Source organism: Mytilus galloprovincialis, chromosome 4 (assembly GCF_965363235.1).
Source record: "Mytilus galloprovincialis chromosome 4, xbMytGall1.hap1.1, whole genome shotgun sequence".
In the NCBI taxonomy this organism is placed as follows: Eukaryota; Metazoa; Mollusca; class Bivalvia; order Mytilida; family Mytilidae; genus Mytilus; species Mytilus galloprovincialis.
In genome coordinates, this window is record NC_134841.1 from 8,062,445 (window position 1) to 8,307,267 (window position 244,823).

Sequence of the window (244,823 nt, forward strand, 5' to 3'; positions counted from 1 at the left end):
AAGAAGAAGAAGAAGAAGAAGAAGAAGAAGAAGAAGAAGAAGAAGAAGAAGAAGAAGAAGAAGAAGAAGAAGAAGAAGAAGAAGAAGAAGAAGAAGAAGAAGAAGAAGAAGAAGAAGAAGAAGAAGAAGAAGAAGAAGAAGAAGAAGAAGAAGAAGAAGAAGAAGAAGAAGAAGAAGAAGAAGAAGAAGAAGAAGAAGAAGAAGGGAGGAGGAGGAGGAGGAGGAGGATGGAAGATGGACATAAAATCACTTATAACTTGTACTTTATCATATGGATTTTGGTGAAAAAAAGCATTGATACATATAATTGAGTTGATATTAAATGACCACACAGTACACCTTAGTTACAAAATTCAAAAGTAGTCTTTATCATTCGTTTGAGCAGGCGATCTAGTGATTTATGGAATCGGGTATTGCATAACATCTTTTGACTCTCAAATCGATGACGACCTGTTTTAGAGGCATTTTAAGTGCTTCACATAGCGAACGTTGAAGCTCAGGAACCGTTGCTGTGAATACAAGCATGTGTATTTCACTGCTTCAGTTCGACTTTTAGACAAAGAAATATCCCAGAAAGAAAGCGAGATTAAACCCACCATTTGGTTAGGAATATGACTATGCTAAAGTCAGGAATGTGTCAGTTGTTTTTCTGCCGTTTTTTTAATCAATGTTTTTTTTTTTTCAACAAGGATCTTTGTTTTATAAATATCTATGACTGTGCATAAAACTTAACGGAAATCAGTTGAGACAATCTAAACTTTATGACGACATAAAACTAATGCAGAACAGACAGACAGACTTTTATTTTTATAAGAAAACTAGTTGGTGTAGTATTATAAAATCATCAGACCCAATGGCATTGAACCATAAATCTTTTCACAAACAAAAGTGAAGTGGAATAAGTCATGTAAATCCAATCTTTTGATGTACCAATTACAATAATAAATCATTACTTGTTTAAAGAAAGATTTGATTGTTTTTTATGGACTTTTTGAAATAATGAATAAGTGGCAACAAATCTTTCGAGGTCCTTTTCACGATCATCAAAATGCTGTACACGATCTTTCACGATCCACAATATCAATTTTATACAAATATTACAGTTTTTGCAAAGTTTCTGAAAAGAAAAAATCATCAAAATAACGATAAGAACTAATCAAGCAGTACTGTTGAATGATATTTTTTTAAGAAAAAGTAGTTTATGTACCGGTATTAAAAATTTGAAAAAAAATCATATTTGTTTACTTTTTTTCTTTCAAAAATTTTGAAGATCAATCAGCCTTTTGTAGTTGTGTAAAAATGGTTTGTTTTGTCAACAAGGTTTAATGTGTGGTCATATCATTCCAATTATATCGTGTGAATCAATGCATTTTTCACCAAAATTCATATTTAAAACTGTTGTACAAGTTAAAAGTGAATTTTGGTCAAATTTTGTACAAATTGTAATTTGTACAGGCACTTTTTGTACAAATTGTAATTCGTACAAAGTCAAATTATAATTTGTACAAAATGATAACTTGTACACAACATATATAAATTCACATCAAGGAACGTCAAGACAAAGGTCACAAACTTATGAAAATGAATCGTGTATTAACTACAATACCTGGGACTGTTATACTAACGACCGTGATGTTGAGTATAATTACACTGATTGGTGTAACGGCTTCCAGTTCCGTTAGTATAATAGTTCCAGATTATACACTGAACCTTACTTTTCATGTCAACTTTGTTATAAAGCGATATTTATAGATTATCGTTATTTTACATATGGCTTAGTTGTTTATTTCATTGACAACGGGCACGTGCGCCCTTGGTTTCTAGTAATAATTTTCCAAATCACTTTACTGTGCTGAGAAAGGAAATGAACACTCAGTAAGATCAAAGTTTAATTGTTGAGGGGTAAATGATTGGGAAGTTAATGCCAGTCTACAAAATGGTAAAACATTATCTTGTCAATTTTGCAAGGGACATTGTGTTGTACTTTGGATTTAAGGGGGTACAAGGCTACATATATATTCAGATGCGTTATTATTCTGAATTTTATAAAACAATTGTAGTTCTCTTTTTTTTTTTTTTATCTTTGTTCCTCTTAAGTTCCAAACCAACCTCTTTTAAGACTGATATAGATTAGTTATCAAAGTTAATAATGACTTGACGGTCCAGCTTCTAAGATATTACCTTTACCTACACACTCAATACATACTTAAACATAACTCGTTCCATAACTTTCCCCACACAGCTAATTAGAGATATATTTCTGTAATTAAATGGTTAAGATGAGTCTCCCTTTGTATCTACTACATTTGTAATTTTCTAGCTGGTTGGACATTGACTTAGTGACTTGTTGAATATAATTTGAAGAGGTAACTTTATCTAGACAGGTCTTGGGCATCCTATGGCTTATCGCTTCTGGTCCCGAGGCTTTATCAATAATATTAATTATAAGTTCTTATATAGTTACATTTAGGTCACAAACTTTATTGTCAGCTTTAGTTTCAAATTGTGGTTAGTTTATAATTTCCTCATCTAATTTGGAGATTAAATTAAAGTACTAGTCTTGTTTAATAGCACAAATTTTTCTTCGTCTTCGGATGCAATTTCGTATATTTTTACTGCATTTTAATATTTTGGAGTGGGGGGTGTTATTTTAACCATTGTTAGACATGATTAAAATTTTCATAATTTTCATTTTTTTCATGTTATTAACCCTAATTCTTGTTTGCTTGTACTTCAAAATTTCAGATTGTTTTTTAAATTTAAAAGCTTTTTTTCGTAATCGATCTCTAGTACGTATTTCTCTTCTAAGCTCGCTATTGAAACATGATAGTCGTTTTTTCGTATGGTTACTTCAAAGGTTTGGTGGGTATGCATTCCCTCGCAATGCTGAAAAAGTGACAGCATATATTTCACATTTCATTAAAATCATTGTCATCGGGAAGAAGTGCATACCAATCTGTTACATTCATTATATTAAAAAAAATATCCATTGTATAATTTTATTTCTAATAATGTTTGTATGATGATAAACATTATCATTATCTGTAAAATTCATTAACATCATTGTCATCTGGAAGAAGTGCATACCAATCTGTTACATTCATTATATTAAAAACAATATCCATTGTATAATTTTATTTCTAATAATGTTTGTATGATGATAAACATTATCATTATCTGTAAAATTCATAGACACGTTTTAACTTTACTTTTGAAGTAAGGGAACATTTGTTGGTATTCTGTTCTCCTTGTGAAGTTCAAGTTTGAAGGTAAATTTTTGGAAGGAGTTTTATTTGCCATTTGATTAAGGACCTTCCGTTTTGAATTTTCCTCGGAGTTCATTATTTTTCTGATTTTACTTTTTGGATGAATAAAAAAGAAGTGATGATATTAATCTTTATGCAAGTATAGAAATAAATTAAAAATAACATATTTCCATTATTTAAACCAGTTTTTAGCATAGTTTGATTTGACCTCCATCCCTAATCCAGATTTTTGTGTTATTAACCTCGGTACATTTTGATTACAAACATTTCGGATCATAAGTTGCGGTCAAGGCTTTTCAAGAGCTTTTAGGCCCGAAATGTGGATCTCCTATAACGTATTGTGTGCCAAATATTGGAATTTGTTCTCAATTGTGAACTTTCCAGTTCTATGTAGCAAAATTTCAATAGCGACTGCATATGAAGTTTATATCTCCTTGTTAATACGATATTCATGGACTCGCGTTTCCTACCATGATTCTAATTGAAAGAGGGTTGCTGGGGAAAAAATCCAAGTGTTGAATTTAAAATCTTCCTTTGGAAATTTTACGAACACCAGCACGAGACGGTTGACCAATATGTGTTATATCTGTTTCATATATGACGACGAATATGGTCCTATCATCGTATCCATAATCCCTTCCTCAAACTTATCACCAGGTTTGGACTTAGGTGCGCAACATGACGGGTACCACATGTGATACAGGATCTGCTAATCCTTCCGGAGCACCTGAGATCAACCTAAATTTTTATAGGGGTTTGTTTTGCGCAGTCTTTATATTTGTATGTTGTGATTTGTCTACTGGACGTGACTGTTTGTACGTGGTGAAACTCCACAACTTTTGTTTTGAGAATAAAAGATAAAAAAATTCTTTTTCAGATAAAAAATGCAATTTGTAATTCTTGTAGTGTTCCTTGCACGGGTTGCAATTGCCAGTAACGCGTCTTGTCGGGTGACGTCACTGAAATATGAAGAACAATCAAAGTAAGTAAAATGTCAACAATCTAGTATCTCTGTTAATCCGAGTCAATTATCTTTATGTGTTAACTATTTCAATCCTGATGTTCGTATGCTGTCGTTCTCTGATTTTTCTGTAACAATCTTTGGGTATCTAAGCTGTCAGCATTCGAATATCATAAGGCTTATAACAATCATTGGTATAATAAACTGTCAAACATGTATTGTCTTAATCAAACCTTAGTTAGCGTTCATCACTCTTGGGTTTTTTTACATTGCATTTCGTAAATAAAATTCTCTCCAAGTGGTGCATGATGGCATAACATTTGCAAATCTAAAACTCTTCAAAACAATTGATGAGCTCTTAAACGAAAATAGGCAAAAGTATAGCCAAAGCCGTACGCGGAATCAGAGCTTTGCATGGGAGAGATCAACGCCTTAATTTTTAATAGTTTCAAAATTTTTGTACAGCAAATTTTAATGACACAAAATCAGTATTTGTCCCGAAGAAATTGAAAAATTCACCACATAATCTTCTATGAGTGTATGCCAAACTCAATCCCTGTACACGTAATTATAAGAAACCATTAACACTCTAATCTTAAGAATTCTTATGTATTAAGTGTTAAACCATTAAAATTACTCTATATTTTGCTATCATTTCTTCCATAACAATTTTTGTGCGAGAACCCTTTCAGTAAGCTTATATTTGTTTCAAACTTTGTGAAAGTCAACTACCATCACTCAAATATCTTTATCGATACTTTGAAAGTAAACTTTTAGCAATCAAATGACTCTTAGGTTCCTTACTTATGTAATGCACAAATCTCAGATTGCTTTTTTTGAATGATTTATGCCGGTTGACCTGAATATAAAAAAGAAGATGTGAATAGATTGCCAATGAGACAACTGTTCACAAGAGACCAAAATGACACAGACATTAACAACTATGGGTCACCATACGGCCTTCAACAATGAGCAAAGCCCATACCGCATAGTCAGCTATAAAAGGCCCCGAGTTGACAATGTAAAACAATTCAAACGAGAAAACTAACAGCCTTATTTATATAAAAGAATAAACGAAAAAACAAATATGTAACACATAAACAAACAACAACCACTGAATTACAGGCTCCTGACTTGGGACAGGCACATACATAAGTAATGTGGCGCGGGGTTAAGCATGTTAGCGGGATCCCAACCCTCCCCTAACCTGGGACAGTGGTATAACAGTACAACATAAGAACGAACTATAAAAATCAGTTGAAAAAGGCTTAACTCATCAGATGGACAAACATACAAGTGGACGTGGCCGGGTACTTGTAAGTCAAATTTATTAAAAAAAATTATAGACAAAGGAGTTGAATTGTATTTTAGATACAATCTATTACAAAAATTGGCCAAACATTACCAGAATTGAACATAAACATGATTGGCATTAAACATAAACTTTCAACCTTGTCAAAGAATTTCAAATCTAAGCAATGAACAATATAATTTCATCCGATTTTAGTTCTACTAAATAGCAAATGGACATTGATACGTTCTTTTGGCTGATTATTTGGGCCTGACTGCTTACAAATTGAAATCTTTTGGGAATTGGACCAGATAGAAAATGCCAATTCAAAACATTACACTAACAGTTTAACAGTTTCATCATCCTAAGATAGCCATTATTTTTTTTCTAATTCTATTAAATTTGTTTGTTATTTAGCATAACGGCAATACTTGAAAAACACGAAGCACTTCTTTTAATGTTCCTCGGCTTTGGAGGTCTATCGATCACTCTAGGGATGGTCCACTATGCAGTTCGCCGATATATCTATCGTGATGTACACAGCTTAGATACAGTGTTTGATGCCGGTGGAAAAGTGACCTTAGGTCTGACAGCTGTCACAGTAGCGTCGCAACTGTTATGGCCGTCTGACTTTCTACAAAGTGCTACAATTATGAGTAAGGTGAGAAAACTTCAATGTTGAACAGTTTTAAAAATAGGATTGATACATAGAACGCAAGATACCACAAATATGCATTAAATAATATAAAATATCATCGAGGGCAAATTTCGCTGAAATAAAATAGACCCAACAATATATTTTCAGAATTTATGAAAAACACTACAGTGACGAACAATAGTTTGAAAAAAAAATCTCAGTACGAAATACAAATTTGTTGCAGTATCTGCAGGATTGTATACGGATATAACAAATTGTCAACAAAGTTAAACATTCTGTTACAAAGGTCAGTAGGATTGAGATGCAAACTTGATTTGTAACTCGTCAACTATCCTAAAAAATATCTCACTTATTACACTTGCATCAATTTCCATTATTTGACAACGATTCGTGAACAAAACAAACAGACACAAAAGGTAAAACTGTCAACAATAGGTTTACAGCAGTCAACATTGTGTTATAATCTTCATAACTATAAAATTAAACAAATATGTAAAAAGGCAGCACAGAAAGGCATATCAAATTTTAACAACCTCATTCATTACTTTTTTATTATACGATTTTTTCCCACGTACGTTATCACCCAAAACGTTAGCATTGCAATAGAGTGTTTTCTGTATTTGTTGTCTGAATTACTGAAATTACCAAGAAAGTCAATATTTTTCTTGGTCAAGGATCTTCTTATGCGATTCATGTTATAAAAACACTGTTAAAGATTTGTAAATAACTATAAAAGGTGTAAAGGGTAGAAAAAGTTGCAAACCTTCAAATCATTATAGAATCATTTATGTCACTGCAACAGTAGTTTATCGATGTTCAAATCATTATCGAATCATTTATGTCACTGCAACAGTAGTTTATCGATGTTCAAATCATTATCGAATCATTTATGTCACTGCAACAGTAGTTTATCGATGTTCAAATCATTATCGAATCATTTATGTCACTGCAACAGTAGTTTATCAAATCATTATCGAATCATTTATGTCACTGCAACAGTAGTTTATCGATTATCGAATCATTTATGTCACTGCAACAGTAGTTTATCGATTATCGAATCATTTATGTCACTGCAACAGTAGTTTATCGATGTTCAAATCTCATAAATCGATTAAGAAGAAAGAACTTCTATCATCTAAGAACTAGAAAATAAACTCACCATAGATGCTAGGATTTTTTTTTTGTATTTGCCCCATACGCGCGTTTCGTCTACAAAAGACTGATCAGTGATGCTCGAAAAAAAAGTTAAAAAGACCAAGTAAAGTACGAAGTTGGAGAAGGGAACCATTTTATCAAAACATTTTGCAAGGTTTCGTTACAGTCATTTATGAATGTTATAATATTCCAGACAGGACTAGGAGGCTCATTATTTTATGCTATATCCATTGTGTTGGATATTCTAATGTTCCCTGTTCTATCTTTAACATTGAAGACTAGGGCACCAGGTGCTAAAACTTTCCTGCAGGTAAATAATTATTTATTTTTATCTTGCTTTTCAATTGAATTCTATCAGATTAGTACATGATATTTTCCATATTAGATTTATTTTAAGTCGTATGCCATAATGTCAGCCTGTGGGTCGAGAATTGATACCAATGGTCTCCGAATTTGGATACCGAATGACCGATAACATCGGATAGTAAAAACATATATACTTTCATCACATAATTAGAAAAATATAGACGTATTCATATATCATTTCCCAAAGTATCAACATTTACTAAATACTGTATACTGATGTAAATCAGTAATGTAGGTCGATACTTAGTTATTATATCAGTAATGCAGGTCGACACTTAGTTATTATATCAGTAATGCAGGTCGATACTTAGTTATTATATCAGTTATGTAGGTCGATACTTAGTTATTATATCAGTAATGTAGGTCGATACTTAGTAATTATATCAGCAATGTAGGTCGATACTTAGTTATTATATCAGTAATTTAGGTCTATACTTAGTTATTATATCAGTAATGCAAGTCGATACTTAGTTATTATATCAACACTGTATATTAGGTGTAAAAATCCAAGTTTATCCAGTTGAGGTCAAGTTTGATATATGATGAGTTTATTTGCATGCAATGACAGTTATTTGAAAACAAAATTGAACAAAATTGAAACAGGAGATGACTTAATACCTGTATCAAAAAGAGGGTAAATCATTTATAGGACAGGTCTGCTATCAAAAGAAAACACATTTGACAAAGGACAATGACAATATCTTTATAAAAAAATATTCTTTAAGTCAATCTTAGAAATGAATGAAATATGTTGTAAATATGTCAATTAGACACACACTACAAACGACATAGAACACAAATAATGACAGAGAGGTTAACATAACGAACTAGAGATACATGATACAACAGATACAGTTAAGTCTGCCTCACATCTTGACTTACATCTAGAAATTGACAATGAGGGTCGGTTGAAAACAAAACTTTACGACAAAAGAGATGATTTCAGCTTTCCAATTGTGAACTTTCCATTTCTAAGTAGCAACATTCCAGCAGCACCTGCACACGGGGTATATATCTCCCAATTGATACGATATTCCCGTGCTTGTATTTCATATCATGATTTTCTTGATAGAGGGTTGCTGCTCACAAGGAAACTATTAAACCAAGAGTTTCAAATGGTGAAGTTGAAATCATACCTTCGTAAATTTACGGGACCCCATCACGAGTTGGTTGACCGTTACGGAATAACCGTTTCACAGATAATATCGGATATGTTTCTTACGTCGTAACTACAATCCCCTTCCCTTTCATGAATGTGACCTACCGAATTAGACTATTCACCGATTTTGTTATAACATGTGCAACACGACGGGTGCCACATGTGGAGCAGGATCTGCTTACCCTTCTGGAGCACCTGAGATCACCCCTAGTTTTTGGTGGGGTTCGTGTTGCTTATTCTTTAGTTTTCTATGTTGTGTCATGTGTACTATTGTTTGTCTGTTTGTCTTTTTCATTTTTAGCTATGGCGTTGTCAGTTTATTTTCGATTGGTGAGTTTGACTATCCCTCTGGTATCTTTCGTCCCTCTCTTAAAAGAGAGGCGAAAGATACCAGAGAGACATCCAAACACATAAATAGAAAATAAACGGACAACGCCATGGCTAAAACAAGAAAATGATAATAGTTTCCTGGGAACCGTTATGTGTTCATTTACTATCAATTTCTGCTTATTTGGGCAGAAATATTAGCATGTGTTCATTAGACTAATATTTTTATTTACTTCAGCCTAACGATGTTTTTTTTTTGTTTGTTAATTTCAGATTATTTACGCACGCTTCGGAAAAGAAGCACACATTGTGTTTTGTTGTATTGCACTGTTTGCTAATTTAATTACAGTGATGGCGCTTATTTTATCAGCTAAAGCCGCCATTTACGTTCTAGTAAAGGATGTTTCGGATGAAATGATTCTTCTTTTGTTAGCTTTTCTTTTTGGTTCTTATTGTTTTATTGGCGGACTTGGTACTACCTTCTACATATCATATTTTAACACGGCTTTGACATTCGTCAGTGTTCTAGTGTTTATTGTACATGTAACATACAAAGAGACTGATAACATTTTCACAAAGAAGGAAAATATGTACGAGGCCATGAAATGTATTCAAGCTCCTGATGGTAATTATGAAAACTCATTTATGACATTTAGATCTCGAGGGGGTGTGATATTTGGAATACTCATGTTTCTAATGTCAATGTCGGTGAGTTTTTTAGACCAAGCTAACTGGCAAAGTCGAATTGCAGCCAAGCCCTTCCAGGGAGTTGCAGGATTTTTCATTGCTGCTTACCTCTGGTTTGCTATTCCATTAACGATTACTATTACATCAACAACAGTTTACATGTCCATGAGCTTTCAGAATGGAACTCATCTGTTGAGCCCTTTGGATATAGATTCTGGTAAGTAAATACTTCCTTTTATGGCTTATTTAGTTTTCACGTGTATTCAAAGGTAAGCCATGTAAATGGTGTCAAATATAATAACATATGAATTACTCGGCTACAATACTGTTAATTAGACACTAGAACACAACCACGACAAAATATCTGGTCTGTGACTGACTTAAAGTTTCAAAGCATAATGTTTAGTAAGGATATTTAGTATTCGTATTGTCATTTGATAAAGTCATGCTGATTATAAGATGCACTGCTTTCAAATCTTTCTGTTTGAACCCGTACTGGTTTATTTTTTTACTTATGGAAACTACAGGTGACATATTCATATATATATTTTTTTGGTCAACGATTGAATTTAGTAATATCAATCAATCCATGTTTAATAATAAAGTTCATGTGTGAGTATGACCCGTGTATATTTCAAATCCACGACAATCATTTCAAGGTAGCGTTTTATGACATTGAATCAATTCCAAAAATGTATCCTATATACACGGGCTATTACATTATATTCTAATACTTTTTTAAATCCGGCTTTATGTATTGGCCTTAAATACAGCATGTTTTTTTTTTCTTTATTTGGAAATTATATTTGCAGGTTCCACCATCTTCCATTCCACCAATTTACTTTCAGTAACGTTCAGATTTATATGCATTACCAGTTTGATCTTTTATTCTAATTTGCCGAAATTGATGTTTAAGTTAAGCCAATTTCATAAAACTATGTATATTTGTGATTTTTTTAATACGGAAGGATTAATGTTTTACACGCTGAACACATTTAGGTTTTCCGCTTTAGTTAATTATGAACTATGCAACAAGTGGATATATAGAGATTTTGATGAGAACCAATACCATGAACACAAAATTACATGCTTTAAAAGTAATATGAATCGCCTAACATAATTTTAATTTGTATAATTGTTTCATTGGGTTGCTGTCTTCTGGGTGTTACATAATATGCAATTTTATTGATTTAAAAATGCTAATTTTTTTAACAAGCAAATGATACGTGCTCCAGAAAGACATGTTTAGAAGCAACTTAATTGTGAACTTTCCATTTCTATGTATCAACATTCCATCAGCGTCTTCATACGGCGTATATACATAAGGCATATGATACCATAAATAAGGGCTTGTATTTTTATCTTGATTTCCTTGATAAAGGGTTGCTTCTAACAATAAAGCTATTTGACCAACAGTTCCAAGTGGTGACATCACCAGTTAGTTGACCGTTATGGAATATCCGTTTCATAGATGATAGCGGAAATGTTCATAATGTCGTAACTACAATCATGTCCCCTTTTCCCGACTTGTGATTTTGAATGTCCATCTTGTATCGATCTTTTCCATTTTAAGCCATAGACAGTAAAACCTGTAGGATTTACTTAGTATTTTCAATTACTTTATGCTTGTTTTGTGACAATTTAAGCAGTCTTGTTTTCTGCAAATATTTGGCGATTTTAACGATTGTGGCAGAAAAAAGTCTTTTTGTGCTTGATTTTTTTCGCATTTACTTATTTCTAGGATATATTACTCCATATGTGATGGAATCTGTGATGGGTAAGACAGGAGCTTACATGTTAATTACCATGGTAACGATGGCATTAATGTCCACAGGTTCTGGTGAAGTAATGGCCGTTTCATCGATAATAGTTTATGATATTTATAAAGTTTACATCAATCCATACAGGTAATTTGTAATTCAAAATTGATAAACTGATGGTTATATCCTTAACCAAGCTTTTTTATTTTGTAATTTGGTCACTTCAACTTTTTTCCTCCTTGTACATTTATTTGTTACGAAGAAGACTTAAGTCATGTAATGTTGTCATTTTAATGTTATATTTAACATTGCCATAAACGCGCGAGGTTTGGCTAGCCGCAAAACCAGGTTCAACACACCATTTTTTTCTGTACCAAGTCAGGAAAATGACCATTGTTATATTATAGCTCGTTTCTGTGTGTTACATTTTAGTGTTGTATTTCTGTTGTGTTGTAGTTCTCCTCTTTTATTTGATATGTTTCCCTCAGTTTTAGTTTGTAACCCGGATTTGTTTTTGGTTTTTTTCTCAATCGATTTATGAATTTCGAACAGTGGTATACTACTGTTGCCTTAATTTAGACGCCTTTTCCCAATCATTAAGCTTTGTAATTAGTGCTGATATTATCTATGCTTCGGAATAAGGAATGGTCAATTACTTACGATTATTGCTTATTCATATATTATATTCCCTTCAGGATTTTTTTCGTTATCAATGGTGTACTAGCTAATGCAGCTTTTTGGGGGGTAGTTTGTTCGCTTTCAAGTTCAAATGCCAGTTTTGTGGCTATACAATACGTGCACTTCTTAAAAAGTGTTTTGTTTTTTGAATATATTCATTTTAGGTCGAAATGTAATGCTGATAAAAAATTCGGAATATTTTGCCCTTGGAAATGTGCATTAATGAAAAATTGTCTCACATAATCATGATCTCTCATGCTTGAATTGTGATGGATGATAATCACTATAAATCTTTTTTCTGAACACATTAAATGCACACTTACAGTCTATGATTTGGAGTTTGAACTTGATTCACAGAACCTTGATAAATATGCACGCACACATTAGGTTTAAACTTTTTTTTATTGTTTAGAGTGAATATGTATCAAGTACTATAAATGTATTATGATTTTGATCCATACATTGTAATTCGTAAATAAAAGCAACAGTAGTATACCGCTGTGTAAAAGTCATGAATCAATTGAGAGAAAACAAATCCGGATAACAAACTAAAACCGAGGAAACCACATCAATTATAAGAGGAAAACAACGAAACAACAGAACACTGAAGTGCAACAAAAAAACAAACGACAATGCAACATACATAGAAACGAACTATTAAATAACAACTGCCATATTTGGCACAAGACATTTTAAGAAAAAATGGTAGGTTGACAGCAAAGAAACAAATATGTCATGAAAGCCATTAGCATACAAAAGGTGAAGCAGACGACGATATTCTTCATCTCCAACATTATTGTAAAGCCAAAGAAGTGATGATCTTTATACGTACTTTGCTTGTACTAGATTTTCAGAAGTTTTAAGACTGAAAATGAAAAAGTTATAACTACAACCGGCAAATAGACTATGTTCTTTTATCAATACTATCAGAAGTCGTATACATATGCTTCTATACTAGTATGGTTATATTCACATTTTTTTCAACATTGGTAGGAAAGGTATTGAAATAACGCAGTGTCCATTATGCGGAAAAGAAAAGACTTATACAGATGGCACAGAAAACACAGACAAGATCTGTAAATGTCCTTCTGTATTTACGTGTAAAGCTTGTGAACAAGATGTCGTTGTCAGACTGAAGGCTCAGCAATTTATGCATCCCTACGCATGTAGTGTCCATGGTAGTTAAGTATATTTTATAGTGTTACTGAAATATATCACAATTAAGAAAAGAATGGGTATCCAAGAACAAAGCAGAAGAGAAATATAATTACGCATCATACATCTTAAAAGAAGAAAGTAAACATTGGACATTTATTATAACAGTACGTAATATCTATATACTGTTTTACTGTGTTTGTAGCAATTTACCTTCCTATAGACACACCTGCCTTAAACCGGTTTATTTTATAGATTTTTATATCCCACATATTGATTTAAAAACATTGGTCAATTTGGCCAATACGGAGCCGCTACTGATTTAAAAACATGTCAATTTGGCAGCTGCCCACGTGCTTTTAAGCAATTTCAAGAACCATTGAAATCATTCATTTATCGGGAAGGGTCAGCAGCACCAGATTATGTAGTTTTAGTGTTTATTTATTTATTTTTATATTTTGACTTGTTTAGGTATCGACGATATGAGGACGAACTATTACGCTACAAAAGTTGGTGCATGATATGGGTAATAATAGGCATAGTTCCATATGGACTCATCATTTTTAACAGTGGTGTAAACTTAAACTGGGTTATTTTCACACTGCAAGGTGTTCTCAACGCATTCCCCTTTCCACTTCTAATGGCTATTATGTGGTCAAAGTGCACAGCAAAAGCAGTTATTACAGGTAAGTTTTTATGCCCCATTTATGGGCATTATGTTTTCTGGTCTGTGCGTCCGTCCGTCTGTTCGTTCGTCCGTCCGTCTGTCCCGCTTCAGGTTAAAGTTGAAACTTGAAACTTAGTACATATGTTCTGTATGATATGATCTTTCTAATTTAAATCCAAATTAGAGATTTAACCCCATTTTCACGGTCCACTGAACATAGAAAATGATAGTGCGGATGGGGCATCCGTGTACTGGGGACACATTCTTGTTATGATAGGTAATATAACTGCTGATTTTGAGATTACAAATTTGTAGAATGCAATAACAGCCCAGTAGTCAACATTTAGGTGTTGGCATGAATATCAATAATATGGTCGATTTTATAAATTTCCTGTTTACAAAACTTTGAATTTTACGAAAAACTAAGGATTTTCTTATCCCAGGCATAGATTACCTTAGCCGTATTTGGCTCAACTTTTTGGAATTTCAGATCCTCAATGCTCTTCAACTTTGTACTTGTTTGGCTTTATACATATTTTGATATGAGCGTCACTGATGAGTCTTATGTAGACGAAACGCGCGTCTGGCGTACTAAATTACAATGTATAATCCTGGTACCTTTGATAACTATTTACACCACTGGGTCGATGCCACTGCTGGTGGACGTTTCGTCCCCGAGGGTATCACCAGCCCAGTAGTCAACATTTAGGTGTTGGCATGAATATCAATAATATGGTCATTTTTATAAATTTCAAACTTTGAATTTTACGAAAAACTAAGAATTTTCTTATCCCAGGCATAGATTACCTTAGCCGTATTTGGCACAACTTTTTGGAATTTTAGATCCTCAATGCTCTTCAACTTTGTACTTGTTTGGCTTTATAAATATTTTGATATGAGCGTCACTGATGAGTCTTATGTAGACGAAACGCGCGTCTGGCGTACTAAATTACAATGTATAATCCTGGTACCTTTGATAACTATTTACACCACTGGGTCGATGCCACTGCTGGTGGACGTTTCGTCCCCGAGGGTATCACCAGCCCAGTAGTCAACATTTAGGTGTTGGCATGAATATCAATAATATGGTCATTTTTATAAATTTCAAACTTTGAATTTTACGAAAAACTAAGAATTTTCTTATCCCAGGCATAGATTACCTTAGCCGTATTTGGCTCAACTTTTTGGAATTTTAGATCCTCAATGCTCTTCAACTTTGTACTTGTTTGGCTTTATAAATATTTTGATATGAGCGTCACTGATGAGTCTTATGTAGACGAAACGCGCGTCTGACGTACTAAATTATAATCCTGGTACCTTTGAAAACCAACGGTCAACTAGCAACATGAACAAAGACAACCACCGAACATCAGGTTCCTGAATAAAGACAGGTGCAAATAAATGCAGCATGTTGAAACGTTTTAATAGGTACTAACCTTCACCCTTACCTGAAAAAAAGTGTATCATCACAACATAAAAAGAAACACTATGATATATAAATTGAAATGTCTTAACTCCACCAAAAAACACATTAACAAAATACACTGAACCCTTATATTTAAACTATTACACAATGCACATATACAATTAATTAGATAAGGAGTGAGATGTTGAACAATTTCGGAAAGACCATAACCTTTAACACAATGCCGCCAAATACAATAATGTACACAGGTAAATGAAAATAATTTTGTTGTAAGGTATACAGTATTGGATAACGGAAATATGTTTTACAAAGTAAATAGTAATGGATAACGAAAATATGTTTTACAAAATAAATAATTGTACAAGAACAGAAGTGAAAGTGTATGGTTATACCAAACACTTATCAAAGCTGGTATATATTAAAAGTAGAAAGACGAGTTATAACACTAAATAAGTAAACATCAATAAACAAAAAAGCATTACAAATTGTATCAACAGGTCAAATTTACACGATTTGATACGATTTGAGAGTACTCTGAGAAAGCTAGTTAAAAGCCAAAAATTATTAATTATAGAAAATCATGCATCCGAGACTAAAATAAAGTAAAACACATCCCAAGGATTTAGTATTGTCACGTCATGGATAGTCAAAGTAATTTATCAAATCCCTGACTTAATAATTTACCAGTGATGCATTGATTACGTTCGTTAAAATCTATGACATCATTAAACGGGATAAAGAACGAGTTGGTATATCTAAACACTTGTATATTATAATTTCATGATTACATCCGACTTAAGGTATTTAAAATGATGATTAAAAAGGTTTGGGTTTTCATCACCTTATGGTCATTTTCGCATATATATACGTTTAGTTTATCTAAAAAATCGCATTTTGGTTGTTGACGAATAGAGTATGTGAATAGTTATCAAAGGTACCAGGATTATAATTTAGTACGCCAGACGCGCGTTTCGTCTACATAGGACATAGTAATAATAAATTTGGTAATGTCAAATTCGAATATTTATTTTAGGTAGTATAATGGGAGTATTTGCGTATGTTGCTGGAGTACTAACTGTAGCCGGGTTAGTGTATGAAGGAGGGTTAGGTAACTTTCTAACCAATACTTCCTCAGACTACAGCCTATTAGGGGTGATAGTTTCTGCTGTTATCATGAGTGTCAATTCTACAATAATCATATCGCTCTGCACACATAATATCAAGACAAAACATGATGCTGAAAGAATTTGGGATAAAACGCTATCAATTGACAATCCACTTAATCCTTGGAGGAACGTTTACGGAGAAGAACTTGCCAATATAAATGTTCCCGAAGATATTAAAGTAAATACAACTCATATGACCAAAATTTTCAGAAGCACACGGTTACTGGCAGTAGTAGGTGGTTTGATAAGTTTTGTTATATTCGGAGTTGTCATTCCTGCCAATGTTTTATCATTAGAAGTATTGACTTTTGATCAGTTTTCATCATGGACGTTTGCCTGTCAGATCTGGGTAATGATTGCTGCTACGTTTGCTATAGTGGTGCCTCCTGTCGAGGAAATAGTGCAGATAGTAAGGTACTATAACAGGAACAAGTCAAACGAGTTACTTAATGAGGAAGAATATACGCTATCTGGAAGTAAAGAAAGCTTAACAGATACCGAACATTGATGTTTTATCGGTACAAAAATAAAAGTTTAAGAGATAGTGTCGTCGGTAAAATATAGTGTAATAATAATTTTGCATATAAAATATGTCCTTTATGTCATGTTAGAGTTATCTCTGTTTGTATGTTCATAAAAGTCTACTTGGTATGAAAGATTAACCCAATATTTTGAACTATTTTACAACTCGTTTGTTTCTTGTCAGATCTGTGTGAAATGTCATTTGGTTTTACAGAGTGTACAAAATAAGCATTTAAATAAAAGTGGATCAGTTACTTTAGTAATGTGGCAAATTAAATGATTTTCTCATTTTCAAGGAAGTGTTTAAGCACCTGAGATCACCCCTAGTTTTTTGGTGGGGTTCGTGTTGTTTATTCTTTAGTTTTCTATGTTGTGTCGTGTGTGCCGTTGTTTGTTTGTCCTTTTCATTTTTAGCCATGGCGTTGTCAGTTTGTTTTAGATTTATGAGTTTGACTGTCCCTTTGGTATCTTTCATCCCTCTTTTAATGGGCGAATATGAAATTGAACAACAGCCCATACAACACTAGCCAACACTTCCAAAACAAAATCAATGTAAACTAATATCGATCAAGAGGGCTCCGGAATGGATTAGCAATTTCTATTCCACAAATGACACCTGTCGCGTTAGCCAATTTTATGCACATGTTTCGGTGGGGGATGTCCAAATTTGCAAACTGTAATCGACATAGCCATTCAAACCAGCATATCCGATCATTCTTTAACTCCCAACCCGTAATGATAATTTTTTTCAGACAAAACTGAGGGGGCGGGGGGCGGTGGTGACAATGAAATTTGTATTTTGCTATCTTTAACTCCTTTGCGGTTAAATTTTAAAGAAATTGTAAATATAAACATAGAGTAAAGAACAAAAAGCGCAAGACATGCTCGTCCTTTGTAAGTTTAAATCAAAATAAAATAATTAAATGAAGGTTACGTACATTAAATAAAAGTCTTTAAATTGAATCCCTACAAAACCTCGAGGTCTTTTGTCGTGCTTCTGAAGATTTGCAAAAGAAAATGGATAAAGGTAACAGTAGTATATCGCTGTTCAAAAGTCATAAATCGATTTAGAGAAAATAAATCATTCAGGGTTACAAACTTAAACCGAGCCCACCAACTATTATAAGAAATCATCGGAACGATTGAAATATTGAACTGCATCAAAAACAAACGCCAACATACAAAGAAACGGACTATTTGATAACAACTGGCATATTCCCGTCTTGGTACAGGACATTTTAAGAAAATTTAAGGGTTGAACATGGTTTTACGGCTAGCCAAACCTCCCGCTTATATGGCAATGTTTAACATATAGCTTAAATAACAACACGTCGTAACAGGAACATAGCACAAACAAATGCAAGAACTTTTATCACAGAGAAACGCATAGATAGATAATGTGATAGTATATAACAACATCTAAACCGATATTAACGACAGCACAGGACATTAAAAACCGTGTCGTATATATAATCTTGAATTCATACAATTATATGGAACGAGATCCATGAGCTCACAATTATTTTCACAATAATAGTCCAAAAAATTATCATGATTATGACGGTTTTGAAAAACTATTATAAATTAATGTTGTGACGATGTCATATATATGGAACGCCGTAACTGCCTTATGGTACTTCATTCTTTATCATGATGAGTTTTTTCTTTATTATGATGAGGTTTTCCTCTATTATGATGAGGTTTTTCTTTATTATGATGAGGTTTTTCTTTATTATGATGAACTTTTTCTCTATTATGATGAGCTTTTTCTTTATTATGATGAGCTTTTTCTTTATCATGATGAGCTTTTTCTCTATTATGATGAGCTTTTTCTTTATTATGATGAGCTTTTTCTTTATCATGATGAGCTTTTTCTCTATTATGATGAGCTTTTTCTTTATTATGATGAGCTTTTTCTCTATCATGATGAGCTTTTTCTCTATCATGATGAGCTGTTAGAAGGGAATCATGGGAAATTAAGAGAATAAAGATCAAACAAAAAGAAAAATGGCAGAATTAGAAATGTTGTGAAAGTTCTTCAAGAAGTTGGCTTGCTCCATGTGCGGGAAATGTTTGATAAAGAAATTTTTTTCAGCATGTTTTCAAAACATGAACTGGAATATCTAGGAGCTACCTTTTAGCGTATATGATGACACTGCAAATGGAATGCATCAAGTATGGAAACATGAAACCTGTGAAAACTTATAGTTTGGGTGGCAATCCAAAATACCATGTCGACAAAAATATACTAGAATCGTTGTTGGATTGTGACTTCAAGATATCGGTCATTGGAAATCTCTTACAACTATCAGAGAGAACAATATATTGACGGGTGGCTCATTTTGGAGATTTTTCTGACATTGAAGATGACAACCATGACAGTATACTTTCCGGCATTGTCGTTGACTTTTCTTGTGGCGAACGCATGTTGCATGAAATACTGTAAGGAAAAGCAATTAAAGTACAAAGATTGAGGTTAAGAGATGCCATTCTTAAAATATACTTCGCTGGTACCCAAGAGAGAAAAAACGGTGGACTGCACAGACGTGTATACAACGTTACGGCACCGAACTACTTCTGGCACATAGACACTAACCATAAATTATTAAGATGGAGATTCATTATACTGGGTGGAGTTGATGGGTTCAGTAGGCTTATTATGTTTCTACATTGTCGTGACAACACTTCCGCCACCGTATTGAGTAGCTTCCTCTCTGGAGTAGGTTTTTTGTATAGGTTCTATCTGCAGTGGCGGATCCAGAAATTTCCATACGTGGATCCCACTGACTGCCTAAGAGGGGGCCCGCTCCGGTCATGCTTCAGTGATTCCTTATATAATCAACCAAATTTTTTCCAGAAAAAAGGGAGGCCTGGGCCTCCTGGTCCCCTTTAAATCCGCCTCTGGTCAGATAAGGGACTAGAAAATTTATCTGGGGCGGATTTCATGTTGACAAAAACATGGTGACGACAGTATGATTACAGACCCAAGCACGCACAATCAGAAAATAGAGAGATTGTGAAGAGACGTTAACGAGGGTGTTTTGTGCTATTCTATCCTTTTGGAAGACCAGGGAATTCCCGATCAACTAAATGAGCTGCATCTAATAGCCCTGCACTACATTTACATGGATAAAATTAACAGAAGACTTGATATTTGGACTCACATTTGGGCAAAACATAGAATGAGAACAACAAAATTATCTCCTGTCAATATTTGGATCGCCGGTTAAATACAGAATCCAGTTGGTACACAACTCAGTGAACGAGATTTAGTTGATTATGGATTAGGAGAAACATTGATGCGGCTAATTTTATGGACGATGGAAGGCTATTTTTTGTTTTTTTGAGCCAATGAACATTGCAATTAATGACCAACGAATAATGAGAGCAGATTTCAATAGGACAGGTACCAACTTTGGCATCGATGACTTTGTGAATGAAACTCATCTGGTACACCTATATAAAAAAAGAAAATGTTGTATGATTGCCAATGAGACAACTCTCCACAAGAGACCAAAATGACACAGAAATTAACAACTATAGGTCACCTTACGGTCTTCAACAATAAGCAAATCCAATACCACATAGTCCGCTATAAAAGGCCCAGAAATGACAATGTAAAACAATTCAGACGAGAAAACAAACGGCCTAATTTATATACAAACAAGAATGTGTCCCAAGTACACAGATGCCCCATCCGCACTATCATTTTCTATGTTCAATGGACCGTGAAAATGGGATACAATATCTAATTTGGCATTAAAATTAGAAAGATCATATCATAGGAAACATGTTTACTAAGTTTAAAGTTGATTGGACTTCAACTTCATCAAAAACTACCTCGACCAAAAACTTTAACCTGAAGCGGGACAGACGAACGAACAAACGGGCGGACGAACGAACGGACGGACGCACAGACCGAGAACATAATGCCCATAAATGGGGCATAAAATGAGGGAAAAAAACAAATATGTAACACATAAACAAACGACAACATATTTGTGAAGAAGAGATAAACACTTTCCTTGGCTTCTTTTTTGCTGACGCCGAACTATACATCATATATAAGTTTTGAAGAAGTTTTACTTTATCGTTTGAAGTGAAAAATATTTGAATCTACATTTTAAATTGATACAAAAAAAAATCAAATTTCTGCTCTATAGATTTCCTTTCATAAATGAAATCTGAAATATATCCCTAACAAATGCACCGTATAAAATGCATTTAAGAGAACACCTACTTATAAACTGTTACGCGTCGCATACTAAGTATAGAGACATGCATAATAAATCTAAATTAAAAAAAAGGAATTCTTAAAGCTTAATTTGACAAATTTTAAACTAACTTCATTTCAACAAGTATAAATTACATGTTCTAAAATAGAGCTAAGAATTGTTTGTATTGTAGTAAATTTAAGTCTTTGAAATTTTATTCAAATACTCAATTGAACATTACTAAGAGCCAATAAATACAATAATTTTGTATTTTATAAATTAGTGCCTTTAATAAATAAAAGCCGTCATAGAACAGTTTCATTTTCATACCGATATTCGAAATGACTCGTTTCATTGCTATTACAACAAATATGTCAAATTCACATGACAGAGAGTTTTGTTTCGGAATATTCTAGATAAATATACAAAAAGCAAATTTTAGACAATGTACCCTCCTAAGCCTGGAAGTGGCTAGCCACATATAGTTAACGGCGTTTTTCTCACAATGACGTTCTGCCTCCATAAGCCTGGATATGTCGTGGCTGGTCACAATTATGATCTGAAATGGTAACTCCTTGATATTCCAGTTCATGTTTTGAAAAAATGCTGACAATATTTGGAGTTATTTTTTCTTTATCGAACATTTCCCGCACATGGAGCAAGCCAATTTTCCGAAGAACTTTCAACATTTCTGATTGTGCCATTTTCTTTTTGTTTGATCTTAATTTTCTTAATTTCCCATGATTCCCTTCTGACAGCTCATCATAATAGAGAAAAGGCTCACCATAAAGAAAAAGCTCATCATAATAAAGAAAAAGCTCACCATAATAAAGAAAAAGCTCATCATAATAAAGAAAAAGTTCATCATAATAAAGAAAAAGCTCATCATAATAGAGAAAAAGCTCATCATAATAAAGAAAAAGCTCATCATAATAAAAAAAAAGCTCATCATAATAAAGAAAAGGCTCATCAAAATAGAGAAAACGCTCATCATAATAAAGAAAAAGCTCATCATAATAAAGAAAAAGCTCATCATAATAGAGAAAAAGCTCATCATAATAAAGAAAAAGCTCATCAAAATAGAGAAAAAGCTCATCATAATAAAGAAAAAGCTCATCATAATAAAGAAAAAGCTCATTGTAATAGAGAAAAAGCTCACCATAATAAAGAAAAAGCTCATCATAATAAAGAAAAAGTTCATCATAATAAAGAAAAAGCTCATCATAATAGAAAAAAAGCTCATCATAATAAAGAAAAAGCTCATCATAATAAAAAAAAAGCTCATCATAATAAAGAAAAAGCTCATCATAATAAAAAAAAAGCTCATCATAATAAAGAAAAGGCTCATCAAAATAGAGAAAACGCTCATCATAATAAAGAAAAAACTCATCATAATAGAGAAAAAGCTCATCATAATAAACAAAAAGCTCATCATAATAAAAAAAAGCTCATCATAATAGAGAAAAAGCTCATCATAATAGAGAAAAGGCTCATCAAAATAAAGAAAAAGCTCATCATAATAGAGAAAACGCTCATCATAATAAAGAAAAAACTCATAATAATAGAGAAAAAGCTCATCATAATAAACAAAAAGCTCATCAAAATAGAGAAAAAAACTCATCATAATAGAGAAAAACCTCATCATAATAGAGAAAAAGCTCATCATAATAAAGAAAAAGCTCATCAAAATAGAGAAAAAGCTCATCATAATAAAGAAAAAGCTCATCATAATAAAGAAAAAGCTCATTGTAATAGAGAAAAAGCTCACCATAATAAAGAAAAAGCTCATCATAATAAAGAAAAAGTTCATCATAATAAAGAAAAAGCTCATCATAATAGAAAAAAAGCTCATCATAATAAAGAAAAAGCTCATCATAATAAAAAAAAAAGCTCATCATAATAAAGAAAAAGCTCATCATAATAAAAAGAAAGCTCATCATAATAAAGAAAAGGCTCATCAAAATAGAGAAAACGCTCATCATAATAAAGAAAAAACTCATCATAATAGAGAAAAAGCTCATCATAATAAACAAAAAGCTCATCAAAATAGAGAAAAAGCTCATCATAATAAAGAAAAAGCTCATCATAATAAAAAAAAGCTCATCATAATAGAGAAAAAGCTCATCATAATAGAGAAAAGGCTCATCAAAATAAAGAAAAAGCTCATCATAATAGAGAAAACGCTCATCATAATAAAGAAAAAACTCATAATAATAGAGAAAAAGCTCATCATAATAAACAAAAAGCTCATCAAAATAGAGAAAAAAACTCATCATAATAGAGAAAAACCTCATCATAATAAAGAAATACCTCATCAAGATAAAGAATGAAGTACCATAAGGCAGTTGCGGCGTTCCATACATATACGTGACAAAGGACATCAAGGTATTGTCAGACACATTTGGGCGAGGTAGAATCGGACACATTAAAGCAACAAAAATAATCGGACATGTCTGACAGAAATTTACACGTTCGGGGGAGGGGGTAGGACATATTTGAGAGTGTTGCATATATTCAAATTTAGTTGTTACAAGAGTATTTTCAATAACTGAAGTCAAACTAGTGTAAATTTGTTATTAGAGAGAATGTAGCTCAGCAGACAGTACTTTAATATTGGCGCCACAAATTCGGATATTGTGTTAATAAAATTTATTTTTTCAAAAATTCATAAGTTATTTCGAATATTCAAGAAAATATCATCCTCATGCAAAGGTTTCCTGCCTGACCTGGCTTTGGGTATACGTTTTGTCCTTTTATCTTATAAGTTTCAATTTTTATATAATTTATGAATTATTCCATATTTTGGCCTCGATCGATTTGCCGTCGAAATGCGCATCTGATGCAGAAAAATTTGTATAAATGTTATTTATTTAGAAAACAACACAAATGTTTAAAATTGATAAACAATGTTTATAAAGATTAGCGAAATTTACCTTATTATATCCCACGCAACGAAGTTGTGGAGTGTATAATGTTTTTGACCCGTTCGTCTGTCCGTCAGTCCTGTTCTTGTCATCGCAACTCCTCTGAGAATTTGTTGAATATCCAAGTGAACTTGAGATTAAAAATACTACTGAAACTAGGTCTGCTACTGTTTGTGGTATCTTGTGCTGCCGTTCATGGAAGCTGTTCGTTGTTATTCTGCGGTTAACATGTTGTTATTTACTATCATATCATCTATTTATGCGTTTCTCTGTGCTGAGTGTTCTTGCGTTTGTTGTACAGTGTTTCTGTCAAGTAGTGTTGTCATTTTAGAAAAAAAATTCTACATTTCCATATAAACTAACCCGAAAACAATGTGCAACTCATATTTTTTTTTAAATGGAATGTACCAAGTCAGGAATATGGCAGTTGTTATTTTAATGTCCGTTTCTATATATGTTGGCGGTTTTTTTGGTTTTTTTTTTTTGCAGCTCAGTTGTTTCGTTGTTTTCCCCTCGGTTTTAGAAGTAATCTGGATTAGTTTTCTCTCAATTAATTAATGACTTGAACAGTGGTTTACTACTGTTGCATTTATTCATATCTTGAACTTATCTTCAATATTGAGACAGCTGGACGACTTCTAACTATAGTCTATTACAAATAGTAAAATAACAAACAAAAAATGACATCAACGGATAATCCAAAACGGAGTCCTTTATCATGTGGCAAAATCAAAAGCTCAAAGACATCAAACGAATGGATACTAACTTTCTTATCTGACTTTGTGCAGTAATTATCTCATGTTATAAATGGCGTGTTAAAGCTAACTAAACTTCTGCCCTATATGAAAGTCGCATAGTGTTACCATCATATTGACAAAATGTGTGAGCAGAACAAAATAAATAGACATAAGAGTTAAAAATGTCAAAAATGTGGGTACATCCGTTAAAATTGTTTTATAATCTTAATCACTATAAAACAAATAACTAGGTCAACGGAGAAAAACATGTTGGCGAAAGTATAGACAAAGTGCATAAGGAAAAATAAAAGACAAGAATATAAAAAAAATTACAATAGCACAATTACACAACAGCGGTGTTATATAGTTGTCTGTCTATTACTAGTATTTGACATTCTGATTTTCATTTGTTTATAATTTGTTCCGTTGCTGTATCATTGTCTCGTATACCCCCTCATTTGTTTTGTTTGTTTGTTTGTTTTAAGTTAAGTGTTTATGTTGATATCCTGATGTCATGTGTTTATTTTTTGTTCGCTTGCTGTAACATTGTTTCATTTACCCACCAACTTTTTTCTGAAGAAAAGAGAAGACCCTTTTTTCCTGCATTTTTTAAACATATGGTTTTTGTTCAACGGATTGTATATGATATGAAAATTTCCAATGTTAGATTTGTGAAACCAAAGAAATAAATGTAAATTAAAAATGTGTATGCACCGTTGATAAGTGCTCCAGCATATAGTGTTATCAGTGTTCGTCTTTTCATGCTCCTGAAATAAGATAGATATCCTAATCTTTTCCGAAATGCCTGGAGAAATTGATCGGATTTTTTTGTTACATTAAATGATGATTTACACTGATATGGCTTTTGTAAACGAAACGCGCGTTTGACAAAAAGGTAAAATGTCAATCCTGGTATCTATGATGAGTTTATTTACAACCTCTGGGTCTATGCCACTACTGATGGAGATTTTTTTCCCAAAGGCATCACCAGCCCAGTAGTCGGCACTTCTGTGTTGACTTCAATTATCATTATTATGGTAATAATTATAAAATACTGTTTTTACTGTTATAAAACTTTGAATTATTGAAATACTAAATCTTTTCTACCTCAGGAATAGATTACCTGAGCTGTATTTGCCAACACTTTTATGAATATTTTATCTTCCAAGCTCTTCAACTTAGTTATTTATCTTGCCTTTTAAACTTATTTTTTTCGAGCTTCACTGATGAGCTTTTGTATACGAAACGTGCGTTTGGCACTAAAACAAACTGTCAATCCTGGAACCTTTGATGAGTTTATTTACAAACACTTGGTCGATGCCACTGCTGGTGGAGTTTTTATTCCCCGAGGGTATTACCACTAATGAGTCTTTTGTAGACGAAACGCACAAAGACCAAATGTTAAACCTGGTATTTATAATTAGTTTATTTACAGACGGATTTGTGTCTGTTCCCGCTAATTCTGAAATATCTAAGAATTTGGTCTCATTAGTGATTACTGAACTATAGCTCAACATGCAGACTTCTTATACGTTCTGGTATTTCACATCCAATTTTATATGGAAATATTCTTTATAAAGCACAAAAATGTCAGTATTCACCTCAGAAGCAAAACCTTTAAATAGACTTATTAAGAAGGGATATAGTTACGATACTGTTGTCAGGTCACTAAAGACTGCATATTTTGGCGTTAATATTGATTCACTTATAGGGGCTTTGCATCGGAACTAAACACATTTATTTGAAAACCAGTTGTTGGCAAGACACCGGTTATGTTCTTCTCATATTTGTTATGATTGTATGATCCTAAACCCCTCACGGGAAGGATTGTGCCTGATATTCATATGATGAAGACATAATCTTTCAATCAGTTTAATTGAAATCTGGAGCTGGCATGTCAGTTAACTGCTAGTAGTCTGTTGTTATTTATGTATTATTTCCACTTTTATTATTTTCTTTGGTTACATCTTCTGACAATAGACACAATCCCTATTTCCATTCTCAATTTTATTTCAGATTGTGAAAATGTTCCTTCAACAGTAAGGCTGCAGGTGTGTGCTGTACTGAAACAAAATGTTTTTAACATTTGGCCTTGAGTTTTCAGGTAAAATGTATTTCATTTCATGTTTTATCATTTTCATAATTAAAATCATAGACGTCTTTGCAATTAATTATTAAATGTTAATTTGTTGATATAAGATTTTACATATTAGTGAATATGACTAGTCATGCGATGTCCAGGCCTATGGAGTTACATAGTCTAAAATATGCTTATTGCATTTCTATCAAGTTTATACTGAAAGAAAGTCATTTTGTATATCCATATTAGGAGTATTCGATAATACCTTTGGATCAACAAAAGCATTTTTTAGAAAACTGTAATTTTAACTTGCAATTCAATTAGTTTTGTCTCAATGATTGATCAAAGCATGTTGTAGATTTTTGTTTTAAAGTTTAAATATGCAAATATTATGCAAATTTATAATAATGCACTTTTAATGATTTCATTTATGAAAACTGTATAGAGCAGATAATGTTGAATTTTAAACACGTTAAAAGTTTGTTAGTAAATCAATGCAGAATGAAATAATTTCAATTTCAAACAAAAACATAAAACTAAATAGTTTACCTAAATAATTTGAAACAACCAAAGTCTTCGTATAAAGATACTATGCTGACTCTTACTCTTATTATTACTTGAGGTTTTATTTTATTGAATGATTGTTGTTGTTGGTTGCTTTACGCCGCATTAGCACAAAAAGGCTATATCGCGGCGAATTATTGAATGATAATTCAACTTGTAATCCAAGTAGAAATGAAATAATGCAATTCTATTATTGAAATGAAGTCCCTCATCCAGACCCTAACGTATTGTTATTCTTTTTGATTTTATTGAGGTACGTGTCCGATGGTATTCAAACTATAACACTTCTGATGAACTAAAATTGAAGTAAGATACCGATTGACAATAACATCTATCTTAATGTCATCTTTTTCACCTGGAGCATTACAATTTTAAATTTAATGTAAACAGACATACATTAAGATAGAATGCTGTTGCTTTGTGTGAACTAGAACATCTATGGCATTCCAGACACTAGCAAAGAATAACGTTATAAAGACCAATCTCGATATTTATGCTTGTTGATTCTCATATTTTGTAATTCTGTAAAAAGATTATATTTTTCTCTCTGTATTATCAATAGAAATATTTTGCCTTGTTTTTTATTTTCATTTAATTTCAAGTTTTTTGTGTAACAAAGCGTTCACCTTTAATTTTCAACGCGATATATATGTTAGATTGTACAGGTATATCAACTCAAGACGTTTATCTGGATCTTTCAATCATTTTTATACAGGTAAGTGCGTTTTATCAACTACCAAACATTTTATTTTTAAACGAACAAAAGATAAAAAAAAATGAGGTGAAGAGCTTTATTTTCAATTTTTTTACAAGATATCCATATTGTTGAAAAGTAAAATATTGTTCACTTTTAGATGAAAAAATGAAATTGGTTATTCTTCTTGTGTTCTTGGCACGGACCGCCATTGCCAGTAACTCGACTTGCCGTCTGACGTCACTCATCCATGAAAAACAATCGAAGTAAGTAAATTGTAATCACATTACCATTTCTATTAGTTCTAGTGTATCTATTGTATAATCTGTATACACTCCTATTTATAATTGTGTTATAGCTGAAAAGAATTTAATGTCTTTAACAATTCAAATGATAGTAAACAGATAACTCTATCAATCTGTATGCTATACAATAAAAAAGTCAATAATTTTACCAGCTCTTCAATGTAGTACGCCAGGCGCTCGTTTCAGCTTCCCTAGACTTATCAGTGATGCTCAAATCAAAACAGTTGAAAGGCCAATGTAATACAAAGTGCAAGGGCATTGGAACTCCAATCTTCTAAATAAGTTTTGCTTTCAATTTTTTGGGGGCATTTAAAAAGAGTAGATATAAAGAAAATTACTGTATCTGTGATTTGTTAGCACCAACGTATTGCCTTTTAAGATGATGATACCCCGATGACAAAACGTTCAACAGCAGTGGTTTACATATCAAATTAAAAAAAAATATGTTGGCGTATATTATAGAATAAATTAGTGCAGTGGTGCCATATCTGTTTGCAAAACAAACATAATTTTGGAAAAGAAGTAATGGGTATAATGCTATTCCTGATTAATGATAGTGTCGTGTAAGCCCTTACTTGTTGTTGATAAACATTAGAAGAAATTTGTAAAAAAAGTTATATGACCAAAGATGACCTACAACAATAGCCAAATATGAGCTGAACTTTACTTTAAGGAGTTGGAAACTTGAAAAATGATGTCAGTTCCGAAGCCCTGACTACAGAGCTAATGATACCATCGACAGTCGACAAGCAGCAGTATTGATACAGTGCTAGAAAATAGATATACGTCATAATCTGTATGTGTATGAAGCGCTTTCCTTGTTTTAATTCCATCAACGGTACCAATTTTACTGCTGTAAACTGATGTTTGCCATTCTAGAATCCTTTCAATTATTCTGTAACTGACTTAGCTTTTATATTTTGAGATTAGGCATCAGTACTGATTGCAATTGCAACATAAAAAATCACCATAGGCGACAATGATAGCATTTTTCGTGATACAGACTATAGGACACTGATTTGTTTTAACGAAATCGTTCTAGAATTAAGTAAAAAATTATTCAGACAAATATAAATGTTTCCTTTGCTTTTCTTAATGTGATTTGTAAGTATATCTCCCTTGCCTATCAATTTTGAACTTAAAGACACTTTTCTCATTCTAGCGTTCGAAACTCAGTTCCGTTAGAGTTGAGGAAAATATATTGTTTTGTCTTTAGTATAATGCAGAGTACTCGAAATCTCTAATAATAATAAAAATAACGGATGTCATATTACGATTTACCAAACTCATAATTATAGAATACCATGTAATGTTCATAAAATGACTCCGCTCATAAAATCTTATGGCGTATTGTAACCTAAAGTTTTGATCTAATCGCCTATCACATTTTCCAATCAGCGTAATTTGTCCGGTCCAACAAAGCACAACTTCTTATCTTTTAAAAAGTTATAAAGGCTTACAATTATAGATCACTGTTATTACTCTCAGTTTTGCCGACGTTTGTTCCGAATATATTAAGTATCTGCTAAGTCTCAGTTCATCTTACAGTTGTAACGTCAATTCTATTCATGATTACTATTATCGTTTTGGCAGTTTCAAAGTTAATTTTTTTTTACAGCATCACGCCTGTTCTGGAAAAATATGAAGCACTTCTTTTAATGTTCCTCGGCTTTGGAGGTTTATCAATCACCCTAGGGATAGTCCACTATGCAGTTCGCCGATATATCTATCGTGATGCACACAGCTTGGATACAGTTTTTGATGCCGGTGGAAAGGTGACCTTGGGTCTTACAGCTGTCACAGTGACCTCACAAATGTTATGGCCGGCTGACTTTTTACAAAGTGCTACGATCATGAGTAAGGTAAGATTAACACCACGAAATGTGTATGTGTTCCGGACCATATGAGTATTTGGACAATACGCGTATGGTCGCGAACATATGTAGACCGGACCATATGAATATTTAGACCAAATAGGTATTTTTAGAATAAATTCTAGCTTTCGCAAGAAAAAACACCTCATTCTTCGAACCTAAAACAGCTCAATAAGGGCAACTGTAGTATACCGCTGTTCATAAGTCATAAATCGAGTGAGAGAATACAAATCCGGATTACAAACTAAAACCGGGAGAAACTCATCAATAATAAGAGGAAAACAAAGGAATAACAGGAACACCCTAGTTCATAAACAAACTAACGCCAACATACATAGAAACGAACTATTTAATCACAACTGCCATTTTACCGGATCTAGTTGTATAGCTAGCCAGACATTCCGCTTATATGACCATGTTAACGAACCATATTAGAAAACACATCTATGTTAAGGTTAAGTATAAAGGTCAGTATTCAAAAGTAAGTGTAGTTTGCAGTTTTCATTTGGCTAAAGTCAGGATGGAAATTAGTTAGTGCAAAAGTTAAGGTTAAAGTCACATACAATAAGGGTTTGAGTTAGTTAAAATAAAGGATGAAGATATGTTATATCATCATCCAAACAAAAACAAAACAAAAACTCATTCTTATCCAAACAGAATATCAACTGTAAGTAAACATTACATGTGTACTTAACCATAAAACAGCGGTATACTACTGTTACCTTTATTCACCAAGTATTTATAAGCTTTCTTATCCCTAATTATAAACCATTAATTACCTTAACCATTTTCAAGAGAAATCTAACACAATTCGATTACTTAACGAATGACCATTTAGGTATTCGTAACAACAATTTATGTTTAATATTTCAGTACGGTCTAGGAGGCTCATTATTTTTTGCAGTAGCCATTGTGTTGGATATCTTAATGTTCCCAGTTCTTTCATTAACACTTAAGACTAGGGCACCAGGAGCTAAAACGTTTCTACAGGTATGTTTATTCCTTCTTATTAGTATTTTGTTTTCAATACTTTTTGTCCATTTGACAATGTATTCATGTCTTTTTTTTTAAATATTGTGTTTGCAAAAGTGAACAATCATTGGGTGGAATTAATAAAAAAAAAATGTTATTGTCATTCTGTTGAATTTGTGGACTCTACTGTATATATGATTAAAGAAAAAGAAAGACAAATAGAGTTCAACAAACGGATTTCAACAACAGACAAATGTAAAAAAAAATGTCGAAACTCAAAATCACCATGTCTATATTCGAGATCTACAAAGGCGGTCACCAATACCAAATCCGATAAATTACAGAAAAATTGATACATAACTTAGGACAATTCAATTCTTTTGGATATCTTTGAGCTATTCGTGTTTTTATATGACACGAATGAAAATATTAGGCATATAGAAAATAAAGACACAGCTATATCACAAAGATGTAAAAGAGAAAGTTCCAGATATTAAGTCAAAATCAAAAATATTCCAATAAAAACAAAACTCTATTAATTTTGTGCTCTTTTGGATTTAACTTAATCAAGAAATGTTCAAATCAAAACATTTTAATAAAGATAATTGTCCAAACAAAACAGTAATCTACAGAGGTCTCAACAGAATGACAGAATCCTTGTGTAAACTTCCATTGAGAAATCAACAATGGCAACAACGCTATCAAGTTTCCTCCGACTTTAACGTGCTGACTAAAACTAGATTTTACAGATCAACATAACGTTATTTGTTTTGTCAATTTCAGATTATTTGCGCACGCTTTGGGAAAGGAGCACACATTGTGTTTTGCTGTATAGCGTTGTTTGCTAATTTAATAACAGTGATGGCGCTTATTTTAGCAGCTAAAGCCGCTATTAATGTTCTGGTAAAGGATGTTTCGGATGAAATGATTCTTCTTTTGTTGGCTTTTCTTTTTGGTTCTTATTGTCTTATTGGTGGACTTGGTACTACCTTTTACATATCATATTTCAACACGGCTTTGACATTCGTCAGTGTACTAGTGTTTATTGTGCACGTAACATACAAAGAGACTGATAACATTTTTACAAAGAAGGAAAACATGTACGAGGCCATGAAATGTATACAAGCTCCAGATGGTAATTATGAAAACTCATTTATGACATTTCGTTCTCGAGGAGGTGTGATATACGGCGTAGTGTTGTTTCTAATGGCAACATCATTGAGTTTTTGTGACCAAGCTCACTGGCAAAGTCGAATTGCAGCTAAGCCTGCTCAGGGTGTTGCGGGGTTTTTCATTGCTGCCTACATATGGTTCGCTATTCCATTGACAATAACCATTACATCATCTTCTGTATACATGTCCATGAGCTATCAGAACGGCACTCACCTGTTGAGTGCTTTTGATGTAGATTCAGGTGAGTAAATAGTTATATTGAATTTAAATGTATAATTATCTATTATCTAACCTTTAATGCATGTACCTGATGTCAAACATCTAGAAGAAGGACTCAACACTTTAAATTGTTGTTCGTACAATACAATTCACTGTAATAAACCAAAACGAGAGAATTGCATTGACTTGAAAAGGGACCTGTAGCATCGAAAAGGTGAGTGTCTCCTGTTATGCGTACATCAACCGTCATGCGACTCCACAATCAGTCAAAATGTCACAATAGAGAATCCATTCATGTATATATATTTTGGTCTTTTGGAAAATGATGTTTGTGCTGTTTTTAGACCCTTCTACAACGAAATTTGTTTTACATGCACACGTATAAAAATTACGGTTTTATCCAACGCAATCATAGGTTTGAACGTAGTTTTCAATTTAGACTCGTTTATATTTTTTTGTTTGGGCTTGTATCATATTTCCCTCCGGTTTATATGATCCGTTCATCCTATATTGACTCTTAAAATTCAAGAGTTTATCTAGAAATGAGGGTACTTTTTCTAAAACTGAGGGTACTTTTTATATGGCCTTCCAAATACCGTTTCGATCCCTAACATCACTGAAGAGACATTTATTGTCGAAATCCGGATCTGGTGTACTAAAAAAATATTGACACCGTTTGCCTGTCGCAAAACATCGTGGCCACAAGTAAACAATTTTTTTTTCTGTTTAGGATTAAATTTATATTAAGATCCATTTTGTTACATCTTGTGATCAATTTTATTTGGCAATCGTCAATGGCAGTCAGCAGGGTTAAAGAACATCAGTTGTTCGACCTGTTAATCAAATGCGCTTTGTTTAAATATACTTTTTCACTTTTTTGGTCTTTTGGAAAATGTTGTTTGTGCTGTTTTTAGACCCTTCTACAACGAAATTTGTTTTACATGCACACGTATAAAAATTGCGGTTTTTATCCAACGCAATCATAGGTTTGAACGTAGTTTTCAATTTAGACTTGTTTATATATATATATAAAGGAAGCATAGCAGATGCATTTCACTAGAGGAATTTGTTAGTTATGTAAATGACGTAAAACAAATTGTGTCGTCAAGGATGTGTTAGAAATGAAGCAACACAAGAACTTACATATTCATCTCAAGGAAGAATTTCTGCTCGTTTTTCAGTTATATTACAGTTAGTGTATTCTAACAAATATGTTGGAATAAGAATAATTGCTCAGTTACAAGTTTGAAAAACGAGATTTAAACATAAACATGACCTTGGAGGAATTTACTTTTTACTGAATTTTGAAAAATATGACAATCCTGCGGACCAATGATTTGGGTCCAGGGTGACAAGTTTAATAGCAGAATTTTAATACGTTTTTTAACTAATGATGTAAAAGTTGGACATAGATAAATCAACACATTTCTCTTGTCTCATATTTCATTATTTTTAGGCTTTATTACTCCATTTGTGATGGAATCTGTGATGGGTAAGACAGGAGCTTACATGTTGATTACCATGGTAACGATGGCATTAATGTCCACAGGTTCAGGGGAAGTAATGGCCGTGTCATCGATAATGGTTTATGATATTTATAAAGTTTACATCAGTCCATACAGGTAATTTGAAACGTATGGGATATGTTCATATCTTTGTACAGGCTTGTTCATTGTTTCATGTTAGCCATGTTAACTTTTTCTTTTCCTCAGCCAAAGTATTGCAAAAAGAACTTATTAACTTGAAAATTATTTGGTCGACCTTTGCGTTCCTTAGTTTTGATTTAATCCTCGTTACTATGTTTCTGGATTAAGGACCGATAATGGCATGGCATACAACTTAAACTATAACGACGAGAATCTAATGAAGAAGCATGGAAATGAGATTTTTTTAAAAATATTCATGACATGGAGAAGTTTTTTTTAATTTTTACTTTAGAAGGGTTATTATTCGTTTGATATAACTTGATTTATTTCTCTTGACTGGGCGGCGTTTAATTAGTTAGGTCATCAAAGACCAGTCCATGTATAGACAGGTGTTTTGGGATAAACTCATCAAAGAAGTGTCCAGTTATGGTCATTAATCCGGTTTAAATATGTAAACATTATACGTGTATTCGAAAAATAAACAATGACACATGGCCGCTGATTTTCTTGTAAAGCAAAGATTAAAAACATGTAAAATTTGTCACATTTGGGAATTTGTGTATATGAAGCAAATCTATGACGACACCAGTTGCACAATATGCATATGTTATTATTTGAGAAAGGAAAAAAAGGGTCTAAATATTTATTTTTTCATATATATTTTATTTATAAATCACGTTTAAAATAAATCTCACAATCTGAACAGTTTTAAACAGAATAATACAATAGCCGATACTTAAAAATACTCTACTTTTGCACATATAAATGCTATAAATCTTAAACTATTTTATTCGTCCCATATCGTACACTTTGTTCTTTTTGTATATATGTTTGATGACAATGATAGGGGTGACTTGAAATTATAACGGCAATCATCCTAATCACACACATCTTCGAATAGAGTGCCCTTATGCAAATTGAAACGTAAGCTCCGCCCGATCAGTTGAAATAACATTGGTAATATCTTCTACATTAAACACTTAGGCTTATCACGATCAACAAATGAAATTTGAAGTCTGACTGCTACTTCACATCTCTTGAAAACAAACAACCATTCAAAAATGAGTTGGTTAACAATAGGACCAATTTCTACAAAACCTACTCAAAGGTAACATCTCCCGAAACGAAAGCTCATTACCAGTATTTGCTAAAACCATTTGGAGTTGCTGGTCCTCAGTGATCTTAGTCTTTAATCTTAACGTTTTTGATTCGTGCCTCACTGAAAAGTATTTTGTATACGAAGGTCGCTCCTTGTGTACAAAATTATAACCCCGGTATCTTGGATGAGTTTTTTTTCTAGAGAGTGAACATGGTGAATAATGAAACCAGCGAAAAGATATTCATGGTTTGTTCCATCGAGAAAGAAAATTCTTTTACTTCATACTTTATCTCCAAAACGAACATAAAAATAAAAAAAAATTGTTTTGCATGTTCAAAAAGTGCATTTTTTGCTAGTTTTATTATTAAATGGAAATGTGACGACTACAGCAGGCTTATTTTCTTGAAATTGATATGTCAGATTATTGTTAGATCCGCAAATTACAGTAACCTTTTACTTTGAACATTGGTAGGAGAGGTATTGATATAACACAGTGTCCATTATGTGGGAAAGAAAGGAAGCATACAGACGACACAAGAAACTCAGCAGACCAGATCTGTAAATGTCCATCTGTTACTACATGTAAAGCCTGTGAAAATGATGGCATGGTCAGAATGAAAGCTCAGCATTTTTTGCATCCTTACGAATGTAGTGTTCATGGCCGGTAAGTTTGTGATGAAAATATAATTACCTTTGTATATGCTAGTTTATCATATAATGAGAAAATGTGGTTCGTCAGTCTAAAAACTAAGCAGCAAACTCTTCAGCGAATAGATGCCGATACATTCAATGAATTGTTTCATTATGTTTTTTGAGATATTTCTTAATTCTTTGCAACCATTTATAAACCTGTTCGTCCTAATTCATATTGTCTCAAGTGTCCGGGATTTGATCATAAGTTCATATGATAGTGCCTGTATTAAGTAAGTCCATATGATAGTGCCTGTATTAAGTGAGTTTTGTTTTTCAATTACTTGTGAAGAGCAATTTCTATGGATGAAAGTTCTAATTGTTCAAGATTTGATGTTTTGATTGTTTAATTCTTTATTCGTTTAGATATCGGCGATATGAAGACGAACTATTACACTACAAAAACTGGTGCATGATATGGGTAACAATTGGCATTGTGCCATATGGACTCATTATTGTTAACCTCGGTGTGAATTTGAACTGGGCTGTTTTCACGCTGCAGGGTGTATATAGTGCATTTCTTTGTCCATTACTTATGACGATTGTATGGTCAAAGTGTACAGCAAAAGCAATCATTACAGGTAAAGTTTATAACAGACCTTGAATATTTTTTTCTTTTTTAATTAGGATGACTGCTTTTCAGAATTGATGACATTTCTATGACACATTTACAACAGCGTGTACCAAAAACTAGCAAAGACAACTTACGATAAGACTGAACTCACAGGATTATGAAAAATGGTAATACACGTAATTGTTTTGTTGTTATCACTTTAATGCATGGTGGGTAGTTTATTTATACCAGGGCCGCGTTCAATATCGTAGCTGCTACGTAGTGCTACGTAAATTTTGACTATTGAACGTGTAACTATAGACTAGCTGCTACATAGATATTGATAGCAGCTACGTAGCCGCTACGTAGCTGCTCGGCTACGTAGCTGCTCGGCTACGTAGCTGCTACGATATTGAACTCAACCCTGGAGGTTATTACCACCCTGTAGATGTACCGGGCCGCGTTCAATATCGTAGCTGCTACGTAGTGCTACGTAGATTTTGACTATTGAACGCGTAGCTATAGACTAGCTGCTACATAGATATTGATAGCAGCTACGTAGCGGCTAACAATATTTATGTTACAGCTAGTCTAAAGCTACACGTTCAATAGTCAAAATCTACGTAGCACTACGTAGCTGCTACGATATTGAACGCAGCCCAGGTCTCGCTCCTGTTGAAAGTCATGCGCTTCCTTTTGAGTTTTTTTTTCTGATTTGGTGTCATCTTCTTAATGAGTAGGTGATATTTAAACATCGATAAACTACTGTTGCCACTAAATTACGGCTTATTGTATTCCCTTTTATCTGATTGCATTTGATAAGTATACACTAATATAAAATGATTTCAAGGTGATGGAATTATGTATAATGTAAGATTTGTATATTTATTTTAGGTAGTATAATGGGAGTATTAGCATATGTTGCTGGAGTACTAATTGTAGCGGAGTTAGTGTATGAAGGAGGGTTGGGTAACTTTCTAACCAATACTTCCTCAGACTACAGTTTATTAGGGGGAATAACTTCTGCGGTAATCATGAGTGTTAGCTGTACAATAATCATATCACTATGTACACATACTATCAAGACACAAAAGGATGCAGAAAGGGTTTGGGATAAAACGCTATCCATTGACAATCCTCTGAATCCTTGGAGGAACGTTTATAAAAAAGAACTTGCCAATATAGATGTTTCAGAAGATACAAAAGTAAATACAACTCATATGACCAAAATCTTCAGAAGTGCGAGAATTCTGGCAATAGTGGGAGGTTTGATAAGTTTTGTTATATTCGGAGTTGTCATTCCTGCCAACGTTTTATCATTAGAAGTATTGACTTATCATCAGTTTTCATCATGGTCGTTTGCCTGTCAGATATGGGTAATGATTGCTGCTGCGTTTGCTATAGTGGTGCCTCCTATTGAGGAAATAGTTCAGATTGTAAGATACTATGCCAGAAACAAGTCAAAAGAATCTGTTAGCCAAGAGAAGTATGTGCTATCTAGCAAATAATGGCCAGTTATAGCATTTTGAGAGTAACTGTAATGAAAAATAATAAATATGGTAGTTAGTTTAGTGAATATAATTAATATGGTAGTTATTGAAGTGAGAATACTAATATTTGACCTATTGCTTATAGTTTGCCAAACAGACCAAAAAACCAAAAAAAAAATAACACTGCATGAGCAATGGACCGTGAAAATAAGGTCAAGGTCAAATAAAACCTGCGAGACTGACATGTATATGATAAAATATTTCCATACACCAAATATTGTAGACCTATTGCATATAATATTAGAAAAAAAAACAGAACTTTGACCACTGAACCATGCAGTGATATTGTTTGCTTTTTTCAAAACTACCTCTACCCTTTTTTATTGAGAAAATATGCGTCGTTTTTGTCAAATTGGGAAGTTTATAATAACCATGAATTCGACTGGAACTTCAATTTGCAGACCCCCTTTCAAGAGGAAAACCTTCATTTGAAATAAGACCCCTTATTATCAGTGATCATGGTGATAAACATAAATAGACCCTCAAATCTGCACATATAGTCATTTTAGGCATGAAAAATGTTTAAATGAGTTTTTTAAGTTTGTATTCATGCACAATTACTACTGAGACTGCACTGTTTGAGAAAAAAGTTGTCTTTTGGGGAATAATTTTAAGCCATTTTTTTTCAAATTGGGATTCTTCTCCAGGGGAAAAAGCCTTTATTCTCCGATAATTTAAGGCAACCAATATCACTGCCATGATATGGTTCAAGATCACATGACACCTGCCAATTGGACATTTATACCTTAGCATCATTCCATACACCAAATATAGTAGACCTATATTGCATACAGTATAAGACGAGAGTGCATACGCTGAAATGTCTCGCCTTCTTTACTAATCATTGATATTATTTTGATAGTCCTATATATAAAGCTTTATTACAACTGTCACATAAACTGAACATAAACCAAAAAAACTTAACACTAAGCAATGAACCGTGAAAATGAAGTCAAGGTCAAATCAAACCTGACCGGCTGACATATAGATCATAAAATATTTCCATACACCAAATATAGTTGACCTATTGCATATAGTATTAGAAAAAAAAACTCAAGAACTTAACTTTGACCACTGAACCATGAAAATGACGTCAAGGTCAGATGACACCTGCCAGCTAGACATGTTCACCTAACAATTATTCCATACACCAAGTATAGTAGACATATTGCATAAAGTATAAGAAAAACAGACCAAAACACAAAAACTTAACTTTGACCACTGAACCATGAAAATTTCTGAATATAGTAGACCTAATTGCTTATAGTATCTGAGATATGGACTTGACCACCAAACCTTAACCTAGTTACGCAAGGTACGCACATACCAAATATAGTTATCCTATTAGAGAGAATTTAACATTACAAAAAATCTTTAACTTTTGTTTTTCAAGAAGTCACGGAACTATGAAAATGAGGTCAAGTACATTGGACATGTGACTGACGGAAACTTAGTACCAAAATGGACACAATATTCACGCTTGAACGAGGTCTGAATTTGGATTGTAATTAAAACTTTTGACACATAATAGGTTTCTGACAAAGAATAACTAGTCAAAGAACTTCAAATTGGTTACTAGTATATGATTTGAATTGATATTTATTTTTTTGCTTTTGTGCAATACTCTATGATGTTGGGAATTGACCCGCCCCCCCCCCCCTCAAAAAAATAATGTATTCTGTTTTTCTGGTTTGAGCAATACACTGATGTTGAAATATACCCCCCCCCCCCTAAAAAAAATATATATATTTGACGATTTTTTTTTTTATTTCTGAAATCTGAAAAATTTACCTCCCTTCCTCTAACTTTTTTCACCTCTTCCCTTTCCCTTATTCCAAAAAAAAATATCTTTCCCTCAAAATATGGTCAGTATTTCAATTCAAATTTCTAATGGAGTTTGCAACCATAATTACCCATTTCAATACATCATAAAAGTTTTAAAATATAAAAAGACATACATAGTCATGACTAAAATTAATATTAATTAATAGTAACTGCTAAAATTAATTTACAGCTTATCACCATAATTTCTTAACACATAATTTACAAGCAGTTTAAGGGAGGTAATCAAACATTTTTGTTAAATTGATTTGGATTTGGACACCTCCTACCCTGCTTTTAAATTGTCTCAATTGTCCTTAACCTGAATAACCCTCGTGTTCCCCTTAATTCCGAAATGGTTTGAGCCATAACCCCCAAAGTCAGAGATTCATACAACACTAGTTATTGTCTGGAAACTACAAAGATGCTTATTTGGGCTCCATTTTTGGCCCTTAATTCAATCCCAACCTTCATATAGCAGTTATAAACCTTGTGTTAAAATTTTATTGATTTCTATTTACTAATAATAAAGTTATTATCTGGAAACCATCAGTCTTCGGACGACGACAACGTGATTACAATATGCGAACAAATTTTATTTTATTTTTGCGGTTCGCGTAAAACTCAACTATAACCAATCAACCATGAAAATGAGGTCAAGGTCAGATCACACCTGCCAGTTGGACATGGACACCTTACAATTCTTCCATACACCAAATATACTGTAGTGCCTAACAAGATTTTGTGAGGTAGACGAAATTGACCTTAAAACGATCGTATTGACTTTTTTGTTCCAAAAATAGGTAGATCGGACATATTATGACTTTATTTAATGACTTTCTTAGTTTGGGATAAATTGTAATTAGCATGTTCCTATGAAACTGAAAAATGTTGTTTTTTTGCAAGATAAATAATAATTTTACCTGGCGTAGCCGTGTGTAAAGTGTATTTCGATATTTCTCTCCGAAAATGACTTGTTGATTAGAATAAAACTTCTTATTTGTAAACTTTTTCTGATTTTCTCCGCAATTGACTTTTAAAAAATAATCTATTTACTGTGTGTTTGGATAATTTTGTGAAAATAGGAGAATTGGCAATTCTTACCTTTCATACCGATACTTTCATTGATAAAACATAACATGGATTCATCCAGTGTCCAGTTTAAAGGTCATTTTAGTTACTGTCACATTCATGCACGTCAATAATAGCATAAACAGTTTGAAGGTAAACTAATAATAACTTAACCCAATCAAATTGCGTAATATTCAATAACAATGACCGGTCCACATTATAAAAAGTAATAGGGGTAAACTAGGTAGGGAGAAAATGAAAGATATTCAAAATATTTTTTTTTGCAATAACGGATAAAAATTTGTCAACCAAAAGTTTTGCTTTAATTTCATAAACATGTCGTTCTGTATTGGTACAGTTTTTGGATCTTTCATGTATGTATTTAAGGCCATACAAAGTTTGGGCTTCAAAAGTACACATAATTATTGACTTTATACAGAAAATGTGTCCTTTTAAAACATAACATGTTTCCAAAACAATACCTAACTACAAAGTAAAATCATTTCTCAAAACAATGCAAAAATTTTCATTTCGATTGGTACAGAAGTATTGTTACAAAGTGCGTTGAAATAAACAGTGGTATAGCAAACATCGAATTCCCTCACAAAATCTTGTTAGGCACTATAGATCTTTTGCTTATAGTATCAGATTTGGACTTTACATTGTTCACTGATCCATGAAATGAGGTAATGAAAGTGAAAACCGGTACGAGGACCTTGCAAGGTACGCACATACTAAATATAGTTTTCCTATTACTCATAGTTAAATATAGAGAAATTAAACGGAACCATGAAAATGAGGTCGAGGGCAATTAACACGAGACAGACAGAAACTTCCTAACATATGGCATCTATATACAAAGTCCGAAGTTTCCACCTTCTATAATATAAAGCTTTTAAGAAGTTAGTTAACGTTGCTGCCAGATCAATATCCCCATGTTGAGCGTTCAGCGACAAAAATAAATGTTCTATCACAAGTAGTTCCCATTAAACCAACTTAAGCAGTAAACTTCCGAATTGTTGATGCACCTCCAGGTAGGCAATATTTGTCCAGGCTTTCTGTCGGAGGCTTAACATAAATTGGTTCGCTGAGCGCAGCCTGATACGACCACAGAGGTTGAACCTTGAACAGTTGTGGAATTTTGGACACAATATTCAAGCTCGATTCTGTCTGAATTTGGATTGTGATCAAATTTTTGTCATAGTATAGGTTTCTGACAAATCTATTGCACAATACTGTGCAATTAAAGATTCTTCTTGAAAATTTAAAAAAATTTGAAATTTGAAAAATTTTGAAAAAAAATTAGTACCACCCCCCCCAAACTTTTTTAATCCCCTCTCTAGGCAATTACCCCCACACTCAAACCCAGCCTTTCCTTTGCAGTATGGGATTTTATAGTACGATTTCAAATAGATCCATATTCTTAAACACAAGTTATTGTCCAGAAACTACAAAAATCCTTGTTTTTGGCTCTAATTCCCGCATGAATGGGCAATTACCCCCAAACTCAATCCCAGCCTTCCTTTTGTGATATGGAACCTTGTGGTACAATCAATGCAAGAGAGATCCATACACTTACACACAAGTTATTGTCCAGAAACTACAAAAATGCTAGTTTTTGGCCCTTATTACCTTAACTGTTTGCACCAGAACCCACAAAATGAATCCAAACCTTTTACTTGTGGTATTAAACATTGTGGTACAATTTCAGAGCAATTGAAATAATTTTTAATGACCAAAGAGGTTAAAATCTTTCACAAACTTATTGATTCAAAAGAAATAGACACGTAAGTATTTAAAAAGTGGTCAAAATCTTTCGTCAGATGAACCTGAAATTTGAGGCCAAAATCGGTCCTTCTCCTTTCATAGATTTCTATTCACTTATACTAAGTTATAGCGCGAAAACCAAAAGTCTTCGGACACCGACGCCAACGTGATACCAATATACGACCAAAAAATTTTCAATTTTAGCGGTCGTATAAAAACTTAACTTTGACCACTGAACCATGAAAATGAGGTCAAGGTCAGATGACACCTGCCAGCTAAACATGTACACCTTACACTAAATATAGACATATTACATACAGTACAAGAAAAACAGACCAAAACACAAAAAGAATAATGCTTATTTGGGCCCTTTTTGGCCCCTAATTCCTAAAATGTTGGGACCAAAACTCCCAAAATCAATCCCAACCTTTCTTTTGTAACCTTGTGTTAAAATTTCATAGATTTCTATTCACTTTTACTCAAGTTAGAGTGCGAAAACTAAAAGTATTCGGACGATGACGACAACGCCAACGTGATACCAATATACGACCAAAAAATTTCCATTTTTGCGGTCATATAAAAACTAAACTATAACAACTGAACCATGAAAATGAGGTCAAGGTCAGATGACACCTGCCAGTTGGACATGTACACCTTAGTCCTTCCATACACCCAATATACAAGACCTATTGCCTATAGAATCTGAGATATGGACCAAAACTTAACCTTGTTCACTGATCCATGAAATGAAGTGGAGGTCAAGTGAAAACTGTCCGACAGACATGAGGACCTTGTAAGGTATGCACATACCAAATATAGTTATCCTATTACTTATAATGGGAGAGAATTTAACATTAGAAAATCTTTACTTTTTTTTCAAGTAGTCGCTGAACCATGAAATTGAGGTCAACGACATTGGACATGTGACTGGCGGAAACTTCGCAACAGGAGGCATCCATATACAAAGTATGAAGCATCCAGGTCTTCTACCTTCTAAAATATAAAAGAAGTTAGCCAACACCGCCGAATCAATATCCCTGTCGATCTTTCTGCGACGTTTGTCGCAGGCTTGACAAAAACACAAAAGTATATAATGAAAGAAAAACAAATACATAACAAAGCAACAAAGGACCACTGAATTGCAGATTGTGAGGTCTTGTTGTTGGGATATTCACTCATATGTACTACCTTAATTTTAAGTACCCATTCGAACACAAATATATATATATCTGAATATTGTTTTAAAGTCACTTTAAATATCGATCTTGTTAAATCATTACAATTCACATTCCTACAATGACATAACCATTATTTTAGCATTGCAGTATTGTTATTCTATTTATGACCTTTAAACTTAATCCATTGGATGTATTATTTCTCAAGATTGATATTTCAAATACATTATTATTATTTTATCAGTTCAGTCACTTCTTATTGGCCTTGAACATGCTTTCTGAAACTTGTGTACTCCTAGTGTCTTGTGATATGATTTTTTTCTGCTTTGTATCAATCTGAGGAGTTCTGCCCATTTTCTTAGTTTGGTTTTATGTTTTACTGTTTCACAACTGTCCCAGGCATTGGGAAGTGTTTGGAAACAGTAAACATTATATAGGTGCAGGCAGATCCAAGAGGAAGGGTGGGTCTGGAACCCCCCCTTTTCATGGACCAATCAATGCATTTGAATGGGGACATGTAGTTTCAACCCCCCCCTTTTTTAAAATGACTGGATCAGCCCCTGTGGTGCTTACCCGAGTTGGGAGTCAAATAAAATGGCCGTCATTTATTGCTGTATAACAAGTTTTTTTGATTTTTTGTCTGTTTATAAATCAGTTTCCATGTTCAAATGGTTTCACATTCGTCACTTCAATGCATTTTACAGCTTAGATACTATGTGATACAGTGACCTATAATTGTAGACTTCCACTCAATCTGGTCCCTGATGAGGTCTTATTGGCAAGTATACCACCCTTCTTATCTTGATTTATACTTTAATAAGTTATTTACATGTTATATAAACACATCATCACTTGCATTTAGAACTCTTCTTTTTTTCAATTTGTTCTTCTGTAGGCAGACGAGTAGACCATATACATCATGCCCAAATCCCTATGTAGAAGTCTAAAGGCTAATGTGTACCAGAAAATTTTTGAACTATTTTGAAATTGTAAGTCACTGAACACTTCTTTCAAAATTTTCTCATATATCAGTATTTATGAAGCCAATGGGTCTTACTACATGGTGATCTGAGGAGTATGGATATAGACAATAATAACAACTTTATGTTGTACAAGACTATATATTGAAAACTATGATTCACAGAATAATTCATGTAGGCTCAAATACATGTCACCCAATGTTAAAAGCAGTTTACTTTATAAGATGTTTATTTCCATTACTTTTCTTTTGAATATATATATGACTGTACATTGTTCTGTCCATTGTAATTAATTTAGTCATTCAATAGGAGAGTAATTTGTATAAATGACTTGTCACTTGTTTTCCAATCCTTACATTGCTAGGATGCTGAAATACGGAGCGATAACATGGACCCAGCTTGGCTGGATCAAAAATAACACTTAACAACCTTTTATTCTTCTTTTTCTTAGCTTATTTTATTGAGGATGTTCTTTCTTCCTTTCAGATTTATTATTTCAATCATGTGTATAGCACTAGTTTTTTTTTTCTGTATCCAGCTTGTGTGTTTCACCTTAAAAATATAACTTAAAACAGAACCAATAAATAAATATTTTTTTTGCAATTCAATAGTTCAAATAAAATTTTCACTGATCAACTTTACATGATGAAATAGCACTTTAAGATCACTCTTTTTACATTTTGTCAAGATAATTGTCCAGGGCGGGGATGCCTTCTTTCATTCCTTTACGTTTTCTTGTAACAGTGACAACTTCTCCTGGTTTGGAAGTACTGTCAAATGGGTCTCCTGGCATGACTGCCCAATGATCAAACACACACTGTGGGAAAGCTTGACCACCAGTTGATGATCTCAAGTCACCAGTAAAACCTGAAAAAACAATCATAATTTATAAAATAGGCAGTCAAAGAAAATAAAGGTTTTAAATATTTTAGCTACAAAATTTTCAATAAAACAGGTGTGGCTTTCCTAGGAATGATGATATTCAAATGACAAACTAAAAACTTGGTCTATGTATGATAACAAAAGTCATACTAAACAAACTGTTTACAAAACAAAAGAGCATCCAATTGTATAACTTGTACAGTTGACTATAATATTGTCTTATTGTCTCATATTTATTGATGTGAAATTCCTTGAAGTCAAAGTATTAATATTATAATAATAATCTATGGTCACAATGAAATATAGACAAAAATATTCTTTAATTTTTGGCACTCAGCACACACAAAAACCCATGTTTATTCAGTGTAAAAAATGTTCTTAATAGTTTATTAAAACAAGTCATTTTGATAACTATGAACAATTACTGGTCAAGGATGCTAAAAGTCACATTGCCTGCATTTAATTATTATTATGGTGGCGTTTAGTTCATGAATAATCAATATAGACACTTTCTTTTGGTACCTCATTTATAAAATATAAAGAAGAATGAAATGAATTACATCAGTTTAAAGTTGTCTGATTGGGAGTGAAAAAATCTTTGTATTGTGCTACCTTAATAGTCAAGATTTATGATTCTTACCAAATGATTCATTTACTGGAAGATAAGACTTGACAATAAACTGTGGTGTATTACCAATCTGTTGGTTATCAAATACCTGACCACGACGCTTGTTGAGACAACTGTAAATACCACCAACTGCCTGTTCTGGACACTGTAAATAAACAATATATAGAGTAACACATGGTCTTGGTTTTAAAGAAATCACATCATTCTTAATAGTCAACAAAAACATGAATCTTGAACCAAAACTATTAAATAAACCACAAAACTTTCCTTCAGTTAATAAGGTATGTTAAAAAACATTCTTAAAATTTAACATTAATGAATCTTCTTTATGTTTTAATACATCTACCAATTTGTTAATGAAACACTGTTCATACCTGAATTTCTACCAAGAAAACTGGTTCCATAATTCTTGGTTTAGCTGTCAGCTGACATGCATACAATACTCTTCTTGTTGTTGGGATGATTTGTCCACCACCTCTGTGGATGGCATCAGCGTGAAGTGTTACATCATGAATGTTATAACGAACACCTCTTACATTTTCTTCACACAATACACCCTAGAAATAATGAATGAGCAAATTACACAATACACCCTAGAAATAATGAAGGAGCAAATTTCAAATTGATTGTGATAAATTCTAATTGAAGCTTTTCAACAAAATATTCAAGAGAAACAGTAAGTTTGTCAGCCATTTTAAATATGAAACATATGAACAATAATGTTCTATTGCCATGTCAGTCATTTTGGTTGGCAGACAGTATTATTGGACAAATTCTCAAACAGGGTCTCTAATAGCAGACTTTGCAGTATTGGCTTTGCTCATTGTTGAAGGCATTACAGTGACCTATAATCACTTATTTCTGCGCCGTTTGGACTTTCGTGAAGTGTGCCACATCTTTTTCATAGGTTGGCAAGTTTAGATCCAATTTGCTCATTGTTTTGGGAGAAGATTTTTGTAAAAGTTTAATGACAATTACTGCCAAGTGATGAGAATAACTCCAGGAGAGCTAAAAATGTCCAACTGGCTCAGTTTTTTATTGTTCAAAATTCGGCTTGGATGTCAGGTATTTGTGTTCAAAATTCAAACTGTTGTAATATCCTTTATTTTCAATCAGGTACAAAAATCTTTATATTCCAGTGATTTAATTTCAGTACATACCTCTTTGGTTGCCCACTGGAATCCAGCAATAGCACTGTCTTTAATTTCATTCAGATACTGTACTCCCTTTGTTACATCCATCAACAGATTAGGACCAGTTCCTTCAGGTCCAAAACACCAGATCTTCCTGGCTTCTCCAACATCAAAGTCAAACTTGTCTGCCATGTACCTTCCTCTCTCTTTAATCTCTTGACGTGGAGCAATGTCACCCTAATCAATAATAAAAACACATCATCAGTTTCCACAACTTAAGTACACTCAGACAAGATGATATACTGAACATAAATGATGAAAATAATAAGATTTTACTCGAATTTACACATTATCTGTCGGCGATTTTTCTGTATAAAGCTAGAGGTTGAACAAAATGAACATCGCTGTCGTGAATAATAATGATGAAAATAAGTTTTAAGATCTTTTATTTGGAGACTTTGTTGAAAAGGTTTGCAAAGTTATTTTTCAGAATACAGAACTATTTTCTTTCCAGTGGAAGGTCAGTCAGGCGTTGCTAGCAACCTACCCGATTAAAAAAAGGAAGGTCGCTGACCTTGGACAACCGCTAATTTGAACCCCCGTCCCCAAATTTAAAAGAAATGAAAATTCGTCTTCTAATTTGAAATTGCCGCCAACAGTATGAACAGTTGAACTTATATAATAGACTACTGATGTAGTTGTATTAGTATTAATGACAAATAATATTCCTACGATGTTTATTTGGGAAATCTAAACTACTTGTTTATATAGATTTTCGGCGATTAAATATTCCATACAATTGTTCTTTGACATCTTGGCCAAAAGCACATGCGATAATAAACTACATAAGGATTCCTAATGAGCACTACTTCCTATGTACTAATTCAAAACTTTTGGGCGATTCATTGACTAAGGTTTTTCTTGTTATCCAGAATTAAAAGTGTGTTCAATTAGTTATATATAACATAGTAGCCAGCTAGATAATAACAACAGCATGTATTTTAGCATTTATTGGTTAGAACACATTCTAGGGTGCTCGCATAATGCAGCTTAACTGCATAAAAATGCCGTATATTTTGTATTGGCATAGTGTGTGTACATATGGACATATGGTTCTGTGAAAAAATATTTGTTACTGCACGCTCATCTCTCTTTGAGTAATTGTAATCATTAATCATTAATCAGCCAAAAATCTGATTACATGTAATTTAATTTAGTCAATTACTTTTCAAAATACCCTGTAATCCTGATTACATTTTGATACAATGAAAAAAAATCTAAAACTGTGTTTATGGTCAATAAATGAACCTTTTTGTTATTTATATTTGATAAATATTTAACATATATTTAACATGTTAAAATGGTTTTCTTAACTTGAAACATCAGTAAAAGATAAACCATTACAGTATTGAAAATTCATCATTAGCCTAAGTAAAAGATATTGTACATTATCGCTATTTTGTGCATTTTTCCTTTGATCTTTTTTTGTGATAATTTTTCATATCATGCTACTCGCTTGAGATGGAAAATTATTGCTAGAAACTAAGAAGGCATGTGGCGTTGCTAATGAAATTGACAACGTCGTCATAGGTAAAATATTGATAAACAGATTATCATTTGTCATCTCAACTCAATTGCTTTTCTCCCTTTCAAAGTACTGTCTCAAGCGGAAAAAAAAAGATCAACGATAATCTATAATTATGTTCACAATTTAAAGATGAACATATATATATATTTGAAAATAACTGTTATATTCAAGTTATGCTTTTCCTTAACCCTTTCGCCGACAAGTCCTGGTTTACCGGAATTCACGTTCAGACAGTTGAAGATGAGTCCTGTTTTACCGGGATCGGAAAACCTCTTTTACATTTCCCGCTCAAAACAGTGCAAACACCAGTTATCTTTCTTTGATGAATACCTGGATGAAGGTGTAAACATGGCGCTTCCGTTTGTTGAAAACCGTGTCAAAATCAGAGGAATTTTACGAGAATTTGAAATGAGGGAACATTTTTTTTTGTAAGAATATGGAAGAATTGAAGCCAAACTAGTATACTTTTTTGACATAAAATGTCGTTTTATGTACAAAACACTTGGAATGGACATCGTTCAGTGTGAGGCATTTGTACAGCCTCAAAAATTTTGCCGATTTGGGTTAAAAAAATTATGATTTGGGGTCAAAGAGCAGAATTTTGAGAACTTCACCTAGATAATGCAAAAAATTTGAAAAATTAAATATTTTATGAGGAAATGATAGCAATATACGACCAAAAAATTAAAATTTTTGCGGTCGTATAAAAATTATGAAACATGAACAAAACTGTGAACATGGTGTTAGTGAATGAGACGATGGCTTGCCTGGCTACTATTACTCAAGTGGGAGGTCTTCATAATTAATGTCAATAAAAACTTGTTTTTAGTTAAATACACAAATAACTAAAAACAAGTTTTTATTGACATTAATTATGAAGACCTCCCACTTGAGTAATAGTAGCCAGGCAAGCCATCGTCTCAGAGTAGCTTCTGTCTGGGCAGCAATCGGTGAAAGGGTTAACCCTTGAATTTTATTCTTTTGCTTATATTCCGATTTTTGACATTGACTTGATATTCTGTCACTATTGACCACAGGGTCATGCCCTTAGAAGTATGGTTCAAACTCTTCTGCACACAGGATACTGAAAAAAGTGTTGATCAGTTATATCATGAAACTTACATTGTCAATGGCTTCAGCACAGCCTTCTGGTAAAGGAGCTGCTCTCATGAACAACCTGTTGTGTTTGTTTGGTGATTTAGAAAGACAAGTTAGACTTGACTCTTCTGAAACTGTTTCTCTGTATGATACAACTGGGTCTGATTTCTTGAGGGGAATACAGGCATGATCTTCCTCCAAATCCTTCAAGCAAATTTCTAAATGCAACTCTCCTGCTCCAGCAATAATATGTTCACCAGTTTCTTCAATAATACACTAAAAGTAAATAAATATAAGATAAGAAATTATCATTAGACAATAGAATGGTTATTATCTGCATCTTAATACATGTTGTCTGTATCTGTGATATTTGTTTTCTGTAAATTAAATTTTGTTCCAACATCCATTACTGTTAAGCATCAATCTTTAATGGACTTAGGGTGCCAATGTAAATGTACATGTCATTTACAGAAGTGCAACTAATACTAAAACCCAAAATATCATTTACAATACATACCTGTACCATAGGATCGGATTTGGCTAAACGTTTCAATCCTTCTACCAATTTTGGCAAATCTGAAGGGTTTTTGCATTCAACTGCTACTCTTACTACAGGACTGACACTGAATTTCATTGTTCTAAAGTTGTGAGCTTCTTTGTAGGTGGAGAGAGTTCCAGTTTTAATCAAGTATTGATCTACACCAACCAATCCACATATATTACCACATGGTACATCTTCAATTGGTTCTGTGTAACGCCCCATCATAAGAATAGTTCTGAAATCATTTTTTTTGGGAATATAACACCAAAGTCATCATCAAGAATAAATCTTTGTATATGCATATTATATGTATCTAATTGATTAGAACAATTAAAACAAGTGAAAATGTGAGCAATAAACTTTGGGATACACCTGCCCAAATATGCATTTGTTGTTGAGTGAAGAATCGAAACACATCACACAGTATAGGGGACTGAAATGAACCCCTATACCAAATTTCAGAAATCCTTCTGATGTAGATTTTAGTTCTTGAGAATGATGGGACAAATGGATGGAGGTAAAACAGTACATCCCAACTTTTTAAAAGCAGGGGTATAACAAATGACCCATAAAACCAAGAATGACTATGCAATACCAATAAATAAATGACCAATTGTGCTTTGCATCAAAATTTCACAACATATAGAAACATTTTTATATGACAGATGTCAAATATTCTCACCTTTGAATATTTTTCTCGTATAGATCTTCTTTCTTGCCAGGAGTAAAGTTGGGACCCATGATTCTGCATTTGATACCAGTTTTTACTGTACCAGCAAACACACGACCGAAGGCAAAGAATCTACCTTTGTCAGATGTGGGTACCATCTTGGAGATGTACATCATCAGCTCTCCTTGAGGATCGCAGGTTTTGATGGCTGAAAAAATAAGCAATTTTTCTCAATATAGGTTCATCATAAGTTGAGATATATAAAAGTTCTCTTTCTGTTGTCAGTGGTTTAAGCAGAAATTTGAAGCATAGGTTTTCAACATATTCTACTTGTAGATAGTACAGATATATTATAAACCAGTAGATTTTTTTTTTTTAAACAGAATGTGTATATTAGTGTAAACAAGACACAGAATTATCAGCCTATATAATAAAGGCATGAGTAGCATTATTCATCACTGAAAGAATAGATGATGAAGAGGTGAAAAAAATATAATGAAATTGTCTTTAATCCCATTTAAATCAGTGTTCTATGGTCAATAACAAAGTTTTATGATTCAATGATTTAGTAAAGGCATAAACAAGTAGCATGGTTAATGCTATATTTTCCCACGCTTTAAGAAGGGGTAAAACACTGAGAAGACATGTTTGATCTGTTAGAGCTGTTATTTTTAATGCTGAATAAAAGTTTGGCTGTTTTGCTTGCTTTCTTTTTTGTATTAAAGTTTGCTCAAGAATTGTAAATAAGATTGACAAACTGCGAACAATACAAGCAGGCAGAGTTAAACCTGTTATAGGTCGTGTCAAATCAAATTTAAATAAAATGTATACAAGTTTAACTCTATTTTAAATTGTTTTCTCAAAGCACTTTCGATTTTAAGGAGTAAAAATAAAATACCTATATTATTTTTTTAAATTTTGGGCAAATGAGTTTGTTTTCTTCAAAAGTTGCAAAGATTTCCTGCTATATGATATTACCTGTGGCACAAGGATCGTCTTGTGGACCTTCATACAACATTTCACATCTGTATTTTTGTGCAGTTACAGGGGATGGTAAATGAATGACTATCATCTGTAACAATGCATCACCAGCTGGCAACCATTTCCTCATCACAATCTACAATCAAACAGACCATAAAGGTTCAAATTGAAATTGATCATTTTACTAGTTTCCATGTTTAATTTTGAAATAGACTGTAGTATATACCAGAAATCTTTAGAGCAAAGCAGGGACTAAACTTAACTGTTTTTGTCTAGGGACCAGCTGGGCCCCCCCAAGATATTTTTTTCAGGGGCCCAGTAGAAATTTTAGGAGCCCAACCAATCTTTATACAAAAAGACTAAATGAAAATAAAACTGAAAATAACTTTTTATATACTTACTAACAGTGTTCCAGCTTGAAACTCAGGGCAGAAGGGTGATAGTGCTCCTAAGTAAGGAGTTTTATAAATAAAACAGGTGAGATGGGAGAGGATTATATTATTTTGATGCAACAATACAATGCATATATTGCAGAAGCTTAGAACTCTTACTTTTTTTCTCCATAATTGTTAAAATTAAAAGCATTTTATAAGTGCCCCCATGTAAGGAGGATCATAAATACAAGAAGTAAAACAGGAAGTACAGTCTTGTTTATGGTCATGGTATGAAACAAAACAGTTTTTTTAATAAAGCTTATAATATTTAAATTATTGCCACCAGAAATGTATTATAAGATTTGACAATATTTATTTTAGGTTATTTCCTGCCAAAATTGTCTCCCTTCAATTTTTTTCAACTTCCTGTTGACCTGACAATATGGCTGTTTTTTTTTTTTTAATAAATACTATCTCAATCCAAGCCATCCTCTAATAGTGTTGATCAAAATATATTTTGCAATAAGTTTAAATTGAAGATTGGATATCAAACTTAATATTGGGATATTTATTTACAAGACTTTGCCTTTCGTTTTTACATTAAGTATTTTTTTGTAAATAGCGATTCAGGGACAAGTTACTGTCTAACACAGGCTTGTAATGACTCCGAGGACAATTAGAAAACATCCCTTTCGCGATGCTTATTGAACAGTTCAGAAGAAAACACTATTCAATAATGAAATCATGTAAAAAAATAAGCAGAGTTAAGAAAACATGCTGATTGAAGGAGGTATATGACATATCGTCACTTCGGATTGAAAACATAGCTGTTCGACTGGGTTAGGTTATTAGAAAAAACCTACTGGTTTTCGGAAATATTCTATATTACTACATCGCTTTGAAAAGACAAAACAGGTTTCCTTTTGGGAACAGTCTTCGTTAATATCGCGGGGGAAAGGGTACAAATGGGATTTACTTCAATTTTTTTTTAGTCGCAAGCTGGGCAACCAGGATGACTAAATATATTCGCCCAACCGAAAATCTGGTCGCCACGGGCGACTGGGCGAGCGTTAAGTTTAGTCCCTGCAAAGGACTACAACATGTGAAAACTAGACATCATTGAGATAGGACACATCTGTGTTGGCCCCACTGTTAATAACATGAGGTACTTTTTTGTTAAGCTTATATGAAGCACTTTTTGTAATTAAGTTATGACAGTCTTTATGCTGAGTGATTTTATCCTGTGTTTTTTTCCCCAGTTAGTGTGATTTTCAACAATTTAATTGACTGATAAATATCTTTTATCAGTGTTCCAGCTAGGATTTCAAAAGGGCAGGGTGCCAATCCTGAACAAGAATGTGTCCACAGTACACGGATGCCCCACTCCCAATATCATTTTCTATGTTTAGTGGACCGTGAAATTGGAATAAATTCTCCAATTTGGCATTAAAATTAGAATGATCTTATCAAAGGGAACATGTATACTAAGTTTCAAGTTGATTGGACTTCTACTTTATCAAAAACTACCTTGACCAAAAACTTTAACCTGAAATTTGCACTATCATTTTCTATGTTCAGTGAACCGTAAAATTGGGGTCAAAACTCTAATTTGGCATTTAAATTAGAAAGATCATATCATAGGGCACATGTATACTAAGTTTCAAGTTGATTGGACTTCAACTTCATCAAAATCTACCTTGACCAAAAACTTTATAACCTGAAGTGGGACAGACGGACGAACGAAGACGGACGCACAGACCAGAAAACATAATGCCCCTCTACTATCGTAGGTGGGGCATAAAAAGAGCATTTGACACGTGATTTGATAATATGAAAAGGACATGTTTTAATAAAGATATTTATCAATCACTGTGTTTATTCGTTGAATCACTGGTTATACAAAAACAACATCATAAGCCCATATAGAACTCCATCTTTCTACTTTTTAGGCTGAAAAACTTGTCAAGCAGCTTGTCACACAAGTTTTTAGATCATTGCTTGGCACAGTTGAGCTTTATATGCAGTATGTTTTGAAAGGTGACCTGCTTCATTCTATGGTCTGCCACACTTTACCAGTTTCACCTTTCTACCTCTGCTGTGCTCAGTAAATGAACAATGTTAGGATATAGCAACAGTGAAAATTTGTATTAAAAATAAAGAATACAGAAAAAGATGACCAAGGCACCCTACCAACACTGCTACTAAGACCCTCTTTAACTTAAATTCCCATAACTCATAATACCTAAACATATATATTCTTAAGTAAAAAGTATGTAGACATATTTTAGAATATGTAGACATATTTTAGAATATGTGAAGTGGGTTACTCAATGCTAGGAAAAAATCAGATTGCGTCATCTTTCTTTATTCGGGTGTGCTCCTTCTTTGGAGGAATACGTAGAAGATGTAAATTATATGATCAACAATATGGCGGCTGATTTTGTTATTTTCGTATAAAAATGAGGGCAGTCAATGACAAATGTGTTGATTTGCTATTTATTTCATGGAAAACAAGTAACACAATGTCTGTGCACAACGAGTTGATTATGGTTTTCAACTTTGTCATTATGTTTTCTTCATGAAACTACGGTAAACATTGCAAATTGTGCCCAAGTTGTCATATGTACATGTACATTTCTTCAAAGATAATTGCCGACTGATCGATTCTATTTGAATGAATTAATGTTGATGATCATTAATGACCCATCCAATATACAGATTACCTATAACAACAGATTATGACACCAGTTGTAACTGTTGATTAGCTTGGGGTTCTAAACAAAGTCATAAACTTTTCGCCAGGTAAATTTAGTAATTAGCAATCATATCAATACGAACAAAATATACAATCGATCTTCAAATAAGGCAGGGCGCCCTGGAAACTGTAAAAAGGGCACAGGGCGGGTGCTGCGCCCTCTAACAACGGCCTAGCTGGAACACTGTTTATAGTATAAAAGTGAAATGACTGAATAGTGTGAATTCATTGTTGACCACTAGGGCAAATTCTGGATTAATAATTTATATTATGACTTAATATTTTAATATATTCACACACACCTTAAGAAGACCCTTTTCTTGGTTATCTTTTTCCTCTGCAGTCAATTTGACGCCCATTTTTTCTGCTAGAGCTATTGCTTCTTCTTTTGGCTTCTTCATGCATGTATCAAATACTTGGAAAATAGGAGATAGACAAAATTTGACAAATCCACGATCACCTGAACTTGGTTCTTTGTCCCATTTTTTTTCTTTATTGTTGTAGAAATTGTCACCCCACAATCTCTTCATCAGTTTGTCCTCAGCAATGCCAAATTTCTTTGTGTACATAGCAGCAAAGTCTTTCAAAGTGAAAGCCCAACCATGTAAACCGGCTCCAAAGCCTACGGTTCCCTTTTTAGGATCAACCTGCAATTAAGTTCAAAAAAGTCTATTCATTTATTCTGATTTCATACATCAGTCAAATAAATACTGAAACACAGTGACTTCTCAAATTTTTGTAAAGGATTCTGCACCCAAAGTAAAAGTATATCCATTCTCAGTCTTATATGAGGATTGTACATGATCTTGAAAAAACTTCTTTAAATTTTCTAAACAATTAAACTATATATGGACTATGTCCCCCTATGATCTGCCATATGCAAGAGGAGTGACACTTTAGAATTGACAAACAGGTATGTTCAAGTACAACTTGAAATTGTTGTACTGTTTGTACAACACATGTCCTATGATGCATAGATGCCAACCCCCTTTTGACACAATCAGTAACAAACTATCAAATTTTCCGTATTTTTGAAAAGTTTTCAGTAATCATTCATAAACGTGCATTTACCAATAAAAATTACTGACGAGTGGTTGCAAAGTGATGTACACTAAAATTTGTCATTTAACATGTTGTCTGTAGTATGTATTCCATTCATTAATTGTTCAGATGTTCTCGACTCAAACATTTTTGTTTTGTCAAGGAGAAGTAGAGAAAGCGGGAAAGCTACTTAATAAAATGCAAGTTTGCCTCTTCGGAAGTCAGTTAGTTACCCAACAATAGGTTGATAACTCCCGAGAAACCGGAAGCATTACATTGGCGTTTCCTAAATACTGGACCAGGACGGAAAAGTAGTGATAAAAATCCGTGTTTTACAAAATTTGAACGTCGATGATTGGGAATCTGTAACGATTCGACTTTGACCGTAATAGCGTAGTTTTTATCGCAAAATCGGAAAAACTACGGAAAAATCGTAATGGTTGGCATCTATGTATGATGCCTTGTCTAATTCTAAGAAATTATTAATCAAACAATTTGTATGTTTTTTTTTTTTTATTTTAAAATAAAAGGGAGTGTAAAATATGAAACACAAATTTAGACCTCTACCAGTGAAAAACAAAATTAAAGACTTATTTATGTCTATAAAGCTCCGACTGATTATAATTAGCCACACAATTAACCTACCGCTAAATCACCCATGGGATTTCCTTCAATGTCATATGTTGCAATGATGACATTAATGTTCTCAATAATTCTCTGGAAAGTTTGGTACAGAGGTTCAGCTTCAATCTGAAGTGTCAACAAGGCCAAGTCCATCTTGTTCATGAACAGGACTGGTTTAATTCTTTCTCCAATTGCTTGTCTAAGTACGGTTTCAGTCTGTACACATACACCTGAAATAAGATGCGGATTTCCAGTAAAAAATTGTACCCAAAGTTTCAAAAGAGTTGAGAATGGGTATTTGAGTGAAATAATTCAGGATGACCAACATTGTAAATACAAACATATGTCTTCTTGCCTTCACAGAGGGGAAATGGCTGTGTTGTCCCATCAATCTGACAAAACACACAATCAGAACTTATGTGTAAACTTTAACCAGTAGAGAAGCAATATTGGGTTGTAGATTATATTTAGTTCCATAAATGACGATCATGCACACTTACCAGACACACAATCTACAACAACAAGAGCTCCGTCAGTTACTCTTAAAGCTGCTGTTACTTCAGATGAGAAATCAACGTGGCCAGGTGAATCAATCAAGTTGATTAAGAAATCATTTCTGTTTTCAGGATCTTTTTGCTGGGTGATGTACTGTAAATCACTCTTTTTCAGTTCATAGTAAAGAGAAATTGCGCTGCAAGTCAAACAAATTTATAATTAATATTTGCTTTTGAGTTTACACAAGTAGGTACATAAACACATTATCATACTTAAAATAGAAACACAAGAGTGCTTTATGTGTTAAGATCCAATCTTTTACAGCTTTCAGAATAACAGGGTTTTTTTTGGTAAGGAAGATAGTCTAGAATTAAAGTTCAGAAGATATTAGTAAAATGTGCAAAAATTTCTGTTCAAGTTTCAGCGGTTTCTTTGACCTTCAATCATCGGCACTTTGTTAATATCAAATAAATGGCAAAAAAAGATATTACTATAGTCGCCGTCACGTAAAATTGGCACCATGTTTTTTGTCAAATTTTTTTTTAATTTCAGCCGCGTTTACTCAAGATGATGTTTTTCATTTAGCGGAATTAAAATCCTTTCCAAATATCCACTACTGTCCTACCTTTTATTGTGTTTGCACTGTATAATCCTGACCTTCACATTTTTCAAGATTATTTACATTGTAAAACCGCCATCTTGGTTTCTATGAGGATCCCTTATGCCATAACATTCGTTACTCTCTGGTAATATCATTGTCATTGATGATACAATTTCCCGCGCTTTTTACGTAAAGATGAGGAAAAGCTCCGAGAGACACAAGAAAATGGAGAGCACGTGGAACTCCACGGCAACACTTCCTGTAATAACAATGTCGGATTCCACCATACAAAATAATCTTGGATTATGTGAAGGTCAGGATTATACAGTGCAAACATAATAAAAGGTAGGACAGTAGTGGATATTTGGACAGGATTTGTATTCCGCTAATTGAAAAACATGATCTTTAGTAAACGCGGTCGATATTTAAGAAAATCTAGACAAAAAACATTGTGCCAATTTTATGTGACGGCGACTATAGGGAGAACATCTTTCCAAAATGTTTCGGTCTACTTATACCATAGGCAATTTGACAGACTGATTAAAAATAAGTAGGAGGTCTTGTTCTATATAAATGGTAAGTTAATGCCTTTTAATCATGCATAAATCTGGACTTATTCATTTAGCAGGAAAAAAAACATTTAAAACCTTTTTTTCAACATACAGTATAAACTAATTATACAATTAATAACTCCATAAATATGAATTTACCAATATTTAGCCACTTTTTTTTACTAACTTTCATTTTATTTACAAACCTATATCACATATTTTATTGATAGTATCTCTTTATAATGCTTCGATTATAATTTTGATTATAATTTTTTTTAAATATCTAATATAATTACGTTGATTTAATGGTGATACATCTTTCTTGTTCATCTTTCCTGGTATCTGTGAATCTTGTTTCACCTGCTCTTGAAGAGGCAATAATACCAGCTTTGCTTACAAGGGAATCCGTCAGTGTTGATTTGCCATGGTCGACGTGAGCAATGACAGACATGTTTCTTATGTTATTTTTCCGATCCATGATCTCACGGATCTGATCTATTGTAAAGTTCACCTGACAAGAAATACAATTTAAACTTGATTAATGAAGAATAAGCACAGGTGAAGTAAATTTTAAGAAGTTTAAAACAAACAATATTCCAGTGAACAGCGATATATCATCCCCAGGCTGTTCAAAAGTTACAACACTGCGACACAAGTTTAATTACTTTGGCACCGTACACCAAAAATAAAATTACCATCTGATCAACAGCAAGGTTAGTACGGTAACAGTAAACAGACATATCCTCGTCTAATGGGTTTTGTACTATAAAAAATGCATTAAGACATCCGAATTTCCATTTAGAAATTATGAATATTTAATAGCTATATATAGTACAACATTAAGGATTTTATTATTTTGAAACTCTATCCACAATAGAGTACTGTAAATGAAAGGGTATAGAAGGGACGTCATTGATACATGTACATGTATAAAAGATTATGTCAGCAAGTCCCATTTGACAAGAATGACAACAGGAAAGATTTTCATACAATTCCATGCAAATCAGACCTTAATCCAATCATATATTATCGCATATTGCGTATATTGCATAACTGACCAGATTTGAACCGGCAAAGTTCAACATGTGGTACTTGACAGATTTAATTCAGCATTTGTTATTGTTTGAATTTACAATTATAAAATCGGATGACAAAGTTATAAACACATCAAAATTTTAAATTTGTGTCAATTCATCTTATAAATATGTATATAAGCGATTCAAATTTATTTATTTCGACGTCACAAAATCGACATACGTCATTACATGGGAATGGTGAAATGTCTGGAGCACTTAAAAAAGTCGTTTTATTCAAATAATGTTGAAAAGTGGCTCGTTATATTTTACTAGGAGCAAGAAAAATATTTAAAGAACACAATAAACTATAATCTAAAACTCGATGTGTCTTACCATTTTGGATCGAGTCTTGGTAGACGAGCACTATAAGTTTCACTGCTGTCTCCAATGGATGACTCGACGGAAGAGGATGTGTGGAATATCACGTGATAAATTTTCTGAAATATCTTGAAATGATAGTCGAGTTATGTCCCTTAAATAAAGGCAACAGTAGTATACCGCTGTTCAAAACTCATAAATCCATGGACAAAAAACAAAATCGGGGTAACAAACTAAAACCGAGGGAAACGCATTAAATATAAGAGGAGAACAACGACACAACACCGAAACGCAACACACACAGAAACAGACCAAGCAACAGACAAAACACCACGAGAATAACAAATATAACATCAAAACCAAATACAAAAATTTGGGATAGATAAGTACCGTGCCACGTCTTATCTAAAAAATAAGAGAAAACACAAACGACTCAACGTTAAAATGCAACACACACAGAAACGAACAATATTATAACAATGGCCATCTTCCTGACTTGGTACAGGACACTTTTAAAGGGGAATAAAAGTGGTGGGTTGAACCTGGTTTTATGGCATGCCAAACCTCGCACTTTAATGACAAAGTTAAATATAACATTGAAATGACAACATAATATTACAGGACTACAATACAAACAAAAAGGAGACGATATTAGACAAAGAAAAGCATGATTAATAGACAACAAAAGCATCAAGTTTAAAATTCAATACGCCAAAAACGCGTCTTGTCCACACAAGACTCAATAGTGACGCCCAGATATAAAAGATCGAAAGTGAAAAAAGTACAAAGTTGTACAGCACTGAAGATCAAAAGTTGAAAAGGTTTTGCCAAATACGGCATTGTTTGTATGCCCGGGATAAGAACATTCTTATTATATAGAACAATTCATGCTATTGCAAACAGTAAATTTTATCAAATGAATATGAAAGAGATATACATAATCATGATAATGAAACTGAAGTATTAACTAATTACAGAAAACTAAACCCGAATACATAACGCCCAGATATAAAAGATCGAAAGTGAAAAAAGTACAAAGTTGTACAGCACTGAAGATCAAAAGTTGAAAAGGTTTTGCCAAATACGGCATTGTTTTTATGCCCGGGATAAGAACACTTTTATATAGAACGATTCATGCTATTGCAAACAGTAAATTTTAACAAATGAATGTGAAAGATATATTCATAATGAAACTGAAGTATTAACTTATTACAGAAAACTAAACCCGAATGCATGATGCAGCATAGACACACCCGAATCAATCCAGGCGTCAACGCAATTAAAAAAATGACGTCACATACGATGGTGAAAAGGCAAACGTTATGCCACATTTGAATTTATGAAATTTAGAAACAGCATGACGTCACACATGAAAAACTATAATTCAAAAGTGAGATAGAATTAGGATTGCTTTAAGATTATATTAGAACTAAATACTGATAATTTATTAAAACAAAATGCATATTGCAATACTTATTAATAGCAATTAACTGTAATATATATATGTCAAGTTTGTTATGAATCCAACTTCAAACGTAATTAATCGTACGAAATTAAATATAATAAATAAAGGCGGTGATTAATTTTTCCATCCGTAACACCTAAATATAATAAAAAGACGTCAATACATTTTGACAAAATGAGAATTACAAATATAACATTAAACATGTAAACTAAATACATGAATTTGGGATAAACAAGTACAGAAACACGTCTTATAGTAATACGAATTCACATTCAGCAAAAAAGTCACAATCGGGAATAAGTCACGTTTGGTAATTAAAAGATAAGACGACATAATGACAAACCACAATCTACCATGTGGTAAAAATGTCCTTAGCTAGTTTGGTTAAAGAGACATCATATGGATCCACCAATTCGTGATGGTGTCCATAAAATTTACGGAGTGTCAATTTTAATCTGTCCTCCTCATAACTTTGTTGGAGCAGTTTCTGCGTAAGGAGCACACTCCTGTATATGAAGTCCGTATAGTGTGAACAAGCACGTGAATAACGTATCAATTGTGATATGTAAACACCATACGAAGGGGCAGAGGGTATGTTACTGCTAAGAAATGGGAAATTGATAATTGGGAAGTTGAAATCGTCCCGTTTATCATAGATTTTCGTGTGAAGTCGTCCATCTACGTCAATATTGAGGAAAAGATCAAGGTATGAAGCAGTCCTTCTAGTATCAGTAGTATCCTTAATTTCAAGTTCACTAGGATATATGAGATGTAAGTATTGGCTGAAGTATGGGTTGTTCAATGATAAAACATCATCAATATATCGGAAAGTAAAATTAAAGAATTTCGCAAGGTGCTTTTTCTTTTTGTCTTTTAGAAGGTTCTGAATAAATTCTGCTTCATACGAATACAAAAACAAATCAGCCAGCAGGGGTGCACAATTAGTACCCATTGGAATACCGACTGTCTGTTGAAATATAAATCCTCCAAACTCAACAAATATATTGTCGATCAAAAAGTCCAGCATTTTAATAATATCATCTTCAGTATATTTTCTGGAAGATTCAGTGTGATTCTTTACAAAATATGAATTATTGTATCCCAAAACAAGAAATTTGTATCTACGATTCCCATTTTTATAGAAAAAGCTCTGTTTTATGAGATGGTGAAGTCGATCTTTCAACTGAGCATGGGGAATAGTAGTATATAGCGTAGAAAAATCAAAAGTTTTTATGTTGCTGCAAAATTGCAAAGATTGTGATCGAAGGTTAAGCAGTAGATCTTTCGAATTTTTGAGAATCCACATCTGGTTAACACCACTGGTAGAATATATCTCCTCACAATATTTTTGCAGCCCATCTTTAACTGTAGAAAAGTTCTATCGTGTCGAGGAATACCCTGATACCTGTGGGACAAGTTCTATCGTGTCGAGGAATACCCTGATACCTTCCTTTAGATCGTCGAGGAATACCCTGATACCTTCCCTTAGATCATAAATATAAAAAAAAAAACATGGGCTCATTATACTAACGTTATAATTGAATTTGTCCCAGAAAAAACACACTCTAATTAATTCACTCTGGATTTTTAACATATACATTTTATATAATAACTTAAACTGTGTATAGATAGATAGATATATTTTATTTCCAATAGTGGACCCATTACGGGCATAATCAGTACATTGATTTTTTATCACACAATTGCAATAGACAATAAAAATAAAATAAAAATAGAAATACGTTTGACAAAAGAACATGAAATATAAATTGAGTTAATAATACATGTAGTCACATATCGAAACCTGTATGTTTAGTAATTATTGACCATGCACCACAAGCAGCATCACATCCATTATAGATTGAAAAAAAAAAAACAAAAAAAAAACTTTGAGTTAAGTCCTTCCTCGTGGCTGATGCATATTGTTGTTCATATGCAGGAGTCACCAAGGACAGGTGCTTAAAGGACACTCAAGCCTCTTCACAGAAATCTGAAAAATTTAAACATTTTACAACACAAGAATAAACTAATACTTAAAAAAGACTGATTACCATATTATAGTCCTCCTTGTGGCTGAAGCACATAAATAAGATTAATATGTAGTTATCCAAATACAGGAGCCACCAAGGGCAGGTGCTTAAAGGACATAGTAGTATATTGTGTAAAATTTCTGTGTAAAAATATTTGGATTTGGATGCAACCACTAGTACAACCTGTCCCAATGCTCTCAGAGAAAAAAGAGAATACACAAAATATACAAACAATGGTATGAATCATGGGTATTTTTCATTTTGTTTTATAAAATCACACATTTCATACAAGATATCCTTGTTATCAGTACTCATTAACCAAATAAACTGGTCTTTAATTGTCAACATATCAAAATTAGCACAATATTTCCTAGCACAAAGTATTAATTTATTTCTCTCATTATTTAATGAGGTACAATTAAGAAGAAAATGTAACTCATCTTCAATTTCAGAACTTGAGCATCTGGGACAAGTTCTATCGTGTCGAGGAATACCCTGATACCTTCCCTTTTCAATCTTTAGGGAGTGTGCTGAAACACGCAGCCTTGTCAGATTTTTTCTAATATTAACATGTTAAGAAATAATTCATGGGAGCTTGAATATATCGTGATTTTACCATGGGTAAAATATTTGTCATAAAGGGCCAACCCGTGGTAAAATCACGATATATTCAAGCTCCCATGAATTATTTCGATTATAATAGGACAAATACGACAATTCTTTTGGATCGAAGCGCTCTAGGTAAAGGCAAATATTTGCCGTTCCCATAAATAAACGCACTTATTAAACTATTATACTATAAGACGTGTCACGGTACTTTTCTATCCCAAATTCATGTATTTGGTTTTGATGTTATATTGGTTATTCTCATCGGATTTTGTCTAATGCTTAGTCCGTTGCTGTGTGTGTTACATTTTAATGTTGTGCCGTTGTTCTCCTCTAATATTTAATGCGTTTCCCTCAGTTTTAGTTTGTTATCCCGATTTTGTTTTTTGTCCATAGATTTATGAGTTTTGAACAGCGGTATACTACTGTTGCCTTTTTTTATATTCATTTGATTAAATTTACTGTATGCAATAGCATAAATTGTTTTATATAATAAGGATGTTCTCATCACAAGCAGAAAACCATAGCCGTATTTGGTACAACCTTTTTCAACTTTTGATCATCAGAGCTGTATAACTTTGTACCCCCTTTTTTTGACTTTCGAACTTTTATATCTGGGCGTCACTGGTAAGTCTTATGTGGACGAGGCGCGTGATTGACGTATTGAATTTTAAACGTGATGCCTTTTGTTATCTATTATTCATGTGTTTCTTTGCCTAATACGTTCTATTTATTTGTATTGTAGTCCTGTATTATTATGTTGTCATTTTAATGTTATATTTAACAATGCCATCAAAGTGCGAGGTTTGGCATGCCACAAAACCAGGTTCAACCCACCATTTTTTTCTTTAAAAATGTCCTGTACCAAGTCAGGAAAATGGCCATTGTTATATCATAGTTCGTTTCTGTGTGTGTAACATTTTTACGTTGTGTCGTTTGTTTTCTCAGGTATATTTGAGTGTGAATTCACATTACTATAAGACGTGTCACGGTACTTTTCTATCCCAAATTCATGTATTTGGTTTTGATGTTATATTGGTTATTCTCATCGGATTTTGCCTAATGCTTAGTCCGTTGCTGTGTGTGTTACATTTTAATGTTGTGTCGTTGTTCTCCTCTAATATTTAATGCGTTTTCCTCAGTTTTAGTTTGTTATCCCCGATTTTGTTTTTTGTCCATAGATTTATGAGTTTCGAACAGCAGTATACTACTGTTGCCTTTATTTATTAAATTGGCGTAAAAGAACGGAGCAAACTTAATAAGTGACATGATTTAAACTGTTTACGTATTAAGATAGTTTTTGATGAATTAAATTGATAATTTACTTATATGTATAAAAAATACTTTGCTTATACCACATTTTAGCATCGTTTGTTTACGTTTCTTTTTGTGATGATTTTCGGTTTCACAAACGTGTATTTTCCCGTAAATGCTTCTATTAAATCATCGGCACTTATGGATGTGAAGTCTGGGGTATGTTTTCTGTAAACTCAGCTGCATGTAAGAAAAATGATCAATATATTTTAGAAAAGGTGTTTTCAAATGATACATCTCACATATCAAATTTATGAAATATGTTCTAGGTGTAAATAAGAAATCCAGTAATCTTGCTGTGACTTCTGAACTAGGGAGATACCCAATGTATTTTTATATTACATTAGCAATGTTGAAATATTATCATCGACTCGATAATTCTTAGAACATGTTATTATATGATGCATATTTATGTAAAGAACTTCACAATAATAAAGTGAATACATGGTTTTCAAGTATAGACTGTATTTTAAAAAAGCTGGGCATACAAACATGTAATTTAAAAACCAGTATCTGCTCTTTCACAAAATTTATCAAAAATAAGCTATATAAAAACTATCTCCATTTCTGGAAGGAAAATAGAAATAAAGTTCTACAATCAGGTCACGGTAAACTTATTACTTATTTTTCCTTTAAAACTCTATTTTGTTAAACAGTGTGCACCACTTTTTTTTTAATGTTATTTCGAATAGACAGGAAAACTATTACAGTCATTTCTTATAATTTAATTCTAAATTCCATTTTAAACCATTTTAAATCATGAAAAAACGTTGATGACGTAACGGTCACATGACTAAATTATGTCTATGGGCTGATTTTTAAATTGTAATAGTTGGGAATTTTGGGTGTACGTATCTGAAGAAAACGTATTACTTAGGACTACAAACAGGAAAGCACAACCACAGGCACTTGTCTCAATTTTTCCCCCTATATACCTTAATATGACACGTGTTATTTTAAGGTATATAGGAAAAAAATTCTGAGACAAGTGCCTGTGAGCACAACATAGTGTTTACGCCGGTGAACGGTTAACCGAGTCCGTAAGTATTGATACGATCCGGGTAACCTTATTTATCCTTTATCTAAGACTCTTTCATCTTACAATAGTATTAAAACATTTGACTTTTCTACACTTTACACATGCCATTCCCTATTCCAAACTAAAAAACAAATTGAAAGAGTTGATACTGCTTTGTTTCATAAAAAAAAGAATGGTCTACACAGGTACAAGTATCTTGTCTTAGGGAAGGATAAATCCTACTTTGTAAAGAATCACTCTATTCAAACAAATTATCCTCTGAAACTGACATTGTTTTCAAAAAAACCTATCGGCATTTCTATGTGAACCTGGGAACCAATTGTGCCCCTCTTCTTAACGACCCTTTCCTTTATTCTTATGAGGTTGATTTAATACATTTCGGTATTCTTATGAGGTTGATTTAATACATTTCGGTATTCTTATGAGGTTGATTTAATACATTTCGGTATTCTTATGAGGTTGATTTAATACATTTCGGTATTCTTATGAGGTTGATTTAATACATTTCGAATCTTAGGAACAAACTAAAAATATTAGCAATATTCTTAAACTTTTCTTTCCGCTATATAGATAATGTTCTCTCAATAAATAATTCAAAATTTGGTGACTATGTTAAACGCATCTATCCCATCGAATTAAAGATAAAGGATACAACAGATACAGTTAAGTCTGCCTCATATCTTGGCTTTCATCTAGATATTGACAATGATGGTCGGTTGAAAACAAAACTTTACGACAAAAGAGATGATTACAGCTTCCCAATTGTGACCTTTCCATTTTTATGTAGCAACATTCCAGAAGCGTCTGCACACGGAGTATATATCTCCCAATCGATACGATATTCCCGGGCTTGTATTTCCTATTTTGATTTCCTTGATATGGAAGGTTGCTGCTCACAAGGAAGCTATTAAACCAAAAGTATAAATGGTGAAGTTGAAATCATTCCTTCGTAAATTTAACGAACGCCATCACGAGTTGGTTGACTGTTATGGAATATCCGTTTCACAGATGATATCGGATATGTTCTTTATGTCATAGCTACAAGCCCGTTCCCTTTTCACCAAAGTGACCTACCAAATTGGACTATCTATCGGGTTTGTAATAACATAAGCAACACGACGTATGCCACATGTGGAACAATCTGCTTACCAGTTTTAGGTCACGGGGGTTCGTGTTGCTTAGTCTTCAGTTTTCTATGTTGTGTTTTGCGTATTATTATTTGTCTGTTTGTCTTTTTGTCTTAAGCCATGGCGTTGTCATTATAAAAAAGATGATATGGTATGATTTTAAGTTTATTTTCGATCTATGAGTTTGAATGTCCTTCTGGTATCTTTCGCCCCTCTGTTATATAAACATATTCTAAAAGATTGCCAGTTTCAACACTTTTATTAAATACACACAATAAATATAAAATTGTGTTGTCTTCATTAATGATCATTTATCATTATCCATATAAACAAGTTATTTGTACACATATATATTTTACATTGGGGAATTGATCATTAACCTGAGATATTTTTTTCTCTTTTGGTTATATTTAGGACAATGAAGTAAGAAATGTACCTCGTCCCCTATCTATATACTTGGTTTAAATCACAGTACTGACAAAGCCGTTTACATCTCATGATGATCTGGGTAATTGTTCTAATTTTTCAAAAGTCTTGTATTTCAGTTCTCTCATGTCTACCTTCAGAAATTGTCATATTTTCAAATTTCTAATTATTTCTAAACTTGAATTAATATATACTTAAATTTAAAGGAAGCGTCTTAATTGCATTGGTTATCAGAGTGGGGAATCTTTGATACTTTTCCTGAATCAATCATCTTGGTTTTTTTTTATTTATGCATTTGTCATTTCGGTATTTTTATTGCTTGGCATGTATTCATATATATATATGTTGGTAACAGCATAGACAGGATAGAAAAGTACTCACTTATTTTTTTATTTTTTTTTTATTAAATTTTGTGTGTTTTCTATTTTCTAAACAGTTATGCAAGAAACGTGCCGAAATCTTTTTTTAATGCTTTATTCATCTGAAACTATCACTTAAACAATCCATATTCATAGGGAAAAAAATAATTAAACGGTTGATACTAACACCAGTAACAGGGTAGACATTCATTACATATTCCCAAATTGAAATTCAGAATTAATGATATAAACATTTTAAAAGTCATCTGGAGCCAAAACGAATCGATTTTTTGGTTGATTTTTGAAACATTCATAAAGTAACAATTAATAGTGTAATAAATGAAATGAAAAAGAATGTTTTATTTTTTTCGGAAATTTTAGTACCCTCGATTTGTTTTGGCCCCAGATGACTTATAAAATGTTTATATCATACAAAAAGCTCCAAATTATCTCCCTTTGATGAAAAAGTGCCATTTTTAGCATTTAAATTGAAATATCTTTATTAACTCATCGGTGACCTAGCTATCGTTTCGGTTTTTTTTTTCAAATGAAATCGTAGATATGTTTTTTACGTCTTTTGGTCGTATCGAAGATTGGAGGGTATTTACCATAATTTCTATGAAGTCAACTTCCCCACTTTTATTCTTTTGATATGATTTTTATTATGCCCCATTTATGTGCATTATTCCAGTTTTCTGTTCTGTGCGTCCGTTCGTCCGTCTGTCCCGCTTCAGATTAAAGTTTTTAGTCAAGGTAGTTTTTGATGAAGTTGAAGTCCAATCAACTTGAAACTTAAATAGTACACGTGTTCCCTATGATATGACCTGTTTCTAGTTTAAATGGCAAATTACAGTTTTTATACCATTTTAACGGTCCACTGAACATAGAAAATGATAGTGCGGATGGGGCATCCATCCCTGTACTGTGGACACCTTCTTGTTTTTCCTGTTTCAGGAGTCCATAGGAAACATTTTCCCATTCGAATCGTACATAATTTAATTAATGTCAAGGTGATTCAAATATCTCACCTACACCCAGTTTTAATTTCATAACTGCTATATTCTCGGCTATATTTATATCTATGAGTAATCCAAATAAATAGAACAGTCAGAGGTCACAATTTAAAGTACTAAAAGTATCTAGTTTGATAAATATACCAACTTTAGGAATTCCGTTACCTGTCTCATTGGCAGTCATATTGCAGATCTCCTTTCCTGTAACGTATGTCTCTATATATTTAACAGTTATGGGGTTTAATGCTTGTGACGGTGCTGTCTAAATTTTGAGCAATGGTAGGAAGAAGTTTGTTGGTAATCATACCACATCTCCCTAAATTAAATTTAAGTTTTTGGACTTGTTATACTTTTATCATGTTATTTAGGATGTTTTTTTAATCTTTTAAATTATAATCACCATTAAGTAACATGCTGCCATGTTGATTGTTGAATGAAAGCCCTTAGTGAGCCAATTATTTTGAATAAAATTATTCTATAACTTCCAGAGATACAATCAATTAATCATATGTGAAATAAATCTATAAATCTGTAGAATGCACACAAAGAGTTAAACAAAGATTACGTGATTTGGTCAGTGTAATTCGGACTTTAATGAAATTTTGCATTCATTTAAACTCTTTTGGAATACTTTCAAAACATCTGCGATTTGATTTAATACAGTTTGGTTCAATCGTGTCAAAATATCTTCGAAACATCACTGATAAATTATTCACTTACAAGTGAATAATTTGAACTCAATCAAATCCGTATTCGTGTGACCTTCAATTTAACCCATAAGTAGATATTGGTTACGCATGAATAAATCATGTTCAGCCTTTAAGGGAAAATAATGTCGATATTGAAAGTGAAAGCAAGGTGAACAATTTCGTTTTCTGATTCGACCCAAGCAACAAACTGTTATATCAGTAAAAACAATTTAACAATTATTTAAGTTATTTTCGACATGGAAAATTCAATTGCACGTGGTCGCAATCTATTTATATTTATGTTTATATTTAAATTGGGCTTTGTGTGACCGTCGACAATATTCGGGGTCATCTCGATGGTTAATTAGGTGGCGTCTAGAAAAAAATACACACGAAATGGTAATATTTATTATTGACACCGACCGCATGTATGGTTAATTGTTTATTTCAGACTAATTGTAATTTAAAAATACATTGTGTTATAATAAATCAAATATGAGAATTTGTTTCAAATCCGTGACCCCAGACACATGTTCATGTGACTCCCTATTCATGAACTTATGGTCTATCTAATGTTTTTCTTCGTTATTTTAAGATTTGAATTAAATCGTACTGTTTGATTTATCCATAACATTTAGTGTCAAGACAATTAGACCACACTGTCCATCGCAATTGCTAAGGGCAAACAACAATCTACAAAACACCACATGGTTAACTCAAGACTATATCAATTGAAAAAGGCGTTGAAAAAACTGGCATTCCGGCAGGCTACAAATCCAAAACTGCCCATCGATTTTTTTTATTCATCTCTCAAACTTAAAGTCATAATAAACGAGTGACTGGTGAAAAATAATGTTATTCCAATTCTTGAACCAATGCATACAAACATTATAAACTTAGTCTTCTGTGTACGATTTTATCATTTTTTCGCATATATTTCGTATAATCGTTATTTATATTTCTATCGGTCAAAAAGATTTTTCTTCAGAAAAAAGTATATGTACATAAGTTTTATAATGAAAACCATCCATTGAGTTATAAAAAACATACGCATTATTTTTTTTTAATTTGAGGTTAGGCAAGAAAAAATCATTCAAGGTAAAAGAATACGTTTCCTTTCAATACAAAATTTTGTTAAATGTGTTTTTTTTTCAAATTCATAAGAGTTTTTTTCAAATGGTCAAACACATTTGATCTCTGACTAGTTTTGTAACTGCACCCTTCACCCCACCCCTCCTAAATCACAACATTTGAGATGAGACAAAAGTGTTAATTTTCAGAAGTCTCAGGTTTTGAGTCACTAAATGTCGATTCCGGTAATAAAATGTATAATACATAGCACATGGCAGTGGACTGATACACTCAATATAGTAGTACTAATATATAAAATTAACCGAGGGCGTAAGGTATCTTAATAAAGGCATTGTAAAAGACCAAAAATGCCAACAATGCGTCATAAATCGAACCGACCCGAAAATCAATATTGACTGGTTACTTGATGTAAATTATGTGTGGTATCTTTAACCCAATAGTTAACATTCCACCGAAAACCAGTCAAATCAATATTGACATGTAACTTCCGGTTTTTATTGTCGAGGGTTGACAGCAGTAGGAGAAAACCCCAACATTTAATACCACAACATAAGAATGAAACAGCATTTAAGATATATTTAAATAAAAGGAAGAGGTAACGATTTGTTGTAAACACGCAACAGTGTATCTTCATCTAAACAAAGCATGTGTATTTACTGTAGGCAGGGTTGTTGATTGTGCATAAATTTGATTTTCATCAACATGTTGATGATGTCATTCATTGTCTTACATCCTCAGCATCTGTTCATGATTTTTGTTTTGAAATAAACCTTAGGGTACTTGATCAGAATAGTTTGTACTGATTTAAATTGCACTGAAATGTTGTGGAATGTATTGTAATTTTATTTCTTCTTCCATCACATATTTAATTGTTACTATAATTGAATAATGGGTCAGGTCAAGTCCACAAACAGTTTCTGTTTATTTTGTGAGTTTCTGTTTATTTTGTGACTTCATGGCGCATGTTTTATTCAATGAAATGATGAAATAGACATTAAAACTTCTAAATACTGGTAAATTGACAACTAATTGGTGAAAGGTGCTTTATTATAATAATGCAATAATATACAATTATACCAAACATGGTATCAATAAGCAACAATGAACAAGTGTCAATATGAAGCACCTCAACCCAATCTGGGTAAGATTAAATAAAAATTATAAAGAAGAAAAAAAAAAATTAATCAAATACATAAAATGTGGCTAGAACATGCTCTTTGCTAAAACCACATGCTAACTAAGAACCGGATGACGCAACAAGGGGAGGCAAATCTAGTACATGGCGTTATCAATTAGGTACAATGAGAGTTGCCTCCCATTGTACGCAATTGACAACTAATAGTGTTTGGCGAAAGGTGCTTTATTATAATAATGCAATAATATACAATTATACCAAACATGGTATCAATAAGCAACAATGAATAAGTGTCAATATGAAGCACCTTAACCCAAACGAAGTCACCAAACGAAAAAAAACAAAAAAAAAAAAAACATGTGTGTTATCAAGATCCTGTTTAGTCTGACAATTCAAAAGAAGAAGGAAACCCTTCATACAGCTTGACATTGTACATGGTAATAATTTCCTAAATCAAGCAAATGACAAATTTATATGTAAAACTAAAATTTCATCAACAACATTGTAATTCATGGGTAATTCATGTAATTATATCTTTGACAACAGTGTCAAAATCAGTGCTACATCATGCATAATAAAGGCATTCAATACAAATGGATCATCTCATTCATAAATAGACACCCTTGTAAATACAGCGGAGGGAAAAGGGGGGGGGGGACTTTAACACTACACAATCATGACACTAGTGATCACACTATTAAACACTACTTAGTCTAGGTAAACTTTATAACTCGCTTATAATGCAAGGAACAAAAAAAATAATAATATACTAACATATCTGCCTCAAAGATATTCTAAACAAACTTGGGGATGATCATACACAGTAACACGCCCGCATCTGCAGGGGAAAATATTTCTTTTATCATATAGTACACACCTGAAAAACGGGAAACAATCACACCTGTCACTGCAAGAGTTTTGCAAAATTATTATATTTGGAGTTATCACACAAAAACACGACCGCATTAGCAGGGGAATATGATCTCTCTCTAAAAATATAGTACACACATGAATATTCAGGGGAAGCAATCACACCTGACACTGCAGGGGGTTAAAAATAATATCATAATATTTTGAGTAGTTACTCATAAATATAGTACACACCTGAAAAAAAAAAACAGGGAAGAAATCACACCTGGCATAGCAGGGGGTTTAAAAATAATATCATAATATTTGAGTTGTTACTCATAAATGTAGTACACACCTGAAAAAAAAAGGGGGAAGCAATCACACCTGACACTGCAGGGGGTTTAAAAATAATATCAAAATATTTGAGTTGTTACTCATAAATATAGTACACACCTGAAAAAAAAAACAACAGGGGAAGCAATCACACCTGACATAGCAGGGGGTTTCACAATATCATCATTAATATGTATTATAAAAAAAAATTAAAAAAAAAAAAAAAAATCATGATAATTTTAGCAATATATGCACTAATTTGTCATCTCAATAGTCTCCAAATTGATCCACAGAATGGCTAGTTCCTGCTTGGAAGGAGCAGCAAATTAGATTGCGATTATTATCGTTCAGTTATTCCTCTAAGGTCCATTTTAAGGGCGGAGACAAGAGTGCGGCCTTGTTCTTCTGAAAACGTATGAGACCAATGTTTGTGACCCCTTTCCACCGAGCGCAAAACTTCGGCATGAAAATCCTTAATCTCGGTAAAAGGATATTTTCCGGCAAGATATAACAGATTAATTAAATGCTTTTGTCTTAGCATTGAAATGGCTTGTTCTTCTATGTTGTGCATAATAAATAGTTCACCTCTAACTAACTGTACGAATCCGAAGTCTTCATCGGAATAACTCAATGATTTGGTTTGGGCATGTTCATGTGGCCATGGCACATTGTATTTTACCCGATCCTTAGCAGCCCTTGCTTCACCCGAAACTGCATTACGTTTTTGTTTGTCTTTGAATAATAGATATGGAAAATCTTTACCTTTGATTTTCGCTTGGCAATTATTCCTATCATTATCTGATTTATCACATGAAGTCTTTTTATCGACACCGAAAGTTTTCTTAGCCACAAGGTGCGCGTTTTGTTCACCCAACAACGGATCCCGTTCCAATATTTTATTCTGAATTGTTAATTCTTCAATTGTTTTATCCAGTTCATTCACCGTGTTTGTAGACGTAGGAATTTTTGGATGAACGCTAACCCTTGCTTTATCTGATTTTGGTGCAAAAGTCTCATGTTGAACCACGTGTTCAGAGGTTAAATCTCCCAACTTCGTAAACTGATGCAAACTCGTTCTGCATATCAAAAGAAGGTAAAGTGAAATCCTTTAAATAAGCTGGAGGTTTCCTAGTTCTCTTATTTTCCATCGCATTGTCATCAAATACAAAAAATTAATCAAATACATAAAATGTGGCTAGAACATGCTCTTTGCTAAAACCACATGCTAACTAAGAACCGGATGACGCAACAAGGGGAGGCAAATCTAGTACATGGCGTTATCAATTAGGTACAATGAGAGTTGCCTCCCATTGTACGCCACCATGTATATGAGGCAGTTAAATCATGGTGTGGTTGGATTTTATATACCAAGAAAGTAACACTAACAGGGAATTTCATTCCTTTTACATGTAAAGTCAGCTCTGTTAGATTTATGTTTACAATATGAAAAATCTTTTTTGGACAAGGAAATTAGTTTCAGTCATTTGAGTTTAATTTCTGCTTGTCGTGGACATGCAGATATGGTTGATTCCTATCTTAATACACTTTATCGCTATTCCCGCTTGACCCGAGAATAAGTCCCGCTTGAACTTTTGACGCCATACAACAATCTTTCTTCCATTGTTGCATCAGACATTTTCTTTTATGACGTCAAAATCACATTTAGTAGTCCAAATTGGAAAATTGGCAATTGGGCTACCTTAAGTTTAGCGCAAGGAGGCCACTGGAGCTATTGCCAGATAGTGTCTGTCTTCATTGTAAATTCAAAGGTCATTCACTATGAAACATTTTAACCCATACTGAATAACGGGTTATTTTCGCAGGGTGTAAATTTTCTCTTATTTTCACAGATAGAACACAATTGTCAAAATAAATTCTGCAAACTTAAAAATGCACATGCAAAGGAAATGATAAAAGTTTTGAATACGCCAAAGTAATAACCGTCTAAATAATACCTGCTAAAATATTTCGTATACCTTATTCATTGAAAATCATGAAATTTTACACCCGCGAAAATAACAGTTATATGCGGTTATGCCCCTTTGCTGCCAATGATTCTGTACACATGCAATTATGGAAAAAACATCTGTCTGTAAGCTTAAATGTTACTAATGGACCAAACAACACCACAACAAGTAATATAAGACTTTGCCTTAAAATATTTTTGATTCAACTCAATGCCATATAGCAGTGATAGTTGTTTGAAGTTCTTAGATGAATTTTAGCACTTATCAAATTGATTCAGGCCTAGAAACTGTTCATGCTAGAAAATCTGTGTCTATAGGAATAAGTTCAGAAAAATTAATTCAGTACTGAAAGTGTAAAGAAGTTATTACCAGTAAATGATGATTTTTGACTTAATTATTTTAGTGTTTTTGTCGAGCTTGTGACATCTGTTGTATGTACTTTGCAAGGTACATATGTCTGTCCGATACTTTACCCCGACCTCATTTCATGGATCAGTTAACATGGTTTAGTTTTCGTGGTAAAGTTCGAAATTCATATCTTGAATACTATGTATTGTAAGCAATCGATCGACAATATTTGGTGTATGGAAATATTCTACAAAATACATGTCATTCTGGCAGGTTTTAGCTGACCTTCATCTCATTTTCATAGTTTATTGCTCAATGTTAAGTTAATGTGCTTTTGTCTATTTTTCTCTATAAGCAAATGGTCAACAATATTTAGTGTATTTTGATAAGGTGTATATATCTGTCTGTCTGGCAGAGTTCATCTGACCTTGACCTCATTCCAATGGTTCATTGGTCTATATAAAGTTTTCAGGGTATGGTTTGTTTCTTGTATACTAAAAAAATAGGACTGACAATTATATTTGATGTGTGCCGTGGAATGCTTGTAAGATGTATATGTATTTTTGGCTTGGTTTATCCGAAATTGACTTCATTTTCTTGTTTAAATTTATGTTTGTATTTAGGACTATCAACATAAAATCAATAGTCAGTATGCAGGCAGGACATTTCAGCATGTGCACTTTTTTGCCAATTGCAGACTGATTTGAGTCAATTAAAGTAATAAAGAAAATGTTTGGGAGGGTTGAAAGTGACCATTGAATTGAGGTGACTGTCAAGACAGGTTTGGCTGTATACGTAAAATCATTCATGTAATATTAATAGAAAGTGTAAACATCAGAAGTTATCAGAAATAGAAGATCTAGGAAAATGATAGAACAACCCAAGTTGTTTCTCAAATAAGCTCTGTTTCCATGTCAGGGACTGCTTCAATTATGGTATATATACATAAGGCTGTTGGCCTAGAAATTACTCTATTACGTCTATATGGATCATATATCTTCCAAGGGACTTTTACTTTTATGTGAGCTGGCATGTTAAAAAATGACCCAGCTTTATGTTCAAAATATATACAACTTTACAAACAAGGTGCTCTTTATTCATTGTTATTTGAACTTTGGTAGATAGTTTACTATCCTACCACATCTATTTATTTTTATATTGATTCTGTTTTGAAGTTCTTTTGCTGTTGTTAAGCGAATTGTTGGTGATTTACAGTGATTACTATTTACCACTGTATCATTTGAAATTTATTGAGAGTTTTTTGTAGATTTTACTATTTGCTAAACTTAGCCAATCTTCAACATTGTGTATCAAAACACAGTATTAGGGAAAGAAAGGTTAAGATTAATGACCCTCATTATTTTTAACTGTCCTGCTTTCCTTGATTTCTTACAAATTAAGCTTAATGTTTGTGTCAAACATGTGCATACACATACATTTATGCAATCAGTGTCTTCCATCATGTCCATAGATTTTATTTCTAGTAGCCAAGATAGTGAAAATGATGAAATTTAAAAAAGTTGTTTCAAATGTGCATGTACCAAACTGTATCTATCAAGAGTTTAAATAAAATAATATACATTTTAACTCATTTTTTCATAAAATTGTAAAAAAAATTGTGAGAATGAAGATTTAGTAAAGATTATAAATGCTACTAGTCCTATGTCCAGTATTGATGTCCATTTATATGCAGACTGTCCAACATAAAACAGTCCATAAAACCTACATTTAAGCATCTAAATGTTTATATAAGGCCTAAAATAAAATATCGTTTGTTTCCCCAATCCCGACCGACCCTGCAAAATTGGTGCACTCATCAAATTTTATTGTCAAAAATAAGTGAAATACTATTTTATACGTTTTGGATTTTCAGGCTTGCCGGATCGTCTGATAATATTCAAGCTTTTTAGAAAAATAAAATTATTTCCCTACCTACCTACCCACACCTGGCTTGGCAGGGTCGGGATTGGGGAAACAAACAATATTTTAATTTAGGCCTAAACCCACTTTGAAAGTTTTTGACTCATTTTACTGTTTCTTTTGTAGAAAATGTGCATAAAGTGATCTTTAGATGTTTTTAAGTTTGTCACATCTAAACAATGTCCGATAACGAGGACAATGCACCATCAGATCAAGAAGATAGTGGTCAACCAGAATCTGTAGCAACAGGTGCTTGTGGTGGAGATTTTTTACGTCCCATTTCACCCAACAGCGATTCAGCCGATAATTTAAGTCTTGAAGTTCAATTTGAAGAGGAAAGTTCAAGACACCCAAGTGAACTAAGTTCAATATCCTATCAGAATTTGTTGGATGACGGTGACGGAAATGGACTTTCTAGACACGAGAGTGAAGATAGTGCTGACTCATTACCCCCAGATTTTAATGATATGTATCAGCAGGATGAAATTACTCAAATAGACATACGTGATTTGCAATCCAAAACGAATGAAAAATACAAGAAAAGCTGCTTAAATGCAATTCAATTGAAGTCTCAATGTGAATCTGATAATATTGACAAACTTACTATTGATGTGTCAAAAATGAAAGATCTGATTCAGGGGGAAACAAAAGAAAGTCCAGACATTAGTATGAAGTCAGATAAGGAAAGTAAGAATCATTCAGCTGTTCAAAAAAGAAACAGTTTGGAAATTAGAAATAATATTCCAGTCAAAGGTGAGGTAAAAAGCTATAATAAAGATCTAGATAATTTAATCAAATACAATTCACAAGGTGCAAAACCAAAAATAAAAAAGAAATCCCCAGGTGTAGCTTGTCGCATTGGTGATAGTGGCAGTGATAGGGAAGGATCCAGTTCAGAACGAGATGTCCCATTGAAGAAGCAGTATACAGATGTATCAGAATGTGAAATTCAGCCTCATTTCACCAAGCATGATTCAGTTCATAAACTTGATAAAGAAAAAGAATCATTAGACACAAAAAATGTATCAGAATTTGAAAATTTAAATCCCAAGTTGTTAGAAAACTCTAAAACTGTTGAAATCATTAATGAATATGATTATGTAAAATATTCACGAGTTCAGGATGGTGATTCCTATGTAGGAATGAGGCTTGCTTATTCAAGTAAGGAAGAAAAAGATAAAAACAATTTAAATGGAATTTTGCCTATGGATGATGATAATTCTAGAGATGCTTCCCCTGATAAAATTGTAAACATTAAACAGGAATTATCTCTTCTAGAAAATATACAAAATTTAAATGAAGACATGCTTACAGAAATCCCGTTGAATAACAATGATGGTTTCTGTATGGATGATCAGAAAGCATTTTCATTGTCACCCGAGAACACGGAATGTGATAGTGCCGAGGTAGAAAGTGTTGTTTCAGATGACGACAAGTCAAATTTAGGAATGCCAAATGTTGAAGATGGTTTATCTAGTAGTCAGACTAGTGATGTTGAAGATGCCCCACCGAGTAGTATGCACAAATCTCCGACACATTTATTACGCAAAAAACAGTCACAAGTTGTAGACGAACAGTTGTCTAATAGTGAAAATAGTACAAAGGCTAAGGAAATTGATGCTTCTGCAATAATGGAGGATTTGAAAGCTAAACGTGAGGCATTAGACTTAGCCATAGCTGACATTAAATCTACCATTCATTCAAGCAAAGACAAAATCAAGTATACACCCCAATCTGATGAAGATCCAGAACCAGTGTGGGTAATGAGGTAAACTTGTCATTTTTATTAAAAATAATCATTATAATATATAATTAGTCATTCAAGATTGTAAGGAATGCATTTTTGAATTATGACTCATATTATTGAGATACATGACTAAGGTAAAGCACAGAAAATGGTGCTCAGTTTTTAACTTTATTCCAGGGTTTACACAACATCAGAATCATAAGGAGAAGTGTTTTCTCTTTTTGACACTAATAAAGAGAAGTGGTGAGACTTATAAGAGAAGTTCTCGGTCTGTCACTGCGCTGCAATACTTTTATCATAATTTAAAGAGCTACATGCATTTATTTTATTCCTTTTTGAATTGTTCAATTCATACCTGAGAATGCAATTTAAGTAACAGTTGTTTCAGTGTATTGTCTTGAATAATCATGTATATATATATATATATACATATATATAGTTACTCAATTATACATATACATTACAACTTTGATATAACTCCACTACATCTATATTGATATCCAATTGTTATTTTGAAAGCATTATTATACATCTTTGAGATATGCATTTTATTTAAACATGTTAAATATTTTTAAAGAGACAGACACACATACAACAAGTCTGAAAAAAGTTGAATCTTCACACCAGTAGAACATCTATACTGTGAAAGTACTTTTATTCGTGGGGTACCAATTTTCGTGGTTTTCGTGGATGACTTTACCCACGAATTTAAGTGTCCAACGAAATAAAACAGCCATTGTCCAAATCAAGACATGGAAAAATCCCCATCGGAAGGTTTGACCACTGATATAATCTAGAGAATATATTGATTAACGCCAAATCTGAGAATACTTTAATAGCAGTCACAGAACTACAAGCGCATGCAGGATTATACCCATTTAATCTTTAATAACCTAAACTGTACAACTTTTGATCCTTTAATTCTCATAAAAAATATTTTTGATCGATGAAAGTCAGATTTCCGGTATTGATATGCTAGTATGATAAAGTGTTCATTTTATATCCTCATAGTTCTCGTATATATGGAAAATAATAATTTCATGCTGGGCTTGATTTTGATAAGAATTATTTGAAAATTCAAGATACGTTTAAAGCATTTGTTTATGTAACAATTTTCAATAGGTGACATGTTTATGGCCTAATTAACACCTTTGATGGTTTTTAATCTGTTGATCACTGTATCATGGGTTAATAAGTGTTATCACTATGATTTACACGGGTCAATGTTTACTTTGCAATTTCCTTCAATCCAGACTTTTTGTAACCTTCGTTTCTAAAAGCTTTAATTTTGCAATTTTTTTTAGAAAACTAAAATCCACGAATTTAAAAACCCACGAACATGTAAATATTGCTCAATCCACGAAAATTGATACCCACGAATTAAAGTACTTTCACAGTATGTAAGACTAAAGCAAATAGTCATTTGCTATAATTCCCTAATGTTCTATACTTGTGATCCTGACATAATAGTGACATTAATACATGTTAAAATTCTTGAAGATGAACATGATGAATAAAAAAAAAGTACATGTAAGCTGAAATGCAACCCAACAACAAAAAAGTTTTAAACAAAAGTCTTGAAGTCAACATACAGTTTTCAATGATAGACATATATAGAAGTGTTCTTTCTCACAAAGTAGATTGTAGATCTGAATGTTTGTCACAAGATTTTTAAGGGAACTGATTACTGCAATTTATTTATTTCAATTTTTTCATGTTATTTATGTGTAAAATTTTGGACATATTTCAGAGAGAATTCCCATGACAAAAAAGAAGACAGAGTGAGACAATCTAATCATTCTTCTGAAGGAATTTACAGTGAAATTCATGATAAAGGTAATCACTTTTAACCTTTAACTTTTCCAGCCTTGAATTAATTAAATTAATGTTAGATATGAAGATGCAGACTGGTACATGCTATTCACTGTTAGTAAAACAAAATTAAGCCTTAAATAAAATTGGAAAGACGTTCTTTTGGAGTACTCTTTTAGAGGAATAAACATTGACATGCAAGGAAGTCTTGTCATATACATAATAGCCCGAAGGGCCAAGTGAGCTTTTCTCATCACTTTTCGTCGGTCGTTGGTCGTCGGTCGTCGTTGTCCGTCGTAAGCTTTTACAATTATCCTCTGAAACTACTGTGCCAAATTAAACCAAACTTGGCCACAATCATCATTGGGTATCTAGTTTAAAAAATGTGTGGGGTGACCGGCCAAGCAACCAAGATGGCCGCCATGGCTAAAAATATTATTATCTTGAATATTATTATAGATAGAGATAAACTGTAAACAGCAATAATGTACAGCAAAGTAAGATTTACAAATCAGTCAACATGACCGAAATGGTAAATTGACCCCCTAAGGATCTATTGTCCTTAATAGTCAATTTTTAACAATTTTCATAAAATTTGTAAATTTTTACTAACATTTTCCACTGAAACTACTGGGCCAAGTTCATTATAGATAGAGATAATTGTAAACAGCAAGAATTTTCAGTAAAGTAATATGTACAAACACATCACCATCACCAGAACACAATTTTGTCATGAATCCATCTGCTTCTTTGTTTAATATTCACATATACCAAGGTGAGCGTCACAGGCTCTTTAGAGCCTCTAGTTTGGCTATTATCTTGAATATTATTATAGATAGAGATAAACTGCAAACAGCAATAATGTTCAGCAAAGTAAGATCTACAAATAAGTTAATATGACTAAAATGGTCAGTTGATCCCTTAAGGAGTTATTGCACTTTATAGTCATTTTTGTCGAGCCTTCGACTTTAGTTAAAAAAGCGAGACTAAGCGATCATACATTTTGTTGTCGTCGTCGGTGGCGGCATCCACAAATATTCACTCTGTGGTTAAAGTTTTTGAAATTTTAATAACTTTCTTAAACTATACTGAATTTCTACCAAACTTGGACAGAAGCTTGTTTATGATCATAAGAAAGTATCCAGAAGTAAATTTTGTAAAAATAAAATTCCATTTTTTCCGTATTTTACTTATAAATGGACTTAGTTTTTCTGCGAGGAAACATTACATTCACTCTGTGGTTAAAGTTTTAAAAATTTTAATACCTTCATAAACTATCCTTGATTTGTACCAAACTTGGACAGAAGCTTGTTTATGATCATAAGATAGTATCAAGAAGAAAATTTTGTAAAAATGAATTTCCACTTTTCCGTATTTTACTTATAAATGGACTTAGTTTTTCTGCGAGGAAACATTACATTCACTCTGTGGTTAAAGTTTTTTAAAATTTTAATAACTTTCATAAACTATCCTTGATTTGTACCAAACTTGGACAGAAGCTTGTTTATGATCATAAGATAGTATCACGAAGAAAATTTTGTAAAAATAAATTTCCACTTTTCCGTATTTTACTTATAAATGGACTTAGTTTTTTTGCCAGAAACAAGACATTCACTCTGGTTTAAGTTTTTAAAATTTTTATAATGTTCTTAAACTATCCTGGATTTCTACCAAACTTATACAAAAGCTTGTTTCTGATCATAAAATATTATTCAGAAGTAAATTTTGTAAAAAAAAAATTCACTTTTTCCGTATTTTACTTATAAATGGACTTAGTTTTTCTTCCAGTTAACATTACATACAGTCTGCAGTTAAAGTTTATAAAACATTTATTAGATTCATAAACTATCCTGGATTTTTTTACCAAACTTGGAAGCTTCTTTCAATCAAAAGACAGTATCGAGAGGGAAATTTTTATTGATGTTTTTTCTCATTTTTGTTGAGTCTGCGATTAACAGCAAAAGTAGGCGAGACACTGGGTTCCGTGGAACCCTTACGAATTTTTTACCAATTTTTCCTAATTTTTTCTAATCTTTTACAAAAATCTTCTATAAAACTACTGGTCCAAATTTAACCATATTTAGCCATGATCATCATTGTGGTAACTAGTTTAAAAAATGTGTGCAGTGACCCTGCCAACCAACCAAGATGGCTGCCATGGCTAAAAATAGAACATAGGGGTAAAATGTAGATTTTGGCTTATACATGTATCTCTGAAACCAAAGCATTAAGAGCAATTCAGACATGGGGGTTAAATTGTTTAGCAAGTCGAGATCTATCTGCCCTGAAATTTTCAGATGAATCTGACAACTGGTTGTTGGGTTGCTACCCCTGAATTGGAAATTTTTAAGGAAATTTTGCTGATTTTGGTTATCTTGAATATTATTATAGATAGAGATAAACTGTAAACAGAAATAATGTTCAGAAAAGTAAGATTCACAAATAAGTCAACATGACCAAAAAGGTCAGTTGACTCCTTAAGGAGTTATTGCCCTTTATAGTCAATTTTTAATAATTTTGTAAATTTTGTAAATTTTTGTAAATTTTAACAAAATATTTTTCTGTGTAACTAATGGGCCAAGTTCATTATAAATTGAGATAATTTTAAGAAGCAAGAATGTTCAGTAAAGTAAGATCTCACTGGGTCGATGCCTCTGCTGGTGGACTATTAGTCCCCGAGGGAATCACCAGCCCAGTAGCCAGTACTTCGGTACTGGCATGAAAAAACAGATTTTTTGTGTTATTAAAATTTGCTGTTACAAAATGATAGAAATTATTATAAATTAAGGAATGTATCTCCCTCATGCAAAGCTCTGATTCCTTCCACAGATTTGGCTATACTTTTTGGACCTTTTGGATTATAGCTCTTCGTCTTTTATATAAGCTTTGGATTTGAAATATTTTGGCCACGAGCAACACTGAAGAGACATGTATTGTCGAAATGCGCATCTGGTGCAAGAAAATTGGTACCGTTAATTTTATTTTTACTACAAATACATCACCATCACGAAAATACAATTTTGTCATGAATCCATTGTTTAATATTCACATAGACCATGTAGACCAAGGTGATTGACACAGGCTCTTAAGAGCCTCTAGTTTATCGTGTACATGTACTTAATACTCTACTATGATGGGTAATGTTTCCACCTATTTTATACTCATACAACTTTTGGATCATTTTCTTTTAAGAAATCCATTGAGTTCTCTTGATGCTGCTCTGATGATTCAGAGAATGAGAAGGTACTGATTCACTGACATTTGGTCCAATAGAGGATTGTAATTAACCATCCAAACAAAATGTTCAGTGGATAATAAATGAGGATACTGTAAATTCAGAAATTATTGCTAGGTTTTTATTATTGTGAAAAATGCAAGAGTTGTAAATGCAATAATTTAAACTCGCATTTTGAAATATTTTATATGAATTAAACAGGATTTTCCTCAAAATCGTAAAAATTAAAATCGCATTTAAGTCTAAACTGACAAAATCACAATAATAAATGCATGCAATAATTTCTGAATTTACAGTATACATATAGCTAATAATGTTTCTACATATTTATGTATCCCTGGTTTATAAATGTTAAGGTCCCTTGAATCAATCCTGATGAAATCCACAATAGCACTTCAGACACATGAAATGAAAAATAAAAATGTTTTGTTGTCTTTTTTCATACCAAAAAAATCTTTATCTGATATTTAGACCTGTACAAATCTCAATTTACTGGTCTGACAATTGTTTTACTGATTTTGAATGTTGAAGTATCTTGAAACCAGGATCTTACGCCTATGTGTACTATGTGAAGTACTTAATATTTACAATCACGTACACAGTAAAATAAGAGAAATATGGCTGTAAAAAAGAGCCAAAGGAACATTTTAAGTTGAAAAAAAACCAAGCAACAAAGCACAGAAAACAAGGAACTAAGCAACACTAACCCTTGACTAAAAAAAAGTAAATGTATGCCCATCACGATTTGTGTGTGTGTTTATTTCAGATAATGAAGAGAGTGGAGAAACAAACCAGCTTTTAGAAAGTCAAACTTATAAGTCTGATGGTAGACTTTATCATGCCAGTAAAGGTAAGATAAGAATTGGATTGATTTTCTTTGCAATACTATATTCAGTGACTAAATATCATATTTGGTCTGAATGAACACATTTGTCATAAATAATAATTTATGATACACAAAGAGGATACTTGGAATTAATAAAAAAAAAATGTTTAACAGTATAACAAACCACAATAATAAACAACACCTGGTCCTTTTGTGAAAATAGACATACAACACATGGTTCAGATATTCTGACTTCTCACAGGCACATTTCGTAGCAGTGTAAAAATATTGTCATGTTGTCATATATTCAATCTCCCCTATTTTGCCTATCAATATGAAATTAAGAAAAATAAGAAAATGTGGTATGATTGCTGATGAGACAACTCTCGATCATAGACCAAATGACACAGAACTTAACAACTATAGGTCACTATTTATCCTTTTACAGTTAAACCTGCTACAACTTGAAGGTCGCCTCTTTTGAACAAACATCATGCATGTCAGGTCATCCTCATCTTGTTTCACTGATGTAATATATATACATTTTGAATCTCATTTCAAAGGTCACCTCTCAAATAATGCCAGTTTTCTCTGGTCTGGAGGATGACTTGATTAGGTGAATATAGTGAATAAATATGGTAGGATTGCTTAAGTTAATGACCAACTGGTAATATACATTTTATTCTTGGTTTCTATAAGGCTGTACAGTGATACAAATATCCTTGATGCAGGAATTTTATAATTAGCTAATATTCACTTCTTTTAATATGCAGTTAAAAGCAATCTTATCATAGAAAAAAAGTATATATATATTTGTACATATTATCTTCATTCAGAAATGATTGTAGGCATCACATTTATTGAGTCTTTATAATATAGGTCACTTTAGAAAAATGAGGTGTGCCTACAGTTTGGAGAAGCATAAATCAGAAATATTAGGTGATAACCAAATTAGATTATCACATTTTTTGCAGATACAGACATTTTTAATTATAATAACAAATGAAGTTTGATACATTTATAGCATTAATAAAACTGTTAGTTTTACTTTCTTTTTAATGGTTACTTAGATTTGCATGGAAAATTTGATTATAGATTATAGCTTTAGTTGTAAAAGTAGTTAGGCAAGAAAAAGGTAAAGAAGCATATTGTTAGAATGCATACGGTAATTGGAACAAGGTTAAAAATACAAGATAGAAATATATTTAAACTATTAAACAAAGGCTTAAGTATATTTAGCTATATATCTTTTAGCCTTTTTTAGACATCAATAACTTTGCCAAAATTTTAAGGAATTTTATGAAATTTGAACAGAGATCTGTGATCAAAAAATAGTTTCCAGAGAAAAATTTTGAAAACATTTTATCATCTTTCCTTTTTTTTCTGATATTAGGCCAAAAAAAAAATATATGTCTGTTTCCTGCTTCCAAGGCAAATAAATCAGGGTCGGTAGGTCGGGATTTTTTTTTTTTTTTTTTTTTTTTAATTTTTGCACTCCCTGTCAGATTTGCAGTCGGTTACATGTCATGTTTGGTTAAGGTCCTGTACCCCAAAATGATTTAATCCCTTTAAAGAAGCTTTAATTGAATAATCCTCCCAGTGCTAACATTTTTTAAACATTAATTGTAGCACATTTGTGCTGGGAGCAGTCATTTTGATTGTTTGGGCATAGTAAAATACGGATCTGGATCGGACCGGAAATGAATTTTTCCGGACCGAAAACGATTTTTTTCCGGATTTGAATAAAAAGATCTAGGGTCGGGGGGTTTGAGTCAGGGTCGGTCGGGAAACAGGAAACAGACATATATTTTTTTTTGTCCTAATGTACGTGTATACATGTAACTCTTAGAGAATTCCTGTTTTTGATAGTGCAGATCATAATGTTAGAAATTACTACATTATTTTTACTACATAGATTATGATAATTCTTCAAGACACACAGTACTATAAAAAAAAAGTAATGCTTTAATATGTACTGAGGTAGAAATATGAAGGAATATGTTTGATGACATGTACATGTTTAATCATAATGAATGCAAATTTTTCTTGTTTTTGGATGAATAAAATGTTTAAGAATTTACTGACTATGCATGTAAATTCCAAGCTTATATTCCTATGAATAACAAGTCAGTGCATATTACATGCATGTTTATTTGTGTGACTAACTCTGGTTGAACATTAGTGGGTAGCGTCTTGTAACTGATGTTAAGTTTGACCCATTATCTTAGATAGAGACTAGTTTCTGCCTTAGATTCCCTCTTTTTATGGTCTTTCTTTTATTCACAAACTCATTGACAGATTCCTTCTGTTTTATCAAAGGATTTAATTGGATAATTAGCAAGAGAATGGATTGGAATACAAATTTTGTTTTGAACTAAGTTTTGGAATTTTATCAATTTTTGATTCAATTTGAACCCTGGAACATGAACATTCAATTCTCTCATCTAGTCCAAATCTTCTCTTGTTTTGGTTCATGAATCTGTGTGTACATGAAGATGATTTTTATTAAAAGAAAAATCTAAAAAAATAGCATATTTCATTGAGAATATTTTATGATAAGCTTGCAAGGCAGAAAATGAAGATTGGTATAGGAAATGTGTTTGACTGTGTGATACAGTGATTTATTTTTCTGAAAGAAAATGACAATAAGAACATGTGTCCATAGGACACCAAGCCCCACTTGTATGGTGGAAAGTATCTCAAGTTGTATTTCTTTCCTGTAGGCTAATTGAAAGTAACCTAAATTTTGCAAATGTGAGTCGCTGAAGACGTTTCTCTTTATGTTTTTGGAGCATTTGCATATAAAAAAGTGTTGTGAAAAAAAAAAATGACATTGAAACAGGTTCATCAAATTTAAAGTAACACAAACAATTAATGTTTTTGTCTGATTATGGAAATATATACAAAAAAGGATTTATTTTCTTAAAAATTCTAAATTACATTTCAGAAATAGTTCAGTAGGAAATTTTGGATAATATAAATAAGCTAAGGATTGAAATGTGGGGAAAACCCTTTATATGACAAGAATCATTGTCAATGTTTTCTGTTAAAACTCCAACAAGATGACTAGGGAACAATACATTTCTGATTATAAAAAGTTATTTCTGCCTTTTGATATGAATGAACCATTATTAACTTTGAAACTGTTGTCCAATATATAGATTAACTAGCTACATTTCTGTTCTTTAGCATGATCTGTTAAACCTTGCATGCTTCTTTTGTTTTAGGCTATGACTCAGATGATGAAGAAGATAATAATTCAAAAAGTACACGTCGAATCCGTGGTAAAAAGTATACCTCGCTCCCAAAAGACGATTCATTTGATCAGCATAGTCACAGAGTGAACGGTGCAAATGGTCATCACGTGAATAATCATCAAAAATCAGAATCGGTTGAATATTATATTAAAAAGACTCATGAAGGGTCAGAGACTGATTCTGAATATGGAAGTGACAAAGAAAGTCCATCCAAAACAAGTTACGTTAAGCAGGAACGTCAACCTGGAGGTATACAATGCATGAAGTTGTGTGTATTTTCAATAAATCTTTGCTTACATTACATTCGCTTTATTCCATGAACCTATCAAACACTTCAGGGAAAAAATGGACAAAATTTTTTAAAAGTATATAGGTCTTGATACTAGCAGTTATGACAGTGACGTTTATAGTGTGTAAATGTTTTCTGGAGTGAAAATTTGCTACCCAGTATACAAAAGAAAACTTGATGTTTTCAGAATTTTACAGCTATTTCTGAAGATTCCAGTTAAACAGTCTCTTTATTTGCATAAGAAGCATTTGCACGAATTTGTTTTAACATATTTTTTTTTTTATTTGATTGACTGGATTTTAACATTTTAAGTACATGTAGGTAGACATTAATTTAGTCTTTGATAGATTATGACAACTACTTATGCATGCATCAGATTTCAAATGAATGCCATTATTTAATGTCCTGCATTTGCTTGCATGGTAGCAAAGTTTTAAAAAATTTCTCTCAGAGAGTGACTGTCATATCTGAAAAAGTAATATGTATGTGAGATATTGAACAAAACATAATACATAGTGTTGTATAAGATCCACACATTTGATTATTTCAATGATATAGATCGAATTCAGAAATTATTATGAGTTATTGAGTTACTGTGGATTCATTTATTTTCGTGGGTATCAATTTTCGTGGATTGTTGAAAACTTGCAAATTTGTGGATATTTGATTTCGTTGTTTTGCCAATCTCTGTATACAAATCCTATAGAGAATATGTTGTTCGTTGAACATTTGAATTCGTGGTTCACCTGTACCAACAAAACCCACAAAAATTGGTATCCAACGAATGATAATGATTCAACAGTATGCAAATTATGCCACTGGTTTAGTATCCCAATGATAAGAAGCTCAGTGTTCAAAAATCACAATAATAAATGCTTACTATAATTTCTGAATTAACATTATTCAGTATATAAAAGAAATTAAAAGTTGCTGAATGGTTGATGCAGTAAACAGCATTTTTATGATACTCATGCCATTTATATGATTATTTTGTAGATTATGATACAGATGAAGAAACAGACCATCTGTTACAGAAACAGTATCAGAAAGATCAAAATGTTGACATTCCAGAACTGTCACAACCCCCGGTAAATAGAAGTGCTCAGGTAAACACACACACACACACAATGTTGACATTCCAGAACTGTCACAACCCCCGGTAAATAGAAGTGCTCAGGTAAACACACACACACACACAAACAAAAAAAACACATATCAGAATCTACTCAAGCAATAAAAGTCCTGAGATCATCATTGATTCTTAGGCCACATCTATTAAACATAGCTATGACTCATTTTGAAAAATAAAATAATGGTATATGGGTTTGATATAGAATTAAGAAGATTTGGTATGATTGCCAATAAGACAACTCTCCACCGTTGACCAAAAGGTGAAGTTAGCAACTATTGATCACAGTACAGCATTCAACAATGAGCAAAACCCATACCTTATAGAAAGCATAATGTTTATTAGTCAATATCACAGATATATATAGACTTCAAGACACTAAAACACAAAACTCAAGACAGGACAGGCAGTGATGAAACTCAACTCGTACTGTCAAGAAACACAGGATGAAGTTAGCAGGGCAATTAAACCGTTAATTTTAGTTCAGTTATTGTTCAAATGTGTTCATCTAGGATCTTATCATTATTAGAAGTTGTAGGGATAAAAGTACCTGAAAAGTGATTTCAATTGGAATTTAGGTACAGTACTTGGATCAAACAACAATTTTGTTGTTGGCTGCCATGTCATCAGGTTCAAACACTTACAGCTTTCCAATAGTGTTTGATTTGCTCTAGATATAATTTTAGTAGCATTTTCAAACTTATTTATAAGATATTCAATGTAGTGATGGGAAAGGGAGTTGCTAAAGACAACAACTTTCCTCCCAGACTAATTGAAAATGTTGCAATTTTTTTGGTCTTTTCTTTTGAAAATTCATTTCCTGACAGTTGTCAATGTCAAGGTCTCATGCAACAACATGGCCTCAAATTATCACCGTGTTTATTGTTTTTTTTCTTTTGCAGGGTGAGAATCATATATATGGTGCTAAATATTGATATTATTGAATCTTTTATATACTGAGAAATATAGATCTTGCACTAACAATTGTATTTATTATCTATTATAGGCTGAGAAACGTAGATCTCGTGCTAAAGAAGGTGAGAGGCAGTCATGTAAGCTATTCAATTTTTGTCTAATCTGTATTACCACTTTAGCTTCATGCTTCAGCTGTTGTTTTTGGTGAGTTAACAGATTCAGACAAGGATTAGTCTTTTCTTGCTCTACACTATATTGATATTACAGTGCATGTTAATAATGATTCGTAAACTACTTGTATTTATTTTGGCCCCGCAACTCTTTGACACATCTAGTATTTCATAAAAACTATTTTTTTTCAAAAATTTGTTTTGATGGTATTGATCTTAAAAATCTATTGAAAGTTGCAGAAGTGTCTAGAGTTTGTTTATTGGAGCAAAATATTGTCATAAATTGTATGTTTTCTCATGATGTGTACTTGCATAATATTTTTTTTACAATTTGATTATGGTTGAAATGTGTAGCAAACTCATTAACAAATCTTATATTTTAGCTTCTATCATTTCTTGATGATAACTCTATAAAACAAAATCACATTCAAATAAAACTGAACCTTCATTGATTTTAGTTCTATCAGTATTAAGTTAATTAAAATCTGTTCAGAAATAACTCCACAATAATTTTTTGAAAAAATATGATTTTATATTAAATCACAAGTGACGAGTACTTGTGTACATGCACTGTAGGTCATTATATAAATCCTTTCCAATAAGAGAAGGTGTAAAGATGGATACACACCAAATCTACCCTCCTAAGAAGATAAAAAAGATTAAGTGAGGGAAACAAAAATTTACCAAATTTTCCTCATTGGAAAAAAATTCAGTGAAGTACACAATTTTCCCCACTTGGAAATAAAATAGCAAGGGATGCAAATATTACTCACTAGCAAAAAAAATAAATGTGGATACAATTCAATTAAGAAATTTTTTTCAGGGGCCCCATAGTATGTTATCTGTCCCTGTACCCTTGGGTTAATCTTCAATTCTTGGTTCCATCATTCAATTTCACATGAGCAAGCAACTTTTCTTTTTTCTTTTTATGGATTTTGTTGACATTTGGTATTTTGCTTATATATTATAAGCATGAGCATTTTCTTTTTAGATTTTATTGTTATCGTTACACACTTTAAAGACTTATTATTGACTGTTTATTGTTATTTACTAACAACACTGAGAAAAACACACCAAAATAATTTTGAAAAAAGAAAATTCAATAAATGTTTTAATTTGTTATGCTCTGACAGGAAATAATGTATAAGAGTCAACATATTATTGAAATAGTACTCAACCAACCAGTTATTAGAATACACATTGGTAAAAAATAATCTACATTATTATAGCATGTTTATTAAGATTTAATTAAAAAAAAAACATTTGAATTCATCTAGCATTGTTTTGTACTTGAGTTACCAGTTTTAATGTCCCCCAATGGGTGATTTGTTGTGGAAGCTGGTGTGGATCTCATCCACCAATCACAACTAACATACTGGTATTTAATGTCCCCCCAATGGGTGATTTGTTGTGGAAGCTGGTGTGGATCTCATCCACCAATCACAACTAACATACTGGTATTTAATGTCCCCCCAATGGGTGAGTTGTTGTGGAAGCTGGTGTGGATCTCATCCACCAATCACAACTAACATACTGGTATTTAATGTCCCCCCAATGGGTGATTTGTTGTGGAAGCTGGTGTGGATCTCATCCACCAATCACAACTAAGATACTGGTATTTAATGTCCCCCCAATAGGTGAGTTGTTGTGGAAGCTGGTGTGGATCTCATCCACCAATCACAACTAACATACTGGTATTTAATGTCCCCCCAATGGGTGAGTTGTTGTGGAAGCTGGTGTGGATCTCATCCACCAATCACAACTAACATACTGGTATTTAATGTCCCCCCAATGGGTGATTTGTTGTGGAAGCTGGTGTGGATCTCATCCACCAATCACAACTAAGATACTGGTATTTAATGTCCCCCCAATAGGTGAGTTGTTGTGGAAGCTGGTGTGGATCTCATCCACCAATCACAACTAACATACTGGTATTTAATGTCCCCCCAATGGGTGAGTTGTTGTGGAAGCTGGTGTGGATCTCATCCACCAATCATAACTAACATACTGGTATTTCAGTCTTCCAGTGGATATTTGTTAAGAAGCAATGCACATGATTACTGGACTTGAGGTCTGTTGTTAACCCCATGATTCTATCTTGAAAAGTAACATAACAAAAATACCCTGCTTCAAGGGATATTCAGAATAGAAAAACCTTTATAAAATGACAAAATCAACAGCTCAAATACATATACATCAAACAGAAAAACCTTTATAAAATGACACAATCAAAAGCTCAAATACATCAATCAGAAAAACCTTTATAAAATGACAAAATCAACAGCTCAAATATATCAAACAGAAAAACCTTTATAAAATGACAAAATCAACAGCTCAAATACATCAAACAGAAAAACCTTTATTTTATAAAATGACAAAATCAAAAGCTCCAATACATCAATCAGAAAAACCTTTATAAAATGACAAAATCAAAAGCTCAAATACATCAAACATAAAAACCTTTATAAAATGACAAAATCAAAAGCTCAAATACATCAATCAGAAAAACCTTTATAAAATGACAAAATCAAAAGCTCAAATACATCAAACAGAAAAACCTTTATAAAATGACAAAATCAAAAGCTCAAATACATCAAACATAAAAACCTTTATAAAATGACAAAATCAAAAGCTCAAATACATCAAACATAAAAACCTTTATAAAATGTAAAAATTAAAAGCTCTAATACATCAATCGAAAGGAAAACAATTGTCATATTCTTGACTTGGTACAGGAATTTTCTTATGTAGATGATTGTGGATAAAACCTGGTTTCCTAGGTAGCTACAACCTGTCACTTGTATGACAATTAACTGATACCTGTTTCAATAGAAATGTACCAAGCACTATATGATGAGCTACATTAAACAATTGGTTAACATTTAAATGTCAATACTTTTTAATTTAAAGATACGTTTATAATAATTATAAAATCTGCATAAAAAAACAATACATTTCTGTTCTTCCTAAAGATTTTCTTCTAATACATGTATAAGCATATACTTTTATTCTGTGTATTCTGATAAAAGTTTTATATAATAACTTGTTTATTTTAATTGTGATGGGTATTTTATATATCTGGTTTTGATAGACATGTACAACCAACAGCTATCATCCTTTCCTAGAAAAAAAGTTGTCCTGTCTGTTTTTTATATTATAAGATATTAATAATAGCATTTCTTCATTGAAAAACTTAATCTGAACAATATATGGTAAGAGTTGACATGTAGAAAGCTCTTACAGCCCTGCATATCAGTGAGTTTCAAACAAATGTCGTTTACAGCTTCACTTGCAAATTAAATTTTATTTTATCAATGGTAGATGTTTGGTTTAGTTATTGAGCACAATGCTTTCTTGCAAAAAATCTAAATTTAATGAACAAAAAAATACAAGCTATTATATTGGTTGTTTCTGCTTTAAATTTAGCAAAATAATAGTACATTAAATGCAGATTTTTCAAATTAATGATTTGTCATAGTTAGTAAAACCAGATTTTATTGGCACTCCAAAAAGTTAGTTTTTTGTAGTAAGAGAATTTATGCACAAATGCTGTTTTTCTTGATGCAAAATCATATAGTTCTTACAAGAAAAAGGGTCTTATTAAGTCGGTTGAATTGATGTACTTTCTCCAATGATGAAAAATCTTTGATATTATTACACTAATGTTTTAGATTGTAATTCATTTATATATATTAACAAACTTAAAAGTTTTAACTACAAAACTATGGAACATTGATATATTTTAATTGTTTAATGTTGAAGAATACCATTTATTAAAGAAGAGAATTTATATCAGTAAAATTTAGAAGGAAATAATAAAAGAATTCGTTTGCATGACAGTAAGCAATTCCTATGTATAGAACTGTTAAGTGGCTTATTTTCACAAACTAAATCAGGCACTGATTCAGGTTTTGATGTTAGGGGGAAGGGGGCTCCTTAGAATTAGAAATAATAGGATCTTATGTAGACTTAAGTGTATTGGTGTGGAATTTTATCGCTGTGTTGAAGACTCCTTGATGGCTTTTGGCCGTTTTCAGCTCTTTGGTTGGGTTATTGTCTCTTTGACACATTTCCAATTTCCATTCTCAAATTGACAAAATTGTCTGTAATTTCAAATTTTAACATATTTTTTCCTACTTAAGGGTGTAGTGCATGATGAGTGTATCCCCATCCTCTTCAGTTCATGTTTATTTCATGAAGTTCAAAAGCAAACCAGTAGTCAATGTTTTATTCATTTCATTAAATTTTGACCTTGAATAGATAAAATTTACTCGAGATAATTATATAATTTCATTTTAAATTGCTTAATAAGTGAAAATTCTCCACTTAACAGTATCATTGCACATGATTCCATCAATGTGACCTTTTAATGATTGCTTTTTTATCATTTATTTCCATGCAATCCTGATCATCTACTAACATTATAATTAACACTTTTTGGTAAGTTGTATTAAACAGATATAAATGCATGGGGTTTTTGCTTGGTTGTGGTACTGAAAAAAATGTGTTTTATTGCATTTATTGATTGGTCAGTTACTGTTACCGTTACTTTGTTTCATTTACAAACATTTTCTCTGCTTATTTGAAACAGAAATATCTGATTCATTTACGTCTGGCTTCTTTTGGAAAAATTTCTTTGATATATTTTTCAGTTGTTTATTATTGTTTTTTCATATTTTTTTTTTTCATTTTTACAATTTTTACCTTAAATGATTATAGATGTTTGCTCTAGAGAATTATGAAAGCTAGTGATTAAGTAATAAATAAATTTGGTGTATTTACTGTCTTCTGATTGGTTAAAAGTATTAGTTTTATTTTCAATGTTGACAATTTTTTATGGCGACACGCCCACTCTGACGTTGTGTATTCATACGCCAACATGTGTGTACGTTGTTATTGTTAATATAAATAATATAAAAAGTTCTTTGAGCCTTATTTTTGATAGAAATTTATTTATGATGAATGTCAATAATTTATTTTGAATTTATTGACCCATAAAATTAATTTTTGACTTCACATTTTACATAATCCGCTTCGCAGATTATTCAATGTGAAGAGTCAAAAATTAATTTTATGGGTCAATAAATTCAAAATAAATAATAGCCATTCATTAAATGATATCTTTCTGTATCATCTCAAACATTTTTAAACATGTGTGACTATTAGTTGTCTTCCTGAAGTACTGTCACACCCTAGCTGTATTTAGGAAACTTCAGATAAAAGTCTTTGATAAGTTTCATTAATATTTAGCTCTTGCTACTGCCATGTGTCTTGTCAAAAAATGAGCATAAATTATCATATATTGTTGATATTCATGGTTTATAATAATCGTAACCAGCTTAACTACCAGTGTGGTTGGGATGTCTTAACAATCAAGAGCCAAAATAAAACTTGATATCTTTGACAAACCACACATCATGACATATGATCAAATGAGAATTCTAAATAAAATACTCTACACAGGTCTTAGAATTAAAAACGCTTAATAAAACAGTTAATAAAACAGTACCCTCGTTAAGAAGTAAGTGTTCAAATCTGGCATGGAAATGACAATTTCTAAACAATATAAAGGATATACAAACTTAAAAATTGCTTATCTACTGGCAAACCATTTTTATACGACCGCAAAAATTTTAATTTTTCATCGTATATTGCTATCACGTTGGCGTCGTCGTCGTCTTTTTGAGTCGTCGTCGTCCGAATACTTTTAGTTTTCGCACTCTAACTTTAGTAAAAGTGAACAGAAATCTATGAAATTTTAAAGAAAGGTTTATGACCACAAAAGGAAGGTTGGGATTGATTTTGGGAGTTTTGGTCCCAACATTTTAGGAATTAGGGGCCAAAAAGGGCCCAAATAAGCATTTTCTTGGTTTTCGCACTATAACTTTAGTTTAAGTAAATTGAAATCTATGAAATTTTGACACAAGGTTTATGACCACAAAAGGAAGGTTGGGATTGATTTTGGGAGTTTTGGTTCCAACAGTTTAGGAATTAGGGGCCAAAAAAGGGCCCAAATAAGCATTATTCTTGGTTTTCGTACAATCACTTTAGTATAAGTAAATAGAAATCGATGAAATTTAAACACAAGGTTTATGAACACAAAAGGAAGGTTGGGATTAATTTTGGGAGTTTTGGTCCCAACAGTTTAGGAATTAGGGGCCAAAAAGGGGCCCAAATAAGCATTATTCTTGGTTTTTGCACCATAACTTTAGTATTAGTAAATAGAAATCTATGAAATTTAAACACAAGGTTTATGACCATAAAAGGAAGGTTGGGTTTGATTTTTAAAGGTTTGGTCCCAACAGTTTATGAATAAGGGGCCCAAAGGGTCCAAAATTGAACTTTGTTTGATTTCATCAAAAATTGAATAATTGGGGTTCTTATATATGCCGAATCTAACTGTGTATGTAGATTCCTAATTTTTGGTCCCGTTTTCAAATTGGTCTACATTAAGGTCCAAAGGGTCCAAAATTAAACTTAGTTTGATTTTAACAAAAATTGAATCCTTGGGGTTCTTTGATATGCTGAATATAAAAATGTACTTAGATTTTTGATTATTGGCCCAGTTTTCAAGTTGGTCCAAATCGGGGTCCAAAATTAAACTTTGTTTGATTTCATCAAAAATTGAATAATTGGGGTTCTTTGATATGCCAAATCTAACTGTGTATGTAGATTCTTAATTTTTGGTCCCGTTTTCAAATTGGTCTACATTAAAGTCCAAAGGGTCCAAAATTAAACTAAATTTGATCTTAACAAAAATTGAATTATTGGGCTTTTTGTCGAGCCTTCGACTTTAGTCGAAAAAGCGAGACTAAGCGATCCTACATTCCGTCGTCGTCGGCGTCGTCGTCGTAGGCGGCGTCCACAAATATTCACTCTGTGGTTAAAGTTTTTGAAATTTTAATAACTTTCTTAAACTATACTGAATTTCTACCAAACTTGGACAGAAGCTTGTTTATGATCATAAGAAAGTATCCAGAAGTAAATTTTGTAAAAATAAAATTCCATTTTTTCCGTATTTTACTTATAAATGGACTTAGTTTTTCTGCGAGGAAACATTACATTCACTCTGTGGTTAAAGTTTTTAAAATTTTAATAACTTTCATAAACTATCCTTGATTTGTACCAAACTTGGACAGAAGCTTGTTTATGATCATAAGATAGTATCAAGAAGAAAATTTTGTAAAAATGAATTTCCACTTTTCCGTATTTTACTTATAAATGGACTTAGTTTTTTTTGCGAGGAAACATTACATTCACTCTGTGGTTAAAGTTTTTAAAATTTTAATAACTTTCATAAACTGTCCTTGATTTGTACCAAACTTGGACAGAAGCTTGTTTATGATCATAAGATAGTATCAAGAAGGAAATTTTGTAAAAAAAAATTCACTTTTTCCGTATTTTACTTATAAATGGACTTAGTTTTTCTTCCAGTTAACATTACATACAGTCTGCAGTTAAAGTTTATAAAACATTTATTAGATTCATAAACTATCCTGGATTTTTTACCAAACTTGGAAGCTTCTTTCAATCAAAAGACAGTATCGAGAGGGAAATTTTTATTGATGTTTTTCCTCATTTTTGTTGAGTCTGCGATTAACAGCAAAAGTAGGCGAGACACTGGGTTCTGTGGAACCCTTGCGAATTTTTTGATATGCTGAATCTAAACATATACTTAGATTTTTGATTATGGGCCCAGTTTTCAAGTTGGTTCAAATCAGGATCCAAAATTATTATATTAAGTATTGTGCAATAGCAAGAAATTTTTAATTGCACAGTATTCAGCAATAGCAAGAAATCTTCAATTGCACAGTATTGTGCAATAGCAAGCAATTTTCAATTGCACAGTATTGCGCAATAGCAAGAAATCTTCAATTGCACAGTATTGTGCAATAGCAAATATTTTCAATTGCACAGTATTGCGCAATAGCAAGAAATATCTAATTGCACAATATTGTGCAATAGCAAGAAATTTTCAATTGGAGTTATCTTTCTTTGTCCAGAATAGTAGTTGAATCAACTTAAATCATTGTTTTATACAATATACAATGTATATTCACTTTTGCTACCAACTGATAAATTAAAACAATCTTTACCATTCAGTGATAACAAGCACTTTATTTTATGATGTATTTAAATGAGTAGTTATTGTTGCAAACTCCATTAGGAATTTGAATCGAGATCAGTTTTGGAAAAAGGGAAAGGGGGATGTGAAAAAAAAATGGGGGGGGGGGGGGAGGTTAAATTTTTCTCATTTCAGATTTCATAAATAAAAAGAAAATTTCTTTAACATTTTTTTGGGAGGATTAATATTCAACAGCATAGTGAATTGCTCAAAGGCAAAAAAATTATTTTAAGTTCATTAGACCACATTCATTCTGTGTCAGAAACCTATGCTGTGTCAACTATTTAATCACAATCCAAATTTAGATCTGAATCCAGCTTAAATGTTGTGTCCATACTTGCCCCAACTGTTCAGGGTTCAACCTCTGCGGTCGTATATAGCTGCGCCCTGCGGAGCATCTGGTTATGTCTTAATTTTTTGTGATATGATTTTTTTTTTACAGTAGTTCTATAATATAATGCTGTTAGCATGTGGAAAATAAAATAGATTGTTTTGCAATTTTTTTATGATTTGTTTTAAGCTTTTGTATGATAAAACTCTAATTCATTACATTGTCAATTTTCTGAAGATTAAAAGTGTATTGAGTAATCTTTATAATGAATGGCTGTTTATTTACCATTGGTTAAATATTTCTTTATGCATGTTGAACTTTTAATTATTATTATTACATGATAATTCAAATTTTTTTATTTGTTTGATTTTATAAAAAAGTCAACACATATATAGAGTGTATTATAGTGTGTACTCAAGTATGGGTCTTGTTCCCTGTTGAAGACCAATAGTGATTGATATATACCGCTTTTAGTAAAGTTATTGGATTACTTTCTCATTGATATTAGTAAAACTGATACTGAATGTTGGTCACGAATATTTATAACTACTGTAAATACAGAAATTGTTGTGATGTTTTTATTATTGTGAAAAATGTAACAGGTTTATAATCTCAATAATTTAAAGTTGCAATTTGAAACTTTTTCAATATGAATTAAACAGGATTGTTCTCAATATTGTAAAAGATAAAGTATTATTTGAATATAAAATGACAAAATCTCAACAATAAATTCAAGCAATAATTTCTGAATTTACAGCTGTTAACATACTTGACAATTTGAATTTGACCACAGCAACTGAATCACATGTACAGTTTAGTTGAAAGTTTGTATATGTATATAAATTTAGTTGAACATGATTGATTCATTGATAGATTTGTCAATCAAATTTCTTTCTACACTACATGCTAGCATATTTTATAGTATATGCAGGCAATGTCATTTTTAATATGCATATTCTAATAAAAAAAACTTATATTTTCAGCTTCTGTTTATGATCCTGAAAATCCATCAGTTTTGATAGAGGGTGTACTATTCAGAGCTCGTTACTTAGGATCGACACAACTAATCTCTGAGGGACAGCCATCAAAAGCTATGAGAATGATGCAGGCTCAAGAAGCTGTAGGGAGAATAAAGGTATCAATATAATTTACTTTTCATCAAGTTCAGATTTTGTCTGATATTTGTGTCATTTCTTAGATGTTTTGATAAGTGGACTGTTAGATTTCCGAGATCAGATATTGAATAGATTTTGTCTCCTGATAATTCAAGGTCATTCAAAACATTACACATAGTAGAGGTCAATCAGATTTTAATGGCTGTCATCATCATTTCATCATGTAATCTGTGTGTGAAACATCATTTAAAGAAGCATGTATGATGAAATCACTTTCAATAAAGTTATTACATGTACTCTCTTTTTGGGGGAAATTGGAAACATTTACTTTTCAGTGTAACTCAAGATAGTTGTTTTAATAACTTGTGTTTTGAAATTTTACCAAATATTTATTAAATATTGTGATTACAATTGCAGTATTATAAAATGCTTCCTTTTACTGTACAAGATAAATATTGTAGTTACTGTTTCAAGGTTGTTCATGTAAAATTTAAGTTAATTAGTTGCTTTTTTTTTCGAGAATAACCATTCATGACATCTTGAAGGAATGGTAAAATTAATTGGACCGAATGTAAACAATGATTAGTTTTAAGTGATTTTTAGTTTTTGAATGTCTAGTTTTATGAATTTTGACAAAAGATTGAAAAATAATGTGTTCTTTATTTATATATTGATGAATATATGAACTAGTATCAAGGGTGAAAATTGAAAGAAATAATTCAGCCCATGATCGATTTCTCAGTGGCGAATCCAGAGAGGGGGTTCCGGGGGTCCGCACCCCCCCTTTATTTGCCGATCAATGCATTTGAATCTGGACATATGTTTGCACCCCCCCCTGCACCCCCCCTTTGCCCTGGACTAGCACCCCCCCTTTCGAAAATTCCTGCATCCGCCACTGTTTCTTATATTCATGTTAAACTCCTATTCCTAACATTTTGATACATTTCGTAAGTTTTCCTCCTAAGATGAAACTATCTCTTCCATATTGCACATATTCTAAAAATGTGTCAGATCATGTGTGAAGAAATAGAATGTGTGAACATTCCATGTGTTGAAAATTACGCATGTATTTAGTAGAAACTGCATGTGTTGCACTAATAGAGTGTGAACTCAATTCAAAGATGCATTCAAATAATATTGTTAACATGATAATTTCAGTAAAAGTGTTTCTTAACCATTTTTGCCTTTCAAAATAATTTTCAGAGTATTCTTACAGAAGGTAATGAGAATAGATTCACTACTGATATTTAGATTGGAATTGTCAATTTTGACAGGAATTAAACTGAAAAGTTTTGACAGAGTCTGAGAAATTATTGAATCAATGTTAGGTTTAAGAAAGGATATACTTCCATGGAAGTTTCTCTCAATCCTCTACCACCAATAGGTATCTAGTCACTGGCATTATAGTTTTTGAAAATTCCTTATTTTTTTTACTCTACACAGTTTGACATGTATTACATCTTATATAACATAAAAACTGATACATCAAAAATTTTAATATTTTTTCTGAGGTTTAATGTTGTCATACAGATTGACATATTTGCTACTCCTGCATTTTTGATGTCGGGATTAATATGATTTAATATTTTCCTTTGTTTACCAAGGCGTCGGTAAGTGCATGAATGTTGTATAAAAATGTTGTTAGCATGTTAAGAAAGAAAGTAAAATTTTTACTCAAATATTTTAAGAGATATCAACTGAAAATGTTAAATTGTTTTGTTTGTCAGTTATGAACTGTATTTGTATTGAAAAATTATTGTCAGAATTTTAATTGTTCAGGTATTTTTAGCTCACGTGGCCCAAAGGGCCAAAGTGAGCTTATGCCATCACTTGGCGTCCGTCGTCGTCCGTCGTCTGTCGTCGTAAACTATTTCAAGAATCTTCTCTGAAACTACTAGGCCAAATACTTCCAAACTTTAACTGAATGTTGCTTAGGGTATCTAGTTTATAAATTGTATCCGAAGTTTTGATCTATCAACAAACATGGTCGCCATTGCTAAAAATAGAACATAGGGGTCAAATGCAGTTTTTAGCTTATAACTCAAAAACCGAAGCATTTAGAGCAAATCTGACGTGGGGTAAAATTGATTATCAGGTCAAGATCTATCTGCCCTGAAATTTTCAGATGAATCGGACAACCCGTTGTTGGGTTGCTGCCCCTTAATTGGAAATTTTAAGGAAATTTTGCTGTTTTTTGTTATTATCATGAATATTATTATAGGTAGAGATAAACTGTAAACAGCAAAAATGTTCAGCAAAGTAAGACCTGAAAATAAGTCAACATGACTGAAATGGTCAGTTGACCCCTTTAGGAGTTATTGCCCTTTATAGTCAATTTTTAACCATTTTTCATAAATCTTAGTTATCTTTTACAAAAATCTTCTCCTCTGAAACTACGGGGCCAAATTGAACTAAACTTGGCCACAACCATCATTGGGGTATCTAGTTTGAAAATTGTGTCCGGTGACCTGGCCAACCAACCAAAATGGCCGCCATGGCTAAAAATAGAACATAGGGGTAAAATGCAGTTTTTTGGCTTATAACTCAAAAACCAAAGCATTTAGAGCAAATCTTACATGGGAAGTTAAATTGTTTATCAGGTCAAGATCTATCTGCCCTGAAATTTTCAGATGAATTTGACAACCCATTGTTGGGTTGCTGCCCCTAAATTGGTAATTTTAAGGAAATTTTGCTGTTTTGGTTATTATCTTGAATATTATTATAGATAGAGATAAACTGTAAACAGCAATAATGTTCAGCAAAGTTAGATTTATAAATAAGACAACATGACCGAAATGGTCAGTTGACCCCTTTAGGAGTTATTGCCCTTTATAGTCAATTTTTAACCATTTTTCGTAAATCTTAGTAATCTTTTACAAAAATCTTCTCCTCTGAAACTACTGGGCCAAATTAATCCAAACTTGGCCACAATCATCTTTTGGGTATCTAGTTTAAAAAATGTGTCGGGTGACCCGGCCATCCAAACAAGATGGCTGCCACTGCTAAAAGTAGAACATAGGGGTAAAATGTCAAAAACCAAGGCATTAAGCTCAAATCTGACTGTGGTTGAATTGTTTATCAGGTCAAAATCTATCTGCCCTGAAATATTCAGATGGATCGGACGACACGTTGCTAGGTTGCTGCCCCTGAATTGGTAATTTTAAGGAAATTTTGCAATTTTTAGCTCACCTTTCCTAAAAGGAAATGTGAGCTTTTCTCATCACTTGGCGTCCGTCGTCATCGTCTGTCGTCGTTAACAATTTTTCAAACATCTTCTCCTCTGAAACTACTGAATGGATTTGGATGAAACTTAGCATGATTGTTCCTTAAATTATCCTGCACAAAGTTTGTGCTTCGATTTTTAATCCGTCAAAAAACATGCTGCCGTTACTTAAAATAGAACATAGGGGTCAAATGCAGTTTTTGGCTTATATCTCAAAAACTAAAGCATTTAAAGCAAATCTGACACGGGATAAAAATGTTCATTAGGTCAAGATCTATCAGCCCTGAAATTTTCAGATGAATCAAACAACCCATTGTTGGCTTGCTGCCACTTAATTGGTAGTTTTAAGGAAATTTTGCAGTTTTTGGTCATTATCTTGAATATTATTATAGATAAAGATAAACTGTAAACAGCAAAAATGATCAGCAAAGTAAGATCTACAAATAAGTTAATATGACCAAAATTGTCAATTGACCCCTTAAGGGGTTATTGTCCTTTAATGACAATTTTTCACAATTTGTTCATCATATTTGCTAACTTTAAAAAATCTTCTCCTCTAAAACTACTCAACCAATTTCAACCAAATTTAATTTGAATGATCAGTAGGGTGTATAAAATAAATTTTGTGTTTTATTTTCTATTTCGTCAAAAAACATGGCCAAAGGCATTGTTTACCAGGTGAGCGATTCAGGCTCTTGAGAGCCTCTTGTTTTATTTCAATTTAAGAAGTATTAATATAATGTAGATATGTTACCATTGCATTAGAATATAAAGAGACACCTATGTTTTATAATTAGCTAAATGCACCAGAAGTTGTCACTGTAAGTTGTTATGTTAATGGTTACCATGCATACACAAGATTATATTCAGAAACTTCAAATTTGATGGCATGAGAAATATAAAAAAAATATCAGTCAGCCTGAATATTTACATATTCATGAATTGAGAACTTATCTGCATATTCATGAATTGAGAATACTTATTTACGTATTCATGAATTGAGAAATGCTTTACATATTCATGAATTGAGGAATACTGATTTACATATTGATGAATTTAGGTAAGTATTGCTATAAATAATTTCTAGTTTCTGAATTCTATTTTTTGTGTTTGATGTATTATAATTAGTTTGATGCATGGTAATAATTGACACATTAAGTGGACGTGTTAGGCTACATTTAGTTCTGTGCTGTTTTAATTACAGATGCTTGGCACTCTGCATTTTGGGTCTAAATTCCAGGTACTTTATGATTTCATCATACATGTTGTTAATTATATCATCACAACTTTATTGTTCATCATACATGTTGTTCTATCTATATCATTTTAAGTTGCATTTTGAATAATTTTTATGCCCTAGTCGCCAAGAGGACAGGGGAATTAATTTTTTTCACTGTCCATTTGTAAGTTTATAAATACATTCAAAAATATACTTCTGTGTTAGTATCTATAGTTTGACTCAACTAAATGTTATGAAACATATACATAATGTGTATTACCATGATACATAGATCAAGTTTGGATTTTGGTGGCATCACTTATGAAGGTTCTAGAGTTATGTCCCTTTATAACTTTATATGCAAGTGTGGGAATCAATTTGTCCAATGGATACATTCTCAATTTATTTTGTAAATGACTCATAAATTGAAAATATTGGAACCTGAAACAATTCACAACTGAATTATGCAAATTACAAATGAAATCAGTGGTTACTACATTATTTTCCAAATCTCACTAGGTCAGTCAAGGCAAGATTGGCTCCAAAATTGCTAGAAAAATGGACTTGGGAGATGCATTTTCCTTCAATTTTGGCAATCTGTGTGTGTGTGATTTTAAACAACTAGAAGAAAGAACTCTTTATTTACTTCATAGATATAGCATTTACCACTAATCAAACTACCAAGTGAATTACCAATTTTGTAAAAACAATATATTTCATACTTTTGTATATCTTACATCAAGTTCTAGTTGTCAGCTTTGTAGACTGTAGTTTAGAGTTTTCTATCACAAGTCAAGTACACCATATTCTTTTGTTTTTTTCAAGGACAAGTCAATGAGTTCATTGTAGTACTCATATCAAATGAGTTCTTTGCAGTACTCTTAACTCTTTGAACAGAAAGCTGTTTATATATTTACTACAGATCCTCAGTGTTTTCTTGTACTGAGTAATAAAAATACGTTTTGTTTTCATTTTGTACTCCAGGAAGTGAAAAAAACAAACATTATAGAAATAAAACAAATATATGTTTCTGGTACATTATTTATATTCTTGATGTTTTGCTTATGTAATTCACTATTTTTGTTTTTTATTATTTTTTTGTATATAGCTTTTGAAGTACACATATATATTCTATAATAATGTTGTACTTATACATACTTGTATATCTGTATTTTATGGTCTTATTTATAACCACAGTGAATAACTGCGTTTTGAGATATTTTAGGATTTTATTTCTGTACATGTAGTTTAATATGTATATATTAAAAAGAATTATATCAAATAATGTCATTTTGAAATTTAGTTTCTCTAATTCTATGGAAATTTATCCCTTTCCGAACCCATTGTTTAAAAAAATTTAATCAACGTGTGGTTGCCGGTGATCTCAAAAAATCATTGGATGATTTTCAGGGTCATATCTTCTTTAGCTAACTAGATGAATCAAAATATGCTAACAGGTGTTAATGAAATTGACAACTTCGAGGAATGTGAAAGGCACTCGAAGGGGATTTTCGTTTAACAAAGAAAGAAGATTTATTCTTTAATCATTAGAGAAACAGATTCTTACATAGTTACTCATGGATTATCGGATTTATCCAATCTCGATAGTTAAATTATAACTTTTAAAGTCCTTGCCAAGGCTCGGACTTTAAAATTGATAATTTAACTATCTCAATTGGATAAATTCTACTCGTATCAATGTAAGAATCTATATATACATGTCCATTATGATGTGAACTTCTTAAAATATATGACTTATATTTGTGCAGATAAATTATTTTCCAGATTCTAAATGAAATGTTACATGTTTGTTTGAAACCTTCCTTCAATATACAGTCAGATATACTGAGATGACAAATCTTTTTTTCAATTCTGGTCTTTATGTTCAATGTTTTATCAAATACTTCAATGTTATTGCAGCCTTTCTTATATATGGTTACACTTAATGACCCTTTTCATTTTTAAGGTCACTGTGTATGAGATCAAGTTCAAAGCTACTAAAAATAGAATGAAATTTGTGACCAAAAGTGGTTACATGATTGCAACTGTTCTTGAATATTTATAGCAACATACAATAAGAAGAAAAATCATAAAAGAAAAAAAATCTTACTTCTATTGAAAAAAAAAATAAACAACAGATTAGGGGGATGTTATGTGTGAGCTTAATCACTGATGGTTTTGGTAGAGTTATTGACATTGTATGGATCCTTACCAGCAAGAAAAAACAATGTGGTTGCAACATAAACAAAATGCTATCATTTATGTTCATCTGTAAAACTTAATAATTATTTGTGTGTCATTCTGCCTGTTTGTCCCATAAAAATTTCTTACAGTATTCTCAAGAAACTCATATCGCAGCTTTCTCAAATTTGGTAATAAGCTTTATGGTAGCATGCTATGTAGTTGGTTTTCTTATTAATTGCTTATCAATATGTGGTTTTCTATAAGATGATGCTGGAAGTGTTTAACGACCTTGACTGGCTGTACTTGCATGGTTGGTACTTAAGTTACGGAAATCATTAATAACCATGAGCTTACAGTTCAACTTGTGGCATGGCTGATAGCAAGATAGAAGAATAGAGGAATTATCATTCATCTTAAATCTATACTTATTAATGAAAACTTTTAAGCTTGATTTTTCAAATTTTTGTTTTGCAGGCCCCAGAAGGTGAGAATCAACCGAGTACTGCTGTTGACTTGTTTGTTTCTACAGAGAAAATTATGGTCCTTAATACAGATTTACAGGTAAAGGATAAATGTATTTATAAGGTTTTTCAATGAAAAGTCATATTAAATGTTGGGATTATATTTTCAGCTCTTTTCATAATGCTAGCAAAACCAAGGTTTGTTTGGCTTGCTTGCCTTGTTTGTATCAATGTTTGCTCAAGCAATGTAAATAAGATTGACATCTTCAAACTATATTAGTAGATGGATTTAAACTTGTCTACATTATTTAAATTTGATTGGACCTGATCAAATAATCAAATTTACCTATACACAGGTTTAACTTGCCCTATTTATATAGGTAAAGGGTTCTATTTGACAGATTTGATTGAAATCTATTAAAATGTAGAGGTATTATGTAGATTTCTTGATTAAACAATATTTCATGGGTTAGTACATGAAAACAGATTCAATTATAAACAAATTTTATCAGATAATTTATTAAAAAATTTTAAAAATGGCAAATTTAAAAAAAATTAGAAGAAAAAAAAAACAGTATTGGAAGCAAGGGGTTTCAACAATTATTATACGACCGCAAAAATTGAAAATTTTTTGGTCGTATATTGGTATGATGTTGGCGTCGTCTGCGTCGTCGTCGTCGTCCGAATACTTTTAGTTTTCACACTCTAACTTTAGTAAAAGTGAATAGAAATCTATGAAATTTTGACACAAGCTTTATGACCACAAAAGGAAGTTGGGAGTTTTGGTCCCAATATTTTAGGAATTAGGGGCCAAAAAGGGCCCAAATAAGCATTTTCTTGGTTTTCGCACTATAACTTTAGTTTAAGTAAATAGAAATCTATGAAATTTTAACACAAGGTTTATGACCACAAAAGGAAGGTTGGGATTGATTTTGGGATGTTTGGTTCCAACAGTTTAGGAATTAGGGGCCAAAAGGGGCCCAAATAAGCATTATTCTTGGTTTTCGCACCATAACTTTAGTATGAGTAAATAGAAATCTATGAAATTTTAACACAAGGTTTATGACCATAAAAGGAACGTTGGGTTTGATTTTGGGAGTTTTGGTCCCAACAGTTTAGGAATAAGGGCCCCAAAGGGTCCAAAATTGAACTTTGTTTGATTTCATCAAAAATTGAATAAATGGGGTTCTTTGATATACCCAATCTAACTGTGTATGTAGATTCTTAAGTTTTGGTCCCGTTTTCAAATTGGTCTACATTAAGGTCCAAAGGTTCCAAAATTAAACTTAGTTTGATTTTAACAAAAATTGAATCCTTAGGGTTCTTTGATATGCTGAATATAAAAATGTACTTAGATTTTTGATTATTGGTCCAGTTTTCAAGTTGGTCCAAATCGGGGTCCAAAATTAAACTTTGTTTGATTTCATCAAAAATTGAATAATTGGGGTTCTTTGATATGCCAAATCTAACTGTGTATGTAGATTCTTAATTTTTGGTCCCGTTTTCAAATTGGTCTACATTAAAGTCCAAAGGGTCCAAAATTAAACTAAGTTTGATTTTAATAAAAAATGAATTCTCGGGCTTTTTTGATATGCTGAATCTAAACATGTACTTGGATTTTTGATTATGGACCCAGTTTTCAAGTTGGTTCAAATCAGGATCCAAAACTATTATATTAAGTATTGTGCAATAGCAAGAAATTTTCAATTGCACAGTATTCAGCAATAGCAAGAAATCTTCAATTGCACAGTATTGTGCAACAGCAAGAAATTTTCAATTGCACAGTATTGCTCAATAGCAAGAAATCTTCAATTGCACAGTATTGTGTAATAGCAAATATTTTCAATTGCACAGTATTGCACAATATTGTGCAATAGCAAGAAATTTTCAATTGGAGTTATCTTTCTTTGTTCAGAATAGTAGTTGAATCAACTTAAATCATTGTTTTATACAATATACAATGTAAATTCACTTTTACTACCAACCAATCTTTACCATTCAGTGATTTTATTGTCAAGCCTGCAACTTTTGTTGCAGAAAGCTCGACATAGGGATAGTGATCCGGCGGCGGCTACGGCGGCGTCGTTGGCTCACTTTTTAAAAGCTTTATATTTTAGAAGGTGGAAGACCTGGATGCTTCATACTTTGTATATAGATGCTTCATGTTACGAAGTTTCCGTCAGTCACATGTCCAATGTCCTTGACCTCATTTTCATGGTTCAGTGACCACTTGAAAAAAAAGTTCAAATTTTTTGTAATGTTGAATTCTCTCTTATTATAAGTAATAGGATAACTATATTTGATATGTGAGTACCTTGCAAGGTCCTCGTGTCTGTCAGACAGTTTTCACTTGACCTCGACCTCATTTCATGGATCAGTGAACAAGGTTAAGTTTTGGTGGTCAAGTCCATATCTCAGATACTATAAGCAATAGGGCTAGTATATTCGGTGTATGGAAGGACTGTAAGGTGTACATGTCCAACTGGCAGGTGTCATCTGACCTTGACCTCATTTTCATGGTTCAGTGGTTATAGTTAAATTTTTGTGTTTTGGTCTGTTTTTCTCATACCATATGCAATAGGTCTACTATATTTGTTGTATGGAATGATTGTTAAGTGTACATGTCTAGCGGGCAGATGTCATGTGACCTTGACCTCATTTTCATAGTTCAGTGGTCAAAGTTAAGTTTTTGAGTTTTGGTCTTTTTATCTAATGCTATATGCCATAGGTCAACTATATTTGGTGTATGGAAATATTTTATGATCTTTATGTCAGTCGAGCAGGTTTTATTTAACCATGACCTCATTTTCACGGTTCATTGCACAGTGTTAAGTTTTTGTGTTTTGGTCTATTTTTCTTAAACTATAAGTAATGTGTCAACTATATATGTTGTATAGAAGCATTGTTAGCTGTACCTGTCTGCCTGGCATGGTTCATCTGACCTGGACCTCTTTTTAAAGGTTCATTGGTCTTTGTTTAGTTATCTTGGTTAATGTTAAGTTTATGTGACAGTTGTAATAAAGCTTAGCTTTATACTTAGGACTATCAACATAATATCAATGATTAGTATAGAAGGCGAGACATTTCAGCGTGTGCACTCTTGTGATGTATTTAAGAGTAGTTATTGTTGCAAACTCCATTAGAAATTTGAATTGATATCAGTTTTGGAAAAAGGGAAAGGGGGATGTGGAAAAAAATGGGGGGGGGGGGTTAAATTTTTCTCATTTCAGATTTCATAAATAAAAAGAAAATTTCTTCAAACATTTTTTTGAGAGGATTAATATTCAACAGCTTAGTGAATTGCTCAAAGGCAAAAAAAAAAATTTTAAGTTCATTAGACCACATTCATTCTGTGTCAGAAACCTATGCTGTGTCAACTATTTAATTTTAGATTTAAATAAGTTTGAAGAAGAAATCTTTAATTGATTTGTAAAATCTTGACATTTGTTTTGTGTAAAAAACCCATATAATGTCAAAAATTTGATCACAATCCAAATTCAGAGCTGTATCACGCTTGAATGTTTTGTCCATTCTTGCCCCAACTGTTCAGGGTTCGACCTCTGCGGTCATATAAAACTGCGCCTTGCAGAGCACCTGGTTTAGTTTGTTTACAGTTTTGTTTACCACACAAAACAAAAAATAGGACAGAAAACAATTACCCTGATAGAAATTTACATATTGGCAACTACTTCTCTCGGATAAACTCATTTTATGATTATCTCATAGAAGACAATATCATCTTCAACGGCCTTGCCATCAAAATATTTTATCTTTGAGATAATGAATGGTGACATTTTTACCTAGGGATAGTATTTTGATGAATAAAAAACTGAATATTAATAACATATAAGTTGAAACAAGTTTTCCCTAAGGGACACAGCTATTACAAAATATTATTAGAAAGTTGATAATGCACTGTCAGTATGTTAATCTTGATCAACTCTTTTTAATGAACAAAAGACTATGTCTGCTTTTAGAATCTGGGGGTTCTGTTTGATTTCACTATTGTCTTAAAAAATCAATATCATATTACCTTAGGTGTTTGTGTTGGAGAATGCCATTTTGATGATTAAGATGTAGATAATGTTTAACATGCTTATGACTTTAATTATGCTTTAACATTTTTGCTAGTGAGAAAATGGTGTCACACTTATGCATTGCAGTTTTCTCTTGCAAGCTTATAATGTGTTTTAATTCTTAGTCACAGTCATCTCAAGGAGGTCACAATTTTGGATGATGCTTTTTGTCGAGCCTGCAACTTTTGTTGCAGAAAGCTCGACATAGGGATAGTGATCCGGCGGCGGCTACGGCGGCGGCGGTGTTAGCTCACTTCTTAAAAGCTTTATATTTCAGAAGGTGGAAGACCTGGATGCTCCATACTTTGTATATAGATGCTTCATGTTACAAAGTTTCCGTCAGTCACATGTCCAATGTCCTTGACCTCATTTTCATGGTTCAGTGACCACTTGAAAAAAAAGTTCAATTTTTAGCTCACCTGACCCGAAGGGCCAAGTGAGCTTTTCCCATCACTTGTCGTCCGTCGTCCGTCGTCCGTCGTCCGTCGTCGTCGTCGTCGTCGTCGTCGTCCGTCGTCGTTAACTTTTACAAAAATCTTCTCCTCTGAAACTACTGGGCCAAATTAATCCAAACTTTGCCACAATCATCATTGGGGTATCTAGTTTAAAAAATGTGTGGCGTGACCCGGCCAACCAACCAAGATGGCCGCCATGGCTAAAAATAGAACATAGGGGTAAAATGCAGTTTTTAGCTTATAACTCAAAAACCAAAGCATTTAGAGCAAATCTGACATGAGGTAAAATTGTTTATCAGGTCAAGATCTTTCTGCCCTCAAATTTTCAGATGAATCCGACAACCCGTTGTTGGGTTGCTGCCCCTAAATTGGTAATTTTAGGGAATTTTTGCTGTTTTTGGTTATTATCTTGAATATTATTATAGATAGAGATAAACTGCAAACAGCAATAATGTTCAGCAAAGTTAGCTTTACAAATAAGTCAACAGGACCAAAATGGTCAGTTGACCCCTTTAGGAGTTATTGACCTTTATAGTCAATTTTTAACCATTTTTCGTAAATCTTAGAAATCTTTTACAAAAATCTTCTCCTCTGAAACTACTGTGCCAAATTAATCCAAACTTGACCACAGTCATCTTTGGGGTATCTAGTTTAAAAAATGTGTGGCGTGACCCGGCCAACCAACCAAGATGGCCGCCATGGCTAAAAATAGAACATAGGGGTAAAATGCAGTTTTTAGCTTATAACTCAAAAACCAAAGCATTTAGAGCAAATCTGACATGGGGTAAAATTGTTTATCAGGTCAAGATCTTTCTGCCCTCAAATTTTCAGATGAATCCGACAACCCGTTGTTGGGTTGCTGCCCCTGAATTGGTAATTTTAGGGAATTTTTGCTGTTTTTGGTTATTATCTTGAATATTATTATAGATAGAGATAAACTGCAAACAGCAATAATGTTCAGCAAAGTTAGCTTTACAAATAAGTCAACAGGACCAAAATGGTCAGTTGACCCCTTTAGGAGTTATTGACCTTTATAGTCAATTTTTAACCATTTTTCGTAAATCTTAGAAATCTTTTACAAAAGTCTTCTCCTCTGAAACTACTGTGCCAAATTAATCCAAACTTGGCCACAGTCATCTTTGGGGTATCTAGTTTAAAAAATGTGTGGCGTGACCCGGCCAACCAACCAAGATGGCCGCCATGGCTAAAAATAGAACATAGGGGTAAAATGCAGTTTTTGGCTTATAACTCAAAAACCAAAGCATTTAGAGCCAATCTGACATGGTTAAAAGTGTTTATCAGGTCAAGATCTATCTGTCCTGAAATTTTCATATGAATCGGAGAACCTGTTGTTGGGTTGCTGCCCCTGAATTGGTATTTTTAAGGAAATTTTGCTGTTTTTGGTTATTATCTTGAATATTATTATAGATAGCGATAAACTGTAAACAGCAATAATGTTCAGCAAAGTAAGATTTACAAATACGTCAATGCAAAGGAAATAGTCAGCTGACTCCTTTAGGAGTTATTGCCCTTTATAGTCAAATTTTAACCATTTTTTCGTAAATCTTAGTAATCTTTTACAAAAATCTTCTCCTCTGAAACTACTGGGGCAAATTAAACCAAACTTGGCCACAATCATCATTGGGGTATCTAGTTTAAGAAATGTGTGGCGTGACCCGGCCAACCAACCAAGATGGCCGCCATGGCTAAAAATAGAACATAGGGGTAAAATGCAGTTTTTGGCTTATAACTCAAAAACCAAAGCACTTAGAGCAAACCTGACATTAAAAAATTGTTAATCAGGTCAAGATCTTTCTGCCCTCAAATTTTTAGATGAATCCGACAACCCGTTGTTTGGTTGCTGCCCCTGAATTGGTAATTTTAGGGAATTTTTGCTGTTTTTGGTTATTATCTTGAATATTATTATAGATAGAGATAAACTGTAAACTGCAAAAATGTTCAGCAAAGTTAGATTTACAAATAAGTCAACATGACCAAAATAGTCAATTGACCCCTTAAGGAGTTATTGCCCTTTATAGTTAATTTTTAGCATTTTTCATAAATTTTTGTAAATTTTTAGAAAATATTTTCCACTGTAATTACTGGGCCAAGTTCATTATAGATAAAGATAATTGTAGCAACAAGAATGTTCAGTAAAGTAAGATCTACAAACACATCACCATCACCAAAGCACAATTATGTCATGAATTTATCTGTGTCCATTGTTTAATATGCACATAGACCAAGGTGAGCGACACAGGCTCTTGAGAGCCTCTAGTTTTGTAATGTTGAATTCTCTCTTATTATAAGTAATAGGATAACTATATTTGGTATGTGCGTACCTTGCAAGGTCCTCATATCTGTCAGACAGTTTTCACTTGACCTCGACCTCATTTCATGGATCAATGATCAAGGTTAAGTTTTGGTGGTCAAGTCCATATCTCAGATACTATAAGCAATAGGGCTAGTATATTCGGTGTATGGAAGGACTGTAAGGTGTACATGTCCAACTGGCAGGTGTCATCTGACCTTGACCTCATTTTCATGGTTCAGTGGTTATAGTTAAATTTTTGTGTTTTGGTCTGTTTTTCTCATACTATATGCAATAGGTCTACTATATTTGTTGTATGGAATGATGGTAAGGTGTACATGTCTAGCGGGCAGATGTCATGTGACCTTGATCTCATTTTCATGGTTCAGTGGTCAAAGTTAAGTTTTTGAGTTTTGGTCTTTTTATCTAATACTGTATGCCATAGGTCAACTATATTTGGTGTATGGAAATATTTTATGATCTTTATGTCAGTCGCGCAGGTTTTATTTGACGGTGACCTCATTTTCACGGTTCATTGCACAGTGTTAAGTTTTTGTGTTTTGGTCTATTTTTCTTAAACTATAAGTAATGGGTCAACTATATATGTTTTATAGAAGCATTGTTAGCTGTACATGTCTGCCTGGCATGGTTCATCTGACCTTGACCTCATTTTCAAGGTTCATTGGTCTTTGTTTAGTTATCTTGGTTAATGTTAAGTTTATGAGACAGTTGTAATAAAACTAAGCTTTATACTTAGGACTATCAATATAAAATCAATGATTAGTATAGAAGGCGAGACATTTCAGTGTGTGCACTCTTGTTATAAAAGACAAATAGTTGTTTTTCTTGAACTGTTATACATTTTGTCAATCTACTTCTATATTAGTGTCAGACACCAAAACTGAAAAGAATCATATAGCTTAAAGTAAACAGAAAAACTATGCCATCAGGTCAATTTAATAAGCTTTTCCCCAATATATTGGGTGTGTGGGGTATTTGAGCTTGCTTTCCAATAGTTCTCTAATTGTGTGGCAATAAACATTGCATAAGTTGATAATATCCTACCTTTAAAAGGCAATGGGGCTAAAAATAGTACTTTGAGTAAAAGATGCCAGCGAAATCCAGGTACAATTGGGCAAGTGTTGAAACAAAGAGTTTTAAATTTTGCTGGCAGTATGTCAACTAATCATGTGTGTAAGCATATCAGATTCGGATCGAAAGCGATCTCTTAATTTGGATATTTTCTCAAAAATTAGTGTTTTCTGTGGAAAAAAAAAACAATTATACATCATATCACAATTATATCCAACTTTCTATGATTTCATACAAGTTGTGGATCTCTGAAATTCCTTTAGTAGTATAGATATGGAACATAGCATGAATTTATATGTGTACAGTTGTTTTTCATTGTTAATGTGTTGACATAATGAGGCTGTAGCATACTGCTTTCATAGACCCCTGTATTACAAATGTTTTTTAATCTTTTATAGGAGATAATGATGGACCATGCTTTAAGAACAATATCTTATATAGCAGATATAGGAGACATATTAGTTATAATGGCAAGACGGAGGATATTGTCAAGTCCTGGAGATGATTCTTTACGCAAGAAAAAACAAGCCAAAATTTTGTGCCATGTTTTTGAATCAGATGAGGTATGAACTTTTTTAATTTACACTGATCATTGATCTTGTCACATTCAGACACTGATCTTGTCACATTCAGACATTGATCTTGTCACATTCAGACATTGATCTTGTCACATTCAGACACTAATCTTGTCACATTCAGACACTGATCTTGTCACATTCAGACACTGATCTTGTCACATTCAGACATTGATCTTGTCACATTCAGACACTGATCTTGTCACATTCAGACATTGATCTTGTCACATTCAGACACTGATCTTGTCACATTCAGACATTGATCTTGTCTAATTCAGACACTGATCTTGTCACATTCAGATATTGATCTTGTCACATTCAGACACTGATCTTGTCACATTCAGACATTGATCTTGTCACATTCAGACACTGATCTTGTCACATTCAGACACTGATCTTGTCACATTCAGACACTGATCTTGTCACATTCAGACATTGATCTTGTCACATTCAGACACTGATCTTGTCACATTCAGACATTGATCTTGTCACATTCAGACACTGATCTTGTCACATTCAGACACTGATCTTGTTCTAGGATATTTCCTTATCACTAAGCTGGCTAATTGACTGCATCAACATTTACATTTTTTTGACCAGACAGAATTCTGAAATAATGGTATATTAGTCAAGTCATATACTGAAGATGTGTAAATTTGCAGAAAATGTAAAATTCCATCAATTATTTATTTGTAGATGTTTTCATTCCTCATATGAAGTAAAGTTGTATGTGTATAAGTTATGTAAAAACAAAAACTGTACAAAGATTTTTATTATCAAACTCCAAAAGTTCCTTAATTGATGACCAAGGTCATAACAAATAAAAAAAAGAAATGGAAAGGTCAGAAACTGATAGATTTTTTTATTTTTACAATCGGCAATAAAAGATATGAGTTGGACATAAAATAAAGTGTTAGTCAGGTAACCTAAACCATAACATATTTTTTTTTATAATCGCCTTAATTGTGGGCTAATTTATAGATGTCATAGTAATGTTTATCTCTTTTCTGTATCAAAAAAGATACAAATGACAAGTGAACTGTACAAAAGAAACATTTTATCAATGACAGATATCGACTGGACATTCTTGGTAGACATAAATGAAAAATTGATGACTACAAATTATTGATAAAGCTATAATTGTGTTGACTTGTTATTAACTAACACCAGATTCATTGATTTGTAATTAGCTTCACACTCTAAATGCTAAGGTGATGCAGATTGATGTTAAAACACTCAGATGATGCAGAATGATGTTAAAACATTTAGATGATGCAGAGTGATGATGAAAATACCTGATTGGTCAATTGGTCTTAATATAAGTATTCTGATTGGTCAGTAGTTATTTGACTTCTTTAATCATCAGATGATCACTGTCTAATACTGCAGATTAGTCTAGGATCATAAATCATCTTTAAAATGAAGGGTCATTGTAAAATATCAAATCTAGTACTCTTCAGTTATTCTCATGTGCTTTTTATACGACCGCAAAAATTTTAATTTTTCGTCGTATATTGCTATCACGTTGGCGTCGTCTTGCGTCGTCGTCCGAATACTTTTAGTTTTCGCACTCTAACTTTAGTAAAAATGAATAGAAATTGATGAAATTTTGACACAAGGTTTATGACCACAAAAGGAAGGTTGGGATTGATTTTGGGAGTTTTGGTCCCAACCTTTTAGGAATTAGGGACCAAAAAGGGCCCAAATAAGCATTTTCTTGGTTTTCGCACTATAACTTAAGTTTAAGTGAATAGAAATCTATGAAATTTTGACATAAGGTTTATGACAACAAAAGGAAGGTTGGGATTGATTTTGGGAGTTTTGGTTCCAACAGTTGAGGAATTAGGGGCCAAAAAAGGGCCCAAATAAGCATTATTCTTGGTTTTCGCACAATAACTTTAGTATAAGTAAATAGATATCAGTGAAATTTAAACACAAGGTTTATGACCACAAAAGGAAGGTTGGGATTGATTTTGGGAGTTATGGTCCCAACAGTTTAGGAATTAGGGGCCAAAAAGGGGCCCAAATAAGCATTATTCTTGGTTTTCGCACCATAACTTAAGTATAAGTAAATAGAAATCTATGAAATTTAAACACAAGGTTTATGACCATAAAAGGAAGGTTGGGTTTGATTTTGGGAGTTTTGGTCCCAACAGTTTAGGAATAAGGGGCCCAAAGGGTCCAAAATTGAACTTTGTTTGATTTCATCAAAAATTGAATAATTGGGGTTCTTTGATATGCTAAATCTAACTGTGTATGTAGATTCTTAATTTTTGGTCCTGTTTTCAAATTGGTCTACATTAAGGTCCAAAGGGTCCAAAATTAAACTTAGTTTGATTTTAACAAAAATTGAATCCTTGGGGTTCTTTAATATGTTGAATCTAAAAATGAACTTAGATTTTGATTATTTGCCCATTTTTGAAGTTGGTCCAAATCGGGGTCCAAAATTAAACTTTGTTTGATTTCATCAAAAATTGAATAATTGGGGTTCTTTGATATGCCAAATCTAACTGTGTATGTAGATTCTTAATTTTTGGTCCCGTTTTCAAATTGGTCTACATTAAAGTCCAAAGGGTCCAAAATTAAACTAAATTTGATTTTAACAAAAATTGAATTCTTGGGCTTTTTTGATATGCTGAATCTAAACATGTACTTAGATTTTTGTTTATGGGCCCAGTTTTCAAGTTGGTTCAAATCAGGATCCAAAATTATTATATTAAGTATTGTGCAATAGCAAGAAATTTTCAATTGCACAGTATTCAGCAATAGCAAGAAATCTTCAATTGCACAGTGTTGTGCAATAGCAAGAAATTTTCAATTGCTCAGTATTGCACAATAGCAAATCTTCAATTGCACAGTATTGTGCAATAGCAAATATTTTCAATTGCACAGTATTGCGCAATAGCCAGAAATATCTAATTGCACAATATTGTGCAATAGCAAGAAATTTTCAATTGATTGGAGTTATCTTTCTTTGTCCAGAATAGTAGTTGAGTCAACTTAAATCATTGTTTTATACAATATACAATGTATATTCACTTTTACTACCAACTGATAAATTAAAACAATCTTTACCATTCAGTGATAACAAGCACCTTTTGTTACATTTTAATATTTTATGATGTATTTAAATGAGTAGTTATTGTTGCAAACTCCATTAGAAATTTGAATTGAGATCAGTTTTGGTAAAAGGGAAAGGGGGATGTGAAAAAAAATGGGGGGAGGGGGTTAAGTTTTTCTCATTTCAGATTTCATAAATAAAAAGAAAATTTCTTCAAACATTTTTTTGAGAGGATTAATATTCAACAGCATAGTGAATTGCTCAAAGGCAAAAAAAAATTTTTAAGTTCATTAGACCACATTCATTCTGTGTCAGAAACCTATGCTGTGTCAACTTTTTAATCACAATCCAAATTTAGAGCTGTATCCAGCTTGAATGTTGTGTCCATACTTGCCCCAACCGTTCAGGGTTGAACCTCTGCGGTCGTATAAAGCTGGGTCCTGCGGAGCATCTGGTTAGCTTTCTGATTGAAAGGTTCAAGTGAGCTATTCTCATCACTTGGAGTCTATTTTCCGACATTGTTGTTCATTAAGTTTTCAAAAATATTATCTTCTGAATCTACTCAACCAATGTGAACCAAACTTGACCTCAGTCATCATTGGGGTTCCCCTTTTAGTTTTTTTTAAGGTGTTTTGTAATCCTGCCGGCCAACTAACATGGCTTTAAATAGAATATATGGGGTAAACTGCATGTTTTGTCTATTATCCTGAAGACCACTATAGATAAGAGAAAGCCTAACAGGGTCAGAAATGTTTAAACTCTGAGATTTAACTTCTGTGCAATTACAGCAAATTATAAAACTGTAGATAATGAGATAGTTTGAATAGCAGAAATTACCATCAAGGCAAGATCTACAAATGAGTGAAAGTGTTGAATTTGCCAGTCTACTCCTTATATGATATATTAAAAGAAGGGGTTTAGCTAGCAAAATATTTATAAAACTTAACTTGGAAGCTGACTCTTTTTAATTTTTATGTCCAATTTATTATGCCCCATTTATTATGCCCCATTTATGTTTCCTGGTTTGTGCCTCTGTCTGTCCATTCATTCGTCTGTCTGTCTGTCCGTCCGTCCGTCCGTCCGTCCGTCTGTCTGTTTGTCTGTCTGTCCTGCTTCAGGTGCTTCAGGTTAAAGTTGTTGGTCGAGGTAGTTTTTGATGAAATTGAAGTCCAATCAACTTGAAACTTAGTACACATGTTCCCTATGATATGATCTTTCTAATTTTAATGCCAAGTGAGAGATTTTCCCTTCATTTTCACGGTCCACTGAACATATAAAATTATAGTGCAGATAGAGCATCAGTGTACTGGGGACACATTCTTGTTAACTATAATTTTTTGTATATACCCTGTCTTAGATGCAGTTGGGAAAAAAGAAACACATGAATGTTAAACGCCATTGATTCACTGGCCTTTTGGTAATTAAGTTTATATGATTGATTCTATTCTGAAATACAGTTTTCACCATCTATAAACATATGGCCTCCTCTTCTTAATTTTTATCCACATTAGATTAATTCAAACTGTATAATAAGGACTATTTTGAAAATTATAATTGCGCTTTCCCCAAAATTTCATTCATGATGGATCTCTAGGGGCCAGATGTTTTGATGTTTCCATCTTCAGTGTAAGAAAGTTGGATGAGAAATATATGCATGGCCTTGGAAGTACTGTAAGGAATATAGTCTTCCCCTGTCTGTCAAATTGTTCTCCAATTTGATATATTACAGCAATATCTGTTCTTTGAAATCAGAGTTGATTGTTCATTGACATTTGACTGGTCAGTACATGGAGTGGTATAATAGATGATTGTAGTGACAGATAATTTAAGGTTTACGTGATAGATATATATCGACATTTTGTGATAAATACAGGTTGTGGAAACAGCTCTCAACAAAGTGATTGCAACAATAGCCAGTATATAAAAGTACTGTAGATGTCAATTAGCTTGATATGAAACATTACCCACCACACATCACATTTTTGTCTCCTGAACAAAAAAGTACAAACTGATTGAAAATCTTGCTTTTGGATTGTTTTATTGTTCATATTCTGAGTGTTTCACTAATTTGAAGACTATCAATTATGGCTTTACAAGTCTGACCTCTCTCCTGCTTCAGGTTTAAGTTTTTGGTCAAGGTAGTTTTTAATGAGGTTGAAACTTGAAACTTAGTACACATGTTTCCTATGATTGGATCTTTCTAATTTTTGTCTCGCCTTCACAGAGTCAAAAAGCAATACATAGGTATGCTGTTTCTGGCGGTGGTGGCGGCTGCGGAGTCAACAATGTATTAGTTTACGAGTTAATGTGTGTGTTAAGGTATGTTTAAAGGGGACTTATTATGATAAGTCAATGGTATTTGGTATGCAGTTGTATTAATAATGGCGCATCTCATTTCCATGGAGATTGTTTAACCATGTACCTTCAGTCATGGTTCATCGACTTTGAATATTTGCATAACTTGCATGTTAAAGTATTGCTATTTTAATTTCAACATTTGCATTTTCAAAATTACAAAAAGGCGAGACACATCTCTATGATAACAGTTTTTAATGCCAAATTAGAGTTGTTACCCCAATTACATTGTCCACTGAACATAGAAAATGATAGTGCAAGTGGGCATCTGTGCACTCTGAGGACAGAATTCCTTATGACCTTTTACACTTTATCTTATTAGAAACCCAGTTTAAGGTTAAAAGCCTCAGTAATTTGTAACAATTAGACGTAATAATATTTCATAATTGGCAGCCATCTTTCCTATAATGTCATTCTACTGAGAATGAACTATTACACTTTACTCACCTAGGAACGAGCTTTATAAATTAGGGGTAACATTTATTAATCAGTGACAATCTCTCTTCCCATAGCCATCATACAACATGCCATAAATGTGATGCATTGACAGATGCAATATGATTTAGCAGACGCATTTACAAAATCGCATATTTTTATTTATGTCAATAATAATCTGAGGAGACTGAAATATGAAATTCAATAAAACTGGATGGACGATTATATGACAATGTTTTAGTTAATTGGACTTGTCCTCCAATAGTTAGCAGTGCTGTAACAATGTTAATTATATTCCCTTATTAGAACATTCTCAGAGGGGACTAAAATGCCAGTTCCAATTACAGACAATGTCATTCATGTAATTGTTTGCCACATCATAGAAATCATGTAGAACACAACTGTGTCAGTTATAATATTTAACCTAAGTAATTTTATCAAGCAAAATATTTTGAAGAACCTCTTTTAAAGGCAAGACATATGAGTGTGTCAACAGTTTATTTAGTGACATAATTTTTCATTAATTCTGAAAGCTGTTATTGCAGTGTTGAGCAGCATTGATGAAAACTTTTTTTGTCAATCTAAATAGTTGAGATTTTTTGTTGCTCTACCTTCAAAAGTAGTGGACATGAAATTTTAACACAAGGTTTATGACCACAAAAGGAAGGTTGGGATTGATTTTGGGAGTTTTGATCCCAACATTTTAGGAATTAGGGGCCAAAAAGGGCCCAAATAAGCATTTTCTTGGTTTTCGCACAATAACTTAAGTTTAAGTAAATAGAAATCTATGAAATTTTGACACAAGGTTTATGACCACAAAAGGAAGGTTGGGATTGATTTTGGGAGTTTTGGTTCTAACAGTTTAGGACTTAGGGGCCAAAAAAGGGCCCAAATAAGCATTATTTTTGGTTTTCGCACAATAACTTGAGTTTAAGTAAATAGAAATCAATGAAATTTAAACACAAGGTTTATGACCACAAAAGGAAGGTTGGTATTGATTTTGGGAGTTGAGGTCTGAACAGTTTAGAAATTAGGGGCCAAAAAGGGGCCCAAGTAAGCATTATTCTTGGTTTTCGCACCATAACTTTAGTTTAAGTAAATAGAAATCTATGAAATTTAAACACGGTTTATGACCACTAAAGGAAGGTTGGGTTTGATTTTGGGAGTTTTGGTCCCAACAGTTTAGGAATAAGGGGCCCAAAGGGTCCAAAATTGAACTTATTTGATTTCATCAAAAATTGAATAATTGGGGTTCTTTGATATGCCGAATCTAACTGTGTATGTAGATTCTTAATTTTTGGTCCTGTTTTCAAATTGGTCTACATTAAGGTCCAAAGGGTCCAAAATTAAACTTAGTTTGATTTTGACAAAAATTGAATCCTTGGGGTTCTTTGATATGCTGAATCTAAAAATGTACTTAGATTTTTGATTATTGTCCCAGTTTTCAAGTTGGTCCAAATCGGGTCCAAATTAATCTTTGTTTGATTTCATCAAAAATTGAATAATTGGGGTTCTTTGATATGCCAAATCTAACTGTGTATGTAGATTCTTATTTTTTTCAAATTGGTCTACATTAAAGTCCAAAGGGTCCAAAATTAAACTAAGTTTGATTTTAACAAAAATTGAATTCTTGAGCTTTTTTAAAATGCTGAATCTAAACATGTACTTAGATTTTTGATTATGGGCCCAGTTTTCAATTTGGTTCAAATCAGGATCCAAAATTATTATATTAAGTATTGTGCAATAGCAAGAAATTTTCAATTGCACAGTATTCAGCAATAGCAAGAAATCTTCAATTGCACAGTATTGTGCAATAGCAAGAAATTTTCAATTGCACAGTATTGCGCAATAGCAAGAAATCTTCAATTGCACAGTACAGTATTGTGCAATAGCAAATATTTTCAATTGCACAGTATTGCGCAATAGCAAGAAATATCTAATTACACAATATTGTGCAATAGCAAGAAATTTTCAATTGATTGGAGTTATCTTTCTTTGTCCAGAATAGTAGTTGAATCAACTTAAATCATTGTTTTATACAATATACAATGTATATTCACTTTTACTACCAACTGATAAATTAAAACAATCTTTACCATTCAGTGATAACAAGCACCTTTTGTTACACTTTAATATTTTATGATGTATTTAAATGAGTAGTTATTGTTGCAAACTCCATTAGAAATTTGAATTGAGATCAGTTTTGGAAAAAGGGAAAGGGGGATGTGAAAAAAAAAATGGGGGGAGGGGGTTAAATTTTTCTCATTTCAGATTTCATAAATAAAAAGAAAATTTCTTCAAACATTTTTTTGAGAGGATTAATATTCAACAGCATAGTGAATTGCTCAAAGGAAAAAAAAGTATTTTAAGTTCATTAGAACACATTCATTCTGTGTCAGAAACCTTATGCTGTGTCAACTATTTAATCACAATCCAAATTTAGAGCTGAATCCAGCTTGAATGTTGTGTCCATAATTGCCCCAACTGTTCAGGGTTCAACCTCTGCGGTCGTATAAAGCTGCGCCCTGTGGAGCATCTGGTCTGTTATCTGTGACTGCCTTTGGTACGTTTGTCACATATCAGGATGTTATATAGGTTGGCAAAGCATTCTGTTTAGATCTACCAATGGATCTCTAAATCATATTTTAACAAAAGCCATGGTAAAGCTTTGAAATTAAAACACAAGCACTTTCTCAATAAAAATTTTACAGTGTGTTGTACTACTTTTGGGACAAATTATATCAAAATTACAGAAAACTTCATTGGCTCTAACTCAAAATATGGACAATTTTATGATAAGGGGGTCTTGAAATCTTTTGACAGCTTCCGAAGTGCTAATTTTTAACCTTTTTCAACTGGACAAAATCACTACTTTACTTTAAAATTATTTGACAGTGTCATTTCATCCCTTGACTTGCTATTTGAGGCATTAAAACATGGAGAAATACATTTGGAAGAGGTATACAAAAAAATTGGCAAGTAACCCACTGTCCACACTAGGGACTTCATTCGTGGACAACAAAAATCAAGGGATGACAATTGTGGTCTCCAACCTACTTACATTGTTTTTCAATTGATAAAACCATTTTTTCCCACAGAATGTGGACATCAGGATCAACCAGACTTGTAGTTATTTCAACTATAATTCTACCTTATGTAATAATGCTGTATTTTGATTGGACGAGAACTATGGTATTTTTCACCAATTTCTATAGATTGAGATTTTCTTTTCTCTGCCGGGGTATTTGCCATTAGGGAATTCCATATGCTGGGGTATTTGCTAGCAAATACCATGGCAGATGGGAAATACCCTAGCAAATACCATGGCAGATGGGGAATACCATGTCTAAAAATAACTCAATGAATTATTATACGACCGCAAAATTTGAAAAATTTTTCGTCGTATATTGCTATCACGTTGGCGTCGGCGTCGGCGTCGTCGTCGTCCGGCGTCCGAATACTTTTAGTTTTCGCACTCTAACTTTAGTAAAAGTGAATGGAAATCTATGAAATTTTAACACAAGGTTTATGACCACAAAAGGAAGGTTGGTATTGATTTTGGGAGTTTTGGTCCCAACATTTTAGGAATTAGGGGCCAAAAAGGGCCCAAATAAGCATTTTCTTGGTTTTCGCACTATAACTTTAGTTTAAGTTAATAGAAATCTATGAAATTTTGACACAAGGTTTATGACCACAAAAGAACGGTTGGGATTGATTTTGGGAGTTTAGGTTTCAACAGTTTAGGAATTAGGGGCCAAAAAAGGGCCCAAATAAGCATTATTCTTGGTTTTCGCACAATAACTTTAGTTTAAGTAAATAGAAATCAATGAAATTTAAACACAATGTTAATGACTACAAAAGGAAGGTTGGTATTGATTTTGGGAGTTTAGGTCCCAACAGTTTAGGAATTAGGGGCCAAAAAGGGACCCAAATAAGCATTTTTCTTGGTTTTCGCACCATAACGTTAGTATAAGTAAATAGAAATCTATGAAATTTAAACACAAGGTTTATGACCATAAAAGGAAGGTTGGTATTGATTTTGGGAGTTTTGGTCCCAACAGAATAAGGGGCCCAAAGGGTCCAAAATTAAACTTTGTTTGATTTCATCAAAATTGAATAATTGGGGTTCTTTGATATGCCGAATCTAACTGTCATGACTGTGTATGTAGATTCTTAACTTTTGGTCCCGTTTTCAAATTGGTCTACATTAAGGTCCAAAGGGTCCAAAATTAAACTTAGTTTGATTTTGACAAAAAATGAATCAGTTAGGTTCTTTGATATGCTGAATCTAAAAATGTACTTAGATTCTTGATTATTGGCCCAGTTTTCAAGTTGGTCCAAATCGGGGTCCAAAATTAAACTTTGTTTGATTTCATCAAAAATTGAATAAATGGGGTTCTTTGATATACCAAATCTAACTGTGTATGTAGATTCTTCATTTTTGGTCCTGTTTTCAAATTGGTCTACACTAAAGTCCAAAGGGTCCAAAATTAAACTTAGTCTGATTTCAACAAAAATTGAAATCTTGGGGTTCTTTGATATGCTGAATCCAAAAATGTACTTAGATTTTTTATTATGGGCCCAGTTTTCAAGTTGGTCCAAATCAGGATCTAAAATTATTATATTAAGTATTGTGCAATAGCAAGTCTTTTCAATTGCACAGTATTGCGCAATGGCAAGAAATATCTAATTGCACAATATTGTGAAATAGCAAATTTTTTTTTAATTAGAGTTATCTTTCTTTGTCCAGAATAGTAAGCAAGAAATATCTAATTGCAAAATATTGTGCAATAGCAAGATTTTTTTTTAATTGGAGTTATCTTTCTTTGTCCAGAATCAACTTAAATCTTTGTTATATACAATATACAATGTATATTCACTTTTTACTACCAACTGATAAATTATAATAAATAACATTCAGTGATAACAAGCAGTTTTTTTCACATCTTAATATTTTATGATGTATTTAAATGAGTAGTTATTGTTGCAAACTCCATTAGAAATTTTAATTGAGATTAGTTTTGGAATAAGGGAAAGGGGGATGTGATTAAAAAAATTGGGTTCAATTTTTCTCATTTGAAATTTCATAAATAAAAAAGAAAATTTCTTCAAACATTTTTATGCCCCACCTACGATAGTAGAGGGGCATTATGTTTTCTGGTCTGTGCGTCCGTCCGTCCGTCCGTCCGTCTGTCCGTTCGTTCGTCCGTCCGTTCGTCCGTCCGTCTGTCCCGCTTCAGGTTAAAGTTTTTGGTCAAGGTAGTTTTTGATGAAGTTTAAGTCCAATCGACTTCAAACTTAGTACACATGTCCCCTATGATATGATCTTTCTAATTTTAATGCCAAATTAGAGTTTTTACCCCAATTTCACGAGAGGATTGATATTCAACAGCATAGTGAATTGCTCTAAGAGAAAACAAAAATTTTAAGTTCATTAGAACACATTCATTCTGTGTCAGAAACCTATGCTGTGTCAACTATTTAATCACAATCCAAATTTAGAGCTGAATCCAGCTTGAATGTTGTGTCCATACTTGCCCCAACCGTTCAGGGTTCAACCTCTGCGGTCGTATAAAGGTACGCCCTGCGGAGCATCTGGTTTCTATTCTAATATGACAAATTCATGGTCATTCTAAATATATGGTTCCAGATGAAATATTTAGGATAAAAAGCATCATTATTAAATTTGGACCGAATGACGTAAAAATTCCGTGAATGACATCATCAATAAAAATCAACGGAAACAAATTGTCAACCGCTCACATAAAACTGGAATCCACTTGTATTACGCTTCACTGAAACTGATGAACAAAGTGTAATAGTCAGCCGAGAACCAGCTTATTATAAAAAGGGAGATATATATACAGTCAGTGACTGTACATAAAAAAAATGAATTATACGGTCAATGCAATTTGACTGCGCAAATAGCACAGCTGCAGTGTCTACAAAAATTATACATTCAAGTCGAAATTTCATATGATACCTGATTATAATAAACTTTCTGAGGTGGAACATTCGGTGGAATTAAACAATTATATCATGCTTACAAGGGGTATTTGCCAAAAACGGCTCTGGAAATTTGTACCTCTCAACCGGTATTTTTGGCAAATACCCCTTGTAAGCATGATATATTTGTATAATATTTTATATAAAATCTGAAATAAAGGAAAATTGTTATCCAATGGTTAACATTTTAAAATATACATTGACAATTAAGTTGTGCAAGCAACATCTCTAAAAGCAAATGTTAGCAACTCATTAAAATATTTTAATGCTGGGAACAAAATAGCTTTACACAAACAGTTGTGCCGATTGTTAATCAGATATTATTAGTGGCAGATCCAGAATTTTTCCTAAGGGGGTCCTGCTCAAGTCATGATTCCCTATATAATCAACGGAATTTTATCCACGAAAGGGGGGGGGTGGGCCCGGGCCCCCCACAGCCCCTGGATCCGCCTATGATAATATAGATAGTACCATAGACACAATATATAATATGATTCACTTGTACTGTATAAGGAAATCAGCTCTAATATACTATTTTTATTAATTAAATAGTTTTAATGCAAATATTTTTCATTCTGATAAGGTCAAAGAATAATTAACAACTTCAAAAAAATAAATACTTTGACTTCCGTATTTGCTTATTTCATACACTTTCTTTTCAAGGTTTGGAATATCTACTATTGTATTCTATATCTTGGCTGCATTGAAATAGAATTGACTTTATTTTGATTCCTTGTATTTGATTAATTCTTACATGTGATAAGATGAATAAATTTTCAAGCCATATACTGACTGCACGTTCCTCATGAATTTTTACGTTTGATTTTATTGTGATGGTAATTTTTGTTTTTCATGCCTGTGACCACAAATCTATTAAAATCCATGACAAGTTTTAATGAATTTTCAGAATTAAGTATTCCTTAGTTCTCGTTTCTTTCAAGTTGCCTGTAATTAATGAGTTCATTTCTGTATATATTTGAAGCTAGTATTTATTGAATGTTGGAGAAAGCTGATCAACAAATAGTTTATTCTGAAAATTCATTAAAGCTTGACAAGTACCTTTATCAATGTTGTCGTAAGCATCTGTGGTTTTCAAGGATATATTTTAATATGAAAAAGTCATATGTCATAGCTAAGGCTATTGATAAAGTGTCCTGTCCTAAAATATCTGAGGACTCTTTTCTTTATAAAATTTTACAAAGCATTGTATGTTAATTATAACAGCAATAAGACTTTCATAAATGTTTATTCTAAAGTTGAGGTTATACAAATTATAATTACGAATTTTAGAATTGATGACATCACAATAAAAGTGGTTGTGACATTATGGAAAAGCCACTTCAATGTGTTTTCTGGACAAATACATTGATTTTAGTCAATTTCAAATTAATTTGACTTGGAGTGAAAACACATATCCAGTAAATCATTTACAAAGTGGCCTGACAGTCTATATATTTGATGGTTATTTTCCACTCATAGATATGTTTTAATAAGTAATTCTGTCTCCTTTATTGTAGAAAAATTATGTTATCATTTTGATACCTGACAAATCGCAGTGAATGTTCTTATGTTTGGAAGATTTTAAATTATAAACTTTCAACATACATGTACTCAACATTTTTATGCTCCTGCCGTGGCAAAGGGGGCATTAATTTTTGACCCTGTCCATCTGTAGTCCGTCCGTACATATGTTGCACTGACGTCCCAAAACTTGAGAATGCCTCAACCAAATGTTATTAAACTTATACACAAAGCTAATTACTGCAAAACACAGATCAAGTTTGAATTTTGGTGGCGTCACTTTAACCGTTCTAGAGTTATGCCCCTTTATAAATAGAAAAATTGCAAAATTTATATTTTCCATTCTCTAGCTTAAGTTTGCCTCAACCAAATGTTATGAAACTTATAATCAATGCTTATTATCACAAAATACAGATCAAGTTTGAAATTTGTAGCATCACTAGAGCCGTTTTAGAGTTATGTCCCTTTATAAATGGAAAAATTAAAAAAAAAAAAAGTTTCCGTTCCCTTACTTCGCCTCAAACAAATCTTATAAAACTTATACAAAATGCTTATTACCATAAAACAAATGAATTTTTGTGGCGTCACATTTACTGTTGTTAAGTTATGCCCCTTTACAAATGAAAAAAAGCTGATTTTTTTGTTTTGGTTCTTTAACTTTGGTTTGCCTCAGCCAACTTTAAACTTATACACAATGCTTATTACCTCAAAAAACAGATCAAGTTTGAATGTTGGTGGTGTCACTGCATTTACCATTCTAGAGTTATGCTTCTTTACAAATGGAAAAAAGGAATCTAATATCTGGTAAAAAAATATCAATCATATTATTGTTAAATTTAATGAAATGTATATATAATGCTTATGTCCACTTAACTCAGTTTGAGTTGAAAGTTTGGAAAGGTCACTTTTACAGTTCTTAAGTTATTTCTCTTTTTATGTTTAATGTTAGCAGGGGCATCATCTGTGTCCCTATGGGCATATTCCACATTTATTTCATATTAGGCCCATTTACATGAATTATTCATTGTTTTCTTTAAGGCTTTTTTCATTTTTCATAAAATGATTGGAAATTTGTACAGGTTAAATTTGATTATAAGGTTTAACATAGCAGTTTTAAAGGAGATCACATATGCAGTCAGTGACATCCACTGAGTCTTGACTGAGATTATGATTCTTCCTGTAATAATGAAGAGATATTTATATATTAATAGATTATTATGGAAAAACATATGCCTGAGACATGTTTTGTCCAGATCTTTTATACAGGGTCTTTTTATAATGATAATGGTGCATACAGAGTGTGTCTAGCTAGCAGACTAATTGTAACACATACACACCAGGAATGAAAAATGGATTATTTTAGAAGAAGACCGAACATCAAAAGCATTTCATATATGACAAAATCATTTATGCCATGTTGACAGAATTTTACCAAATACTCTTTCAAACTTGGATTGATAATCATATATTTTTATCTGACTGGATTTGAATTTGATAGAAGCATAATGTAGAAATTTAGATGCTTAACATCAAAACAAAAAATATTAGGATATTAGGATGAAAGTTTTGACTATCATCTTCAATTAATATTATTATTACATGTACAATGTATATGAAAATAAGCAAACTTCATAAATAGTCAAAGAAGTATCTTTCAAATATTTAAATACTTCAGTGCAAGTTGAAGAAGGCCCTTGGCACTGATTTTAGGGAATTTACTATTTCAGCTTCCTGAATATTTACAAATTCATATTTTATTCCTGTATAAATTGCTCCCTTTTAGATAGGATTTCTGTGATTTTTAAAAACAATTTTTGGAAAGATTAGAACTTGTTCTAAATCTTTACTTAGGCACCAGCCTCCCTAACAACAGGACAGGTTAGCTACTGTTACTAAATGTATTTACACTGAAATATAGTTTCCTATGGTTCTCATGTATGTGCACATAATACACATATAAACTGAAAAAAAACTGGGTATATTATTGGAGAAGTACATTCAAGAATGTATGTCATTAAGGTGGGTTGATGTGCAGGCTTTTAAAAAACATTTTGATTAGGTAACTGGGTATTGATTCAACTAGTATGATTGACAACTGTCATTATCACTAAACAATCAGAGACAAGGTGAACCTTTAATTACAATGCCCCACCTCCTAAACTGCCAATCAAATTGACCACATTGCCTATCAACCTCAGTCTTACATAATTATACAGACCACTCACTATAATTCTTAATACACATGTATATGACCTCATAATTGAATACACAAATGTGTATATTAGATGTTTGATATTTTTAAGGATGATAGATTTATTTTATAAGTGATTCTGTAAATTATATCTGAAAGATAAATGATTAATGGATTAACAAGATCTTAAAAAAAATGAAATATGAATATAAATATGAATAAATAAAAGGTATTCAAGTAAGGCCTATAATTTACTTGATAAATTTCCAATAATCATCTGTAATTAATCACCAATTAAATTAGTACACTTTTTTTTTATCAGGAATTGGCTTGAAACAGTGTAAAAATTTTAAAACTTTTAATTATAACTAACCATTGTTTATGAGTTTATTTCCCATCAATCAAGATGTCTATTTTAGTCATTTGAATTTTTATTAGAAGTGAATATATATTTTTGCAATCAAGAAAGAATCCACATTTCAATAATATAAGTTTTTTAATTGGTTTACGTTGAAAAAAAACATTTTCATTATGCCCTGTGTTGAAAAATACTTTAAAAATTGATCAAAAGGCACACTAAAACTTTTAATCTTCAATGCCATATAACCTCTGTTTCAACTTACAAAATGCCCTATAACCATGATAACAACATTTTTCAATTTTTGTTGTTGACACTTTAAAGTTTTAAGCTGTTGGTCCGGATTCATGTCTTACAAGGATAGTTGGTAACATTTACTAGAAGAATTTTTGCATTTTTTTGTTTTTTTGAAATATATTCAGAACCGGCAACATAATTTCGATAAGATATAAACTGCAGTTTAAATAAAATTGTGCAAATTAAGAGACCCATATTATTTAATTTGAGCTCATTTTATCCTCATACTGGAAAAGCAAGTTTCCTTCTAAAGACCTGCTGTAAATGCAATTTTCAGCAATAGTGCTTTATTAATGTTCATTTTCCCCCACCATACCTTAATATGAAATAATTCAAACTACTCTTCTAATCTTTCCATGAGTGATTTCCATCACTTTGATTATATCTGTGTAGGTTAGTGATAAACCTATGAATTTCTTTTATGTTAGACTTATTTGCAGAAACCTCAATATAGGGATAGTGATCCGGTGGCAGCGGTGGCGGCGGCAGCTAACTTCTTAAAAACTTTATATTTTAGAGGTTGGAAGACCTGGATGCTTCATACTTTGTATATAGATGCCTCATGTTACGAACTTTCCGTCAGTCACATGTCCAATGTCCTTGACCTCATTTTCATGGTTCAGTGACTACTTGAAAAAAAGTTAAGATTTTTTTTAATGTTAAATTCTCTCGTATTATAAGCAATAGGATAACTATATTTGGTATGTGCGTACCTTGCAAGGTCCTCATGCCCATCAGACAATTTTCACTTGACCTCGACCTCATTTCATGGATCAGTGAATAAGGTTAAGTTTTGGTGGTCAAGTCCTTATCTCAGATACTATAAGCAGTAGTTCTAATATATTTGGTGTATGGAAGGACTGTAAGTTGTACATGTCCAACTGGCAGGTATCATCTGACCTTGACCTCATTTTCATGGTTCAGTGGTTATAGTTAAGTTTTTGTGTTTTGGTCTGTTTTTCTTATACTATATGCAATAAATCTACTATATTTGGTGTGTGGAATGATTATAAGGCATACATGTCTAGCTGACAGGTGTCATCTGACCTTGACCTGATTTTCATGGTTCAGTGGTCAAAGTTCAGTTTTTTGAGTTTTGGTCTATTTTTCTAATACTTTATGCAATAGGTCAACTATATTTGGTGTATGGAAATATTTCATGATCTATATGTCAGTTGCACAGGTTTTTTTTTTACCTTGACCTCATTTTCACGGTTCATTTCTAAGTGTTAAGTATTTGTGTTTTGGTCTGTTTTTCTTAATTTATAAGCAATAGGTCAACTATATTTGTTGTATGGAAGAATTGTTAGCTGTGCATGTCTGTCTGGCATGGTTCATCTGACATTGACCTCATTTTCATGGTTCATTGATCAATGTTTAGTTTTCTTGGTTAATGTTAAGTTTATGTGATAGTTGTAATAAAGCTTTATATATAGGACTATCAACATAGTATCAATGATTAGTAAAGAAGGCGAGACATTTCAGCGTGTGCACTCTTGTTTAGCGTTTTACATCACTTTAATTTTTGACGTTGGTAATTTAGAGTTGTATTTATTTCCTTCTCCGTAATGTTTGTTTCTGTTACTGTAAAATTAATCTCATCATTGGCGTCGTATTAGAAAAGACGATTTGATTATAGCTTTTTGTATGTTGTTTTCTCATAAATGTGTCATACAAACAATGAAATAATCAATTTTATAACCGGATTAACTTAAAAACTTGTTTTAATTTCCCAACTTGCATTGATTTTTTCATTACCTGTGTGTCTCATTAAAAAAATATTCCCAGTTAGATAATTGTCTACACCAACTGTCCAATTATACGTGACAGTTACCAAAAGGACTTTTGTCAGGAAAAATCCCCAACCTCAACTATGATTGTAATTTTTGCATCTAGTATATAAGTACCAGTTTATCTGTTTCATTTACCAGAAGGAATTGAATTTATTCTGTGCATCAATACCGTTTGTAACTAATGATAAATCAAGCAAATAAACCACACAAGGTTACTTTTAAACAACAAGTTCCGAAGATGATTTCCTATCATTACATTGCTGATTGCACTAGTTTCTAACGTAAAAAAGAAAAGAAAAAAACTTTAAAAAAAAAAAAGTCGGATCAAAATTAGTTTTTGAATTTAAGATTGAAAATTAATTGTTCGAGAAGGAATTTTTTTAGTTAAGAATAAAATTGAGACTTAAATATAAATTCTTAATTGAATATTGTGCTAAGTTGGAAAGTGATGCGTGTTTAGCATTGAGAAGTTCATTAATCATACTAGGCTTACATTATTATTGAATAGTTCCTGAGAAATTAGCATGTTCATAACTAGTCTGTTGTAAAATCAAAAATTAATTTTATATGTCAGTGAACTCTGCTTGATACCAACGGAGTAAATTTCTTATTGCCGCATAGGATTATTCCACTTTTGAATAATTAATGATAGGCTTTGATTGGACAATAGGATTAGTAACTGTTGAAGTGGACTTGGTTAATTTATAGTTTTATATGAATATGTATGCTTTTCAAGGATACTTACAAGAAAAGATACGACTTATGCAATTATATTATATTTTGAAGAAGATAACAATTCAGTATTTTCATATTGAAAATTATGATACAAATTTCATAAACTGAGTATAAGAAAACATTTGTAAACATGGACTGTATTTCGGTTATTTCAGAGATCCGCAAGATGTGTTTAAACGGTTCTAAAAAATGTCAGTTAAAGTTAGCGAAATAATAAATTTATTAAGAAACACAGTAAATGAAAAATTAGATATTATAAAGGATTTAAAATGTTCACTATTGGAGGGTATTTTCGAATGCCAAATTATCAAACCACTAAATATGAACCTGTGGAACTTATTTTGGAAACACAGAAAGAGGTAAGACTGTTGTTTATTATAAAACACATTATTTTTTGTCTCTTAAGTGTTAATGAAGAGTTTATAGTTTTATCTGAAAGCTGTTTAAAATTCTGTTAAATGGAAAATAAATTTCACTATGAGTTATTTTTAGTTTTTTTACAATATTTTCTTTGTTTGAAAATTAAAGTTTTTATTGCAACTACAGTTGTTGATTTATGAACTTTTGTACCATGAAGGCTATATTTTTTTTAGGTGAAATATTCTGATGCATTTTTGGACCCATCACTTATAACTGCGATAAACTTACAGTGTGTCTTACCCGTGTATTTTCGTACTTTATTTGGCCTTTTTAACATTTTTTGATACAAGCAACTTTGATGAGTCTTTTATAGACGAAACACAGTCTGGCTCATATTTAAAATTTGAATCCTGGTATCAATGAAGAGTTTATTTATCTATTCTGAAACCCATTCTTGACTTATTATTTTTTAAATAACTTTAACTGGAATTTTTACACTTTTATTTTTTGCCTCTGGAACTCTTTTGTTACATTTTTCTATTTCCTAGTTTTTTTTGGGTCTATCTAGGCTTGACAAAGTTGCAAAGGTGAGACTAGTCTTGCTGTTTCATGTATTGGTGGTGTGAGCAATTTGTTAAAATTTTAGATTATATGGCTGTGTTCCCTGTGTCAAGTTCTACTGAATGTGAAACATTTGCTTAGTTAAAATGTTTTAAAAATATGTGATAGTTCCATTTAAGTGAAACCACTAATGTTATGTCAATGATATTCAGTATACAGTTGTAGTAGTGGCACATATGTAGTAGAATCTGCTTACCATTCCTGAGCACCTAATATCCCCCCATTTTTGGTGGGGTTTGTGTTGCAGTCTTTAGTCTTAAGAGTTGAGTTTTTAAAAGCAGGTGATGTTTAACATTTGATCAATTTTATTCCTTTTTCATGGCACTCACACCATTGTCAGTTTGTTTTTCTGTGTATGAGTTTTAATATCCCTTTCAACATTTTGCATAGTTTGCATGTATGAGGGTTTCGATGGGGTTAAATGATTAAAGAATAATGCCCTTAAACAATGAAGATTAGAGAATAACGGGCAAAAAAAATGAAGATCAGAGAAATGTGTGGTCTAATTTTTTGAAGATTAGAGAAAAAAGAGGTTAATTTTTTGAAGATTAGAGAAAAAAGAGGTTAATTTTTTGAAGATTAGAGAAAAAAGGGGTGAAAATTAAATGTTTACAGAATAACAGACCCTCATGTATTAAGTATAGCCATTTGAAAGTTTACTTTGGTATTATACAATCAAAATTAGGTAAACATATCTCTTTGTCACAAGATTGTCTAATCCGTTTATTTAGTAATTGAAACTTATTTCAATGCATAGATTAAAACCTATTACAATATATATGCATAATTTAAAAATGCATATTTGTTTATAACCCACAAAAACTGCAGTATTAAAGCAAAAAAGATATTTTGTTGATCTTTGTTAGTCTCTGAATTTATTCAAAACTTTTTATACACAGGGTGATTTATAGTTTGGCAAATTGTTAAGATTCCAGTGTCTTCCATTTGAGGCTGTTGACTTCTTGAACTCTTGGATTATTTTTGTTGTGGGTTGTTGTCTTATAGATGTAAATATCTCACCTTTTTGTTTATATGTAAAAAGCAACATTTTATACAATATTAAATAAACAATGTCAGATCATTGTATGATCATGGTATTGTTTTGAACAAAGAAAACTTTTTGTTTTCTTTTTTTTCTATTTCTTTTTCTTTTTCCTTTTTTCCCAACCTGAATACAAGATTAAGATCAATACAAAGCTAGAAAACAAAATATCTGATGGAGTTTAAAAAAACCCATATTAACACAAAATGCCATTTATTTAGAATTACAAACTACCTACAGATGATACCAGTTAGTAAATATTGTCAAAGCCATAGGTATACAATTGTGATGAAATACATGTGTTTTTCTCGTATGTTTCTATTGATAAAATTAATGAAATGAAATTGAACTCAGCTGTTTCTATAATCCTCTCTGTATTAGAGATTCTGTGTAGAAATGATCAAAATAAGCAAGATTAATCTCTAAATGATATTTTCTAATAAGATTTGGATTATTAGAGCTCGGAAATTAGATGTGGATTGTAAAAATTAGGTAGTAGGTAGCTACAAAAAAACAAATTACAAAAAAAGCTGGTAAATCAGGAATATTCTAATGATTTCTGAAGTGATAGTTACATTTTGAATCTTTTTTCTTTTTTACACTTTTAATGACAAACAAATCTGGAATTTGTTAAGAAGTAGTTAAAACATGTATTGCACTACTCAAAAAAAATATTGTTGTTTAATATTTCCTAGAGTATTCAAATATATTTGAGCAACTTCAAAAAACAAATCTTTGTCTTATTTAAAATGACAAAATCTCCATTTCCATTATAGTGACCATGCATGGATACTGGTAGCTAAAGTTAGTATGTGCCTCAAATTGTTAATATATATTAGAAAAATTAGGATTGCCACTCAGTTAGGAGACTAAAAAAACATTAGGGATTAAGGATCTAAAAATTGGGGTCACAATTTATTTTTCTAATTCTTTGTAGATAACCAGAAACCTATAATGTGCCAGATATTTAATTACAATTCAAACTCAGACCTGTTTCCAGGTTGAATATTGTGTCCATTTTTTCCCCCTTTTTGTTCAGGGTTTGAGATCTGCGGTCGTATCCAGCTGTGTTGGTGAAGCAGTTTATTTTCAGAGAAGTGGGATATTGAGGATCGATGTTGTACTTTCCAATATTTTTGTTGATTCCTGTTATGCCTTTTATGTACTTTGTAGTAGTAATTCTTCCTGAATTCATAAATACTAAATATCTGAATTGCTAAATAAAAGAAACAAAAAACTGATGAAATTCCTGAATTGTTAAAGACTCATATAGACATGGTAGCTTAAAAGATTTATACTTTTGTTATATATATGAAAATACATCTCTAATCACACTGTGATGATGTATAAAACAACAATACCAAATTACTATTGCAAATCATTTATCAGCAAACAAAACATGACAATAACTTGATAAATAAAGCCCTGACTGCCCTAAGGACATTGATAAATAAAGCCCTGACTGCCCTAAGGACATTGATAAATAAAGCCCTGACTGCCCTAAGGACATTGATAAATAAAGCCCTGACTGCCCTAAGGACATTGATAAATAAAGCCCTGACTGCCCTAAGGACATAGTTGTTTTTTCCACTTTTTACTTTTGGTGATTTTGATTCATTCATTGTCAGTCTGTATAACCAAACTTTCTGAAAAACGTTTAATAAGAATTGTAAATCATACTGATTAGAGAATAAATCTTATTTACTTGGTAGGTTGTTCCCAATAATTTGATTCATATGTTTATTTCTTTTCAAAGATTCCAAGTTTTTGTATTGCCTGACAGTGTAAAAAAAAAAAGACTTAAATATGCTGTTTCCATTGGCAGTTGCTTCTACAATGTATTAGTTTGTGATTAGGTCAGTTTATGGGGAGGTCAATGATATTTGGTATGCAGTTGTATTAGCATTGGCACATCTTATTTCTATGGAGATTATTTGTTCTTGCTTGCTTATTCATGGTCAATTGACTTTGAAAGTTTTACTTAGTTTACATGTATTAGTTTGTGATTAGGTCTGTTAAATGGGGACCACTAGTGGTTGGTCAATGATAAATGGTATGTTTATACATGTAGATGCAAAAGCATTGGCACGTCTCATTTCAATGTTTAACCTCCTTAACAATAACTAATGAATTCTGATTTATTTGATCATAGATAATTTAGTCAAAATTATAATCTAATTTAATCAATTTTAAAACCTTATTTCAATTGGTAACTAATGAAATTGTAGAAGGAGAAATTATGCCTAGAGAGAAAAAGATTTTTTTTCACAGTAAATTGCAGCAGAATAATACAATTCTTGATTAAAACTAATTAAAAACAACAAAATGCCAGTCTTGATTATTGAATATTACCTGACAAATTTGCAGGAATATTACTAAATTTTACCTCATGAATCATTGATTAGTTGTTCATTTTGATCAATTTTATTATTTTGAAGCTTTCCTGAATAGTACATTTCACAGAGTTGTCAATATTTTATCAGATCCTGAAAAGCATATTGTTTTCCATAATTGAAAATTGATGTTTTGTGTGAGAAACACATTTACAGCTGAGATTACCTTTGATGTTAGAGCTTCAGGTGTAGCAATCTTTTGATTTTTACTCTGAAAATAGAGAAGACTTAAGCTTACAGGCAAATGTCTGGAAAGATTATCTTCTACTTGATATATATAACAACTAAAATCTAAAGGGGGTGGATGTTCCTTTTGATGTTAAACTGTATAAATTATCCAGCAGGGAATTGAATTTATAATAACTTCTTATTTGTCTGGCCAGTTTACATCCCAATGATCATTTGAATTAGAATTTTTTGGGGCTGTATATTATAGAGCTGAGGCCACTAAAACGCTATTCTGAGATTCCCATCTAAATTTGTTTCCCCAGACTGAAATATCAATCAGTACACCTCCAATTGATTGAGTATAGAATGGCATAAACAGGACTGAAAAAAGCATGACAAAATTGTCCAGTAATTTTATTTAATCTTTTATAGCTGAGCTTTTTTGCTGTTTTTCTGTCTTACTTAACATCATAGGAGGCTAAAACCCTATATAATAATGTACATAAAATCCTTCTTTAAGAGCAATAGCATTTTATATAGATCTTGACTTTCTAATCATGTTTGGATGTTTACAGTTTCTGTATATCCATTTTAGTTTTAAAGATAATAGGCAAAAGTGCTTAAAATCATTATTGAATGCTGATAAATCCTATAAGAGGTGTTTTAACATTTCAGTCATATGACATTTTTGTAGATCTTTAACTGCTGATCAACTTCGCTATTAAAATTTCTGTCTTTTTTTCTATAATGGTTTTCATGATATTAGACAATATGCGTAAGTTTAATACACAAAAAAGGATTAATTTAGCATTTCAGTCAAATTGGTATTTTGTAGATTTTTTTTATTGGTAATCATTTCTGCTGTTTACAGTTTATTTATGTCTATATTAATTATAGTTTTCAAGATTATAGACAAACAAAGTATAATTGTTTGAAAAACAGCAATTAAGGAGAATTGCTTCTATATTGAGTCATCTGATAAGTTTGGTTTAAAGGAAAAATGTGCAGATTTTGACATTCTTAAAGGAACACTTGCTACGATTTATATGAAAAATCTAAAGTTTGATTTTTATTGTTCAATCATTAATGAAAGTGAAATAGTGAAATTATAATTTGCTTTTTGCACTCAATATTATTAAATTTTATCAAATTAAGCTAAGAAATATTGATGATAATTATTCACTTGCAAGTGAATAATTCGACCTCATTTAATCAATATCCATGTGAACTTCAATTTAATCCCTTAGCTAGAGATGGATAATGCATGAAATGTGGGTGTTCTGTTATTTTAAAAAATAACAGAACACCCACATTTAAAAATGAAAAGAATGTCAACATTGAAAGTGAAACAAAGGAACCCAAGAAACCCACAAAAATTGGTATCCTACAATTAATAATGAAGAATGCTTATAAAAATCAAATACAAGTTCTCTCGACCCTTACTATAGTGAATATTTTTCTAGAGATAGAGTCTCCATAATTCATACTGGAAATGGTTCTTCCTTGAAGTAAACAGAGTAAGGTCATGTCTGATTATAAATGTCTTTGTTTCAATTATTTTGTTTAAAATATAATGAAGATCGAAGAAACTTTTTAGCCATACAAAAGTATTGGAGATTTGCTACAAAAAGGTTTCTGAAAATAATCAATGTTGACAACTCTACATCCGACACTTATTCAATATAAGATGTAATTGACTTGTGTTTATTATTGTCTTTAGGGTTTTTGTTCTCTAACAAATTAAGTTCTGACTTATACTGCACAAAGTTTACCAGAATAATCCGAGAAGAAAACACTTCTTGCCATGATCACCACAATCAGCAGCTTAATCCATCATGTATTGTGTGCCGACATGTTAGACGTGGTGAGAAACACTCACGTTTTGTACTAAAATTCAATATGAATACGACCATTGGGCATTCGGTTAATACTTTGCACTAAAACAGAATATGAAAGATCTAAAGATGAGACAGTTTTCTTGAGAAAATCACATTTTGCACAGAAATTGTATTCATTAAAGCCATTGAACATAGGGTAATATATTGCACCAAAATCGAAATGATATAGAAGAGAATGACTCTGACAATTCCTTTTTTTTTTTTAATTGAACTGAAAAATTAGATTCAATGACCGCAATGAACTAACAGAAAAGTTTTTCTTTTGATGTTAAAGACTTTATCAGTTAATGAAAATCTTAAAGTTAGACTGTTATGAACAGTTGAAGTTGGAGTCCAATTGACTTGAAACTTAGTACACATGTTCACTATGATGTGATCTTTCTAGTGTTGATGAGGGGGCCTCAGTGGCCAAGTGGTCTATGTAGTTCTACATCTGTAATTACTAGCCAGTCAACACTGAGGTTGTGAGTTATAACCCTGCTCGTGCAAGTGCACTCGACTCCAATCTTAATTGACTAGGATTGTCAGTTTTCCTATCGAAGGTCACTGTTTTCTGGGCACTCCTGCTTCCTTCACCAATAGAATCGGGCTGCCACGAAATAGCCCTAAAGTGGCACTTAGAAGTGGTGCTAAAACACCAACTATCAATCAATCTAATGTTAATACAATGTACCCAAAAAGAGTTTTGAATCCAATTTTAAGGTCCACTTATTATAGAATATTATAGTACCAATTGGGCATCCTTGTACTATAGAAACATTCTTGTTTCTTATTGTATTGAAAGTGTAGATAAAAAGAATTTGAAATAGCAGCAATAATCAGCAAGACAAGATCTTCTCATTAATAGTTAACTCTTTTAAAGAGTTATTGCCCTTTAATGACATTTTTTCCCCTCCCATTTATTTGTGCTATGGACAAAACTTAAGTATATAGAGATAAATGATATACAGAAAACAAATAGTTTACACTATAAATAAGTGTCAATGGATGTGAAGATGCACATTTATCACAGTGAGTGACAGAGGATTTTTCTAGTCCTTTTTGTTCAATTCCTCCATGGAGCCCTCAAATAATTTGTAACAGTTACAAAGTGAAATTGACACTATGAGCTGACGATTGGCGGAAAAGAATCACTCATTCCCGTGTAATCTCTTCAAGTAAATAATTATTCATTGTAATGTAACAATTGATTTAAATAGTAACTAACAATAATTACTAACATTGCGTGCAAATGCTTTTATCTCTACCTATGGCTTCAGTAAATTCAGCATCAAAGTTCAAGAATGATATGGTGTGGGCAATGCTTTAATAGTGCCATTAACATATATTGTACAATTATAGCAGAGCAATATCTGTATAATTAGACACCCAATTGAAGGATAAATGGTAATAATTCATGAGAATGCTATTTCAGCCTTCTAGCTAAATATTTTATCCATTAGACAAGAATAGAAATAAATACAAAGGTTTGTTTAATAAGAATGAGCAGTTGATAACTTTAAACAATTGTCGAAGTAGTTGGATAACTGCTGCAGTAAATCTGATTCTCAGCAAATGACCAAAAATATTAGCAGTGACAAATAAAAAAATGAATGCTGTCTGTTAGCTTTACAGCATTTGACAACTATGGACTGGGTATAGAGAAATGGGGTTTTTAGATAATTTTGACAATTTTACTATAGATTTTATTTACGCTCTATTTCCAGAAAGTTTCACCAAAATGTATGACATACTGTGGATTCATTATTATTCGTTGGTTAACAATTATTCGTTGTTTTCGTGGGTAAAGGTAAACCACAAGTTTAAATATTCAACGAATTACAAATTTTCTATCAGTGTTTATGTAGACTTTGGCAAAACCACGAAAAGACAATATTTCCTCAATCCACGAAAACTGGTACCCACAAAATTAAATGAATTCACAGTAGCCGTGTTCTTTTTCCTTATAGGTAATCTAGTTTTTGTCAATTTTAAAGTAAAATTTTGACATTGATATCTAATATAAAGTTAATATCAATAGATACCTTTTTAAAAAAATCCCTCAAATAAATCATGAAATGGTGCTTATCCACTTTCTTGCAAAAGTAAAATATTAATTTGGAGAGGTGATGAAACAGGTTATACAGTTACTGCAAATAAGCTTACAAATCCATTTATGAAATAGAATTTTAAATAGATTTGCTGCTACAGAAATATATTTCTTATTTAGGAAGCTTACAGCAACAATCTGTCCCATGTCTTAAAATTTAAATTGAATGGCATTTGAAATTCTGCTGAATTTGTAAATTTTAAAGACCACTAATAATAAAATGACTTAAATGGGAATGTCTCTATTAAGTTGTCAGCTCCTAACAACATGTTGTCAATATTTTCCTAACTATGTTGATTCATTTATAAACAATTATTTAGCAATTTTGTTGAAAAGAAAAATCAATTAAGAAAAGTAACTTCTTCATTACTTGGAAGTAATGTAAGAATCTTGTGTGATTTTTCTTTGCATGTAGCATAAGAATGACACTTTTGATATGTTGTCAAGAATTGTTGAGGCTTCCCCGTTATAGCAGGATGTTGTCAAGAACTGTTGAGGCTTATAGTTTCTGTAAAGAATAAAATTTCCAGGAGGTGAATTTGAATAAACCCCTGCCAAGGACTATGTCAATTTCCATATGGACTCTTAAATTAATATTCTAATCAATAATTTGTCTTTTGAAATCTACTGGAATGGAATTTTTCTGTCTATTCAGACCACCACAAGCTAGAATTGTTGTTTTAAGATGAAAAATCTGTTTTTTGTTATGATGTTCATCAGGTATTGACAAAAACAGATATTCTTTGTTTAGAAAAACACAAGAATTTTGCAGTCTGCTAATTCTATTGGCAAAACATATGTGTCCTTTTGTATAACAGAAACTTGCAAATTGCTTCAGGGTTCAAAAAGATGGAAAAATTAAGATAATTATGAAGCTTACTATTGTATTGTCTGTACTGATATTGAAGGAATGATTGAGGATTGTGATTACTAAAATAGTTTCCCTATCATTTTTTCTTCTTCAGTTATATCTTTTTTGTCTGTTGTTTTTGCTGCTATATAAAAGTAGGGAGATGAAGTGACAATAACCAAGGGCAAAACAGATTAAGTTTGAATTTGGTTGTTGTCTTTTTCTCTGTTTTCTACTTATGTCCCTTTATAAATTGAAAAATTGCTAAATTTGCCATATATTTACAAGAGCCGGGGGAACTGTGTCACATGGACACATTTTCATTTCTTATTTATTACAAGACACTTTTTGCACTCATCATTTAATAAAACCAAAGGCAAAAATTATAATTTCACATGTTTCATTGGTCCAAGGGAAGATAACTGAAAGGTCAGTAATGACATACTGTCTTTAAGAAAGGATAACAGGACACCATGAAAAACGGATAACCTTGTCTGATAGAGAACAACACAATATTTCAACATACACAAATTGAAAATATCAAACCAAATCAGTAATGGCAGGCTATTTACATTGTTGTCTGTGTTTTATGCTTGTAGCTTAAAAAAAATATAAATTGACTTCCTCTTCAATGGAAATTTATTAAAGCCACCTTTAAGTTCAAGGTTCTAAAGACAGAAATTTCTGATGTAAACTGTATTTATTGAATGTTGAAAACAGGAATAATTTTACTCCTGGAGATGTTTCCGTATTGCTGGTTGTCCGTGGGGATTAGATTATGGAGGGTTATTAAAATCTCAAGATTCCAGTTGACAGTTTTAGGTTTTCATTAATTGGTTATTTTATCCTACAAACAATGACATAATATCTTGAAATTGTCGTAAATATTAATGGCACCATCATTAATTCTTCTGGTTGATTCTAATAATTTGGTACAATTAGGGAGCATGTGGCGAATAAAATTGTTCAATAGTGAATAGAATATCTCTTATGACATTTTATAACTGTCAGATTAATGACATACTGGTATGCTTAAAGACAAAACAAAATATCTCAAGAAGAAAAATGCTATGTTTGATTATTTCCAAAAGGAATGAAACAGATTAATTCCCACATTCAGACACTTAATTGTGTCTCAGCTGGCCAAAACAAAATGTAACAACTCAGAAGACTCTCATAAGAATTGGATATCCCTTGATATCAACACTCGTAATTTGATTTGAATAATAATTTTAAACTTGCCACAGGCTTTATATTAAGATATTGAAATTAAATAATAGATATTCAATTCTCACTCTTTTTAAAACATATAAGTCATTTGCAACCATCCAATAATTTATTTTATATTCCATGGGATTGATATGATTATGAAATCTTTTATCAAAAATCAAAATAATTTGACTGATAGCCATAAAATTAATTCAGTAACTTTTATTTTTATTTTAATTAAATAATCGTTATTTACTCATCAGAATTTAAGCATTTGCTTAGCTTTAGAAAGGTAAACAAACTGATATTACATTGATAGTGTTGATGCTTAAGAGTTTATAGTCACAGACACCTGTTTTACTGGGCAAACTGTGTTTGCAACTATCACACCTCTCATTGATTTCCACAACTGAATAGATGGACTGTGATAGTGTTAGAATTGATATCAACTTGATTTTTGTTACTCATTTATAGAACTTCTGTTTACCTTTTTTTGAAGACTAGTTTCTTTCATTTTGCTATTTTTCAGAAATCAATGTTTTGCCTTTCTGAACTAACATGCAATGACATTGGTTCCTTGGACAGATCAAATCTTAGTTTAATTTCCATTTATATGACCTTTCAAATTACAACCATGGCCACTATTGAAAATAAATAATTGTGTATTAGTACCAGATGGCCATTGAGTTTTTGTCAAATCTTTTTAGTATTAAAGTTAGAAAATAGAAATAAATTCTTAACAGTCCACCCACTTATTAATTTTTTGTGAACATTTAATATGCTTTTCATAGTGAAGATTTCAACTTTTACTCATCCTTTTATGGGAATAGTTTCTCATTTGGTTATCTGAATATCATATGTTGCAAAAACTGCAGTATATTTACATAATAATAACTTTATGTGATGTAATATAAGTAGAGATGGGTTACCAGATTATTTAACAGCTGATCCTTTCAGTCTGTATAATCAATTCAATTACTTATGTATAATCTACAAATGGCTTAATGTTAATAAGGTTATAAAGCTATGATACCGTCTGCCTGTCAGATTCCCATGCTAATTCTTGTGCAGTATCTGATTTTTAATATATTTAACATTTACAATTTCGTACCAAAACCTATTTTCTCAATTTCTTAGACGATCTGCTATAGAATTCATTTATGTTGAAAAGTTTTTAGGTATCTTAAGTGTCATTATGGTTAGTAAGAAGGTTTCATCTTTTACACTGCAGGAATGTCTTTTCTTACAATTTTCACGATCATTAAAAACCAGCTTTCTTGTTTTTCTCTGGAGGACAATTTTATTCTAGAATTGGAGAGGAAAAAATACCGCTTTATTACAATAATTGCTAATGGAAAAACTTGAGATTATAAAATGGCTTTATAATGGACTTGATTTTGAATTTAATGTCGGGTTTGCGATTATGGAGGAACAAAATATTGAATAGTCAGCATATTTTGTTTTATGGTTAACGAAAAAACCATGGTGAAATATTGGTCCATGAGTCATCTGATTAAGTTTTTGCCCTGTTAAAATAAACATGCAGTATAATGTCAGCCCTCATCTAAACAATGAAAATGGACATCAAAAGTGTTGACCTTTTTGAAAGGGCTGGAATTATAAAGATAGGTTGATCAAAAGAAAATGCAATGAAAATTATGTCAAATTAAATGCAAAGAAAATTTTGTCAAATTCACTGTATTTGGCTTATAAAAAGTGTTTTCTTTCTTGACAGGGACATTTTTGCTGGTCATAAGTAATACTTTGCATTGATGACACTATATTCTTACTCACTAAATACTAATGTTATAACTTGAAAATCTGTTATTTCAGGCTAATGAACTGTTTTGAACATCACAGTCTTATGTTACATTCTTTATGTTTTGAAATTATCTTTCATGTGTTAGCTACATTGTTTAACTTAGTTAACACAATCAGGTGAGACATCCATTTCACCTCATGTTTATTTCACTCTTTTAAGTGCTATGTTTTGCTTGGTGTCAACAAAGAGACCCGAGTCACCTGAGCTTATCATCTGTCTGATTAAAATTTGATCATTTGTTTTATACCTATCTTTTTGTATATTTTAGGCTCAACTGATAGCTCAGTCCATAGGCCAAGCCTTCCAGGTGGCTTATATGGAATTTCTGAAGGCCAATGGAATAGAAGATCCTGGTCTTATGAAAGAAATTGATTATCAAGATGTCCTCAATCAACAAGAAATATATGGGGAGGAATTAAATCTGTTTGCCAATAAAGAAAAACACAAAGAGGTGAGCAGAAGACAACAAAGATATTTACATGTATCATGGACTTTCAAGTTTTTACATGCATACATCCCCAAAGTTGCACATACAATCGGTACATCTGTGTATACCTTAAATTCTATAGACCAATCTCCAATTGTCAATCGCCTAAATGTCTATTAACAATTCTGACAAAGAACATTAACAGGGGATAATACATAAATTTTAAAGTCGTTTATAGTTTCTTTAAGACATGACCCCCTTATTTATTTGTAAAATAGGACATACTGCAGATTTATAATTATTCGTTGGATACCAATTTTCGTGAGTTCAGGTGAACCACAAATTTAAATGTTCCACGAATTACAAATTTTCTATCTGGTTGTTATAATGCAGAAGTTGGCAAAACCAGGAAATCACATATCCACCAAAAGGCAAATGATCTGCAATCCAAAAAAATTGGTACCCTCAAAAGAAATGAATGCAGAGTAGTCTTAAAAAAGGGGCAAAACTGACATTTGAGATATCTACCACCTTAGAGATCCATTTGCCTTACATTTAACCTAGAGTGACCTATACCATTGGATATAATGTTGAATAGAGTTTTTTTTTTATATGCATATCTAATTATCCTTTTATGTCAAATTTTTATCATTGATTCTTTTTGACCAAAAAACATTGTCTTCCTGAAGCCCCAGTCCCACTAGACTACGATCGCACCACGATCACCGCGATCTAAAATAAATTCATATCGCAGTGAAGTCGCAGTATGAGCGGCATGAAAATTTAAATTTTGCTTTCACAATGCTACTACGTATTCATTACGCTTCTACAACAATCCCGCTACAATTATACCATATCTCACCGCGGTTATTCTGCGACCTCACTACGCTTATCAAGATCTTATCACTATGACCGTACTGCGAGTTATCCGAATGCAACACGATCTTACCACGCTTCTACTGCAATTATAGCACGTTCTTACCACAATTATACAAGCAGTTACGTTCATACTGCGATCTTACAACATTCTCAGCAAATAACGTCAACATCGTGTTCCAAGTTAATACAGTTCCTTTCCTTCTATTTCTGATTTATACGTAGATTTCTAGGAAACAATACAGGTATGCCACCACAATCTACTAGAACACACGGGTGTGGTGGTAGGGATTGATGTAAAGCCAGAGGGAGCTCTGATAGTAACGAATCCTGATTAAACAGAGATGTTGGAACGACCAATCCAACCGAAATTACAACCTATTGCTAGTCCATAAAGCTCAAATAACGATATTTTAGTGAGCGATAGCAGAAATGACATAGAGGTGTGAATAGAATAGATGTGTCAATAGATATAGGAAGATGTGGTACGAGTGCCAATAAGACAACTCTCCATCCAAAATAACAATTTATAAAAGTAAACCATTATAGGCCAATGTACGGCCTTCAACACGGAGCCTTGCATGGCTCACACTGAACAGCAAGCTATTAAGGGCCCCCAAAATTGCTAGTGTAAAACCATTTAAATGGGAAAACCAACGGTCTAATCTATATAAAAACGAGAAGCCTGGTTGAGTTGTTCGAGAAAATTGACAAGATGTTCTTAATACATACAGACAAACAAAACCTGGAGAGACTTAAGATATTGTATTTGAAAATGACAATGAGAATGATGGTCGTAGTATAAACATAGTCAGGTTGTAAGAAGAGCATGATGAGGACAGCAAGGGTGTACTGTTGTCATAAACAGCTTGGTATAGTCATAGCAGAAGCGTAGGCAGGTCATGGTGAGAACCATACTATTGTCGTAAACAGCTTGGTATAGTCGAAGCGGAAGCGTAGGCGAGTCGTGGTGAGAACGTGATGGTCGTATTGAGGTCGTAATAACGTCGCTGTATGATAGAAGCGCAGTCTCTCTAAATATAATCACGCTTTTGATACGCTCTCGCTACGATGGTATAGCGATTTTTGTGATCTTACTACGACCTTAGTGCCCTCTCACTACGCTTCTAATACAACATGATTTTGCCACGACTGCACCACGATTGTTTTGAACATTTTCAAAGTTGGCCACACTCATCACGATCCTGAAGACCTCTCGACGACCATGATACAACCTACTGCGATCTACACGATCGTACTACGATCATCAAAATTTGCATTTTTTTCACAGATCTTAGTGCGATTGTGGCCTAGTGGGACTGCGGTATTAGCTTTATATTAAGTTTTGAAAAACACCAATCAATGCTGTTTTTCTTTTTGACTACAGAGGTTTTTGAAAATTTGTAATTGATGAAATAAGCCTGCAGTAGTATTCATTTGGAACTAATTTTTTTGTACTTCTTAGCTAATTGAATGCAACTGATTTTATCAGCTTTCTTGGAATTGCCTTGTGGCAGCTCCTTATAAAATTTTATTTTATTAAAGATTGGCACTGCTGAATAGTATATTAAAATCAAACCATATTATAAAAATATGTTATATTTAAAAATCTGCTGTGAGCCACTTTTCATATATTTACATTGTATTATAATCCTGAACTAGAAAAATGGATGCAGTAACCATAAACAGTCTTCTCAATTAGAACAGACTACAGTATCAGCCTACAGATAGATAAATCAGATGTTATTTGTCTTTAACATGATGTCCAATTAAACATTTTGTATGTGTGTGCTAGTTTTTACTCATTTTCCTCAAAAATGTGTTGTAATTTGTTACAGAAGGTGAGAAATATCTTTCAATTTACACACAGTAAAAAGTAAAATCACATAAATACTGAACTCCCAGGAAAATTCAAAACAGAAAGTCCCTTATCAAATAACAATATCAAAGCTCAAACACATCAATTGAATGAACAACAATTGTCATATTTATCTAGCTAAACCTCTCACTTATATGACAGTCTTATTAAATTCCATTATAATTAATGTGTGAACAAAACAAACAGACATAATAGGTAAAATATGGGTACAGCAGTCAATGTTGTGTTATTAACTTAATCCCTATAATAAGGTATTCAGCTCATGAATTATAGTCATAGGGTGCTTGTTCCTTGTTCTTATATGTTGCTTGGTTGATTATATGTTAACCTCAAAAATCACAGAAACTTTTTTTAAGTATCTTTCCATTGTTTATGGCAATGATTAACTAGAATCAGAAGTAAGGTGGATTTATTTATTTTTTGCGGGAATCAATTTTAGGGGATTAAGGAAAGATTGTGTTTTTGTAGATCTTTGTATTGGGGTTTTTGTCAAAGTTCACATATAGTTTAGATCTGTAAAAAGTTTGTACTTTGTTTAGAATTTAAATTCAATGTTGATCTATTCCTACAAACAATGAAATTGATATTTGACAAACAAATGGGCCTCTGGATCTAATGGTGTTTGTTATAATTTACATGTTTTAACAAAAGAGGAAATTAGGAAAACCTGAACTTAATTTTAGGCTGTAGTTTTTAATGACATACCAACATGTTATATTAGTTTCCATTAAAACGTCACAACTTCAAGAAAGAAGAAGCCATGCATTGCCAATTTCAATCCTCATTTCAATCATATTGAAACACCATAAGTTAACTGGATTTCTGTGCTTTAATTGTAAGTTAATCCAATCTTCTACAAATCAGGGTCTATAAAGGTGATAAAATAATTCATCCAAATATAGAATCTCTCATTTTAGTTGACATTCAATTAAGAAAACTTAATCAATTGTAATTAAAAGTAAATTTAAAGAATTGCATTTTCTTTATTGTATGTAAAAAGTGCAAAAATATAGGGTGGAAATGGATTCCTAAGAATAGATTAATGTTTAGAAAAATGAACTTCTTTGCATTAAACAAAAGATTGGATAAGTACATTTTTAGCTGGTAAATGATTCATTTTAGGGAACTAAAATACATTTTTAAAATTTGAAATGTTAATTAGTTTTTAAATACTTCTCTTATTAATATTCAATCCAATATTTATGAAATATATGAATATCTTCAGGCTCAGACACACACTCACTAGCTTAAGCTTGGGGATTTGTTCTACAGACCAATGTTATCTATTCAAAATTTTCTAAAAAATAAGTGTCTGGCCTTCATCAGCAAAACTTTAACTTGAAGACAGTATTCATACTGTATAATCTTGATAGCATTAACTACTAAAAATGGTTTGAATGAATTGTTTTCTGCTCTTTGGTTGGGTTGTTGTCTCTTTGACACATTCCCCATTTCTATTCTGAATTTTATTTGAATATAAGACTGTGACTGATGAAACAAGACAAGTCAAACCTCCTGAGAGGAGATCTCACTTAACATCTTAATAAAGATAAAAGACATAAGTAAACCTCTAGAGACTGTTTTCACTTAGACATATTACACCAACAAATTGAATGAATTGTTGTCCAACATTAAAATACAACATTTCATGGGATAGTTAGTAACATTCTGACATCAGGCAATTTGTTCCTGTTATGCATTATTCTAATATTAATGTCTAACGTATTTTGCACTTTACCTCTGTTATAGCACTTGTCCACAGTTGACATTGATTTAGTTGGCGAAAGAAACAAAAAGTCAAGAAATGCAAAAATAAATCAGTAAACAAATAGGTTATAGTATTATGACTTATATGAATTTCACCATAAGCTTGTGTTAGAGTTCTGATAATTTTCCAAAACTTTTTATGAAATTCAGCCAACTCAAAAAAGTTATTTCATAAAATCGGTGCTCAGAATTTCATATACTTATGTATCTCCTATCTATAAATTATATGAAGAATTTTTGATTTTTATCCTGATTTTCAAAGGAAAAAAAATCGGTTATTGATTTGGGGGATGTATGATGGGCAGGCGGCTGCCAAGCATTGTGTGCATTTACTCATAACTGTTCAAGAAAAGCTTTTCAAATTTTGATATGTTGTTACTGATGACAAAATGGAGGCCGAGTTGGATATTGACGATTTTCACTGTCACCACCCAGGAGTTATGGTTCTTGAAAGTTTAAGTGTTTTCAGTGGTGTCCAAGCTTTACCTCCTTTACATGGATCATTGAAAATGTTTATTTAGTTTTTATGATAATTGTAGTAAAACCATTATCTGAAAGACTTTCAACATAAATTCAATTGTGGTCACTGAAGCAGGATTGTAATACTTTTCAGTGTGTGCAACATAGTTTTGAAATATCTTGATTTGTATTTTTGAGGTGGGTACATACTCCTGTGGAATAAATACAAAATCCAAAAAAATAAAGATTTGAATATTAAAGGTGACTAAGAAAGCTTAAAAAAGCACTTATGATAGACCTTAAGGTATTCAAGATATTAGGAAGTTTGAAAACAAAAATCTGTATATTTACATTACTTGGCAAGCAGACAAAGCTTTTAGAATTTCTTAAATACTTCCCTCCACTGTTCAATTATTTAAAGTTTTATACAGTCATAGTTGCAAAAATGGAAAATTATTTCTGATGGTGGTGTTTTATTATTATTTCCTAAATCAGTTAGAAAAATATCAATATGTAATGTGTTTTAATTCAATTAATTGTTACCAATGAAAATGTAGATCATTTTTAAAACACTGACACCACTACAGAAGACCTTCCAATGGATTAGTGGTAAATTGTCCATTAAAGAAAAAGGTGTCAAAATTGTGAAAGGCATTCCATTAACATTTTCAATAATTCATTCAGTTAATGACAGAAACCATACAATTACTTGACATTTTTTCCCCTTTTTTTCCTGTTCATGCATCCTGCTTTTACGTAGAACGGAAATAATTATGTTAGAAAAGTGTTTCTGTCGTTGGAAGTTGTACCTCTGTAATGTATTTATGAAATGTGTGCTTCTTATCATTGAAGCACATTGACACTAATTAAAAAATCTGTCTCTTAGAGATTCTTAAGAAATTGAAAATTGATGTGTTTTGATGTCAACACAGAATAACCGTATTTGTTTTGATAAATGATTTTTTTTCTTCACTGCAGACCAATTTGAGAAAATGATTTAAAGGTTAAAAGATTATTTGATGATGTACTTTTATGGTGGTTTTTTTTCAAGAGTCAGTTATTTTTAGTTAACTAAATAGGAAAACTATCTGATAACTGTTTGTTTAGATTTTCAAATTTGGTTTCTGGCTCCAAGCAAATATAGCTTAATTGGAATGTAATCTGCCGAAATTGATTTTGAGGGATGCACTTATAGCACTTTAAGCGTTAAGGACTTGATGTTAAAAGACTTATGACATGCAATAGCAAGATCTGTCATTGTAATTTGATGTTTTTGTTTGTTTTTATAGGAGTCTTTTTATCTTTATGACTTTTCTTCCTTTTTACTAGAGATCTAGTAAATTAATTGGATACAGAACACAATCTCCTTTTGATTTTCTTCGTTATTTAACATTCAATAATATTACTTGTCTGTGAATATTGGATGGAAAATCACAATTAAATTTCCTTTTAGCAGTGAGGTTATTGAATAATTCAACATGATGATTTACATGAACAGCATGTTCTTTTGAATATTGAGCATTTGTTTTAAATGTTCTTCATATAGGATGTTTGAACTGCTTTCCATTTTAAAAATGTTGGTTTCATTCAAAAAAAAACATGAGTTCTCCATATAGACTGATTACAAACATTACAGTAACATCATCACGACGCAACCATTATCTGTCAGATTTAGGCGTTTGCTGTTTAACTGCAGTGTTTTATTGAAATGACAAAAAAAAATAAAACAACAAAAACTGTTTATTTATATTATCTATTTCAGGTGATAGTACCAAAGGTGAAAGGTGAAAGTTTAGGTGTAGTGATAGTAGAATCTGGTTGGGGATCTATGGTCCCTACAGTGGTGGTAGCTAACATGGCCCCTACTGGTCCAGCGGCTAGATGTGGCATGATGAATATTGGTGATCAAATTATTTCTGTCAATGGTGTCAGCTTGGTCGGCTTACCATTGTCATCCTGTCAAAATTACATAAAGGTAACGGAATGAATACTTTATTGCAGAAAGTGTTAACTATGCTATAGCAATGCAAACATATTGAGAGCAAAACATAATAAGAAAACAAGAAATATTAAGTAGTAATATATGATTTGATCGACCATGCAGATTTAATGTTATTAACAATGAACGATTAACAGGTTAGATGTACAGACAATGGAAATAGAAACACGCTTATGTAAAAGTCAAAACAACTGGTGGTTAGTACAGGATATATTGTACTTTGAGTAGAGGAGATATGAGATATATGTCGGTGAAACAACATTACAGCGATACAATAAAACTACAAATCATCCCCATCACAACAATAGTCAAAAGTCCACAATATATCAAGTTTGAAATGACTCTTGGTCATGAAAAGTTGTGATTAAGTGTATTTACACAAACCTCTAAAAAGTACAACAGCAGAAAAATTATAAACATTTTATCCATGCTTTAGCCATTGTCATACCAAGTTATATTAATTTTTACTTCATTTGAATCAATATGAAAAATTCCATTCGAAGTCTCCATTATAATTCATATAATATACTAGACCTTTGGAGCCATATTCGGTGAAAATCCATTGATGTTGAACAATTGTTTTGCTGGTTGAATGGTTTGAATGGATATTGTGAAAGTGTGACGTTCTAGACAGCTTTATACACACACAATGTCTTATTGAAAGTGTCACGTTTTAGACATCTTTCTTCCTCTCTCAAGCTATAGGAAATTGAAAAAAGAAAATATGTCAACATCTTTCCGTGATAAATTAATGATATTTTACACAGTATTAAGGGATATAATTGAGGCAAAATGATTGTTATTTAACAAAAACAATGGTCATTAACATTATTAGTTATGACAGTATAAAGGTTAATTGTATAGTGCAGTGGTGTGGCAGACCCAGGGGAGGGGGGCCCAGGGGTTAAACCCCTTCTTTTTAGCTCTCCTGGCCCAAAGGGCCAAGTGACCTTTTCTCATCACTTGGCGTCCGTTATCCTTCGTCTGTCAGCATCGTCGTTAACTTTTTACATTTTGAACTTCTTCTAGAGAACCACTGAATGTAATGAAACCAAACATGGTATGAATGTTCCTTTTGAGCTGCTGACCAAGTGTTGTTACTTTGTACTTAAAAACACTTCTTAGTACAAAAGGACACATGTTATCATTTTTTTTTAAACTTTCCCAAAGAACTGTGACATCTTTCAGGTAACCAAGATATTTATATTCCAGGATTTATATCTTCTTTAATTTCAAAACTAAGTGGCCCCCTTCTTTTAAAGTTGTTAAAAATATAATCAATTTTCCCTATACAGTTCTTTATTAAATAAGGTAAATGTTTAGTATTTATTTATTACAATACAGACTGTGAGAATAGTTTTAGAGAATAATCTGAGACAGCAATGGGGCAAAGTAATCTTATTTAGGTTTGAATGGGGAATTCAAAAGAAAGATATATTTGTGTCACATGGCGAAAAAAATTATAAAGTGGCGAAAAAAATAATTGACCCAGGGGAAACCCTGCATAGGACCCAATGGGAAATACATATAAATGTCTTCTTTAAGAGAACCACTGAATGGCATGAAATCAAACATGAATGTTTCTTATGAGATGCTGACCAAGTGTTGTTACTTTGTTGCCGATCCAACATCCAAGATGGTTGCCAGTGGGGTGACTTCGTTTAACATAGGACACTACGGGAAAGACATACAAATGACTTCTTTTAGAGAACCACTGAATGGAATGCTACCAAACATAACATGAATGCTCCTTATGAGGTGCTGCCCAAGTGTTGTTACTTTGTAGCCGATCCATCATCGAAGATGGCTGCCAGCGGGGACTTGGTTTAACATAGGACCCTATTGTAAATGCATACAAATGTCTTCTTTTAGAGAACCACTGAAAAAATCTTCTCCTCTGAAACTACTGAATGGATTTGGATGAAACTTAGCATGATAGTTCCTTAGATTATCCTGCACAAAGTGTGTGCTTCGATTTTTGATCCGTCAAAAAACATGGCCGCCCTTACTTTAAATAGAACATAGGGGTCAAATGCAGTTTTTGGCTTATATCTCAAAAACCAAAGCATTTAGAGCAAATCTGACATGGGGTAAAAATGTTCATTAGGTCAAGATCTATCAGGCCTGAAATTTTCAGACGAATACATGTTTGCCTGGCATGGTTCAATATGTTCAATAAGGCATTGTTTACCAGGTGAGCGATTCAGGCTCTTGAGAGCCTCTTGTTGGTTATTATCTTGAATATTATTATAGATAGAGATAAACTGTAAACAGCAATAATGTTCAGCAAAGTAAGATTAACAAAAAGGTCAACATGACCGAAATCGTCAGTTGACCCCTTTAGGAGTTATTGCCCTTTATAGTCAATTTTTAACCATTTTTCGTAAATCTTAGTTATCTTTTACAAAAATCTTCTCTGAAACTACTGGGCCAAATTAATCCAAACTTGGCCAAAACCATCATTGGGGTATCTAGTTTAAAAAATGTGTGGCGTGACCCTGCCAACCAACCAAATGGCCGCCATGACTAAAAATAGAACATAGGGGTAAAATGTAGATTTTGGCTTATATCTCTGAAACCAAAGTATTAAGAGCAAATCTGACAGGGATAAATTGTTTATCAGGTCAAGATCTATCTGGCCTGAAATTTTCAGACAAAACAGACACCCTGTTGTTGGGTTGCTGCCCCAGAATTAGTAATTTTAAGGAAATTTTGCAGTTTTTGGTTATTATCTTGAATATTATAATAGATAGAGATAAACTGTAAACAGCAATAATGTTCAGCAAAGTAAGATCTACAAATAAGTCAAATGACCAAAATTGTCAAGTTACCCCTTAAGGAGTTATTGCCCTTTATAGTCATTTTTTAACAATTGTGTTAATCGTGGTATGATTGTCAATGAGAGACATTAATCTATAACATCTTTTCAATGATTGAAAAGGAAATACAAATGTAATGTCAGCCATGTAGTTGAGAGGAAAAATAAAGAACTGAAGAAGGCCAATGGCCGAAACATCTTGAAAAATTGGTTTATTCATACAATTATAAAAAGTATATTCCCTTTTGGAATTTTGAAAACAAGGAATGAGATAATTATCAACAGGAGCTCAAATGAAGTGGATGTAAGCATTTATAACCATATTTTTCACATTAATGCAGTTAATCTTTTAATTTTGATCACATTTTTCATAGCAACTACAAATAAGAGCTTCTATTACTTAAGTGCCATCAGAGCTATCTATTAAAATTGTATTATTTATTTTTTCAGAGTTCCAAACAACAAACTGTTGTGAAGTTATCTGTCGTACCGTGTCCACCTGTTGTAGAAGTGTTAGTGAAGCGACCTGATGTCAAATATCAACTGGGATTTAGTGTACAGAATGGGGTGGTATGTAGTCTCAGAAACAAATATTTTCATACTGTGTACATTTTTTAGGAGATGAGGTATGACTACCAGTGAGAAAACTAGTATCAAAGACCAAAGAATGTAAAAGTTAATATTTACACATCTACGTATCTACATCTAATGGATTTTTCCCATACTAACACTAATAAAAAATTCAAACATAAGCTGAGCTATTAAAACCAATTGTTAAACATTTATAAGACATCTAACTAATTAATGTCAGAAGTTGTACACTGATAGACCACATGCTCATTGCTTAGGAAAGCTCCATAGGGGAGTACATTTGTATTTAGAAGGCTTACAGCAGAAACTATAAAATAGTTTAATTTTATTTCAAAACATCAATCCCTTTTTAATGTTGCCAAGAGATATTGTAAAAACAAAATTGTTAAAAGGTGGGTAAATAACCTGAAGTCAGCTGTTTAAATATAAAAACCATTACTGATTTCAATTCCTAACTCATGCTTAGATAAATTTAAATTGATCTGATCTATTGCAAGCAATACAGGTAGTGTCAGATTTTTTTTAAAGGCACATATATTTGTGAGCACAATACTCTCCTACTAACCAGAAAAAAAAATAATAAATATAATTGGTTAAACTATGCTTTGCTTTGGTTTACAATTTTCTCTAAATATTTTTAGATATGTAGTTTATTACGAGGAGGAATAGCTGAACGAGGGGGTGTTAGAGTTGGACACAGAATTATAGAAATAAATAACCAAAGTGTAGTAGCAGTACCTCATGAAAAAATTGTTGCATTATTAGCTAATTCTGTAGGAGAGGTAAGTACAATTATATACATCATTTATCTTACCTCCTGTACATTTCTAGGATTATGATTGGTTAATAGCAACCGTGTAGAGACCATGTATATTCCATGTTAGGTTAAAGGGGGGGGGGGCTTATTTCAATACACAGTACACAGTTAGTAGTGGTGTTTTGTCCCATTATACAAACAACATTGAGGAAAAATCTTAAACTTTTCAACAGACGATGAAATTGATAATGAACAAATGAAATAAAAAAAAAATCATAAAACACATTTAAAGCTAACAAGTTTTTATTGTAGGCATTTGTGTTTGTATGGGCCAACGGAAGTAGCTAGGTTCCTAATACTAACGGCATTGAGGTCTTGGTAACTTTAATATGCCACTAGTCTAAATACCACATGTTAAGATAGTCTGTAGGACAAATTTGTTACATAGTGTGCTTGTGATCTAATAAGATATATATGTGTGTTTAACATACAACCTATAAAATTCAGTTAAAAAGCACTTTACTCATCAGATTGATACAAAGTACAAAAACACAAACGACATAATGTACAGCTCTTGCACTACTTGCAGTTGAGGAAAGCTAGGTGGAAGGTAATAATGACTTATAATCAAATCATGTATCTTAAGACTAAAATATGAATCAGTACACATCCAACTTCAAATGGATTAAGTGTTAAGACGTCATTGACATAGATAAACAGGACCTTAGGCAATAATTGATCTGTTCTCATTGATCCCTTAATTCATGTTTTATATGCTTTTTAAACAAAGTTTTTAAAAAGTTATTCATGATTTAAAGGAAAACATAAAAATGCAAAAATATTGTATGAAGATAAAAATTAACAGATTAATTGTTGTATTTCTACTTTCAGATTCACATGAAGACAATGCCTACATCTATATTTAGACTGTTGACTGGACAGGAAACCCCACATTATATGTAGTTCATATTATTTCATAAAATAACCATATTTTATTTCATTCAAGTTCATATTTTGTCATCAAAAACCAACCATTTAATATTTCATTCACTTTTTTTGTCACAAAATATCATGAAGTTGATAGTTAATAGATTCTGCCATTTTCTTTGTATTTGCTGTTAGTTAAAGCTTTTTCTTTGTAAGCACGTTAATATCAGATGAAATTAAAATGATTTTTCAGATTATATCATATGCTACGATTATCAAGAATGTGACATGTCAGATCATGTAAGATTATCTAGTTTACTGCATATATTAAAATAGCCGTAAATTGCTGTAACAATCTTTTGGCAAATGAGTGCAGAAAACTATTTCCAAAAGCTTTCTATTGTTTTGAGCAGATAATATTTTAAAGTTCAATTGAAGAAAAATCTGGTTTGTTCATTGATAAAGTTGATATAAGTTATCTACGTTCATATCCGTAGATATGGATATTTTAACACCATGAAGTACCCCAGTACACCATGAGGCGTAGCCGAAGGGTGTACAGGGTACTGAAGGGTGTTAAAATATCCATATCTACGGATATGAACGTAGATAACGAATTTATCCCCGGTCTTAGTCCGAATCGGGCGAGTTTTATGGAAATTCGGGTACAAACTGTAACGCGAAAACAATGTCTTTTTCATTATCTAAAAAAGTTTTATTGAAATTTGGAAATTTTACCTATTTTTTACGGGGTGTAGGGTACTACCTTTGGTAGAACCCTACAGGTAGTCAAATATAAGTCGTTTTTAATACGGAGACAGAGAAACTGGATAGAGTCAAATTTGGCGCTCAATGTTGTGAGCGTTACGCCATAGATGGTGTGACGTCAACGTGGGTCATTTGCATAGCTAGGTCAGTAGTCCCATTCCTTGAATATGTTGCAGTCAAGTGATGCATTTAATGAAATGAATGTAAATAATCGGCATAATAGAATAAAATCGTTAATGAATCAAATATTTAATTACAAACATTATGGATAATCTACAGAATTCAATATTTCACAAGGAGCAATCATGGAACTAAGGAAAACTTGCGTGAAGTTCCCCGGAATAATGGTTAGCAACGTCCGGATATGGGTTAGCAACACCCAGGGGCTATGGGTTTTGTAACGACGTGCGTTAACCAATCAAAATCCTGGATATATACTAAGCCGGGGATAAGGTGTGATTTTCATTGACAAAACAATAGTTTTTTTTTTATTTTTATATTCAAATTTTAAAATTGTAAATATTTTAGTGACTTAAATTACAGAATATTCATGTCTACCATAGACAGCAAAAAATGTGGTAAAAAAAAAAAAGACAGACAAAATTTTTTGATATACAATATGAATTTATTCTTATCAGATATTTATTAAACAGATAAATGATAATTTGATCAAGACTGACAATATATTGAATGTTTTCATACCTTATAAGTATTTTATATTAGCAAAAATTTTTCTTGATTTTCAAACAGATACATTTAATGTATGCTATACCTTTAAAGTTTATCCCTCAACCTATCTAAACTTCATGATATTTTTGTGACATTTCTATGATCTGGACCTATCTAAACTTCATGATATTTTTGTGACATTTCTATGATCTGGATAGTTAATGTGTTCTGTTGAATATTTGATGAGGTTTGAGAGTGAATAGTTTCTAGTATATCTGAATTTAGAAATTTATAAACCAAGCCAACTCATATTTTCCCCCTCAAAATGATCTGGTCACACATCATCCTAGATGACCACCAACATTAGGTTTGTCAGTAAACATTATGACTGTGCTGTGGTATGTTCCAATGATATAGATTATAGAAAAGAAGATTAAACATTATCTACATTAAAATATCATGATTTTGGGGATTCCTAAAGAGTTTTTTGGAAGCTTTAAAAGTTTCATCATAAAATATTGATTGGTGTGATTTAATACCAACTTAAGCAATCCATGAAATTGAAACTTCCTGAAATATGATAAATAATAATTTTAATAGGTTAGAGATACATAGTCAGATGGCACATCAATGTCTTTTACACAAGTACTGCAGTATTTATTTGACAGCATTGGAATACCTCTATTCTGACAAGGCATTAATGATAAAGTGATTTATGACACTTCTTTGTTTTCTTGCTGGTCACAACTGTAATGGAAGCAAGACTTGATATAATGTTGCTAGCAACAATTGTTAAATTATGTTAATATTTTGCACAGGCAAGACATATTTCTGTGTTTTAAGCAATTCACATTAATACCCAATTTAACTTTGCCCATCTGCCAATAATCTATATTGATCAGAAATATCTATGGTTGTGTTGTGTCAAATTGTTTGTTTTCTATATATGATACAAAATAATGCTGATTTTAATTATTATAAATCTACAAATGTATCCAAAGTTATATGATACAAATGTTTAATGCCAAATATAGTTTTGATTTGTGTAATTTTAAAGTGCTTTTGTAAAGTTTTTGTTTGTATTTTATTTTTAACAGTAGATTATTTCATTGTAATAATTGAATTTGTACTGTATTTGATCATGTGATCATATAAATATTACACAATTTATTACATTATTACATTATTTCACTGTAAACTTGAGAAATAATTATAGATTATTGTTGGTTATCTCAACGAGATTGATTTTTTCACTTGAGCCGGTCATGATAATCTGTTTATCGCTATTTTACATATGACGACGTTGTCATTTTTATGTCAATTTCATTAGCAACGCCACATGGTTCCTTAGTTTCTAGCGATAATTTTCTATCTCAAGCGAGTAGATTGATATGAAAAATTATCACAAAAAAGATCAAAGGAAAAATGCACAAAATAGCAAAAATAACATATAATTTGAATATTGCAAAGCAATATTTACAGCACATGGACATAAGTATTCATCACTATTATTTACTTTATATTTGTATAAGGATAAAAACATGTTTTTTCAACAAATTTTTATTGGGTGATTTCTGGTACAGATAGAAGCAGAATTTTCACACAAGCTTTTTTATTTATTGATGATAAAAACTCAATTTTGTTATATCTGAAAATTTGCTACATATCTTGTAAATAATATTATGTGTATTCACATAAGTAATGAAAGAAAACACTTGAAGACAAAAAAACAACCTTAGAATTCTACATCTTTAACACCTGGTTTTTCAATGCCATCCATAAATGCCTGTAAAAATATGTGTTTTTAAATGAAATATATTGCAAAAGATTGTAGATGATAATACTTATGTTCATGCACTTGATATGAATTTTAATTAGCCAAATTTAAATAAGGTGCACAATTCTCTCATTACCACAGGTTTTCAAAAAAATGGTACAGGTACCCCAAATAAATCTTTTTTAAACATGTGAAATCAGACATGTATAAAATTTATTTTTATGAAAAAGTATTTATCTCCAGAAAAAAAGATTATTACTAAGTCATTTAAAAAAAAATTACAGACAAAAACTGTTTGCTTACTATTAGAGAGCAACAAATAAGGGATATAAGAAAAACCCTTTTTTTCAATGAAAATTTGAGAGACTTGTGTAAATTTATTCATACAATGTTTAATATAGCTGTGAACAAACAAAAACTTTTTCAACTTTCAATTACTAAATAATGGGTTTCTGACCTGAGTATAATGTAAGATATATGTGGTGACTGCTGTAAAGCAGACTGTGATGTACAACATGTGTATAAGTGTTGTCGTCTTTACCATGTATTTTATATGTACTTAAAGGACCAGACAAAGGCAAATACCATAACACTGTAGATGTAGCATTTTATAAAATGCTTAGTTCAAATAATAATAAAATTGAATACTGTTAATTCAGAAATTTTTGTGATGTTTTTTTTATCGCAAAAATTGAAACAAAATTGGTGTTTACAAAATAAAACTGGCATTTTATGCTTATATGGCATTTTTTGTATGCAACTTTCCTGAAATTGCAAAACATAAACTTTCACATGTGTCAATTGTTCAACAATCTTAATTACAAATGCAAGCAATAACTTCTAAATTTACAGTAAATTTAGTGCTTCTGTGTATTCATGCAATTTACTTTTATAAAAATGCTTACAGTTAGTTGGGTAGGGGAGGTAATTATTGGAATATAGATGAATCAGAAAACAGATTTTTTGCTGCTGAACAGCTGTCTACTGCCTGAGATAATGTTGTGTCTCATTAAAATAATATCTGTGATAAACCATATGTGTGCAATGTGATTGATATTATTTGGATTGTTAAAAGTAAAGCCATAAAATAGTAAAGTATGTAATTAGTGCTAGCCGCAAACACTAAAATTTTTTTAAATCTTTCTTCTTTGAAACTTTAATGGTAAGTAAACTTTATATAGCTTCATTTGAATAATATGAATTAGCAGAGATCTGGGATAAATGTCAATGATTAAACAACCATAAAACAAGTTAACCAATCAGAACTGTTGAAGGTATTCAATCACTAACAGACATCCTCACGGTCTGACAACCATTTAATCTGACTGGCCTGTCTCTTGACAAGATGTCATGTGAATTAACAATTAAATGGACATACAACATAAATATATAGGATTTTTTAGCATTATTAAGTATTTAAAATAAAAGTAGGATATGAGAATACAGTGATCTTCCTCCGACACATTGATATACAAAAGTCTGAACTGTTCAAAAAAATAAGGGATTTACCAAAAAATTAACCAACAAAGTTAAATTGAAGATAGGAATATTAAGTCTATAGTGTAATTTTGTTATCCAACCAAAATACAATATCGTTTTGAGATAGATTATGATAGGAAATAATTCTGTACATGTACTTCAACAAATTTCAAACTCTAGAATTCTGCATTATAATCTATTGCATTTTGCGATTAATGTAAAAACACTTAATTAACCAGCTATAAACTAAAAACAAATATTTTATTTTATTTTCTACAAATATGAGATGTAAGTTATTATTTTATAGTATGTGTAACTTTTATGTTTAATAGCAATATACTTGTATTTTTTTCTTTTTAATTTAATGTGATTATCTCCCTTCGTCTGTTTATATCTATCTGAATCACAAAAATATTTTCTGTGATTATCTCCCTTTGTCTGTTTATATCTATCTGAATCACAAAAATATTTTCTGTGATTATCTCCCTTTGTCTGTTTATATCTATCTGAATCACAAAAATGTTTTCTGTGATTATCTCCCTTTGTCTGTTTATATCTATCTGAATCACAAAAATATTTTCTGTGATTATCTCCCTTTGTCTGTTTATATCTATCTGAATCACAAAAATGTTTTCTGTGATTATCTCCCTTTGTCTGTTTATATCTATCTGAATCACAAAAATGTTTTCTGTGATTATCTCCCTTTGTCTGTTTATATCTATCTGAATCACAAAAATGTTTTCCATCATGTATATGTTATATTGTGATATAATTTAATATATTCTAGTCTTATGAATGTGATGTATGAATGGTCATAAAAAAAAAATAATAACTTGAGCAGAAAATCTGATCAAAGCATTAAATTGTTACACTTCATTTTGTATTGATCATTCAGAAGATGCAGTATATTTAAAAGATATGCTACTTTATGTATCTATTGCCAACAGTAGGTTAATAAGGTATCATTATATAAATAACACATAGCTGAGAGGGTGATAGGGCAGATTGGTACCCCAAGAAAATATTGTCAACCGCGGCGAAGAAAGGTTGACAATGCTTTTTCGAGGGGTACCAATCTGCTCTATCACCCTCTCAGCTATGTGTTATTTAATTTAACATACTGAATGTCCTATCATTATGGTCTTTTACATATTAATCTTATTTTAAAAGTGTTTTCTATGACGTCACGTACATAACTACGTTACGGGTATTAGAAACTAACAACAAAAGATGTTTTATTGTTTTATTTTAACAGTTAAATAATAAAATCTAAGCCACTATATAGAACTTAAGCATTGTATTTAATTACTTGATGGAAATTCTATTCATTGTCCTCTGAATTATCGATTTTGATAGGTCTGGATGAGAGGGTAACATTCAAAAAAGTTGTCACCTGCTCAGCCATGTGATAGAGTAAATTAACACCCTTGTATTAGCCAATCAAAATATGGCATTTTAACGTGAAGTATAATAAATTCAGATACCTTTGTTTTGTTAAGAATTGCTTTGTGATTATTTGAATGTTAAGAATTGCATTGTAATCCTGTCTTCAAAAAACCTTTTCATCTCAAAGTCGAATTCATGACCAGTATAGTGATAGGAGATAAACCATTTCTGTCTTTTCACATTGTAATTAAATGTTTGTTATCAGCTTATAAGTAATGCATTTTTCAAATTTTCTGTTAATATGAAAATTATTTTAAAATAGGCATACAATACATTTTTGTCAAATTAAAAACAAATCTCATAAAGAATGAATGATACAAGTGCATAGATTAGGAATGATAAAGTAAGCACATTGTTTAAGCTTGATGAACAGAAATTCAAATGATCTTTTCATGACTTCTACAAACAATTTAAATATGGCATAGAAAATTGAGACAATAGGTAAGTTATTTTAGTATGAAAAGAATGAGAATGATAAAAACAAGGAAATAATTAAGTTTCTTGTGGAAAGGAACTTATTGTTGGCTTCTACATATACTTTATGATCAAAACATAAAATAGCAAGAGATTTTTTAATACTACAATGTTCCAGTATGTTAAAGTGATAGTAACATAAAGATTCATTTCTGACATATGTGTAACATTCCAGGGATGCTTTAAGTGTGTTTGTGTGGTGAATGCTTGGATTGTGCTATTATTTAACATGTTTTATCTTTTGAAATAAAGTCAATTGTCAAATTGCAAATTTAGTTTGAATTCTATAATTACTATTAAGTGAGATTTTATATATCTCAGTGTTTGTATATAAAAATAATAATGTTGATGACTGTCAATGAGACAGCTATTCACGAAAAAAACAAAATGATTAGGATTTAGGCCTCTGATCAGCCTTCAACATTGTCCAAAACTCATACTGTACGTGACACTATCAAAGGCCCCTGCATGACAAATAAAAAACCCAAGCAAACATATCCTTATTTATGCTTAAATCAAGCAAAAAAATGAAATAATGCAGACAAGTTTTCAACAACCACTGTAAATACAGACAATCATATAATTAAGCCAAAATTGTTGCACATAAGGAGATTTTGAAATCCGGATAACCATAATTCATTGAGGACCTCCTGAAATATTACAGGACCTCTGCTACAAACATACAAGATTTCAGTCGATTCTAATTGTTTCTCATTTTGTCATCTGTAAGTATAAAGACAAAACACTGAATAAACTACATCTGTTAGCAAGCACTTTACATCTTTGTTGCATTCATTCTTTCATACATTGTAGGTGGAATAAAGCACATCTATATTTATCCTATTTATTCTCTTTCAGTATCTATAACGATAAATGCATGGACGAAATATAGTCTTAAATAAAGGTTAATACCAGGCATAATGCATGTTTGATTCTCATGTGTATGGCCTGTGTGTAATATGAGGTTATTTGTTTTCTTTTAAGATTGTCAGTGGTTTCATATCTTTTGTTTTACTTGACCATGACCTAACAAAAGGCCAAATCCAACATAATGTATATTTTCCTCCATATTTGTCATTGTTGGGGCCACAAAAGGTCAAGATAAGTTGATTGCTTATAATCTGTCCATTTTTACTGCAAGGTCAAGGCCATGTGTTGTCTTTGTTTTTCTTCAGTATCTACATTACCCCAAACATTCCAAATCCATTTCTTCAGTATCTACATTACCCCAAACATTCCAAATCCATTTCTTCAGTATCTGCATTACCCCAAACATTCCAAATCCACTTTTAATAATGTCCTTTAGAAAAACCATCTTTGAGTTTTTATAAATTCATGAGGTAAATAAAGGCAACAGTAGTATACCGCTGTTCAAACTCATAAATCCATGGACAAAAAACAAAATCGGGGTAACAAACTAAAACTGAGGGAAACGCATTAAATATAAGAGGAGAACAACGACGCAACACTACAATGTAACACACACAGAAATGAACCAAACTCAGACAAAATCCTGCGAGAATAACAAATATAACATCAAAACCAAATACATGAATTTGGAATAGACAAGTACCGTGACACGTCTTATCGCAATGTGAATTTACTCTCAAAAATAAGAGAAAACAAATGACGCAACGTTAAAATGTAACACACACAGAAACGAACTATAATATAACAATGGCCATATTTCTGACTTGGTACAGGACATTTTTAAAGGAAAAAATGGTGGATTGAACCTGGTTTTGTGGCATGCCAAACCTCCCTCTTTTATAGCCATGTGAAATATAACATTTAAATGACAACTCAACACCACAGGACTACAATATAAATAAATTGGAGAACACAATTGACAAAGAAACACACGAACAGCAGCCAACAAAAGGCAACAAGTTCAAAATTTTAATACGCCAGAAGTGCATTTTGTTCACACAAGATCTACTAGTGACGCCCAGATACAAAAGTTTGAAAGCCGAAACAAGCACAAAGTCGAACAGCATCGAGCATCGAGCACCAAAGATCAAAAAAGTTGTGCCAAAAACGACCAGGGTTTTCTGTTAGTTACCAGAACATCCCTTTTATTTAGAATAATTTATACTTTTGCAAACAGTAAATTTATAAAATTACTATACAAAAGATGTACATGATAAAACTGAAGTATTAACTAATTAAAACAACTGAAATACATTACATAACCAGACATTTGCAACACAAAATGTAGACATCTGAATAAGTAAAATAAATACAAAAATATTTGCCTAGTAATGTGATATAGGACACTTACATAAAAGTCATGTGTAATGAATATTGTTTTCAATATACCTACCTTGATTTTCTAGCCATAAAACCAGGTTCAACCAACCATTTTTCCTGAAAATGACCTGTATCAATTCAGGAAACTATGGCAGCTCTTATCTACAGTCCGTTTCTAGTACTACGTATGTTGACGTTTTCTTCTGTTGTAGTTCAGTGTTTCTGTGTTGTTCCGTTGTTTTCCATCGCTAGTAGTTGATGTGTTTCCCTCGCTTTTCGTTTATTACCCGGATTTGTTTTTGTTTAATCGAATTATGACTATTGAACAGCGTTATATACTACTGGAGCCTTTATCTGCATTGAAAACTTATTAACAAATTCGAACGCAAAGAAAATAGATATGAAGAAAGAATATGGTATATTTGTAAAGCTTTGTAGGAGCAGTGTTCGACCCCGAACCAAACTTTACAGAATATAGCTGACGTGAAGCGATAGACAGCTGACGAAAGCCTGCCCTAACTTGGATAGTCAATAAAACGTCCAGTAAACAGTGCATACCCTAAACACACCAAGCAAGGTTGGTAAAACCAAGGAACATTTAAAGATGCCTGGTGGAGTTTGAGATGAAAATAAGGATAAATAAAGGCAACAGTAGTATACCGCTGTTCAAAACTCATAAATCCATGGACAAAAAACAAAATCGGGGTAACAAACTAAAACTGACTGAGGGAAACGCATATTAAATATAAGAGGAGAATAAAGGAGATAAAGCAATCCAGACATATAAAGAACCGCAACCATACCACAACCATACCATATGCATCATGTTGAATAGAAGCTTTTTATAAAGCGGAAGAAATAAAATCGAGAATAGAAACCGGAAATGTGTCAAACAACCTGATCAAAGAGCAGAAATAGCCCAAGGCCACAACTGGATCTTCAACACATCGATATATGCCACCGACAGAGGTCAACTGCGGGCAACATGTGGCACTTAAAAGAAAAAGATTCAAGCGAGGAGATATTGACGTTGATGGAAGCCCTTTTCAACTAGGAATTAAGCACTTCAGTGGGATTGGGGTAATCTAAAAAGTGAAATGTCCGAAAGAGCAGTGGCATACCAGGGTGGAACAGCACAAACGAAAGCAGAGGCGAGGCGTTTTGGTCATTGTTTTTTCACTACATGATGACGAAAACGGACGGAAAGAAGAAGTATCAACATAGGAGTCAATATAATGGAAGTTGGGGCTTAATTGTCGCACTAGGTGTTAACTTTAACTAACAATTATAATGCACGTGGGCACGTTCTAATGTAAAGAATGATGTTAAAGTAATGACAGCCGTGACATTTATTGGGGAGGTAATTAGATATAGGAAGGAGTGGTATGAGTGCCAATGAGACAACTCTCCATCCAAATAACAATTTATAAAAGTAAACCATTATAGGTCAATGTACGGCCTTCAACACGGCGCCTTGGCTCACACCAAACAACAAGCTATAAAGGGCCTCTAAATTACTAGTGTAAAACCATTCAAACGGGAAAACCAACGGTTTAGTCTATATAAAAAATTTGTAAGGGTTCCGTGGAACCCAGTGTCTCGCCTACTTTTGCTGTAAATCGCAGGCTTAACAAAAATGAGGAAAAAAATCAATAAAAATATTCCTCTTGATACTATCTTTTGATTGTAAGAAGCTTCTGTCCAAGATTGGTAAAAATCCAGGATAGTTTATGAATCAAATAAATGTTTTAAAAACTTTAACTGCAGACTGTATGTAATGTTAACTGGAAGAAAAACTAAGTCCATTTATAAGTAAAATACAGATACACAGGTACAAAATATTAACAAAATTTCCTTCTAGATACTAGCTTTTGATCATAAACAAGCTTCTGTCCAAGTTTGGTACAAATTTAAAATAGTATAAGAAATTAAGTTATTATTTTTTTTTTAAAATTTAACCAGAGTGCATGAATGTGTTGTTTCCTGGCAGAAAATCTAAGTCTATTTAAAAGTAAAATACGGAAAAAATGGATTTTTTTTCACAAAATTTACTTCTGGATACTATCTTATGATCATAAACAAGCTTCTGTCCAAGTTTGGTGCAAACCCAGGATAGTTTGAGAAAGTTTTTAAAATTTTAAAAACTTTAACCACAGAGTGAATGTAATTTTTCCCCGCAGAAAAACTAAGTCCATTTATAATTAAATACAGAAAAAGGAATTTTATTTTTGCAAACTTTACTTCTGGATACTATCTTATGATCATAAACAAGCTTCCGTCCAAGTTTGGTAGAAATCCAGTATAGTTTAAGAAAGTTATTCAAATTTCAAAAACTTTAACCACAGAGTGAATGTAATGTTTCCCCGCAGAAAAACTAAGTCCATTTATATATAAAATACAGAAAAAATGGAATTTTATTTTTACAAAATTTACTTCTGGATACTATCTTATGATCCTAAACAAGCTTCTGTCCAAGTTTAGTGGAAATCCAGTATAGTTTAAGAAAGTAATTAAAATTTCAAAAACTTTAACCACAGAGTGAATATTTGTGCCCGCCGCCGCCGACGACGACGACACCGACGACGACGGAATGTAGGATCGCTTAGTCTCGCTTTTTCGACTAAAGTCGAAGGCTCGACAAAAACGAGAAACGAGAAACACGTATAAATTACATTAACAAAAGACAACTACTGTACATCAGATTCCTAACTTAGGACAGGTGCAAACATAATCCTAGTTATGCGAAATAGATCGCCACATTGATGACATGTTGGAGGCAGGATTCATAGAGCCAAGAGAAGGTCCATAGTCATCCGATCCAGTACCATTCTCGAAAAAAAAGAAAGACGTTTTTGTGTCAACTACTAGTATCGTCGTTTAAACAATTTGACGGTTAATGATACATATCGGCTTCCTTATCATAGACTCAACCATAGAGCAGCTTGACGGGAACATATGGTTTTCAACGATGGATCTTTGTTCATGTTACTGGCAGGTTGAATAAGAAGACATTGACCACGACATTTTCAAATTCAAAGAAATAGCAATGGACATGTGAACCTGCCACTTTCGAGTTGAATATGGAGCGAATAATGGCTGGTTTACAATGCCACAGTTGCCTATACTATATACTTTAATATATCACCAGGTACCTAACTCATATATTTAAACAGGAAATGCAAAACCCCGGGACACTTTTATGTGTAATTGAAGAACCGTCCAAAAAGGAGTATCTATAGTTCCTTGCTGCAACAACACCAGCGCATTTAGTGTCTCCTTAAAAGAAGAAGCTTGTTGAGAAGTATAATGCAACCACAGAAGGGATTTTCAAAGCTACGACACAATCCCCCTATAGTTCCGAGGACAAACGCAACAATTGGGGAAACACCATAGGCGACCTTTGAAATATAACCAACTCGTTCATCTCAAATTGACTCGTAATGTTTCGGCAGCTAACGCTGTTCTACTCTTCACCCATGGACACGTAGTGTGTAGCCACCAATATCACCAATATCACCAAGTTATTGAAGCAACTGTCATGGCTCAAGTTAGGACGCCAGCCGCAGAACCTTCACTATCTCTGGTTGAAAAGATAACTGTCAGAAGGTTTAACCAGAATGAGAAGGAAGTAGAACAACCAACATCTGGAAAAAGGTTTTGCACCATGACAACGGAAAACAAGCTGATCTATGAGGACTTAAAACTATGGAATTTGCTTATCATATACAAGTAGCCGTTTAGAAGATGACATCAGTAAGATGGACCTATGTTTTTGTTTATTGAAGTTATACTATTGTCAGTGCTTTTATTATGCCCTTATTAAATCAATGTTTGTCCGTCGGATGGGGACTTTAAATCTGATGTCCAGTGTACAGAGAGTATTATGCTCTGTACTTAATAAAAATCCCTCGAACAAGCTCTTTTAGATTTTTTAAGTGGTCCTGTTAATGCTACATTGTTGTATACAGCTTCCCAAGCCCTCTAGATTTTTCTGGGTTGATCCTAGCCAATTTCCTTTTTGAGTGGTCCAATTCCATATCCTTCAGGCTTGTGCATCATCTATGTTATTTGCTAGAATGCAATGTCATCCACATGAATGGGTGCTGGAACTGGTATTCCCGGATTTGTTTTTTCTTATGACTTTTGAACACCAGTATACTACTGCTGACTTTATATATCACCAGTTGATTATTTTGCGCCTTGTTGTGTTCGTTGCAATACATTAACCTCTTCTGGATATTCTATCGTAATACTCATTTCTCTATATAAAAAAAGTGAAGAGTATATTCACTGTTCCCTATCTTTTCCAAAATAGTACAGCTGATTGAATAGGATTCCACAGTTCAGTTTATCAACTGTTTTTCCTGCGTCGAGGGTAATTGAGATTCAGTTTATTGTTTTATTCAACTGCTTCTGATGTTAGGAAGGCTGTTACTTAGAAGGACGATACTCCCTCTGTAGAATGAATGGTGTCAATGCCTATTTTGGGTATTCATTTAGGTATTTTGATAAATGTCACTGTTACAGTCAGAGTTTGTTGGTGTTAAACGTCCCATTGATATGATGGTGGGATTTGAATATCTAAATATTTTCAAATTATATTAAGAACAATTATATGAATCATAAAGAGAAAGTAAAATCACAAAAATACTGAACTCCGAGGAAAATTCAAACCGAAAAGTCCCTAATCAAATAGCAAACTCAAATGATAAAACACATCAAACGAATGGTCAATAAATGTCATATTCCTGACTTGGTACAGGCATTTTCAAATGTAAAAAATGGTGGATTGAACCTGGCTTTATAGCGCTAAACCTAACTTGAATGACAGTCGCATCAAATTCCATGACATTTACAACGATGGGGAATTAACTCGTTCATTCCATACTTTCATTCCATACTTATAGTGTTCAGTTGATATTCTGTCTTCATCTAGCATATTTTATGGCTGTATTCATCTCTTTCGTTGACATGTAACACTGTCAGTACAATTTAAAGGGAAATTCCGCGATTTTTTACTTATCATCTAATTATGTTCAAATTAACATAAAAAACACATTTGCAAAGTTTTAAATTTATATTCCTTCTAATAACGGAGAAAATCAAGTATTTGAAACTTTTTTGGTTGAATTCTCGAGTGGGTCGTGACGTATTAGCCCGATTTATTGAATTCTGGGAAAAAATAAAATCTGTTTAACTCTTATAGCTTATCGACAATATACGTAATTAAAAGCGCACAGCTGACGAATGGTCGTAGTCATTAACCACAATACAAGAATGAACGAAAATGAATATGCATATACCGTTTTGTTTTGATGAATTAAACTCCTATTAAATTATCTCTAGTAAATGTTTTCGAATAAATTTCATTAATCATTGTTGAGAATTTTTTCATAAAATATTTATTGAACATTTTTACTGATATTGAACTGAAATTATTTCAGTTCTATTTACCGTTATTGTTTTGATAATCATTTCAATGCAACTAAAGTGTGAGCAGAGTGTGTATATTATTTTGTAAAGGTCACTGTATATTTCTCGGCTTGAGGTCAATTTGTTTACCTTGTAGCTATTTAGCCGCAGGTGTGAGTTCAAGCGTACACAGGTATAAATGTTGTTATTTGGAAAGGATAAACAGAAAGGGTTAGAAAGAGTATGCTGTCACGATTTTAATACACTAAGAGTTTAATACACGATGAGAATAAAGATACAATAATTAAATTGTGTAAATTAATTGAAAATAAAATTTCAGATTCGTAATTCCGAAAGTGTATAAAAATAAAAGGAAACAATTTTTGATTACTTTCTTGGCGGTAATTGGCGTAAATGAAGTAAAAAATGGTAGTTTTAATCTTTAATAAAAACTAAATGCAATATTACCCAATTTGTTATACCATTGCCAATCTGTTTGATATCATTGACTTTACCGGAATTTTTTAACTTGTATTCAAATCTGGCTGTGTTTAAATTCTTATAAAACTATAGCAATTTTAAAGTTTTTAATTGAAAAAAAAATACAAAATACAAAATGCATGATTTTTTTGTTTTAGTTTCTTTTTAACATTTTATTCTTGCATAATTAAATTCATTTGACAATCATTTACACGAACTTTTTATGAAAAGAATACCAATTATCTAAGCTAAGGCATTATTTTTTTTGACAATTTTTTTTTTTAAATTCTATGATAATATTTTGTGCAATGTTGAACATGATAGCCGTCATTAATCCAAATAAGTAATACAGTAGTTGTAATAAAACTTATATCTTAGTCATGCATAACTGATATTGACGAATTTAGAATAGTTTGTCCATACATCGTTGTTCTTGCAACAATCATTATTAGTATACATACATGTAAGTTTCCTGACGTATAAGCGCCACTGAGGATGAGCTCCAGAGAAAGCAAAATAGTAGCGTTTCGTTCGTTTGTTTGTTGGGAAAGGAGAGGAAATGCAACCACTTGTACAGATAAACGACAGAATTACCATACAAGCATTTATAGTCAATACAAACAGAAAGAGTTCCCATCGTTGGACAGGGAATATGAAGGCTTCCAAGAATGAACTAGTGACATGTCTAACTCTGAACAGTTAGAAAACGGACTATCGACATCGACCGCTTGTTCTTGATATTTGAAACTGCATGCATATATACGTATATACGTTTATGATTGTGATGAGTTCTTGCGACTGACAAAAACTAAATTCCTTCATGGTTATATCTTGCCATACTTTTATATTGGTTTGTAAGGTGATTACTCAAAATCATTATTTGAAAATCCTGTTTGTGAGATGTAGATTCATTTCAATACAGAAATTTCGTCTATGAATTAAGTTCCACAAGTGTATAACACGGAGAAGCTCTGAGGGTCCATTACTCCCATTTTGTTTCGGTGTGAACCATCGATGTTTACAGCAATATCAAAGAATAAGATGATGATGGTAGAAAGATCTATGGGCGTTATGTGGCAAATAGTACATGCATATCGGACCATGAGTTGTCAATTTGTATGAAAAGATTTCCGATACAACCATATTATTGAGAAGCAAGGTTTAAATGCTATACTCTCGTACTAGTATTACAGGGTTCTTGTCTTGTGGCGTTCACCTTAGACACACATCTTTTTAACGATGTTTAAAAAAACGACAGAACCAATTTAATGTCATATTTCCATATTTTTTTTAAATGTAACTAAAAGTCTTTTATCTGACAAGAATACCCCTATTTAGCGGACAAGTAATTTATTCTTTTTTCTGTTATTGAATACCAAGAGAGAAAATAAATCCCGAAATTAATTTGAAACTTTGATACTCAAAAGTTTGCCAGCAAAATATTCACATCCCTTGGCCCGGGATAATTAGTGTTCGTCCAGTGGCATATATTACAATTGTGATGACGAATTCCTTCCTTTGTTCGAGAACAATCTTATTGAAATATAAATCTGTGATTTTACTATTTCCCGTGACAACTTCAATGAACCAAAGCAAAAGTTATACATCGACCTGTATTTAAATCAAATTGGTTCTCTTCTTCTTCTGGTATACAATAGTCTATCGACATTCGATGATTACCTATACTGTTGGCATACGTGGACTAGTCTATTTACAAAACTTTTACCCCAATTTATTCAAAATATATGGTTTTTTTTCTTATGTTTAATGTATACATGTATATATTTTAAATTGCGCTTTAGTTCCATAACTTTCAACCCAGTCGTATAAACGAATCATCGGCAAGTGCGTACATTTTATAAATCAATATTTCTGGTATGTTCCAATCTGTCCTTCACCATTGACAATGAGTATATATTACATTTTCCCAAATTCACCCTTGGAAAAAATATTTAAATAGATTTTAATTCCATCAAATCTTATTTTTGGGTATTATTTATATTTTTATGAATAATATTCTTTACACCAGAAATGTTATTTATAAACAAGCGTATGAGTTTAGTAATGACAAGTAAGACAGAGTTGTATATTATACATCTGACAGTTCAAAATGGAAAGTTATAAGTTATCAGCCGTGTACACTGATCAATACATGCAGAAGTGAAACGATGCATGAACTTGCAAGCCCGACAGGAAATCGCTTGAATACCTGGACGTGTCACCTCACACCCCTCCCAATACCTTTGAAAGTAATACCTGTAGCCATGCTGGTGATCAGATGAGGGAAGATTTAAAGTTATTTGAAAAAAGTTTATTACTTTAAAGAATTATGAACAAATTAGATTTTCGAAAACAATTTTCACGGATCACTTATTTATGATTTCAACTTTGACTTTTTACCTAATTCCAATATCAACAGTTTAAAAACAAAAGACCGTGGTAATTTAAAAAAAAATAAGAATATTTTCCGTATCAACTTGAAGTTAGTAAGTCGGATAAAACAACCGTACGATTGCCAAGATATCGACATGCAATTACGACTACATCGGTTACTGTAGTTTTGTTCCTTTTGGGTTTATAGACATATCGATTTTATTAACCGGGAACGAAGACAAAATGGCTGAACGGATGGAAATGATTCTCTAAATTTAAAATCGATGGTGATCGCTTATCTAGCGGAATAAAACTATAATATCTATGAATTTGAGCATTTTTATGCCTAATGAACATAATATTAATTTTTGATTTTTTTGCGAAGTTTCCCTTTAAAGTCCTTTTCTGAGTTTTTTCCAATGATGTCATTATGCATTTTTTATATTACTTCTAATTATTGGTTTCAAAATATGGTTCAAATGTAGGAATTTAAAACTGTTGGAAGTGCTCTTATCATATATTTAGTATGCCTTCTGTCAATTTTCTGCAGTCTAATCATTCACATTTTTGTATTGAATAATTATATTAGCGTTTTTCTTTGCATTCTAATTAAGTTGAAAAATAAATTACTTATATGCGGTAGAGGCTTTCATAATTTTCTAATTCTGCCGAGTTCTATCTGTGAGGCATACACTTGTCTTTGTACCTTTCTTGGAATTCTTTCTATTGCGATAATCTTAATCTCAAGTTCGTTATATTCTTTCTTGAGCTGCGCCATCAAGTCTATATATGTAATGCACAGGCACTTGTCTCAGAAAAAAAAATCCTATATACCTTATTTTTTTCTTCTAATACAAGTGCATGTGATGTAATGTGCTGTTCTTGAATGATTGCTTTTCAAATGCGTTTCGTTTGTGTTTGCTTTACCCTTAAGTTTAACTTAATTAGAATATTTTTTTCAAATAAAATTAAACTAACATATAATCAAACGGGCATTCATTGAAGACCCATTGGTAAACTTCATCTATTATCTGTTCTTTGGTCGGGTTGTTGTCATTCTCAATTTTATATAATCTTACAATGCTTTAAAAAAGACAACAGTTAACCAATACGTATGTTTACTAAAATAATCACCTAATCACTTAATTGTTGAAGCTATATTACATTCATCTTGTCCCTCTGTCCCTATTTCCAACGTCATACTTTTCTTAAGTACTACTATACTTGACAGAATGACTTCATATATTATATAGAGATTAATACATGGCCTTTTCCATATCGGCTCGGGTATCATCCCGAGGTCCCCATATCAGCCCGAGACGTAGTCGAGGTGCTGATATGGGTCGAGGGATGATACCCGGACCGATATGGAAAAGGCCATGTACTAATCTCATTATCATATACTTCCGACAATTGTTTTATGTATGGAAAATTAACAAATAAAATAACTTAAACAGTCAAAAACTTTATAAAAAGGGTTGAATTATGAATCCAACAAATACATTACAATTGCCCAACAATAACATTACTACCTCCATATTTATTTATGTTACTATATCCTATAGAGGCATTTTGAAACATTTCAAATTCGGAAGAGTTTTATGATCATTATTAGTCCATGTTTTTTGTACTATAAAATGATTCATTATTTTCAATGACATTTGTTAGAAAGTACTAAACTATCCCCACAAAAGTTAAAGCATTAAGAAACTACTTCCATTGATCCTACAAAAACAGAGCCAACAATAACAACGTGTTAGGTTTAAATGTGTTTTATGAATTTATTTCCATCTTTATCATCAATTTCTTCGTCTGAAACCTTTAAAAAACTTCTCAGTACCGTTTTGTTTTTATAAAGGGACGCAACACCACTACTAACCGTGTATGAAATAAACCCCCTCTCCCTTCTAACCTAATATGGAATATAAAGGGACGTAACACCACTACTAACCGTGTATGAAATAAGCCCCGCCTCCCCACTAACCTAATATGAAATACACACGGTCTACACGCGGACGCTTTTAACCAATCATATTTCTAGAAATGTATAGGAGGTAAGATAAATAGCTATATCTACGTCAAATCGCTCGGGCGTGTCAATGAATTTGGGAGGGGAAAATATTTTGATGCAAATAAATTAAAGCGGGTTTTTAAGCACACTATCAATGTGTTGTGTTTTTTCGTTGTCTCGTAATTGAAGCCATAAAAGTGATGAAAATTAATTTTAATCAAATTGTATCATATTTTATATCAAGTTGTTCATTTTCTGTCAAACTTTGAATCTACTGTGAATATTCTCTCAGATTCCACTTAAAACAAAAGCAATTAAAGCAATTCAGTATCTGCTGGGATACAACATTTCTATGGCTTGCTTTTTTATTTTACACTTAACCATCAGTTACCATCTACGAAAATCAATTATTAGATGCGTCCATTAACGAAATTTCCTCCAAATAGGTATGAAAATTATATGAACTGAAATAGTTAAATTAGCTTGCTTTTTTACCTTTCATAAAGCTTTGATTTTTCAAGTTTCGATTGATTTGTTTACCTAACATCGCCTATGCTCTCCTGTTACACATAATATATTCTAATATCAAGGAGTGGACATTTTTTTTAATTTCAAAGAACAACTCACCGATTGCAAATGAACGAATGAAGTCAACATGAAAAAAAAAAAACAATCAGATTTCTGTGCCTTCTTATCTTCTTGTTTTAATTTGATGGACAAAGAAGATATTTAGTTTTAAAATCTTGTATCACTCTAGAGTTTTCTATTTTCTTAATTTCACCCCCTATACTGTGTGACAAAATAATATTTAGAGGGTTGGTATGTTTTATGCATTTGTCATTTCGGGGTCTTTTATAGCTTGCTGTAATCTATCGATTCTACTCTTTGTTGAAGGTCGTATGGTGACTGATTGTTTTTAACCTTCTACGTCAATTGGTCTCTGATGAAGGGTTGTCTCATTGACATTTACATCACATCTTCTCATTTTTACATACATCTCAGTTCTTTCGGTTAATCATTAGAAATGCATTCCGTTCTTAATAATAAATAAGAAGTTCCTGTATGAAGTCCTATGAAGTCCGCGTCATATCAATAAAGGAATAAGTCGACAAGAAGAGGGGCACAGTTTGTTCTCATTGGAATGCCGATTAAGTTTGGAAAAACTTGTTCTCCAAACGTAAGAAATATGTTGTCAATTAATATATCAAGCATCTTGATAATGTCAGTTTCAGAAATTTTGTTGTAAGAATCAGAGTGATTTTTTACAAAGTATAATTTCCACCTCCACCTTATAATTTTTCATAAATGTGGCTAAAGATATAGGAGATAAAAACATTAAAATAGACAGAAATCATCCAAGTATAATAAAAATTGAAGAAAATAAAAATGATTATAATGAGTTGAATTTTAAACCTGTAACAGAAGAGTTTGTGAGTAAACAAATAAATAGGTTAAATATAAGAATAGCCACTGGATATGACAATATTTCACCAAAAATTATAAAATTGGCACAGCCAGTAATATCAAATCCTAATAGACCCCGTTCACACTAGGACATTTTTATCGATTTAAACTAGACAGGTTCACTTTAGATCGATTTAAGTGCTAATGTGAACGCTTTGAATCGATCTTCAATCGGTCTAAACTAAAACACCAAAAGAGGTTGTTTAGTTTGAATCGATCTAAAGTAAACCGATCTTACTTTAAATGTGAACGCAGAGATCGGTTTAAACTAGTACGATTGAATCGAAAATAACGTATGCGCATGTACAGCGCCAAAACTATCCCAGAGGTTCGTTGTTTAACCCATATTTCTCTGTTTACAGACATTTAAAACAAACTGAAAACATTTTTTGTCTTCGCCATCGCATAGATTTGCGATATCAGTGTCTTCTTTTCTTATGATGATTTTTTTTCTTTTCAGGAACCGCAATATTTCGTCGTGTTGTAATTTCGTTACTACAGATATTTTTTTCTAAATTAAAGAAAATGGCAATAACACCTGTACCAAACTTCTGATTCAGGAGAAACAATAACTTTATCCTTTTTGTGTGTGTCAGCTTATCAATAGATGAATTTAATAAATCAGTTCTATTTATACACAATGTTTACAATTTTACGGGTAAAAAGGTTAGATCGATTGCGTTTTAATTGTAGTGTGAAGGCAGTGGATCGGTTTAGACCGATAGAGATCGTTATGATTAAGATAATGTGAACGCTAACTGGTTTTATTTAGATCGATTCAAATAAGATCGATTAAAAAGAAAATGCTAGTGTGAACGGGGTCTTAAAGTCTTAGTAAATAAATCAATTGAAAGCTCAATTTTTCCTGATAATCTTAAAGCTACTCAGGTTTCCCCACTTTTTAAAAAGAATAACTCTCTTGATAAAGAAAACTATAGACCTGTAAGTGTGTTACCATGTATTTCTAAAATTTATGAAAGAGCTATACATGACCAACTAATGGAATTCTTAAATAAACATTTTCATCCTCTTCTTTCGGCATTTAGGTCAGGTTTTGGTTGCCAAACAGCACTCATTAAAATAATAGAAGACTGGAAAAAAGCTCTGGACGAGAACAAATTTATTGCTGCAATGTTGATGGATCTATCTAAAGCATTTGATTGTTTACCGCACGATTTACTTTTACTTAAATTGGAAGCATACGGCCTGTCTAAAAATTCTCTAAAATTATTAAAAAGTTATTTAGAAAACCGCAAACAACGCATTAAAATTGGAAGTTCTTACAGTGAATGGGATCGTATGTTTAAAGGCGTACCACAAGGGTCAATTCTTGGTCCAGTTCTTTTCAATGTCTTCATAAATGACATATTTCATTTTGTACAAAAAAGCACCATTTATTATTATGCTGATGACAACACTGTATCATACAGTGATCATAATTTAGATAAAGTTGTTGAAAGTTTAGAAACTGATAGTTTAAATCTAATAAACTGGTTTTCTATAAATTTAATGAAGGCTAATCCTGACAAATTCCAGGCTATAGCCATTGGAAAAAAAACCACAAATAAACATAATTTGATATTTAATTTAAATGGAAACAAAATTTCTTGTGAAGAAAATGTTAAACTTCTTGGAATAACTATAGATTCGGACTTAAATTTTAACAATCATATATCGGAAATATGTAAAAAGGTATCAAGACAATTAAATATTCTAAAACGTATGGGTAAATATTTAAACAGGCTAGGTAGGTTAACAGCATACTACTCATTCATACTTTCGAATTTTAACTATTGTCCAGTTATTTGACACTACTGTAGTGAAAAAAAAATCTTTTAAAATGGAAAAAATTCAAGAAAGAGCTCTTAGATTCATTTATGAAGATTATGATATTCCTTACGAAAAACTGCTAGAAAAATCTAAATTACCATCTTTAAAAATAAGAAGAATAAAAACAATTGCAATAGAAACATTTAAAATAATTCACAAAAAAAGTCCGAGCTACCTTCATGATTTGATTGATATAAAAATTAACAAGTATGATTTCAGATCACAGGAAACAGCCATACGCAACTATTATCAGCACCCGCAGTGCGCATGCGCTAAATTTGATCGCAATCGATATCGATAAATTTACTATAGATTATTAAAGGAAATATTGAATTTTGGTTAGCTGACAGTAAACAAAAATAAATATCTTTTTCATTGGCATCACATTAGAAAAAACATGTTCTTAGCTTTCTAATGACATATTTTATAATTGAATCGGGATAGCAGAAGTTACGGCCATTTTCATTTTTAAAAAAGTGGTTCAATCCCTATTACTTCATACAATTCAAAACCAAAAACGTTTGCAAAGGAGTTTTCATATATGATTACATCTTTCACTATTTTTAGAAATAAATTCATTGGCATAAATATATATTCTTTGCTTTATAATCTTTCCAATGGTATATATTTGGTATTTTAGAAAATTTAATGAATCGGGGCCTTTTTTTATCCAAAACTGGAGTTATTGTCATTGTTTGAAGATTGCGAGAAAAATTTTAAGTCCATGGAAGTATTATATTAATATAGTACTTCCATATGGTCCTACCAAGTAAATCGCTCACAAGTCACAAAACAAAGTTTAATCTATTTGTACATAAAATATTTATACATTTAATACAATGTTTTGTATCATGAATTTAAGAATTCGTGAATTAGTAAAAGAAGTGTAACTTTTAATTTAAAAGAATATTTTTGTCCAGCCGTCAGTTTTCTTTATTTTTGATAATATAAAATCTTTCACTACTACGATGACTCATACTTTTGGATGTTTTTCTTGAAAAATGTTCATCTGATTTACATAGAAGTAATAGATATATATATTTTATATATATTATTCTCATGTTCTAAAAAGACCAATTAGTTTTGATGAAACAGGAAAAGTGTCATTATCTTAAATTTTTCAGATGCAGTAACACTTTCAGAAGATCTTTTGTAGTAGTTGGATTTGGAATGAAATCTTATACGTCAAATTTTCTTTCATCAATTTTATACCTTTTCACTGCTTTGATTGGCAATATGAATCGCTACTATCTTACATGTACATGCGATTTATACTAGTCTATTGCTTGTTTGATGTACATTCTCCTTTTATCATTTTAATTGTTAGAAAAATAAATCGCATAGAACAAAATAAAATTAATTTTAGTTTGTCTCCGTCCTTTCAGAAGTTTCTATCGTGAAATATATTTAATTTTTATACTTGAACATTTATGTAAAATTTGTATTAAAAAGGAAACTTATTTTAAATATTGTTCTGTTAATGTAAAGTTTACGGAGAGCTGTCTCATTGGAACTCATACCAACTCATACCAAATCTTCTTGCATTTATATTGTACATGTATTTGCAGAATTTTTATTTTTTTATTTATCGAATGAATGAGATAGGTGGAATCGTTAAAATTTAGTATTATACATGCAAACAGATGCTTGAGACCCCTGTTGTTTCGATAAGCATGTTTTCTAAAGAGATTCGCGTGAAGTTCACAAACTTCATCATTCATTTGATGAGGCCTCTTTGATCACCTGTTGTGAATTTCAGATAACACTGTCAAGTTCAGTCAAATCCGTGGTTAAAACTTTCCTATACATATCAGTAATATTATTTTCCGGGCAGGGTATTCCTACCCCCCTTTTTTTGTATATTATACTCGGAACATTATTGTAAACACTTTTGCTGTGGGACTTTCTTTACGGTTTTAGGAAAATTTGAGAATGTCAGTACATAAATTCATTAGTATGTGCTTCGATTGGCTTATATCTATATAAAAAAAAAAATAATCTAAGACTATATCATTATTGTAAGTGAGAGACCTATCCATCCATCAACGAACATGTGAAGAGTGTATAAATATTGTTGAAACTGAGAAACATGTATTGATAGAGTGTCCATTGTAAGATGACCTGCAAACTGATCTTTTTAGAAAAACTTTGTCACTTCGGAACATCCAAACTTTAAAAAGAACAATCCAATTTGAAAAATTGTCTATTGTTCTATAGGTAGCCAGTGAATGTGAGTACTCCCAAGAGTTCGAACTATTAAGTGTGGCTTAAGATCGTTTCGCTATAATGCTGCACTAATCTGGAATGAGCTACCGAACCATTGTCGAATGGAAACATCTTTGGACCAATTCAAAAAATTGGTACAAACATGGGATCCAAGTAACAGCTCATGCCAGTGCAATGCATGCATATAGTGTTTATGCCTGTTCTATTTTTACTTTTATTTTTTGTGTGATTATATGATTTGTGCAATCTTATTATTAACTTGTGCTATGTTTTATGTGTACTATATGCTTTTAACTTATATATGTCATTTATGGTATCTTACTATGCATTATATATGTTTAAAATTGTGTTGTTTTCATGACTTTTATATGTGTGTATTGACGTCGCGCAAAATACTGGTGATAATAACGTAACGTCGGAAATATAGCAAAAAGCCGTCTTATTTTCTTGTTTTTTACGTAACGTTTTTCTAATGTGATTTCTAATGTGTAAGCATTGATTCATTCAGGTTTTTTTTCATGGGAATATTTTTTTTCAGTAAAGATATTCATGTATATTTTATTTAACGAAAAATGTATATATATACAACTCGTCTAAACATTATGATTAGACGAGTTGTATATACATTATGTACACAGCCATGTATCACCATCATTGATGGCGATCCGATGGATACATCTGTTGTAGGGTTGTCACTGACTCAGACGTACTTATATATATATATATATATATATATATATATTTTATATTTTTTAATTATAAGCAGAGCCACGTTGAATCATTTCATTTGAATCGGAAAGGTCTACTAAAATATTTTATGAGTGGCTAAACAACAGTGCATGATGTTTTATAATTTAATTCTTATTTCAATCCAAATTGTCCAATACAGAAAGAATGTCTAGATGGGTGTCCTCTGAAATAGTTATACGATAAGAGGCATCTACATCAGCAAGTATGTATAGCAGAGATTTCGTCGGTACCAAAGCAGTCTTTGTCTTTAAAAGTTTATATTTTAACGGATCATTGTCACTGATTTTGTCATAATAATGACCCCGGAAAACCTCGAATCCAGGGGGATATGTAGCACCCCAGCTGTCACTCTCTGCTGAATTCAATACGTGTGAACCTTTGGAAATTTTCATTAAATAATAGTCAAAGTTATCATCGTCGGTTTTGACAGCCACAACAGAGTTTATGGATACCAAATCTGATATGTCTTCTGAAAGAATGTCAGTGTCTTGTGCTACTTCTTCTTCGTTAGAAGTTTGTGTTATTTCGCGTGGCTTAATAGTTTTCTTTACCCCGGTATTTTCTACATTTAAACAGTTAAGATAATTCCCCAAAATGCATTGATCGCACGTGTAACAAGAGAGATCGGAAACAATGATTTCATTACATGTACTAGTAAAAACATGATGTATTTGTCTATTTTGCTGGATCGGCTTAAATATTTTGGAATTGTGTCTATCAATTGAGTCCACATATCGAAATACCCTTCTTTTAAATAATGCATTTCTTGGCTTTTTAAGGCTACTTTCGCAGAACGTAACTAAATCCTTCGCATTCTGAATCACTGTATTGCCACGTAGAACAGATATGTCCGCCTGTCTTTTTATAAATCCCCCCGCGGCATCTTGAGGCCCTTTTGCATGGCTTGTTTCAAAGAAATTTCTATGGAATGTTTTATATCCGAAATCAGGGATGGCAGTAGATAAACTTCCTAAACAGTGCCGCGATTTATATTGGCTAGAACAACCGTCTGTGAATTCATGCATATGATCAACTGTGTATGATATTGAATCTAAATATTCCTTAACTTTCTTTTGGACATATTTTGTAAAATCATTATCATGTTGCAGGTCCGGGGAAATTACGAAAAAATGTTCCGTAATTATTTCCGGAAATTCTTCTGTACTGTCTACACCATCGTATTCTAAAATGGCGTGTCGGTGCATGACGGTTACATGAATGCTGCATTCAGTTCTTTGGAAGTAATTGGATTGGATTTCTTCTTTCTCGACACAGCGATAATTTTCCGAATAATCGTGGATGCATATGCAATGATTGACTGGCAAGTTCTGAACAAGACTTTTAAGTTGATTGCTTTGCCAGTTTGATCGGTGCTGGTGAGCGGGGAAAGTTTCGAGAAGCTTTTTTAAATTGAGAAACATTTCGTTTACGCTAGTTTTCTTTTTTATCAGGGTCAGTCGGCGCCTTACATTTTTACCCTTCGATTTTTCAGTTATATATTCATATTTTTGCCATTCAACAGTTGAAGACGACTGTGATTCGTTGGGTGAAAGTTTGAAATTACCAACTCCGCAAAGGCTACATTTTCGGTCAAGACAATTTTTTCTATAAAATCCATTTACTTTTGGACATAGCGTAATATGTATAAGGTCTGACATTTTCTCAAATACGGGATAGTCACTTTCTTGCGAATCGGTTTCCCTGTCACACGATTTTCTGAATTTCATACATGCTTTGAAAACAAGGTTTGCTTCCACGTGATATCTACAACAGCATGTATTTCTATCTTTTTCAGATGCAGGTCTTACGAAAAACGGTCGAAGTTTCTCAAATGCTCTTTGTCCAATTTTAATTTCCGGATATTTGGCGACAAAATCTAAATACGCATCAGTTTGTGTTTTTTCCAGCACGTGTGTCATATGCGAAGTATATAAGTTTGGTCCCAATCGTTCTCTTTTGATATCGGATTTGTTGCCGGTCGGGTGTGATATGCCATCAGAGAGCCAAAAGTTATAAACTGTTTTCTTTGTTTCTTCTGAAATGGAATCTTTTCTTGTTTTCTGTTGCGTAAGAGCCCATGCAGACGATTCACTTTTAAGAATTCTAGACCTAATACGCTGGCCTCCAGCAACCCTTCTTGCTGGCAAACCTAAATTTTTACACAGTTTAATTTTACCTCTCGAGTTTGCTAAATTTTCCCCGCTGATTGATGCAGTAACAGAATTCATTACCGAACGTGCATTCTTAGATCGCTTTAATTTTGTAGATTTTATTATTTCTTGAATATCTGCAACGACGGCCATTTCAACTGGCGAAACTGAATGTTTCAGATTAGCTATTGTTGGCGATCGAGGGGATCTGCGGGCCAAATAAGTCGATATAACTGCGCATCGTTTAGATGGAGATTTTGGTAAACCTTCTTTAAATTTTCTTAGGGCTCTGGCCTTTTCCATTCTGTTTTTGAAAACATTTGAACCTTCTGGTACAACAAGTGACATTGATGAAAGTTCTACATTTTTTTTACCTCTGTGTTTACGGACATTCATTTTATTTTTCAGTTTTCTTTCATTTATTTTCTTAGATTTCTCCCTTTGTTCTCTCTTTTTTCTTGCATTAATCGTTTGACTATATGTTTTTGTCTCGCTCTCTTTATTCTTGTACAACTTTCCATAAGATTTTCTACTCGTTTCATTTTTCTGAAGCCTTTTTCGTTCTCTGTTCCTAATAAGTATTTCCTTAGCCGAAAGTTTACTTTTTTTTCTGTTATTCATATTTCTGAAAGCATATTTATATTTGAATGTACACAAAATTTTGGTCTGATTTTTTTAAGTCCGATTATTTTAATTGATTGTTGGTTTATAAATACATTCAATAATTAAATATGAGTCTTTTTTGTCTCGTGTTTTATTTTTTTGGAACTAATCATTCTCCTGAAACACCAGAGATCATTTCGGTTGTTTGAAGGGATTGGTGCCTCTTGTTTTGTCTACGAAAATTATCTAATATGGTAACTCTTCTTTTAGATTGTTCCAGAACTTCCTAAAGTCAAATCATTTTTTACGAATTTTAATATAGAATAATATTTTTATTTCATTAAGGGAGCAACCATTTGATTTTAATGGGGGGGGGGGGGGGGTGCTAGGATGAAAAATTTTGTCCGGCATTTTTTTTAGTTGTTATCTCGGTCCTGCCTTTTTATTTTCACTATATTTGGTCCTGCCTTTTTTTACAAGTTTATCCTGGGTTTGTTTGCCAACTGCTCATCCTGCCCTTTTAACCCCACCGCAGTTCGCGCCTGTCCTAAGTCAGGTACCTATAGCTTTTGTTAGTCTTTTATATTTTTTTACTTTTAGTTCATCTCTGTGTTTCGAAGTGAAGAGTGGCGTCCATTTTCTTGATCTAGTATACATTAGGATTTCGGGGCCTACTCAAGACCTCCTCTGGGTGCGGGATTTCTCGCATGTTGAAGACCCATTGGTGGCCTTGAGCTGTTTTCTACGTTTTGGTCGGGTTGTTATCTCTTTGACATATTCCCCGTTTCCATTCTTATTCATTATTTTTTTACTCGAAACTCCTGTCTGCCTTTTTATTACACTCAAAACCCCTGTCCTCTCTCTTTTTCAAATTTCATTCTAGCCCCCCCCCCCCCCCTTAAAAATCAAATGGAAGCTCCCTAAGGCAAAAACATGCCCATATCGTTTCATGTTTGGAGATCGATTCTTTACAAGTTCTTCTTATAATTTCTTTTGCGTATTGACTCTGTGTGAAATATGACGTTTCATTATTTTTCGACGTTTTTTGTCTCATTGGACATTTTTTCTGATTTTTCTTTTCTTTATTTGCGAAAAGGATAAAATATAAAAACAGCCAGTACTTATATTATCATGTTCAGTATTTGTTGTAATTTTTGAAATCTGTATCAGTATTTTTCTTCTGATTTAATCGCGATACATCGTAGATCCCGAAATCGTCAAAATGGAATATTTGTTTGGATTTCAGATGATACGGGACATTTTTTCTGATTTTAAATTTTTTCAATAGTTTTTTTTTTAAAACAAGTAAACTCAAAAAGTTTGGTACCAATTTAAACAGAAATGTTTGTAATTTATAAATTATAAATATAAACGATATCCTTTTAAAATTACCTTCAGTATATGAATTTGATCTTCAAAGTTTGCAGTTGGAGTCTAGATTATTTGTCACCATTACAAGATCAAAAAGTTGCTATGACGTCATTTTTCTACATGTATGACGTCATATATGTAAGTAAAATTATGTAATTCAAAACTTTACATATGGTTCTTAATTCCTTCCAAATGAGAACTACCTTTGGCTACTCAATCCATATTTCATTCTCAAAAATGTTTGGAGATCTCAATGTTCAATGTTACGCATTACACGGCAAAATTGCCTATTTCATAAAATTTAGCGCTTCAAATCGAAACCTATTCGTGAAAAAAATATCATGAAAAACAGATATTTTGTTGCCATTAGATTGGGTAACGAAAATTATTTAGCGATTCTGCAAATTGTTGCGTCCTAAACGGACAGTTAGCCTTTTCGCCGATTTTTCTCGAATCACCTTCAAATTGTCACCAGTATCTTGCGCGACGTCTTTGTATTGTGTGTGTGTATTGTATTTTGTTATTAAGTCGATTTGAAAAGCTCACTAGAGCTTGTGTTATGTAGTTTATTGAATATCGACTCTAAATAAAACTTTGAATCTTGAATCTTAGACAAGTTACTTGTTTCTACGTTGGTCATTCTTTTTTATGAAACAAAAAAGTACCAACTCTTTCAATACTGAATTGTTTAAAGTGTAGAAAAGTCGAATGTTTAATACTAGTATACTATATATCTTATAGTAGTCTCAGAGTTAATCGGAGTACCAATTTAAGAAATTAATATTCCCAAGGATATTGTCATGTTGGAAGACGTCAAAAGTTAAACCGTAAGTTGAGTGATGGGTCGAAGTACTCTTTTCGAGTGACGACAAAGCGAACTATGTCGTAGATGTAGATGTAGATGTAAGCAACATATATGATTAAATCAGTGTACTACATGTTTAACTATTAAATCGTTGTTTAAATTTTAGTCTCGTCTCGGGACTTATTGCAATCGATTTGAAATCACCTACTTTTTTCCGGAAAGAAAATAAACCGATATGTTCCGACATTTAGTCTACTTCCGCAACAAATCTTACAAATGGGTGAAACTGTCAACAGGACTCTAAAAAGTTTACTGTTTATTTTGAGCATTTACATCGCAGTTTTAGGTCAAGTAAAGGGAAATGCACCAGAAATACTTGGGATTATATCCCAGGAACCGGGAAATATACGAGATGAAACTGGAACACTGTTGCTTTATCCAAAAATTGCACACAAGTTACTTTTGGTCGGAACGAACTTCTCCGAAGTGGAAAAAGGTCAGGCCCAGATAGCATTCACTTTAAGAAAAGACCCAAGTGGTAATTGTGATGATTACGACAGGACAAAGTCATTTGATTTGACACCAACCGCCGATGGACAGTATGCCTCTGTTACAGTTACTTTGGAACAGATTCCAAATACAAAGTTATCATCTGGAAATGTAACAAACAAGTATCTTTACATTTGTTCCAAAAAAAATAATGATTGGGTACACCAAGGAGATTCCAATATATTACGAGTAGGTATAGGAGAGATAGAACCTCCTAAAATTGTCTCTGTTGTTACAGGAGAACCTGACAGCACAATTAATAATGATGGAAGCATTTTACTCTATTCAAATGAACCTCAAAATATATTTTTTGTAGGCCAACATTTTGATGGGTTTAAACAGAATGGACAGCTGGCATTTACTACTAAAAAGGATGTTACAGGATCCTGTGGAATCTTTCTGGAAACCAATATTTTCAATGTCACTGTTGAGAGTGATGTACTTTCTTCGGTGTCAGTGTCTCTTCAATATCTGGGTGGAGGACAGCATTATTACATTTGTTTGAGAAATCCGCAGAAATCCACCGAATGGATCCATCAGGGGTCAAACAAATTTCTAACAATAGATGTCCGTGTCAGAGTAGAAAAAACAACAATGTTACCCATGTCGATGCAAATTATTATTATTGCTTCTCTGTTAGTTTTATCAGGTTTATTTAGTGGTTTAAATTTAGGACTGATGGCGTTAGATAAAACAGAACTGAAAATTATTGAACGTTGTGGGTCCAAAAGTGAAAAGAAATATGCAAAAACAATTTCCCCAGTTCGTAAAAGGGGAAACTTTTTGTTGTGCACACTTCTCTTGGGAAATGTACTGGTAAATAATTCTCTTACAATTTTATTGGATGATTTAAGTAATGGATTAATTGCTGTTATTGCAGCCACAATGGGAATTGTCATATTTGGAGAAATTATACCACAAGCTGTTTGCTCAAGACATGGCTTAGCTGTTGGAGCAAGAACCATATGGATTACAAGAATTTTCATGGTTCTCACATTTCCGCTATCTTTCCCAATCAGTTTACTTCTAGACAAAATTTTAGGTGAAGAAATTGGACATGTGTATGACAGAGAAAAACTTCAAGAATTGATTAGAGTAACTAAAGATTTCAATGAACTTAAAAATGATGAAGTAAATATAATAGCTGGGGCGTTAGAATTAACTAGGAAGTCAGTTACAGAAGTCATGACTAAAATTGAAGATGTGTTCATGATTGATATAAACAGTAAACTAGATTTTGATACAATCGCTGAAATTCAAAGGAGAGGTTACACTCGTATTCCTGTATATGAAGGAGATAAAACAAACATTGTACATTTGTTAAATATCAAGGATTTGACTTTAATTGACCCTGATGATAAAACCCAACTTAAAACTGTGCTGAAATTCTACCAGCATCCATTGATCTATGTGTTTGATGATCTCAAATTAGATGCTATGCTCACTGAATTCAGACAAGGTAATAACATTTATATACAAAGTATGTACATGTACACTTAAATGCACATAGGTATTCTAAAATACAAAAACATATGCAAATTCATGGTAATGATAATTACATGTACATTGTACATGTACATTTATATGCATATATCCCAAGCTCCATACATGTATGAGCAAAACAATATATTTAGATATATTTGTATGCAAACATGAACATGTATTACTATATTTTTGTTCATGTATGCATAAATGTATTCAAAGATGTGAGTTACAACTACATTTGTACATGTAGGTGGTAATTTTATGTACATGTATACTTGCATTGCCATTGGGATACTTGTACTTGTACAAATGTACATATACACAAAAATGTATGCAAATAGGTTCAAAACATATATGCACATTATAGCTACATGTACATACAGCTCCAGTGGTCTTGTGGTAGCATCTTCGCCACAAGTGTAGGAGTTCTTGCATTGATTAGGTTCAGCCTGTACAAGGTCAAACCAAAGTCTTTTAAAGTGGTATTTGTTGCTTTTCCGTTGATCTTGCAGTTTTAAGGAGTGAGAGCAAAGACAGGTACAAATGTAGGCTTGGAGTAAGGAAAATGTGTCTGGGTAGGGTGACATCATTGACATGCCTTCCTTCAGACTGTTACCTCGTACTAAATATTACATTAACATGTTCTTGTCCTAAATATGCATGCAGATTATTTTGTTGCTGGATGTAAAACAGCTGTTCATCATCTTCAAACCTAAAATAAAAATGGTATTTTGCTGAAAATTCCCAATAAGTTGAGTTGGAAAATCACTATTGATTCATATTAATGAGCTGGGATAAACTACACTCTTAATTATGAAATGATGTGACACAGCAGAACAGTACTGTCAGTAGTTTATACATGCATATACATGTATATTTTATTTATTTCCATGCATTTCTTCTTGTTATTGATAAATTGATAAACAGTCTTCATTAGAGACATGTTAATACTGTTATCATTTGTATAAATAGGAAGATGTCATGGATGTGTTTACATAATATATAAATAATATCTGTTTTATCTCCTATTTGTCTGACCTGCTATACTTGGTGTGTACATTTGTACTTTATGACCTGTCAATATTAACACACATTGCAATACAATATATACATCCTTGGAATACATTTGCAGTCTGCAATAAAAATGCTTTTATACATGTATATATACTATCCAGATATAGGATAAGACATTTGCCTGTATTTCTTCACTCTCATGAGCTAATTTGTGAATACAACATTTCCTACAAGCCTACAGTGTTTTTGTTCCTATTTATAATGTTGTTTATAATTAACTCAAATAATTTCTAGAATAAAAAAAATAAAGAACACAAACTGTAGTGTACATGTAAATGTACTGTTTATGTATCTATTAACTTTTTCCAACAAAATAAAACTTAATAGGGCAAACTCTGGACCCTCTCTGAAATGGTGTTTTTGGTTCTGATAGTTTGTCATTATTCAGGACATGCAGGATGAGGGACTGATGGGGATGGCTTCACATAAGACAAATGATTAATCTAACATGGCAATTTCACAAATACAGAAACTTTTGAATGTTTCTGCTTAATAAAAATACATGTTAACACATTTAAGTGTTTTCAGGACTGTATATATGTTGACCTATTTAGATATCATTCTGTATTTTGTTGTTGTTTGCTGGCCTTATTGACAAACATTGTACATGAACAGGCGTGATGTAAAACCACATTTCATATGAATTGAACATTCACATAGGTTAAACTATGTTGCATATATATATATATTTCATAACATTTATGCATGTTCCAAAAATTCTGATCACATGTACATTGTATGACCTTATGCATGTTTGACATGTTATTATTTCATTTGTTGCTTTTGGCGACAGTTTTCTAAATAATTCACCTGAATAGGGACAAATGGAATATATATGAGGCACCTCATGGGGTGTCCATGTAATCATATAATCACAGAATAATGAATTATTTTTTTAACAACAAAATCAAATTATCAAAAATACAGTCCTAGATTATTAAATAATCATGAAATATTTTGTCTGGTATTCAAATAATCATTAAAAAATAGGTCAAGTAATTGCATCACCAAAAACCCCATGAGGAGGCACATATATGTACATGTACCAGGTCTATTGATAATTGTCAGTGAAAAAAATCAGTTAACAGGTCTGAATTGTCATTTGATGACCTTACATAAAATGATTGACAGACTAAACAAGGCCTCGAGCATGAATACATAATATCACCTTATTTACATGTTACATAGCGCCACTTCATTTATCAGTGTCCATACATGTACTTATGACATAACCTTGACCAGTACTTACAGTATATGTATATTATATCATTTGTATATATTTTTAATATGATAACTGGTTCATTCAGCTCTTTTTATAAGGGGGTTTCAACCATACATTGTATATCCCCATTCAAAAGCAATTGATCATGATAAAAGGGGGTTTCAACCCCTAAGACCCCCCCCCCCCCCCCATCGCCTTTTTTGGATATGTCACTGCTTAAAGAACTTTTAATTAGGGATTGAAAGATGTTTTATATGTATAAGGAAATTAGGAAAATCATGAAAATGCACCAAAAAAGCTGGATGATTTGGAAACAGAAAAGATTAACATTTGTTGAAAGCAAAAACATAAAATATGGAATATACTTTTTCAGACTTCAAGATAAACCTTAGTTATTGTCTTTACCTCGTCAAAACAGTGATCAGTAATAAAAGTAGAGAAAGCCATAGTTCCAATGTAACTCATGTGTAAAAGGGTATTATGTACATGTACTATATTTTATACTGATTTTGTAGGTCATTCTCATTTGGCAGTGATCCGTAGAGTGAACAGTGAAGGTGACGGTGACCCATTTTACGAGACCCTTGGAGTTCTGACTCTGGAGGATGTTATTGAGGAGATTATACAGTCAGAAATCATAGACGAAACTGATACCCTAAGTATGATATAGATTGATACAATCAATCATTAATAATCAGCTTGACATATTATATATGGATAATTATCAATCATTTTGTCTTTACAGAAGGGAGATAATTACTTAGGAACAGAAATAGGTCTATAGGATTCAGAAGTGAAATTTAAATTGTATAGAACTGGAGGCCCTCCAATGGAAGGAGGTGGGAGGGATAATATAACAAATCCATACAACTGTTTTTTCAGACACATGCTATTTTAAATTAAGATAAGAAAATACACATCACATTATGTATGAGGGCGGGTGTTTTTAAGGTGGGATTTCGGGATTGACCGTTTTGGATCTGGGAATTCTTATTTCGTGATGTCGGGATTTCATGTTTCTAAATCCAGGATTTCGTGATCCGGACCATTCCGACCTCCCCCAAATGCATAAAACAAACTCTGAGCATATTATTAAAACACCAATTGGGCTGTAGTCATGTTTTTATTAAAATAGATACATTAATTCCATCATAAATTTAAATAACAGTCCACTTGCGCTTCTCTTGAACCAGTACAAGATACATGAAAGGATGGATTGTTGTAAAACCATTTTCACTGCACCCGCTTGGCAAGACATGTTTGGTTTCTGGTTGATTTTCAGTTATCTTGCAAACAATTCCTTTATCTCCCCATGTTATAGAACCTGTCTCAATTAATCAAGGGAGAGGAGCTTTGCAAGGAATTGTTAAAAAAGACCACAGCTGTACATGTGCATATGCAGTTCAATTACTGGCAGTTTAACAGATTTCTACTTATTGTGTAGGGGTTATTTGTTTATATGATCAAACAATGAATGACTTATGATTATAGAATGTCATTGCAAAGGTCATTTTTCAAGAAAAAGAGAAATAATTATCACAGTAAATACTAATTTTTAGAAACACATATGTCACCTAAACAATACCCATGTACAACAAAATATAGTATAATTCTGTAAAGGGTCATTTATTTTTAATAAAAATCAGAAAACACAAATGTCATCTTTAACTAGAATAATTCTATTTCTGTTAGTTATGAAAAATGGTATTAAGTGAAAATTATGAGTCTAACTAAATCTTAAAAACAGGAAAACTACACTTTAAATACATGTGTATAAATAAATAACAATGATTAATATTCTTATGACCATTTTTTTTTAACATGTCTATATACGTACAAATATATCTGTATTTAGCACAGGGTAATCTATTAATGAAGGATAGAATTTATATATATAAAACAAGAAAAATAAACAAGTTTGTGACAAAATTTTCAAATTTGTTGACAGTGGTCCATTGGTTTGTCTATGTCAACAATTTGGACAATAACTGAAAAAGCACTTTAAAGAATTTTTAGTTATACTTTCAGGAATTGTTCGTATCTTTTGACATAAGCTTGTGTTCTATTTTTATGATTTTAGATTTTACATTTCTGAGTAATGAGAATTTCCATTTTTTTTTACTTTAACTCAAAAATGCTTTGGTGACTGGTTTATATCTATTTAAGTAAGCTCCCTTTTGTTTTTGTAAATTTCTGATGTGACAGAAGTGATAGAACTTTATTCACTGAAAAAGCGATAAGTTTATCATGCGCTCATGGCTTAATTCTTTATTACTTTATGCTCTAAGAGATTAATTTCACATATGAACATGACATCTTGAACTATTATTATTGATGTTAAGATATTGTGAAATCTGAATTTAACTTGTATTATAAATCAGGTATAGGAAAGTAATAAACATTATTAGAAATTTAAAATGAAAATTGGCTAAATGGGTTTCTGTGGAATTAAGAGTACAAATATAAACACTTCAACACAATTAACTATATAGCCTAGTTAGGTTAAGTTCAGCCTTAACTATGGAAATCCCTACATAGATCGATAGAGAGACAGGTATTCAATCTATTAGGCTGAAAGCTGCTTAATTGCTAAATATCATCGAAAACAACTTTCAATGAATTTCAATGTGATAAATATTTTAAATTCCAAGGTCAGGTCTAATTTAGAAGTCTTATTATCAGATGCATGCAAGGTTTGTTAAAGTCAAAATAAAAGATAGATGGTCGCACTGAAAATTACAGTATTTTTTTCTCCTGACAAAGCTGACTTTGTGAGTAATGAGAATTAATTAGTACGCACACTTATAAGATATATATATTGATTTACATGGTGTTATTTACTTTTTATTAGCCAAGATACAGCAGTAGTATATATTGATTAAATATTTGTTTATAGTCGTACTACCATAAAGTTACAGGGTGGTACCTATTGATTACCAATACTGTAACGGGAGGTTTTCTATTGATTATCTAGTATTCTATTATCTCAACAATTCAATTAAATCGGAAATTGTTTCATGCATTTATACAGCAGAAGAATTAAATCGTAAAAGCTATGTCCTGTTTTGTCTGTAGGAATGGAAGTTTGGAATTTCCAAAAGATTAATAATCAATCTGTTTGAAAATTCTTTGCTAATAAAGAAAATTGAGAATGGAAATGGGGAAAATGTCACAGTGACAACAACAGAAGGCCACCAATGTGTCTTCAACGCAGCGAGAAAATCCCGCACCCAGAGGTGGTCCTCAGCTGGCTTCTATATAAAATTGTGTACTTGTTCAGTGAAAATGGACATCACACTAAACTCCAAACCATAAAATTAACTTTTCATTTTTGTCAGGTCTCATTTTAAAAAATGGGAAAATGCATTTGGATTGTATTTTGTACTGTCCACATTTATGTACATTCGTATAGCCTAAATTGAAAACCTATTGACAATAATTAGTGCCCTGTGTTGATTGATTAATTGAAGGCCTATAGTAATCAGCTTATACAGCAAGAGATCTGTTTGTCACAAATTCTTTTTGCTCTCTAACTCTTAAACCTTTTGTTGTTTAGAAATGAAACTTGTTTATTCATCTACTAGAAGGTATGAAAACTCTACAATGAAGGTTTTGATAAAAAAAAAAAACAAGTTCAACAGAGCCTCCCCAGCTGTGATATATGTAGAAACATTGTTTCTGTCTCTAACGTTCAAACCCTTTAGCGTTTGGACTTGACATGATCAATTGCCACCACTAGGAGCTTTGTCACATACAAGGGTTGACTTGACATGATAAATTGCCACCACTAGGAGCTTTGTCACATACAAGGGTGGACTTGACATGATCAATTGTCACCACTAGGAGCTTTGTCACATACATGATCAATTGCCACCACTAGGAGCTTTGTCACATACAAGGGTGGACTTGACATGATCAATTGCCACCACTAGGAGCTTTGTCACATACAAGGGTGGACTTGACATGATAAATTGCCACCACTAGGAGCTTTGTCACATACAAGGGTGGACTTGACATGATCAATTGCCACCACTAGGAGCTTTGTCACATACATGATCAATTGCCACCACTAGGAGCTTTGTCACATACAAGGGTGGACTTGACATGATCAATTGCCACCACTAGGAGCTTTGTCACATACAAGGGAAACAAATGTAAAAGAATTAGTTTAACTTAGTGATAGTCACTCCTGTGCATATTTAAAAAAAACTCCTCTCTTTAAAACCCTGAAAGTATGAGGTATCCATCCATGATTGAAAAAAAACCAGTACATGTTCAGCAAAAAAAATAAAAAATCAAAGGACCAGCAGCCGGTTGTACGAACGTATCATTAACCTAATGTATCATTAAGTATCATTAAGCCCTTATGATGCATTAGGCTAATGAAGACTTTAAAATGACACATTAGGCTAAAGACATGTTCATACAACCGGCTACAATGCTTTATCCATTTGCAGGCGTATTCACCATACACCTTATCGCTAATCCCGGCTAACCCGGCCGCTTGAACTTTTGACACATACAACAATCACTTTTCCATTGTGGCGTCAGATATTTTGTTTTATGACGTCAAAATTTTAGGGGAACCTCTGTGATTTTCAGTAATGGTGGACAAATAGCGATAAAGTGTATTACTTAAAGGGGTATGATAAAAAAAAAAGCAAAATATAAACACCCAATAAAGTTATCATGTTTCAGGTATTTATTTCAAAATCTATACTAGATAGATAGAAATGTTTTTAGTCTTTAAAAGGCAAAATGATCAGTAAGACAAGAACTGCAAGTTGTTTAATTTGCTTTGAATGGTGTATCATCAGTATTTGAAGACTCTTTTAATAGAAAGGACATTTTTTGCTGCATTTTTATACGACTGCAAAAATTAAAAAAAATTGTTCTAATATTGGTATCATGTTGTTTTTGTCGTCCTCAGTGTCATCCAAAGACAGATGGTTTCAGGATAATAAGTTTATGGGGGAGGTGAAAAAAATTGGAGGGGGACAATTTTTCTCATTAAAGATTTCAGAAATTAAAAGAAAATTTCTTTAGATATTTTTGTGGATTAATATTCAACAGCAAAGTGTATTTCACAAAAGCAAATAATCAGGGTAATATTATTCATTTTATTTATTTTTTTTTTTTTTTTGGGGGGGGGGGGTCAATTCGCATCAGCATAGTGTATTGCACTAAAGAAAAAAAAAATGAATATAAATTCAAATCATATAACCAATTCTGAGTTCTTTGACTACAGTTATTCTGTGTCAGAAACCTATTATGTGTCAAATATTTAGTTACTATCCAAATTCAGACCTGTATCAAGTGAATATTGTGTCCATTTTGGCCCAAACTTTTCTGGGTTGGACATCTGCAATCGTATCCAACTGAGCTCAGCAAAACAATTTATTTATTTGTAAAATTGTTATAAAATTATTTGTAAAATAAAATTTTTACTATTTAATAAAATGTTTAACAGAATTAGTTGTTTTATGAGAAAAAGAGATGAAAAAAAAAATATTTGTCCAACTTCATAAAATTAAATGCAAATGGTAAATGCACATTCAACATTTTAAATGGATATTTAAACATTAGTATACAATGTAAGCTTTATTAAAGTGTTCTATTTTGCATATGATAAATATGTATTTTTTTATGTTAAATATACCACATCATACTTGTGAAGGTCTTTGTAATTAATTAATATTCAGACAAGATGATATATGTTTATTTCATGTCATCATTATGAATCATAATAATGTACGTCATAGATGTCCAGTATTTTGAAGGCCATGTCAATCATCACATTGTAGAATAAATTAAAAATGTTAGACTATAATAATAGTGATTTGATTTGTATTAAGGTTTAGTAGTACCTTTGCTTTATAGAAATTAATGGTGGCCATTAACATGAAACAAATTACTTAATATGGATAGCAGAAATTTAAATGATAATTAATCAAAGAGCAAACAAGAATTTGATATATCAATGATCTTTATAGACTGGATTGACCTTGATAGACTTAATTGACCTAAATAGTCCGAAATTAAACTTTGTAAATGTATAAATATGGTATAAGTTGTTGTCTCTTTGGCACATTTCCCATTTCCATTCTCAATTTTATAAGTTCTTTTTTATTGTACCCATATCAGCCTTATTTTGCCCTTATTCTATTATCATTTATTAATGTTGTACATGCTGTGTTTCATTGGTTTTTTTTTCTACAAACCACAGTAGAAAAAAAGTCCAGCATGTGATAATTTCGTTATATGGTTAACTACTGATCCCCTACAGACCATAGAGGTGAATAAGATCCATAGAAGATTCAACCACTGCCGCATTCTCTATGAATTTTCTAACCCTCTATGGATCTGTAGGGGTCAGTATTGAACCATTTTACTAATAGTAGTAAACACAGAAACAAGAGTTGTGCATCCTTAATTTGGTAGGATTCATTTATAATATTTTAAATCAGGAATTCATTCATGACTTAAGATTTAAATTAACAATTTATTATTTTTGATTGTAGCTGATAATAGACAAAAGAAGCAAAGAAGGATAGAGAAGCAGGATTTCAGTATGTTTACCAACCCTGAGGATGGTCACAAGCCCTGGATATCATCACATCTAGCTTTGGCTGCATTTCAATTCTTGTCTACATGTAAGGTTTTATACCTACTACAAATGTATTGAAGCGTTTAGAGTTCAAAGAAATATGAACCAAACATCAATTAACAGCAACCCCTCAACACAAAACAATCAAGAAAGAATATCCTTTTCATCCAGGCAGTATTCTATTTCTCTTATGATATTTGTATTTAGTCATCCAGATGACCAGTCTAATTTGTCAACAACTGAATCATATACTTTTTACATGCAAAGCATGTTCAAATTCTAACCTTCACAAAAAAATCAATGAAATTTGAGAGGTCACAAAAAAGTTCTAATGTGGCATTGTAAACAACAGTTTTATTCTGTTAGAAATACCATTATGACAAGATATAACTATATCAAAAAAGAAATAAATGGGAAATAAAAAAAGAAAAAAATAGGTGAACAGCATTTTGTACTACAGTGCATGTAATTATTTGACAAATCACATGTTATATACATAATTGCAGTTGTAAAACCTTCATCTCTTTATACAATTTATCATGTTTTACACATTAAAACTTTCATTACTTGACATTATACCCTTTTTTTGAATATTTACTTGCATATTTAACTGATTTATAAACTATAAACATCATTGTAACCTTGACTTTTGAAATTTATTTACAGCTGTGGACTTGTTTAAGGAAGAGTACATATCACCAAACGTTCTGAAGAGGCTGATCAAACAGAATATTTATGAAGAAGTTATTAACAACGAAAAGAAAGAATGTCAAATTTATAAAGAGAATTCTCCGTGTGATTTCTTTGTTTTAATCTTAGAAGGTACTAAATCTTTTTTATGGTCAAACTAGATGACCAAATTTAGAAATATTACAACTGTAATTACTCTTTATATGGCATATATGCAAGTAACATGCTGATTTTCACATTAATAATACATATTCTCCAAAATTTAGTGAGAACTAAACAATAATTGCACCTTCCTTTAAAGTTGCATTCTGGTACTAATTCAATGTATTTTGCCACTTCAAACAGAGACCAGAATGATCTATAAACTCTGTTTTCCCTAAATAAAAACCAATCACAACAAAATCTACAATATCATTTTGTGTGTAAAAAGTTGTTTGATTTGCAGGTAGCACTTATAATTTTACCACTATGCAAAAACATTTATGTATTGCAATCTCAAAAATATCCATATAACATTGTACCTCAAATGTTCATGAAGAAGCACAAATCAGTAAGAAACCAATATGCATCTGATTCTGATACACATTATAAGTTATATGGTTCGCTACTGACCCCATACGGATCCATAGGGGGTCAGTAGTTAACGGTATAACGAATTTATCGGACGCTGGTCTTTTTCTGCGGCGTTTAGTTGAAAAATAAACAATGAAACACAACAACATTAATAGATGACGTCGCCATTAACGTGTCATGAACCCCATATGAAACTTACTAACCCCATACGGTCTCATATGGGGTCACCACGTGACGGCATTTAACCAATCACAACGTGATAATTCATCTGTGGTCCGATAAAAGCTTATAGAGGAAAATTACTGGTTGTCGTTCTTCAGTTGTATATTTACAATTTTCAAAAATCCTCTTGTATAAAACTACTGGGCTAGTTTGAACCAAAGTTGAGAACAATCATCCTTGGGATATCTAGTTCACTCATCTTATATTTTGTTATTACTATTTCATAATAAGATGTTTTATAGTCCTGGTATTAAAGGGTTTGTCTTGTTGGGTATTATGTTTTAAGAAATTTTAAAGCAAAATATTTCCATTGTGCTCTCTAAAAAGTGTGAACTGTAAATTTTTTGTTATAAATTAAGCCGTTATAGTTTGTATGCTTTTGATCTACTGATGAAACTTAACTAAATATTTCTGTGAATTTTGTAGGACATGGTCATGTATCCATTGGAAAAGAAAAGCTTGAGTTTGATGGTGGACCTTTTACATATTATGGTGTCCAGGCTCTTGGTTAGTATTAGTCATACAACTGTTGTTCTTTTTTATAACTAAGAACTAAGTTATAAGTAGCTATCTATATGATATCTGTTCTAAAATTATCACTGATGTCATTGTTAACATAATCTTTAATATCACTGATGTCTTTGTTAACATAATCTTTAAAGTTGAAGTTATCTCCCTTTGTCACTAATTGTTGAATCAACTACAACCAATGCTTTATACAATGTTTAATATAACTCTCCACTCATAGTTTAAAGCAATCTTTATACTTGAGTGCTTACAAGCACTTTGATTAGCCTACCTCACTCAAACGGCTAATTTCTCTGTATCCAACTTTGTTTTATTAAAAAAATCTCTGTCAGTTTTGATATCCAATGTCTGAATTTTTATGTTGAGAATTTTATCTGATTAACAGCCTGCCCATCATCATAAAGAAGATATAGGGATAACCATTTTTATGTCTTGCCTAGTATTAGAAGAGCATTATGTTTTGTCTTTGAGTCGGTTCGTCCTGCATGCAGTTAGATTTTGAATTAAACTTTAGTTCAAGTTTTGGTTTAGGGTAGAATATTACTCTGTCAACATAAAAGTTAGTACACATTCTCACTATAAGAACATAAATTGGTAAATGCCTTCTGTGGCTGATTTATGCTTTTGGGTTGATATATAGTAAAGTTTTAACAAATTATGTAAATTCTATTTTTAGAGGTGAACGAGTCTAGTTTGACTCCACAGCATAGTACAGATAGTATTTACTTAAAGGGGGATGTGTACATTCCTGACTTTTCTCTTAAAGCGACGTCCACAATTATCTTCTTAAAGATTAGGCGTGCACATTACATAGCATCAAGGAAGGTCACTTTGATTGGTAAAACAACGGTCAGAGAAGAGGAAGAAAATGAAGCATATGATCGTGAAATGCAGAAAGCTAGCTGGTTGACTAACGCATCTAATAATAGTGATTTAATTCTTGTTGATAAGAAAAGCTTGGCACAGCATGGTAGAACTTCTAGTCAACCGTCACTTCCTAATAAAGTCAGGAGTGAAAGTACTTTATCAGGAAGGAGTACAAATTCGGAAAAACCAGAGGAATCAAAACCAACACCAACACGTCTAAATGAAAATTATGTGTATCAAAATTCACCGACGAAAGAAAACGGCTTGGTTGATCAAGGAGATGGTGACAAGAAGGAGGAATTAATTTGTGATGCTGAGGAATTGACTCCTATGATATCTTATGAAGATCAGAATGTCAAAGATAATGTACCATTAACTAGTATTTGAAACCAATTTGTAAAATATCAAATAGGTCTGAAACTAAGTCACACAAACAGGAAAAGCTGTCTTGATGCTTTATGATTGTAAATATCAGCATTGAAGATAAAATTGAGTTTTTTTTGTAAGTAAGAAATATTAATGTGGTCTTGTTCACAAAGGAAATCAAATTTTTAAACATTTTTATAAAGATTATTTAGGAATCAGTAGAATTTTAAAGTTCTACAATATATTTGTTTTTGTTATAAATGTTAAAGTTTTGAAGTACCTGTTCTATTTAAGCAAAGTTTATAGATGAAAATTTATCACAAACCTTTTAGATCATTCCTTGATATATTTTTAATTTTCTGTACCAGTGCCATTACTAATGTTAAGATAAATTAATTTTCTGCTTTAAAAATCATATGTTGAATCGTTAGAAGTCAAAACTACTTTACAGAAGTCTCTAATGCAATGTTTGTGCTGTCCTATATTTTGAACTATTCAATAATCATAATTTTTGTCGAGCCTGCAACTTTTGTTGCAGAAAGCTCGACATAGGGATAGTGATCCAGCGGCGGCGGCGGCGGTAGCTAACTTCTTAAAAGCTTTATATTTTAGAAGGTGGAAGACCTGGATGCTTCATACTTTGTATATAGATGCCTCATGTTAAGAGGTTTCTGTCAGTCACATGTCCAATGTCCTTGACCTCATTTTCATGGTTCAGTGACCACTTGAAAAAAAAGTTCAGAATTTTTGTAATGTTGAATTCTCTCTTATAAGTAATAGGATAACTAAATTTAGTATGTGCTTACCTTGCAAGGTCCTCATGCCCATCAGACAGTTTTCACTTGACCTCGACCTCATTTCATGGATCAGTGAACAAGGTTAAGTTTTGGTGGTCAAGTCCATATCTTAGATTCTATAAGCAACAGGTCTAGTATATTCCGTGTATGGAAGGACTGTAAGGTGTACATGTCCAACTGGCAGGTGTCATCTGACCTTGACCTCATTTTCATGGTTCAGTGGTTATAGTTAAGTTTTTGTGTTTTGGTCTGTTTTTCTCATACTTTATAAGTCTACTATATTTGTTGTATGGAATGATTGTAAAGTGTACATGTCTAGCGGGCAGATGTCATCTGAACTTGACCTCATTTTCATGGTTCAATGGTCAAAGTTAAGTTTTTGAGTTTTGTTCTTTTTATCTAATATTATATGCCAAAGGTCAACTATATTTGTTGTATGGAAATATTTTATGATCTATATGTAAGTCTGGCAGGTTTTATTTGATCATGACCTCAATTTCACGGTTCATTGCACATGCAGTGTTAAGTTTTTTATACGACCGCAAAATTTGAAAAATTTTTCGTCGTATATTGCTATCACGTTGGCGTCGGCGTCGTCGTCGTCGTCGTCGGCGTCGTCGTCCGGCGTCCGAATACTTTTAGTTTTCGCACTCTAACTTTAGTAAAAGTGAATGGAAATCTATGAAATTTTAACACAAGGTTTATGACCACAAAAGGAAGGTTGGTATTGATTTTGGGAGTTTTGGTCCCAACATTTTAGGAATTAGGGGCCAAAAAGGGCCCAAATAAGCATTTTCTTGGTTTTCGCACTATAACTTAAGTTTAAGTGTATAGAAATCTATGAAATTTTGACACAAGGTTTATGACCACAAAAGAAAGGTTGGGATTGATTTTTGGAGTTTTGGTTCCAACAGTTTAGGAATAAAGGGCCAAAAAAGGGCCCAAATAAGCATTATTTTTGGTTTTCGCACAATAACTTTAGTACAAGTAAATAGAAATCAATGAAATTTTAACACAAGGTTTATGACCACAAAAGGAAGGTTGGGATTGATTTTTGGAGTTGAGGTCACAATAGTTTATGAATTAGGGGCCAAAAAGTGGCCCAAATAAGCATTATTTTTGGTTTTCGCACATAACTTTAGTATTAGTGAATAGAAATCAATGAAATTTTAACACAAGGTTTATGACCACAAAAGCAAGGTTGGGTTTGATTTTGGGAGTTTTGGTCCTAACAGTTTAGGAATAAGGGGCCCAAAGGGTCCAAAATTGAACTTTGTGTGATTTCATCTAAAATTAAATAATTGGGGTTCTTTGATATGCCGAATCTAACTATGTATGTAGATTCTTAATTTTTGGTCCCGTTTTCAAATTGGTCTACATTAAGGTCCAAAGGGTCCAAAATTGAACTTAGTTTGATTTTAACAAAAATTGAATCCTTGGGGTTCTTTGATATGCTGAATTTAAAAATGTACTTAGATTTTTAATTATTGGCCTAGTTTTCAAGTTGGTCCAAATGGGGGTCCAAAATTAAACTTTGTTTGATTTCATCAAAAATTGAATAAATGGGTTCTTTGATATTCCAAATCTAACTGTGTATGTAGATTCTTAATTTTTGGTCCAGTTTTCAAATTGGTCTACATTAAGGTCCAAAGGGTCCAAAATTAAACTAAGTTTGATTTTAACAAAAATTAAATTCTTGGGCTTATTTGATATGCTTTATCTAAATATGTACTTTGATTTTTGATTATGGGCCCAGTTTTCAAGTTGATCCAAATCAGGATTCCATATCAAGTATTGTGCAATAGCAAGAAATTTTCAATTGCACAGTATTGCACAATAGCAAGAAATATCTAATTAATTTTCAATTGGAGTTATCTTTCTTTGTATAGAATAGTAGTTGATAATATATGTTGGAAATTTGCCAGACATGACTATGATGTCATTTTCTATTTTTATTTGCCAATAACTTTATGTAAATAACTTCATTGGAAATTTGCCAGTATAAAATGTTGCTGATGAAGCTTTTTTTCCTTATCTTATCTAAAATGTTTTTAGATAATGTATGTTGGCTATTTGCCAGACATGACTATGATGTCATTTTCTATTTTTATTTGCCAATAACTTTATGTAAATAACTTCATTGGAAATTTGCCAATAAAAAATGTTGCTGATGAAGTTTTTTTTTATTGTTTTATACAATAAACAATGTATATTCACTTTTACTACCAACTAATCTTTACCATTCAGTGATAACAAGCACTTTATTTTACATTTTAATATTTTATGATGTATTTAAAAGAGTAGTTATTTTTGCAAACTCCATTAGAAATTTGAATTGATATCAGTTTTGGAAAAAGGGAAACAGGGATGTGAAAAAAAGGGGGGGGGGGTTTAAATTTTTCTCATTTCAGATTTCATAAATAAAAAGAAAATTTCTTCAAACATTTTTTTGAGAGGATTAATATTCAACAGCATAGTGAATTGCTCAAAGGCAAAAAAAAACTTTTAAGTTCATTAGACCACATTCATTCTGTGTCAGAAACCTATGCTGTGTCAACTATTTAATTTTAGATTTAAAAAGTTTGAAGAAGAAATCTTTAATTGATTTGTAAAATCTTGACATTTGTTTTGTGTAAAAAAAAACCATGTAATGTCAAAAATTTGATCACAATCCAAATTCAGAGCTGTATCACGCTTGAATGTTTTGTCCATACTTGCCCCAACTGTTCAGGGTTCGACCTCTGCGGTCGTATAAAGCTGCGCCCTGCGGAGCACCTGGTGTGTTTTGGTCTGTTTTTCTTAAACTATAAGTAATAGGTCAACTATATTTGTTGTATGGAAGCATTGTTAGCTGTACATGTCTGCCTGGCATGGTTCATCTGACCTTGACCTCATTTTCATGGTTCATTGGTCTTTGTTTAGCTATCTTGGTCAATGTTAAGTTTATGTGGCAGTTGTAATAAAGCTTTATACTTAGGACTATCAACATAATATCAAATTTTAGTAAAGAAGGCGAGACATTTCAGTCTGTGCACTCTTGTGTAAGAATTACTTACAGATTACTTGTTATAAATCTAAAATGACTATTTCAGTTTGTTTGACTTATTAACAGACCAATTGTTATAAATCAAAGGTCTCATTTGTTGCTTAGCTTAGGATTTTATAGTTAGGAAACTAAAGTATTATTTATTGTTTGACAGTTTATACTAGATAACCATTGTCCTTTATAGTCACCAAATCTGACAAATTTCCAGTAAAAACCTTTTTTTTTTAAGAGTAAAATTTATACTTGGCATCAAATTTTGTTTTCGCTTACAAATAAAGAAATTTTCACCAAGAGGCATTCTTAAGCAGTTCATCTGTAGAACTATTTTTACTTCCTGTTATCATGTGAGCCATTTTTTTGGGTAGAATCTTTGATTATTGTCTTCCATTATGCTTTAATATGACAAAATTGCCATACTATGACCAAACAAAATAGTGCAATAATTATTAAAAAAAGTAACTGGAGTCTATGGACAGTGTTTATTTGGTTATACAGTATATAGTGTAATTTGAAAAATGAGAAAGAGGAAATATTTCATTTTTTTTTAAATTGAAAAAAAGTTCCATGAAAATTTAGAATTGCTGTTGTATGGAATGTTACTACCAACTTAACTTATATACATGTGAATTTCCATCTCTGTACATTACAACATGCTTTTCTTGTAATAAATATTTTGAAAATAATTTTTAGATTTTTCTATTTCTTAATTTCTAAATTGCATATAAGCTTATTTGTTTTGCTCTTTTTTTTCAAAGCAGTTTTTGATTTGTATATATAGTGTGAATAATTTCTGTGTTAAATCTGTCTTTGAATTCTGTTCAGATGAAATATGAATTTCATATCTAACTTCTTTTACCTCATTTTAGTTTGTATAATTTAATTATGGGTTTAATATTTCTTATATTGGTAACTGCAGAGCTGGATCAGGTCACAAGCATTCTGAATTGTATAAAGCACTGATTGTCAACAAATTTATATGAAGTTTTGAATTGTGATGTCAGAGCTTATATTTTGTTTTTAAAGAGTTATGCTTTAAAGAGATAGAAATATTGTTCATTAAATACTTACAAAATTTGTTAATACACACATTACAGATAGATGTTTTTGTCGAGCCTGCAACTTTTGTTGCAGAAAGCTCGACATAGGGATAGTAATCCGGCGGCGGCGGCGGTGTTAACTCACTTCTTAAAAGCTATATATTTTAGAAGGTGGAAGACCTGGATGCTTCATATTTTGTATATAGATGCCTCATGTTACAAAGTTTCCGTCAGTCACATGTCCATTGTCCTTGACCTCATTTTCATGGTTCAGTGACCGCTTGAAAAAAAAGTTCAGATTTTTTGTAATGTTAAATTCTCTCTTACTGTAAGTAATAGGATAACTATATTTAGTATGTGCGTACCTTGCAAGGTCCTCATGCCCGTTAGACAGTTTTCACTTGACCTCGACCTCATTTCATGGATCAGTGAACAAGGTTAAGTTTTGGTGGTCAAGTCCATATCTCAGATACTATAAGCAATAGGTCTAGTATATTCGGTGTATGGAAGGACTGTAAGGTGTACATGTCCAACTGGCAGGTGTCATCTGACCTTGACCTCATTTTCATGGTTCAGTGGTTATAGTTAAGTTTTTGTGTTTTGGTCTGTTTTTCTCATACTTTATGCAATAGGTTTACTATATTTGTTGTATGGAATGATTGTAGGGTGTACATGTCAAGCGGGCAGATGTCATCTGACCTTGACCTCATTTTCATGGTTCAGTGGTTATAGTTAAGTTTTTGTGTTTTGGTCTGTTTTTCTCATACTTCATGCAATAGGTTTACTATATTTGTTGTATGGAATGATTGTAAGGTGTACATGTCTAGCGGGTAGATGTCATCTGACCTTGACCTCATTTTCATGGTTCAGTGGTCAAAGTTAAGTTTTTGAGTTTTGGTCTTTTTATCTAATACTATATGTCATAGGTCAACTATATTTGGTGTATGGAAATATTTTATGTCTATATGTCAGTCGTGCAGGTTTTATTTGACCTTGACCTGGTTTTCACGGTTCATTGCTCAGTGTTAAGTTTTTGTGTTTTTGTCTATTTTCTTAAACTATAAGCAATAGGTCAACTATATTTGTTGTATGGAAGCATTGTTAGCTGTACATGTCTGCCTGGCATATGGGTCAACTGACCTTGACCTCATTTTCATGATTCATGTTAAGTTTATGTGACAGTCGTAATAAAGCTTTATATTTAGGAGCATCAACATAATATCAATGATTAGTAAAGAAGGCGAGACATTTCAGTGTGTGCACTCTTGTTTTTTTATTTTTTATAGATTGAAATTATTTGTAGTTAATTTTATTGCATACTGCCGTAAAATAGAAGGTTTGTCTGATTTGAACTTAATTTACAATGAATGGTATTGCATTAAAGATTATGGAAGTTAAAAGATGTGTTAATAATATCTTGTTGAATGTGGAGACTTTATTGAATACTGTAAATTCAGATTTTTTTTGCGTACAATCATTTTAATGATTGTTGTACAATGGACAAACATTTGAGTTTGATCATAAGGATTTCCAGACTTGTTGTGTACAATAATCTATCAAATTTATTTTTTAATTTTTTGCAACTCATAAAAACTTTGCAAAACTTTCTAAATTCAAACAATATCTTACATTTTGTGTCTTAGTCACCCTTTTTAGTTACCATAATCTGGTCTTAGGACCATGCATTTTGATGGTTATCTTTAAGCATCTGTAGTCTATGTCTAATATTAAAACCTAGTGATCCTAATACATTGTTAAACCAAATTTGTAACTTTTTGTAAAATTTAATACCAAGCCAAAGGCCAGCTAAATTGTTTGTCATCATTTAGTGCACCTTGTCCATTTGTAAATTTTTCATATTATCAATTTTTCAAACTGCTGGACTACTTAAAAAGTAACTTCTAACAAATATGTTTACAATATAATGACTAAGACTTGACTTAATGGATTTAATGCTAATAAAATGTTCCATTCCATTCTAATGTTGTTGTCCATTCGGCTACCAATTTTTATTACATATCTGGGAATAAGTTTTACAGTAAACAATATTAGAACCGTCACATCCCTCGATGAAAATCAGGTTTCTTATACAGATTTTGTTAAGCCAATCCTACACTGGAGACTTGCATCAGGCTGTGTTGCAAACCAACCTGATGTTTATTTCAGTAGGGATTTTGCAATGCATATCTGATACTTCTAATACAACAATAACCACTGAGTAATGTGTTCTAATAGGTAAATAAATTTCTAATTTTGAAACTGATTTCAAATTTCACATGTATTTAAAGCACAGGTAGTAAAGGGGTTGAATTTTATCCAGTATAAACCATGCAAATATGCAGGATATTGTGACCCACAGTTTTATACTTAAAAAATGTTAACAAAATTTTTGTTTTAAAATGTGTAATATTTTTGTTCAGTATACCTTCTTTTGATTGTATGACTCTCAGGTGCTCATGAAATGATATTGTTTTGAGGTTTAAATAAGACCAGAATTTGTATGACATGGAAACTTACAGAAAAGCTTTTTTTTGTAGATTTATTTTTGGTTGCAATACTAGTAGGATGTATTGTTTTACATACACATTCTTTTTCATTTGTATGCAATATTGATGTAGGAAAGGTTGTCTGTCTTGGTTAGATTTTCCTTTAGTTGTGTTTCATTATAACGCTAAAAAGATCAAAGAGTTTACCCTAAGATACAAATGTACATATTTTTAATCTCCATGAAACATTCAACATTCCACATTAACACACTAATAAATTACACCTAAAAATGAGAAAGAATATGATGACTTGATTTCATAGTTCAAATTATGGTACGGAATAAAATAAGATTGAACCTCAAAACATCAGTAAAAATGTAAAGAGGTATGTGTATAAACTTGCTTATATGTAAGACAAAATCTAGTTTAATTTTCTGTATGGATTTAACAATCATAGGACCTTATGTAAATGATTAAATTGATGTAATTGGAGACAACTATTGCATAGAGCAGCTATTTTGTTAAGAAATACTCTGTTAACCCTTTTTTCAGTAGTTTTATGTTAGATGATCTAATTGAACATGTTCATTCAAATTTATTAAAACTTATTTTTCATTAAAAAGAATTAATCTGTATATCTTATAATTATTAATAAAAGTTTCATGGATAGGCATTTTCATTAATTTTCTTTTTATAAATTTCTGTTATATATTATTATATAGAACAATGATTGAGTAATGATAATTTTTTACAATTTGTTTTGTTTTTTTGTCTCTCATGCAATGAGCATTGCAGTAAACAAGACATTTGTTTTACTTTCCTTGTAGCAACAGCATTAACAATTGTAAATAATTTCAATCCCACTGTTATATAAAAGGAAGATCAAAATGTTTATCTAAATAGTTTTTGAAGAGACCTTGTTAGCCTGTGGTCACACTGCAGTGGTTGTATTTAGGTTTTAGAATAAGTTCTTTTACTTATTAATTATACATGATTATACATGATAGGTCATACTATTTGGTATGTGGATTGGTGGTCATATGGCCTTGTTCTTTGTTTTACACACCAGTAGTCAGATTCAGTTTTCCGTATGAGATCAGTTCCTCAGTATCTGTATGCATGTAGTCAGGTTAGTTTTCAGTATGAGATCAGTTTCTCAGTATCTGTATGCATGTAGTCAGGTTAAGTTTTCAGTATGAGATCAGTTTCTCAGTATCTGTATGCATGTAGTCAGATTCAGTTTTCAGTATGACACCAGTTCCTCAGTATCTGTATGCATGTAGTCAGGTTAAGTTTTCAGTATGACATCAGTTCCTCAGTATCTGTATGCATGTAGTCAGGTAAAGTTTTCAGTATGAGATCAGTTCCTCAGTATCTGTATGCATGTAGTCAGGTTAGTTTTCAGTATGAGATCAGTTCCTCAGTATCTGTATGCATGTAGTCAGGTTAAGTTTTCAGTATGAGATCAGTTCCTCAGTATCTGTATGCATGTAGTCAGGTAAAGTTTTCAGTATGAGATTAGTTCCTCAGTATCTCTACATGGTAGATTAATGATATTTGGTATGTTGATTGGTTGGTAAGAATAAGTCCATCTGTATTAAGTTACGTTGTGACTTTGACCTCAGTGGCTAATGTGTTTCAATCTTCTTCTACATATTTCATTAATAATATTTTACATAGTTGTGATTAATTCCTGTGCTGATTGTCAAGGATTTGCGACTTTTATCTAACACACTGTAACTGACTTTACCCTTGTAAAGACAACATGTTTATGGCATAATAGTAAATATACAAACACAAGTAATCATTAAATGCAATAAGAACTGTTCACATACATATAGTGGATTCATTTATTTTCGTGGGTATCAATTTTTTTTGGAGGGAGAAAAACCTGCCTTTTTCTGGATACAATGTGTATTTGATTTCCTAGGTTTGCCAAGGTCTGCATTCAACCCTACAGAAAATTAGGAATTCCTTGAACCTTTAACAACGTTGTTCATCTGTACCCACGGAATTCATGTGCGCCTAACTAATAATAATTTATCCAAAGTATTCTATTGACACAAGTGCAAAGTACTACCAACTAAAGCCAAACACTTCTGACAGTGAATTGATCTATTGCCTATTAAACAAATTCAATATTTCAGCAGATCAGCCGTTCAAGTGTGGCAACTCTTGTTAAAGATCACAAACTATATTATAGTCTCATTACAACATAGATGTGTTGTCACTTTAGATTTTTATGTATCTGTAGATATGTTAGTTCTAAAGGAATATTTTTTGTTATATTTAGTAGAAAATGTCAATTTGATTTTAGTAATTTACTTATGTTGAAATTTTGATCACAATCATTCTAGAAAATTTAATTCTTATTATTACATTTCACTAAACATAATGAATTATAAAGCTTTTCTGGTAAATGTGGCTATTACTTGACATCTGTTGTCTGCTATTATCCTTTAACTGTAAAACAAAATGTGTTCCTTATCAGATAGGTAAATTAAGGTAAATTAAGGCAAAACCATGCCACAATCATCCACTGTTAGTGTCAAGTTTGAAAATATGTTAACCAACAGAAAAAAACAGTATTGCTGTATTTGTTTAGAATATCTGATATTCTGTATCTGTCCTTTTTTTTTGCAAATTCTTAATTTTTTGAGATAATGGTTTTCTCGATGAATTTGCATGTATTTAATTTTGCGGTATTTCCAAAAACATCAGTACAAAAGTAACGAAAGTTGTAACAATAAATACATCACGAAAAATAAGTACATATACAGTATATGAAGCCAAATGTACTAAGGTGAAATAGTCCTAATATAGTCCTTTTTCAAGTTCATGTCTAATAGCTCTCATCTTTCTACAAGACTACCATCTGAAATTACATGACATATGCATATCAAGTTAAGGGAAATAATGAATGGCAAGTCCTTTGATTAAATTCCTTATATTTCATTCTATAGGACAAACATGGTCACAGAGACCATTCTTGATAGTCATATGATTTGGATAATGTTGACTTTTAGTATATATTCAGGTGAATGATCTCTGTAGAGTCTCTTAGTTTAAAGTGATTTTTGTTATATAAGAATGATATTTTATGCATTGATATTTCTAGAATTCAATCTTCTTACATAGGGCATTTTTGTTGTACATTTCTTCAACACTATGGTACTCTTATGCTTGTGATTTCATGTTTACACTTCTCTATATAAATAAAAGAACACAGTAGTATTTACTCAGAAACTTTTTGTTGTTTTATGTATTAATTTCTGCACTCAGACTTGAAAAACTGTCACTTACTCAAGGGTGAAGGTTCACAAAGGCTAAGTATTAGCACATAATTCTGTAAAACTTTGATTCAGAACTAAAAGTTTAAAACATCTAAAGACAAAGTATATAAAAATATCTGAAGAATCAAAGTTCTGACGCATAAGAACATTATGATTTCATAGATAAACACTCTCTTAAAAAAATATTAATTTTGATGACCTTTTCGGATAAATTTTAATAGTTTTTTGTCGAGCCTTTGACTTTTGTTGCAGAAAGCTTGACATAAGGATAGTGTTCCAGCAGCGGCGGTGTTAACTAACTTCTTAATAGCTTTATATTTTGGAAGGTGGAAGACCTGGATGCTTCATGTTACAAAGTTTCCATCAGTCACATGTCCAATGTCCTTGACCTCATTTCCATGGTTCAGTGACTTCTTGAAAAGATTTTTTGTAATGTTAAATTTTTTCTTATTATAAGTAATAGGATAACTATATTTGGTATGTGCTTACCTTGCTAGGTCCTCTTGCCCGTCAGACAGTTTTCACTTGACCTCGACTTCATTTCATGGATCAGCTAACAAGGTTAAGTTTTGATGGTCAAGTCCATATCTTAGATACTATAAGCAATAGGTCTAGTATATTTGGTGTATGGAAGGACTGTAAGGTGTACATGTCCACTTGGCAGGTGTCATCTAACATTGACCTCATTTTCATGGTTCAGTGGTATAATAAAGTTTTTGTGTTTTGGTAAGTTTTCTTTAATATACTGTATGCAATAGGTCTTTTATATTTGGTGTATCAAAGGACTGTAAGGTGTACATGTCCAACTGGCAGGTGTCATCTAACCTTGACCTCATTTTCATGGTTCAGTGGTTAAAGTTAAGTTTTTGAGTTTTAGTCTTTTTTCTAATACTATATACAATAAATAAACTATATTTGGTGTACAGTATGGAAATATTTTATGATCTATATGTCATTGGCTCAGGTTTTATTTGACCGTGACCTCATTTTCAAGCTTCATTGCTCATTGTTAAGTTTTTGTGTTTTGGTCTGTTTTTCTTAAACTATAACCAATAGGTCAATTATATTTGTTGTATGGAAGAATTGTTAGCTGTACATGTCTGTCTGGCATGGTTTATCTGATTTTGACCTCATTTTCATGGTTCATTGGTCAATAATTAGTTTTCTTCGTTGATGTAAAGTTTATGTGACAGTTGTAATAAAGCTTTATATTTAGAACTATCAACATAATATCAATGATTAGTAAAAGAAGGCGAGACATTTCAGCATGTGCACTCTTGTGTTTCAAACAATATTGGCCACAAACATGGACTACCATGAAATTTGTTTAGGATGTATATCTGATCCATATTCATCTGTGCATAATAAATCTTATTTTGGTTGAATAGTGTGACCAATGTTTTTTTAAGAAGGAAAGAAACCTTGCAAATGCATATAAACATGAACTTTGGCTATTGGTGACCTTCTGCTGATGTTTTTTATTTGGTCGGGTTGTTGTCTCTTTAACACATTCCCCATTTCCATTCTCAATTTTACTTTGGCTAACATCCTGTCAATTATACTTTCGAAGCTGTCAAAATGGTTTAAATGAACAGCAGAAATAATAGGGTCCAGTTAAACTAAACTTGCATATTTAAGATCATTATACAGGTTTTTGCATACTGATATTACAAAGTTTAATTTTTAAGTATTCAACAGGTTCATTTTTTTATCTGGTGTATTAAACCATGCATTAGAATGTTGTTTTTAGCTCACAGCAGCCCAAAGGGGCACCATATGAGCTAATGCGATCACTTGGTGTTTATCTTCTTCTGTCTGGGTACCTATTTCAAGAAACTTCTCCTTTGAAACTACTGGACCAAATACCTTCAAACTGTAACGGAATGTTCTTTAGTGTATCTTATTTATGAATAGTATCCGAAGTTTTGATCCATCATCAAACATGGCGGCCATAAGAAAAATGGTAAGTCAATGCTATTTGGTATTCAGTTGTAATAGCATTGACCCACCTCATATCCATGTAGATTATCTGTCCCCCCCCCCCTCATTCAGGGTTTATTGACTTAAATTTGTTAGATTTAAAGCTTATGAAATTAGATCCTCAAACTGAGGATTCAGAATTAGTGGTAATATGACTGAGTTTTGAAGTACAGAACCAAAAAATGCTGTACATTACCGGTAGTAAAAAAAAATGTTATGTTAATTTATATAAGATAGGGGAATAATCCATCTTACTTTTGAAGTACATAATTTTATGATTGTTATCTCCCCTTGTATGTCCAAAGTATTTGATTTACTTTTTTTTTTTTTATTAAGATGTGATTTGATTGCTAATGAGACTAAATGATTTAGACAGACAGTTTTTGTGACCAATTTCAACCAAACATGGCTTGAATGTTTCTTAGGGTATCTAGTATGAATTGAAGTTCATTATTTTTTCTCACTTAAATTACCAAACAACATTGGTGCTATTGCTGAAAATAGACCATACGAGTTAAAATGTAAGTACTGGGAGTTGAATAATATGTGTAATACAATTATACTATAGTTTGAGAAAGTTAAGTTGAAAAAGTGCCACACTATCACAATCTACTGCAGATGTCTATGAGTTTATTCATTATTACTCCTTTTTATTAGCATTTTTGCTCTTTATTTTGGAAGCTGTCTTAGATGAAATCAATTATTAACCTAGAAAAGATTTGCAACTTTTGTCACAAAACAACATAGGGTTAGTGATCTGGCAGCGGTGGCTGTGGTGGCTGCTTCAGTGTTTACTAACTTTTTAAAGCTTTTTTATTTTTGAAGGTGGTAGTACTGAATTCTTCATACTCTGTTGTATAGATGCCTTTTGTTATGAAGTTTCTGTCTGTCATATGTCCATTATCCTTGACCTCATTCTCATAGTTCAGTGACTGTAATGTTAATTTCTCTGTTAATAATTATTAGTAACAGGATAACAATATCTAGTATGTGCGTACCTTGTAAGGTCCTCATGTCTGTGAGGCAGTTTTCATTTAACCTTGACCTCATGCCATGGATCAGTGAAGAAGGTTTTGTGGTTGAGTCCATAACTTAAGTAATAGATCTACTATATTTGGGGTATAGAAGGATTATAAGGTGTGCATGTTCAACTGGCAGGTGTCCTTGACTTCATTTTCATGGTTAAGTGATTTAAGCTAAGTTTTTGTGGTTTGATCTTTTATCTAATACATGTACTATATATAAGAATAAGAATTTTATTATTATAAAATCCAAACAATAGGATTGTTACTAAATAAACAAACCAATACAAAACAAATAAACAGACAGACAGACAGGCTAAAAGACAAAATGATAGACATTAATCCTTTCCTAATTTTTTTTTTTGCATACTTGATTCGCATAGGATTTTTTCAATAAAATGCTGAAAATATGCTATAAAGTATTAAAAGGCATTGCAAAAAACAACTATTTCATCAAATAAATTAAAGTCAGATTTTCTTATGATATTCCTTTTCATATTGGAAACAAATTTTATTAAGTCTACTGCAGACTCTTTGTAGTCAAAGCATTTCAACTGAGGTACTACACAGGCGTCAAGAGGTGTCATTATGGAGTAAATGGGGTGGTGTCAAAAGGCGTCATTATGGAGGAAAGAGTTAAACAATACAAACATGTAGCATTGAAAAAAATAAATAAAGATTATTGATATATTGTATTAATTATAATACTATTTTTGACAGCATGCCTCCTCTATGAAATTATCAATGATATATAACATTATAAGAAAATGTAAAATCAAATTTGTTTTCTTTACTCATTGAATTAAAACTGGGGACAATATTAGAAATTTCATTAAACAGGTTGATCCTAGTTTTATTAATTTTTATACCACCAAAATTTTGCGGTCTTATATTGGTATCACGTTGGCGGTGTCTGCGTCGTCGTCAGCGTCGTCCAAAGACGGATGGTTTCCGGATAATAACTTCAGTATAAGAAAATAAAAATGAATAAAATTTAAAGGTTATGGGGCAAACAGTCAAGGAATAAAAGGCCAAAAAGGGTCTAAAAACAAGCATTTTTGTAGTTTCAAGACAATGAATTTTGTAAAAGTGTATGAATCATTCTGAAATTATACCACAAGATTCCACACTACTAAGGAATGGTTAGGATTGACTTTGGGGGGTTATGGCTCAAACCATTTATGAATTAGGGGCAAAAAGGGGAAAAACAAGGTTTTTTTCTGGTTAAAGGACAGTTAAGACAATTTGAATGCAGTGTAAGGGAGGTAATCAAAAAGTAATACTTGAACTACTTCACACTACTTTTAAATGTGTGTATTTGAAATTTGCCAATATATACAACTTCAGTATTAAAAAACTCCATTGGAAATTTGCCAATAACTTCAGTATAATAAACTACATTGGAAATTTGCCAATAATTTTAGCATAATTGAAAATTTGCCAAATACTTTAGTATCAGTAAATATAAATCTTTGAAATTTAAACACAAAGTTTGAAACCACAAACAGGAAGGTTTGGATTGATTTGGGGGTTATGGTCCCTTTGGTTTAGGAATAAAGGGTATAAAAGGGGCCCTAATAAGCATTTTTCTAGTGTCCAGACAATATCTTGTGGAACAGTGTATAGAACTGTTTCTAGAAAATTATTATTGTCTTGAGATCATTAGCTGTACATTTATTTTTAGAAGTTACAATTAATAAATATTAATTTTAACCATGACTATGTCATTTCATATTTTTAGCTCACCTGGCCCGAAGGGTCAAGTGAGTTTTTCTCATCACTTGGAGTCTGTCGTCGTCTGTTAACTTTTACAAAAATCTTCTCCTCTGAAACTACTGGGCCAAATTTAACCAAACTTGGCCATAATCATCATTGGGGTATCTAGTTTTAAATGTGTCCGATGACCCGGCCAGCCAACCAAGATGGCCGCCATGGCTAAAAATAGAACAATGGGGTAAAATGTAGATTTTGGCTTATAATAGGTAATATTGTTTATCAAGTCTAGATCTATATGCCCTGAAATTTTCAGATGAATCGGACAACCAGTTGATGGGTTGCTGCCCCTGAATTGGTAATTTTAAGGAACTTTTGCCATTTTTGGTTATTATCTTGAATATTATTATAGTTAGAGATAACTGTAAGCAGCAATTATGTTCAGCAAAGTAAGATCTACAAATAAGTTAACATGACCAAAATGGTCAGTTGACTCCTTAAGGAGTTATTGCCCTTTACAGTCAATTTTACCATTTTTTTTAAATTTTTGTAATCTTTTACAAAAATCTTCTCCTCTGAAACTACTGGGCCAAATTTAACCAAACTTGGCCATAATCATCATTGGGGTATCTAGTTTAAAATGTGTCCGATGACCCGGCCAGCCAACCAAGATGGCCACCATGGCTAAAAATAGAACATAGGGGTAAAATGTAGATTTTGGCTTTAAACTTTGCATGTCGTTGAATTGTTGAAAGAAAAAGATTGCAATTTATGAATATTTTATTGCTAATTTTCTATTCGAACAATTTTCATAAATTCCCTCAATGACAGGTAAGCGAGGTTTTTCAGGATATATAAAATATCTTTTATATCCTGACATTTCATACTCAGCCATTTTAAAATCGTAAAATTTTATACTGATGATGTGTTACTGTTGACAAACTTAGTAACAAATAAAATTATTATGGTATAATAAAGTTTGTGTCCTTTGAAACTAGCTACAAGATTGAAGAGTCACTGCAAATGAATATATATCGTAGTATAACATATGTGTACCACATGATAATTATTATTCTCATCAAATATGCTGGTAAACCAGTCATAAAACATTGAAGTGCATTTTACTCTTTTTCACTTTAAACCAGAAAATGTTTCATTTATGTACAAATGAAAAATGGAAAATACTGGTCTTCTTTGGAATAATATCAAGTAACTTTATCTTTGACCTTGTCCACATTTCATAAATCTTATTAAATGGCTTAAAGATAATCCAAGTATATTATCGGTTTATGTAGCAGTTCGAACACAGTATGAAAACTCAAAGGTGAGCTCTTCTATGGTGTAAATGTACTTTAAAATCTACAAAAGTCTTGGCTGCCTACCGAATACTTAATGCCCATGGCTGATGTATTATATTCTGTTAGTGAAGAAGTAGTAAAGATGTATATATAAGTCTATATAACATGTGAATAACAGATTTCATGTTCTGCTTTCAGAAAATGTCATTTATAATAACCCTCTAAAGGTCTTGAGGGTATTTTGTTTAAATATTGTTTTTCTTGGTGTTTTTGAATATCATCATGTGCCCATTTATCTCTAAAATTAAAAAAAGTATGTTAACATATGACTATATTAGTGACTCATCATAATTGTCCTTCAGCTATAGTGAAATTCAAAAACGTAATAAAAACTTTCTTCATGTAAATCATTAGTATGCATCCTATTTGTAGAATCATTTGTCTTTTGTCTTAGTCTGGCATTGCTGAATATGTTTTACTACACCTTAAATCTTAAGTTTTCTGTTATATTTGTATACCAAAAACATTGTGAAAACATGCTTTAATGTTTAACCCTGCCTCAATTTTGCGCCTGTCCCAAGTCAGGTAGGAGCCTTTGGCCTTTGTTAGTCTTGTATGATTTTTAATTTTAGTTTCTTGTGTTTAGTATGACGTCCATTATCACTGTACTATTATACATATTTTTTAAGGGGCCAGCTGAAGAACACCTACGGGTGCGGGAGTTTCTCGCTACATTGAAGGCCCATCGGTGGCCTTCGGCTGTTGTTTGCTCTATGATCGGGTTGTTGTCGCTTTGACACATTCCCCATTTCCTTTCTAAATTTTATTTAATGATCTCCATTAATAATAGGAACATAGTTTTCAATTCATGTTTGATTAAAATTTTATGACCAGCTTTGAATTCTAACGTTAATTTCATAAGATGTTTTTAAAATTTATATAGGTCAATGAGACAGCAACTCAACAATAAAAGTAATCAAGGGTCATCTATAGGACAACGTATATATAGAGTCTTAAAAATAGACAGATGTTTATACAAAATGTCAACAGTAGTGGATCCAGGGGGTCCCGGGATTGAACCCCTTTTTTACGATCAATACTTTGAAAGGGCGCATATGGATGGAACCACCCATTAAAAATTACTGGATCAAATTCTTTTCTATTCGATCCAGCATCATATTCAGAGTTGCTCTCAACAAGTGCTCACAAATGTGATTTCGTTAAGTTTGTTTCGATGTTTTGACTTTGTGGCATTTTTTAAACACCATTTTCGCTGAAATATACCGAGAGAAAAGGGTTACCGCTTATTTTACATCATGAAAATGGAAGAAATCTATGTTTATACAAGTTAACTAATCAATTTTGAAAATTGTAAACAAAAACAAAAGTAAAAACGGGGTTTAACGTTTTCTAACAACTGGTTTGTAAGAGAAGAGATCAATACTTCTTTACAGTACCTTGGACTTAAAATAGTATTGAACAATGTCATGCTTTTCTCAGAATAATGATGAAGTCTGTATGCTGTATACTGGTTGATACTTAGTATGGGAGAACATAATGTATTTTTTTAATTTTTTTTTTTATAAGTTTTATTGATGTCGGAACAGGAGGTGGGAGGAGGATTGCTGCTCTTGCTTTTTTTTTGCTTTCATTCTTTTTTCTTACCATTTGTATAAAGTACCAAGTTCTTTTAAAAGCCAATAACTGAAATATCCCGTCTTGACCCTGGGCAATATCTGACCATATCTTGTAACATTATATGCACGTAAATCAATGCCAGTTTTTCTTTTCGTCATACAGTAGTTCATAATTGATTAACTTTATTATAAGTAGCATTAATGTTAAACTTACAAAAAATCCATGTGTCGAAAATCTTTTATAAGCTCATTTATACTGTTCCTTTTTTTTTTATTTCAAGTTCACTGTCAAGGACGGTGTTAAATAAAAACCCGAACATTGTGATAAAGTATTAATGTCTATTTTTGCAAACAGCCCTATAAACTTAATAGAACCATGTTTTAAATCCTTCAAAATTTGTCTACGTTTACTTTAACAATGGCTATTTATATCGTCAAGGCCAAACCAATGGTCACTTGTCATTTGTACCCTTAGTTTTCAAAGTGCAAACGACAGCTCGTTTAGATAAACTACTGAATAGAATGACCTACCAGTAAAATTGAAACATTTTACAATTAAGGGAGATGTGGAATAAACGACAATCACAGCTACCAAATGAGATACTAGTAAAATCAGGTTGGTTATGATGTGTTTATTTATGTCGTTGGGTTGTTGTCTCACTGATAGTGATCACTATATCCCATATCTTTTTATTTGTATTTTAAAATAAAGTACAGTACATCTCACAGTTCTATTGTGTTTCATTACTTCCAGTCTGTCGAAACAGAAACAACAAATTCTGCCCAGCACGATGATATTAAACAGTTGTATAATAATATCAAATATAGTAGGTTAAAGGGGAAAGTACGTTGCAATGTTTTATTTGAAAGTAACAGACAGTAGTAGTTGAAAGATATCCAATTTTAATTTTACAATACCTTTATATAAATACAAGAAGATGTATGAGTGACAATGAGAAAATTCTCCATCCAAGTCAAAATTTGTACAAGTAAACCATGATAGGTCAATGTACGGACTTAACACGGAGCATTGGCTCACACCGAAGATCAAGCTATAAAGAGTCTCAAAATGATTAAGGTCAAACTCATTCAACCGGGAAAACCAACGGTCTAATAATAAAAAAAAAAAACGAGAAACGAGAAACACTCGTGAACCATATTAACAAACGACAACTACTGAACATCAGATTCCAGACTTAAGACAGGGGCAAACAAATGCAACGGGTTGAAACGTTTTAATAGGTACCAATCTGCACCCTTATCTGAAACCATATAAGTGTAACATCACAAAATAGAAAGACGCACTATAAAATATCAATCGAAATTGCTTAGCTCAATCATAAGACATATGTATAATTAACACACGTGAACATACACTGAACGAGAAAATTGGATCTATGACACAATGTAAATACAAAATCAATAAAATAAGGGGTTATATGTTAAACAATTTCAGAAAAAAAACCAACCATGACCTTTAACAAAATGCCGCCAAATATAATAATGTTCACAGGTAAATGAAAATAAATTCTCGTAAGGTATTCAGTATAAATGGCAACAAGACAGCAATCCAACAAAATACAGAGTAAAAGGACTGCTAGACATCAGCTCTTCTAATAATATGGTATTGTAGGATATACGTATGGATCTCTATGGTGTTTACGACAGTATATTAGTACAAACTCACGAAGTCGTCACCATCTGACTTTACTTTGCACGTCTACGTTAAAATGAATATTCTTTTTGAATTGTTTCACACACACATTTAGTCATACCGGATCCTGTATTAGCTTTTCCATACGATTATTTATATTGCTTATTGTTGAAGATCTACGGTAGCATATAGTTGTTTACAACCTCTTCCTTGTGTTTCTATATGTAGAGGTGAAGTTTAAGCAATTCTGCTTTTAATTTTGTTTTTGCTTTTTTAATGTTTTTTTTTTATACTTTCTTAGTAAACATATTTAAATGGTATGTGAACAACTATTCTTGGGAATAAACGAATGATCCGTCTGATACAATATCAATATAATTCTTCTTCTGCTATAGCAATGAGAATGAAATAGAACTGGTTAACCAACGTGTTGTAAATGTCGAATTTGTTTACGATTCAAGGAGAATAAAGAAGGTATACACAAATATACATGACCTTAATTAATCTTGATTAGGGTCTTTGTCTGGCTAATATCATTAAACCCACCTGTTTGTAGCTCAATAAATACAATGTGTACGTGACCTCTGAGTGGTAGAATGTATTTCGTCATTGTTTCGTCAGATTGAAACGAGCTATTTTTGTTTCCTATACTTGCTACGATGTTTTTGCCTTTATCATTATGTTGGTTCTGTTATGTCTAAATCTCCCACTTTCTGGTTATCATGTCTTAATCTCGGCTATCTGATTATCATGTCTGACTCTCTTCTGCTCCTTGATTATCATGCCTCTGCTTTCTGATTATCACGTCTCAGTGAATCTCCTGCACTCTGATTATAATGTCTGACTCTCTTCTGCTCTCTGGTTATCATGCCAGACTCTCTTCTGCTCTCTGATTATAATGTCTGAATTTCCTGCTCTCTGATTATCAAGTCTGACTCTCCTGCTCTCTGATTATCATGCCTGACTCTATTGATGAATTGTTATCATGTCTGACTCTTTTGCTCTCTTGTTTTCATGTCTGTTCTCTGGGTATCATGCCTGGCTCTCTTCTGCTCTCTGGTTATCATGCCTGAATCTCCAGCTCTCTGACTATCATGCCTAAGTCTCAAGTTCTTTGGTTAACATGCATGAATCTACTGATGACTTGCTATCATGTATGACTCTTCTTCTCTCTTGTTATCATGTCTGACTCTTTATCTCTCTATATCATGCCCAACAATCCTGCTGACTTGTCATCATGTATGACTCACTAGATTTCTGACTATTTATCATACCTGATTCGTCTGCTCTGTGGTTATCATGTCTGACTTTCCTGCTGACTTGTTATCGTGCCTGATTCTTCTGATGACTATTTATCATGGCTGATTCTTCTGTTCTCTTGTTATCATGCCTGATTGTTCTGATGTCTGGCTCTCTTCTGCTCTCTGATAATCATGCCCGACTCTCCTGGTGACTAATCATCATGCATGACCCACTAGATGTCTGACTATTTATCATGCCTGACTCTTCTGCTCTGTGGTGATTATTCCTGACTCTTCGGATTGCGTGTTATCATGTCCAATGCTCACTGTGTCATATTCTCATGTCTGCTATTGATATTTGTTATTTTAGTTTTTTACCTGATACTATTTGTTGTTTGGTATCATGTATGTCATTCATTGATGTCTGGTATACTGTTATGTATGTCACTCATCGACGTCAGTAATCATGTGTGCCATTCATCGATATCAGTTATCATGTGTGCCATTCATCGATATCAGTTATCATGTGTGCCATTCATCGATATCAGTTATTAGTTATCATGTGTGCCATTCATCGATGTCAGTTATCATGTGTGCCATTCATCGATGTCAGTTATCATGTGTGCCATTCATCGATGTCAGTTATCATGTGTGCCATTCATCGATATCAGTTATCATGTGTGCCATTCATCGATGTCAGTTATAATGTTTGCCATTCATCGATGTCAGTTATCATGTGTGCCACTCATTGATGTCAGTTATCATGTGTGCCACTCATCGGTATCTAGTATCATGTTATGTATCTCACTGATCGATGTCTGGTTTCATGTTATTTATCTCACTGAACGATGTCTGGTATCATGTTATTTATCTCACTGATCGATGTCTGGTATCATGTTATTTATCTCACTGAACGATGTCTGGTATCATGTTATGTATCTCACTGATGGATGTCTGGTATCACGTTATGTATCTCACTGAACGATGTCTGGTATCATGTTATTTATCCCACTGATCGATGTCTTGTATCATGTTATCATGTTATTTATCTCACTGATCGATGTCTGGTATCATGTTATGTATCTCACTTATCGATGTCTGGTATCATGTTATTTATCTCACTTATCGATGTCTGGTATCATGTTATTTATCTCACTGATCGATGTCTGGTATCATGTTATTTATCTCACTGATCGATGTCTGGTATAATGTTATGTATCTCACTTGCGTTTCATATCATTTCATAATATAACAACTGACAACATGCCTTACGTTGTCTGTTTAAATGTCTGGTATTGTTTGTTGACTGGTATCTTTCTGATCGTAATTCATGTATTTTAATTATATTTGCCGCCAATCTTTCCTAAAAATACTAAATTAAAAATGGGGTTGTCAGTTTGTTTTCGACTTATGAGTTGGATGTTCCTTTGGTATCTTTCGCCACTCTTTTACATTGCATCGCTATATTATCGAAAAGCTGTTTTATATTAAAATCATGATACAAGCACCAGGCCAGCAGAGAAATTGTTCAGAAAACACTTCAGATGGCGTTGACTATATTCTGTTTATGATCCTTTTGATCATACGGCTTCTTTGGTATTGATACATCCTTATAGCTTTTAGAGTTTTCGGTATATGTAAATTAATAAATAAAACTTCAGGCATATTAAAATTACAAAGTGTTATTTTCATTTTTAATGGTAAGTTAAAATAACCACTATGAATTATTAAGATGAGATATAAATTCAGTCGATAAATGAATGTACTCTGGGTAAATTGATTCGCAGAGAGAGGGGTTACTGAACTATGGTTACTGACCTTAGAATAGGTCACAACAGTCATTGGACTAGAAGAAATGAGAAATGTCAGGGTCAGTTAAGTAACGGATAACATAATGTATAATATAAATTTTTACAATCTGAGTAATCGTGTTTCTCTTTTTTATGCCAGTCGGAGACAGGTTTGGATACGCATTAAGCATTAAGCTAACAAAAGACCAAGGATTTCTAATAATTAAGATGTTGTCAAATTAGTTGCTGGTCGAGAACGTGACAGTATTGTGGTAAATAAGAAATAAAAAAGGAGGATTCTGGTAGCTCCTACTAAATCAACTACATATATGACTTAACTTGACAAGTAATATTAAGCTGGTAAACTTTAAAATGTTATCTCGAAGAAACTAACTACTAGTATCTAATCCGTATAAATATTTCTATCGAAGGTTAAGCTCACCGTTTTTTTTAATATGCAAACGACTTCAAGCAACGAAATTACATGTGAGCGTAGCGAGGTGCATTTGTTGACCTGTTTTATTTAAAAAACGATCAAAAGGGGGTAGCCCTCAGAGCCCTCTTCGCCCAAGAACTGACTGCAAGATCTTGTATGATGAATTCGTTTTATTCATCGCACTTAAACATATGTAAACTTAAAAAAAAAGGCAATGATCAGTCAGATTTAGGGGGCATGGTGCCCGGGCCCCCTTTTTGTGGAAAAAATATGGTTGGTTATTTAAGGAATCACGAAAGTGTCACTTATAAGATCCGCCACTGATGGCTTCTTTGCCTGGACCAGCAAAATAGAAAAAAATGCTATTTTGCCGGCTCTGATTATAATATCTTTGTGGCGGATTGGGGTGGTAGCCTCCCTCCCCTTTTCAGGGAAAACATTTGGTTGATTATAAAGGAAATCACTTAAGCATGACGGGAGCGGGTTTTCTCTTAGGTAGTCAGTGCCACCCCCCCTTTTCTGGATCCTCCACTGGTAATTACCGAATTAAGAACCTTCTCATCAGAAAGTGCAACATAAGTGCTGATAATATACCTGACTTGTATTAAAGAGTGAATTTTTTAGAAAAAAACTATGATTGTTTGCAATTACGGCAGTAAACAGGATGACAGCATTTATCAAGGAAGACGTGTTAAGTACAAATGAAGCACTCAGATTTCAACAACAGCAAGTCCCTAAAAAGAAAAGGCCACCACACTTCGTTATCTTATCAGACTAGCTAGGACAGTCCTCAACAAACCTTTTAAATAATACTTTTGTCAAAAATATGGTTGCCGTACCCTTTTGGTCTGGCTTTTCCAAAGCACAGCATATCATGTCATCCGACACCTTTACTCCTGTATGCTTTTTGTTCTTTTTTTAACAATGTTACAATGAGTAATTTGACTGTCGTACAAGTGAGAGGTTTAGTTAGATGTAAAACCAGGTTCAATCCACTATTTTGTACATAAGAACATGTCTGTACCAATTCAGGAATAAGACCATTGTTATCCATTCGTTTGATGTGTTTGAGCTTTGGGATTTTGCCATATGATTAGGGACTTTCCGTTTTGAATTTTCCTCTGAGTTCAGTATTTCTGTGATTAATACATGGTCTGATATTCTTGATTTTGTGGTATTTGAATGCTCCTTATTTTATACTCATGGTTATTCATTAATATGTATGTGTAGTCTTGAATATCGAATTTTATACACCTTTGTATCGCTATTTTACTTATTTGTACTTTGTGAGCAAAGTTTTTGTTTACTATACTGTGTGTACTGTCAACTTCACACTCATTTTGGTGGTGTTTTCATATGTTTATTTGCTAGCATGCTTGTTTGAATTTTGTGTTGTATATCTCAGGCCCATAGCCAGGAATTTCCAAGGGGGGGGGGGGGGGTTCGTTGGACTCATGAACTCTACTTTAACAGTCACAATTTGAACAAGACATTGACTTTAACAGTGCTTATTTGATTTCAAGGGGGGGGGTCGTCCGAACCCCCGAACCCCCCTGGCTACGGGTATGATATCTGATGAATTGTCTGTTTGTGTTTCTGCAGAACAAAACTATAAACGTTCATACAAGTGGTAAGTTTAGCTAGCTATTAAACCAAGTTTAACCAATCATTTACTTCAAACAATTCCTGTAATAAGTCAGACACATGATTTACATTGAGTGAAGTTTTTATGTTTTATTAATTTCCCATTGGAGTGTGGTATTTTGTTAATACTTTATGTTCAATATTGCATAGCCCAAATGTCAAAGTTAATGAGACAATTAAGAGGAGAAATTTATTCAATGAAAAACAAAGGTTGCAACAACCAATTTAACATATACATTTTGTTCAGTGAACACACAAGAGACACTAGTGAGGGACCTTTCTTGTCAATACAAATTGACAGCAATGATCTTTAAATCAGTGGAGACTGTTTCATTGCAATCATAAGGAATAATCAGGAGTTTTCATCAAGAAACTTGGTTATTTCGGTCTATCTCAATAAAGTTGACCTTGACCTTTGACACAGTAAAATGAGAATGAAAAGGGATCTTTTATGTATATCTCGTCTTGAACATGCATGACATATTTGCCACTGGACATTAAGCAACCAACAATCAATCAATCAATGTATGCATATCAGACTATATGTTCGACTTAAGTTTTGGTTTCTAACCCATATGTAAGATTCTAGAGTAAAATTCCATTCAACAATGACCAATCAGATGACCAGACTGTGTTGTTTCTGTCTGTTTAGTACTTGGTCAAGATAATAACAAACAAATAATACATTGTAACAACTTTTAATGTAAAATGCAATAACAGATCTTAATAGATTGTTCACACTTTTCAACAACTTTTATACAGCACACAGTTCCCATTAATATTGCAGTGGTAATTCAAAGTATATATAGAAGAAATATAGATTAAGTATATATAAGCATAAAATGATTTTAGCTACAAAAATTTATCACATTTTTAAAAATTTCTCTAGGAGAAACACATTGTAATTGCAAAATATAAATGGTTTATTTTACAAATGAATAAATAAGAACTTAATTAGAGGCACAACGAAACATCTCCTAAAACCACATTATAACAATAGGTGTACATGCATGTATTTCATTACTTCTAAAAAAAAACCACATTTTTGGTAGGAAAATGACCTTGCAACAATAACATGTCACACTCTTTAATTTGGCTTCTGGAGGTTCATATGTTAAGATAATGCATGAAGCCAATTATGAGGTAGTAAGATTTAGGGGTTTTCCAACTATTCATATTATAGCTCTGTATGAGTGCATGAAACATTAACAAGGCTAAGAGATGCTACATTGTACATGTACACATTAGTTTCACAAAATTCAACTTTAGCAATAAATAAATGAAAACATAACTTAGTATATCTGGCACACACACAACACATATTCACACACTGTGACACAATCATTGACTTTTACTTTTTTGCAAGTTATGTTTCACAAATAACTTTTGTACAAAAATATACAAAAAAAAATATATTCCTGCATTAAAATGCCCTTATCAGAAGGCTTATGAATACACTGTAGACTTGTCCATATACATGATATAAGCTTTTTACTGTACATGGTTTATGAAATCTGGCAATATGACATGTATGAGTTACATGTACATATGTATGAGTAAAATGATATGAACACACATGCACTTTTACCAACATGACAAACAAAACAATCTCTTGTAAATCAATACAAGTCACTGAAATATATATAGTTTAATATAAAATATTTCAAGAGTTGTTTGCCCACAATACCCGTTTCTTAATCATGTTAATGATAATGAAACTGAAAAAATGAAGGTACAGGAATAAATAGGCTTCAAATACTGGCACTGAAAATCTGGCAAATACATCTAGTGATTTTTCTCAAAACTACATGTAATCAAGTTTGATATATATATATGAATATATACTGGTATATATATTGTTATATTTGTACATTGTATATATATTTAATAGATGGAACCACATGTACATGTTTTGAATTACTGCAGTCAATTTAACCTCAGGACTTGAAAGCTACAGATATATAATTGTACAACATGAACTACGAAATGTACATGTATATATACTACTTGTACATTCACATTATACATCTACATGTAAAAATGTACAATGTATATCCAAAATAGGTAATTTCAACATGTAAATACTACTAAATAGACCCATTTGTATAATCATGATAATGCCCTATGTAATTTCATTGGAGGTATGTACATGTACATGTATACTAATTGGTGGTTAAGATAAAATGATTTGACCAGTGACACACACTTATAGTACAATATTTTGTTAATCTTTTAAGAGAATCTTAATTGATTTCAATGTACATATGCAGTACTGTTTTTGTGTATCTGTTCCACAATGGACTTAGCATGTAGATGAACAATTTAACTTGTAATTTGTATGGAAATAAAAAGGTACATGTAACTGTAATTGATTCTTTCAAGTTGCAAAAAATAGTTAATTTACAAAAATTTAGTAAAATTATTTTTTTTTTCACAATGTTTGTCATACATAATTTATACTATGTTTGTTAACCAACCCAAGGACACTGTTTGGCAGCTAATACATTGTTACAAAGTTGTTTTTTAAAATTCAATCTGATGTAAAGGACACTTAATATCAAGGACAGAAAAATCAATAAGCATGATTCATTCTATGTACATTATACTTCTAACCTTCCAGTATATCATATGGAAGCCAAAAAAACAGCTTTATTGATGTACAAAAGTGAAGGTGTATTGGTTTGTTTGGAAGACATCCAACTGTGGTCACCACTGGTCAACAACATGTACATGTATACAGGCAGTTATAACTTTGGGATTGACAAATCAATGACAACTAACACACATATTGAGAGCTTTTAAAAACCTTAAATGACTTTATATTTCACAAAAAACAATTAAAATTCAATTTGCTATATATGAACTGTACATGTAGCAAAGCAATATGCCAGAGTTAGCAATTAAATTAAGAATATATAATATACATCATATGCATTTAGTCCTGAAGATAATGTAAAGGGGTTTACTTATGAAACAGTATAATAATTAATAATGCATAATTGTAGCACAGATAATCTCAACTCTGCTTTTTAATACAAATTTGTCAAAATGAAAGTTGGTGATGAAACATGGTGTATTATGCAAAGTTACATAAATTATGGCACTACAAGTACATGAGAAAATACATTTTGTATGCATGTTTGAAATGAGAAAAAAATTCAACTTTACTACTTTGGATTTGTAATATCACAAGCTGAAGAGTATGAAAATGTAAATAAATATATGTAATTTTGGAAAATGGATTCAAACCATGAGCAAATTACGGAATTCAAATACTTAATATGATTAAAGCTTTATCCATTCATAATCTAAAAAAAAACAACCAAATATCTTCTGATATGATACATATATGTACTGCTGACTGCTGTACAGTATTTAAATTTTCTTTTCTTTGGAAAAATGTAAATTTTACTATAATTTGTCTTATATATAATCTCTATACACAAATAACTTCACCAGTATGGTATTGTTGTATCAACCTTGTTCCATGCAGCGTATTCAGTCCATGAGCCAACGTTCGTTAAAGGTTTATCTTCTATTATTTGTCCATCTGGCACAAAACTGCTTTCAGAACAAATTGTTATTTTATAGTTTTCTCCTTTCCTGTTATCCCAATACTGTTGCGAACTTGCCTCATAACATACAGCAAATTCAACAACTGAATTCCTATCCAAGTCTGTGGGAACATCAAACTCAAACGAAAATGTGTCAATATTATTTGAAGTTGAAGGCTGACCTGGGAGGAAAATACCTTCAAAGTCTAAATAATTCTCCCATGAATTAAAAGTTACTCGTACAAATACTCTCTTTTCAAATGATATGTTTTTAACTTTTATTGTTCCCAACACTTTGTAATCTCTAATAATTACATTTTCAAGTGACACACAGTTCTGTTCTAAAAGGTCTCTAAATGCCAAGTAATCTGATGCTGGCTGAGGGAAGTTTATGACTAGAGGAGGCTGGTCTGAGACACCAGCTGTAGCACCTTGACGCACTGCCGCTAAAACCTCTTCCTTTATTTTAGGAGGAACATCTGAAGGTTCAGTCATTATTTTAACACAAGCAAGTGCCATTCCTCGATGATCTGCAAACGACACTTTCTTTTTTGACTTGCCTGGAGAAGTTGGTGGTGTTGGTGAGCATGAACCTGTAGAAGTTGATTCTTCTTCCCCAGAACTGTTTATATTTGTAATAATAGGTTTTAATTCTGGACGATTTTTCTTTTGAATATTTGATTCAGATTTCCGTTGCTTCAGAGCACATAAAGAGGATGCAATTGCTTCATCCTTGTATACATATCCATTTAAGCTCAGCCTAGTATTGTCCAAGTGCTGAGAAAAGTTTAAGAATTCAAACGATGATGCAGGTGGACTAGAGGCCAATAAATACGATGTGAAATCAACAGGCATTGTTCCGAATTTAGCAAACGGAATCTGTGACTCCGACCTCAACATGGAGACACCTGTAATTAGAAAATGTGAATTATGCAATATCAAATATGTTAAAACTTGAACATGTTGAATAATTTACTGTACATTAACAAAATTATGTATTTCACTGGCTTTGTAAATTGTAATTGCAGAAACTATTTTTTTTTTCAAAATGTACATGATGTACTGCTTTCAGTGATAAACCAACAGATGCATGTACATGTATGAAATATACTTCTACATAGTCGGATCATCTGTACCACAAGTTGTTTGGTGTTAAGTTTTTGTCTTTGTATCAATATCTTCTCTCTCTACTAATGTACTTCGTTATTTGGTAACATGGTCATGATTGATCTAGTCTATTGTACATTTGAGCACTGTCAAATTTTAGATAATTCCTGTTATCCTTTGTGCATGTTGTATGCATTATCTTTTATAATAGAAATTAACATTGCATAAAATTCATATAATATAATAATCTGAATAGGTCTCTCTCAAATTGTTGATCACCACAGACAAAAATATTTTATAATAAAAATTCATTTTTTTGTTATCGATTATTCACTGTGTACACTGTTGAAGTACAAGTACATGTAGCAGGCTGTATTGAACTGCTCACAGTACTGTGACTCAAGCCCACACATTTATCAGCTGTTTAACAGATGTTACAAATGTATATATCTGTAAATTATTATGTTCTTACCTTGTTTGGCCTTGCTTATGAAATCAAACATAAACTCTTATTTATGGTTATTATTTCCGTCCTGCTGTTCTGTTGTATCTAGACGGCATATATTTTATGCAATGTACAGTACCAATCCTTTTTTTATAATCTGATGCTAACACAAATCCTGCAATACAAAATGTTCAATATTGAAATAGACAGCTCAGCTGATGTGAAATAAATACACTGAATGTACATATAATATTCCCAAGTGTTTTGAAATAATATGTTATAACTGCCATTGAAGCGCTTCTTTGAATATCAATATCAATTTCATTTTTTTGCAGCTACAATCTGAAACTCTTAGCTGACAATTTGTGTAATGACGTAAGAGCTCTCTAAAGCTCCAAGAAATCAAATCAATAAATGCCTACACAGCAATAAAATCTATGCATTCCCTGACATGCCTGAAGAACATTATAATATTGCACATAGTAGCATCTTATTTTTTTCTTTCAGTGTTTTATGGATTTACAAATGTAAGCATTGGTTGGTAATTCCTATTCCAAAGATTTTGCATTGTATAAAAAGAGAAATCCATTTTACATTGTACATAAAAATGACAATGGACTTTATAGTCATGATACATGTACATTTGTAGTACTATAATTTTAGAGGAAATTCGAATCCGAAGAATTCAATTCCATAAATTTTAATGCTCACTGACATTTTTTTTTTATCACTTTCTTACCAATAACAGGATGTAGTACAAATTCAAGTTTGTTAAATATATACCTTTAGAAAATTTGGTGAAAATCTGCAAGATACATTTAGATAATATTGTCTTACAAAAAGAGGGACGAAAGATACCAAAGGGACAGTCAAACTCATAAATCTAAAACAAACTGACAACGCCATGGCTAAAAATAAAAAAGACAAACAGAAAAACAATAGTACACACGACACAACATAGAAAACTAAAGAATAAACAACACGAACCCCACCAAAAACTAGGGGTGATCTCAGGTGCTCCGGAAGGGTAAGCAGATCCTGCTCCACATGTGGCACCCATCGTGTTGCTTAAGTGATTACAAATCCGGTAAATAGTCTAATTCGGTAGGTCATATTCATGAAAGGGAAGGGGATTGTAGTTACGACGTAAGGAACATATCCGATATCATTTGTGAAACGGTTATTCCATAACGGTCAACCAACTCGTGATGGCGTCCGTAAAATTTACGAAGGGATGATTTCAACTTCACCACTTATAATTTCATCAGTCACCAAACACATCCATCAGCTTGTATATAAAACATGATATAACTGTAAACATGCATGGCTTTTTTTTTAAGTAATCATGATTACACTTGAATCTTGCTTTGTAATCGATTACATGAACACTACTATTACTTATAAGAAAATGCTTGATTACTGATTATGTGACTGCAAAATGTAATCAATTACAGATAATTACAAATGTTTAAATACCCCATGTCTGATGTATGCTTTGAATACATGGTTATTTTAAGCTTGTAAAGGGTAGAGTTTAAATTTTGATGATGGAATACCTCTGTTATTTAAGATTAACTGTTCATGTCCTTTTTGTATTTTGTTTCCATTTTGTTGGTGATACATGTATGTTTTCAGTCTGCACGGTTAGCCACTAGTCCGATGCCCCAGACTAGTAAAAATTCATTCGGACTAGTAAGATTTTGCAAAACTTTGATATTTTGCAAAAACTCACTAGTCCGAATGAAATTTTACTAGTCTGGGGCATCGGACTAGTGGCTAACCGTGCAGACTGTCTATTGATTTCATGTTACTTTCCTTAGGCCACTGATTGCAATTATGAAGAGGGGACATACAATAAATCTTATTTAATCTCTTATACCTGTCCCAAGTCATTGACATCTATATTTAATTAAGGTTTCTTTATTTTGAGAAGTTGGTGTCAATTGCAGACCTGGGATAGTTATTGTTCAAACCTACCACATCCCATTCCAACCAAATTAAGTATCTTTTAACTTTATGTAATAATGTTCCAGTGTCCACAACGGGACCAAACATCATCTCAGGGGCTGCGGAATCCTATATATTTGCCTAGGCGGATCCATGGAGGGGTCTCTCATTTCGTGGAAAAAAATGATTTATATATATAGGGAATCACTGAAGCAACACTCGGACCCCCTTTTGAAAAGTTCTGGATGTAATAGGCTCCCAAGAAATATGTTTATTCATTCACCAATTCGGATAGATTTGGGAAAAGAATTGATCTGGAAAATATGATGCTCATTCAACAGGGTGAGGACAAATGCTACATGTGTATATGAACAAAATCAAAAACTTTATTTTTTATAAAATTGAGGGTTGTCGCGTGAACAGGAACTCACTAACTGCGACTAATCTACTGTACACTACACATTCTATTAAAACAATTTAACTTTCTCTGAGACATTTAAGATTTCTATCATTTACTTACTGTATCAAATGAAAGAGAAAATCCCAACCGCTCATATTCATTCCTGTACCTTCTTACACGTTTTTTCGAACTGACAGTTCATTTTTATTTCAGTCGACCTTGACCATGAATTTTCATTCAACAAAGTTCACGTGCCCAGATCTCAGACAACCAATCAAATCAGCTATACCAGGTAATAGCCAATCAAATTCCAGTAAAATAACCTGATCTGATCATCATAGTTGTGATAGTGTGCATGAGATTTGCTGATCAGCTGTGTATTTTCAGCTATCCACATAATGTCAACAGACACAATACAGCGAACAGTACAATCCTATAGTATAATATTTCATCCAGATTACATCAGATAAAATAAACTTCATAACAAAATTTTTTTTCCATTTCTGAAGTAGGCGCACGTTAAAAACTTGTGTTAATACAAAGTTGGAAAGTCCCTATATAACAGTAACAGTAGAGTGTATATATATAGCACTGACCCAGTAGTTGGATCGGTAGATTTTTCACCTGACTTTAATATGTTTATAGGACGTGAGCGTTTTCTTATGAGGTCTAGAAAAGCCTTGAGCCATACACAGGCATCATTTTGGCGACATAGAATTTTCTCTTGACACAACTAAACATTTTCAACAATCAAAAGCATGCAGGTTCTTGGGAACAGGACAATTTTTTTAAACTCTCCCCCTTTTTCTTCTACAAAATCCGTTTTTTTTATTTGGGTTTCTATTTTACTTTTAATTTATATATTCGAGGCGGGCTAAACAAAAAAATGTCCCGTTCCCAAAACCTTAGCAATCCTATTTTCTAAATTATCAGAAACAAATAGGCTAACTTTTTTTAAAAAGAAAAATGAATATTTGATCTGAAATCATTTTAATAAGAAAAGTTAGATCGATCATGAGTTATTTGATGCTATTGTTTGCCTTAAATTACTGGAGAATAAAGGCTTTTTCCCCTGGCGAAGAATCCCAATTGGAAAAAAAATGGCTTAAAATTATTCCCAAATAGACATCTTTTTTCCCAAACAGTGCAGTCTCAGTAGTAATTGTGCATGAATCAAACTGAAAAACACTCATTTAAATATTTTTCATGCATACAATAGCTATATGTTTAGATTTGAGGGTCTATTTATTTATCATCACTGATAAGAGGTCTTGTTTCAAATGAAGGTTTACCTCCTAAAAGGGGGTCTGCAAATTAAAGTTCCAGTCAAATTCATGGTTTATTATAAATTTTCCAATTTGATAAAAATGACGCATATTTTCCAAATAAAAAAAGGGTAGAGGTAGTTTTGAAAAATGCCAACACATGATATCACTGGTTTAAGAAGTTATGATAAAAACCCTTGGCAATGGTATTGTCTTTTGTTATTCGATTGGTGATTTTTAGGCAGTCTCCTTGCTATCATCTTCCTGGTACTCATCTATCTCTTTTTTTTTACAATAAGAACAACTAAAAATGATATGGAACGGAAAGGAGCGCGACGCTCGAACAGCCAGACCGGTAAACACCATCAATTATCAGTATCACTAGAAGTTTACCTCAGAAAACGTGTGTACAAACAAGAGGCTCTCAAGAGCCTGAATCGCTCTTCAGAGGAGAAGACTTTTAAATGTTAGCAAACTTAATGAACAAGTGGTGTAAAATTCTTTAAAGGGCAATAACTCCTTAAGGGGTCAATTGACAATTTTGGTAATATAACTTTTTTGTAGATCTTACTTTGTTGAACATTATTGCTGTTTAAAGTTTATATCTATCTATAATGATATTCAAAATAATAACAAAAAAACTGCAAAATTTCGTTAAAACTACGAATTCAGTGGCAGCAACCCAACAATGGGTTGTTCGATTCGTCTGAAAATTTCAGGGCTGATACATCTTGATCAATTTAACAATTTTACCCAGTCAGATTTGCTCTAAAAGCAATAGTTTTTGAGATATAAGCCAACAACTGCATTTGACCCCTATGGTCTATTTTTAGCCATGGCGGCCATGTTTGTCGATGGATCAAAACTTCGGATACAATTAATTTATAAACTAAATACCCTAAGGAACATTAAGTTAAAGTTTGAAGGTATTTGGCCCAGTAGTTTCAGAGGAGAAGATTTTGAACTTAGTTTACGACGACAGACGACGACGGAGCCCAAGTGATGACATAAGCTCACATGGGGCCCTTCGGGCCCCGGTGAGCTCAAAATCATGCTCACCAACTTGTAAAACCGATGTCTATTCAGTGTTATCTGCTGGGGACTATCACGTATTTTCAGATGAAGAACAGCAGCAAAATGGCTGTTACTTTGCTTTATGTGTATTTTGCTGTGCAGGTATTTACTAGTAATTTGTTTCATGGATGGATACCCCATATTTTTAGTTCAACATCATTACATTTATGAGCAGCTGATATGGCTTACCTTGGACAATTGGCCATGCCGATCATAAAGCAGAACAGATATAGAGTCAATGTCCTAATCACACATCAGATTACATGAGCAGTTGATATATCTTACCTCGGACAATGACCACAAAAATCGCTAAATAGAAAAGAATTCAAATTGAGTCGATGTCATATGCATACCGGCATTCTGAGTTAAATTAAGTCCAGTATAAAGCCGGCTTAGTAGTAAGTGGGGATTTCTTGATTAACCCGGTTATGTCGTATGGATGAAAATGAAATATCCTTCAAATGAGGATGTGTCTCTGTATATCCGCAGCCTGACGCAAAAGGATTTCTAACAAACAGATTTTAAATACAAATTGTGTATCGTGGTATAGACGAGGTATACTTATCAGATTCTCGAAATTTTACCAGCTTTTGAAGAATTGGGGTATGCCGTATTAAAAGAGTTAGGATATGTGCTTAAGCGCCCGAAGTATATTTTGAAAGCTGCACACTCACGCTCAAACGTCAAATGAATACCTGGGAGTAGTCCCAGTGAATACACAGCATAGTAATGAAATGCAATGACTAGTAGCTGCATGGGCTTTACTTTATATATAGGTTTCCGAAAAATTTACCAAGCATAGAAATTTGTTCACTCAAGTCAGCGTGCAACATAGGTCATATTAATTGCATTCACTCAGCTCCATAAATAGATACAAGGAATTATCCCACTATACTATACCTCCACTACCCCTTCATTTATAGTATTTTAGAGTATTGTTTGCTATTGGTATATTATTGCCTTTGGATGCAGCTATAACATCATCACAACCACACAATCATACCACATCTTCTTTTTTTTTTATGCACACATAAAAAGCATTGTTCGGATAGAATAGATGGATACGGAACGTCACGAAGGTGTAACCATTCATTGACTTGTCGAAAGTACAGTACAATTCGTGCTTCATATCACGTAGATTGGACACTCACATCAACCTCATTACCACGCTTCATTGATTTATTTAAAACTACTTTATGTTTTATTCAGAATCCCATCTTTACCACACGATAAAGCGGATATAAGGTTTGACACGTCTTCCTCAATGTATACGCCAGCCCACTTAAAAAGTGTTTCCTCTTTGTAAATTCAACTGTGCCTAACATCATGCGGTAAAACTATCTATATCTTAAAAAAAACCACTCTAACAAAAAAATCGCTAAGAATGACATTTTTAGGTGGTGGGGTGGGAAAGGGGAGGGCGTTGTAAATGAATTTAGGGAGCTTCCATTTGATTTTTATGGGGGGGCTAGGATGAAAAATTTTGTCCTGCTTTTTTTTTTAGTTGTAATCTCTGTCCTGCCTTTTTATTTTTTACTCTATTCGGTCCTGCCTTTTTTTTTACTAGTTTATCCTGACTTTTTTTACACAAATTGTCATCCTGCCTTTTTTTTTTAACAAGTTTCTCATCCTGCCTTTTTTTTTACTCAAAACTCCTGTCCTGCCTATTTTTTTCAAATTTCATCCTAGCCCCCCCCATAAAAATCAAATGGTAGCTCCCTTATGCAATTTCCAGGGCTGGTAAGAACTGAAAATAAATTATTTTGTCAAAGACGTGATGACCGTTAAAATTCTGCAAAATTACAAGTAGTGTTAAAAAATAAATAAGCGAATTTAGCTACTGCATGACTGGTGATATGAATATTCCGTCCACGAAAAATCCAATGCCTCCCCAGGCAGACGTTTATCAGTTATATTAAATAAATAGTTAGAAAGGAAAATCCATTATCCTTGAGAGATCATATATATTATAAAACTAAAGAAGTATTTCTCTTTTTTATAATTCATTTTATCATCTGTAACAATGTTTGTGATGCCTGCCCTATATACATATTGTATTTTTAAAAAATGTGTTCCGCCTTCGATGACCTTTTATTACAGAACGTGACTTGAAGTAAACATCATGACCTTGATTATTATTGACCCGAGTCTGTAGTTATTTGTTTATGCTTACATTCTTTTGATCATATATCTATATCATTTGATAATTAGACATTTGGTAAGAATAAAAAAAACATACCTGGGTCGCATTCATAAACATGTCCAATAACGAAAAATAATAATTAATAAAATAAAAAAATATGATGCGGAACAAAACGGGGACAAATACTTCCTGGCCAAACTATTAGATCTTGGTGGAGGGGCTATATTGACATACAGATGATATTTTTGCACCTTATTTTCAGTAGATTGATTGAGTTTTGCTTTACTGTACTTAGAAGTTTTGTTAATTTTGATTAATATACCGCAAAAAATGCCGTTTTTTCCCTCAAATCTTGAAACTTTATTCCAAATTAACTATTTCCAAAGAAATGTTGTACATTTAAGAGCATTCTTAAGAATTTAGAAGATTTTCATAATGTTATCTCTAAAGTACGTCCGCTTGTGTTTGTCCGTTGAAATCCGGGCAAAAAGATAGGTGTGTCTAACCAAAGGAAAGAAATGTCCCCCCCTCCCTTTCCCTATTTGCCTTTCAACTGGCCACATATGAATTTTTAACAGGTTTTTTTTACAATTGAGAGGTTTAGCTAGTTATAAAACCAGGTTTAAGTTACGTCTCCGATTGGACAGGACCTGCATTACATTCATCATGCCTTTGATGTTGGATCAAATAAACCAATCAGTTAAATAAGAACGTAAGAATGTGATTTTGTTTAAAATTTTGGGTGATCTTTCTTTCAAATGGACAATTAATAATTAGTCCATACCAGTAATGTATTTTTGTCATTTTGTTTCGCCTTATAGGGTTGAATATCCATCTACAATATCTTTCTGTATCTACTTTTTCTGAAAAAAAAGTAATACATCCTTTTTTTCAAAACTTTTTAAAGATTAAAGCTCAAAACACGCAAATGGACAAACCAGAGACATATATACGTGTGTATATATGTCTCTGGACAAACACATGGTGTTAAATTGCAATTCCTCCTATAAGGAATCGACTGTATTTCAGCTATGTTACTTTTTTGTAGATATTATTCTACTAATCATTTCTTACTACTAAGGTTTTCGACAAGAATGAAAAAAAAAGTTTCCATTCAGGTGAAACTTTCTCCCTCAAGGAGTCTGTTAATAATTTCACCCATGTTGACCTCACGGTCACATTTTCAGATCCTCTCTATTACTTTCGGCAAAAAATAGCAAAACTCTACGTTCAGGGGAAATAACTCCTGAAAAGGGTCAATTGACTATATTTCACCATATTGACCTGTTACTCGATCTTATTTTGCTGTTAATGTCCACTTATTAAAGGTACTCTGCTCTCTCTAGTTATATTTTCCTGCAAAAATGTTTCAAGGGAAATTTACTTCTGTTAGGTGAAAATTTACGATTTTAGTCGTATTGACTTATTTGTGTGTGTATTTGTGTTGGGTATTTCTGCTATTTACAATTTCTATTCAGTCTATCTTAGTTTCTGCGAAAAAATGAATACAGTGAACACACGTGTCTTGTTCGCCTTTAAAACTAACTATTGATTTATGTTGAAATTCTTAAAGAAAAAGGTATCATACAACATGAACATTTTAAAAGATCCATTACATAGATAAATCCTATCAGCTAGACATGTAAACCGTACAATTGTTCCATACACCAAATATAGTTGACCTATTGCTTCAATCATGAAACTAACCTTGATATGAGGTTGAGATCAGAGGGACATTAAAATGTTACAAGGAAGCTATATACCAAATATAGTTATAAATTTTCTCATAAGTTACAATTTTACATGACAAAAACACATTTGTTTTCAAGCAGTCACTGAACCACGAAATTGAGGCCAAGGACAATGGACATACAACAGTAAACAAATTAAAAAGAAGGCATCTGAATACAAGGTATGAAGCATACAGTTCTTCGACCTTTTGGAATAGAAAGCTTTAAACAAATAGTTTTCTCTACACCTACCTGATCGTAACCCTTTAATCTCCTATACTGTGAATTTTGTTGTATGCAAGACAAAAGGCAATAATTCCCATTAGGGGTCAGTTGACTATAATCAACCATGTTGACTAGATCTTATTTTGCTGACCAGTTTTGTTCTTTAGTTTTTTGTACTCTGGGTGTCAACACAAATCCTAAAATGGGTAATAGTTGGCATTCAGGGGCAATAAATCCTGATAAGAGTCTGTTGACATATTGCTAGAGTTCACTTTGGCTTTTTTTCAGTTTCTCTCTATTAAAGAAACTTCAACAACATAAAAGCGTGCACATATTCAGTAATTAAGAATTGTAATTCAAGGGCAATAACTCTTGTTAAGGATCAGCTGATTTAAATGTAGATCTTATTTTGCTAATAAATCTATACTCTTGCAAGGTGCTTTCTATCATTTGTATTTTCTTCATTAATGGGTAAAAATCATTCTACTAGAACAATATCATCAATTTTAAAGGGGCAATTTGACCATTTCAGTCATGTTGACTTATTTGTAGGTTTTATTATACTGAAATATATTGTGTCCCATATGCTGTTCATTTTCTTTTGTATTTTGTAGGTACTGATTGGATATTTTTCTGTGTTTTGTATTAATTATAACATCAGTTTTCA

The 244,823-nt window shown here is 32.2% G+C and overlaps 7 protein-coding genes and 1 long non-coding RNA gene across 17 annotated transcripts; 5 read left to right on the plus strand and 3 right to left on the minus strand.

Annotated features, from left to right (window-relative positions):
- Positions 1-4,136: 4,136 nt before the first annotated feature.
- Positions 4,137-13,512, plus strand: LOC143070478 (uncharacterized). The gene is made up of 6 exons (XM_076244753.1): positions 4,137-4,248; positions 5,936-6,179; positions 7,525-7,641; positions 9,457-10,087; positions 11,612-11,777; positions 13,302-13,512. Exons 1-6 carry the CDS (start codon positions 4,151-4,153, stop codon positions 13,492-13,494), a joined length of 1,449 nt encoding a protein of 482 aa, XP_076100868.1. The 5' UTR covers positions 4,137-4,150; the 3' UTR covers positions 13,495-13,512.
- A 398-nt stretch (positions 13,513-13,910) lies between these two features.
- LOC143070480 (uncharacterized) lies at positions 13,911-17,316 on the plus strand. Its single transcript, XM_076244755.1, has 2 exons — positions 13,911-14,149; positions 16,590-17,316. Exons 1-2 carry the CDS (start codon positions 13,981-13,983, stop codon positions 17,228-17,230), a joined length of 810 nt encoding a protein of 269 aa, XP_076100870.1. The 5' UTR covers positions 13,911-13,980; the 3' UTR covers positions 17,231-17,316.
- Positions 17,317-28,434: 11,118 nt separating this feature from the next.
- Positions 28,435-38,559, plus strand: LOC143071278 (uncharacterized). Its single transcript, XM_076245488.1, has 9 exons — positions 28,435-28,478; positions 28,618-28,723; positions 30,381-30,624; positions 31,510-31,626; positions 32,392-33,022; positions 34,457-34,622; positions 36,218-36,409; positions 36,802-37,016; positions 37,883-38,559. Exons 2-9 carry the CDS (start codon positions 28,626-28,628, stop codon positions 38,494-38,496), a joined length of 2,277 nt encoding a protein of 758 aa, XP_076101603.1. The 5' UTR covers positions 28,435-28,478; positions 28,618-28,625; the 3' UTR covers positions 38,497-38,559.
- A 7,371-nt stretch (positions 38,560-45,930) lies between these two features.
- On the minus strand, positions 45,931-60,830 carry LOC143071279 (elongation factor 2-like). The gene is made up of 13 exons (XM_076245489.1): positions 60,724-60,830; positions 59,611-59,825; positions 58,168-58,358; positions 57,689-57,897; positions 56,305-56,649; positions 52,871-53,009; positions 51,905-52,100; positions 51,199-51,457; positions 50,706-50,957; positions 48,023-48,232; positions 47,237-47,419; positions 46,875-47,007; positions 45,931-46,219 (listed from the first exon to the last, which is right to left on the minus strand). The coding sequence occupies exons 1-13, from the start codon at positions 60,724-60,726 to the stop codon at positions 46,026-46,028; spliced, it is 2,529 nt and encodes an 842-aa protein (XP_076101604.1). The 5' UTR covers positions 60,727-60,830; the 3' UTR covers positions 45,931-46,025.
- Positions 60,831-72,334: 11,504 nt separating this feature from the next.
- Positions 72,335-162,272, plus strand: LOC143071283 (uncharacterized). 10 transcript variants are annotated; one of them, XM_076245494.1, is made up of 15 exons: positions 72,335-72,463; positions 78,547-80,188; positions 81,918-82,003; positions 85,981-86,064; positions 89,268-89,546; positions 90,583-90,692; positions 91,722-91,767; positions 101,240-101,391; positions 108,472-108,558; positions 116,791-116,955; positions 148,440-148,622; positions 155,342-155,554; positions 158,847-158,966; positions 159,629-159,769; positions 160,636-162,272. In XM_076245494.1, exons 2-15 carry the CDS (start codon positions 78,600-78,602, stop codon positions 160,705-160,707), a joined length of 3,327 nt encoding a protein of 1,108 aa, XP_076101609.1. In that variant the 5' UTR covers positions 72,335-72,463; positions 78,547-78,599; the 3' UTR covers positions 160,708-162,272. The 10 variants fall into 10 exon arrangements, with proteins under 10 accessions (XP_076101609.1, XP_076101612.1, XP_076101614.1 ...); XM_076245497.1 differs by having other exon boundaries at positions 101,270-101,391; XM_076245499.1 differs by having other exon boundaries at positions 91,722-91,752; positions 101,270-101,391.
- A 28,985-nt stretch (positions 162,273-191,257) lies between these two features.
- Positions 191,258-206,515, plus strand: LOC143071286 (unextended protein-like). Its single transcript, XM_076245506.1, has 6 exons — positions 191,258-193,017; positions 195,855-195,998; positions 201,861-201,992; positions 202,613-202,768; positions 203,858-203,938; positions 204,636-206,515. Exons 1-6 carry the CDS (start codon positions 191,286-191,288, stop codon positions 205,211-205,213), a joined length of 2,823 nt encoding a protein of 940 aa, XP_076101621.1. The 5' UTR covers positions 191,258-191,285; the 3' UTR covers positions 205,214-206,515.
- Positions 206,516-221,619: 15,104 nt separating this feature from the next.
- On the minus strand, positions 221,620-224,070 carry LOC143070481 (uncharacterized). Its single transcript, XR_012976540.1, has 2 exons — positions 223,716-224,070; positions 221,620-222,162 (listed from the first exon to the last, which is right to left on the minus strand). It is a non-coding gene; the product is annotated as an uncharacterized LOC143070481 (long non-coding RNA).
- A 6,878-nt stretch (positions 224,071-230,948) lies between these two features.
- On the minus strand, positions 230,949-237,996 carry LOC143071281 (protein phosphatase 1 regulatory subunit 3B-like). The gene is made up of 3 exons (XM_076245490.1): positions 237,840-237,996; positions 235,400-235,547; positions 230,949-234,728 (listed from the first exon to the last, which is right to left on the minus strand). Exons 2-3 carry the CDS (start codon positions 235,428-235,430, stop codon positions 233,719-233,721), a joined length of 1,041 nt encoding a protein of 346 aa, XP_076101605.1. The 5' UTR covers positions 235,431-235,547; positions 237,840-237,996; the 3' UTR covers positions 230,949-233,718.
- Between the last annotated feature and the right edge of the window lie 6,827 nt (positions 237,997-244,823).

Coding starts and splice junctions, on each gene's coding strand:
- LOC143070480 (XM_076244755.1), top strand. CDS start 13,981: ATGATATGGGTAATAATAGGCATAGTTCCATATGGACTCATCATTTTT. Junction 14,150..16,589: donor AGCAAAAGCAGTTATTACAG/GTAAGTTTTTAT, acceptor TATTTATTTTAG/GTAGTATAATGGGAGTATTT.
- LOC143070478 (XM_076244753.1), top strand. CDS start 4,151: ATGCAATTTGTAATTCTTGTAGTGTTCCTTGCACGGGTTGCAATTGCC. Junction 4,249..5,935: donor AAATATGAAGAACAATCAAA/GTAAGTAAAATG, acceptor TTTGTTATTTAG/CATAACGGCAATACTTGAAA. Junction 7,642..9,456: donor GTGCTAAAACTTTCCTGCAG/GTAAATAATTAT, acceptor TGTTAATTTCAG/ATTATTTACGCACGCTTCGG.
- LOC143071283 (XM_076245494.1), top strand. CDS start 78,600: ATGTCCGATAACGAGGACAATGCACCATCAGATCAAGAAGATAGTGGT. Junction 86,065..89,267: donor ACTTTATCATGCCAGTAAAG/GTAAGATAAGAA, acceptor CTTTTGTTTTAG/GCTATGACTCAGATGATGAA. Junction 116,956..148,439: donor ATGTTTTTGAATCAGATGAG/GTATGAACTTTT, acceptor TGTATATTTTAG/GCTCAACTGATAGCTCAGTC.
- LOC143071278 (XM_076245488.1), top strand. CDS start 28,626: ATGAAATTGGTTATTCTTCTTGTGTTCTTGGCACGGACCGCCATTGCC. Junction 34,623..36,217: donor GTTTACATCAGTCCATACAG/GTAATTTGAAAC, acceptor GAACATTGGTAG/GAGAGGTATTGATATAACAC. Junction 36,410..36,801: donor GAATGTAGTGTTCATGGCCG/GTAAGTTTGTGA, acceptor TTATTCGTTTAG/ATATCGGCGATATGAAGACG.
- LOC143071281 (XM_076245490.1), bottom strand. CDS start 235,430: ATGTTTGATTTCATAAGCAAGGCCAAACAAG. Junction 234,729..235,399: donor CATAAGCAAGGCCAAACAAG/GTAAGAACATAA, acceptor TTCTAATTACAG/GTGTCTCCATGTTGAGGTCG.
- LOC143071279 (XM_076245489.1), bottom strand. Junction 52,101..52,870: donor AGACGATCCTTGTGCCACAG/GTAATATCATAT, acceptor TTATTTTTTCAG/CCATCAAAACCTGCGATCCT. Junction 47,008..47,236: donor TTTTCTTGGTAGAAATTCAG/GTATGAACAGTG, acceptor GTTTATTTACAG/TGTCCAGAACAGGCAGTTGG.
- LOC143071286 (XM_076245506.1), top strand. CDS start 191,286: ATGGGTGAAACTGTCAACAGGACTCTAAAAAGTTTACTGTTTATTTTG. Junction 201,993..202,612: donor ATTTCAATTCTTGTCTACAT/GTAAGGTTTTAT, acceptor ATTTATTTACAG/CTGTGGACTTGTTTAAGGAA. Junction 202,769..203,857: donor CTTTGTTTTAATCTTAGAAG/GTACTAAATCTT, acceptor TGAATTTTGTAG/GACATGGTCATGTATCCATT.